The 288,358-nt window shown below is 38.6% G+C and overlaps 3 protein-coding genes and 2 long non-coding RNA genes across 6 annotated transcripts; 3 read left to right on the forward strand and 2 right to left on the reverse strand.

Annotated features, from left to right (window-relative positions):
* Positions 1–11,299: 11,299 nt before the first annotated feature.
* LOC146000061 (uncharacterized) lies at positions 11,300–32,701 on the reverse strand. Its single transcript, XM_083137388.1, has 2 exons — positions 32,209–32,701; positions 11,300–11,795 (listed from the first exon to the last, which is right to left on the reverse strand). Exons 1-2 carry the CDS (start codon positions 32,698–32,700, stop codon positions 11,562–11,564), a joined length of 726 nt encoding a protein of 241 aa, XP_082993514.1. The 5' UTR covers position 32,701; the 3' UTR covers positions 11,300–11,561.
* A 41,547-nt stretch (positions 32,702–74,248) lies between these two features.
* On the reverse strand, positions 74,249–152,062 carry LOC146000467 (deubiquitinating protein VCPIP1-like). 2 transcript variants are annotated; one of them, XM_083138127.1, is made up of 16 exons: positions 151,970–152,062; positions 133,440–133,690; positions 130,141–130,554; positions 127,636–127,831; positions 121,829–121,960; positions 118,832–119,071; positions 111,292–111,500; positions 107,381–107,469; positions 105,804–105,948; positions 99,610–99,742; positions 97,296–97,441; positions 89,116–89,418; positions 87,303–87,470; positions 82,156–82,297; positions 80,449–80,648; positions 74,249–76,036 (listed from the first exon to the last, which is right to left on the reverse strand). In XM_083138127.1, the coding sequence occupies exons 2-16, from the start codon at positions 133,677–133,679 to the stop codon at positions 75,323–75,325; spliced, it is 3,471 nt and encodes a 1,156-aa protein (XP_082994253.1). In that variant the 5' UTR covers positions 133,680–133,690; positions 151,970–152,062; the 3' UTR covers positions 74,249–75,322. The 2 variants fall into 2 exon arrangements, with proteins under 2 accessions (XP_082994253.1, XP_082994254.1); XM_083138128.1 differs by lacking the exon at positions 151,970–152,062 and adding an exon at positions 151,643–151,925.
* A 37-nt stretch (positions 152,063–152,099) lies between these two features.
* LOC146000469 (protein phosphatase inhibitor 2-like) lies at positions 152,100–210,005 on the forward strand. Its single transcript, XM_083138129.1, has 7 exons — positions 152,100–152,282; positions 162,525–162,704; positions 173,583–173,674; positions 178,637–178,826; positions 196,387–196,467; positions 200,936–201,135; positions 209,783–210,005. Exons 1-7 carry the CDS (start codon positions 152,200–152,202, stop codon positions 209,806–209,808), a joined length of 852 nt encoding a protein of 283 aa, XP_082994255.1. The 5' UTR covers positions 152,100–152,199; the 3' UTR covers positions 209,809–210,005.
* A 15,945-nt stretch (positions 210,006–225,950) lies between these two features.
* On the forward strand, positions 225,951–232,174 carry LOC146000062 (uncharacterized). The gene is made up of 4 exons (XR_014443468.1): positions 225,951–226,065; positions 228,755–228,895; positions 231,286–231,421; positions 232,096–232,174. It is a non-coding gene; the product is annotated as an uncharacterized LOC146000062 (long non-coding RNA).
* Positions 232,175–266,629: 34,455 nt separating this feature from the next.
* Positions 266,630–271,063, forward strand: LOC146000063 (uncharacterized). The gene is made up of 3 exons (XR_014443469.1): positions 266,630–266,837; positions 267,798–267,880; positions 270,877–271,063. It is a non-coding gene; the product is annotated as an uncharacterized LOC146000063 (long non-coding RNA).
* The last annotated feature ends 17,295 nt before the right edge of the window (positions 271,064–288,358 follow it).

Raw genomic sequence — 288,358 nt, forward strand, 5'->3', positions numbered from 1 at the left:
TTCGGAGTTTTGTGGAAATTTGATAATATCAACTAGAGACCTGTCTAAAAAAAAAAACAAAGAACATTCTTTTCAGTAAAGTACAGGCTAGTTGCAGTACTACATAAGTTATCTGAATTTTATGCTAATAATATGCAAATTATTCTCTCCCTGAAAAAAAAAGTACTTCAAAATGAATTTTAAAAAAAAAACACGAGGTCTGAAATTAAGGTGAAATTTAAATATTAGAGGAAATTGAGAAAGCTTGTATAGTACTGGTAACAGTAGCTGAAATAACCCAATTTCCACAAAAGTATGAAATAACAAAAGTTGTCGCACATTGCGCCCACCCAGCGTCGAATGACATGGGTACCTGGGGGAAACCCTGGGGGGTAAAGGCGGTCTGGGGCATGATGCTGATCACATCTCCCCCACTCACGACAGGATCAAGAAATTGTGAGGCGGTACTTCCACACCCCCTATACGCCTTCATGCCATGATGCTAAGCACAGAGGAGCACTTTACTTTTTTTACCTTTAACTTTGTCGCACATGGCAGCCACTCGTAAACAAAAAATATTACCTGCACCAGTGCTGGACCAGTTTAACATGGAATGGCACGTAAGAGAGATTTATGGGGAAACTGTGTGCAGAAACGTATATATTAGGGTGATTGGAGAACACTCCTCTGGATAGGGAATATTTGGTGAAAATTACATACTATTTCAAGTAAGGGTGAACTGATAACAATGCCTATACTCTTACTGATTTAGATGCAGATAGTTGAAAATTGAATTAATTTAATGTAGTTCAGAATATTTATAGATATTAATAATTAACAAGAGCCAAGTTGGCCATGATATGAAAACAGTGAAGTCTTACTAATTCTGGGGTGCTAAAAACTGAAATGCCAATAAAAAGTGCCAATTGGCAACACTGTACTTCAGAGTTCATTACCAGGCAATAGTGTGATAAAATCAGCCAGTAAGTCCCGGCTCTCTCATAAGCTATTGCATCATAAAACTGAGTCCTAACAAAACCAATTGTTGACATGATATTGTTAACCTTTAAACCGCCGGGCAGATTTACAGAAGTAACCCCTGTTTCGCCGAGGCTTTTCCACACGAATTTAAAATTTGTACACTTATTTCGGAAAAATGTTATAACTTGTAGACTATTGGACCAATCTGCTTCGGGTAACTTTTGTTTTCAAGCTAGGACACCAGGGCATGCAACTGTGTACAATTCAGAATGCCAAAGTGAAAAGACTGGGTAAGGTGGGCTGTGTCCCCAAATTTCCATGAAAAAATAAAAATCTGGACTTTTCCCCACTCTTATGGGAAAGGATGCAAACTTTAGCTTTCTTTTCATAGTATGGACCTTTCGTAATGAAATGAAAGTTGTTTCATGTTCCTAGCTGGCACACACAATTTAATATGAGCCAATATGTTGAAGTCTGCATGCACAGCTCGAAAAACAAGGTTAACAAGGACTCGAACACATGACCTGGGCATGTTGAAGGGGGGGGGGGGGGGGGGAAAGTGCTCCACAGCTTTTCCCAGAAAGCCTGTTAGTGTTTCCAGCACAATATAAAAGTATCAAGGTGCAAATAGTGTGGGAATTTTACCTAATTCATCTTGTCACACACATGTGAACGGCGACAAGAGCCATACTTTGTGTGACGCATATATGGGACAATGGCGTTTTAAAGGTTAATAGGATGATGCAAGTGATTAGTATACAGGGTATACACTAGGGATGGCCAAACGGATCCGGATCCGAAAAATCTGGATCCAAAAGTTTTGGATCTGGATCCAGATCCGAAAGTTCCGGATCCGGATCCGAGAGTTTCGTATCTCAATCCCATTATAATATTACCACACCTTAAAAGGTATTATGATCTTTGATTACAAAGAAATTTTTCATTAGTTAGTCTTACAATAATTTTTTTCAAGTGTTGTTCCTAAAATACTTTGCTACGCATCGGCTAACACACTCGTGCACAAAAATAATCATACTTGTTTAACATAAAATGTCAGAGGTGATTTTGTAAATGCCATTGAAACAAATATGTATTCATTCGAATGTATTGGAAATGGAAATGCACATAAATGTGAGACATTCCATTCCAGGATGAAACCTTTAACACATATAACAAGATAGAAATGTTATACAAAAATTTTACAATTTTTCTACAGTTACAGTTTTACAAATTAAAATAAAACATTATAATATATGCAGTGTTATATAATTACAAAGTGTAAGACTAACAAGGGAGTTTATCTAAGTGTCCCCCTCCGATTTCCATGAAACTTGGCAGGTGTGTGTATAACGGGCTCAAAGGAAGAAGTACGCATTTTTTTGTTTCGGCTAAAAAACTGTTTTAGGGGGCAACCACCCTTAAATGTCAATATGAGGACAAATTTAAGTAGGTATTTGACCTCTGTGTCCCCCTCCGATTTCCATGAAACTTGGCAGGTGTATAGTGGGGCCCAAAGGAAGAAATACGTGTTTTTTGTTTCAGCTAAAAAACTGTTCTACGCAGCAAAACCCCCACAAATGTCAAGATGAGGACAAATTGAAGTGGGGATCCGACCCCTGTGTCCCCCTCCGATTTCCATGAAATTTGGCAGGTGTATAGAGGCCCTATGCCCCCTGTTTCTTCCTATGCCATATTTACGTGGTTTCGGGGTCAGATCCCCACTTCAAATTCTCCTCATCTTGATATTTGAGGGGGGAGGGGGTTGCCCCCTAAAACAGTTTTTTTTTAGCTGAAACACAAAAACACGTACTTCTTCCTTTAGGCCCCTCCATACTCCTGCCAAATTTCATGAAAATCGGAGTGGCACACATGGGTCAGATCTCCGCGTCAATTTGTCTTCATCTTGACCTTTGAGTGATGTTTTGCCCCCTAAATCAGTTTTTTTTTAGCTGAAACACAAAAACACGTATTTCTTCCTTTGGGCCCTCTATACACCTGCCAAGTTTCATGAAAATCGGAGGGGGAGACTTAGACCTCCCTTACAAATCGCGCACACACACACTATATATATATATGTATGTATGTACTGTATATTATACCGGGTGAGGCACCTAAAAGTACCACCTGAAATAGCGAAGAAACCAGAAACAGTAGCGATGTGAGGTTTGCGGGAAACAATAATATCAAATGGGGCTCGTAAATCGGAGGTATGGGGTGGCTCGAAAAATATCGACAAATGGGGCATCTGGAGCAAAGTCATATTTTTTGAAATGGAACGATATACAATAACATGCATAATATAAAAGAGCACACGCAGAGAAACACAACGCCATTGGTCTCATGCATCTACTGCACATAGGAACGAAGATATGGCCATGTGAAAATATGTAAACAAACTAACAAGTGGCCCACTTGACCGTCAGTACCACGGCATGTAAGACTTCTCAGGTGCCTGACAGAACTGCCTTTACGCAGAGCAAGTTTTGATAGCAGGTCCACGAGATCGTGTTAGTTCATGGCAAGCAGTGGTAGTGGTAAGAGCGAAGATTATGGTGTTCACAAACATAGAAAAAGCGGACATGATCCTGATTTATGGGGAATGCCGAAAGAATGCCTCAGAAGCCTACCGTGTGTACGCAGAGAGATATCCGGACAGACGACAGCCATCTCGACGTCTGTTTGGTAAGTTATTTATTAAATTAAGAGACATCGGAAGTGTAACATCACGAGCACGTGTGCGGAACAAGCCAACTACAGGTGAGGCAGGTGCAACAAATGTTCTCGCCGCTGTTGCTGTGAATCCGCACGTTAGCTCCCGTGAAATTGCCAGGGATGCTGGGATGAGTCAGCGAAGTGTATTGCGCATTCTGCACACACACAAGTTTCACCCATATCATATCTCCCTCCATCAGGAACTTCACGGGAATGATTTTGTGGACCGTGTTCGGTTTTGCACATGGATGTTACAACACGACACACCCGATTTGTCACTTCCTCTTCACTGACGAGGCAACTTTTACCAATCATGGAAATGTCTACCTAAGGAACATGCACTATTGGTTGGTAACAAATCCACATTGGCTTCGCCAAGTGGAACGCCAGCGCCCATGGAGTGTGAACGTGTGGTGTGGTATAGTGGGTGAACATATCATTGGCCCTTTTTTTATACAAGGGACACTGAATGCTGACCGATACATACAGTTTTTACAACATGAACTGCCTGTACTATTGGAGGACATACCACTTCAGACAAGGAGGGAAATGTGGTACCAACATGACGGGTGCCCAGCTCACAGTGCAAGACGCGCTACAGCATGTGTGGAAAATACATTTCCAAATCGTTGGATTGGACGTGGAGGGCCTGTCAAATGGCCGGCTCGTTCCCCAGATTTGACACCGTTAGACTTTTTCCTGTGGGGAAAGCTGAAGGACATTGTCTACCGGGATGTGCCAACAACTCCAGAGGATATGCAACACCGCATTACTGCGGCCTGTAGGGACATTCCCTACGAGATGCTACATTCTGTGCAATGATCTTTGCGTGGGCGCCTCGTTGCCTGTATCGCAGCTGACGGCCACCACTTTGACAGGTTTTCGCTTCTTATGCAGTGGTTCTTCGACATACTGTCATGGTCATTTTCATTATGCTGTAACACTGTCAAATACATGGTGCTAACGATGTCTACTGTATTTTTTCTTCCTTTAACACGTTCTGTCTTCATCTTGTCCAAAAGCTTCCGACATCTCATGCTTGTACATGCCGTGGTACTGACGGTCAAGTGGGCCACTTGTTAGTTTGTTTACATATTTTCACATGGCCATATCTTCGTTCCTATGTGCAGTAGATGCATGAGACCAACGGCGTTGTGTTTCTCTGCGTGTGCTCTTTTATATTATGCATGTTATTGTATATCGTTCCATTTAAAAAAATATGACTTTGCTCCAGATGCCCCATTTCTCGATATTTTTCGACCCACCCCATACCTCCGATTTACGAGCCTCATTTGATATTATTGCTTCCCGCAAACCTCACATCGCTACTGTTTCTGGTTTCTTTGCTATTTCAGGTGGTACTTTTAGGTGCCTCACGCGGTATATATATGTATATTAGCAGGTAACAATATGTTATAAACACATTCTTACTTTCCAAAGAAGCGCATGTGGGATGGCAAAATGGATCTGGACCTGAAAAATTTTAGGATCTGGAACCAACCGGATCCGGATTTCGGATCTGGCCATCCCTAGTATACACATATGAATGGTTCTGTTATAAATGTCAATAAAAAATTTATTTTTCAACTTACGTGGTTGCAGCAAACACTGTTAGAGCCAGAAACTGTCCCAGTTTTTGATATGAGTTAAAATTACAATATTTTTGATTCCAAATATGGCCTCCCATCATGTAAGGATTTTCCACAAAAAAATCATTCTCCCTTGGCCCCCCTTGTTCCCCGGATGTTACGCTGTGCGATTTCTTTCTATGGGGGTTTATTAAAGACAGGGTTTATGCACAACCAATGCCAAACGAATTTGATTACCACGTATGTCGTGTGACCAGGGGAGCCATTTTAACCAAAAACTCGGACAGTTTCCGCCTCTAAGAGTGTTTGCTGCAACCACGTAAGTTGAAAAATATTTTTTTTTGTTGACATTTATAACCGCACTGTTAATTTGTGTATACCCTGTACAATGAGGTCTTGTATTGTCAGCACGTAGTCTGTGCTACTTCGATTCTGGACTGCACTCCGATCAGTCTTGTGTATAAGCGAGCATTGCAGTGAAAATCCAGCACTAGTCATGCCTTGTAATTGGTTTTTGTGGAGATTTGAAGACAATAAAAAATCCATTACTCCAATAGTAAAAAAAAAAAAAAAAAGAAAGAAACAGCCTGTGTGAGACATGACCCGCAAGAATGGAGATTGGTCATACTTGTCGAGTTTGAATCTCAGGGTGGTGGTGTTACATACTGGAAATTAGTTTCCACCCATTCCAGTCGGACACGCTGCATATATGAAAGAAACATACCACAACGTAAAACACCTGCTGACAGCAAGTACAGCTAGATATCTGTGGCAACTTGAAGGTAGTGGCTGTGTTAATGGATCTGCAGCTGAGATGTGTTTTACATGTGAGTGGGTCAGCTGGGCAAAGACATTGAATAATGGGAATAGAGACTGGTCCTGGAAGAAAATTTCTGGAGGTTGTGGAAAAACTCAAAATCCTGTCACCACCCCTATCCATAAAAGTCGATCTGATGAACTTTGTCAAAGCCACACCAGGCCAGCTTTCAATACGTGGACGAGGAATGCCCTTTTCTTAGCGAGACTAAAATTAAAAGAGGGTTTTTGGTGGTCCTCGGATCCAAAACCTCGTCAATTATGAGAAATTTGACAACATACTACATAGTAATGAGAAGACAGCTTGGGAAAAGAACCTGGGAATGTGGACCACTTCCATGTTGGTAGACTACTGATGGATGATACCTAGGGATAATCCTCAGCAGCTATACAATTGACACCAGGAGTAGAAGTGAACAAAAACCAATATACGTGGTAAATACTAGAGCTGAGCCGATAACGATACGCCGATTTATTGGTATCGACCGATACCAGTGGTGTCGGTATCGGAAAGTATCAGTTGGAATTCATCTACCAATACTAGCCAATACTTTTACGGCATATTGATCTTTCATGGGGTCCGCAAAAATCTGGTCATGAGTGGGAGTGATGTGATCAACATCACGCCCCTGACTGCCTTTCCCCCAGGTACCCATGTCATTCGACCCTGGGTGGGCACAGGGGCCACTTCCAACCTTAGAAAAATTTCCGGATTTGAACCGGCTGGGGATCGAACCCAGGACCTTGAGCATGGTAGTCAGACTCGTTACTGACTGAGTCACCGCGGCCACAATTTATTGGTAAATTGATGCATATAATTGGAGAAGAATATTTACACAAATATTTGTTAATATTTTGAACAAATTTTAATTTTTGCAATTTTCAAGTATCAGTATCGGTGTGAATTGGTAAGAGTATTGGAATCTGTATCAGCTCAGCTCTAGTAAATACATATTGCTATACTATATCAGCTACTACTGCATATTCCTCATAAATCATAACCAATTTTAAATTTTTGCGTTCAGTAGCTCAAAATCTATAAGAATTGACTGTTTTCGTTTCAGGAGCAAAAAGTTTGTTCAAATTTGTTGCCTAGTGTAATTTTTCATGGGAACTATCCCACATCAATCTACCATAATTTTGCTCTATAATATTCATAATTCCACATGAGATAATTATTCAACCACAAAATCCATTTCTACCCACAATGCTCTTGCTGAAGTAACGAAAATTATAAATTCTTACTTAATTTTCACGATATTTAGACTACACAACAGTGTCAAATGGTGTTTTTGTGGGCCCTTTGTGATAGCCAGACTCTGGAAAATAATCGACTGATATGGGTGATTAGAGTTAACCACTATCAATATCAGCTCGGCCTTAATTTCAAGTTAATCTTATTTCAGTAGCATAATTGAAGTTCCTCTACTCAGAACCCTGTAGAGCCTGTTCGATGCTTTAGATTGCAGTGAAACTTCATAGAGGGTATTGTGACCATGAGGATCTGAATGCTGACAAAAGAAAATAGTTAAAATTTTCGCCCACCAGGTGGGAATGTTGCACTTAGAATTAAATTTTCCCTACCCTCTGGAGCCCGTTCGAACCAACGAATTGTTGTGAAACTTGGTATGGAGGCTGTGGGAAAGTAAATGCTAATGAAAAAAATAGTTAAAATTTACCACAAGGGGTGGGCTAGTTGGTAGGGCATCTGACTGCAATGTGAGAGACCTAGGTTCGATTCCCAGGGTTTTGTGATCTAAGATGGCTCTGGGGCTCACCCAGCCTCAAATCAATGGGTATTTGGGGGGGGTTAAAGGTGGCTGGAGCATGATGCTGATCACATTACCTCCAAAATTGCTGAAATCTAGAATGTGTGTACATCTCCTAAATGTGCCTTCATAGCACAGTGCTATGTGCACGGGGAACTTTACCTTTTTACCTTTACTAGATGGAATTGGGGTGCTGAAGTACGAACCAGAAGTCGGACATGCAAAACTTTATTATGTCAGCGCAACAGTGTTCAATATGCACACTGTCAACATGAACCGTTTGGAAATGTAAGACAAGGTGGTCAATGTTTGCTGGGATGTCATTTTTTTGTGTGTGTTACTAACAAGGAGGGGGCACAGCTTGGGATGAGACTTCTTGTAATGGTAGGGTACCCTATAGCATGCCAAGGTACTAGCGCTCGCTAGCCAGCCATTTCCGAGAAAAAATGCACTTTAAGGTATCGAAGATTTCCATGCGCTCCTCATTAGGCAAAGATATTGTCTGACATCCAAGTGCCTGATAGCAAGGTGATAGTGTGTCAGTTTCATGACCTAAATATAGTTTAAAGCACTAGACAATGAATAATGTCCAATTAACATTACATGCCAAGCCACAAAGTGGCAGGCAGTCGCTTAGTAAGGAACCAAGTATCAGGGTGCAAGTGTTAAAGATCAGCATATCACTATTCGTAAGATCATGCAGGTAGGGTAGTCCATATTAGTTACTGGTCTGTCTGCAACAATATCCACAATTGTTTGCATGTGACAAACCATCTGTTGTGTTCTATGTTTGCTGATGCCATTGGAAAAGTATAAGAGACAGGACTCTGTAAGGAAAATGTTGATGCTTTGCCAGACCGATGCACACAATTTCTTTGAATGGACCACCACTTAGATAAATTCTGGGTATACCACTATGATCCAGAAATGAAAGCAATGAGTAAACAATCAAACATATACACAACTACTGCCACCAAAGAAGGCAAAAATGCAGCCATCATCAGGTAAAGTGACAGAGTTTTATGTGACATGGCATGCTCATGATTGATTATGCGCGCAAAGTTCAAATCGTCACCGGGATCTCCTCTATAAGTTATGAGGGGATTATCAAAGAGAAGCATCACAGAATTATGATGAGAAAAGAGGCCTGCTCATTACAGACAATGTACCACCCATTCTACTCATAAGGCAATGGCACTTTATTTTTCCCACCTCTTAGACTATGAACTTGTTACTTGCCCAACCTGACACCCCGAGACTTTTTTTTCCTCACTTGAAGACTGCACTTCACGGTCGGTGTTTCATGGTCAATGAATTTGTGATTTTCAATATGGCATGCTTCTTCGATGCCCCGATTGTTAACTTCTACCATCAGGGTCTGATCCATAGCTGGGAGAAGTGTGTCGACTTACATTGTACATATGTGGACACCACCAAAGCTCGTGCCCATGCCTAATACAAACTTTGTATTGCCTCTCATATAACTGCATTGCAGATAATTATTGACTCACTCTCGTATATTTAGATAGAAGTATTGACAATGTGTTTTTCATCAATTCGCTATGCATCCTCATCATTGTGATTAACCTAGATGGGTAAAAAAAGGATGTAAAATAGTTTAAGTGCAAATAAAAGAAACAAATGGTGTAAATCCTTATGTTGACAAATAGTATATAAAGTTGATCCTGAGTAGATAGCAAGCAAGTATTGCCCTGCGTGATGACTCCCAACTCCACCACACCAAAGATGAATAACTACAAAAAAAATTCTTATACAAATTGACCATCACCATATTCATTAACTTTTGTTTCAGGGTGTCGACCAGTCAAGAATTCAGCAGGTAGGTCAAGAAATTTTGCTACTTTTTGCAGTATTTTGAACTTAAGCCCCTATCACACGGAACTGGATTTCTAGTAGGAATGCCCTAGTTGGTGCTGAACTGACTTTCTAGGTAGAAATCATGGCCACCTGGCTGACTGCTTTTGAGGAATAGGATATGTTCTAATTGCTACTAGCTTTCCTCAACTGGATTCTGTGGAACAGCCAATCAGAGCAAAGTTTGGCCATGTGAAGATAATCTGTGAGTTTGCAAAGGAGCATTTTTTTGCTAAGAACATACTCTAAAGTTTATTGTCTGTGGTTTCCGAGTGCTGGCTGTTTGTTATAGTTTCTCCATTTCTTGATAAAAAAAAAAGTAAAGAGATGATGTGCAGTGCATTCGTGTTCAGTTCATTAATATTTAGGTATTTATGCAAAGCGATGAGATGTGTATTAATAAACGAAAATCCTTATTATTACAAGTGTATTAATAAATGTTTGACTTTTTTTTTTGTGTGAATAAATCCTGCGAATCTCATGTATGAATAATGCAAACCCGAGTTAAAAAGCTTGTTCGGTACGCATTGATTACCATTTTTTTTGAGCCAATCTCTAGTTCGTACTTTTCCTTTTTTAATAAAAGCACAAAGCAGTAATTCTCCTACAACATTCTTCAAATTGCTCGTCCACCTTTAAACCGGCTTTAGACGAAAGCATTTCCATTAACATTTTTGCTAGCATAAATGCTACGCAAATGCTTCCAAAAATCTTATAAGTTATAACAGATAGTCCTTTACAGTTTTACACCAAAGCATTTCATGGATCATTTCGGTTAACTGTTCCAATTACAATGTATAATACATACAGCACGAAAGGCACGTCGAGTTACACCGTCTATGGTGAGTGCACGGTGTTTATAATTGAAAAAGCTAAAATATTCTTCCATACGTGTAAAGTATGTATTTTATCAGCACTATTCTTCACTACCTAAAATCATGTAATACAAAGTGATATTCCTCTTGGTTGAATAGTTATTGTATTTTAAAAGTGTGAAGTGATACGTTGTTTACATCTCACGTGGCCGCCATTATGGGAACGAAAGACTATCGGCAAGTACGGTGTAACAAGTACCGTGTGAGGCGAAAACTAGCAAATGGGTAGCCAGTCCAGCTTCAACTAGAGCGTTCCTACTGGATATCCAGTTCCGTGTGATTCAGGCTTTATATTGTTAAGTTCTTGTACTGGGATTTTATAAAATTGAATATTTGGAAATGTAAAATTGTATTGAGTTGTGGTTAAGATTTGTTCAATTTGTTTCTTAAGAATTATTTAATATCTTTACAAAACTTCCAATGTTGTTTCCAACTTCCAACTTGTGATGTTTTGTAAAAATATTAAGTTTCAGTTTTCATCTTAACCAGCCTTGTGGTAGTGGTTTTTCATTGATTAAAAATAACTATTTTCTTATTTTTGCAAATATACCTACGTAGGAGGCGATTAAATAAATATTAAGAAAAAGGGGGAAAGTCTAGAAAAAGTCAAGAATTTTGGATTTGTTATTTTTGTAGCACCCTGTGTTTGCACAATGGAATGTGAGGTTCCAAAAATGAAGCAAAATACCTACAAAGCATGAAACAACTTCTGCAGGAGTGGGGCTCCAAATTTATTGTACTTCTAGATATCACATGAAAATGCATATTGGAGGTAAAAATTCATATAATCACAAAGTTTTCTTGTCTGGGGAGGCAAATCAGCTGAACGAGCCACATCCCCTGCTTCTCCTCTGGCGCCGCCACTAGAATGAAAATAACAATACACGACTTTGTCATATTTGCAGATGACTGTACACAACACTGATGCTCGTGCATGACGGAGATTTCAGAGCTGTGCTGCCACCTTAGTGGCAGATGAGAAGAAGCAACTGCGAAGACGCTTTCCTCTGGCCCACGGAAGCCACACACTCGAAGCTGCAGCAGTCTGAAGTGCTGAAGTTTGTGATAGAAAGTGCGTGTCCAGTGGGCGTGGCGCGCAGAGAGTACCGAGAGTCTTTTGTCAACAATCGTCCATCCTTAACGACTTCCACTTCCTTTTCGTGGCCTCCAGGATACAAACGCCTTTTCCACGACCATACCTGCAAAGGAAATGAGACGTTTGGTAACAACTGAAGAACATTATAATGGCACGTGTAGGACTGGGCGAACAAGACATCTAAAACGTGCAATACTACCACGGCGCACCCAAAGAGTTTTTAAGGGGGTTCAGCTGCTGGAAAGTCATTTTGAATGCCACTACGGATCGGAGAAAAGAGTAAATTAATTATATGTATACAAATGGGAGTTCACACTCCCATAGGCGGGCGCCCTTCGGTTCCTGTGATACTAATTCATTAATTAATATAATGCTATATAGCTGTAATGTCTCCTTGTAATGTAAGCAATCGTCACTTTGGGGTTTTAAAAAATTAGCTCTAAATATCTATAAATAACAACAAGCAACAGTCAATAGTAACCGCACCCACCCCGAACGTCTAAAATTACCGTATTTGACCCTGTTTTTCCAGTACAAAAATTGGTTTATAACCAATTATCGCATAATCGTCGATAAATAAACCAATGACAGCGGCGTGAATCTTTGGACACAGAAGATTAAATTTTGTAAGTACGTACCTCACAACAGTGTAGAAAATTTTGTCAAGAGTAATATTTCGACTATAATACACAAATCATTAACAAATAATGCGTTAACCTTCTCTTAAAACCGGAAAAATATTCACTAAACTGTCACGAAGAAATTTAAACTATATTCACGAGTATTCGGAGCATACTAATCTTGCATCAAATACACTTTACATAGTAATAAATTATGTTTAAGTACCGGCAATTTTGGTACTTTTTCTTTTTCAAAAAAAGAAGCTTTGCATAATGGTCGCACCCCACTTTTCTTGCAAAATAAATTGGCATAAAATCTGCGACGATTATGCCGTGAAATACGGAAAGTGTAACGTATTGTACATTCGTAACGTATACAACCATTACTAGATCATAATTGTTTAGAAATACTAATACTTCTCTCCCTCTTGATACTAAAAGTTAAGCACTCACCCTCTTGAGGTAGCACCAAAGGAAAACTAGCGAGAAGGCAGAACAGAGGCGGGAATACTTTCTGTGGATTTAGTTCACATCTAAATGCATACAATGAATGCATATTTGGGCTAAAATACAGTATAAGGTCCGAAATGGGATTTATACATTTAGCAACTAGGCTATAAGTATAACATTTAGGCGCCATAGCTGAATGTGTAGTCCCATTGTGATTGAATAGCAAAAAGTCGAATAATAAAACTAAATAATAACCCCAGAGGCTGGTTTAAATTTGGCCATTAGACTGGATAGTAACAGGGACGAGTTGCTCAACTTGCCTCTTCTCTGACGATTGACTGTTTCCACACATTTTACTCGGTTTCGATAAATAGAGATAGTAGAATCCATAAATGTATCGGGCAAAGTAAGGTATTGTAATTTGGTGGTATAGTTTATTTGGTGATGATTCTTCTAACGTAACCTATGCATTAGATGAAATAGCTCGCGGTGCCCGTTATCATGATGCTTTTGAGAAGATGATGCATCTCATCTAATGCATAGGTTATGCTGTGAGAAGCACCAAATTACCTTACTTTGACCCGAATACATGTTGAACGTTTGTGCGTTACTTTATAAATTAATGAAATTCAGCAACTTTTATCTTCAACAATGCCAAGGTTTTTTTTTATTCTTGTGGTGTGAAATAAAATAAGGTGACGATAATTTAAGGAGAGAAATAATTATCGAGGCAAGGCGGAGAATGTTCTGCAACCCTGTAATTGATAATAGCACGTATCGAAGGTGGGGTACAGGGGACTCGACCCTCCCCCCCCCAGGATTTTTTTCAGTTTACGTTAGATAAAATTAGGTTTTGGGCTTATTGAATAATGTGACAATAATTTAAGGTGAGAAATAATTATCGAGGCAAGACGGGGAATGTTTTATAACCCGTTATTGTTAATAGCACGTATATAAGATGGGAATGAGGTGCCTCGAGCCCCCCCCCCCAGGAAATTTTTCAGTTTACACTAGATAAAATTAGGTTTTTGGCTTCTTGTTGAGAGAAATAATTATCGAGACAAGATGGAGAATGTTCTATAACCCTGTTATTGTTAATAGCGCGTATCCAAGGCGAGGTGGCTCGACCCCCCTCCCTCACACACACCAGGAAATTTTTCAGTTTACACTAGATAAAATTAGGTTTTTGGCTTCTTGAATAATGTGACTATAATTTAAGGAGATAAATAATTATCGAGTCAAGATGGAGAATATTCTATAACCCTATTATTGTTAATAGCATGTATCCAAGGTGGGATTCAGGGGACTCGAGCCCCCCCCCCCCCAGAAAATTTTCCAGTTTACACTAGATAAAATTAGGTTTTTGGCTTCTTGAATAATGTGTTGATGATTTAAGAAGATAGATAATTATCGATGCAAGACGGAGAATGTTCTATAACCCTGTTGTTGATAATATTGCATGTAAACTTTTCTTAGGCTTTCGGTGTTTGTTGTCGCAGCGCACTTGAGCACTACCTATGTAGAGACTTTTCAGCGTTTGGAAGCTGTACAACAAAGGTAGCGCCACACGTAGGGCGATTCGTTGTAATTTCTAATCTCTGGAAGGCGCGAGAGGGAACGTTCTTGAATAAGATAAGGAGTCGAACTACTGGCAATATTAACTAATCGTTTTCACTGCGGAACGTTCTAGAATATAATGAGGATATAAACACGCGGATTCAATTTTTAGGTTGATCTGTACCAGTAGCGTACGCAGGATTTCATCAAAGGGGGGTATTTTTTTAAAACTTTCTCCAAATTCACATTACCATTGTTTTATTATACTTTAATTAAATAATAATACTCATAATTAATTAATAATAAAAAGGTAAAGTCTTCCCCTGTGCTTAGCACCACGCCATGAAGGCGTATAGGGGTGTGGGGGTAACGCCCACACTTTCTTGATCTGGTCGTGAGTGGGGGGTGATGTGATCAGCATCTCGCCCCTGACCGCCTTTTCCCCCAGGTACCCATGTCATTCGACGCTGGGTGAGCCGCTTCCAACGTTAGAAAAGTTCCCGGATTTGAACCGGTCGGGGATCGAACCCGGAACCTTGAGCATGGTAGTCAGACGCGTTACCGACTGAGCCACCGCGGCCACTACTAATAATACTACTAATACCACTACTACTATTAAGTAGTAGAGATCTACATAAATATAGTATTTATGAAAGCAATAAAACGAAATTAATTTCTAGTAATTCGATTGTGAACGAATTCTAGAGCATTTTTTCTTTCTTACGAAATAATTGTCTACTCAACGAGATGAGACATTTTAAGTGTGAAGAAAATCTATAAAAACAAGAAAATATATTAAAATTAATTGAAATAATCAAAGTACGGAACTCATCCAAGAAACTGCGGGGGTCTGGTCAGTAGGGCATCTGACCACCATGCGGGAGATCCGGATTCGATTCCCGGAATTGGTTGGAATTTTTCCGGCTTTGTCGCCGCATAAATATCCCCGATTATTCACATCTGGATTTTCTCACTGTTATTACCAACAAAATATTTTACAATAGTTAAGCTTATTGTCGTTTGAATTCAGAAATTCAAACGTGCCGCGGGAAGACTGATGACTGAGTCATTCTTGTCGGCCTAGCCTTTGTCTATACATTAGCCGCTTTCAACGAACCAAGAACTTTCTTTAGTTAATGCTCTTTGTTCATACAAAAAAAATAAATGATCATTGAACGTTGATGCAGCCGAGATACAAAACAACTTTTTTGCTCTTTAAAATCATAGTTGCCCGTATATATTATTTTCAAGAATTCGTGTTTATTTTCAAGGCATTTACTCTTAAAGACGCGTGTTTGGAATGCTGTACTTTTCTCCGTGCTGCATGGGAATAATAATTCAAATTATATTATTATTATTATTATTATTATTATTATTATTATTATTATTATTAGTAGTAGTAGTAGTAGTAGTAGTAGTAGTAGTAGTAGTAGTAGTAGTAGCAGTAGTAGTAGTAGTACTGTCGCAGGTCCTTGACCGTGATAAATTGGTCATTTTTATTTTTCCACGGCATTTTTCATAATATTTCAAAAGCTCAAGGGGGGGCAGGGGCGGCGCCAGAAATTTTCGACCAGGTGGGCAGAAGCTCCATATTGATAGATTAGGGTGGGCAGTGTAAATGTAAGACCATATATAGTATATAATACGTATGTATCCTCTCTATTACACTCCCTATTTTCCTCTTACTTCTTTTCCCTTTCCTTTTCTTGCTTTCCTCTTTATTTTTTTAATCTATTCTCGCATCTTGTTCCATTTCCTTGCGCTTTGTCTCTAATGGACACAATTATTTCAAGGAAGTGTTTACCCATGCACAGCCATACCCCAGCCATACATTCTAATCACATTCTTTCATGCATGTTAATACAGTGAAATAAATGTGAATTAGGTTTATGATTTTATGTATTCGGCGACAATGATAGAAAGTGCGATGGTAGACAATCGTGAAGTTTCTCGTAATTTAAATGCATGTTCCTGAGATAGTATTTTCATCGTATGAGTTTTTGACTGAAAGAGTTTCCTTATTCCTTGGGGGTCACTTTTCCTACCTTACAGGGTTTGTACAACTGACAAATCTATCTGAATGTTTGTAGTAGCGGCGATTGGGTGCCAACATTTGAGGGGCAAGGACAATAAACTTTTCTTGGTACGAAAGGCTTAACATAGAGGCCATAGTGCGGGGACAAAAAGTGGCAAAATGTGGCGGGCGAACTGCATCCCCCGCTTCACGCTCCTCCTAATCGCCGCCACTGAATGTTTGGATTAAAATGAACGTCTTATTAGGAATGGTTTAAAACACACATGGAAAACCAATTCTTTGTTCATTGTCCATTCCTAGGCTAATGAAAGGCTACTTTGACAAAATATCACTCATAAGTAACAAACAAGTAAGATTGAAAAATATGTTCAGAATTGAAGAGATTATTAGCTAAGTTGTTATTCGTTTTCTGAACTGTCATGTTACTAATGCGGGAGAAGCAATACACGTATGGCTACATATGCATATTTTTTGAGGTAAAAAAGTGATTTAGGATCCAAGGAATTAATCGAAGTTGATCACTGTACCAGTAATAATTCATCAATTTTTCATAGATGACTTGGGCTGTATGGCGTGACCATTTCGAACACACTAAAATGTCAACCTCTATCCTGTGCAACATACCCTGGAAACTTTATTCGTTCAGGGCAACGAGTCCCTGGCCCCTGGAACCACTGTCAAAGTAATAATTTATGAATTCATGACGGTTTGTATTTTGAGTGTCGTCATGTGTTTGTTTACGCCCCTTCGTTGCTTTCATGAATCTTATCGTAGTCATTATCAAAATTAGCAGAAAAATGACTTAAAATATAGCAAATCAACCACAACTTACTCTTCCAAAAATGGAGTTTCATTAGTTCATACCTCTTAGAAAGTTGAGGTGGTAGTTTTATTTGCACAGCGTTTCATTAGTGGATCAAGGCAGCTAATTCCGTGAACAATGACGTTGTTTTCCGAAAGTCTCAAATATTTGTCTCAGGCAATCATCCTCTTAAAATGGACGCATCTTCTGTGGTGATAAAATGACACGTTTGGTGCGAGTTCTTTCTGTATATTTTTCCCCAATGGCATATCGCTGTCGCATTATAATGAAGAGGCCCTGTGTTCGCCTCCCCCTTCCTCTGGTGGAAGCACAATGCACACTGCTTCAGACTAGGGATGGCCAAACGGATCCCGATCCGAAAATTACGGATCCGGATCCGAAAATTACGGATCTGGATCCGGATCCGGATCCGAAAGTTCCGGATCTGGATCCGAATCCGAAAGTTCCGGATCTGGATCCGGGCCCGAGAGTTTCGTATCTCAATCCCATTATAATATTACCACACCTTAAAAGGTATTATGATCTTCGATTACAAAGAAATTTTTCGTTCGTCCTACAAGAACTTTTTTCAAGTGTTGTTCCTAACATACTTTGCTACGCATCGGCTAACACACTCGTGCACAAAAATAATCTTACTTGTTTAACATAAAATGTCAGAGGTGATTTTGTAAATGCCATTGAAACGAATATGTATTCGAATGTATTCGAATTCGAATGTATTGGAAATGAAAACACACATAAATGTGAGACATTCCATTCCAGGATGAAACCTTTAACACATACAACAAGATAGAAATGTTATACAAAAATTATGCAATTGTTCTACAGTTACAGTTTTACAAATTAATATAAAACATTATAATATATGCAGTGTTATATAATTACAAAGTGTAAGACTAACAAGGGAGGTTATCTAAGTGTCCCCCTCCGATTTCCATGAAACTTGGCAGGTGTATAGAGGGGCCCAAAGGAAGAAATACGTGTTTGTTTGTTTTGGCTAAAAAACTGTTTTAGGGGGCAAACCCCCTCAAATGTCAAGATGAGGACAAATTGAAGTGAGGATCTGACCCCTGTGTCCCTCCGATTTCCATGAAACTTGGCAGGTGTATAGTGGGCCCCAATGGAAGAAATACGTTTTTTTTGTTTCAGCTAAAAAACTGTTTTAGGGGGCAAAACCCCCTCAAATGTCAAGATGAGGACAAATTTAAGTAAGGATCTGACCCCTGTGTCCCCCTCCGATTTTCATGAAACTTGGCAGGTGTATAGAGGGGCCCAAAGGAAGAAATACGTGTTTTTTTTGTTTCGGCTAAAAAACTGTTTTAGGGGGCAAAACCCGCCTCAAATGTCAAGATGAGGACAAATTTAAGTAAGGATCTGACCCCTGTGTCCCCCTCCGATTTTCATGAAACTTGGCAGGTGTATAGAGGGGCCCAAAGGAAGAAATACGTGTTTTTTTTTGTTTCGGCTAAAAAACTGTTTTAGGGGGCAAAACCCGCCTCAAATGTCAAGATGAGGACAAATTGACGTGGGGATCATCTGACCCCTGTGTCCCCCTCCGATTCCCATGAAATATAACACGTGTATAGAGAGGGCCTATGCTCCCTGTTTCTTCCTATGCCATATTTACGTGGTTTCGGGGTCAGATCCCCACTTCAATTTCTCCTCATCTTGACATTTGAGGGGGGGGCCTCTATACACCTGCCAAGTTTCATGGAAATCGGAGGGGGAGACTTAGACCTCTCTTGTAAGTGTATTAATTAATTACAAATCGCGCACGCGCGCGCACACACACTATATATATATGTGTATGTACATTCTTTCTTTCCAAAGAAGCGCATGTGGGATGGCAAAACGGATCCGGATCCGAAAATTCCGAAACCGGATCCAAAAGTACCGGATCCGGATCCGAAAATTCTGGATCCGGATTCGAAAGTTCTGGATCCGGATCCGAAAGTTCTGGATCCGGATCCGAAAGTTCTGGATCCGGATCCGGATATGAAAATTCCGGATCCGAAAAATTTTAGGATCCGGATCTGGCCATCCCTAGTTCAGACTACACGTTAAACTGTAGGTTTAGTCCCGATTAGCCTATCTGAGCATAAAAGTGGGCTTAAAAATAAACTAACAAAACAGTCTTCTGGGTACTTTGTGACATAACTTTCTTTTCTTTACTTCAGCTGCATCTACAGATTCTGTTGACTTTTTCGGCTGATTCATGTGGCAAAATTTATGTGTGGAACGAGGATTTCTAAATAGGATAAGCCAGTCATTACCAATTCTGTAGCTTTTTCCATACATAACTGGTTTATTAAAATTTATTCACTTCGGTATTGTAGTGAATATTGTGATTCTTTCTTATTAGTAGAACGAATATAAAGTTGATATTTCGCATACCATATTGATATTTGAAGATGACAGGTATATAAAAATTGTAATGAAATAAAAAAGAAAGCCCACTTCTGGAATTTCAATGCAGAGCTAATTAAAACTATATTATACACTCTAGCATACTTAAACCCGAAGATTTATGGCTGCAGCAACACAAGCCTTCCATCTGTCCCTATCCAGGGCAAGATCAATCCAGTCTTTCCCATCCTTACTGATTTATTTTAGGTTCATCTCAACGTTATCCCTCCATCCTCGTCTTGACCTTCTTACGGGTCGCTTACCATCAGGTTTCCCAACAAGAATCCTGTAAACTATTCTTTCCTCTGTCATTCGTGTCACACGGCCTGTCCATCTAAGTCTTCTTGATAAAATTATTCTAATAATAATTAAAAAGTCGAAATAATTTATTGTGTTGCTGGAGGAAGTAACGCTAAGATGATGTTTTGATTTGTTTATTTGGAGATTATTTTAACCATACGCAGGCCGGGATTTATATACGTATGTGGAGGCCTGGAGCTTACAGAACGAAGACCTCACTCCACTCCTCTCTACACAGTTTCAGTTATAACTTCTTGCCAAGTTACATTGTGTGGTTTGTTATTATACTTTTTACCACATCCAAAGTACCTATTTTTTTCATCGTGTGGTACTTTTCAAAGCAATCTTTCCCAGTGAAGGGCCGAAGCTGCAGTCCTCAAGTTCACCCTAAATTCTGATCAAATCTTGATCATACCCTGCATAATTTTGAGTCTCCTAAGCCTACTACCTGCTTTTAATCATGGAAGTATTAATTTGATCACAGTTTTTGTTTTAATATCTTTTTATGGGTTGATAATATGTGAACATTTCTAGCATAGATGATATTCACAAGTAAAATATACATGTGAACACCAAAATACACTTATTTATTGAAGAATTTACATATCCCCAAGTATATGTACTTATTGAATTTGATTGGGTGGGCAATCGGGTGGGCACAGGAAATTTTGGGTGGGCACTTGCCCACCTGTGCCCACCCCTGTCGCCGTCCCTGGGGGGGGGGGTTTAAACCCTGTAACACCCCCCTTGCGTACGCCACTGATCTGTACAACAGAATCGGTTAATGAGACTTCAGAGGTAAGTGTGACAATTCATACAGTCGATTAGTGATCAGTCAGCGTCCTTTGGTTGCTTTATGAGATCTAGTGATTCGAAAATGAAATGGACTAAATACCGTAAAGTAACGAAGTCTACTACTAGTTCCAGTTCGGGTCCAAAGCTGAAGACATTGACGACAGCGGAACTTCCGGGGCCTCAGTGTAGTGCTAGTTCGGATCGAGGGTCGTAGGTAAAACGACGGTATGAGGATAGTGATATAACAGCACGTATTCATTATTTAGCTTATGTATAGTTAAAGTCTGAAAAAAAAAAAGCCTGCCGTGGCAAGGAAATCAATGCCGAATAGATAAAGAATTGAATTTTTATTGAATATCAAAAAAGGATGTTAGATTCAGTTGATGAAAAATTCCTAGTAATATTTTACGCATATTATTACAAGTACTAATAGATCTTGCATAATCATTGCCTTCCAATAAGTTCGGCGGAAAAAAATAACCCTGGATTAAACAACAAGTATATTTTCATTATGTAATTTTAGTTATTTTATTATTTCATTACTTTCATTATTTAATTTTTGTACTTAGTAAGGCTTTCGGGGTGGGCGGGGGTCCGGAACCCCTGGCCCTCCCATAAATACGTCCTTGGTAGTAAAGTCTTCGAACGAGTGAGAAAAACGAAGAGGGAGAGAGGGGGCAGTGGACAGAGAGTGTGTAGAATGAGGATAGTCACTCCACTATGCGAACTACTCGAGCGAGTATTGCCTCCAGTACTTTTTCTCAGTCATTTACACGAGAGTAGCTCGCTTTACCTTACTCCGTGGGTTTAACAGAACAATTTAAAATGTTAACAAATGTAATTGGGTGCTTATAGGTATTTTAGAAGAGATAGTGGCGTATATGGAGGGTGAGCAACTTGACACCCTCTAATTTGCGAAGGACAAGAATACCAGCGCGCCTTTTTCCAGATGGTGTGGTTTCTGATCTCACAGACAAACACCGACTACAGAAAGCTCTTGACGAGTTGGAGAGATACAAGAAGGTACAGAGAGAGTAAAAACTTTTTTGAACTAAATTTCATCCTGGCGTTTATATTTCCATGAATTAATTTGATGTAATGTTGGTTGTCTATAGCTCAAGGCGTTCAGGCATTACAAGTTAACCCTACTACTTTTCCGGAAATGCCTTTGTTTCTAAGAACAGGCAAATAGACTGACTATTCGTAAATTGTGGAGAAATGCAACTCAAAATTCAGTTTACATTTTGTGAGTTGAATGTAATTCCATTTCCCTGGATTGTTTTGTAATAGGCAGTGAAGGTTTACTCGTCAAAATGGAAGTCCACTTTGTGCTCATCTGGTTTGGCTGGTTGATTTGGAGTTTTAAGTCCACTTTATGCATATATAGGCTAATCAGGACTGGACCTACGGTTTAAAGTGGGATTCGAATCACTATGTGCCTCCACCGGGTAACGAACCCGGGACCCCTTGAATACAAGGCGACGACGCTACCACTACGCCATCGGGGAGGCAATGCTCAACTAACTAATCGAAACTGGACCTACAGTTTATAGTAGAATCCGAACCAATGTCAATGTACCTACACAGGATCGAACACGTGACCTCTTGATTACAAGGCGACAAGGTTTACTAAGGTGCGCGTCAAGTTAACTTTGCAGCAGGTTTTTGCATATGTAGACCCAAACGTTCGCACAGAATATAGTTCTGCTGAGATGGGTTCTATTCCGACACAACTGCATACTTGCAAGAAAACAGTTATTTAATTTGTAATATATAGTCAAAATAATACATCCATTAGCAGGCAAGGACTTGATTGGTTGCAATCATTGAGCAGACGAACTTGGAACCGCAGATCCGCCAACTGGGCTGTTGGTTGCGCGAAAGTAACACTTAAACTCATGAGCGAGTCGAGAGGGACTTGAACACGTTGCATAGTTCGTGGAATCAGTGATACCAGTGTTGTACACCCCCACCATTTTCACCCTGTATTTGTCCGTGATTCATTGATAATCGTGCTATGCAGCGGCGAGAATGGCTGAACCGAGGTCTGTTCAGCGCGCGGTTTTGCCCGAGATATCAGGTGTCAGCGCACATTCCATTTATGTGATGAAAACACCAGGCAAGAAGAGGCCTCTTTCCGTTCAAGAATGGTAGTGTTTAATGATTTCTCTGCGCGACTGATTTGGAAGAAAGTGTACGAGGTTTATACTCCACCGCAATGAACTTCGAACTGTCGCAGCCAAGTGAGAGTGATTTGTCGTCAATGTGCGCACGAACTACGTCTCGGGTGTTGAATGATTTGGGGTTTGTTTGAGTGCAGAATATTTGTTGTTTGGCGATACAAGAATCTCCGCGATATTGCCGTGAGAAGAAATATGTTTATTATTTGTCAATGCGGCGTGCATTAAACAAACCGTGGGAGGATACCACCGTGCAATACCACCGTCAGTCTTTCATGAAAGAGCACTGGGTTGACCGACGGGAAAGGTGGAGGGGGAAGCTTATTGTTTCACACATTGGCAGTAATGAAGGCTTTATTGAAGACGCACAATTAGCCTACTGTTCCAGTGTAAAGAAAGTTAAGGAATGGACAGACCAAGATTTGAATTCTGTTTTAGCGAAGTGATTCATGAATTGATGAAACCAGAGTAATAGTAGCATACAATACACTACATTGTATAATATCACCAATAACAAATCATTCATTTTTGTGTGTGTAAACTTGAAGTGCGTGTGTCTTATAGTAACGGATGTATTTCGAACGAAGCAACCAAGTTTTTACAACCTTGGTGACAATGAAGTTCGACCAGAAAGGAATACGTGATTAAATGCAGAGAGGCATAGGCGGTGGAATGGGTGACCCGCAGAAGTGACGCATGTGTGTAAGAGGAGGCGTGTGAGCAGGTAAGAATCGTGATCCCAGCATGTTGCACCCAAGGTCACGTAAAGAACGAAAACGGGGAACTATACGCGTGACATTGAACTTCGACCAGGCACCAGACCCATACGGAAATTCCAGATAGTGGTGCATTCGATGGAAGCATGACGTCACGGACACGATAAGGGAGTCCGCCGTATATAAGCGCGTGCTGTGCACCGAGGAACCGCAGTGCATCATCACCATGGCCAGGGGCAAACCTATTGACAACACCGTGAGGAGAAGAGTGGTGGAGTTGCAACGGGGTGGACTCAGTGAACGGGAAATAGGCCGCCAACTGAACTTACCCAAGTCAACCGTCCACTGCATTATCAAACACCACCAAAATACGGGTACTACAGAGCCAGGTAAGGCCCCCGGTCGAAAACGCCTGCTGAGCGTGCGTGACCTACGGATATTTAGGCGCTATATCCAGACCAACAATCATGTTTCTGTGGCCGAATTACGACTCGAGAACGCTTTCACATTGAAGTGTCAACCAGAACCATTCGCCGTTACCTACAGCGATGCGGTTACCGAGTGTACAAGGCGAGACGTAAACCCTTCCTTTCCATGTTGAACAAAGGCAATCGACTACGGTGGGCACGAATGTACCGGGGATGGACATTTCGGCAGTGGAACAGGGTTTTGTGGACGGACGAATCCATTTTCAATGTTGTGTACGGGAAAATACGGAAAACAGTCATTTGTCGGAAGGAGGAACAGAATGAAGCAAAATGTTATGCACGTCGGGTACAGAAACCTGCGTCAGTGATGGTATGGGGATGCATGACGGCATCTGGGGTTGGCCCACTACACGTCTGTGAGGGCATTGTGAATGCACACGCCTATACACGCATACTGGAGCGGCATCTTCCCACAGTGCGAAGGCACCTGTTCCACAGGCGGCGTCTCATCTTTCAACACGACAATGCCAGGCCTCATACAGCGCGGCTGACAAGAGAATGGTTGACTCGCCATCACGTGCGAACTCTGCCATGGCCACCATCGAGTCCCGACCTCTCGTCCATTGAGAATGTGTGGCGTGTTCTTAAGCGACGTGTGCAACAGAGGGGACCCACGACAGTGGCTGCTCTTATCGCCTGCCTGCAGGAGGAATGGCACCGCATCGATGTGGAATACCTTGAACGACTCGTCTGCAGCATGCCCCGACGCATTGCCACAGTTAATCGCCGACGGGGCGGCGTCACACCATGGTAAACAGGATCCCCTCTAACAGTGGTCGAACTTCAATGTCACGTGTAGATGGACGAAAATGTTTTATTTTGTGTGGACACCATACATTGCTGCGTTGCAGCGGAAATTTATGTTTTCCTTTGTTCCATGTAGCCTGCTGAATAAAATATGTTCAGCATATGCATGTGTTCTCCTTCTTTCACAACACACTCCTATATTTGTGACTGGTCGAACTTCATTGTCACTAAGGTTGTATTTATTTATTTGTAAACCAAAAACAATAATACAACATTACATTCAACAGGGACCTGTCGTTTACTTTTACATTTTTTTTTCTCTTTTTTACGTGCTCGACATATACACACAAGCCCTCATGTTTCGAAGATATTTCGCGATTTATATTAAGCAATGACACATTTATTACATAATTTGTGCACAGAAAGTTCTTTAAAAATTGTATGGTTCAGGAAACAAAAAGCAAAAATAAATTCCGCTTGACATACATGTACGGGTTTTGATTTGTTGTGCGGTTGGCAATACTGCGGATTTTCTCTTTGTCTGCAATAAGAAAAGCTCGGCAGTTGAGGCAAGACTGGGACGGGAGTTTCAGAGCCCTGTTGTCGCGCGGTTTGATACATAAAATCTGCTCAAACTTAACCTGTCGCGGGGCTTAGTGCCTCGCTCAACGATTACTAACATCTAGAGAACAATACATTAAATTCACCTAAATATCCTCAGGTCACCGTTAGCACGCGCTCTGCCTAATAGTAACTTTGTTAACCTTAAGTTACCTCTATTTGTCTATTTAATTTAGGACCATTGCTATGAAGTGTGGCTTGATACGGAACACACCCTAAATCTTCCTTCATTTTTCAAAGATAAGAATTGCATAAACCTCCATTTCAGTTTGTTCAACTTCTGTAATACAAGCGACAAGAGAAAACGCAAGCATCCGAACTTTAGCAGATGCCCAGTCTCAACAGGTTAAAAACAACATAACGTATTGCACAGTTTTCTTAACTCTGTCTATATTCTTGAGAAACTGCCCCCTTCTTTTCTCGCCAGAAATGAGGCGAGGATATACATCCCACGCTTCCTTGCTCCTGTTTCCAGCCATTAAAAAGTGAGAGTGAGAAATTTACCGTTTCTGCAGTCATTTATTTGCTTCGCGGTTCACGGAGCAGGCGCTACGTGTCGCCACCTGCGAGTCAGTTGGGCAAGGTCGGATCGAGAAAATAGTGCTTTGTTTTCTCTCTAATTAGATTAACGTACACTGAACCCTAGAATGCAATGACTGTAACATTACTAACCTATATATTATATCCAAGCTCGGATCTACGGGAAGTGCGATAGGGGCGAAGCGTATTGCATGTATATTTCGTTTTTCTCATCGGTGTAAGGCATCTTGGAGATTTAATAGTGGCAACACTGTTGTATATACGCCATGAAACAGAACCGGTGCTTCTCGCATATACCACACGTTAGTCTGATACCTAACCTACCTCCCAGTAAATGAGCTCTTCCTTCCAACACTAGGCGCATGAGTAGTGACGAGAGGAATAGAGTATCGTTGATTGTAGTTGGCGGTCTAAAGTTGCGTAGATGTGTAGTTCAGAGCCCAATTCATTTGAAAGTTATGACAGTGTACGACTATGATGGTGTTATCTTAGCGCATACCGTACCTCAAGGACAGACCGTCAATCCGCAGTATTACTGTTCATTTTTTGAACATAACCTGCGACCTGCGTTGCGAAAGAAGAGGCGACATTTTCTGCTGAATCCTCCAATCATTTTGCAGGACAATGCTCGGGCGCATGTAGCGCAACCTGTGGCTGATAGGTGCTCTACCATCCTCCATACTCCCCGGACCTAAGACCCCGTGACTTTGATTTGATCCTAAGATGAAGGACATTCGTTTCCGAAATGTTCCAGAGATCCTTCAGGCAATAGAACCATTCGAACCATCAACAGAACAGATGCTGCTACAGGTATACTACGACTTCCACATCGCTGGCAACGGTTGTACACAATTATGGTGACTACATTGAAGTGTTGTAAAAGTTTCACAGAGGTATCTCTTTTGTAACATTTGTAAATAAGTAGTTGTCACTCTAAATCTCCAACCCACGTATTTTGTAAGCCTTGTACTTCCGAATAATTACTACTACTATTACTACAACGACCAGCACCACCACACCACCACTACTACTACTACTAACACACACACATACTGTGTCCAACGAAAAATTAAGGATAATTCCAGATATAAAACAAATGCAAAACCTGCCGGTGGTAAGTAAAGTTTATTAGAAACACTCCGTTTACCCTGTTTGACAGAAAATACTGTATTTTTCTCTGGCTACTACGATAAAGTTGCGGCTGCTTAAAGAAGCAGGCCTGGATGACATGTCAGTCTGACGCTACTCACACTCTCGACACGCTGTGTTGTTCATGGATGCGTTGGTGCTTGCTCCCATTAGAATATGGCTCAACGCGCCCATGTTGATGGGCTTATGCGAGGTAAGATCAACAGCCTGAACAAACACAGATGTCCGAGAGCTGAATGTCCAAGAGTGTCATTTCCAGACTCTGGTAAAGGTTCCAACTAGATGGAAATGGAAATGATTGTGGATGCCTAAAGGCTACAACACCACAATAACACAGGTATTTACAATATAAGGTACAAAAAGATCTGACACATTTTAATCGTGGATAAAACATAAAAGAATGAAGATACAACGGATCTAATAGCATCATAGCAGACAAACTCAAAAAGCATTATGTCTGTTAGTACACTCGTACATGTCTTCAGTTTGTGGCACGGATAATATTAAAACAAAGGCCGACTTCTTGCCAGATTCGGGCAGCATACCAAAATCCACAGTAGCTATATTCAGGGGTGCTCATCCCCCCCAAGGCTAATGCCGCAATCCCCCCAAATCATGTGGTAATCCACATGAAGTATTTAATTACGATAGCGTGTCTACTGAAGGTAACATTTTTTTTTAAGCTTTATTGAACACGATACTTGATCTGCCCGTCCTTCTTAAACAGAGGTTTCCATCCCCCAGCTAGACTTTGGATGCATTAACCCTCAAAATATTTTGGTGAATACGTAATAATTGATTTTATTTTAATACAATAGCCTGTTAAACTGTCCATATTTGTTAATGGTTCAAATTTTCGAAATAACGGAAAGCTAGCAATCTCAAGTGTCATAATTATATAAATATTATTTAAACAGTGTTTGTGGTTGGAGAACAAGATTTCAATAACCCACAATTTGGGTATTTAACACAAAGTCTTACACAACTTAAGGTCGAGAATTACAGAACCCTAGCCGGGACGAGAATATAATAAGGTGGCTCCTTCAAAGAACTCACCTTCTCTGCTTGGGGTATATATATATTATTAATCCATAGCAATAATTACATGGATTTCATCTTAAGTGCAAATTTCACTTGCTAAAGCAAAATTACCCTGCAACATTAAGTTAGAAATGCGAATTTGACACTATTTATTTTCCTGTTTTATAGAATAAGGTGCAAAGCGTTACTATGAAGTACACAGTTAGTACAACTAGTGCAACATAGGTTACAGGGAATCAATAATAGAATAATATTGCTAATAGAACCATATGATCAAACTGACTCACCTGCTTTAAATTAAGCAGTATACCGACACAAAACATTATATTTTAAGAAATTATATTGTTAATAAATATCGAGAATATTGTTTATGTCTTGTAATCCAGCTACAGTATAATTCTTCATATCGTCTCATGAAAATGCCAGACACACATTTTTGTAACGCAAGATTTCGAGCGAAAAAAATTTTATATCCATTTCTTTGCAGGTTTGCAAGAAAATTAATTTAATGGGACTTCAATACTTTCATAGGATTCCTCGATATTTATTTTTCCCCATGTTCGGCGCCGAAACGTGCGCATACCATATCGCTAAATATAGTCCCCAAATATAATTTCGAACCCTAAAGAAATCCCTTGACTATCTAAGATGTTACACTTTATTAAGAGCTCCATATTTCCTCGCCTTAAATTTAATATTCAATCCTTCAACCTAGATATTAATCCCTCCAAAAGAAAAAAAATCTTCAAACCACATTTTCCGCTACAATCTCAGACGAAATATTAATACACAAGAGTTGGATATCCCCCAAATTTAATGCTCAGCCCCCCCCCCCCTAACTAAAATTCCCACGATAATATAAGATTTAACAATGATATTCAATAGTCGAATATTGCCCTCCCTCCCCCAACGTTTAATCCTCAATCCCCCACCAGAATCCACGTGTCGATTTAAGACCAAATGTGTAAGAGTTGGATATCCCCACTTCCTTAATAATAATATTACCCGTTACGATTTCCTTGGCAGTCTAGAATTTGCTATTTATGTAACAGCAATGGATAGTTAATAACGTAATTCGAAATAGTTATGTTTAACATTAACGATGAGCGATTATGGATAAAATCTCTATATTTCAACCAGACATTATAATGTTGGGATAGTTATTAATCAGTGGCGGCGATTGGGTTCCAAAACGGGGGGGGGGGAGCAAGATGCCAAAACTAGAGGGGCAAGGACAGTTTACTTTCCCTTGGTAGATAACGTTTAGCATAGTGCGGGAGCAAAAGTTGCAAATATTGGGGGCCAACTGCCGCCCCTCGCCACCCCTAATCTCCGCCACTGGTTATTATAAATACGAAATTAGAATTGATATTTTGAATGTTCTAAATGCACGTAAAATAAAAAATTCCAGTAGAAAGTTTTTATCCCGCACTGATCTTAAGAAAAACAGCCTTGCGAAGAAATTTACATTAAATTTGATGTGTATTAAATAGCCACAATTGATTGTATTTTTAATAATACTGAACGTCAGACGCAATATTTTCTGCAAGTACAATGAATCATCTCTTTCCCTTTCTCCATCTATATTATTCTTTCATTCTCTCTCTTTCATACACTCATACCCTCTCTCATACATGTAACTTTGAATAGGCCTATGCAAGTATGAAGATATAATTCAATACACACAAAAAATGCTATTTATTTTATCTCCTTCCCTGTCCGCCCCCCCCAAATAATTGATTAGGACGAAAGTGACGAGTCTGTTCTCATCACCACGATAATTAATACGTTATCTGACTTTTCTTCACGGATCGTGGAATATGTTGTATGCTTCAGTCTTTCTTTCTTGCTGTTTACATGCTTGGACAGAGTGAATGGAAAATAAAATTAATTAGAAGAAGAAACTACATTTTTCACCAATGAAAAAATATGAAATTAGTATTGTAAATATTTTAAAATAATATAACCTTCATTATTCTTCACAATCTGCGATATAATATGAAACTGTTTGTATTTTAAACGTAGAGTGTCTTCCTACAATTCTATTTCATTTCACACATATCCATTGTGCAGCTGGCAACCCTGAAATTACGCCTAACTCTATAGGCAACCCGCCTACACCTTGTGTAAGTTGGGTTGCCAAGCATAAAATGTCGTCGTCCTGAAATAGCTTTAGCCAGGGTTGACTGAATAAAACCTTGAAATACCTGTATGCATAGGCGTGCGCACGGGAGGGGGCAAGAGAAGGAAATTGTCTCCCTAATTCTCTCAGTTAGATATTTAGTGCAGAGGAATCTTATCATCGTTATTAAACAGTATTTTGCTCTTAAAAATTAAGTATTTTCAAGCAACTACGGAAGGGGTGCATTATTTACTACATAATTGAACTATCCAACTTTTGTTCTGTAGCAAATGTCTTTCCATTAACACTCCCGCACACGTTATTCGTTAGTTGTGTTACCGCTATGCGTTTGTTTGCACTATACATTGGAAATCAGTAGCAGAGATTGGGTGCCAGAACTGATGGGGAAAGGGGGGGGGGGAGGACAGTTTAATTATTCTGGGTAGACAAAGTTTAATATTAAGAGGTCATCATGCGCGGGTAACCAACCCCTCAACGCCCTCCTAATGCCCGTCACTGTTAGAAATAAATAAATTATATGTAGTTGCTTTGAATCTTACGAAACCATGTGTACCGCATATATGTAAATTAGTCCTTGAACCACAGAGGGGAAATAAAGAAGGGCGTAAAGAACGTTAGTGTCACGGAAGTTCGAATTCTTCTAATACAGTGATTTTCGGCGAGTACGGACACATTCTACATACGCTCCTCCTGTTTCGTACCCATCAATACAATAAAACAGTGATATGAAATGAGGTTTTTCTTTCTCCGATTGAACTTTCATCAAGAATTTCCTGCCCCTAATCACAGACTCTTCCTGTATGTATGCCATCCTTGTTCCTCGAACATTCATCCTGTGACCTTCTTGATACAAGTTGTCACCTTACTTATGCTCACCAATAAATCATTCGGTAATGACAAGCTAATCCTGGTATTGCACCCCAAAATTGAATTTTAAGGACGCTCAATAACAAATTGAGGGGTTAAAGTTCGTGATTCAATTGTGAGTACTTAGATTGAATATTGGACTAGCAGTCTGATACGTGTGTCTACTTCACAAGTAATTTTTGGCAGTAGAATCTATTTTTGAACACAGAATAATCCAGCAAATTGATTTAACTGCGTCACTTGCTGTACCTTATTAACTGCCTTGTTCAGTTCTGTTTACTCTCTGGACCAATGAAATATTTATATATATAAACACTGACAATGTTTTCTGACTTTCGAGACCCGACCCCGCTACAAGTAACTCCCCAATTGTCCTCTAGGTGCAGAGTCAACACAGAAATTTTGGCGGTTCCCATCGGGAATTCCTCACCCCAAAAGCGACAGCACTAACCATTTGGCTACGAGGAAGCCCTGGGGCCCAAATATACGTATAGTCGAACTTTGACAATGTAACTAAAATCTAGATTTATACTCGTAGAAGCCTCTTTTGGAAGCGGAAATGATTAGGATTTGTCGGTTTGGGCAATGGTTGATCAGAGTATCTTTTACAGAAAGGGGCACCCGTCTCTGCTCACCCCTGGTGTCATCCCTGTACAGTGGTGTGCCCAGGATTTTCTTAAGGAGGGGGTTACATTCTTTTATTAGTATTCAGCCCTGACTTTGCCACCCTTTCCTGCCTTTGACGTTCTTTTATTAGGAATGCTGGGCTAAAGAGAGGAGGATTATCACCCCACCCCCCTTGGGCTCACCACTGTTCCTGTAAAATAGTCCCCTGTGTATTTCACCGTGCTGTGAAGCCATGAAGGCACGTAGGGACTCTACCAGAGGCGTCACCAGGGAAGAGAATGTAAGAGGTCGGTCAATCCCTTTTGGAATATGACACTGTTCAATGCTGGGACCAAGAGGCTAATGCTTAGCCCCAACGACCATTCATTGGATACGCCACTGCTCACACAAGCTTTTACAGAACACACTTACCAGAGGTTCTGAGGAATTTGTCTGGGCTTCACAACGAAGTTCGACGGTGTCCCTCAATTTCGGGCAGGTGGTCGTGTAGCTCTGCAACTTGAGCGCGACACCGCTCTCCTCGTTCGGCGACACTTCGTTGTCATCTTCCAAGTTAAAGAGAACGAACCGGGGCTGCAGGATGTCAAAATCGTTTTCACGTTTCCTGAACGAAATCGACTTTTCGGAGAGAGGGGGCGACGCCCTGGAAGGGCCAGCTCGCCCCGGAACGAACAGACGAACCACTGGCGGTGGTGGCCGGTATGGGACAGGACGAGGCTGCTGGTTGAAAATGCTACCGCGACCAGGTTCGAAAAGAATCGTTCGAGCGGGTCCTGTCGTCGGGTTGAATCTTCTTGTAACGAAAGGCACGTCCTTCTGAGCTAATATCGTTGGCCAAAGAGCTACACACGCAGCAAGAAGGAAGAGACTAGCGAGCGCTCTGCTACCACCTGTCAGCTCCATGGCGTAACTGCAACTGCTCCGCTTTCACTTGCTCTCTGAGATGAAATATACTTCGAGATTTTCCATCCGTAACGAAGCAGAAGAAAGTTTAGAATATCTCAGGCGGACAGTTGGGAGTTCAATAGCGTAACGTGGCGGCAGTTGAGGAGAAACGTAACGCGTTACCTTACGTCTTCGTAATTGCGTTAGAACCTAGTATCGCGTTACTGAAATTATATGGCTAACTGTAACGTTAGCGCGTCACTTTATTTTTAAACTTGTAAACTGGTCAGTTTTTATTCAATAGAACAAAACGTGTGATTTCTTAACAAATGAAGAAACGTTAGCTTCGATTTATTGATTGAGTTGGTGTTTTAAGTTCACTTTATGCACAGTAAGTCTAATCGAGACTGGACCTACAGTTTAAAGTGGGGTCCGAACCACTATGTGCCTCCACCGGGTATCGAACCTGGGGCCCCTTGAATTACAAGGCGACGACGATGTTAGCTTCGACCCACACGAATGTTCACGATTTGGGCCCTGGTCTTGTCCCTACATCAATCATCACCATTGTTGCTATTCAGGCACGTAGCCAGGTGGGAATGCTCGGGGGCCTAAATCCTCCCCCGAAATCGTACAAATGTTTCGTTGGAAATAGTGTACAGTGGTAATTATTTTTTATTTCTTACCAGGATCAAACATATTGTAAGGTACCTGAATCCAATATGGCTTATCTAAGGGTTGCGATTGTTTCTGGTAGGGGCGGCGCCAGAAATATTTGACCGGATGGGCAGAAGTTCCATATTGAAAGATTTTCTTCTTGTTTTTTTTCCTTTCCTTTTCTTGTTTTCCTCTTTATTCTTTTCTAATCTATTCTCGCAACTTGTTCCATTTCCTTTCACTTTGTCTCCGATGGACACAATTATTTCAACGAAGTGTTTATCAATGTGCAGCCATACATTCACAGTCACATTCTTTCATACATGTTAATATAATGAAATAAATGTGAATTAGGTTTAAGCTTGTGTTGCATGACATTTTGCCCTTCGAGAACAAAAAAAAAAAAGGCACATACTTGATTTTATGTATTCGGCGACAGTGATAGAAAGTGTGAAGGTAGACAATCGTGACGTTTCTCGTAATTTAAATGCATGTTCCTGAGCATAGTATTTTTCATCCTATGAGTTTTTGACTGAAAGAGTTCTCTTACTCCTTGGGGGTCGCTATTCTTAGCTTACAAGGTTTGTACAACTGACAATCTATCTGAATGTTTGCAGTAGGGGCGATTGGGTGCCAACATTTGAGAGGCAAGGGCATTATAGACGGTGTTAAAGGCAGAGCTACTGCGGAGCATGCGCACTCGTCTGGTCCCCCTCGAACATGCGATTACGCTTACGGTGCTATGGACGTTAATATGAAAGGGCAAAGTGGAGATTCTTTTACAAGGAAATAGGGTGTCAACTGTGTAGCATATGGTTGTACAGTTCGATCGGGGAAAAAAATATTGAGTCAAGTATCACTTCGTAGGTTTCCGAAGGACGTAGAGAGACGAAACCTGTTGATACAAGCAGAACGAGAAAGGATTGGTACCCGGAAAGGATTTGTACGACTTGCATTTTGTTACAAACATGTTGATGGTTTATCTGCGTATTGTGTTGTGGTGAAAGGCACGCCTCTCAGTGAAGTTTCAAACCGAAGCGACAAGCGGCAGCAGTGATTCGTACCGAAGTGACAAGCGACACAGACCCATTTAGTCTATAAATAAGCATTTACCGCTCATCGGAAATCAAGTCTCAGCCGGCAAAATACACGCCATTGGAAATGTGAGCGACACGTGCAGCTTGTCGTGTCGCTTCGGTTCGAAAAATTGCATTTATCACTGAGGATTCACTTTTAAGTGGCGCGGAGATTACACACCAAAGCGACAAGCAACAGCCCCTTTACTCTAAAGGAAACAATTCACCTTGCATACGAGTACAAAAGACCGAGTCGACACGATGCATGGTACTGAGAAAACAACAGTCCAGTCCAAGCGACACGTGCATTTTCTCGTGGTGAATTGGTTCGAAAGGAAGCTTTCAGACTGCTGCGATACGTGTCTCTTGGAAACCAACATTCAAAAATAAACAACACTTTCCGAATTAAAGAAACACGACAAATTGCAGGTGTCGCTTGTCGCTCGGAATGGGTCGTTTTATCAATACCGTGCATTGTGTTGCCACGGCCTGTTATTTGCGCAAGCGTGACTGGTGAATGGTTTGCTTTAGATGGAATGCTTCTGTGCTAAATCCTGGTATCGCTTGTCGCTTCAGTCTGAAAACTCCCTTGTTGCTTGAAGTAAATTCGTTCAAGTGAAAGTGGCATGCCATCATAGGTTTTCCCTAAATCCCTCATACGGAAAGGCGACGTTGAAAGCACATATATTTACTAGCATTTGTTATATGACATTTCATTACTTCTGCAGTTTTGTTAGCAAAGATTCACTTAAGCATACTTTATAATATAATAATATCACTAGTTTTATAGAATTACCTTTCCCTCACTTTTACATTTACAAAATAATTGAATATATCTAAACTTTCGTACGTTTTGAGTTCGTCGTGTGTGTGTGTACATGAGATACTTGTATGTAGTATGCTGTACAACTGGCGGCCACAAAGACAAGTCATATTTTAACAATCTGCTCTGCAGTTGATAATCCGACGGATTCTAGACGTCCACTCCTTCATAGTAGAACTTTAACAAATACCTTTCTTGACTATCGGCGCACAACTGATGAAAACAAGCGCCCATTTCATACTTCGTATACTGGTGAATCTGCATTGGCAACAACGGGGACTGGCCTAAACCGGAAGTTCCGGGGGGACCGGGCAATGTTTATGTTTACATTTTTAACACGGTCTATACTTTATTTTGGTAGAAAAGGCTTAGCATAAAGAGGTCATAGTGCGGGGGCAAAAATGGCAAAAAGTGGCGAAATGTGCCGGGGGAGGGGCTGCATTCCCCACCTCCCGCTCCCTCTAATCGCCGCCACTGAATGTTTGGATTAAAATTAACGTCTCATTAGGAATGATTTAAAACACACACGAAAAACCAATTCTTTGTTCATTATCCATTAAGTATTCCTAGGCTAATGAAAGGCTATTTTGACAGAATTACACCCATAAGCAGGGACGTAGCTAGGTTGATCGGTTCGGGGGGGCCAAATCTGAAATTTGTTCCTATGTAAATATTTCCAGACAGTAAAGGTAAATAACTCTGTGTGTGTAATGTACACACACACACATACACACACCATATATATATATATATATACATATATATATATATATATATATATATATATATATATATATAATATTATATTACATTATAATATTGCTACATATATAGTGCATTGGTATATTAAACTACTAAGAAGTGTATATAATATACGTATATGTGAATACTGGAGGTCAAATAAAAATTAGAGTTCAACAATTTTCAGGAAGCAAATCAATTTATGTAATTACTATTAAACTATTACTTTACAGTTTTCCTTAATGTATTTTACTTTCTGCTTGTCTCAATGACAACCTCTTCTTTTTTATCGAAACTATATCCCCTGTGGAAGTGCTAAACTGATAAATTATTCTGTGTAGGATCTTTCCTATTCATTCTGGAGGATCCCGGGATTTTTTTTTCACCTGTTCGAGCGGCTCCGGTGCCCACCCAGCGTCGTACGTATAAAGTGGGTACATGGAGGAAACTCTGGCAGGTAAACGAGGCCAGGGACGTGGTGCTGATTGATCACATCACCTCCACCTTCGGCCGTGATCAAGAAAGTGTGGAGCCCTAACTACACACCCCTATACGCTTTCATGGCATAGCGAAAAGCACAGGGGAGCACATTACTTTACTTTTTTCATTATTTGGTATCCAGTACGTCATCATTACCAAATCATATTACATACACGCACACGCACACATATACACAGTTTTTTGGGGTAACAATTATAACTTGTTACTTATTAGAAACGCTTATATTGAAAGCGAAGCGAACAAGAAAAATATTACTAATTTCATACCTTTCATTCTTTCAAACAGGCAATAACAAATACTTTCACGAGTCATCATGTAAGTAAACTGCTACATTTTCTTCGTCCTCTTGCATCTGCGCCTCCTCCCTCACCAAGCCCTCCTTTCTCCTCACTAAAGTTATTGCTTGCTCGAAGGCAGCGAGGTCATTGGACTGTTCTGGTACTTGGCACCCTGGATAGAAGCAAAATCTAGCAGAATGAACAAAATGAATCGAAAACAAAGGTTTAGTGGGGAAGGGAAAATTTAACCGTATTTGCGTATTGCCTTACAGAAACGGTGCACTGAAACAGCAGGGGTACAATAACTCAACCCAGGGATAAGTCTTCCCTGCCAGTTGAATGCCATTTCCTTCCCTTAATCCCTTAAAGCAAGAAAGACCGCTCCCTGCAATTTGTCAGGTTCGACACAAAGGGGTCTAGTCATACAGTGACGACCACAGATTAGAAATAGGTCTCGCAGGAACATTTTATGATGGGCAGTTCAGAGAGTATTTGGAACGCAGTGCCGCCTTTGGTTGTCCGCAACCATCTCGCCAACATTTGTTGAACAAGCTTGTTGTATTGTCTCCATTCAAGCTTTGTGCTGGTCTTAGGGCCGCCTGTCAAGATGTTGCTTTCCTGAAGAAAGAAGATCGCGTTTTATTCTAATTTCTGGGCCTTCCCGATGGCGCAGTGGTACCGTCGTTCCCTTGTAATTAAGGGGGTACCGGGTTCGATACCAGGTGGAGGCACATAGTGGTTCGGATCCCACTTGAAACTGTAGGTCCAGTCCCGATTAACCTTACTGTGCACAAAGTGGACTTAAAACAACTCAATCAATCAATCAATCTTATTTCTGGCTGTGAATTTAGGCAGGGACGTAATTATAACAATAATAGGACGTTATAAAAACATTAATAATAATAATAATAATAATAATAATAATAATAATAATAATAATAATAATGACGCTTTTAACATTGAAATTATTGTCAAATTTAAATTCTAGCACATTTAGTAGTATTCCAGCGCAAACAGCACTTTAAATTATGCGAGTGATTTGTAACTCTCCTCTAGACACTAACGTGTGCAGGTTTTTTTTTTTCAGAGGAGAGGGTGAGAGACAGTATAACATATATAGCGCCAAAAATGACAAAATTTGACAACTTCAAAAAGCACAAAAAATAGGTAGTAAATATCAACTTGTTATTACCTTTCTTTTTCAGTTTCACACCTATTTTTTTTATTCTACGTATATTATATTTTTTTAAATGTTGTGCCGCTTTTGTGTTACTTTTAGTTAATCGCAATGTTGGCGATCATGAATGGCAATTAATGAAGTAAAACTCACAAATCGCCATCACAATTATGATATGTAATATGCAGAATATTATTGGCGACTCAAATGTTCTGTTTCTTGTTGTTGTTGTTTTTTAACATTCTTAAGAATAAATTCATGTTTTTGCTTTATATTGCATATTTATTATAACGTCATGTTTACCACGGCGGACCTCCTCGGTGTGGTTTACCACGTTGCCTTGTAACCAAAGAGTGCCAGGTTCAAGTCCCGATGGAGACGCATTGCACAATGGGTCGGAGTCAAATTTAAATTATAAATCCAGTTCCAATTAATCTATTTGAGCATAAAATGGACTTTAAATTATTGTTGATTACGACGACAATGGGATCAGTTATTGTAATAGTGAAAGAAAATAATATCTCCTTCAGGATTCAAACCTCGGACTCAGTTTTACAGAAATTGTAATCTCTAGACCAGTGGTTCCCAAAGTGTGCTCTGGGGCGACCTGGTAGGCATATGGGGCCGCCGCAAGATGTTCCAATATTTTCACTGAAATTCAGTCATTGATATGATTGTTCCAAATACATGTTCTTATTTAGAACATTTTACATAAAAAATGTTTCGGAATTTGAAATATATGTTTATTTTTTAACTTAAGGAAAGCAACCTATGCACACTAACAGAGCGTTACAAGTGTTAGATAGGGCCTCCCCGGTGGCGTAGTGTTAGAGTCGCCACCTTGTAATAAAGGGGTCACGGGTAGGCACATAGTGGTACGGATCCCACTTTAAACTGTAGGTCCAGTTCCGATTAGCCTTATTGTGCATGAAATGGACTTAAAACATCAATTCAATCAATCAATCAATCAAAGCAAGTATTAGATAGGCCTACATTCTGATTTGGACGCCGTGAAAAAATCTTGAAACACTAACGGCGCGGCGAAACGAAAAAGTTTGGAAATTCCTGCTCTACACCATAAAGATTAGCTTTGTTCCTTCGTTCGTCAGTGCTATATATATATTTTAAAACAATGCAAATATAGGTAAAGATTATTTCTCCATTGTGTGAGGTATCAGTAGACCGTTAACATCTGCTAGCAATGCCAACAATGCATTAGTGTACATTGTTATTAGCTAGGCTTCCACTCTCCCCGACATCCATTCTAAACAATGGCATTACTTATTTAATTTATTCCAGTGTTCGTGGCGGAGTGGTAAGCGTAAAGGGCTACGGAATCAGAGATCCCATGTTCAAACCTCCACCAGCCATTGGTGACTCATTCTGTTTGTCTATGCTCCCATCACCTTTCCATCCGTCCATCATTCATCCATCCTCATCGACTTGTAAAAATTAACCTACGAGGTAGGAAAAAAGGTAAAATAGCCAAAATGAAAACCTACTGTGGCTGAGCACATTAGCTACCGAATTACGATTTTGTCCCAAATTGATCTAAGTTCGAGTCCATGAGTTTTTGTATTAAGTCCTCTTCATGCACAGATAGGCCAATCGGGACTGGACGTACAGTTTAAAGTTGGATCCAAACCACTATGTGCGTCCACTAGATATCGAACCCAGGCCAGGATCTCTTAATTATATGGTGACGACATTACCGCTACGCGATGTCCTCGCCTGGAGAGGCAGGCGCTTTTTTTTGTTACTGTGATATGAACCTCACGGCTCATATCCATGTGCCGTTAATTATTCTGGGTTATTTTATATTAGTTAGTTCTTATTATTTGATATTTAATATTTCATATTTCATAATTTTTGATAAATAGAAAGATTATTACTAGACTTATATAATCCACTAATATTTTCTTTATTGTAACAATAAGTGTAAACGCAGCCTAATGTAATAATCTATATGTTAATTTTCTGACCGAATCTTTAATATTGGATAAGTAAATCTGTGTTCTTTCACGGCAGAAAAATGTTTATGATTTAGATTGACATAGATTTCGTTTAACAACAATGGGAAGATCGAATCTGTTCTTTTAAGTTTAATGTATTCAATAAGGTTCAAGTTGCAACGGGGAATGATTAGAGTTTAGTCCTTATTAACAGAGATGAATCGTTCCCCTTATACAATTTTATTTGGTTTTGCTGCAACGTGGAAATTAGTTCAACTTTGATATTGAGATTGTGAATATAGACATTGATGAGTATTTAGTTTTTGGAAATGTCGCAAGTCGCGCTGTGCAAATTACGTAATGCTTAACAAGTGAGCATCGATTGGAAAGGTATATAAGTAAATGCGGAGCTTAGTTTGCACGCATTCCATCAGCGTCGGCTCTACGATATAAACATCTAATGACACTTGGGAATAAATATACCTGTATTTCGCCAAGCACAATTTATACTCCGAAATTTACAATGTTATGGGACGACAGGTTAGGATAGGCCGAAATCCTTGGAGGTTAATGACGCCTGCCTATTGGACATGTATTTGTCACTGTTGACCCATATATTCTCATTCTTACGGATAAATGATAGAATTTCAAATCTTCGAACTTTATTTTGGCCTTCTTCAAAATTTATTTAACGCAGACTTATTTGGGCAAGGAAGCAAAACTAAACATGTAATGCAATATGTCTCGTTTTTCAATGGAAATGTCATCATTGGAGTGTATCTTGATGCAAGCTCTGCCTATTAACGTTTCTCGATCCCAAGTACTCAGTGGAGCCCGTAGATTCTACTCTGCTTAAAATCCTGCCCGTATTAACATCGACACTCGTGACACATTTTGGTCGCAATACTGTAGGAAGGGGCATGTACGAAAGTTTTTGTCTGCTACTGAATGGTAGGCCGTAAGCTTCGTCTACGGTTGCAAAAACGGCAGGGTTCTCTTCCCTGGTACGGCTTCCTCCTAGCGACGCACACACACACGTAACTATTCCCTGCACATACACATATTTGGATTTTTTTTCCCGTGGAGACATGCAGCAAATTAGAATTCTGGATTCATCGAATCGAATATTAACGAACAGGGGATTCTGTATTTCTTTTAAATTTATTGGACTGTAAATTGTAACTTGAGTGTAATGTAAGCTTTCGTATGTATTGGAAAATAAACCATCTCCTGGATAAAAATGAATGAAAAGAAAGGTCAAAGTAACCTCCCAGAAGATGAAGTTGCCAATCTTAAAATTTGAGAAGAGTTGTTCATTTATTTTATGATTCACCAACAACACCCTTAAAGTTCTCAATGCTTTATTCACCAAGCCCGTACCTGAGAGGGGTCAGAGTATCCCATTTAGCCGCCTGAGTTTTAGCCGAGGTGAAATTAGAACATAAGGTATTTGGAAGATTGAGGCAGGCTAGGATTACCATAACTTGCAGCTCTCTGTGTGTGTGTTACTGAAAGGTTATCTATAGTGGAGAGTGAAATAACACACAGTTATAGTTATATGAACATACATATATATATATGTTACGCAGATGAATTGCGTCTTACATTAAGCTAAGGTCAACCCTCATGCGTGAATAAGCGCGCGTAACGGCCGTAGTAAGTCTCGCAGGTAGGTAAGACGAGCAGAGCCGCGCTCGCTGTGAAAGAGGTTGAGTTGACAGTAGCGTCGAGACGTTCATCGCGTCCAGTTTAGCAGCTGCCGTGCGACCGATCAGTGGTTGTACGTTTTTCTCCGCCTGTGCCTCATTTGTCTACAGTATACTTGGGTATACAAACTTACGTCCGACCGGAAGTCACGTCGTCCTTGGCAATTGGCACTGCCATTGCGTACGTGACAATTTGCGATCCTGTCATTTGCGTTCCTGCCATTTGCGTCCGTGACAACTGTCCATGCATTAATTTCTTGTATCACCGTTGCATATCTTTGACATTAGCCAGAAGTGTCAGTAAAGTAATGTAAAATCAGGAAACGAAAATCAAAGTACTTCCAGTGTTCAAATTGAATTTTTTAATTTAACTCCTGACCAGGTAAAGAATTTTCCTCTTAAATATTCTCGATCATATTTTGCTATTGCTAAGAATTTGACGTAATCATTTCTTTCAACTTCAAGTAAACATTACATTAATATCAGCATATAAATTGTCAGTTTCTGTACTGAATTTTACATTAAAATTAATACTGTTGTTGGTTTGCAAATTACAATATGTATTTGATGAGAAAATATTTCCTGATTAATTTGCTTTCCTCTAAGAAAAATAATTCTGATATGAAATAAAAGTCCACTGAGACGAGATCTGTGATTACTGAACTCTTGTACATTAATTGGAAAATTTGTGTTATTTACTTTGAACCATCAGTCCGTATGTTTTAGGTACAACTCTCAAAATTTGAAAAGGGAAGCTGATATGACTTTTCTCCTCAGCATTTTTTTCAATTTGAACACTCGATATACAGACATATACATATTTCATTATTTAAGTTAAACTACGAACACACACACACACACATATAATTGTTTTACAAAACTGATTGGTACTCACTTTGTAATTCGCCCACAGTTCCATGCATTTTAGATGATAGGACGTTCCTCGTTTTCCTTAATTTTTTCACATGGTTTCTTCCAGTTGCGAATCCCTATTTTCCTGAAACTTGATTCTGCATATCCTGAATCTGTGCCAAATTTACGGCATGGAAAACAAAAGCATGTGTCAAGTTCCACACTATATTCTAGCCACGGCGCAGATGCAAACCAGTGTTTTTGAAATGACCGCTTTCGCTTTCCGAACGTAGTATTTGGATAGTTTTGCAAAAGTGGTTGCCTAGGATTATCTACCCCAAGATCAGTAATTGTTTTCATATTAGTACATTCACTTGTTTTGTCTAACTTTAGAACGTCAGAACTTGGACCAACACCCTCTTCATTGCCGTCATCTTCCACATGTTTTGAGATAGTTTTAAAATATCCGGTTTTGATAAATTTATCCATTCAAGATGGAAATGCACATCAACGCTAGAACTCTTCCCACACACGAACAAATACACAGTGACCGTAGGAACCCGATAGCAGACCTTCCTCGCAAGCAAGAACACAAAGCTAATATGTGGCTCTGAAGCTGAAGCATAGAGCAATTTTAAATCTCAGAACAATGTCAGTACTGGAGAACTCTCTCCATAGCCTATGTCGCTCGACCACCTACTGTTGACCGCTCGGCCACGGCGGAGTCTTTGATTCCGTCTGTATTGGAAGGGTCATTTGCAACAAAAGGGTCGGATCTCTGGTTTCCAGGAACTTAGGACAAGGGTAATAACCTCTAAGCAGGCAGATTTTATGACCTTGGTTATAATCTGGTAAGCAAGGAAAGGGTGGAATTTTGCTGTCCTACATTTGCTTCCGAAGATTTTCTTCGGAACAGTGTTTCCAACTCTGCTACAAATTTACCAGAAAATAATATGTAGTATTAATTTAGGATAATTTTTAATCGATCAAAATTTTGTTTGCGGGGGCCAGAGTTACAACTGCCGGGGCCAAAGCCCCCCCCCAGCCCCCCCTAACGACGTCCCTGCCCATAAGAAATAAACAGGTAAGATTGAAAAATATGTTCAGAATTGAAGAGATTATTACCTAAGTTGATATTAGTTTTCTGAACTAAGTCATGTTACTCAAGTGGGAGAAGCAATACATGTATGGTTACATGAACATATTTTTTGAGGTAACAAAATGATTTCGGACACAAGGAATTCATCGAAGTTGATCACCGTACCAGGAATAATCCATTTATTTTTCATAGATGACTTGGGTTGTATGGCGTGACCATTTCGAACACACTAGAATCATCAACCTCTGTCCTGTACAGCATACCCTGCAAACTTTATTCATGCAGGGCAACGAGTCCCTGGCGCCTGGTACCACAGTCGAAGTAATAATTTATGTGGGATTGTATCTTGAGTGTCAGCATGTGTTTGTTTTCGCTCCTTCGTCACTTACATCTAATCACCATTGAACCTTATCGTCGTCATTATCAAAATGACTTAAAATAAAACAAATCAACCACAACTTACTCTTCCAAAAATGGAGTTGCGTTAGTTCATACCTCTTAGAAAGTTCAAATGGTAGTTTCAATTGCACACCGTTTTATTAGTGGATCAAGGCAGCTAATTCCGTGAACAATGACGTTGTTTTCCGAAAGTCTCAAATATTTGTCTCAGGCAATCACCCTCTTAAAATGGACGCATCTCCTGTGGTGATAAAATGACACGTTTGGTGCGAGTTCTTTCTATATATATTTTCCCCAATGGCATAACGCTGTCCATTATAATGAAGAGGTCATGTGTTCGACTCCCTCCTCCTTTGGTGGAAGCACAATGCACACTGGTTCGGACTAGACTACACGTTAAACTGTAGGTTTAGTCCCGATTAGCCTATCTGAGCATAAAAGTGGGCTTAAAAACAAACTCACAAAAATGTCTTCCGGATATTTCGTGACAACTTTTTTCTTTACTTCAGCTGCATCTACAGATTCTGTCGACATTTTCTGCTGATTCATGTGGCAAAATGATGTGTCGAACGAGGCTTTCTAAATATGATAAGCCACTCAATAGCAATTGAATAATTCTGTAGCTTTTTCCATGCATAACTGGTTTATCAAAATTTATTCACTTCGGTATTGTAGTAATTATTGTGATTACTTCTTATTAATAGAACGAATATAAAGTTGATGATATTTCACATACCATATTGGTATTTGAAGATGACAGGTATATAAAAATTGTAATGAAATAAAGAAAGGGACACTTCTGGAATTTCAATGCAGAGCTAATTTCCTTTAGGTCCATCTCAACGTTAGCCCTCCATCTTCGTGTTGGCCTACCTACTGGTCTCTTACCATCAGGTTTCCCAACAAGAATCCTGTAAACTATTCTTTCCTCTGTCATTCGTGTCACATGACTTACCCATCTAATTCTTCTAATAATTAGAAAGTCTAAATAATTTATTGTGTTGCTGGAGGAAGTAACGCTAAGATGATGTTTTTATTTGTTTATTTGGAGAATATTTTAATCATACTCAGGCCGCGATTTATGTACGTATGTGGAGGCCCGGAGCTTACCGCACCAAGACCTCACTCCAATCCCCTCTACACAGTTTCATGGTATTCCTTACCACATCCGAAGTACCTACTTTTTAATTATGTGGTACTTTTCAAAGCAGTCTTTCCCAGTGAAGACCTGGGCTGCAGTCCTCAAGTACACCCTAAATTCTGATCTAATCTTAATCATACCCTGCATAATTTTGAGCCTCCTAAGCCTACTAGCTGCTTTTAATCATAGAAGTATTAATTTGATCACAGTTTTTTTCAATAGCTCTTTCACTTTCCAATGGCAAAATTGGCCTTTTATGGGTTGATAATATGTGAACATTTCTAGCATAGATAATATTCACTAGTAAAATATACATATTATGAACACCAGAATACACTTATTTATTGAGTCATTCACATATCCCCAAGTATATGTTCTTATTGAATTTGATTGGGTGGTCAATCGGGTGGGTACAGGAATTTTTCGGTGGGCGCTTGCCCACCCGTGCCCACCACTGTCGCCGTCCCTGTGTACAAAAGTCAGAAAGGTGAAACTAGTGGCAAGATTCAAAAGAGGGAACATTTTTGGACGTTTACTGAAAATTGCAGCTAATTTCAAATAATAACATGAGTGCAGGGAAGATTTTATTAAAAAATTACGATTAGATCATATATTTTGTTCTTTCACATCATAAAGTGCAACAGAAATTGTAAAGAAAGTTCCACAATGTTGTCTTTGTAGGTAGATAAGTATATTGATCCACTTACATTTTATTTATATAATGACATATGAGATTTGCACAAAGAAATAAAATAACATTGTTTAAAAACTAATAATCAAGGGTGTGATACGTCACAATTTGTTACGAGAAGGCCATGGATTACACATATACAGGGTGGCTCAATAAGTCACTTAACACCCCCAGTACAAGGCCACTGCGGCATGGAACGTGAAAATGGCGATGACCAATCGTTGCTTGGCCAAGGGGGAACCACATGGACGTCACCCGCATGGTCGGTAGCCATCTTGAATTCAACTTCAGAAATTTAAATTGGAAGGGGGTCGCGCGACATATCAAAATGGGCTAGAATTTTACCAGGAAAACAACTGTGACATTTGTTTTCACCTAACTTTATTTGTTGCAGAGTTAACAATACCACAAAGTTATGGCTCAATAAGTCACTTAACACCCACAGTACAAGGCCACTGCAGCGCGCAACATAGAAATAGTGACGACCAATCGTTATCAGGCCAAGGGGGAACCATACTGACGCCATCCGCGTGGTCGGCGGCCATCTTGATGTCAGTCATCTTGAATTCAACTTCAGAATTTTAAATGGGAAGGGGCTGACATGATATATCAAATCAAGCTAGAATTTCACGAGAAATGCAATGGTGAAGGTTTTTTTGACGTATCTTTAACCAGTAAAAGTTATGACTGGATTCTTGTACCAATTTGCTCCTTTTCGAGGTGTTAGAAAAATGCCTTCAAATTTGTTTAGCGCATCGGTAACACATCGAGATCAAAGTGATGTCTAGGGAGAGAAGCTCGCATGCCATTGCACATGATTTTAATCAGATACATCCACGAAGAGTTGCGCATTATGAATGGTTGTCGCGAACAATTTACAGTGTGACGCTTCCATTGAATTAAAAGTCCTTCACAGTGACAATGCTAATGTTTATGTTCATAAGGAAGTTCATAAACAGAATATGCGACCCTTGTCATCTGATAACTAACTTTGGACAGAAACTGCTTCACAACGTTCCCATAGTGTTCTGGTGTTCCTCCCTATTGAAAAAAAAACTGTAAAAAGTACCTTCTTCCTTAAGCAAGGATGAAAAAACCAGTTTATTTAACAAATCCAAGTAGCCCTAAGCAGTTAAGGTTCTGTTGATGGAAAATTGACTAACCAATTGTGTTCCACACAGCACGCCACACCATTAAGTTACCAGCACTAACCATTCAGCTTTGATCTGTCGAAAATGGGTTATCAGATAAAAAGCATCGAATATTCTGTTTATGAACTTCCATATGAACATAAACATTAGCGTTGTCACTGTGAAGGACTTTTAATTCAATGGAAGCGTCACACTGTAAATTGTTCGCGACAACCATTCATAATGCGCATCTCTTCGTGGATGTATCTGATTAAAATCGTGTGCAATGGCATGCGAACTTCTCTCACTAGACATCACTTTGATCTCGATGTGTTACCGATGCGCTAAACAAATTTGAAGGCATTTTTCTAACACCTCGAAAAGGAGCAAATTGGTACAAGAATCCAGTCATAACTTTTTACTGGTTAAAGATTCGTCTAAAAAACCTTCACCATTGCATTTCTAGCCTGATTTGATATATCATATCACCCCCTTCCAATTTAAAATTCTGAAGTTGAATTCAAGATGGCCGCCGACCACACGGGTGGCGTCAATGTGGTTCCCCCTTAGCCTGATATCGCTTGGTCATCACCATTTCTATGTTGCGCGCTGCAGTGGCCTTGTACTGTGGGTGTTAAGTGACTTTTTGAGCCACCCTGTACAGTCTGGACAAATAAAAGATCTTTCACCATCCTTAATGAGTTACACACACTCTACGTGAACATAAAAGTACCAAATGTCACATTTGTGCATGTCCTTCACGATATATTCCTATGTAGGGCATATTGAGTCTGCCTTACATAGTGTTATTTTTCCTTCGTTACAAACAGTACTTTAGATTAAAGTCTAAATTATGAGCTAACATGTACTAGCGATATAAACACCTCTCACTTGAAAGATGCAGTAAGTAATAACTTCCATACGCAATATTACTCGTAGATCACGTAGACGACTATCACGAGGTCCAGCTATTTCGCCTCTTTGTCGTCAAGTTACCATACTATAGCTCAGTGGCGGTCCCTCCATGGAACAGAGGGAACAGGCTGTTCCCTCCTACTTACTGCGCTTTTGGGCTATTTAAATTATTTATATTAACATAATAAGAACACTTCTTTCTCCCGAAATCAACGTTTCCAAAAGTAACACTGAAGAAAATCTTTCACCGTGGCTGGACGTTTTTTGACGTCATCTACCCCCAACGCATCATGGTTCTCACCCCATGCTCTACCATGGTCTCTTAGTATCATGCCCTCTACTGTCTGATGCCGAGTATTTCCGACCACGCGCGAAGGTAAACGATTCCCACGACACCACGGAAGCTGAACACTCTAGCTGTTCCCTCAGAGAGATATTGCGGATTCGCTTTTCTTCCAGTTTTTGCTATGTGCTGAAGTTTAATCGCGTCATAAGTGATACTTTTGAGTGTAGAAAGTCCATAACTTCGTAATCTCGTTGAGAACTTACGTCTGACATTCATAACGAACTGAAAAAATCTTCTACAGTCTAAGCGTCTGCTAAATGCCTTGGCTAAACTTTGCGAAATAACTTCCGAGGGAAAAGCTCACATCCACCTGTTCCACCAACCCCAAGACCAAAGTTCCAAGGCACGCAGCTTCAGGACAAGAAAGCGAATGTTGCGAGTGTTGTATGATCGACCGGCTGAGTACGAAAGCCTGTAGTTCATTGAACTTTGCAGAAAATACAACAAACAACACACATCCTAACTGAATTAAAAACTAAAACGAAATCATACACAAGGCATTTTCAAACGAGTTACTACAACTCTGTAAAATGATTAACTGGATATTCTACCAGTGGCAAATTATATTGTTGTCCTTGTTTAATTCTGAGAAGGGAGTCTGGAACAGGTCGGGTTTTGTCACATTATCAACTTCTACTAACAGGGTGGCTACTCACCGGGAATTTCTTGAATTCCGGGAATTATGCGTGAATTATTGGCTCCGGGAATTGTGCGTGAATTCTGCTTGAAATTTTCTCTGTAGACATGAAAAATTGCAACTTTTTAAAATCCCAATTCCATTGAATTTATACATATTTATTAATGACCTGAAACAAGTTTTTCACAGTTTAGATTTTATTTTTATCAAGAAAAGAAAGCTGCGTGGAAAATAAAACAGAATTCTCTCACTCCGTTTGCTTTGTTAGTGTTCTTTGCGGAACAATCCATCTGATGGACGGAAGATTATTGCAAGATAAAATATCCTGAAGTTGATTAGGTAAATTTAAAATTCTTATAGAATTAACAATTTTTCGTAGATTACTATTTCCCGTAACATTTGTGACTTGTGTTTGTAGATGTATTTATAGTCCCGAGTAGCAGTGGCGTGCCCAGGATTTTTGTAAGGGAGGGGTTACCTATACTTTTTCTTGGTAGTTCGCCCTCATTTTGTCATATTTTCCTACCATTGAGCAGTGGTCGGAAGTAGCGCGCTACTTGTAGCGTCGCTACTGTAGCTAGCTACAAAATTTGTAGCGGTAGCTGTAGCGGCACTACATTTTTTAAATTGTAGTTGTAGCGGTAGCGAAGCTACAAAATTCCTGTAGTTGTAGCGAAAATTTCGCTACAGCTACATTTTTCTCAGCATTTTGATGTAATTTTTGAATGTGGCAAAGGCATCAAAAATAAATGACAATATTGCTGACTTTTGCAAGAGACTCAAAAAGACAAAGTCCATTACATGAAAATACAGATAATCTAGATTATAAATATCTTTATATCGCAGATTATAAATATCTGCGTAATTTATTTCATTAGCATCTGAATAATTCTAATATCCAGATAACTAACTGGCATATATGAATATATTCAGGCTAATAGCCATTTATTTTAGCTGCATCGCTATTTTGGGGAGAATCATGCCGCATTTGCTACACCGCCAGAAAAAAATGCCCTGTTTGTGCCACCCCTGGAACAAATCCTGTGGATATCGATGGCGTAACAGACAGCAAAATATCTATAATTACTGCGTAAAACACAATTTACAGTGCAAAAACGGGCGATCCATTTCCTACTAATCTGACAAAGCAATAGTGCCAGCAATCAATGCTTCAGTACGTTAACAGCATTGATCATTGTCAGTGTATAGGATCACACAGGCAAGAAATTATTATTGTTACAAGAACGATAGTGTTTCTGGAATTACAATTATTTTGGTCATAATGTTTGTTCGCAAATTTTAAAATTACAATATATTTTATCATATTGTAAAGAAAACGCACAAGTTATTAACTTTCCTGCAGAAATTACATTTTTTTTGTTAAAATACACAGTTTTCAAATTTATGTATTTTTCCTACTTTTGCGTCCCTTTTCTGTAACTTTTTCTAATCATGGCAATGAGGATGAATTGTTTATTTAGTTATTTTCTTATCTATGGCCGTTTTCTGCCACTTTTGGTTAATTGTGAGAATGGGGAAGAATGATGAGCAGAGTGAGGAATGGAGGAGCAGGAGGATCCCATATTCCCAACTAGGAGTCTTTCCTAGTGTTTGTTTTGAGTCCACTTTATGAACAAATCAGCTGATCGAGATCGATACGAACCACCATGTGCCCTCAGCCGGGTATCGAACCTGGGGCCCTTTGAATACAAGGTGACAATTACAATTTCCACTGTGTCTTCGGGGAAGCATTTCCAACAGAAAAACTTACGTAAAGCATTGTTCCACCTGTTTCCCATTTATACCATTAGAAGCATCCCCCAGCTATCTTCAAGGTTCGAGCAAATATCCGCCATCCCCCAAAAAAACATTCTGTTTAAGTTAAGAAGATTAAATTGCTAAATATCACATTTTTATCTTATTTCCATTTTGTGCAACACGTTCTAGTTAATTTTGATACATGTGATATTCTTCCAATTAATTTTAAGAAGAAGTCTGTCACATAAATATTTTTCAAATGACAATAAGAACATCACGGATACGTGTAAGACCTAGTTTATTGAATTATATGCAACTTACAAAGGTACTTTATTCTCTAACACTTTATTGAAATTATGTAACTGAAGTAACACTGCTATAAAAATTATAGAATGAAGGGAATCATGGTAATAAATAACAGAATCTATTTTTCAGTACGTACAACTATCATACTAGGGCTTCTTTTGAATAGCCATATTGCTGTTTTAAGTTTTTAATACAGAAGTAGCGCAAAAAGTAGCAAAGTAGCGAGTAGCGAATAGGAGTAGCGTAGCGAGCTACTTTTTGGTAAATGTAGTTTTAGCTGTAGCGAAGCTACATTTTGGAAGAGTAGCTCTAGTTGTAGCGAAGCTACTTATAAAATGTAGCGTTCTGATCACTGCCATTGAGGTTCTTTTTTTAGATATTGGGCCAAAGGGGGGGGGGGGTATAACCCCCTACCAACCCCCCCTTGGGCACGCCACTGCCTAGTAGCTATGTGAAATGACAAATGTAAACTCCGCGCCTTAAATTATATATATGTACCGTCAAAGTGGATTAGAATTATTGGATTCATTGGAATCGCACAAACCATATATTGTTAATATAAGTATTTGTTGGTGTGTATGTGTGTGGGTGGTGAGAGACGGTAAAACCTTAGTTTGAAATAGATAAAACATCTGCTTGAATTTTTGTAAAGTTCGCCTTGAAAACCGGGAATTGTACTTGAATTTTATTATGGTCCTACAGTAGCCACCCTGACTAATCTAGCGAACGTCATGAAAAAACTCAACCATCTGTGTGCCATTATTGCATTGAGGACGTTTGAATTACAAGAATACTCAACTCTATGAAAAACGTCAACTTAATCTACGAATAAAGAGATGAAACAGGTCACGACAAAATATTATTTTCTTTCTCTGATGACTCATAAATTTATATTATCAATTCTTTCTTTGTTGCGCATCAACAATTTTATATTTAATGTTTTCTTTATATTATATCACATTTGCTTTAAAATTATTATTGTCATATAATTTTAACGTGCCTCATGTTTGTCACTTCTGACATTTCAATAAGGGTTGAATTTTACTTGATCTATTGTATTGTATTAAGACACCCATGCGAGGGGGAGCAAGTGCAGGTGACCTGTTCCCCTGCCTGATTTATCACCGCACGCCACTGCTATAGCTACAACCAACAGGTTCAATCAAGTCATTCCGACAGTCTATAACGTCGTCTGTTGAATTAACCATGTAACTAACAGTGGCGACTCGTGGCTTTTTTGGAGTGTAGGAAGAAATAGTAAACCGAGGAAGGTTTGAAAAATGCGTTCAATTACAGTCACACATAGAGCTTGTACTATCCCAGTAGCGCAACCACGGGGGGGGGGGGGGGAGGGGCATTGCCCCCAACCTTGGTTGGAAAGGAGTTCTAGGGGGGCAAACATTGACTTCCAACTGTACCTGCAGGTGTCAATTACCGTCCACAACTTCAAATTTTATGCAAATAAAAATACTTTTCGTAAAAGTTTCTTGCTAGCTTCGCTCGCAATCCCTTAGTCTTATCAAGTTCAGAACCTTAGCTAGGGGGCGGAGGGGAGTCGGCCCTGAGCGCCGAACGATCTAAATGAAAATAAGTTGTAAAATTGATTGATTGGTTTGTGTTTTCTTAAGTCTACTTTATGCACAGAAGGTCTAATAGCTTAAAGTGGGTTTCGAACCACTATGTGCCTCCACCCGGTATCGAACCAGGGACCTCTTGATCACAAGGCGACGATGTTACCACTACATCATCGGGGAGGCACAAAAGTTGTAAATGATATAATGCCATGCCGTTCCGTGAAATTATTTGCGCCCTATTAAATTAATATTGATTTCAGCCTGCAAAAAAATGTGATTGTTTGTCTGTTTGTTCGCTGTAATGCATTGTAAATCAACAGACAGAGAAATAAGACTTGTCTTAAATTATTTTTTTAAATGCATGAATAATTTGAAAAACTCAATATGCTGACCAAGGCAGAAATTTATTTTATTTTAAAACATAAACTAACGTAGTAACTTTTCAACCTTCTTGCAAGGTCTTCTTCAGACTCTGTACCAAGTACAAATGATAAAAAAAATACAAAACAGGAAGATATATATACATATATATTCAATCACTCCCCTCCAGACACAAGATTATTAGAAAGTTGTTTCTGGAACATTCCAGCAGGTGGCCTTCCCTTGTCAACTGTACTTTCACCTGACAGGCGATTTTGCTAAACATTTCCTTTCATCTGGAAAGTGGTTGGACTTTTTATCTCAGTCTCCTCTATCTTTCTTCATTCCTCTTCCTTCTTCTCTCCTCTTTCGCTCTTGTCCTTTCCACTCTTTCTAACACCTTCTTCCATTTTTTATCTTGAGTCCCCCATTCCAGTTCATTGTGTCTTCTACTCCTTTCTTCTCTATTTCCTTGGCCTCCTTCCATTTTCTCACTATAGTGGAACCACGAGCAAAACAACCTGCGCAGACCCGCGACTCCTGTGCACCGTACCCCCGCGAATAGGGGAGGGGGAGAGTGGACCATGCTCCTTATGGCCCGAGGTGGAGGGAAGAAGTAAAAGCTGCGTGGGGACTTTTCGTCCCAAGGTTTTTTTCCTTGTGGTCGATCTATAGTACTCACTAGAAATAGAGAAGAAAGGAGTAAAGTGGACTTAAAACACAAACTCAATCAATCAATCAATCTCCTTAACATCTGAGATACTGGGGAATATGCCGCCCGCAACCCCTCCTTGAAAACAGCAATGCTTTACAGCATACTTTCACCATTCCCGTTCTTCCAGAAATTTCATACCACAGACTAAGTGAATATACGAGTATATCTGTGCTGATATATCTATTCGCATTCCTGAACACTTTCTTCTGTCCATTTTCAATCTAGCCCAATAGTTTGAAAAATACCCAGTTCGATCTTCACAGAGTTTTCCTCCCCGGATATTATATCCGAAGCCGGTTTCTGTGCAACTCTAAAACATCTGGTGACCGGTCAGCTCTCCTTGGGTCTCCCTCCCCCCCGTCCCGGCTCATTAGTCTAAAACGAGGGTCCGTGAAGAGCCGACTGGGCTCTCTGCAGGGTTGCCCTGACAAGAAAAGTGAAAATAGAGTAAAATGAATTAATTAATTTTCGGGACGTTGATGCAGAAAATGAAAATATTGATCAGTGGTTCTCTAGAAACATCCTTTCTCAGTGTTCAGTTAAAATTTGATTTTTTTTGGTCGACTGGTTCTCGAGATAATCGTGACCAAAAAAACCCATAAGCTTACATGGAAAATGTTCAGACCTTCGCTGGGGCAGGAGATCGCTTTAAGGTTTGTTCAAAAACAGTAATTTCACTCCTTCCTTTAACAATTTGGGATATACCGGCCTCCGTAGCGGAGTGGTTAACACAGCGCGATACGATGCCAGGGGCCCCGGGTTCGAATCCCAGGCTGATCATCGGTGTTCTGATAAGTTTTACTTTTATAAGTTTCAACATATCATCACTCAGCCTTGTCTTCACGATTAGTCAAATTTGGCATAAAAGCGAAGTAAAATATAAACCAAACCAATCAATCAATAGCAGTGTTTTTCCCCCTCACAGTACACAAACCCTACTACCGGCACATTTTCTCATGGATCGAATAACAATTAATAACAGCTTGCTTTAACGAACGAAATATAATAAATAAACAAGTGCAAACGTACAATTATCGAGATGAATTAAACTTTGAATATTATCATTTTTATCATCAAACTTATCGGAAGTATCAGCAACTTTCTACCAAAAAAACCAAAGAAACACTATTGCAAATATGATTAAACACACCAGTTCGATCCATTTGTACTAAAAGACACAGAGAAAGGTGGCATATTAACTTACCTGTGAGAAAATGTTCACTGCACACTCTGTAATACGTATTTGCTTTGTTCGTTATTGTTGGCACGATTTACTTTCGCCAACCAGACGACGCGGTATCTTCTGATCAACAATAATTATCGATTTCCGTGCCGTGAAGCGCACCTTCTGATCTTTCTCGGGAAATTCGAGGATCAACGTGAGTTTCTGTTAAACAACTGAATACGGAACAGTACCATCGTAAACAAGGTTGAAATCTCCCGCCCGCCCTCTTGAATTCCGTATGTTTACGAGAACCGGCCGCAATCTCATGACTGATCGATCCCACAATGCAACAGTTTGCGACGTAGGTGAAAAAAGTACAGAACTGGAAGCAAGTATAAATGAACTGTAGGAAGTTCCTCACTTCCTACATGGAGGAATCGCCTCTGGTAACTACTTGGAAACAGCAAATAGGCCATACTGAGTACTAGGCCCTATTGGGTTCAGGTACCTTATAATACGTTGTAATATAACTCAGAAATTCATCTTCAGGGCTTCAACCATACAACTTTTTCGCCTTTAGATGGCGGCTGCTGGTAAGGAGTGAGGTCCCGAAATAAAATTCTGGCTACGGACCTACTGCGAATAGTACGAAGAGGCATAAAAATGACAAGAAAATCAAATCAAGAAAGACATTTTTACATTTCTCCAAAATACAATTGAGGAGCAAAATAGATGCTAAAGCTAGTGTATGCGAGAAACTACATTTCTGCACTTTTAAAAACATGCTACACCACACGGAATAAAATTAGAACAATCTGAATTAATATATGTGTTCATTCGTTTTCACATTAAAACTTATCTTTTGACCTGAAATGTTTTACGTAATCACAACGCGGGTTTGAAAAACCTGTTGATACGTTACACTTCACTGTTTGACAATTTAATGAAGACCAATTGTTCGGTGCTTCGAAATTATAGAGATCTTGGATGGATACGAATCGTGTTTAGGTATTTCAAGTTCACAGCGATTCAGTTTTAAAATCAGCTGGTCAAAGAAATGCAAATAAATTGTCTGTTGTTGTCCAATAATCTGAAAATATAAAATTATCCATGCGCCTGCATTATCGCCTATATTCGATGTAACATGATAATTGCATAGTCGCTAAAGATAGCAACATGAGCGATTCAGTTTGGCGCACAATTGAAAATGACAGTGCATTTGCGACCGCTAATTTCGAACGCTGATAAATAGCAGCGATATGAAGCCGAGAACCAGACAGGTATGTATTTGTACAATTGGATGTATAAGTATTACCAAGCAAATTGTCTATCACCATGTTTCTATTTTACGCTAGAGAGCTTCAAGAATTGAAACAAAATGCTAAACAAGCTGTCGACCACCTCTGCGCCAACATAGGTAAAAATTTATTTATTAACAACACGTGGGATGAAAGAGAAAAAGCATTGGACATAGTCATGGACAATTTGTCGAGCATTAGGCTACTTGTGCATCCCACTGTACCTGCCTGAGCGAAATATGTGTCCGAGTCTATGTCTAGTTCGAGGATATGCTATTTGTCAAACAGACAAACTTATCAAGGAAAGTTGTTTGCGTTAATGACTTGTATACGACGTGAGAGTTCGTAGGCGGACACATGAATAGTGTTTATATTATACAGGGTGTCATTTTAATGGCCATAATCTAATAGAAATAAGAAATCAGGCTAGACTTAGGTGGTTAAATAACTCTGATGATACAAATCTAAACAATTATAATAGAATAAAGCGAGAAGTTAACCGCACGTTTAGAAGTATAAAAAGAGATTACTTGAAAAGCAAAATTAACGAAATTGAAACAAACAGCAAAAATAAAAATATCAGAGATTTATATAAAGGTGTAAATGAGTTTAGAAAGGGGTGGCAACCTAAAGTAAACTTGATAAAAGATAAAGACGGTGATTTTCTAGCTGACGCAAGCGATATTCTAAATAGATGGAAGAACTACTTTAATGACCTTTTAAATGTCCATGTTGGAGATAAAACAGAAGTAAATGAAGTACACACAGCAGAACCTTTAGTTCCAGAACCTAACTTGACTGAAGTTAAAGATGCTATTAAAAGGCTAAAGAATAACAAAGCACCTGGCATTGATTTAATACAAGCTGAGTTAATTAAATATGGTGGAAATTCATTAATATGTCAAATTCATAAATTAATTTGTTTAATATGGAATATAGAAGAAATCCCTCAACAGTGGAAAGAATCCATAATTGTTCCTGTGTTTAAAAAAGGTGATAAAATGAACTGCAATAATTACCGTGGAATTTCTCTACTCTCAACAACATATAAAATATTATCTAACATTCTTTTAACAAGACTAACCCCATATGCTAATGAAATTATAGGTGATTATCAATGTGGATTTAAACGTAACAGATCAACTACAGATCAAATTTTTCACATCAGACAGACACTTGAGAAAAAGTGGGAATATAATCAAAATGTCCATCAGCTATTCATTGATTTCAAAAAAGCATATGATTCGGTCAAAAGAAATAAATTATATAATATATTAGTAGAGTTTGGAATACCTAAGAAGCTTGTTAGTACGATAAAAAATATGCGCCAGTGAAACAGAAAGTAAAATTCGTGTGGGTATTAATATGTCTGATAAATTTACAATTCATGATGGGTTAAAACAAGGAGATGCATTCTCTCCATTGCTCTTTAATTTTGCCTTAGAATATGATGTTAGGAAGGTAAAAGAAACTAAAGAAGGACTACAATTAAATGGTGTGACTCAGTTGTTAGCATATGCAGATGATGTAGACTTACTGGGGGATGATGTGAATACAATTAAGAATAATGCTAAAATATTTTTCAAAACTGCTAAAGAGATAGGTTTGGAAGTTAACAAAGAGAAAACTAAATATATGCTTACAGGCCGAAACCAAGTGTTAGGTAATAATCAAAATCTAATTATTGATAACAACTCGTTTGAACCAGTTTCCAAATTCAAATACTTAGGAGTAATATTAACAAATGAAAATTATATTGAAGAGGAAATAAAAAGTAGGCTTAATTCAGGAAATGCATGTTACTTCTCTCTTCATAAACTTTTGTCTTCTCGTTTAATATCTAAAAAACTAAAAGTTAAAATATACAAAACAGTAATTTTGCCTGTAGTATTATATGGATGTGAAACTTGGTCCCTTACATTGAAAGAGGAACATAAATTGAGAGTATTTGAAAATAAGATCGTTAGGAAAATCTTTGGACCTAAAAGGGATGAGGAAACAGGTGAGTGGAGAAGATTACATAATTTAGAACTACATAATTTGTATTCATGTCCAGATATTATTAGAATAATTAAATCAAGAAGACTTAGGTGGGCAGGCCATGTGGCACGAATGGGAGAGGAAGGAGGAGTTTACAGGATTCTTGTTGGGAAACCTGATGGTAAGAGACCTGTAGGAAATCCAAGACGAAGATGGAGGGACAACGTTGAGATGGACCTAAGGGAAATCGGTAGGAATGGAAAAGAGTATATAGAACTTGCTCGAGATAGGGAAAGATGGAAGGCGTGTGTTGCTGCAGCCATGAACCTTCGGGTTTAAGAAGGCTAGAGAGTTAGTTAGTTAGTTTAGTCATTTTAATGGCGGCCACGGAACCCAGATTCGTATAGAGGACATCAAAACAACTTTTCTCAGTAATATTTTTGGTGCGTCGATTCGACGCTACAGCCGTTCAAAAAAGACCGTTTTGCCGCCTGGATGCTGGCAACCCAACCTAACATTTGATCGTATCTGTGACGTCATTTCCTGCGGCGAAACAGCGCCCGGCATGGTTGCAAGGAAAACACAAATCCTGTGAAAATTGACAAACTACCAACCACATGATTAGGTGTAAAACGAAGCTTGAAACGCGTCCAGAAGACCGAACATCATAGCCTACCAGCCAGAAGATCAGCAGTCATCTCCGGGGAGAGAGAAGTGAACCAACGATATGAGAATGGTAAAAAAACGTATTCAAAATGAAGTGTCAAAATCTGATTTTGTCTCAGCCTACATATCAAATATCAACAACAATAAATTTCATTGGACTTACAGCTTACATGTGGCTGTTTACGACCAGCTACATGTCAAATATTTGCAAATATCGTTGCAAGGTTGATATTTACAGGTTTGTGTCCAGATGCTATGTGGTACTTTTGTGCTGATAAGGGAAGTATCCGAGGTTCACGTTGTTACATTTCGGCTAAAACACGTACAGTGTAAATATTTAGTAAGGCCTCACTCACCTACTTACAAAACAAAAACCGATATTGAATTGGAAACACTGCAGTGTCAATGCCGAAACTCTATCCAAGATAAGGAAGAGCTGCACAACTATTAGTCGTGAACACCACACAGAAGAGCAATGTTAACCATGAGTCATCAAGGAATTAGCACAGCATTTCTTTCTGTGGTCATTCGGCCTCGGAAGAAATGTTTGTTGTCCATTTTGAGCTCTCAAGAAATCAGGTTCTGAACTGGCGATTTATTTCCTTCATGAATGAAAATAGGTTGTTCATTTTTCGTTTCTTTTCTCTCTTTTGTCATTAGCTCTAAAACAAATATAAGAAGTATAAAGTGGTAACTTTGCTATTTTTACGACCATATTATATCCCTCTTGTTTACTTTCAACGATAAGGACGAATGTTGGAGTGACCAGAAATAATGAACGAACACAATAAGCTCTTAAATATTACCCAAGCTTCGAAAATAGATGCCGGCCCCAGTGGCAGAGTGGTTATTACATCGCGCTACGACGCCAGGTGTCCCGCGTTCGAATCCTGGCCTGGGCATTGACTTGTGAGTGTCCATTCATCAATTTCATCATATCGTCACTCATCCCCATATTTGATTGATTTTGTGTTTGAAGTCCACTTTATGCACAGTAAGGCTAATCGGTACTGCTGGACCTACAGTTTAAAGTGGGATCCGAACCACTATGTGCCTCCACCGGGTATCGAACCCGGGAACCCTTGATCACAAGGCGACGATGCTAACACTGCGCCATCGGGGAGGCCTCCCCCATATTTGCAACTTAGCCAAAAGTGGCACAAGAAGCGAAGTAAAATAAAGCAAATCAATCAATCGAACATAGAGTCTCCGGTTTCATAGAGCATTATGCAAAGCACTCGGTCATGAAGACCCTCAAAATTGAAATAATAAGTGAAACAAAAAACCTGATATTAGAGTATTTTAATACTTTAGGCAGATTAACAATTCACGTCAACCTACAACAAATTCACCTGTATTGTGTGATATATGGTTCTGCCCTAATATAATTGAACATGCTCTTGCGATAATAGTTACACATTTCCGTCTTGCAACACACAACCTCGACTCGACACGATATGTGCATTTCCTTGCCCCTTTTCTGTATTTTTTTCTATTTAGGATATATTACGTTGCCTTTTTGCCTCTTGGTTAATCCGTGGCGATGAGAATGATTGACCAATTGATAACATGGATGTGATGGGGCAAACGGGTCTTAATCATGGTTGGAACTTAAGACCTCTGTCTTCAAAGCACGTTACAATCTGCCACGTGTGTCTTTTCATCTCCAGTCACCATTAATTTCAAGAGGTAGAAAACGACGTTACTCAAACAAATTGTATAAATAATTTCCATGACCATAAACATTTGTTGCACTTGTTGAGAGAAATCCATACCCTCGTAACGTTATAAGTAAACGTCAATCTAGTTGATGTCCCACGAACCCTCCCTTGCACAAAAATCACACTGTGTCCACAGGATTTACGACTGGACTCTTACTAAATAGAAATGTGCATCCTCATTTCCATTAATCGTTCACTCTTCGTATATTTTGAGGTCAGCTGCAATGTCAACAAAGTAATTACTGTATATTTATATATTTAATTTTTGGTAGTGGAATATTTTTCCCTTCATCTTCTTATTTATGTTTGATTTGGTTTATTTTACTTCGCTTTTCTGCCACTTTTGGCTAAACGCGACGATGAGGATGAGCGATGACATGATGAAATTGATGAAGGGACACTCACAATGAACACCGAATGAACACAATGTCAAGGCGGTGTTTAAGCAAGCTGTGTTAACCACTCTACCACGGAGGCCGTAATCCTTTTTAGTTAGGAGAAATCGTTCCTTGACAGCGAACTAAAAACAGTTAATATGCGTCACGTCAGAGTTATAATATTTTGAATTTCTAACAATCAATTTGGATTTACTCTTAACCATTTTTTTGCCTACATAAAAACTTCCACATAGTTAAGATCGTTTACACTAAGGACAACAGCGTTAAAGTCTATGCTTTAAGGAATGATTAAGCACACTATGATGACGGAAAATAGTAATTCACATGACTATAGTGATGCATTACATCGGTGAAACATTAATTTTCGATCAGGAAGAAATATTGAAAAACGCAGGGACACAATGACCAATTGATTGATTTTTACTTCGCTTTTCTTCCACTTTTGAGTAATCACATAGATAAGGATGAAAGGTGTGTTAAGATGAAATTTGTGAAAGGCAATCACAAACGTAGAACACAGCCCAAACTCCACAGACCATTATACTGGCCTTGTGTCTAGACGCCAGATCCTCGTTAGTCTACAAAATACACTCCATGGTCACAATGACGTAAGCATTCGTAGAATAAATTTGTATATCATTCTCCCCCCTCCCCCCAAGAAACGTGAGCTAAACTATTGCTCATTCTGTGATATGTTCATTACTTCTCAGGAACCACTCGCGGCCTTCAACTAGCTTATCCTGAAAATAACTGCTGGTTAGGATGTTAACAGATACTTCAGGGACAATATCCAAAGAATACTGTCACATACGCAGAATGCAAAACATTTCTATTTTCTCATTTCTACTACAACCCTGGCGAAAAAAGGCAGCTGGAGCGTGGTGCTGATCGTATCCCCTCTAAAATGGACTAGCTCGAGAATATGCGGTGCCCTACTACCACATCCCCTAAATGTGCCTTCATGGCACGTTGCTTTACGCACGAGGAACTTTACCTAACCTTTACTACTACTAACTACTCATGCCAGGAATTTTGATATTTTTTATACTTTTTTATTTGCCCATTGCTAACCTGGTTCATTCCCAGCCATAACAGCAATTAGTCGATGCAATAAAAATACACCAAACTTAAAAAGAAACAGGTGTCGGCACATACACACAATATTCTTCCACAAACTGCCCAGATCATGCCTGACAAGACTCCAACAGAAAGCTTTCCGGAAACAAGTTTACGTGCGGATAGGGTAGTGATAGCCTTGTCTGCAACTGCCTTCCCCCACTTTCTTATCCAATACAGGATTAATGAAGTGTTTCCAACTACCTTCCAATCTAACTAAGAGGAGGGAGACCTATTTTTAAAGTTCGCCAGTGTACAAGCACAGTAACAATCTAATGATGAATCAGTAGCGAATATACTGTCCTGTTCACAGTTGCCAACTATTACATGTGTATCCGGTGCATAGATAAACACAGTCGTGGGAGAGCTTGTATTACTATTACTTACATCCCTGTATTTTCAACCATTTTTGCCATTTGCCTCTTAATGCCCTGAATATACATTATATTTACCTATGTATTGCTTACCTTTGGAATTTTTGAGTTCTATCATTTCTATTTTGTCATCTGTTCAGTGTGTCACAGACAACTAGTATCAGAAGGACGAAGTGTATAAGACTAAATTGTAGATGCCAACTTGGTAACTACATTTGCAAATATCTAACATGTAAAGCCCCTATCACACGGAACTGGATTTCTAGTAGGAACGCTCTAGTTGACGCTGGACTGGCTACCCATTTGCTAGTTTTCGCCTCTCACGGTACTTGTTACACCGTACTTGTCGATAGTCTTTCGTTCCCATAATGGCGGCCGCGCGAGATGTAAACAACGTATCACTTCACACTTTTAAAATACGATAACTATTCAACCGAGAGGAATATCGCTTCGTATTACTAAATGGTTTTAGGTGGATATGAATGGCGCTGATAAAATACATACTTTACAACGTTTACTATACACGTATGGAAGAATATTTTAGCTTTTTCAATTGTAAACATGCCTTTCGCGCTGTATGCACTCGGAAACCACAGATAAAAAAGGCTACTTTGCAAACTCACAGATTATCTTCACATGGCCAAACTTTGCTCTGATTGGCTGTTCCACAGAATCTAGTCGAAGAAGTTAGTAGCAATGGACATTTCCACTTTGACATGAAAAACGTTTTAAATCCATTCATTTTACAGATAATGTCACGAACATGAGATGTGCAAAATATCTCGGCGATATTTGTTTTGGTTCTCGAGAAACACGCCTTCAAACACCGCTGAAATTCACCTCCTACGTCACGCATTTGAAAACGTCCTCTCCACAGACAGGAGGTCCACTGACGTCATCACTTAGAAATGCAAGCAGGCGGGGCTTGTGCTCGTCCCGTCAACTTAGCATGAGCCGCGGGAGCGACAGAAAATTCACTTGTTACTGTGTAAAACAAGTATCTTACAACTTCCAGTGCAAAAGTCTGTGCTCCATTTCTTGGAGATGAATTATGCCCTAGCAGTATAGTAGTATTTACTATAATTCAGCCACTCGGTAGAGGGTTTTCCCATTAGGGTGACAAAGCAAACCTTGTAGCAGTCAATGGCTGAACACGTGAACAGCCTTGCTCATTGCGAATACATAGGATAGTTCTGACTGGCAAGAACTTAAATGTTATAGGAAAGCCTTTTCTGGAATTACAATTATTATTGTCATAATATTTTCTTCACAAATTTTAAGATAATACTTTTAGAACACACTGGTTTACGCGCCAATTTCTGCAATATAAGAGGTGATACGGTATAAAAAGGTATGGTGAGTTTTTAAATTTCCTGCAGTAAATATATATATATATATTGCAAATTTTTGTATTTAGCCTACTTTTACGTCGCTTTTCCGTTCACTTTGTTTAACCGCAACGATGAGAACGCATGGTTAATTTATTATGTATCATCTCTAACATCACATTTCTTCCCACTTTTGGCTAATCGCTACAATGAAGATGAATAACTACAAGCAGTATTCGAAGTCGGAGTGCAGGAGTACACCCCCCCCCCCCCCACACACACACACTACCACCAACTGCACAATTTAAGTATCACCCAACCTGCCATGATAAGAGACGAACTTTTTCTTCTTTCCCATCTCATTTCGAAAATATTCACTTGTCTCATCTCCTTTTACGAGACGAGGCGGAACATGCCTCGTCTCGTGGGCAACACTAACATTAACAATAGAAGCATCCCCCTAGCTGTCCCCAAAGTCTCGAGCAAACATCCTCCCATGTAACAATTTCCAGTTCAATGAAATGTCACTCACAAGGAAACAGTCATGCCCAGGTCGAGAGTCAAACCTGGAACATGCGACTTCCTCAGATAAATCATGAATTTTGTGTATAATAATTACAACGCCAGTTCATTCCTGGTAATTCTGAATCTGCAGTTTGGTTTGCATATATAAGCAGGATAATATTCAGTTTTCGAGGGCTGTACTGATAAGCCCTTGCATCCGTTGTTAATTCTATATTTTTCTAGACTTGAGACGAGAACGAGAATTGCTCTCCCAAACCGAGACGAATGTTTATAAATTGAGACGAGACTGTCAATGAAACATTTACAAATAAACACGATACAGACATTTACAACTCTCAACGAGAACGAGACCAAGGCTGCCATGTCTCGTCTCGATAGGATCCTTAGTGATGAAGTTGTGAACCAACCAATGAATGCGTTCGGGGTAAAAAGATGAGGCTTTTTTCACAGTACAAAATTCAAAATAATTATATCGTACTATTTCAGTATGGGATATTGTTATACACATGGGCGTATATATAGTTCACGGGGGGAGGGATGGATCAACTTTTGGTATGATTAGGGTTGCTTTATTTCGTAAGTGAAAATCCAGGACACTGCTGGCCGGAAGCTTGTTGGGGAGCATGGGAGGAGGGGATGTTGGACCCGACAAAGTTGTGTGTTTGTAGTCACGAAGTCATTCTACTTAGTATTGATACTTTTCTGTTCATCTTGTGTCACTACGTTTTTAAGAACCAAATTTCTTTAATATGATTCGAGGGGAAAAAATAACTGTTTTGACAATCTCAATGCAGTTTCTTATCGCAGAAATTCCGAAATTATCAGGAAATTGCAGATATTGGTCTGCAGTCCCATCTGGTGTGTGGAATTACGAAATTTCCTTCCCATCCGTATCCCGTCCTATGTGTCTCTAATTTAAGAGAATGAAATAAGTCCGAAGGAATTTTTCATGAACAAGCGGATAGAACAAGGAAACTGGTAATTTTAGTGAACCAAAAAAGAGGGGGGTTGGACCCGTTGAATCCCCCTTAAATACGCCCATGGTTATACACGTTATTTCCTTGTAATAATTATACATAAACTAAGTATAGATATGTACTGTGCAACTAATGTAATCTTCTCAGTGTATTTTCTCTTATCTGCACAAAAATATTTGATCATAATTTGCGCAACAGATATGGAACACAAACTGAAATTGCTTTATGGAAAAGAAAGTTAAATAGGCTTTATAAATAAAGTGAAGAATGTGAAAGTTCCTATTTTCACTACATAGGTTACGGTAAATATCGATAAATATAAGTTTAAAAAATATTTTTGAGTGTCTGGTCAGCAACCAATTTTATAAGTAATATTTTTTCGCATGGCCTGAGAACACACACGCAACTGAACCCTTAGAATTTACCTTGCACGTGAGCAGCACGGATATTTCATAGAAGAATGATCATTACAAAGCATAGGTTTCCTTCCTCCTATTGCTCCTTCTTCCAGTATCTAAATCGGTACAGATTTGTAAAACTGCTGCACGTGTTCGCTCACCGTGGGCTACCCATCTGGAACCGGTCGCTCGAAGCAGACGACAAACGAGCTCTCCCTAAGGAGTGACGCAGTAACATGGCGGCGGCGTGTTTTCAGCGCAACGCTAGCCTCGCAACTTTGGAAGTCTCGTTTCTGCCTTAAACTGGACGCAGAGAAACGCGAGAACTTGCAGGGGTTATTTTTCCAGGGTGTAGTTTTTAAAATTGTTGTAAAAAAAATTGAGTGGAAATGTCCATTAGAACATGTCCTATTCCTCAAAACCAGTCAAGCAGTCAGCCAGGCGGCCATGATTTCTACCTCGACAGTCAGTTCATCGCCAACTAGGGCATTCCAACTAGAAATCCAGTTCCGTGTGATAGGGGCTTAAGCTGATACAAAATTCGATATGACCACTTTTACTTGAATTCGATTTTCATTCTACCATTTTTAGTATCGTTTATTTACTTCCTGGTAGGCTACAGAACGTGTTTAATTTTACGGTACATAATGTGCCTGATTGTAGCTATGTCATTTTTCACAGAATATGTGTGTTCCTGGCAACCCTGGAACGCATCGCTTCACGACGGGATATGACGTTACAAATGCAATCAAATGTTGTGTGTGGTTGCCAGCATTCAGGCGGCAAAACGACCTTTTTTGAACGACTGTAGCGCCGAAACGACGCACCAACGAGAAAAATGTTACTGAGAAAAGTTGTTTGTTTTGATGTCCTCTACACGTGTCCGTGGTCCGTGAGTGCCATTAAAATGACAACCTGTATATTTATATAAGAGCGAGTCGAGACGAATATTGATCCAGAACGAGAAGGTCATTTATAACTAGAGACAAAACCGAAACCCTAAGTCTCATCTCAATACCATTCCCAATACCATAATTTAAATACAGTGTGTCTATAAAGTCACTTATCATTTCAATGAACTAATGACAACTTTTTTCCAAGTGATCTGATAAAATGTACTCTATAGAAGAGAGAATAGCCGTTGTTTGTGCTCGTCTGCGTGGAATGACGTATGAACAGGTGTGGACGGACTTCACTCGGAAATTCAGAAAACCAGGCCCCACCAGGCTGGCTATAAAGAACCTGGTCAACAAATTCAAGTGAATAGGTAGGATTGAGGATGAAGAACGTCCTGGGAGGCCAGCCATAACACCACAAATTGTGGAAAATGTACACGATGCGATCACACGTAGCTCCACTGCATCGACCATGCGACTCAGTATCCATAATCCCAGCATCTACCAACTGTGGCTCATACCACGGTGGATTGGGCACACCAAGCTTCTTACTATGCACCAACAGGATGGGGCACCACCCCATCTTGCCATCATCGTTCGTGATCACCTAAACGAAGTTTTCTCTGGTAGATGGATTGGTCGTGTCTCGCAAGGGAGAGTTGCCCCCCCCCCCTTCCTTTCGATCTGACCCCATTAGACTTTTCATTTGAGGGTTTATCAAGTCTAAGGTGTACGGGGAGAGGATCCACAGCATAGCCCAGTTGAAACAACGCATTACGACCGCAGTTGCTGAGATTACACCAGCTATGTTGGAGAAGGTGTTTTGGGCTGTGGTGGATTGTTGGCATATGTGCCTAGACTTGAGGGGTGGTCACATTGAGTTATACTGATTTTGTGTCCTACTGTCATATATGTTTCAGTACATATTGTATTTTGTACCATAAATCCTGTTCATGCAGAAATGTTAAGTGACTTTATAGACACCCTGTAGTGTATAATGGTAATTAATTTTACTTCCTTAGCAGGATTAAACATTAGATCGAAAAAAGTTTAATGTATAACAGTAGAACCAGTTTATATTTTTATATTCTACCATTTAATCCAAAGAATAAATGGATCCACCAGCTCTCAAAATGTATAGTTTAGTTTTCTTTGTGAGAGGACACACAATATAAACTTTGAGTAAAATTTGGCCTTAACATTTAAACCTTTTTTTAACGGAATGTGTAAAAGTTAATAACAAAATACAATAACTATGAATTTCTGTACACTAAATGTACAAAATCTAAGAAAAATAATAGACAACATATAAATAAAATAATAACAACAACAATAAATTTGCATTAAAATTGGTTTCTTTTTAAAAACTTATAATATTAATTGCTGTAAAATGACAATTATAACCATGGTAATAATCATCATCATTATTATATCTACTAATCAAGTTATATCAGTGGCCTGCCCCGCCTCTACAATTATTTCTGGCGATGCCTGTGTTTATGAGGGATGAGCCCCTCTGAAATAAAATCCTGGCTACGGGCCTGTTCCCAGTGGTGCGATACTATATTACTCGCAATTCCAACTGGCAGCTGGGAAACAACGAATCAGCAATCAGTTGAATTCTCTTCGACTGACATCGGGCATTTTCGAGTCACAAGGCACCGAAGGTTCTTGGTGAGACGAAACAAATGAGTGTTGGATACACGGCATGTTGCCAAACGTACTGTAAAACAGGAGAGAGAGAAAGAGTTGATCAACGCCGTTACTGGATAAGAGTTGTACAATAGTACACAAAGCCTGGAAAATCAGTACACAAATCGCCCAAATACTGTGCAAACAAGTCAATAAAAACAACTGTCAAAAACAGACGTACGCTTGGCAACATTGCTTCTTGAGAGCAATGTAAGCCATACAGCTCTTATTTAGCAACTCAGGTTGTTGACACTCATTGAGGCATCCCCCCCCCCCCCCGAAAATGATTGGTGGACAGATAGAGCTATGTAGGTCAGCCGCCAGTTGGGCCTGCGATCAGTATACATCCTATCTATTGGGAGCACAGTTGGGCACGTTACTTAAAAAAAAAAAAGAAGAAATAAGAGTTATCATTATCAAAAGTAAAACGTTATCATCACTTTGCCATGCAATAAGAACTTTTTAAATGTTTACACAAGTATCACATCTGTTCCTCGATAGTGAATATTTTTCCAGTGTAACTTTACACCAGTGGCATAGAGGCCGACCCTTCAATCCCGCAGTACGGGGTTGTGATGTGTAGTGGCCCCGTCATGTTCTCTACAGTCCATACCAGCTAACTGTAGAGCAGAGCCCCACACATATCGGCAGAGGAGGGACAGGAAAATCGAGTGGTGAAAGCACAGCATTGCCAACCGTAGGTCCTGACCATACATGTACAGACGTACGGTCCAGACTTTAGCCTGTACGCTAAATGCACGGCTTGTGAAAATTTGCTCTTCCAGTTTTATCCCTAATATTTCCCTAAGAAATTCTTAAACCAAGTCTCTTTCATATTCAACTAAAGATAAATTTCCCACATTGTCCACACGAGGTATGTGCTACATGATATTTTTGATGTTTAGATGCAGTGTGACAAGATAGTTGATTTCTCTTTTAACTATTAAAATACTGTTAAACAATTCCAAACTGGAAATATTCAATTTTTCTTCCCATGTAGACATTTCCGTCGAAACAGTTCTTCTTTTCCAGTGTATTATGAGTGATTTCTTTTTATTATGATATATACTGCTGGACAAAAACCCAGACAACTTAATATTTGACATCTGAATTGCAATTACTTAAGAATTACGCTCTCAGTTAAGTATTGAACAATTGAACATTTATTATTGAACATTTTCCATAGTTTTTCCGTTTATTATTTATCTATTTATTTACTCGTATTTACTTACTTGGAACACCTAGTAGGCTCAAAATTAATTTCATGCAATTTTGCTTTAATTTATTGATTTTCAATTCCTGTTGATGTTATTTTGTTTAATGTCTAGAGCACCATGAATTTTTGTTCATAGTAACCATAGTAACAGATATTATTGACATTGTCATTGCTGGTGTTTTTCTTGCAAGTGTATTGTAAGTTTGCTAGGTTGAAAATGAGACGTGAAGAGGTAGTAAAAGCAGTAACTCTTCGTGATGATGGTCGTAGTGTGCGCTATATTGCTAGGGTCCTAAATATAGCATGAAGTACTATCCATGAAGCTCTCAGACGGTATGATGCAACAGGTTCTGTTCCTATGGTAGAAGACCGGGTTCTGGTCGGAAACGATGCACAACAGCACGGGAAGATCGTTTCATGCATATCATAGTCTTAAGAGACTGCCATACGACTTCAAATATTGTGGCACGGTGTTTGAGAAATGTTCATAGAGCTGTGGTTTCTTCACGAACAGTTCGTAGAAGACTGAATGTAAGTGGTTTATCATCTCGGAGGCCGGCTACAGGTCCCAGGTTGTTAGCACGTCACCAGAAGCAAAGACTGGAATTTGCTACACAACACTTACATTGGAATTTGGAGCAGTGGGAAAAGGTTTTATTCTCCGATGAGTCAAAATTCAACCTATGTTCATCAGATGGGCGTGAACATGTGTATAGATGACCTAATGAGCGTTATGCACAATGTTGTTTCGTTGAAATAACACCCTTTGGAGGCGGTGGTGTCATGGTCTGGGGAGGTATTTCTTTACAAGGACGTACAGAGTTAGTTCTTGTAGAGAATGGGACAATGACAGCTCGCAGGTATATTACAGAATGTTTGGCAGATCATGTAGTACCATATGCACCATTCATAGGCCCAGATTTTGTTTTAATGAATGACAATGAGCGTCCTCACATTGCGAATATTGTCACGGAGTACCTGGACGAAGTTGGGATTACGCGATTAGAATGGTCACCACAAAGTCCGGACCTAAATCCGATAGAGCACGTCTGGGATCAACTTAAACGACATATCAGAAACCCTGCAATAGTTCCAGAAACAATTGAAGAGATAAGACGTTCTATTCAAGAAGAATGGGAGCAATTAGACCAAGAAGTGATTACCAACCTTATTTGAAGTATGCCATGTCGGTTAGAAGCTGTAATTGATGGCAGGGGAGGTAACACCCGCTACTAGACAGCTTATATACCCCACCAGTACCAGTTAACAATATTAAAAAAATAGTTAAGATTTTTTTTTCTATTTTTTTTTGGTAGTTTTCTGTAACTTTCGTTTATGTTCTAATTTAACTTATTAACAATAAATTTTAATTTGCTTTCTGTTAAATATATTCAGGTTTTCTTATTTCCAATAATTTCTGCAACATTTAGTTAGCCTTTGAATCAGAATTTATGCGTTATCACAAAAAATGCAAGTGTCTGGTTTTTTTGTCCAGCAGTGTATATTTTCAAAAAATACATTGTTTCATGAATAAACTAAGAAATGTATGTTTAGTGGTGTATCGAAAAGAAAAATTATGGTTAATAATATCGAGGTCCATTAATATTAAGAGTAAACTCTGTGTCAGTGTGACAACAATGTTTTGAGGATCAAGTCAATCCAATCAACTTTTCATTGAGTGACACATGAACTGCAAATCGAGTCGCTCTGTATCTTTCTAGTAAATTGCAATTGACCTTATTATCATGGAACACCACCCACAATTTAGAGCTCAATCCCCGGAACTGAAATTGTAAGTTTGCTTGAATTAGTCACTATCAGTGGCAAAGTCTCATAAGAGGTCCGGAGGCCGTGCCGACCCTAATGTATTTGTCTATTACGGATAATTTTATTACTTATAATTTCATTAAACAACCCTTAATACAAGAAAACAAACTGAAATTCTAGGTGTGCCATTACACCCTGTGTGAATCATGTGGGGAAGTGTAATTTCAGGGGCACACATGCCTGTAATGGGCAAGGTGAGGCTGCCATTTTGGCAAGACTTCTAGAAGGGAAGAGGCTGGAGTCAGACATGCCTTCTTTTGCAACTAACGTGGGTGTCACAGGCCAAACAAGAACCAGATGAACGTTTACTTCATATGGAAAGAAACATGCCTGTTTTGAAAAGACAAATCTGTTGTTGTTTGTACTTTTGAAAGATTGATTTGTTTTATTTTACTTCCCTTCTTGTGCCACTTTTGGCTAATTTGCAAAGATAGGGTGAGTGATGATATTGATTCACAAACATCCATGCCCAGGCCAGGATTTGAATCTGGGACCCCTTGCATCGTAGCACGATGTGCTAACAACTCTATGGGGGCCGGCATACTTTTGAAAGAACTTTTTCTTTTATTCTGACCAGTATGATTGTGGGTGTTGCAGTTTATGTTGTATTTGAAATGAGGTGTTGCGAAGTACAAAAATAATGAAACCGTGACAATATTATTTTTTTCACAAATTCCAAAAGTAGGCTGTTGTTCGTGCTTCGTGGGCTGCACAATGTAAACTTAGAGACCCGTTTAAACCTAGAAACAGTACGATTTCATTGGAACATTTCTGTGAACAATATTATGAAAAAAAACCTGTGACATGAATGGCTGGGACTTCCAATTACAGAAAAAAATAATACAATTGGCATCTTACCTTCAACAAATTCACCTCACATCTACCTGGAATGACACAGAAACCAAGGAAAACGTGTGAAGCAGTTGGTGAACGTGAAGAACAAGGAGTCCTGTTACAATGAAATTCCAATCAATTTCGTACAGAAGGAAAATGCACAATTACGAAAGCAAATACTACATTTACAGGAGAAATTTAAAGAAGAAAGGTAGCACATGCAACTTTCGAATTCTCAAGAAAGATGATTTAGGAGTTAGCACACTTTAAAGAGTAACTTTTCAGGCATGTTGACATATGCAAGAGTTACATTTTAAAAAAAATATCTTCAAAGGTTCCTGTTCAAGTTTTTAAAATATGTGAAATTTTAATTGCTATTTTTCATTATTCAGATGAAGGAAGGCCTGAAAAAAATAATTTCCCTTGTCTCTTCTATTTAGTTGAGCAGCTTGTTTAAGCCTACTTTATTCTCAGATATCTTAATCGAGACTAAAGTGGAATCCGAACAACTGTCAATATGCCTTCACGGAGAATTGAACCATCTACACCTTGATTACAAGGCAACAGCACATCCTTTTTTAATCCCTGTGTAAGACGACTATTATACATCCGTCCGCATATTATCTAATGATACATGTGATGCAGAAAGCACAAAAACATCAAACAACTGTAGTCGTTATTTAAAAACAAGGTAATGGAAATTTCCATGAGTGAACTTAAATTATTAAAAAGTATACATGTAGCCTGGATTTGAAAATGCAGGTGCTCTTTATTTTTTACCCCTGGCTGGTTGTGTGTCACACTTTAGTCTCCAATACAGATACACTACCGATATAAGAAAAACCAATCAAATTTTATTTTCACTTCCACTCATAGTGCTACATTAAGATACCTTTATATTGTGTACACTCACCAAATTCCTCACCGGTTTCTAATGGAAGCTATTTTTGAGGTTTGTGTGTGAAAAGGTTTACTTTTTCGAGTGTGACCAACTGAATTTCTTGTATCCACTGCTCAAGAGTAATTTTCTGTTCTGGTTCAAAATTTATTTCGGCTGCCCTATTACTGTGCTGTTTTGATTATTGCACAACTTGTAATGTGACACGCTATGATAATCTTTTCCATACAGGCAGAACTGTATAGAAATCTATCTAGCGCTACGAGTTTCATCAATGAATGTCTCATGAGCTGAATATATTGATCTATTTACCAAGTGGCCTGGTGGTAATGTATTAGTTTCACATGCTGAAGGTTCTGGGTTCAATATCTTTGCCTATGTGGGTCACTGTGAAAGCTTGGAAACTTTGCTTTTTTTCCCTCTGAAATAGCTGGCTAGTGCACACTAGTACCTTGGCATACCAATACCTAAAGGGTATCCTTCCACTATATGAAGTCTCGCCCCAAAACTTCATTTCCCAAGCCAGGCTCTCGCATAGTGAGATGTTAAATTTTGTAGTGCATAATGTGACCAATGCTACAGGCATTTGAGAAAATGGTTTGTTGAATGTGATTTTTGTTTCAAGTCCACTTTATGCACAGAGGGGCTAATTGGGATTGGACCTACAGTTTAAAGTGGAATCCAAACCACTATGTGCCTCCACCGGGTATCGAACCCAAGACCCGTTGATTACAAGGCAGTGACGTTACCACTATGGCACGAGGAAGGCCCCATGTTGAACATGACCAAAGTGCTCTTTTTGTGAGATTACTGTATTTAATCGCATAATCATTGCAGATTTTATGCCCTTTTTAATGATTTATTTTTTGAAATAATGGCCCTCCCTACTAGCAAAGGGATACAAACAAGACAATTATAACCAGTAGTGAGTACACCTCATAATACGTCAATAGTTTACTCTAAGGAAGCAATGTTGCCAACTGAGGAAAAAAATTCCACATTGCAAATATTTTTTACTTTTCCTTGTTCATATTCAAAATTTTCAATCTACAGGGTGGTCCAAATGTCTTGTCACCCCTACATAAGTATCTAATAACACAATAATCCAATACAGCATAAGGTATTCTAATAAACTCACAGATTTGATGGACTGACTGTCACCAGGATGGATGTTTACGCATCCACAGTGTCAGTATAAGCACCATCATTTTCGTGTAATTGCGGGTGAAATGTAAATACACAACTTCACTGAAACTTAAGGGGGTGACAAGACATTTGGACCACTCTGTACCAATAATTCCACAAAATAATGAAAATACCACAAACATTTCCCTAATTTACATGGAAGTTAATTTTCCAAATTGTTTTCAATAATTACTGTCTTCTTGCATAGAGGTAATCCAATTTTATAAAAGTACAAAAATGACATGTGGACAAAATTTTATTTTGAATATTTTACATTATACCATTTTAAATATCCCTCCTCTTATACATATATTTACATATTAATATATGAATCTTAATGTATACATTGTTAAAAATAATATATTTTCATGAAATGTGATGATACAATTACAAAAAATGGAAATAAACCTATTTTCACAGGGAAACTGTAATGATGAATGAATTCATCATTTTCCAACACATGCTATACAGAAATTCCACATAGCCAAGATCACACTGTGTTACCTTGTAATGCACTAAGAAAAATAACAAATTATTTTATCTGTAATATAAATGCTTATTAAGTAATGAAGTCCAGTTTTGCCATGTACAACTGAACGCAGCACGAAGGCTTCATGGAGGCCGAAAACACTGACGAAAAATTGGCTGACAACTCTGAAGATATCCAACAGAGTTGGAGCCATCAGTTGCCAGCCAGAGGTGGAGTAGGAAGGAGTGACCAGCACTTTTAACCTTTTGAACCCAATTTACCTCCCCAAGTTTTAAACTTTTTCTGTCTTATCTTCTGATGAAACCACACGATGTAGTGATAGCTAGAGGAAAACAGTAAGTACATGGTAAAAATAGACTTCATTACTTAGTGAAATGATAGCATGTGGTGTAAGTTATGCCTTATATAAATGCTTATTTTTTGCTTCAATATCTTAACAAATAAAATAATGTCTGTTACATGATTCAACATATATATCACAATCTTACACAACATATTTATTTTGCATCTGGTTTGCCTCTAACATGAAATAATAATTTGCACATATCTGTTTGAAAAATAAATAAAGCTTGCTGATTTTAGTCTCTTCTGTAAAGTTCCAGAAAGAAGTTCCTTTTCAATAATAATAAAAAAAATTGAGTAAGAAATGACTAGACCATATAGCTGTCCCTCTTCTGAATACTGTTTGTGACTACGAAAGAAAAAATATAATTTTGATTTTGAAGGCACATATACATTTTCATTTTTAAAGTTACAGTCTTGAGAAATGCACCGTTATATTACAAACTGGGTTGGACAAATACTGTAAAATGCTCACTGGTTTCAACTCTCTTGCATCTCTTCCGAGTTATCAGCTAATTTCTCATCAGTGCTTTCGGCCTCCATGAAGCCTTCGTGCTGCAAAGATGGGTTCGCTTCTGGTTCATCAGCACTCGCAGATTGTCCAGATTCAGTGCTCGGTGTTTGTGCTTCGGCAGCTTCTCTCCTCTCCTCACAAACGTTTCCATCCAGTCGCAATTCTGTATCACAGCCACGGGAGATCTCGCCAGATGACGTTGCACGGGGTGACTCCACAGAATCGTTCACCAACGCAGATTTGAAGAGTGGAACATCTTTCTTGACCGCTTCCTCCTTTTTGCCTATGGAGCTGTCGACGCGTGGTTTTAGAACTGAGATACCTGGACCCAACTTGATTATGTCGCGATGGGCACTTACATTTGTTTCAGTTTGTACAGAACTAGTACCGGTATGAGAATGCTGACTGGTTTCACACAGTTTTCCACCAAACTTACTGCTTAGCGTGTAACCTTGTCCCGTAAATGCTGGTCCCCGTGGTGTCTTTCCACTGTTGACCACACCACTGCTTCCCGCACTGAATCCTGAGCTTGATTCACCACTCTGGGACATGTTTCGTGTACGTGCAAAAATGTTATGCAAATCTCTCACGGTTTCTTCAATGCCACTTTGGACTGTGAAGTATCCATATGGTTCTACATATAACTCCAACAGATCCTTATCTTTGTTGTAGCGGAATTTCTGCAATGAAAATTACAAGTATTTGCTTAATTTCTCAGAAAATAACAATGTGATTATACTGCACTGATTTAAGAATACTACATGGTAGAAACACATAGTTCAGATGTCATTGGTAAGTTAAAGGATAAGATCTTTTTAAAAACAAGACCTCAATTTTGCATCAGTAATAACACTAAAAACCTTACAACTAATACACACTTCCTTACTATGTTCATTGGAGATTATGTCAAGAGGGGATTTATTGTAAGATTAGACATCAAGACATCACAATTCCTACCACCAGTGGGATCAACATCAATGTCATGACTATATTATTGTAGTGCTTCAAAGAGGGACAGAGAAAATTTCATATTTGATGTACTGTTTTCTGTAAGTTCTATTGAAAGAAATGTGTTATATGTTATGTTCAAACTAGGGATGTGACGAAGCTGAAAATTTACCGATGCTGATGTACTCACCGATAATGTTTGGAACCGATACCGATGCCGATATTTAACTGATTCCAATAGATAAGATTATTAAACAGAAATGGGATGTTATTTTCAGCATGACAAAAATAAATTTGCTATGTACATTTCTATTGCATATGATATGTATATACATATATATTCTCAAGAGATGCGAATGTACATTTGCATCTACAAAATGTTACGCGAACCTCTAAGAAGAACATGGATTCTCAAGAGATTAAACATTAGTACACAAGCAGTTCTTTGAAATGCAAAATGAATTCCTGTTCTGCCATATTCAACTTCAGAAACACGAGTTTTAGAAGCACTTCAGGAAGTAACCTACTTCTTCTCTTATTGCAAATCTGTTCAGCAACACTGAACACTGATGCAGCAGGTATGCCCAAGTATTTTCTCAGGACTTGCTTCAGGTTTGAATATTCATTTTTGAATTTCCAATACAACAGCAGATCCTGGTTCAGCAATGTACTGTTTTATTTCTGATTTTGAGTTAGGTTGATCCTCTGAATGAGAGTTTGGAATAATTTTATCACAAAAACTCTATAATAATGACGATTCATAACCAAATTTTCAATAAATCTTACAAAACTAGAATATAAAACTTATTAGAAGGTAAAAACTCTAGTATAATCTGTACCGGTTTAAATATCGGGTTTTTGCCGATGCCGTTGTGTCAATTTCGGCCGATTTTCATACATCTTTTTATTTGAAATTTTAGGCACAAGAGAATTTACATGTACAGATTGTTTCTATTTCTACAGTGCATTTCATGGTCGAGTCATCCATGGAGCGCCAGCTAGCATGCCAGGCAGTGAGAGCACGTCTGCCGACATTTAGACCCACAGCTCAACGCTGACCTTGGCACTGGACACGTCAGTATCCAGATATGTGGTGTCCAGTTTGCATGTGTTTAGTTTATGTACTACTGGTGCTTTTCTGCAATCTAATAATACCACGCTATACGTACATCTTAAAACAATGAATTTTAATGTACGACTTTCATGTCATTACGAAGTCTTCATAATTGGGAAAAGAGAGACGCGGTAGTATACAAATATGGAGAAACTAGTACTCACAAGTACAGCAAGTTCCAACGAGGATGGTGGCAGTGGCCACTGAAATTAATCGAAAAAGAAGAAAAAACAGCTTCGCGGATAAAAGTGAGTACTAGTTTCTCCGTATTTACGAATTCTTGTAGGAAAACTACAAGGCGTTTTGCAGCAGAATTCCCAGATGTTCCTGTTCCACACAGAGACAGTGTTCGAAAACTTATGAACAACTTTAGGGAAACAGGGTTTGTTCTTGCTAAGAAGCGAAGGGTGAAACGGCGTGTGCTTACTGAGGGGAAACTAGACGATATTGGAGTATGATTGAAACATACTCCTCACAAATCCATCCGGTGCCTTGCACAAGAAACAGACATTTTCTTGATGTCTGCATGGCAGGCTACCAAGCTTTTAAACCTGAAGCCATACATTAGAAGAATTAAAAGAAAATATCAGGAGAGAAATTGATGCAATTTTGGAAGAGGAACTGATACGTGTTAACAAAAATTTCCTAGAAAGATGTCATAAATGTGTGGATGCAGGACAACAACATTTTCAACACTTCTTGTAACAAGGTATGTGTTCATTTTAATTGTAACTGTCAATGTAATTGTACAAGCTCTTTTCATTACATAGCTAGCGGTTCCAGTTGCCGACAGACAAGTTAATTCTGATCGGCACGTTACCCACTGCTCCACAGACTGAAAAGCACTGTATTTTGTTTTTTACAGCACTTTTCTACCTCTTGGGTTAATTATGATGATGAGGATGAATGATTGATTGAAATAAAATTTTTGGGTATGTCAACACTTGGGTTATTTTGCACCAGTTACATTACACAGGTTCCAGCCCTTTCCATAAACAATCAAAACTTCATCTCTGAGGACTAAAATCACCTTACCCATACTAAAAGTTGGGGCTGCAAAGGGAGAGAACAGAGGAAACACACAGCCCTACAGATTTATACTGGCCATAGGTAAAGATGCCAGAGCCTTGCTGGTTTGCAACATTGCAGTTTCCAGGGTGTACCATGTGGAATTCAGGTTGACTTTTGGGTGACCTCTAAAGACAACCCTTACATGCCCGAGGATGACTGATGAAATGGTGATTGGGCATACACCATGATACATCCATGAACCTAGGACCTCTGGCTTCTCAGAGCACTTTGTTGACCCTTTCGTTATGGAGTATAGCACACACTGATTGACGTCTATGAAACATGATTCTCTCCTGAAAGCTTATGAATCTGTTCAGGTAGCATGTCTGATAAAATTTCTCTAACTGAAATTCATTATTTTCGTTCAGACCCCTATTAGTAAAGGCACATATTCTTGGTAAATAAAATAACAAATTTTGGTACAAAAACAGTCAATTTCAGGTTTAAAAGTGGCAAATAAAATAAAATGTCATTTTAGTTTTAAAACTGTGAATATAATTCTGAATTTCAAAAATAAACATATCCCTTCTTGTTCATGGCCGTGATCCAACAAGAAACACTCTTCTCGTTTCGGACGCTGTTTGTAGCATTTCCAGGAAGGTTAATGATGCTGTAGGTAGACTAATACACGTAAATAAGACACTGAATTACATCGAACTGATGTATTTGTCGCAAAATATACATTACTTGCAGCCAACCTGCAATACCTATTACATCACATTGCTTCTCTCCTCACAGACTATTCACACCTTTTTAACTAGGCACTTTGTTCAGAGAGAATATTCTGGCGACCATGTTGGCTCCAGATGTACAAGGTACGGAACACTTCTAATAGCACATTTATGTAGTTACCAGAGTATTAAGTTTATTCCTGTGTAAAGAAGTCGTCCATTTTTGCTTCTTAAAGAATTACAGCAAAATTAATAAATTTGTCATGAATTGCATAACACACAGATAATTCAAACTTCAGAAAGCATCGCATCGGTAAATAAATGCTAAATTTTGTGTTTAAGAGTCTATTTTGCATTTTGCAGTTCATTTCGCATCATAACATGAAAAATTAACATTACAATGTGTTATTCCACATTTCATGTTTTTGTCAAAAACGAAATATGCATGCCTCTAGCTATTAGTTAAAAATGTGTTAGTAATGACCACTGCAACTTTTATACAGGTTATTGTCATCTTATAGTTTATTTTTTAACGTAACGAGTTCTGATACTCTTACTCTGAAGATATAAATAAAAGTAATGTATCAAGAGTAAGAGAAAAAGGGGAGAACCCCTGAAGATGGCAAACCTCCACCTGCATACATTCAGGGCTAGGCACTTGGTGTCTTTAAAATAAACAAGGGCATCAGATCCGCAGAATTTCGGTTCGCCATTTTTCTTTCCCTCCTTCTTTACTGGTACTTTCAATTGTACATGTTTGAGTCGATAACCCACAACTGGTTAATGTCTCATGCATATTGTGGATGAAGATTGTAAATTCTGAAGGATATTAAATAAGTTAACGACTCTAAATGTGAGTATTAGTAAAAATAATAATAAAGAGGAAAGAAAAAAAAACTATATGGCTAAATATAGAGATCGAAGGGTAAATTAAGGTGATAGTATGAGAAGAGTGGTGATCTAGCTGAGGTGCCAGCAGGAAGTGGTCATACTGGGAAAGACGTCAGTATGGGAGATAGCTTTCCTGGAAACATCGGAGTGGATAAGGTTCCCAGGATACTTCAGGCAAGATTAGGGCTGCGAAGATGAGGGAACAAGAAGGGGGGTTAGTAATAGAAGAGGTTATTCATAAGTGAGTATGAATACTTAACGTGTTAAAGTGGAAATAGTTATATGGTTAGTGGTTAATTCCTGGGTTGAATCAGTTCTAGAGAGTCTCTTGGAACACTGCAACTTTAGAAGCAGTCCTGTGAAGGATATTAGAGCTATTTTGTACTTTGATACTCACCTTGTCTGGAAGCACAGGGAATTGGTAGCAACATCCATCAACCAGTGGGCCCTGCTCAGTTGCTTTAAGATAGAACACCCCACCATGACTGAAGTACTCTGGGTGGCTCTGCACGTACTCCCAAAGGGAGCAGTTGGAGAGAACTGCTGCTAGAAGAAGTGCTTTACTATCCGTATCCAATTCTTCATTCCCTGAAAAAACTGTAACCACAATACAAGTTATTATAATTCCTGAAGCTTTGCTGGTGGCAAATGATGAAGAGGTTTTCTCGGGATATCAAAGAGGTGATTTCTAGATAGGCAATCACCTAGTTGATGTTCCGAGAAAACCTCTTCATCAATAAAAGTTATCATTACAGGTTAAATAATTCCATTTTGTATTACATTTTATTTTAAATTATATCAAAAGATACCGATTCAACTACAGATGAAGTGTTAATTTGGTTTTCAGATAAGGAAAAATATTATTATTATTACTGTTTGGGTACATAGCACACTGAGTATTTTTAACATGTAACATTTCACAAACTTCTCATTTGCATTATGAGACCAATGGAGTAGGAAGAATAACTGCGTTTTAAGCCAACTTCATGCACAGATAGACTAAGCGAGACTGGACCTACAGTTTAAAGAGGGGTTTGACCTCTATATGCCCCCACCAGGTATCGAATGTAGGATGCCTTGATTAAATCAAAGATGATCCTACTATGCCATCAAGGAGACAGGAATAGGAAGAAAAACACTTGTATTGACGAATCTGTTCTGAAACACGCAACATCACAACTATCAGGCCTTATTTTTTTATGACAATTTTTGGACATTTATCACTACATGTTGCCATTTGAGAGTATTTTCTTTATTATTGGTATCCAAATTCATGTTGTAAATTGTTTTCTTATAATGCCTTCTTTTAGGTCTGTTCCTAATTTATTACTTGGACTTGGACATCAATGGAGGCTTGGGAACAAAATTAGGAAATTTATGAAATGACAGGAATTTCTTTGTCGACAAATTGGACAAACAGTTATTCCTGTAAGTACATATGCAAATGAAATATTGCTTTGAATCGGAGGATTTTGTGGATGCCCCCATCAATATATAAAATAGAATTAAATATGGGGTAAAGAATGTGCTGGATACCAGTACACATTACCATCTCCACGAGTTAAAAGGCATTTAAGTGAAGAAAAAAGCCATTCTTAACCTTTCTTTCACGAGCTGGGAGATTCACACGTCCTATTTTCTTTGTACTAGGTCATTTTTTTTTGTTTTTGATCATACTATCTACCAACAGACCAACGGACATTCTATGGGCAACCCTTGATCGAGTGTAATTTCTAAAACATTTATGCATTACACGGAGAACTATTTTGAATGGATTAATCAGACTATTTTTTTTTTTGGTTCGATACCTGGTGGAGGTGCGTAGTGGTTCAAATCCCACTTTAAATTGTAGGTCCAATCCGGTGCATAAAGTGTTAAACTCAAACTTAACCTGTGGCTGGATATACATCTCTGTTGGCCTCTGAAGATTAAAAATTATTTGGGTCTTTCCCAGGCAAGTTAAAAAATGAAAGACACGTCATATCAATGACTGAAGTTTTGTAGAGCAAAAAATTATCCTTTACAGTTTTGAACTTCCAGAGGAAGCTTGTGCCATGAGCAAAACATACATATTTGTTGTGAATCAGCATTTCAATCTGCTTACATTGGTGGATCTCATCCATTTTTCTGCCTAGCTCTGCTTCTTCAATTTTCTCATCCTTTTCTGAATATTCACTGCCATCAACATCCATAGATTCTGTATCTGAAGCCTCCTTAGCAATTTTCACCTGTATTCGTTCTCCATTCTGCAATATAAATGTATATTATGCACTTGCTATGTATTAAGGATGGGTCAATTTAATTGGTAGTTCACCAGCATAGTCGATATAAGCATATCTATTAGGGCTGAACCAATACTGATGCCAATGTATCGGTATCAGCAGATACCAGTGGTATCAGTACCTCAAAGTATCATTTCAAATTTAATAACCAATACCCACCAATTCTTTTCTGGAGTCCATGTGGATAGCGGAGTCCAAAAAAATGACACGTGTCATTTTAGCATAGTTGGAATATCCTGGAAGTTATGCAAAATGCATCATTGTTATTATTTTTTGTAATACCATTTTGGAGAGAAATGTATTTTGTGATGAAATGCTTTTGTGACATGAAATTACAAGGGTCGTTCAAGGTTGACCGGGATTTTCGTACGTAAAAAATCGATGAATAGCCGGATCATGATGAAACGTGCGGGTGACGTAATGTATTCCTTCGCAAGTAACTAGCACCCGGCATGACGTATTTCGCGCATGCGCAGCAGTTGCAGCGAACATGGCGGCAAGCAGTGTGTCTGTGGCTGTGGAGCAGTGGTGTGTAATCAAATTTCTCGTGAAGGAGAAAGTGAAACCAGCTGAGATTTTCAGACGATTGCAAGCACAGTATGGTGAACAAACGATGTCGCGGACAAGAGTGTACGAATGGTGTGAGCAGTTTCGCGAAGGACGGGAGCTGGTGACAAATGAAGCGCATGGACACATTCGCCCGACTGCAGTCACACCAGTTAATATCGCACGTGTTGAGCAAATGATTCTTGAGAACCGGCGAGTAACAGTGCGGGATATTGCTGCCGAGGTGAATATCAGTGTCGGGAGTGTTGAGACAATCATTCACGACCACTTACGCTTCCGCAAAATCTGTGCAAGGTGGGTTCCCCGCCAGCTGACATTCGATCAGAAGTGGACACGCAGGACAGTCTGTGAACAGCTTCTGAATCGGTTTCGAGCAGAAGGTGATGAATTGTTGCAATCCATCATCACGTGTGATGAAACATGGTTGCACAATTCAACCCCAGAGACCAAAAGACGCAGCATGGAGTGGCGGCATAAAGGTTCCCCGCCCCCCAAGAAAAGCAAAACGCAGCCGTCCGCTGGAAAGATCATGGCAAGTGTCTTCTGGGACATGAAGGGCGTTATCCATGTGGATTTTCTGGACAAAGAAAGCACGATTAATGCCCAGTATTACTCCACATTGTTGAGTGGTGCTGTACGAAAGTCCATTCGCAAGAAAAGACCTGGGATGTTGTCTGGAAATGTCATTCTTCTCCATGACAATGCCCGCACTCACACGGCCAATGTGACAACAACAACTCTGGCCGACATGCGCTGGGAAGTTCTGCCCCATCCCCCCTACAGTCCGTATTTAGCCCCCAGTGATTATCATTTGTTTGAACCCCTTAAAGACCATCTGGGAGGGAAGAATTTCACGACAGACGAAGCACTGCGGAGCGATTTCCTCCAGTGGCTACGACAACAACCAAGTTCTTTCTACGCCAAAGGAATTCGGGAGCTGCCAGAACGATGGCAACGGTGCCTCGGCGCGCACGGAGAACACTTTGAAAAACTGACATAGTTTGGTGTTTCTTCTGCTACATATTTCCTCTGCAGAAATAAAAGTCCCGGTCAACCTTGAACGACCCTTGTATAAATTAAGGGTAACAGATTAATCGGTAGGTGTATTGGTAAAAGTACTGATAATTTTATGTCGGAAATTTATCGGTATTGGCCAAAATATAATATAGGTCAATTCCTATTATAAATATTTTAAAGCAAAACATTGCTTGCTTGATATGGTGTATGTTAAAGTTTATAAATGAAGGGCTCGGGAGTAAAAACATGGTAAGTGACATTTTGATTATTATTGAGTTACAAAGCACATCATGTAGTTAGTTCGTTGTAAATGGAGTCGAACCTTACTCATAGTGTTTTCTTTCAACAGATGACAGAGCTAGACATGTTTGAAGTTATGGTATATACAAGTTGTTTCATGTAAAGTATGGTAAGTAGCAAAGATGGTGGCGAAATGACATTTGCTGAATTGCAACGTGTCTCAGAAAGTTCCCGAGTATTTAGGTCACAGAGAAGATGGGAACGAGTTAGAAAGTGTATATGATTCCCATATTGATCCGGAATATGTACCACAGAAAAAGAATGAAGAGGATGCAGATGAGTGTAAAACTGTGCATGGCCACGTACTTTCTATTCCATGTAAAATGTGGTATCTACTGTAGATACCATTGTTTACATGCAACAGTGCTCATGATGGCAGATTCGAAATAAATTTTACTCTTGTACCTGGATATGAACTGCAGTCCCAGTAGAGAAACAACAACTGTAGTCACATAGAAATTCATTTAATTTTCAATTGAGAATGTGCATTTAAGGCTGCTTTAAGATACCATGCTTTACATGCAATGCAAAAAAATTATTACACTTGAGGAATATGTGATATGATCCTGTGAATCGTATCAATGCTTCGGAACTGTTTAGTTTTTTTAATCAAATATTTCTTTCATATCCGTAATGTGAATTTTAGAAGTTATGATACTTCTATGGTCGACCTAATCACTTATTTGTAATTTAATTAACTTTCATATTTATATTTGTGTCACTTCGATGAGAGCAAATTTTTTTATTGTTGATATTTAATTCCAAATGTGTTTTCTGGGTTCGACATTATAACTATTTTAATCCATAAGAGCTATATAAATCCTATGGACATTTGACGTCATTCTTCACAAATATATCAAGTTAAAGAAAAATATAACAGAAAGCTACAAGGAACATAATTGTTGTCTTTAAGATAGAGAAATCAACCTCGTGTATAAATTGCTTATTGAATCGCAGAAATCTAATATTGCAATTGTATGCAATTTGGATACACAACACAGATGTGTTTCTCTTTTGTATCAAGAGGTGCATTTGTGAATCGAAAATTGAAGTAATAAATAGAGCCTCGATTTATGTGTGTGTGAAGTAGATATGGGAAGCTGAAGAACTGTTCATATAAAAATATATATTATTTTTTACAAAAATTGATCTCCATATAGAGATAAGGAAGTAATTTTTAATCACAACCATTCAGAACCTATTCTTTAAAATACTAATGCAATAAAACAAAGAAATATACTTTTCTAATGATGTTCATTTGTCATAGACAAAACAAAAAATCATGACAGGAAAATAAAAACTTTTTAGAACAAGTAGCCCATGTTATTGTTTATTGAATAAAATTATTAATAGCTTTTAGTTAGTTTTTTATTACGACTTGTTATGGTTGCTATAAAAAGTCAAATGTCAAAATATTATGGAACTAACATAATAAGTCAGCTTGAAGCTGTATCTGATAGTAAACATACAAGTGAATCTCATTTTCTGTAAATAGTCTAGAAATGTATTTTAATTTGTAACTCAGATTATCTTTAAACATCAACATTCAATATCTTGAAACCTGGATGTCACCATGTTTTACTCCATATTCCTTCAAATATTTTAACTACTTCAATTCTTTCAGTTCCTAAGTATCGGCATCTGTGAGAATCGGTAAGAGTATCATCATCGGTATCATTATGAGGTCAAAATATCGGCTCAGCTCTAATATCGATGAAGCAGTAAAATTACCCATATTTCTTACTGATCTATCTACAAGTAACCTGTAATTTAGTGTAAAAATTATATCTTTTGTTATTATTTTTATGAATACAAACAGATTATTCACATGACCTTCTAATGTAAAGTAAATATCTAAATATGTGAAAGCAAAACCAACTGTAGTCACCTGGTTATATACATTAAGAAGTGACTTTGGAATGTGCATGAAATCTAAACAATGAACTTCAAATTTTATTGATTGGCACTAGAAGCAATTGCTATAATTCTTCCAAATGTTACTTTTAACACACACTAAAATATATTAACAAATAGATTTCTAAAAAGAGCATGAAGAGTACATCAAGTTTTTATATTTTTCAATCCATTTTAGCTATTCTAACCAAATTTCAACTCTTCCACAACTTGAGTTTTTTCTCCCATCCCTGAACAATGATCAAGGCCAACCTGAAAATTAGGAGGACAAAACAAGGCACATGCTGTGATTTTGTCTGTTTTTAACATGACATGTGGCATGAAATACACTGTACTCCAGATTTTTCTTTTCCTACATTAGAAATCCAGTCTTCGTGGCCCCAAGAAAGTAATATACAGCATGATTAAAAAAGATGGACTCTATTTCATACGGCTATATTTCATGAACTATACACTGTATGTGAATGATCTGCATAACATTTGAAACAGAAGAACCTAAAGTTTCAAATTGCATTTGACTGTACTCACTACTTGCTCTATGGATTGACTTGCACTGACTATGCACAAAACGCTCTTCAATTCATCTTGTGTTCTCTGATGCATGCAGTCAGCCGAGGCTTTTGCCTTTATACAGACAGCATGTTTACTCAGATTGGCAATTCAAATGACACAATGACAAATGCTTTTCCTCATTGGAGGCTCAATGTTGAAATTAAGACGAAAAGCAAAATGCACTGCAGTTGTAGACTGAGTTTTAATGAATTCACAAACACAAAAAATCTTGTGAGCCATTCTGCTTTCATGACAGGCTGCATGGCTGATTTGTAGTGAGTGCTCTAGGATTTAGGATCTCTTTCAAATGTTATGTAGATCATTCAGACACAATGTAGAGTTTAGGAAATATTACCATACAAAATTGGGTCAATGATTTTGAATTTTGATGTACATATTACAAAATTTTCCTGGATTTTATATTTTCCTTCAAGTTCTTTCTATTTCCTCTGGTTTCCTAAAAAATGCAAAATAAAGGTTCCACTATACCATCTTTTTAAAAATAAATTTCTGTTATTCTGTTAAGGTTTAACATATATATATTTATCGGCTTGAAATATTGATATTTGTAGAACTATTGACATTTCTTACTAAATAAAATTTTACTAACAATTCATACCTGAAATGGTAATATGTAATCTTCATCATCATTTTCTGGAATCTTGAGTTCTTGGGGTGGGAAGTTGTAAGTGATCTTTGAGATGGAATTACGAGACAAGCCGATCTGCATCTCCAACACCCGCAGAAGGTCGCCATACCTTGCATTGATGGGGAGGGTGATGCAGTTCTGGGAAGAAAGGGAATTAAAAAAAAAAAGCAATTAGTTACCAATTGCACTTGAAATGGAAATTCTCACCAAATAACTGTAGTTTTTGTTTTACATCACCCTTATGCATAGATGGGCTAATAGGGACTGGACCTACAATTTAAAGTGAGATTCAAACTACCATGGGCCTCAACTGGGTACCAAACCCAGAACACCTTGATTACAAGTTGACAATGAACTGTAGAAGCAATTGCCTATTTTCATGCTTACCTTGGAACAGGTATAAAAAAAGACTGAACAAATTAAATTATTTATTTTTACAAACTGAGCTATGAACAACATTGGAAGGGTAAGAAACCACGAATGGATGTTGGTTGCTGCCAACTGGAAATATTGTTGATTCAACAGATATCCATATTGTGATGCAGTGCGTACAGTTCTTGTGGATAAATCTAGTGCCAGACATTGTATTCAAATAAATAAATAAAAATTGGGTGGGGGTCTTATTTTTCAATTGTGACCTTTATTGTAATACGAACTGTGTTCCAATTCAAGAATTCTTCCTTGTGTATTATGAGAACACATTTGTGGGAGATCAATTGTGTGTATTTGTGATTCTGACATTATCATTTCAAGGACTTCCATGACAAAGTTTGCAAGCCATGGGAAAAGAAAGTTGCCCCTGGCCAGGCCTTCCGTCTGTTGATAATATTGATACTCAAATGTGAAAAATTTATTTATTATATTTAGTTGATAATGAATGCTAAAACTTTGAATTTAATAGTCATACTATGAGTAAAAGGAAGAAAATTAGAGTACACCCCAACACATCCACCCTCCCTCCACATACACACAAGAGTGCATACACACAGGGTGGCAAAAAAGTTTGGAGACTTTTTTGAGCTATTTTTCTCATGTATTTTACATTTCTTAAAATACATTCATAGTCTTTAAATTCCTCATTTCATTTAGACTAAAATGTGTGATCGCATTCACTTTCTCACAGATCAAATTGAACAAAAGCAGTTGGAAACTGCTATGCAGAGTATAAAAAAACTTGTTCCACAGTACCAAAAGTGCTTGGAAAATAATGGTTATGTTGAAAAACGAAGTGAATATGTATGTACTTGCAATCACTAATACTGTGTTGCCACAATTCTTTTTGTCCTTTTTTTAATGCGCATTGTGTATTATATGTAATGTAACATATAATTTAGTTTACCACAATTGTAATTACATGCTTTTTACATTAACAATGACCACAGAATTATTATACACCATAATCTGCATAGAATGTCTGGGTACTATACATAGCTTCAAGCAAATAGAAGGAAATTCAGAAGTGATAATTTTTTAATCTATCAATAAAGAATAATTGTTATACATTTGGTACGTTACAACTTTCCTGTACTATACTCTGTCCCAACTATCTATGGAGCAAGGCTGTGCATAGCAAGAGATGAAAGGGCAGGGGGGGGGGTCAAGTGGGCAGAGCGAGCAGTACAAGCTGCTGCAAAGGCAGTCACTTTCCCCTTACACACAATCATGTTCATTGGTGGAGCTATCTCGTGTCGCTACTTGCACAGAGACAAGTTTTTGTTTGCTTGCTCGAGAGATACACAAGACAGAGTATACTGTGGGTAGTTATGCAACAATCAATTCTAACCTGCCTGCCTTCCGATGTTACCACTCGAATGAGCTTGTTTCTGGGTGGTGGCTTCTGAGCAGGTTTTACCTCCACGGCACCATGCGAAGAAGCACTGATGCCAATTTTCTTTGCATGGTGAATCACTGAGTCCTCCACTGAGGAATCATCATCGGTCCCTTTGGTTGGGCTTCGTTCTTTACTCATCCTTTTCCTCTCCTCCTCTGTGGTCAGTCTTCTCTGCTGCTCATTGGCACCCTTCTCGAGCTGCTGCCGAACTACATTCTCAGTCTTGCTCACACCAAGCTCTTCTTTGTGCAGTATCTAGAAATTAAAACTGAACTTGTAGCTTTTTTCTACGTATGTAGAAATGTACTCGTAAGAACAGCACTGGATCATAAGAAATCACAGGTTTAATTTAAAATTTTTGGATTCATAAAACACTCAAAATGCTGACCAAGGCAGAATTTATTGTAAAATAATCCACTATAAATGTAACGTTTACACCCTCTAACACAGTGGTGTGCGGTGACATTTAGACTAGGGTACGCAACATGGACACACTGAAGGGGCGGTTAGAGGGGTCAGACCCCCCCCCCCCCAAGTCCATTGTTATACAGAAAATTACTTTTTACAAAATTCTGTAATGGAAAATGTATCATCCTTGTATCATTCATGAATAACAGGAATCACTTTTTGGAACGGCACAGCAGCATTTATCAATCGTTGCACCCTTTTGTAAGACCTTTATTTATCCCACACAAAAGCTTGAGAATAAAGAATCACACCATTTTTTTAATTATTTCGTTTTTACGAGGAACATGTTCTGAATATTAAGGGAAGCAGATGTTATTTAAAGCTTGCTTTGTGCACACGGAAACTAATAGGATTTATATTATTGAAATATTAACGAGGAATCTCCGATATAACCTTGAACGCTACCAGAGAGATCCAAATGTAACGAGGTAAGATATATGTATGTCCAGAATGTCATCAATAACACCCGAATCCTCTCCCCCCCTCACCCCCTCATTTTATCACTTCACCACGCGTTCTTGTGGATGAATGACTCTGAGTTGCCAGTCGACGAAATACAGGGTGATTCTTTATGTAGTTTACAACTTCAATAAATTATAATTATTTATTGGAACCACATACAGACTTGGTTTATATGTCATTATGCAGCAAAACACTTCAAGTTTTGACTCGCGTAGTGTGTAGTTGCGGAGTTGATCACATGCGGCGCCACCGGTCTATCCCAGACAAGTGGACAGGACAATTGCCTGGCCGGCACGGTCTCCAGATTACACTTCACTGGACTTTTTTTTTGTGGGGGTTGTGAAAGATAGGGTGTACACCACTCCCCTACCTCAGAATCTTCATGAACTTCAAGATCGCATCACAACAGCCATCGCTAATGTTACCCCTGAAATGCTGGTTAATGTTTGGCAGATAATTGACTTTCGTTGGGATGTGTCCAGGATGACCAACGGTGCATACATTGAACCATAACAGATTTCTAATAAAAAACTTGAAGTGTTTTGCTGCATAATGACATATAAACCAATTCTGTATGTGGTTCCAATAAATAATTATAAATTATTGAAGTTGTAAACCACATAAAGAATCACCCTGTATTTTGTAGAAGGGAGATAATATAACTCACGAGAAAAATAAGTCAGCATACAATGGTATTCAACCCAGCACACTTCAAAAGCTTAAAAAAAAGTTGGGCACAATATGCCATCCATATACAGTATGCCCCACCCACTCTGGGAGTGGGGTGGGGTGGGGGCTCGTTCGAATCCCATAGTAACATTGAGTTTACTTAAGGTTTTATGTTTTTCTATTCATTCATATTGTCGTGTCAACAGTCAACAGCCAGGGTGCGAAATCATTAAAAACTGGTGGGGGGGGGGAGAAAGTTCTTCATCTTCAAACCCCCTCCTCCACAAACATATGTGTATATTATACAATATACATATTTGTAATGTTAATAAAAGTAAAAATAAATTACTCAATTAAAAATATATTATTATTATTATCATCATTATTATTATTAATAATAATAATATTATTATTATTAATTACATAAAGAAAATTAATTTGTTACTTTTATACATATCAGATATTGCAAAGAAGTTACTTTCTTTACCAACTGGTTAAAGATGTTAATAAATTATGAAATAGTTCAAGTGGTTTTATTATGTGTACGTTTATGTTTAGTTTGTGCTTTAGGTTAATATAAATCAATTAAATTTCATAGTTATTATTGTTTTGCATTCTTGTTTTACTTTTATTGTGCATATTGATGTAGATTTGATAACGATCTCTTGAGAGAGAATGCATTCAATACTGACAACTATTCTTAGTAAAGTATATTTTAAATTAAAAGTAGTTTCTTATATTTTGTTTGTTATAACAAAAACTCTCCACCCCGGAAATTTTTGGTGGGGGGGGATTTTTCAGGTCAAGATTATTGGTGGGGGGAAATCCCCCATCCCCCCCCAGGATTTTGCACCCTGATCAACATCCATCCTCATCAACTTCTACGCTGAAATGCAAATGAACTTAAATATAATGTTGATCTCTGGAATGGTATAAACAGATAGATACTCTCATACTCTGATTTTCTTGATTGTTGATTTGTTGTTTTAAGTCCACTTTATGCATAGTAAGGCTAATCGGGACTGGACCTACAGTTTAAAGTGGGATCCGAACCACTATGTGCCTCCCCCGGGTATCGAACCCAGGACCCCTTGAATACAAGGCGACGACGCTACCGCTCATACTCTGAGTACTGTGTGAAACTCGCAAAACTCAATCCTCAGTCGGTCAGTCCATTCTGCTATCCTCACCTCCCTAACACAAAAACCTTGCTAGTGTAATTTTAATCTTACATAAATAGTTTATATGTGATAGTTTACGCGTATATTAAATATGGTCTTCTATCACAGAATATTCTTGCCCTCCTCTCAGCAATCATTTTTTGTAATGTATTTTTATTGCAATCGAACAGTGATCTATATACGCGCGGCTGTTAAGTGTGAGTAAGCTAAACATTCCAGAATAAAAATATATGTTGACTACTACCAACACTGCAGATGCTGTCAAAATCCTTGGTACCCTGGCTTCTCAGAACTCTGTGCTTTGAACAGGGAAACGTAGGAGGGGGCGAGCACGGGCAGACCCGAAAAAATGGGGTTGCCTTCCGAAATTCTAGGGTACTCAAGAGAAGCAGCTGTGTTTGCTCGTGGAAATAGGCAGAAACGTGGATCTGATGGGTGCGGACAGTGTCGAAGGCACAATCGGGATCATTCAGGACTGCATCCAGGCGACTCAAAACAGGCATTAGCGTGTTCGTGCGGATATCAGAATTTCTTGCAGTGGAAGTACTTTCGGAGCGATAATTGTCGAATTTTCATGTTCAGGGAATGCAAAAAAAATATTTATTTTTTCTTACTGTCTTGTGGGTAGGCATTGCGTACCTAGAATGCATGCTGCTGCTCTAACAGGGTCTAAGACAAAAGATTTGCAATAAAATTAAATGAAGATCCAACCATAATCTCATATATATATATATATATATACACACACAAGTAACGAAGGAGACAGTAAACACTTAGCACACAAATAGAAATAATTCAATATTTCGCGATCTGAGTCGCATTTTCAAGAAGGTAGATAAAAGATCGACGACACTTTGAGTAGAGGCACAGAATACTGACCGTAGCGTCTCTACGGTCAGTGTTGCCAGAAACAGTTGAAAGGAAACACAAAATACTTTAGCCAGTGTTTACTGTAAGGTGGGTGGGTAGTTTCGGGGAGGAGAGGAAAGAGTTACTGGTTGGCTAGGTTGAGTCCGGGGGGTATAGTGGCGTGCATGCCTGCTATATAGGCCCTTTCCCATCGCCTGCGGAAAGATGTGTCAGAGCGGGGGGGGGGGGGTAAAAGGTGGATGATGGCAACACGGAAGCAGTTATTGAAGGTGGTGTTATGGCTGTTGGTGTGGATGGCAACTGTGAAATCGGAGTTTTGGGTGGAGGAACGGTGATTATTTATCCTTAGATTCAAGGGGGTGGAGGTTTCGCCTAGGTAGAAGTTGCCGCAGATTTGACAGATGAGGGTGTAAATTAGGTTGGATGAGTGGCAGGTGCCCTTAGGGTGAAGGGTGAACTCACCTGCCGCTGTAGGGATCAGGAGGGTGGGGGAGGTGATGAGTATGGGGCAGGTCTTGCATCTGGGTTTGTTGCACCTGTGGGCTGGGGGAAGGGGTGCGGAAGGGGTTGGGGTGTTTCAAACCAAGATGTTTTGGAGGTTGGGGGGGCGACGGAAGACGACCCTAGGTTTTTCCCGAAAGATGTCTCTGGTCTCGGGATCACTGTGCAGGATAGGGAGGAGGGAGTGGAGGGTATGTCTGATTTTCGTAATGTGAGGGTGGTATTGGGTGATCAGAGTTGGAGGGTTGGTTTTGGGTTGTTTGGTGCGGTTGTGGGAGTTAGCTCTAGTGATTTGTTTGTTGATGAGGGTGGAGGGGTAGCCACGGTTGGTTAGGGCTTGGTGCAGGCATAGGTTGTAGTTTTGGCGGGATGAGGGGGATGAGTTGAGGCGCTGGCCTCTGAGGGCAAGGGAAAATGGGATGGCTTTTTTGGTGTGGTAGGGGTGTGAGCTGGAGTAGTGGAGATACTTTAGGTGGTTGGTTGGTTTGATATGTATGGATGTTTCCAAGTGGTCTCCCGCAATGTGGATGTCCACATCGAGGAAGGTCACTTGGTCTTTGGAGTGGAACCAGGTGAATTTGAGGGTGGTGAACTCATTTAGTCGGTTTAGGAATGTTGTGAGGGAGGGTTCGCCATGTGTCCAGAGGAGAAAAATGTCATCAATGAATCTTAGCCAGAGGAGTGGTTTCAGTTGCTGGGAGTCAAGGAATTCCTGTTCCAGCCTGCCCATGAACAGTTTGGCATAAGAGGGGGCCATGCGGGTACCCATAGCTGTGCCACGTATCTGCAGGTAATGTTGGTCACCGAAGCAGAACTTGTTGCAGGTAAGTACAAGGTTGGCTAGTTGTATCAGGAAGTGAGTGCTGGGATTGTGGGGTTTGGGTCGGCTGTTAAGGAATGATTCCGTGGCACGGAGTCCATGGGCATGGGGAATATTTGTGTAAAGGGATGTGACATCAACTGTTGTGAGGATGGTGTTAGGTGGTAGGGATGGTAAGTTTTGGATGATGTTGAGGAAGTGGTTGGTGTCACGGAGGTAGGAGGGCAGGGCTTGGACGTGAGAGTCTAGAAAGGCTGAAATGCGTTCAGTGGGTGAATTGTAGCTGGACACAATGGGTCTCCCGGGGTTGTTAGGTTTGTCGGCCCCCCAACCTCCAAAACATCTTGGTCCGAAACACCCCCACCCCTTCCGCACCCCTTCCCCCAGCCCACAGGTGCAACAAACCCAGATGCAAGACCTGCCCCATACTCATCACCTCCCCCACCCTCCTGATCCCTACAGCGGCAGGTGAGTTCACCCTTCACCCTAAGGGCACCTGCCACTCATCCAACCTAATTTACACCCTCATCTGTCAAATCTGCGGCAACTTCTACCTAGGCGAAACCTCCACCCCCTTGAATCTAAGGATAAATAATCACCGTTCCTCCACCCAAAACTCCGATTTCACAGTTGCCATCCATACCAACAGCCATAACACCACCTTCAATAACTGCTTCCGTGTTGCCATCATCCACCTTTTACCCCCCCGCTCTGACACATCTTTCCGCAGGCGATGGGAAAGGGCCTATATAGCAGGCATGCACGCCACTATACCCCCCGGACTCAACCTAGCCAACCAGTAACTCTTTCCTCTCCTCCCCGAAACTACCCACCCACCTTACAGTAAACACTGGCTAAAGTATTTTGTGTTTCCTTTCAACTGTTTCTGGCAACACTGACCGTAGAGACGCTACGGTCAGTATTCTGTGCCTCTACTCAAAGTGTCGTCGATCTTTTATCTACCTTCTTGAAAATGCGACTCAGATCGCGAAATATTGAATTATTTCTATTCGTGTGGTAAGTGTTTACTGTCTCCTTCATTATTTGTGTATATATATATATATATATATATATATATACACACACATATATATACACACACACATACGCACAGGACAAGGGGTATACACAAAACATATACAGGATCTATACAAAAAATATAGCCAAGGGAAAGGGGGTGAAGGGTGGTCTCCATGGGCAGGGACGTTGGTGGAGGATGTCAGGTATACAACGCGACCCAGCTCACTTGCCTCTTTATCTTTGCAGTGTGTGGATTGTGTTCGGAGTGAGCAGCTGATTTGTGGTGTCGTCAGGAATCAAGATGCAGCGCATGATTGAACAGTGGCATGAAATCAAGTTTTGTGTTAAACTGAAAAAAATCCGATGCCGAGACTTTTGCCATGATCTGTGAAGCCTACGGGGAGGATGCCATGTCCAAACTATGCGTCTTCGAGTGGCACAAGAAGTTTAAAGAAGAAAGGGGGGGGATGTCAAGGACGAGCAACGTGCAGGACATCCATTAACAAGCCGAAATGAGGAAAATGTGGCAAAAGTGAAAGAACTCTTGGACTCTGATCGACTTCTTAGTGTTTAAAATTGATAGTAGAAAAGTTGAATTCACCGATATCCAGTGTGCATTCAATTGTGTCAGACAATTTGCAGATTAGGAAAGTGTGTGCCAAATTGGTTCCAAAGGTTTTGTCCGGACAACAGAAGGAAACCTGTGTGTCGATTTGTAAGTTTGGTTGAAATTGATCCAGGCGTTCGAGAGTTATGCCGGAAAAAAACAAACACACACACACACACATACGCACATCCATTTTCATATATTACTAGCTGATTGCCCGGTGTTGCCCGAGTATTTATTTATCGCAATCTTCTATTAGACAGGAATATAATGAATTCTACGTAACTAGTGAAAAACGAACTTGAAGTTGAACGGCATTAGAAGTGTCACTATTCACCTCAGCGGCCCCGAAAACTATGGATTCCACACTAATATCAGTCGTTTTACATGTCACCCCCTTCCCACCCTCACCCCTAGGGATGCCAGGGATGTCTTGGTAGTTCAATGGCATTTGGAGAGTCACTATTCATCTTAGCAACCCCGAAAACTATGGATTCCACACTAATATCGGTCATTTTACATCTCACAACCTTCCCACCCTCACCCCTAGGGATGTCTTGGAGTTCAATGGCATTGGGAGAGTCACTATTCATCTTAGCAACCCCGAAAACTATGGATTCCACACTAATATCGGTCATTTTACATCTCACAACCTTCCCACCCTCACCCCTAGGGATGTCTTGGAGTTCAATGGCATTGGGAGAGTCACTATTCACCTTAGCGACCCCGAAAACTATGGATTCCACACTAATATCGGTCGTTTTACATGTCACACCCTTCCCACCCTCACCCCTAGGGATGTCTTGGAGTTGAACGGCATTGGGAGTGTCACTATTCATCTTAGCGACCCCGAAAACTATTTATTCCACACTAATATCCGTCGTTTTCGATTATTTTTACATGTCACCCCCTCCTACCCCCACCCCTAGGGGTGCTAGCGGTGTCTTACACCCACAGTATTTCTTTCCAGATTGTAAGTCATACGTGTACCAAGTTTGTTTGAAATTGCTCCAGGCGTTCGAGAGTTATACCAGAACAAACACACACATATATCCATTTTTATATATATATATGTAGAAGAAGATAGTACATTAAATTATGTGACAGATTTGGCATCTGACTCTTTGCCATTGAATTGAATATGTCATCTAGATATAGAATTTCAATTTCCAATCCTGTGCATATAAATAAAAAAAAATCACATTCAGTGCAAACACACTGATTCCTTGAATTATATGTCAATTGTCCCAATCTTCCCAGGTTTTCTAAAAATTTCACCCTTGCTATAAGAACTACTACAATAAAAATTTGCATTCTGTGAATAAGCTTATAAACACTACTACTTCTATTTCTATTTTGGTCTTTCTTGGGTTAATTTGGACAATGAACTGACAAAATAGGTAATGGAACATACAAAATGCCTTTACCCAGGGTCTGAACCGGAGACTTTTAATTTCTGCTGACCACTGCCATGAAGGTCAGCATAACACTACCAAACAAGCAACTGGTTACTCCTTAAAACTTCACTATTTACCTTTGGACCTGGAACGAAGAGTTTCTCTGGAACATGAGGATGCTCTCTCTCGTTGCTTGTGCTTCCTTCTTCTTCCTCAGGGGTCTTAGTTTGCTCGAGAATCTGTTCAACCACGCTCTGCATCAGACGCTCACTCCCAAATTCACCTGCAAGGAACATGCATGTTACTATGTACTTTCATTACTTAGGGCTACTTTTCTACCTGCTCTCTACAGCAAAATGCCTCCCCGGTGGCTTATTGGTAAGACTATCACCTTGAAATCAAGGAACCCTGGGTTTGAGCCCTGGTGGATATATTGCACAATGGTTAAGATTCCACTTTAAATGGTAGGTCTAGTCCTGATTAGGCAGCATAAAGTAGGCATGGAAAGTATGATAAAACAAATGAAAAGTGTTAAGTTCACTTTATGCTCTGAATGTTAGTGACAATGATTTTACATTAGCATACAATGTAAATTGGACATTACTAGATGCATATATTTTTGGTAAATAAAAAAGCACAATTTCCGTAGAAAAACAGCCAATTTCGGGTTCAAAAGCAGTAAATAAAATAAAATTTTGCTGTTATAGTAGTGAAAAAGCAGTATGTACGAAAAAACAAAATTTTAGTTTTAAAAATGCCAATATAATCCCAAATTTAATTTAAAAACTCCACTTATTACACAAAATAAACATATCCCTTCCAATAGCACATTTATGTCGTTACCAGAATATTAAGTTTATTCCTGTATAAAGGGGTCCACTTTTGCTTTCAAACATTTACATCAGAATTAATCAATTTTCCGTGAATTGCATAACTATCAGGATAATTCTGACTTCAGACAGTGTCGCGTCTGTAAATAAATTTTAAATTTTGGGTTTAAGAGTCTATTTCACATCTTACAGTTCATTTTGCACCATTCTGTGACAAAACAGGGAAAGGAAAATGCACCTCACACCTTTCAGAAATTGAAAAATTAACATTACAATGTGTTATTTCACATTTCGTGTTTTCGTCAAAAATGAAATATGCATGCCTCTAGACATTACCCATTATCTGGTGCTTTTTACTATACCTAGTCAAACAATGTTTCGAGAGATATCACCTCTTCTCTCATCTTCAGGTGATCAAATTTCTTTTTCCTGGTGGTGGGGATCAAATGTACAACATACCAGTGATTTTTACTACAAGTGCAATGCACTGTGGAGTAGTTGCTTAGAGCACCGGATTTGCAGTAAAATCACAGGTCTGTCGGAAGTTCAATCCACACCACTGGCAAAAAGAAATTTGTTCACCTGAAGATGTGCTATCTTGAAACACAGTGTTAATAATAACAAGTATAGTTAAAAACATATTAGACAATGGATAATGTACAACAAGGCAAAAACACTATTCACTATGAACAAATGTCCTGGCTAAGAATTGTATTTGGATACTGTTTTACTTCTATTGTGGTTATCTGACAATATCCATGAAGGAAAACAGAGAAAGTGTGATAATAAATTTAAAAAATTTAGGTGTTCATGAGCACATGCTACAGTCACAGCAGAGTAAGTGCTCATTTTGGTATTAATAAAGTTCTCTTACATAGTTTTCAATCTAGCAATATCTCGTAGATATAAAAACATTTTTATGACCTGGTGACATATGAATTTCCACACACTCATATTCACATTCAGTGTATGTGTATGTGTATTCTGAGAATTTACTCCATTTTTTTAAGGATGGGATCAATTAGTACTCTATCGGTATCGGCTGATTTAGGCATATCAGTGTATGGGTGTATCAGTAAAATTACCGATCTGATATATCGATAAATATCTTATAATTTAGTGCAAAATTCTGCCCCTTTGTTATAGTTTTTATGGATAATCTCCATGTCCTACTTTCTAAAAAAGTAAATGTCTAAATATGAAACTTCTTAGGTTTTTCAACGACTATTTCTAATTTTATATCAGATCGGTAAAATATCGTTTATTGGTATTGGCAGTTCCCTACTATTCTTATTCTATCAACCTGTGAGCATATGTTCACCACTGGGGTAGGCACTCAGTTTTTATATTTGTAATTAATGAAGCATGTGATTCAAAACGTCGAGGAAAAAAGGTAAGTGCTCAGTTTTATTAATACAACCCAATGAAACACCCATCTGTTACAAAAGTCAGACAAGAGAATGTTTAAATTCTTTCTTAGATTTAAAAATTTTCAGTTTTTATGTTTCTTTGAAAATTATATTAGCACATAATACATAATAGAGAGTTACAAGTACTGTGCTGTTACTTAACTCTCTTAAAAAATGAGTGAATACAAAAATAAACCACTGTGAAAACTTACCGGGAAAGTGTTTCAAAACAAGAGAGGATGCCACTTCATACACATTGCTATTCAGTTTTGGTTCACTTTCATTCTGGAACCAGTTAACTTTATCGCCAACTACTTTAGCATTCCAATTAAGGATCACAGGAATCTACAAATAATAAATATATATAATGAAACACATTCACTTATCACCTGCAAATATGTAAGTATATGCATATTTATTTTCCATAATGCAGAATTGAGATATAACTCGATTACACTAGGAAACAAATCTCAACTTTTTTTCTGTATTCTGGATGAAAAAATGTGTTCTATACTAATTTTGGTGTGAGGATTTCGGAGCAAGTCTCGAAATTTGTGTATCACATCACATTACCAAGATATACAAGGTGTACCAAAAGTCATGCAACCGGGACTTTGAATGTACTTCACTTTTGTACAAAAAATGATAAAGACATGAACCTCGTATTAGTTATTAATTTTATCTACATAGATATTCTTTAAACATTACACATGAAAATAATTTTCTGCATGAACGTTCAGTATGAAATAAAAGCTTGTATCACAAAGTTTATCACAGCACAGTCCACTGTGTCGCTGTGCAAATCAAATGCTGTAAACTGAATGTTTATTTATTATGATACACAGTAATATCCATTATTGTATCAAACAGCGTTACAATAAACCTAACATACCAACACACAAGAGACAACTGAAGGCATATATGATTTGGCATGCAAACAGTTTGCAGTGTTGCCAGATTATAAGAAAAGCAGAATTCAGTGGTGTATAAATTTCCTATATTATACAATATATGACATCCCACGTACCTCGAAAATGGTATGTAATGGAGAAAAATGAGTGGCAAATCCGAAATCAGCATCCCGAAATTAGTTATGAACACATATTCGCTAACAGGATACAAAATGGATGTTCCCTAGTGTTATCAAGGATACAAATAAATTTAAAAGTAGTCTGACAAATATGGATGGATCATGTCAGGCCCGTACCAGAGATTTTTTTTTAGGGGGGGCCAGATCCGTATTATGCCCCAGTACTAAAGCCTCTTGATATATGTACACACACACACACACAAAGTGGCGGCTATTTTGCCACTTTTGCCCCTGTACTATGACCTCTAAATGCGTGCCTACCTTGAGAAAATAACTGTCCTTGCCTCCCTCTCCATCCCCAGTTTTGGCACCCAATCGCTGATACTGGTCAGAAGTATTCGGATAGTTCTGAGTTTCGCAAATTAAAAATGTTTTCAAATTTCTGTTATTTTTTTTTATACCAGAACCATTGAACAGCCACGATAATTCTATGTTTTGGAAATAATATATTTAAAAATTAAATTATACAATAAAGAATTCTAAATGTGAGTTAACCCATAGCCCACTACGAAGGATCGTAGCAGTCTATGGTTTACCGAGAGAAAGAGAGATTTTCACCTGGTAGCCAGTATCGGCGATTAGGTGCGAAAACCGGGGGGGCAAGAACAATTTACTTTAGTAGACACAAGTTGAGTATGAATTTTCGTTTTTACGTCCACTTTTATGCACATATAGACTAATTCGGACTGAACCTATAGTTTTAAGTGGGATCCGAAGCACTATGTGTTTCCACAAGGTCTGGGTAGACAAGGCTTAGCATTAAGAGGCCATAGAGCAGGAGCAATAGTGGAAACAGTGAGAGGGAGCAATTGCCTCCCATGACATCTCCAGTCACTGGCACTGCTGATAGCCTTGCATCAATGGTTACATAACTAAACATACCAAATATCGCCGACTGCAGACTTCTGGAAACTGCCTCTCTTCACAACAAACACATTCATAAATTGCATGCCCCTCCCCTAGGTACAAGCCTGGATCATGTTATCTTGCTTTAAAACACATGACTGAATATAAAGCTTACATTTTCTACTTTTTGACCAGCCTATTCGTCCAAAATTACTACTACAGTGACACACTGATTTTATGTTTCCTAAGGCCTAAAGAAAAAAAAATCACTGTGGGAAACCGCAAGTGAAGGGGGTGATGGCACATTTCATTTTGGGGCATAAAATGCATCACGAAGAATTTTAACAATGGAGAAAAAATATAGAATTTTAAATGAAAAAGCAAGACGTGCAATAAAAATCAATTGTGGATTAACACTACCTCTGGTTGGGGGGGGGGGGGGGGGGATGAACACTTTTAGCTGTTGTCCGGTAAATCATGTTAGAGTGCTGAACATTACCTGTAACATAACAGCATAGAATGCAATAACATGCTCATTAATAATAAAAGTACTTAAAAAATACAGGATCCGTTCTGAAAGTATCTGAACTTATTTATTTGCAAACAATTTATTGATGACAATTACAACTGCTGTCAATATTCTTCAATGTAGGCACCTTCAGCCTCAATACAGCGAGTATATAGACTTTTCCACTGTTCAAAGCAGTCCTGGAAAACCTTGACTGACACCCTCTTTAATGCTGCGGTCGTGGCAGCTTGAACCTCTTCAATTGACGCAAAACGCTTCCCCTTGAGCAGCCTTTTGACCTTGGGAAATAAAAAGAAGTCGGCCAGTGTCAAGTCCAGGCTGTAAGGGGGATGAGGCAGCATTGCCACGCGTATGTTGGCCAAAAACTCAACTACCAACAGCGCTGTGTGAGCCGACGCGTTGTCGCGGTGAAGCACCCACCAGTCGGAGATTTCAGACCGGATGCGCTGGACCATCTGTCGGAGACGCTGAAGCACTGTTTTGTAGTAAGCTGCATTCACGGTGGTCCCAGCAGGTACAAACTCTATGTGCACGACCCCCTTTGCATCAAAAAAGTAAAGGAGGATTGTTTTCACCTTTGATTTTGACATCCGGGCCTTCTTTTGACAAGGGGACGTGGGGGTGTGCCATTCTGAACTTTGTCTCTTGCTTTCGAGGTCATAAGCCTCCCGTAGCATGGTTAAAGTCTCCGTAAAGTTTTTTATCAATTTAACACAAAATTTCACAGCGTAGCACTGTTCCGAAGTGCGCTCCATTTTCACCAAATCCATCAACTGCAAATTCTCGACATGATGTTTTTTCCGTGTACACAACACGAGCGATTGCACTTCAACCACTGCTTGCAGGCAACTGAGAGAGGCCTTGATTTGAAGTTTAAGGTCCCCACTGCCACCTGGCACAGCTTACCAGAACCTTCGACCGATTCTCGCGTTGCGCTGCGGACAGTTCGGATACTTTCAGAATGGACCCTGTACTATAAAATGAACTACTTACGATTTGTGAGTATACGTTTTTACAAAAAACAATGTTTCAAGACTCAACTGGTCCCTTCATCAGGTTCACAATCTTGGCAAGTGGAATCACTTCATGGCCACGTGAATTAGAATAAAAGACAAGTAAGGTAATGGTAAAAATTACGGATAAAAAGGTATTTCGTAAAAACTGGACCCTGTACACATAAAACTTCATATTCCCTTCTTTCCCTTGTAAGAACTTCGAATCTAAAAAATGAACCATAAAAAACTTCATCACATTAACACGTTAAAACTCCACATTGTGCCATGCATGATCATATGGCGACTAGTTTGGCTTCTCGCTGAATGCCGGAAGTTGCCAGACTCCTGTCCCCACCCACTTCCCTCCTGCTCCTATCCTCCACTACTACAACATTTTAAACTTAAAATCCTGGATCTCGCAAGTCGCGTTGATTACGGCTGGAGTAACCTTAAAACGGATACTTTTTTCTTTACTGACGTCCCATCTCTTGAACATCTTGATCCATAATTCATCAACATTTCCATCATCCCTATTCAATTTATTATTCCTATCTTTGCAAATAAACACTGCTACATACATGTTTCTACTGATTGGTTTATTTTCAATTTTGACCATCTCTCTTATCCTAATTTTATGCCCTTCCTGAATTACGTGTTCAGACAACCTAGTTCTTGGAGCCCCCTCTCTAATATCATTATTGTGCTCTCCCTATCTAATCCTCATACTTCTTCCAGTTTGTCCTACATATTCCTTGTTACATTCGCACTTGATTTTATATACCCCTTTTTTATTCTCCCCCTCTTTTTCCCCATTCCTTCTATCTTTTTTGTACTCTGTAAAATGCTTTTCAATTGTTCGCAGTGTCCCCATCCCACATTTAATTCCATGTTTATGGAAGAACGAGGTTGCCTGAACACGTAATTGAGGAGGGCATAAAATTAAGAAAAGAGAGGTGGTCAGAATTGAAAATAAACCAATCAGTAGAAACATGTATGAAACGGCGTTTATTTGCAGACAGGAATGATAAATTGAATAGGGATGATGGAAATGATGATGAATTATGGACTAAGATGTTCAAGAGATGGGACATGCGGAAAAAGTATCGGTTTTCAGGTAACTCCGGTCGTAATCAACGCGACTTGCGAGATCCAGGATTTCGAGTTTAAAATGAAATAGTAGTGGGGGATAGGAGCAGGAGGGAAGTAGGCGGGGGCAGGAATATGGCAACTTCCGGCATTCAGCGAGAAGCCAAACCAGTCGCCATATGGTCATGCATGGCACGATGTGGGGTTTTAACGTGTTAATGTGATGAAGTTTTTTATGGCTCATTCTTAGATTCGAAGTTCTTACAAGGGAAAGAAGGGAATATGAAGTTTTATGTGTACTAATTTTTACCATTACCTTACTCCTTGTCTTTTATTCTAATTGACTTGCCCTTGAAGTGATTCCACTCGCCAAGACTGTGAATCTGATGAAGGGACCAGTTGAGTATTGAAACATTATTTTTTTTAAAAAACTTATACTCACAAATCGTAAGTAGTTCATTTTATAGTATTTTTTAAGTACTTTTATTTTATCATCGTGAGTAAGTTGCACATGCCTTAAATATGAATGCTCATTAATGCAAATGGGTCATGTAACAACGAGCTGTGGTAAAATCTGCATCAAACATGGATCGGAGGTTGAATGCTTTGAAGACAAAAGATCAAATGAATGCTCATGACCAGTAACTTAAAACAAATTTCAGGAGGGGAGGGGGATTATAAAAACAGTGTTTTATATATGTAAATACGTATATATAGTGGATGAAAGGAAGGAGGGCTCAAAAGGGCTAAATAACAAAACACAGGGAAGAAGGAAATACCACACACCAGAAAATTTTTAATTTTCAATGCCGAGGGACATATCTTTGATTGCAGATCAAAGAAACATAGAAGAGACAAAAGTGTTGGTTTGACCTGCAAAGTTGCCAGGTCTAGATCAAAGTTATAAATGGTACATAAAAACGTGGTTCCCTCCCATGGTTGCACTTATGGCTGATATGTAGGCCCTCTCCCATTTTTCTATACTGAGGTGTTGGTGGATAGGGGTAAGGGTGAATGATTCCTACCTGGACACAGTCGTGGATGGGGATATTGTGATGGTTGGTATGATTAACAACAGTGATGTCTAGTTTTTGGGTGGAGAAGCAGCGGTGGTTGATTCTGAGGTTGAGAGCTGTGGATGTTTCCCCCACAGGTGTAGGTGGAGGTTGTATTCTGTCTGGAGGTGGGTGAGGTGTTGACCGCTGAGGGCCAGGGAGAATGCAATGAGTGTGACCTGGAGAAGTTTCAATATTGAATGTGCTTGATGAGTTTGATGTGGATGGATGTTTTCAAATGATCTTCTTCAATGTGCACATCTAAGAAGGTGATCTGGCTGGTGGAGTGGTCCAGATGAACTTGATGGAGCTGAAGTGTTGAGTTGGTCCAGGGAAGTGGACAGGGAAGGTTTTTCACATGTCCAGAGGATGAACAATCATTGATAAAATAGAACAAGAGGATATGTTTTAGTGGGTTGGGAACACAGGAACTCTTGTTTGTTTGAGCTTGTCCATGAAAGGTTGGCATAGGATGGTGCCATTCTTGTAACCATGGCTGTCCCATGTTGTTACATGTGAGGACAAGGTAGGCTAGATGGGGCAGGAAAATAGTGCTAGGTTGTGGGGGTTTAGATCTGCAGAGAAAACCTGAAATCCTGGGTTTGATCCCCGAGGTGTATGATTTCCTCAACAATGTCCCTGCATAAAATTGCTCTGAGGCTCATTCATCCTCTAATCAACCCTCAATAATGTGTGGGGCACTATCTGTCTTCCCAGCATGGTGCAATCTATGGGAGATAGGTCAACATTTAAATACACATTCCTATTAGTTTCACAAAATATGATGTCATATGTTGTCACACACCTTTTGTGGATTGTTATCATACTCCTTGCCATCCCAATAATGTTTGTGGCAGCATTCACAGCTGGTGCACTTGCTGGGTGTTCGAGTGCAGTCTCCATTCTTGTACATGATTGTCCCATTTCCTCTCACATGCCTCACTGCTAATCTAAAGAGAAATGCAAAGAAAGATAATGTAAAGAGACGTTCTACCAGCTCTGTAATGTGATTTGTTTGCAGGCATCTAAACAACAAAAACTTATTAAACAAACATAAAATCGATACAAATCTATACTTAGCATTTTTTCAATATTTCCAATATTTATGAAAACAAATTATAACAATCTTGGAAATCTTTATGGCATATGGGTGCCAATCAACATCAGTAACAACCTTCTTCAATTCAATGAAACATACACCTCACTTGCTCCCTTCCCCCATCCAATTCTTACTTTGTAAGAACTAAAGGTACAAATGAGAAATTTGTAAAAATGTTCACTTTTATTACACTTTGTGCGCTGTTAAAGTTTATTTCAAGTCCATTTTATGCTCAAATAGGCTAATCGGGACTGAACCTACAGTTTCAAGTGGATTGGATTGAATTACTTTATTTTACTTTGCTTTTTGCACCACTTACAGCTAATCTGCGAAGATGGGGATGAGTGATGGTATGATGAAATTGGTGAATTAACACACAAACATTCATGCCCAGGCTGGGATTCAAACCCGGGACTCCTGGTGTCTTAGCGTGATGTGCTAAACACTCTGCCATGGGGGCCGGCAGTTTAAAGTGGGATCTGAACCACTGTGCCATGTGCTTCGACCAGGGATCAAACATGGGACTCTCATTACACCGTGGGAGAGACTGTGTGTTTCTTTCAATAGCAAAAAAAAAAAAAAAGTTTGTGTGCATGTTGATTTTCACACACACACACATGCACGCACCCTCTCCTACACACACACATCAACACACTCACTCTTCTTGTCAGTCTGTCTCACAACAGACGAAGGAGTAACAGGCTTGAATATTATTATGAAAAGGATAACAACATAGATTGATATATCAAAATGCAGTCGTTAGTTCTGAAATGGTTTTATATTCCATTGCCGTTAACTGATGATGCAAATTTGGTTTCATTTTCCTGTTACTATAGGTTTCTTCTGCACCTTCCTATGTCATTGATTACACTAGATAATGAATTCATGAAATAAATGACAAGAAGTCAAAGGAACATCCATGACCTACTCAAGAACTCTGATTTTGCAGCATGTTGCACCATTCATGCAGTAAACATAATAATGAAAAAAGTGTCCCATTGAAATAATGTGTACACATCCACAAGCTGATCAATTTTCAGTGGGCTGTGTCCTTCTTCTCAGTGTTTGACCATGTGATAATGCAGTCAAATATTCAAGGTGATAGGTCACATCCCATGAAAATGAAAGCAGGACTCCACTATTTTGTCCTAATTAAATATTTTGCTGTCATTGTTACTCCCTCTCTTTATTATATCAAATACTATATTTTCACATTTTCTTATAGAATTACATGCAGAGGCAATCTCAAAGCTTAGAAGTTAAACACCACTGTGGATACTTACGAGTGACACCACGTACATGCATCTAACTGGGCCTTATTCTTCTGTGGAATCAACACATCCTTTTTCATGTCATACATAACTGTCATACCCTAAAAAACAAAAGCATCTGATTAATTTATGAATCTCTGAACATAGAAACAAAAGAACACCTGGGTGTGCTGATGAAAAAAGTTGACAAATGAACATTATAGTGTTATTTCACACTTTGTGTTTCCGTCAAAAATGAAATATGCATGCCCATAGCAATGGGTTTTACTTTTAAAAAGAAACTGCATATTTAGACACTTACAGTATGTTGCCATTCGTCACCGGACACCCTATACCAGTACGTTAATCTGGTCGCAGCACCACATCAGTATCCTATAGGGCCACCTTTCGCCTCAATGACGTCCGCAACCCTTCGAGGAAGACTTTCCACCAATTTGCGATACGTGTTGACGGGAATTTTACCCCATTCCTCCTGCAAAGCGGCAACCAGCTCAGTGGTGTTTTTTGGGCGACATGGCCTGGCTCTCAAGCGGCGCTCCAACTCGTCCCAAAGGTGTTCAATGGGGTTGATATCTGGACTTTGGGCTGGCCAATCAAGTTTTTGCAAACCCATGTCCTCGAACCACGTGTTGATAATGCCTGCCGTATGACATAGAGCATTGTCATGCTGAAACAGGTATGGGCCAATACCGAATTGTTCCCTCAATGTCAGTAGCGCAGAATTGTCCAGAACTTTTTGGTACACATCGGCATTCATGTTTCTCCAAACTAAAACAAGAGGACCAAGACCAAACCACGAAAAGCAGGACCACACCATGATGCCACCTCTGCCGAATTTCACTGTGGGTACGATACAGCTGTAAACAGCATTCACCAGGCATACACCACACACAAACACACACGTCCATCGGACTGCCACATCTGGTAGCACGATTCATCACTCCATAGGATGGATTTCCATTGTTCGAGAGTCCAATGGTGGTGTTCCTTGCACCACTGTAACCGACTGGTCGCATTGTGGGATGTGATATGCGACTTGTAAACTGCTGTGCGACCATGAAAACCAAGTGAGACGATCTCCCGGCGGACAGTACGATCACTTGCAGCACTACTGGAAGACGATCAAAACTCCTGTGCCACCATCTGTAACGACGCCTTCTGGTTTGACTTCACCACATGTTTCAAGCATTGACGGTCACGATCTGTTAATATTTTCGGTTTACTGGGTCTGGGTCGGCATGTCATGACCCCCTCTCGCTTCCACTTCACGATAACGTAACTCACTGTCGATCGGGGTATCTGAAATTTGTTGGAAATCTCACTGGTCGAATGCCCAAACCTGTGGGCTCCAATGATCTTCCCTCTTTCCGCCTCACTCAGTTCACGTCGTCTGTCCATATTGACTGCTGTAGCTGGTATGAGTGTATTCTCAACCAGCAACGCCTTTTATAGGTTGTATGACATGTGCAGACGATCCCGACCATTTTTTGAGGGGTGTCCAGTGATGAATGGCAACATAGTGTAGTTTAGAAAACTAGGCCATATGCATTGCATGTTAATATCCATAAGAATAATAAGAAAACTGCAGAATTTTCAACTAAATTCAAGGCTATTTATAGATATATCAGATCAGTAAAATTAACTATAATTTTAAAGATTAGAGATCAATGATATACCAATATGCTTACATTAGCCAATACTCACAGAGTACTGTTTAATCTGTTTCATCCCTAGAAAATACACACACACTTGTATAGCTCATGATTTACTACATTTTTGTTCTTCTTCAGTGTGAGCGATTCAAAGTGATGGCTGAAATGAGACTAGGCTTTCAGGAAAGGAAACTCAACTGTTTATGCATATGTAAGCATACATAACTGAAGAGCAAAAACAATTTAGAAAGATAGTCCACCCCCATAGCCGTGCAGTCTAAGGCACCTTGCTTCGGATGGTGACTGCGGGACGGCATGGTTCGATCCCAGGTTCAGTCTCTGGGAATTTTTCGGATTGTGGCAACCCACCATAGTGAGGAAATTGGGGAGCTACGAGTGAGTAGCGTAACCCAGTCTCGAAAATCTTCTATAACGGCTGGGGGTTCGATGTACTGACTGCACGTCACTCCATTACCAGTTGAAGAACTCCACACCTCTAGGTAGGATTGTGGGAGGGAGACTGGCAGTCGGGAGATAGGCCAAGGCCCTATTATATATTATATAATAGGATTATTATATATTATATAGTTCAAAGAGACCTATCGGAGCAGCTCATGGTTACTTGAATTAGAGACAGGATTGAAGCAGATGGAAGTATTCAAGACATCCAGAAGGAACATTTCAGAAGATGAGGACGTCTAAAATTTTCATAAGAGAAAATGAGTTACTACAATGTATGGTCAATTTCTGATAAAATCTATTTGGAAAGAAGCTTATAAAACAGGAATACAAAATCAAGTATTCATTTAATTCAGAAGCATACTAAAGAATTAGGTGAGGGTTTCTTTTCCAGTTAGATGAAACACCTTCCCAGTGCCACTTGATGTGAGTGGCAATCTTGACGAAAATGTGCTGAACACACAGATTGGACAAACAAGTATGCCACTGATCTAGTTCAACCACTGGCTAGTGTGTTGCAGGAAGAACATTATGCTCGAGTGCCATATAGTTCGCACGGATGACGCTAGACAGCGTACGGAATTGAGAGCTTCTTCGTTCGAGCGAATGACGCTTGAAGAGTCAAAACGAGCAGTATACACTCGAAGCCCAGGAGTACACGGGTAACCGTAATTTGTCTGTGGTAGCGGACTCTCAAATATGGATTGTGAAGTAAAAGATGTAGTGAAACTGGAATGGAAGTAAACATAGTCATCATCTCAATGTAAAGATGTAGTTTAGTCTACCTTACCAATACAGTGATAAATGAAAATGAAACAGATGATTGTGGGCTGAAACTGCCAGGATGGATATTCTACGTACATGTGTCTACAATTATTGTCACATTAAAATGATATTTCACTGTAAACGCTAGAGCATGGTAGACTCGGAATGATTACGAATGAGCGAAAGTGGTTCCATGCAGTACTCTAGTGAAGACTCATTTCACGATAAATGTTTATGGTACTAAGCGGCTACAACAAATTGATTGAAATCAGCCAATAGAGAGAAAGCACCATACGCACATAACAAATAAAACTTGATTCAAGAGTTTAATTACTTTTATAGACTAGTTTTATACAAACTAGTTCAATTATTCAGAATTTGGTGTAAGATATGAAACTTTAACCATGGTGATGCTCCATGAAAAATTTGAAGGAGAATCTCTCGAATTATTTTCTACAGACATTATAAACAATGATGCACTTTTTGCCCACTATGTTTTTTAAATTATGATTTCTCTAGTACAACCTAGTGTAGATCTGAAAATAATATTAACCCCTTCCCTGCGGCGACATTGAAGGGAAGTGCTTTCAAAAAGAAATCATCTCTATATAGATGCAACTGCAAAATCGTTTCATCATAAATAATGTAAAAAATAACAATACAAAGATTTACCGCATAATAAAGCTAAGGAAAACAATGTATACATAGACTCTGCCGCAAATTGTAAAACGTAGAAACACACTCATTATATATTTTTTTTCAGGAACCGACAAAGCATTAGGAATGGATTGTTTGCGCAAAAAGACTAATAAAAGCACAATAAAGCAATGTCTATAAAAATGACTTGCCGCAATACGACAACCATTAATTTTGAAATACTGTCCATATGTAGATGCTCTGCAAAAAATACTATTTTTAGAGAGTGTGTATATAGATCCACACCAGTTAATGGGTTAACTCAGTCCTATCTTAAATACCAACAGTTCAAAACATGGAACAATGTTGGCCAGACTAAAATCAGAATGCTAGTCTTATTATTATACTCACATATAAAGGCAATGTGTATAATCTGTTCTCCTTCAACGCTCCATACTGCTTGGTAGCGAGAGAGTAGAAGAGTCCTCCCGGACGAAGCCACTCAGTAGAAACGGAATATATGCTCAAAGCATCACACGTCAAACAGCGGTACAACCTTCTCTCTTCCACAGCCTTCTGCGTAGCTATCAACACCATTGCAGGGTTCACACCAACCATTCCTGAGGTATACCAAACATGTTGTAAATATCAACACAACATTATATCAGGGTGTCTACTAGTCATGAAAGTCAAAAAAATGTAAAGAAATCAACAGGTAGGTCAGGAAGTTAATAAAGTGTGGTCAAGAATTTTTGCTATCACAATGACTGATTGATTTAGTTTATTTTACTTCTCTTTTATCCCCTTTGGCTAATCACGAAGATGAGGATGAATGATGGTAAGGGATGAAGGGACAATCACAACTATATAGGGACCACAACACAAGCCCCACATACGATTATACTGGTTGTGATTCCAGACGTCAGAGCCTTACTAGTCTGCCAAATGCAGTCCAGGATGCATTAATTGATAAAGCAAGTCTAATTCTCTTGTTAAATACTTTTTCATCTTAATTGGCCTTTTGGTATGGATTTTTCATTAAATAAATATTTAATTTCTTATTTGCTAATTTCCAACTTTACCTAAGTAGGGGTCGAATAAATGACAATTCTGAAAAACTAAAAAAGGTCCAGAAAAAGCAATGAAAAATTCAAGAATTTTGGATTTGTTATTTTGATAGATACCCTGTATATGCACAGACACCGATAAAAACATGCAGTGCCTCAATGATGATTTCGAATAAAGTTCATTTTGTTTCTTTCTCGGTATTGCTTTGCTGCCACTACTCTTGGCTAATTGTAGTAAAGTAAATAAATGAGAATTACAGACAACAGCTTAAGATTAAACAACTGTCACTGATATGGCTTCCTGAAGTTGTTCAGAGACAACATGTGACTGATAACAAGTGTGCTGATTAGGAAACTGATACACAAAAATATAAATTCGCCAGACCAACGCTACATTTCAGACTGTTACACTGAATACAATTACTGCAAATAATGGTCTGGATTTTATCTTAGCAAAGTTAGAGCCAATAATTTTTGCCTGCAGACAGCATAGATATTTCCTGGATATGTTTCATTCAGCTAATTTTCAGGTGTAAACAACTGCTATATTATTTCAATAATTAACAGACAATTACTGTTAACGTGATCAATAGGGTCACATACTTATGGTGAATAAAAGGTAAAGGTTTGAGTACAAAAATTGGGCATATTTCATGATCAAAAGTAGTTACCATATAAAATGGCATTTCGGTGTTAAAATGCCCTAAATTTGATTTAAAAACTACACTTATTGTACAATTAAGTTTATTCCAGTGTCAAGAAATCTATATTCGCTTCTCAAATATTTATTGCAAAATTAATCACTTTTCTGTGAATTGCATATTTTCCAGAATAACTTAGTTTTCAGAAAGTGTTACATTAGAATTAAACTCTAAATGTCATCTTTATGAGTTAATTTCACGTTTTGCAGTTCAGTTTGCATCATTTCGTGACAAAACATGGTAGAAAAATTCACCTCACACCTTTCAGAAACATGAAAAATTTACAGAAGAATAAGTAATGCAAGTGAATAGCATTTACATACCTATATAACTGGTTCCAGCACATGTTCATTATTTTAAAGCAATATTGCACTGTTGTGTACAAGAAATTTTGTGTTTCCAAGTTGCTAATTTGAAAGTTTTCTCTGATTAATTTTGAAGGCTCACTGCCTCCTTCGTTCACTGAGGATGCTGTATCCTCAGTGAATGAAAGCAGTAAGTCTTCAAAATTAATCGAAAAAAAAAAATCAAGTTAGCAACGCAGAATAGTCCAGGGGGTTTGTAATTTGTAATCCCGTGGATTTTTGAATGAAGGGAATATATGACTACCGGTAATACGTTTCTAGTGTGGTACACAATAACGTACTACCGGGTGTTTTGCCCGCAATTGTGGCAGAAGGCCTGTGTGACGTCATAAATCCAAGCTATCTACCGCTTCGTGCACTCACTAAGAAAATCCATCATAACTCCTTTAATAGTGGTTTTGGAAATTTTTTTATACATACATGTTTTGTTTAGAATTGAAAAAGAAACAAAATTGATTCTTACAGTTTTTTTCATATCTTGCACTGTTATGGAGATATATCTAGTGAAACTATTTCATGCCCTTTTCTGCAAGGATTCTATCCATATTTTACACTTTACTTGACATTCTGGCATATAAAGGGGGAAAATTACTGACTGTAATATTTTGTTGATGCCTACTAATGTGGCGTATTGCCTGTGACATCATACATCCAAGATGGCTGCCTCTACAGACATTAACAAACAAAAACGACCGTATCTCCTTAACTCTTTTAGGAGTAGTTTTGACCAATTGTAAGTTTGTTGGGTTCTTACATGAAGCGAAGACATGTGTATGGAGGATGCTTTCATTTGGAGGCATGCATGCCATCATGTATTACTACAGGTGTTTTGCTGGATAATGTGTCACAGACCATACATGACTTCCCAAATCCAAGATGGCAACTTGGATGTTCTGCACATGAAATACTGTCCATAACCTGATTTAGAGTTCTATCATCTCATTTTCCACAGGCATTTTGTGTTAATAAATAACAAGTGAAAATTTTAATTATCATCATCATTACTATTATTATAAATATTACAGTAAAGGAGTAATAACATCACCTGTGAATTCCGCATTGTTGTCTTGAAATTTAAGCAGCTCACCTGTCATCAAGATTGAGTGTGGTTGTAATCATTTGGGAAATATCATGTCATAAATATAGTTTGTCACTTTATTCAAATTCCTCGTCACTCTGATCTGATTCTGTCCTGCAAGTCATTGTTTTCACTTTTCTTCATCTGCACTTCAAACACACAGTTCAGTACGTCGCAGGGACTGATCTCGGCATATGCATGAAAATTTCCTCTTTTCGCAACCACATATATCAACTGTAATCTTCTCTGAAGTTTTAGGTAGTGCGAATATGACAAGAATGATCTTTTTGTCATCCTCATTTTCTTCTTTCTCCATTCAACAGCCTATTGGGTTGGTTAGATTTAGATGTTTCTCTTCTGCTTTTACACTCCAATACTTGGAAGTAACTCCTCCTGGTGAAAGGTGTGAGGGTCATTTTGGCAGCAGCGTTCACAATATATTAATGATATCCCAGTTTGCGTTTGTACTTGCAATGAAGGCAAAAAATTGGTGTTGAACGCATTTGATGGCGCACAAGATGTGCTTGAAACTCTTGCAAGTCTTGGTTCTCCTGGGTTCGATGAACAAGATAACAGAATGAAAGAATATATGAAAGGAGAATCACAAACACATATGGGCAGCACACAACTGAAATCTCATGGATCCAGACGCCAGAGCATTGATTGATTGATTGAGTTGGTGTTCTATTTAAGTCCACTTTATGCACAGTAAGGCTAATTGGGACTGGACCTACAATTTAAAGTCTGATTTGAACCGCCATATGTGCCTCCACCAGGTAACGAACTTGGGACCCCTTGATTACAAGGTGACGACAATACCACTGTGCCATCGGGGAGGCCTTAGACGTCAGAGCACTGTTAGTCTGCAAGATGAAGTCCAGGGTGTGTTTTGTGCAAGTGAGGTTGATATTTGGGTGTCTCTTACACCCTGAATATGATGACAGGATTTTGCATGACACCAAAATCAAATATTTCGGCAAATTACGATGGTATCTGTTCGCGGAAAAGGATGCTCAAGGGTCACGTCTTGCTCAATCCAATGTTCCCCTCACACTTTTTATCAGAAGGAGTTATTTTCAAGTAGGAGTCAAATAAAAGCAGAAAAGGATCATCCAAATCTACCCATCTCAATAGGCTGCTGATTGGAAAAGAGAATATGAGGATGACAAGAAGATCATTCCTGTCATATTGTCACTGCCTAGAGCTCCAGAGAATGTTGAATGAGGAAGCCACAGGCGAAGTCATATAGTATATTGTATAGTAAGATAATCTGTGTAAAAATACTGTAGGCTTAAGTGTAACCCTACTTCAAATAATAAATAATAATAATAATTACTCCTCTACCATAATACGGCAGTGTCCAAAAAGTATAAAAATGGAAGGGGGAGATCTGCACGATCACCATATATAATCAACAAGGAGTGTAACTCACCTCACGCTCATAGGCAACAGTAATGCTGGTGTCAAATAGGCCCGTGATTGAAAGGTAAACAAAACACAACATATCAGAACAAGAGTGCCTCATTCTGTATTGAACGCTTATTGTGATTGGAGGACAATCTCTTGGTAAAGTGTTCAATGTACAGTAAGAACATGGCACAAAGATGACAGCGAAGAATCATCAGACGTCTGGAAGCAGGTCAAACACAGACTGAAGTCACGGCAACGTTGACTGCGCCACAGTCATTTCCAGGCTTTGGCGACATTTCCAAGACACAGTAGATGTTCATGGTAGGCCAGAACAAGGATGTCAACGAGTAGCAATGCCACAACAGGGCCGATATCTGGCTTTAACTGCACGAAGAAACCGGGCGATGCCTGTAAGATAACTGTCCTCAAAGCTTGCAGCCACCTCAGGGGTTAGAGTTTCTCTCGCCAAACTGTGTACCGGAGACTCAGGACAGCTGGTCTCTATGTGTATCCCGCTTGATCCAGTGCACAGAAGGCTCCGCATACAGGAGTCAGCATCATCGAAATTAAACCCTGAACGAACGGAGGAACGTGCTCTTTCACAGATCAGTTGAGTTTCAGTTTGCAAAATGATTCCCATCACACATTCATCTAGAGAGAACCTAGATCACAATTTAATCCAAGGAATATCGTGGGAAGGGATCATTTTGGTTGATATGGAATACTGGTATGGGAGCTGGAGGTTCTCTTACTGCCCAGAGGCACAGAAACGAGGTACTCCAACAACATGTGCGACTTCCCAGAGGCGCAGTCGGCTCAGATTTCAACTTCAAGGATGAAAAGATGATGATAATACATGTGTGCATCGAACCAAATTCGTGGATGACTTTCTTGAAAGTGAATAAATCCACCGCATGGACTGGCCACCAAGGTCCCCAGACATAAATCCTGTAGTGTCTTAAGGAGACGAGTTAGCTCGCGATCCTCCACCAAAGACACATTTCCAGAGCTACGCACTCCTCTTCATTGGAAATGGAACCAGCTGCCTGTAGAACTCTTGAATCTTGTAAATAGCCTGATACGTCGTTGCAAGGTTGTGTAGCTGTTAGGGGTAACTTCACCCCATACAAGTCTCTTTTTTCATCAAGGAAGTATCTTCTATTTTCCTATATTTTTCATGTGTGTCATTGCGCTAAAAACATTTGTTAATTTCATGCATTCTAATCTATTGTATACCATATAAAGTTTTAATTAATTTTCACTATGTTTTATGCAGTTCTGTCACTTTATTAATAAAACATTTTCTCATACCTTAGTTATGCTTAACTTTTGGACATTACTGTAGTTGTAAAGATTACAATAATATTTTTCACTATTTAATTATTAACAGAAAATGCCTCTGGAAAATGTGATAATCGAACTCTAAATCAGGTTATGGACAGTATATCATGTGCAGAACCTCCAAGGTGGCCATCTTGGATTTTGGACGTCATGTATGGTTTCTGACACATTGTAATACATGATTGCATGCCTCCAAATGAAAGCATTCTCCCTACACATGATTTCCCTTCATGTAAAAACCCAACAAACTTACAATTGGTCAAAACTACTCCTAAAGGAGTAAAGGAGATATGGTCATTTTTGTTTGTTAATGTCTGCAGAGGCAGCCATCTTGGATGTATGATGTCACACAGGCAATACGCCACAATAGTAGGCATCAACAACAAAATATCACAGGCAGTTATTTACTCTCTTTATATGCCAGAATGTCAAGTAAAGTGTAAAATATGGATAGAATCCTTGCAGAAAAGGGCATGAAATAGTTTCACTAGATATATCTCCATAACAGTGCAAGATATGAAAAAAACTGTAAGAATCAATTTTGTTCCTTTTACAATTCTGAACAAAACATGTATATATAAAAAAATTTCCAAAACCACTATTAAAGGAGTTATGATGGATTTTCTTAGTGAGTGCACGAAGCAGTAGCCATCTTGGATTTATGACGTCACACAGGCCTTCTGTCACAATTGCGGGCAAAACACCCGGTAGTACGTTATTGTGTACCACACTATTGTGTACCACACTAGAAACGTATTACCGGTAGTCATATATTTCCTTCATTCAAAAACCCACGGACTATAGAAATATTGACATATGCCCCTGGACTAGAACACGAAATATTACAATAGTAATACCATGTTTACCGCATCCATCATGAATATTGCAGTTTTCTGCAGGTGATAACAAAGATAATAGATATGTTGTTGGGGGGGATCAAGTATTGGTTTTGATTTTCTTTTTACTTTCTTCTCTCTTCTCCTTATTTAGTTAATAGATGTAAAAGTCTATGTTGTATTACAGATTTCTTGTTAACCAATAAGTTTGAAAATAAAATTTGTGTGTGTATTATTTATACAAAAGCAAGAAATAAAATCAACCTGTAACCACCGGAAGATCACATCCATCATCATTTGTTTATCACTGTAAGAAATCTGTTAAAAACCTGGATGTATTGTGTTTTAACCTCTTAACTGGGTAATTTCCTCGTCGAAAGCCCAATCTGCCCTGGGAATTTTTGTTGATAAATTGATGAATTTCGTAAACCAATATTTGAGTTAATATTTCTGTGCTCCATGGCATACCATTTAGGTATTGTTTATTCTTTTATTGGTCCTTCTTGTACATTTTACAATATGCGAGATTTACAACTACAATATATCTCGGATTTCCTCAGCAGGAAAAACACGCTGTCGCTTCCGATTTGCCTGAGCCATTATTGCATACGCGATAGAACTGAACGCCGGGCTATGTTCGTTGCTTCCCGCTAACTCTAACGGTTACAACAGTCTGGAAGTCAGAGCCATCTGGTGAAACAAAGAAGAAAGTAATTGTACGAAGTATCTCGTCATACACAACAGATATCAGCAGTAAGAACATGAGAATGTAGTATCCCGTCATGCCCATTATAAATCAGTAGAGCCAGAACGGAGTATTACGTCATACCCAGTTAAGAGGTTAAAAAATAGTATGTGCTAGAAATGTCCTCCTCCATGGCAGTGTGGTCTAAGGTGCTGTGCTTTGGACTCAGACTGCAGGATGGCATGGGTTCGAGTCTGCCTGGATTCTCTACCTGTGTATAGGACTGGTGGCAACCCACCATCATTTTCATGTGTTACATACATAAGTTTCTCAAAACCTAAGAGTACATTCAATTGATTAATACAATTAATAGACAAAAATCAAAATGAAACATAACTGCAACATGTCAGTTATGCATCATGTAGGAAAAAAACAAACTGAAATGAAATAAATGAAAATAAAACTCACCAGTTCTTTTGTAATGATAATGATGGACATCAGCTACCAACGCAGGATGAACTGAAAACTTCTGGTAGAAGAGATCATCCATTGCTTCTGCCAGCTTCAGAATGTATGGGTCTCCCAGGCACTTGATCCCTCCGATGACAACATATCCCTCACGATCAAACTCCATATATAAATTCATGAATTGCTGGGGTATTCCCCACACTTTAGGCAGCATCGATCGAGGGAGACGCGGAAGGTCATCTGCAACCATATTGAGAACCATTTAACATTTTGCAAAATGAATTTAGATAAAAGAAACAACACAAATGCCTGCAAAAATTAAGTAGATGACAAGCGAAGATGTACATTAGGGAGTTACAAAAATGCTTAGATCCTTTTCTGTTTATTTACCTATACTCCCACAGAGACTTCTATTGATTTTTGATTTGATTTAGTTTATTTTACTTCGTGTTTTGTGCCTCTTGGCTAATTTGCGAAGATGGGGATGAGTGATGAAATGATGAAATTGATGAATGGACATTCACAAACAACCAAGCCCGACCGGGATTTGAACCTGGGACCCTTGGCGTCACAGAGACTTCTAATTGTCAAGTTTCCCTCCTCCTGTTGAATAGCAAGTCAGTAAGTAAGAACTGTGTGCTGGGTGTTCAAGATCCAAGCATCACATTTCATTTGTTCCATGATAGAAAACTTTTCAATTACTGGCACCTGTAACTGGATACGAACCAAGTTACAACAAAGTTTAGTCGCACACTCCTGTTGAGTGTTTGTCTCATGACCTTGTCACAAATGGACCATATTAGTGTGACATCACGCTGGGAGATTGAGTCGAAACAAAGCAGTCATGTGTTTTTCTCCTATTCTAAGATACTGAATTTTCCATCAGAAGGGGTAGATTTAAGAAATGTGACAGCAGTTACGAAACAAAATTGTGATGCATATCGTACATCAATGTAACAATCAGATTTTGGAGAATACGTCTATATATAAGAAACTTTACTGATGAGAACGTAAAGAATAAACGGAATAGGAAATCAAGTAAAGCAAATGCTCCTAACGGCGTTTGATTAAGAATCATGCTGCATTCACATGAGGCTACTGGTTTCCCATCATCCACAGCAGCAGTATGACTGCACTTGAGGTCGGCTGAGCTTTGGCTGTGCTTGGAACTGGAATATCTAGATTTTTTAATAAAAAGCATGATTTCCTTGCTTCGGTTATTCTTTACCTTATTCTCTGTAAGGTATGTGTGATATCTAGAAGTTTTCTCCAAAATCTCACCTTTACATTGTGAATGATATACATCACAATTTTGTTTCACAACTGGTCACATTCACTGAAGCTACCCCTTCTGATGGAAAATCCAATGACTTTGAATAGGAGAAAAACACATGACTGTTTTGTTTGGACTCAAATCTTGCTCTGTTGTCCCGTGACAACACCACTATGGCCCATTCAAGTTCAAATCCTGTTGGAGTATGTGTTTCTTTGGTCTTCAATTTCATCTAATCATCATTCGTCCTCATCATCACAATTAGCAAAAGGTGGCAGAAAAATTATGCTCAATAACAAAAATACAAAGGAACATGTTGTATGTGATGATTGTCCTACATTATGTTTGTTTATTTCTCAAAGAACTTAGTGTGAAAAATTGCTATAGTTGTTCTGTGTTTCAGTTTTGTCAATTCAACATCCAAATTAGTATAACCCTTGTAGATGGGTTCCTTCTGGATCATGTGCAGACTTCCAACAGATACCTCTTCCTGACTTCTATGTACTAATCTCCATGCCTTCTTGTTTCCTCTTGCCAATATCAACTGGCTCCTTACTTCCCATTGGAGTCCAGTGGTCACAATCTTTTTGGATCCACTCCCCAAATGCCTTGTGGGAAGAGAATTTGGACATCCCCCCCTTTTCAAATAATGAAGTGTGTGCCTCTGGAGGTGTTTATCATGTGTGACAATATTTGTAATGTAAAACCAGGTTCATTATGCAGGATATTTTCCAGCCTATGCACATGTTCCTTATGTTGGACATTCATTTTGTGAGGTATTTGTTATGCAAGAAACCACCAATTTCCTGATAAATATATAAACAAAAAGAAAATGCAGTTTGAATCTAATTTCATGCAAAAATAATTTCAATAAAGAAATAAATTACATCACACATTTAGCATCCATTAATGGTTGCAACAAGGCTGAATTACAAACACTTGTGTCAGTCATGAAACTTAAAAATTAAAATGAACATGTATTGGTACAATTATTATTTTTACGTAAGTGGATTGATACATGCAGGGAAATATTACATAAACATAAAAATGACAATAAAATCATGAAAGAAAATGAAGCATGCCAGTGTTATGTGGGTGACATTTTAAGGTTCTAGACTTGAGATTGGATCAAGATATCATAAGGAACTGCTTTCATAGAATTATGAAGTACTTCGTGGTGCATGCTAGCAAATGAAAAAAAAAATCCATGATGGCATAGGCCGAATGCATGAAGCCATTAAAAATTTAGCATATTTTGATTTCCATTTGTCTGTGAAGAATATAGGCTGCAGATGTTAGTAACTTCTATTGGTGAAATATGTAAATTACATGCATTTACAAACATATAAGCCTTAATGCAATTAAAAACAATAATAATTTCCATATTAATTCATTTTGTTATTAACATGGAGTAGGACCACTTTTCATGGAATTTTCCAAACAGTATTTGCAATAACGTATTGAAATAAACCCATTCACAGAGAAACTAAGCTTGAACTGTGGAAAGCAATGAATTAATATTACCAAAATGCTGTCAGACTAAACAAAAAAAGTTTTTGTTTGTCTTCTTCATATTTATTCACTAGTTTGAATTCTAATAATTATTACACAATAATGCTCAAGTATTCTACTGCTCACAAGCAACTAATTGAAACAAGCTTAAAACCCTGAAGAGCAGATAAGGTATTTGTCCCCCCCCCCCAAAAAAAACAACATATACTTACACTGCCTTACTCCAACCAATGGAATGTAGTGATTCCTGCCACAACTGCTCCAAGCTAAGCAAATTGGTTTGTTTAGCTCCCCATTCTTCCCCCGACATTCCTCTGCAGGGACTAAACCAGGCACAAACAGGGCTGAAAGAACATTACCAGAATTAGCCAAATAAATGTCAATGAGCTGCTGAAAGCCAAACCAAGGGGAAAATTCGCAGGCCAAACAATTATTGGAGTGGAAGAAAATGTGTGTAATTAATGCATATTTAATTAACTGGAAATGAAATACTCACTTGCACACTAGATAGAAAATATGAAGAGTACAGGAGCATTGGTAGCACTGTTACAGTAAGGATTCAATAGATTAATTTGTACTCTATCTTTATTGGCCTACATAGATATATCAGAGTATTGCTATCTTTACCGATCTGATATATCCATAAACAGGGAATTGATTTATACGTAGTAAATTTCTTTTGCTAAATATGTTTTCACCAAAATTTAGAGTTAAATATGGACTTAAAATTTTAAGCATTTACATTTTTAATAATATAAGACACTACACAAGCTACATAAAATACAGTCTCGGCATTTGTAACTAATACAGTGACTGTCTTGAAGAGGAACCAGAAGCGAATCTCATAAGTGTACCAAAATATCATTGTTTCTGGTGCTGCTGTTGGGCACACAACTAGTAACGAGGGGTTAGCAATGGGCTGCTCGACTTGGGACTCTCTTCCAATGTTGCAAAAATAATGTTTGTAACAAGCAGGATCTGATGCTTCGAGTCTTTATTCTCTATTGCTCACAACGATTTTAAATAAACAGGAATTTCAAATGTTTTACAACATCATAAACAAACAGTTGAGAGGTGTAAAATTTGAAAAAATATTGTTCGGATGACAGAAAACTTGTAACTAATGCAATTGGAGGGTATAAAAAAGGTAGTTTGTTTAATGCCACTTCTAGTTTTGCAAGTTATCCACAAAAAATTCACCCAATTCTTTTGGTAACAAGGTGACATTTAGTTATTGCACAAATATGGAGTACATTTGAGAAATGTTCCAAAATATGGAAATAACATGTAAAAATAACTAAAATATAAAATATAAAATAAAAAAAATAATTTCTCGAGTCTAAATGCCATGGTGCGCAAAGATAATGTAAAATATAACTGATTTCAGCTTCATACATAAATATGTATTTACATATATAAACCCGTTCCATGTCCATAGGTAACCTGGATGTAGTGCAAAATTTTGATATTTTGTATTTATTTGAATTTATAGGTAATCAGAGATTTCCAAAATCTCGATTGTGAGTGACAAACAGAAGTATTTTCAGTGGCTTATGAAAGGTTTTGTATACAGGGTGTCCCAGAAATAGGTGGCATAACTTCAGGAGCATGTTCCTTACATGTAAACAATGAAAAAAGTTTATATGAACATAGGTCCGGAAATATTTGGTTTCCGAGTTATAGGCTGTCATAACATGTGCTCACTGGAATTTGTCTATCTTCCACAGGTGGTTTCCTGTTAACAGAACCAGCTATTCAGTGTGGATACCTTTCATGGTACAAATGACGGGTCTCTACAGCATTGACATCTGCCAAACCATACATGAAGTGCATATCTGCTGGTTCCTGATTGGTGTACATGTTCTCAACAAGCCCCACTCAGCATGTACCACTCATCAAATATCTGGTTGTGTTACAGAAAACCACCTGTGGAAGATAGACAAATTCCAGTGAGAACATGTTATGACAGCCTATAACTCTGAAACCAAACATTTCCGGACCTACGTTCATATAACTTTTTTCGTTGTTTACATGTAAGGAACACACTCCTGAAGTTATGCCACATATTTCTGGGGCATCCTGTATATATGAGGGATGACCGGGAAAAATAATAATACAAATCCTGTAAATTCCAGTAGGAATTTATTAGACGAATACAAACAGACTCACATGAAAGGACACTTCATACACTACTTCTAAACAGTCCCTTCCCTGTTAAAGCATTTATTCCAGCACTACACGAGGTTCATGATGCCTGTCTCATAGAACTCGGGGTCCCGTTGTCAGGGCCCAACCCTTACGCCAGGTGGGTTTTGTGTAGCATGTGCTCAATCATCGAGCATTCTTACCGGAGCTTGCTCCGAGCGATAACCATCTCTTTGCTCCTTTAAAGAAGTATCTCAGAGGATGCTGGTTTCACTCGGATGATGTCAAGCACGAAGCAAGGGTTGGGCTACGACAATAGGACCCGGAGTTTTATGAGACAGCCATCATGAACCTCATGTAGCGCTGGGATAAATGTCAGAACCGGGGAGGGACTATGTTGAGAAATAGTGTATGAAGTAACATTTCACGTGAGTCCATTTGTTTTTGTCTAATAAATACCTACTACAATTTGTAGGCTTTCTATTCTTCTTTTTTTTTAATCATCCCTAGTACACTGTATGTGATGCCAGTGATGCTGAGGGAAACCGTTGCAACTTCTTGCTGACTGTACTCCCACTCCCACCAGTCTGGTCAATATTTATAGAAGTAATAATAGTATTATTACTTCTAGAATAATAATAACCTTCAAATACACTAGAATAGTTCCCAGCGTCACCTTGACAAAAAGCCAGTAAAAATAATGAACCTTAAGGCAAGGCTGTTTGATTTAAATTGTGATTTCATTTATATCACTATAATTTTTAAAAAATCACTAAGAAAATAATTTATACAATAATGTACATAAATAATTTGTAGATATCAGAATCAGTTTTGGTGAAAGTATGTTACTTTCGTAATCACTTGATGGTGTTTATTAGGCTCTTACATAATAAACATTTTCAAAGGAAAAGTGTGGGAACAAAATACATGTACTGATGGGGTGAAGCTCATAGGAAAGGAAAATATAATATGTCAACTCTAAACACACTAAATTTCTGTTGCTTTAAAACTCAATATTTTTCATAGACAAAAGTAGTAAATATTTTTTGTAAAATAATATACAAAATACTAATCATGTTAAACTGTAAATAGTGTTATCATCATTAAACTCTAAATAAACATGGCAGCTGATAATATTTTTAAAAAAATCGTCAAAATTCAGCTACAAAGATTAAAAAAAAATTAAGTTTCAATTATATAGTATATCCAAAATATTTTATTTTTACTGGAAGAAACGTTACTGAAATTATTATATAGTTTCAAAGTAGCAGTCGCAGATTACAAATAAAATTCTTCATGCTTCTCCATTGAAAATGGGTGTATGATTGTTGATTGTCCATCCAAAGGTTTTGAATAGGTATGGAACATCTGTATCTGCAGGCAAATATAGGTATATTGATTTGACAGCATAATTATCAATAACTTTACAAATTCGATTTATCTGTAAATAGATTGTAATTTAGTGCAAAATTCTGTCATTTTGGTACTATAATTACAAATAATAAACATTTAATTCATATGCCTTGGTTTTGCAAAGTGTGTGTCTAAATAGACAATTCTCTCCAAAGGCAAAAATCCATCCCAGTAACCTGTTTATGTATATTATTTAATTATAAAAGCCAGTGGCGATGCTACATAAAGGGCAACTAGGGCACTGCCCCACAACAATTTTAACATAAAAAGTTCATCTGAAGAGACGATCGGTATATACGCGTAAATATTTTTTTTGTTTTTTCCCTCAACCCCTACGTTGCTGCAACCAGACTTACAGGGCATGCACCCTGTGCGAGGTTAATATATTTCTCCGTCCTGTTGGAGAGAGTCCAATTTCGGCTCTGCCCTGGAGACGTGACGTCACTGACTGATCCAAACATTTACAGCATAGGCAAGGGACGGTCCCCTCACAATGGAAAAGCGCAAAATTCGTAGCCGTCTCTGGGCAGTAAACGAGGTGCCCTGCCCATTCATGTTTGCCTCATTCACCGTTCAGTGTTTCCAACGCTTGGTAGGCAGTTCATTCGTTCTTCCAGCCTGCAGCAATAAGATAGAAAAAAATCCCTCGAATGCTTTTCTTCGCGCTTGTTCCGGCGACCTGAAAAGTTGACAACACTTTTTATTGCACAAACTAGTCCCTCGTATTTTCAAAAAGATCCTCCTTTCCTCTTTTCTTCCCATTGTAATACGGATTTGGATTTGAGTTAGTGTGTGAGTTTGCGTTGCGTTCCGTCTGTGCGTATTGGTCGCTTATGAAATAATTAGTTTTTCGAGATTTTATAGTTACTGTACGTGTTTATTTATTTGTGTAATTGTGTCTGTGTTCCAGCAACTTGACATGCAGAATATCTTCGTAAGTATAAACGAACTTTTTGGGGGTACATGGCCAATGTAAAGTGTTGTAACTGAACTTAACGCTGCATCATCTTCCTACTAAGTCATTGATATTAGTGGATACTTGGTGAATATGACATTGAATCATGTAGAAACTTTAATACCTACGCCTTTCAATTCATTGACAATGGAAGAGAAACTGCAGTGTAACATTTTCCTAATCATTCCAGTATCTACCCAAAGTTTAGTTACTGCAAGCGACGTCAGTATTCGAGGGTTTTTTTTATTCATGTATTTTTGTTCCATATGTTGCTGATTTTTCGTATTCCTACGTAGTGAGTATTTAATGCTCTTTGGAGAGAGATCTTGATCAGAATGTTAATTTTATTCCAAATTGTTCGAAAAATTTACTTACTCCATATCAAGGAACTCCCCTCAAAAACCTTAAAGAGGAATATAGAGGCTAACTGCCCCCCTCCCCACCCAAAAGAAAAATGTGCCCTGCCTGACTGAAAAGGCACGCGCCGCCCCTGATAAAAGCTACCCTTGTATATTGCAACATGCCATAAAAGCACATGGGGAGGATATGGAGGTAGGGCCACACACATTCACAATCTTTGCCATTTGTGGCATTGTGATCAGCACCATGCTCCCTCTACATCACCATTTATTAATGGATGGGTGAACACTAGAGCCATATACAGGCACATTGCTTGAAAAAATCCCCTTGAAATCATCCACCCATGGCAGACAGTGGTGGTGTAGGGCATGTGACTGCCACGTGGGAGACCCAGGTTTGATTCCCAATGTGGGTGATCTAAGGTTGGAACTTTTCTGACCTTGTGCCTGTATAAAGCTGCTCTGGGGCTCACCCAGTCTGAAATCAATGGGTATATGGGGACACCCCAGGGGAGGGAGGTAAAGATGGCTGTAGCATGGTGCAGATAACATCACCTCTAAAGTGCCGGATGTTGAGAATGTGTGGGGCATGAACTTTATCTTACCCTACCACGGCAGACAGGTGCCCTACAGACTGGAGCATAGGAGCTCTACAAACATTAAGATAGCTAATAAACAATTCAAGGAACACTTGGAATTTTATATTGGATCAGTGGGTATTGGAATGGTTCAATTTTAAACACTCCTCACAAACAGTTTTGAATATTGTTATGTTAGACAATAGGTGATAGACACGACTTTGGAATGCAACAACACATGGTATCTGTCTGGTGGACGTTCTCGTCTTTTCGCTGACATATGGCCTATCACCTATTGTCTAATTTAATAATATTCCAAACTTGTTGTGAGGAGTGTATTTGCACTTATCAGGACTGGCAAAAATTTCATACAGGCCCATCCCTAGTGTTTAATTTGAGACCAGTGACGTAAGAAAGAAAACACAAGGTTTTAAAATTAATAGACTTGAAGTACATTCTTAATCCTTTCAATGTAACACCTGTTAAGTTGCACATTGTTTCATGATGAAACTTTTCTTACAAGCTAAAAACTCTGGTAAGCTATGATATACATATTATTCCCTACTCACCTGAGTAATCCCCGGAGCTCTGCATTCCGGCTAGAGAATCCAACAAAATTATTGGACGCTTCAGAATGTTTGCTAGCCCAAACACATGGATGTTACGCAAGCCTAGAAGCTCCCCGTCAGCAGGCTGAAACTCTGGATCGCACTCTTCTATTATTAGTGGCCACTCTGAGGCATTGATGAAGTCTTGAAAGAGGACCTGTATATGTGAAAATAAGATACGTGAATGTGAATGTGAATATAAAATTTTGGGTGCATCAGCACTTAGGTTATTTTGCACCTGTCATATTACATGGGGTCCAGCCCCTTACCATAACTAATATAACATGATTGTAATGTCGTGTAACTAAAATATTAAAACATTCTGACTTTAGCTAAAAGCCGAGGGTGTAAAGGAGCACTCAGTACACATAAAGACAAAATAACAGGACAACAGACAGAATTAGGGCCCATGGGACCAGAGCCTCGTTCGTCTGCAAGATGCAGTCCTGAGTGTACTATGTGGAAGTGAGGTTGACACTTGGGTGCACTATGTGGAAGATCACTCCTTACACCCCAAAATAAGATAAGTGACAAAATACAGAGTGTTCCATTCAAATCTCCCTAATTTCAATTAATTACTGTGCACGAAGTACGCTGAATTGTGAAATGAATGTAACACCAAATGAAAGGCCAGATATTCAAGTTTTGTTTTCCTGACTTGAAGTTGTCCGTTTGCTCACTACGCAGCACCATGGTCGCATAAATAAAAAATGGTGACTGTTCAAAAACGTGCAGGCAGTGTTGTGGAATGCTGAGACAAAATCTGTGATTGCAACGCAATGAAATTTCAGACGAGTGTACGGAGGAGCAGTGGCGTACCCGGGTATGGGGGTTGGTGGGGATCATAACCCCCCTTTTGCCCATTATTCCTAAAAAAGGAATGAGAAGTCATTAATAAAACAAAATGTAGGTAATCCCTCAATTCCGAACATTCTCGGCACGCCACTGCAGAGGAGTTGCACCTGATGCTAAATCAATTAGGCTGTGGTTTAGTAAGTTTCTAACAACCGGCAGTGCCCTAAAACAATCTGGTGGAGCTCGCCTTCGTGTGTCGGAGGAAAATAAATTCGACCTGACCTCACTCCACTGGACTTCTTCCTCTAACATTACGTCAAGGATCATGTGTTTGCGATTCCAGTGAATAACATCCCAGAGTTACAAACCCACATACGTGATAGAATTGCAACAGTAACAGGGGACATGTTGGAGAAAACATGGCAAGAAGTTGAATACAGACTGGATATTGTTCGTGCTACCAATGGGGCACATCTGGAGGTGTATTAGTGTGTGGAAAATAAAATTTATGCGTTTTTCTTCAATTCTCTGAAATTTTATTGCTATATCATTCATACTTTATTTTCTACGATTAATTGAAATTAGGGAGATTTGAACGGAACACCCTGTACATGAACCAAGGTGATTTAAAAGTAGATATTACAATGGGCATTCAAATCATATAAGGATTTTTGAATTTTCAGAATGACTGAACACATTTTCAAATAGCGTAAATAGAACAGACTTTTTCAATGTAATCTCCCTCTGCACCATGCATTTAGATCAGCATTTCAGCATTTCAATAGTGCTTGGATTAAACAATATATATCTAATAGTGGATGACTTCTTTCAACTTTACTTGGTCTGATGATGAGAACGAAAGATTATGAAACGTCACAACAAGAAGGAATATGGTGTTTAGAGTAGTATTATATAGTGACTAAAATGTATTGTTGAGACCAAGGTATAAGAGAGTATCATATTTCCACAATATTCAGTTCGAATGAGGGATGGGGCAATATCACTATGAACTGATACACATACCGATTCTCACATATATCAATGCAGATACCTCTGGCCTCCCCGATAGTGCAGTGGTAGCGTCGTCGCCTTGTAATCAAGGGGTCCCGGGTTCGATACCCGGTGGAGGCACATAGTGGTTCGGATCCAACTTTAAACTGTAGGTCCAGTCCCGATTAGCCTTTCTGTGCATAAAGTGGACTTAAAACACCAGATCAATCAATCAATCAATCAATGCAGATACCTGAAAAGTGAAATAATTCAAAGCAAATCAGTGTATGCATAAGTTGTAATAATTCAAAGCAAATCAGAGTATGCATAGATTTTAATGCAGTTTTCCCTGGAACTATACCATATCAATTCAACAGTTTTCCTTTACAATATTCATAATTTCCCATGAAATTATCACTTAATCATAAAATAATTTCTTCCCACAATGTTGTTGCAAAACAGACTCCATGAAAGTGTCATTCATAATGTTGGGGGACTCCAGAAAGTAGCAGCTGATATCGGTAATTAGATTCCAACCAATACTGATACATCCGTACTGTTATCAGCTCAGCCTTATTTGGAAGTAATTTTATTTTCTTTCATATAAAAGTACCAAAGTTTACTTCAATATCAGCAGAAAAAAAAAAGCTCTATGTAGAAAAAAATAAAGCATATACATGCCTTGTACTTATCAAGGTTCCTCTGAAAGTGTGCCTTTAAATTACATCTCAGTGGATGCCAGAAGAGCTCACGTCCAACCAAGGCTCTCGATATGGCATGGACCAGGCAATGCCCATCTCCATCAGCATGAACGGGAATCAGCCTCTCCTCCTCATTGTTGTAGGAACGGATCATCTGCAGAGTGTCTCCTAAATAGACCATACTGCCAGAGATATCCCTCCCGTATCCGGGAACTTCCACGTGTTCTCTGTCTATCCGAAAGGCCCTGTCGCCCAAAATACCACAATCGAACATGTCTGTGTTGTTCATCTCTTTCAGGAGCTTTCCTTTCCCAGTCTTCTTGTCCATCCCATAATAGGTCAGAAGGGGAGAGAGGAGTTTGCAGTGGTAGTTTGACAGTCCAAGGACTTTGACCTGAAAGGGGAACAGCAAATTATAATAATTATTTGTGCTTGGGGAATAAAAGATAAGGTAGTATTATCAATACATGTATTAGAATTACTAACTTCACCTGCAAGATAAAGCAACAAGGGATGGCCAAATCCAGATTCTTTTAAATCCGGATAGTAAAAACTGAGAATCTGGATTTCCGAGGGAATCCGAATCATTTGCATCTGCTTCGTGAGATTACATGCTTCGGAGCTCAAACAATGAAATTGTATACAACACAAAATGTCATATATGTTTATTTCAGCTTTCAACCAAACTTTTCTTGCTCTCCTACATGGGTCCGCATCTGCCATGTTACCTTATGTATGACTTCTAAAACTTTTGTCGTCACATTGGAGTAACACCGCTGTCATTGTAGACAACAGACAATGACCGTAATCTGAAAGGGAACCCGCATTTGCTTTCCACTATTGGGGGGGGGGAGTCTCTGCAATTATTAGTGGCTGTTGTCTCTCTCCCACCATTATTATCTTTTTTTGTTAAAAATTTCATTTTCTTTGTTTTTTGACACAGTATAAGGTCATTGGCCTGCATAAACAATGATCCCACTTTAAATCATGGGTCCAGTTCCAATTAGACTTTCTATGCATAAAGTGAACATAAAAACAACAATTCAAATTCATATCCAGCAAAAAATTCTGATGCAGTGCAGTGATACTTTACATTTTTCAGGGGACCAAAGTGGAAAACTTAAAATGCACAATTTTTTTATAATATATGGCTTTATTTGGCCAATAAAGATTGAATGCATAATGCAGGCAAATGTAAAATAAGTGTTCACAAGTTTTTCATATATTTTGCCAAATTAAATTCACTGACTTTTCAGGTACTTCAAAATATACAGGGTGATTCAAAAAGAATATATGTATTTCAAACAGGTATATATGAAAAAATTAGTAGTAGTACCACTCCGAAAGTTTTGACACTTACTTACGAATATCTAAAGATGTTCAATATGTCCTCCACCAGCGGCACGAACAACATCACCAGTGGTACTCAAATTAATTTCAAACTCTGGCAGCTTGGATTCTCGCGACATTTTCTTCAGACACACACAGCTTCCCAGGGCTCTTTCCTTTACATCAACAACACACATCTACAAACTGTATATACAATCTGGGGTATAGATGTTCTGTTCCATTCATTAGGATGATTGATGTGGTACTTCACACGGAAAAGTCTTTGCACTGCAATCACCGAGTGACACTTAGCAAACTCGAGGACACAAAATGCCTTCTGCTGCTGAGTCACCATTTTCACTCTTACTGAAGTAGTGGGATTGCACGAGTGATCTAGCGGCAATTGATTGAAACTAGACAACATTATCTTCCACCAGGGAGCGCTGTGCTGTTCAGTGATCAGTAGTTTCGACAGCATATACATATATTATTTTTGAATCCCCCTTTATAAACATTAAAATCTCCAGTGTTATATACTATTCAAATTATTAAAGTTTATTAATACATTTTCTGCCAGTGACACACATGAGCATCGTACATGCATACTTCTCCTTAATGCTTGAGCAATAATGGCACTATGCAGCAATTCTTTATATTATGCTTTTTCTTTCCATTGTTGTCTCAAATTACATTGCAGTTACATAATTTTGTAACAGACACTTCCGAGATGTAATGAACCCACTGAAACTAAATAGGTTTGTTACAGTCCAGAAGTGTTATGTACAAGTGTCAATAGGCCTTTATTGGTGAGTGCATGAAGTATTTTTAGAATGTTTAAATGTCAGATTAGAACATTACATTCTTACATTTTCAAATACACTGTTTGACATTACAGGACTTTAGGCAATGGAGTGTGGCTTGATTCCCAGGATGGGTGTTCTAAGGTGAGAATTTTTCCGGCCTTGTCCCCACATAAAGTGGTTCTGTTGCTCACCCAGCCTCAAATCAATGGGTACCTGGGGGCAAACTTGAGGGTTAAAGGTGTCTGGGTGTGATGCTGATCTCGTCAACCCAACTATGCTCAATGTCAAGAATATGTGGAGCTCTACCTCATCATCCCATACACCTTCAAGGCATGTGTGCACATGTACGGGGGTAACTTTACCTCATACGCTTACATGTCCACGTACTTGTTTATTTCAATACAATTAACTTTTGTGACCACTGTCATCACCTACATCGGAACTTGCAGTAGTCCTCTTCAGAAGCTTATTGACTTTTACTTTACACAATGAAGGTAGCATGCAATGCTAATTGCATACTGTGCACTGTCTAGTGCATCTACTTGTACCTAGTCAGGTGAACAATTCCTTTTTACAAGTGGTGGGTGATTTATTACTACAAATCCAATATGCTAACTGAGCTCCCGTTGCAATTCTATACTACCCTATGCTCCATTTATGAAACTACTTTTATTATCTGAGCAGAAGTGACCAGTGACTTGGAGGCTTAAGGAACCTGGGCTGCTTCTTTCATTTACTTCAGTTTACAATTTGGTTCTTTGTGTACGACTACATGTTGCTTAATTTAAATCTACATGATTCTTTGGCTGATATTTTTAAATAGAAATAAGGACAAGCATTAAAGATGAATATAATGAATGCCCTTTCAACATTGCTTTCTCATAAAGAACCATTGCCACTAACATTCAAGAATTACAAAACCAAGGTACATGAATTGTGTCTTTAGTGTCACATATAATACTATGAAAGTATTTTGCACTAAATTATATTCAATTTACACAAATATCAGATCAGCAAAACTACTGGCAATTTTATAGAAAACCACATAGCTATCCCTACTTAGAATATAATACTGTAGAGAATAACTTTAACCTCTGCTTCCTCTTTCCAATAAATGTTATGAGTCACTGTCAGTGAATGTACCTACCATTTCAACCCCTTTCTTAGGGGCCGAATTGGTGCACAGCAGCCGCAGCCATGTATGGAACGTGAGCGTCGACTCGTTTGCTTCCTTGGCATCATGAATGGTGTGTTTTTCATGGCGCTGGCCACAGTCTGTACACTCGATGCTCGTCTCATAGGAAGGGAAGAAGAGTTGGGCTCTGCACTTCAAGTCAGGACAGTGGCCGGTAAATAAACGATTCGGCTTGAAAGGAGGTTTATACATAATTCAGCCACCTAAAAGGAAGAAATTCAACATTAAACCACAATTTACTCTTCTCTGCAGCTACTAAAATGAGTAACCTCCCAATGAACATATAAATTCTATGTTGAGCTGCTATATAATGTAAACAATATTCAACTGGAGTCTCTGTTGACTTTGCATAGCCTTTTGGAAAAAGTGATGAGGATTTGCCACTCATTTTGTGAAATCAAATTCCCTGATATTTTCAGGTACTTTCCTTAACACTTTATAATTATATAATACACACACCTTTGAACTTTACTGTTAATCAACATTGTTGAAAATAAATGCCGAAAAACTATGCTAGGAATAAAGTGAAATGTTTTTCAGTTTCAAATCCTGGCATGGAAAAATAAAAACATTTATACGAAATTCCAAGACTCATCCAGGAATTCCAGTTGAAGATCAAACAGGGCAGCCACTCTAGCACCATGAAAAAATTCAAGTATAATTCCCGGGTTTCAAGGTCAACTTTTCAAAAATTCAAGGGTACAAGCAGTTGTTTTCTCTATCTGAACATTACGCATTATTGCCTATCACCACCCACCCACCCACACACACACACACACACACACGAATGTATTAAAAATAAAAAGAATCTGTGAGATTCCAAGATATCCAAAAATTCTAATTCAACTCAATGAAATGGTACATATATTTAAAATATTTAAGGTGCAGAGTATTCATTTGCAATTTCACATACTCAGACTCGAAATACATCTTTAAACACAAGTCACACAAGTTATGGAATATACTAATCCATGAAAAATTGTTAATTATATAAGAATTTCAAACTCAAATTTAACTAATCATTTTCAAGAGAATTCTGCTTTCTTTTCCTGCCTCGATAAAAATACAAGCTAGTGTGAAAAACTTGCTCAGAGCATTTATAATAAATATATATAAATTCAATGAGATCTGGACTAATAAAATTTGCAATTTTTCATGTCTAAGGAGAAATATTCAAGCAGAATTCACGCATAATTCCTGCATAATTCCCAGAATTCAAGGAATTCCCGGTGAGTAGGCATCCTGTGAAAATAATTTATATGCAAAATAGAGAAAACTTCCAGTTATACTTCATGTGTTGTACAACATGAAGAGATATGGAACAGATATGCAGTTGGGGTGGCTCAATATAAAACTTCTAATAGTCTCCGAGTTCCGGTGACAACCCACCATCGTGAGGAAATTGGGGAGTTACGAGTAAGTAGCGTAGTCCGGTGTCGGAAATCTCCCATAACGGCTGGGGGTCCGACGTGCAGACCCCACGTCTGGTTGAAGAACTCCACACCTCTAGTTAGGATTGTGAGGGAGACTGGCAGTCGAGAGATATGCCAAGGCCCTTCCAGGGATGTCAAGCCACGGATTATTATTACTATGGTTACAGTTAGAACATACATTTTTCTAAGTAATATTAATGCAAATAATAGATTGATGCCTTTATACAGTAAAAAAAATTTACTAAGCAATATGTGAAATAAAATAAAGCACACAAATGTATAAATTAAAGAAAAATAGGATATGACATATAATTTGTAAGAAAATACAATGGAAGTACACTGTGCAAACAAAATCTGTATGCCCCTATATTTATGTGACTAATCATGCCTCATTTGCGCTGGTGACCAACACAACCTTCGCACATGTTCTCCCATTGTCTCAAGGTGCTGCCCTCTGTTGAAACACTGCACTTTTTAGTTCATTTATTCGTCTGAGAGTCTAGGCAGTTGGAAGTTGAAGCGATGACTGACACAAGCACTCGCGTAGTATCAACCCCTGCAACTACCTGTGCTCCTGTTGTGTGTTACCCATTATTCTCGATTTGTTGCTATACTGTGGCAAGGCATTTTTATTAATTACTTCATTACACTTCAAAGCAGCCAAAAATCTCAATAGAAGGTAGGGCCAGAGGGCAATTATTAGAGGCACATATTTTTGGTAAATAGAAAAGCAAAATTTCAATACAAAAAGAGCGTCAGTTTCGAGTTCAAAAGTGGTAAATAAAATAAAATGTCGGTGATATAGCGGTATATAAAATTATATTTTGGATTTAAAAATGTGAATATAATCCAAAATTTGATTTAAAAACTGCACTTACTACATAAAATAAACATATCCCTTCTAATAGCACATTTATGTCCTTACCAGAATATTAAGTTTATTCCTGCATAAAGGGGTCCATTTTTGCTTCTCAAATATTTACAGCAGAATTAATCAAATTTTCCGTGAATTGCATAACTCACAGGATACTTCAGAAAGTGTCGTGTCGGTAAATAAACTCTAAATTTTGGGTTTAAGAGTCTATTTCGCATTTTGAAGTTCATTTCGCATTATTTCATGACACAACAGTGTAGGAAAATGCACCTCACACCTTTCAGAAACATGAAAAATTAACATTACAATGTGATATTTCACATTTTGTGTTTTGGTTAAAAACGAAATACGCATGCCTCTAGCAATTATTTCCTTGCCCTAAGGCATTTTAGTTTCAATTTTTTTCTGCGCCGCCCAAGTCAGAATGTGGGCCTACCTTACGCAATGCTTGGTTAGTGTGGTTAGGTTGCTTGCCGTAAGTTGAAAAATAAACACATATTTCAAATTCAGAAATATTTTGTGTAAAAAGTACTAAATAAACACATATTCGGAACAGTTCTGAACATAAACTGATGATCAGCTTTTGAAACCATGTGTAGACAGACTAACAAGCAAGTGTGATTTCAGTGAAAATATTGGAGCACTTCGCAGAGCCGCTGTAAGTCAGCCACAGTGCACAAATTGGGAACCACTGCCCTACGGCTCAGAATAGGAACATTCCATGTTAAATCAACAAGTGAAGAGGCACTTTTCAACCTCACATAATTTGATTCATTTGAAATTTGGCATACTGAAAGAGCCACATGAGGTAGGAATCAATTCGTAATTTACCCTGTACTGTATGGTATTGCGATCCCATGCAGTATTCAGGGCCAAGCATGTGGTCTTTTCGGCTACCAATGAGGCTCGTTCCAGTGTACAGCCTAAACAGTGCACGATACATTGAAAATTCAAGCATTTTAGATTGAAACTCATTTATTTCCAACAACTTTCCCCTCTTTCCATTTTTCGCTGTGTGTACAGGGCTGGTGTGTATGGGACCGGACTTTTGAACAACCCTGTATTTTTAACAACTGTGAATTTAAACATTAGATTCATGTACGTTAATTCAAACAATACTGTATTTCATTTCTCTTAGACTTTTACTTTTGAATATTAGAAATTTGTCTATTAAAATATGTTATAATGCATTACCTAACCTACTTTACCCTACTGTAAATCTAACATAACTCCGGATTCCAATTGGCGTCCCATTTTCAAATTTTGTAAAGTTATTGAGTAATAGTGTATGTATGACAAATATTTTTTTTTCTTTTGAGAAATGGCTAACAAAGTTTTCTTTACACCACCTTCAATTGTTTTTTTACCCTGACATGGATATGCAATATCTCATGTGAAAGAGCCTTCAAGACCTTTCCAACGCCGTCCGAATCACTTCTATAGGTGCCCTGATTGCTGAAAGACTGCAATTTGAAGTTAACAAGATGTTGAAAAAAATAGTCAAAATTGCATAGTTTGCAACACTGTAATGTCGAAAATACAAAAGATATGGATCGGCAACCATGCATATTTTCCTATCTCAGTTGGCCCTTCCAGAATGCCAAATTTCAAATGATGATTTCACATGGAATGACCCAATACTACCTTTTCTGTCGCACAGGGTACATCATTTTCGGTCATTTTGTGAAATTAATTTTTCTCCCCATTGAAATTTTGTAGGCATTTCTGTGACACCAATTCTTCTTTCCAGTGTGTTATGATATTTATTAGGAGCCGCCAGCGTCTAGTCAGTAGGGAGAGCACAGTTCAATGAAAATGTTTGTGTAGTGTCATGTGATACATTAGTGTTCTGTTTTGTTAAGAAAACCTTGGGAACACAATGTAAAGCACGTTGCTATTTATCACACGTACTGCTGATTAGATATTTCAAATATTAGTTTCAAAGAACATATTGGTACCAGAAATTTGCATCAATATTTGAAAGTTACAGATGTCTAAATACTTGTCACCAAAATACCAAATATCATACAACAAGATACAAATTGCAGGTTTGTGTAGAAGACTCTGATGTTGAAAACATGATACTGTTTACTGAGGCACAATGGTATCACAAAAGCGTGTTTCAAGTGGAAATTGCAATTGAAACAAGTAGCAAACACTAAGTGTATTTATATGCATGCAAATAATAAAAAAGAAAGAAGTGAGTCAACTTTGTTTAACCTATATAGGTATAGCCCAGCCAGGGAAGACAAAACTAGCTGGAATAGTCTATTCTAAACACGGGAGGGGAAGCAGGTACTATATGGATGGCTTTTTTTAATTCTGAACCTTCCATAATTTGTAAATACGAGGGTCCCTATTTATATTTTGAGCCTAACAATGAAAAAACAGGAATTTGGCATTGAAAACTGCTTTATTGTTTTTCGAAGTATTCTCATGGTCAATACACATTTGCATTCGTTCGAACCATTTGTCAAAGCAGTTTTTCCAATCTTCTTTAGACACCTCCATAATATGGTTTTTGAACGCATCAACGGCATCTTCCGCCGACGAAAATCGTTGTCCACGCAATTTATTCTTGACATTTGGGAACAAGAAGTCATTGGGTGCCAAATCAGGACTGTACGGCGGATGACCCATCAATTCGATTTTTTGACTGTTCATAAAGTCGGTTGTTAGACGAGATGTGTGACAGCTGGCATTGTCTTGATGAAGAATGATCCGACGGCGTTTGTTTGTTTTCCGTATTTGACCGAAGACCTCTGGCAAACAAATTGTTGTGTACCATTCAGAGTTGACCGTTCTACGTTCCTCTAAAGGCACAGTTGCCACATGACCAGTTTTCCCGAAAAAAAAACAGGCGACCATTTGTTTCGATGTGCTTCGAGCGCTAACAACTTTTGTTGGATTGGGTTCATCTTGAAACACCCATACAGTCGACTGCTGTTGACGTTCCGGCTCATATGCATATATCCATGATTCGTCACCTGTTACAATCTTATATACGTCTTTTGAAGCACCACGATTGTATTTATTGAGCATTTGTTCGCACCAATTGACGCGAGCATCTTTTTGAGTTTTTGTCAAATTGTGTGGGATCCAACGAGAACATACCTTTCTCACAGCTAAATGATCATGTAATATTTTATATATGCTGGTGGAACTAATGCCTATGGTTGCCTCAATCTCACAGTATGTCACATGACGATCTTGCAGTATTAGGTTTTGCACAGCATCAATGTTTTCTTGAACAACAACTGATTTTGGACGACCTTCGCGAATCTCGTCGGTGAACGAATGGCGGCCACGATTAAATTCGTTATACCAGCGTTTCACAGTGGCAAAGGATGGGGCTTCATCGCCAAATGTGGAAGTAAGTTGATCGATGCACTCTTGTCTTGATAATCCATGTCGAAAATCGTAAAAAATCATCGCACGAAAATGTTCACGAGTTAATTCCATTCTATTGTTGTCTCGCAATCTCCAAGGCAACATAAACAACACAAATGAAGCTATTGACAAAACATTTGAAGTACGTTATGGTCAATAATGCCAGACGATTCCGTGCAAACGTCAAATCGCGCCTAACTTCAATCAGTGTTGCCAAGGCACAAAATATAAATAGTGACCCTCGTATGTTTCTACTTACTTGCCGACGATATTGCTGTCTCTACAGCAAACAATTTTTACGAAACCCCTACCTTCCCAAAATGCCATTGCTGTCAGATCGGAACATGAGCCTTTTAACATGGGTCAACTTGAAGCAAAAAATTTCAGAAAGGGGGGGGGGGGGGGCGAGCATACCTTCAGATTTCTACATGTAACAACTATTTTGAAAATTGTGAGTCATTGCACCTCACAAGATTCCACTTTTTAAGTTTACTAAGATGTATGTAACTCTACATATTACACTCCACAAGTGAATACAAATAATCTCTTCGTAAAAATGTCAAGCTCTATTGTGCATCTCCGCCATATTTCTAGCTCCAGGACTATGCGAGAGCGAAGATGCACGGCTTTAAACAAAAGCCCATTGTTTCCATACTGTAATTAGAGGTCTGTGATTTCTGCCATCACCCCTATTTTGACAGTGAACAAGTCCAGTTGGCACATGTGCACTTCTGTCCATGGTTTCGGCTAAGGCAGCCAGACTATAGTAATAAAACATTCAAAGAACAAAGTACGTAAATAACATTATGATGGCAACACTGGAAAGTAAGCTTTGTGGCCTACTGTACATACGTTGTTATGAAAACATGTGCAATATATTATAGAGTATGTAAAATCCCCTCCTGTACAAATCATCAATTCCTACCTTGTTCCTCTAGCTGACAACACTGGTAATAATATGCTTTGCTTCAAATATAGATTTGAAGTGAGAAAACAAAACTACTCATATTTGATCTGTAAGAAAAATGGAACTCTTTCTGAGGTGGCAACACTATTCCCCATATGACCACATTGCATGTATATATTGCTTGTACTTAAGTTGTTGCATTGTAGCCACATAATATTTATTTTGTTTGTTGTTCAAAGTATGCAAGCCTTAAAAGTTACTATAAAAGGAACTGGTCAAAATGTCATAAGAGTAATCCACAGTAGGTAGGATCGGATTCCCCCTTGGATTGAAACTCCTTTCTCATGAACTCTAATCTTTCACTGCTTTACGGGTGGACTCCCAGAGATGTTCACCGGTTATTGGCTTGCCAACAACAGTGGCAGAATGCCTGTGCTTATGCTTATACAGACCCCACACCAGCACTTCATACAACTACTTGCTGGTATGTGCACAGAGATGGGCACTGAGTGTACTGTGCACCTTCCATCAGCATGCAGAACAACTACGTGTACTTGACGTCACACTATGCACACAGAATACATGTGTGACAACCGACAGTGAAGTACATTATACAATAAAATACATGCTTAAAATTAGATAATGAAAATACAGAGTGCGGCACCTTTATTCTGTCATTGGGAGAGTTTCTGTAATGAAGTTGGCAACACTTATTGGGTAAAGGTCAACATGCTGTAGCTGTGATGACCTTCTATAAAAATGGATCCGTTGCCACTGCGAGATGAGAATATCAATGTTATTTTTATTTCAGTAGAAACTCAGTTATAGGGATAACACTTGTGTGCTACACAAGGCTTTACTTAAACGAAATATCATTGTATGCACACACACACAAATCCAAAAATGACTTATGCAAATTCTAACGTTGTGAAACACTTCAAAAGTAATAAAAACATTACTATCAATATCAACCCAAACTCTCCTAATGTAATAACGTAAAATTACTAACATCATTAAATCTAACGCTACAAATTGAATAAAACTTATCACATTAAAAAAAATCAAGAAACACACATGCAAACCTTGAAAATGAGCATTCCCCTCTGTGTAGCTGGAGGGTAAAAAAGGACATTCCTGAACGCATAAGTATCCATGACCAGTGTACCCAATTTGTCATATCTCAGAACTTTCGCCATTTTAAAAGTATATCATTGTGCAGACACACACAAAGCAAAATTAAAATGTAGAAATTCTCGCAGCATTAAACTTAACACCCTTAAATTAATAAAAATGTAAAATTTCTATCAGGGACAATGTCATGATGTGTTCAATGGTACTACACAAAACCACACATTACTTCTCTGTAGCAAGCTTCCACAAGCTAAAAACAACAGAAAATTTTCATGTCCAGATATTATTACAAGAAATAAATCAAGAAGACTTAGGTGACACGTTTCGGTAGAGAATTTCCCCAATTGCCAATATGGAGTGAAACATTGCTTTGATTGTCCTGTTCCCAAGCAACATGTGCTCCTTCGGTCTGAAATCTCTCTTGGTGTTTATCAGGAGTCCTTGGGTGCTGTTTCCAGTGCCAAAAATCGGTTATACAGAAGACACCCCCCTTTCAAATAAGATTAGAGCTTGGATTAATGTTATTTAGAAGTCTTTACTTGACTTGCATCATATTATACCATCCTCCAAGCCTCTGATTCCAAACATTATAGTGGGCCCCCTTGGCGAAATGGTTATCACATCATGCTATGATGCCAGTGGTCCCAGGTTCGACTCCCGGGCTGGGCATGTCCATTCATCGATTTCATCATATCATCACTCATCCCTATCTTAGCAAATTAGTCAAAAGTGACACAAAAAGCGAAGTAAAATAAAGCAAATCAATCAATCAAAAACAAACATTACACTTAAACTTATTCATTGGCAGATCTAGATATTCTTTTTCCTGGGAGGGACACAGAAAAAGAACAAAGAACTCTACGATTATAAGGTGACAGCATCAGTAGGTTAATGTGATACAGTAGTAGTACTATATAGTAAAGGATTGTTCCCTTAACTAGAATTTGTTCTTTATAATCTGCAGCCTTGCTTTCTTTTTCACAACACTGATGTAGCCTTTTGACTACTCTCGCAAGACACCTGGCTTTCCTGTGCAATCAGTGCACTGTTGCAGAATGAAGAGAAGCCAATCTCTGCTTGTTCCGAAATACGAGGGCTATTTTCTCTTTCAACCCTCAAAGGCACCACCAGGTGGCCCGTGAAGCGGGGCACCATGCAGCATGCTTGGCATCTCCCATCTCCCCTGCCACTACCACCACCACTGCCAAGGCTTCAGATGAAGCTGACCGATCGGCACATAGAGATGTCTGCTACAATCGACTCTCAAGCCAAGTGCGAGGTGTGTTACCTGATGACTTTAAGGAGCCAGGGACCACAATCAATGTGGCTGCATACTGTGAGGCATTGTGCAGATTACACAGAGCCATCCAGAACAAAAGGAGAGGCATGCTGTCTTCAGGAATTGTCTTCCTTCATGATAATGCCCAACCATGTATTGCTGTGTCAACCCAAGACCTTCATCAACGATTCCACTGGGAAGTGTTTAATCACCCTTCCTACATCCCAGACCTGACACCGACTGACTTCCACCTTTCTCGACAATGAAGAAGTGGTTGGGAGGATGGCACTTCCACACTAATCAGGAACTTCAGGACACCATGAAGACCTGGTTCAACAGACAGGCAGAGGGTATTGGAAAGCTGGTGCATCGGTACGATAAATGTCTGAATTCTCTTGGTGATTACGTTGAAAAGTAGATTACAGGTGTACATAACTTTTGTCAATAAACCCATTTTGCTATTCACTGTGGTTTTGATTTCACACCCTATCAGAGGTTAAAGAAAATAGCCCTCACACTTACTTTAGAGGTTTTCTTCATTTCTCGTATCACAACCTGTTCATATCTTGTGCCTATTTTTCTTTGGTTGACCTTTCATTATAAGTCTTTAGTGTGGTGCTTAAGGTGCACTCCTGTACCTTTGCCATTCCTCAAAGGTTGACTTTTTGTATGTTCCATTTCTCTTGAACTTCAGTCAGGAATCAGTGCAGCAATTATAAACAGCATTGATAGCCAGGAAGCAACACTTACTCCACACTCAAGCAGACCTGTAGTAAGCTACATAACAGAAACAGAAGACAAATCACATATGTCCAAGGGCCTCTCTAATGGTGGAGTGGAATGCTGTCACCTTGTAATTAAGGAGTCTTGAATACCACTATAAGCTGTACTCCAGTCCCAATTAGGTAGAATTCACACTGAAGTGACACACGATATGAAATACGTGTCGCTTGGAAGCCAACACTCAGTAATCAATGTAACCTTTCGAACCGAAGAGGCATGGCAAGATGCACTTGTCGCATGTCGTTCACCTGTCTCTCGGACTGTGCCGCTTTCTCAATACCGTACAGCGTGTCACTTCAGTTTGTTGTTGGCGTAGGCACAGTGAATGCTTCATTGCAACGAGGTATATTTATACTCTCGAAGATACCCCAGCCGGGATCGTATTTGAACCTCTAATTTGCTGATATAACAAAGTATCGATATGCACAATGTTTTAAGATTTAAACACAACGTTATTTTTGCTTTATTAAGTTTTTTGATGCAGTTATCGGCTGTAATTTGCCAACAACATCGTGTAAAGAGGCAGTGTTTTGGCCATTTACCTGACTGCTTTTATTTGAAAAAGCCAACATATGGAGGCACTTTAGTCCAAAGATATTAGTCAACATGGTATCTCTAGTGCATTGTATTTCAACCGCCGGGCCGCGACCCGATGCTGTGTTCTGGTATCAACTATACTGAGCAGCGAAAGGATCTGCTGAAAGTGGTTAACAACTACCATAATCCCAATATCATATTTCATTTGTGAGTTTTCGTTATTTAAGTCCATTTTATGCACAAATAGACTAATCAAAACTGAATCTGCCCGGTACCTCCACCGGTTATCGAACCCGGGATCACTTAAGTACAAGGAGATGACGTTACCACTTTGTCTTCCATATTTTTATGTTTGTCATCAATCGTTCACACGTAATCAAACTATTATTACTCTTTATGATTATGCTAGAATTTATTTATCAATATTTCATTTCATAGGTACATGTTAATTCATGCATAAAATTTCAAATACTGTAAAAATTTATGAGGAAAATTCTTCGGCTAAGGGCATTCACTTTAAAAAAAAGGTAAAAATTTACTATCCGTCAGACACCTGTAACTTCTTAGTTTACATTTTTGACATTCATACTTACCTATCTGCTTCGTGGAACATTCCTTAAGGTGTATTCACGTTTTTTTGATCAAAGTAATTGCAATTTTTCACATTACGAGTACTTCGTTCTCATAGTCTTTTAGCTTGCCTGAGACACAATATGGCACGTACACCTTCCTAGATAATCGCGCGTCGTGCTTGTGTTTTGTCGATTTTCATTCGTTATGCAGTGTTTCAACCTTTGGAACCCAAGAAATACCCGTGAACAAAGCTTATCTGTTCCAATTTTTTTAAAAAAACTTTTTCGCATTGTTTTACGAAGAAAATTGTAATGTTTCGTGGTGCTATTCGTGAATGGTTTCTGGGGCTATCCGTCCCGGAATCGGTGGGAAATTTAAACAAAAAAAACATTTTCGTTTCAAAATTTTGAGTCTTAAATTTCCCACCTATTCCGGGCTCAGCCTACCGCTACCGCAGCCCCGCATCCGTTCCGGCTCCCCTGTTAAAGGCATGTTAGTAGAAATTGGCTGGAGTTACCTGCCCCCAAATGAGCCACAAACTTTTAAATTTGAAGAAATCCATTTCCAGGATATGGAAAACTTACCTTAACTTTACCACGTATCCACGACATGTCATATTAGGCATATACCCACAGCCCATTCCTTCTAACGAGTAGCTTACATTCACTGCCACATTTTCGACATTCCTTTCCTTTCTTCATGATCCCATGTTCAATTAAATTAAAAAATCCACTGGATCACATCACACAAAAGACCTTCCAGATGTTAGGCAATGCTACAGGAAGTTATTACCTACCGTAAGTAGTTTCTTGTGTAAAAATGAAGAAATCTGTCCGATGAATAGTCAATTAGTACCATAACAAATACCGTGACATGGTTTCACGAAGGTTGAGAACCATTTCCATGTGTTTAGGTATTTGCTTTATTCAGGCTAAAAAGTGTAGTGTATACAGTTTGAGGTCAGTGCCTCAGTTTTCTCATGCACAACATGCCTCTCCCAAGTTTCATAACTTGCACAAAATTTACAACTAATAATAATAATAATAATAATAATAATAATAATAATATTTTATTGTCATTAAGCTTGTACAGCAATAGACAACGTCAAGAACATAATACATGTGAAATATATTATAAAATAATATAAAATTATAACCCATTTTATGTTAAGGTGCACTAAAATACAATATTTTTAATTTCAAGAAATTCTTGAGTTGAGTACAATGGTGTAGCAACTAACCAGGCATACAGTTTACGTTTAAATACATTCATAGGCATATTTGTCACATCAAGAGGTAGCTTATTAAATAGTCTTAATCCTAGAGCTTCATAACTATTCAGGGATTTTGAGAGTCTGTGATAGGGTATATTTATACGCCTGCTGTTTCTTGTAGTATAGGAATGTACATCTTGTCTACTTTGTAGCTGTGGCAAATTTTTCTTTACATACAACAGCACAGTGTAAATATATAGATTTATCACAGTCATAAATTTTAACTTAATGAACAGTGGCTTACAGTGAACTAATTTGTGTGAGTTGGTAATTATTCTCACGGCTTTTTTCTGCAGTATTAAAATTTCTTGTACATAACTGCAGTTCCCCCAAAGTAAAATTCCATATGAAATAATGCTTTGAAAGAAAGCGAAGTAAGCTGATCTTACGTAATCTTCAGGTACATGACTGTTTAGATTCCTTAACAAATATATAACCCTGGATAGCTTGGCAGTTATGTATTTAATATGTGGTTCCCATGATAATTTATTATCAATGACAATACCTAGAAATTTCACATTGTCTGAGCTATTGTCGATCGGGATGCCTCTAAGACTGAAAAACATATGCTGAGTTTTACTTTCATTCAGCAAGAAACCATTAGCTCTGAACCATAAAGAAGATTGATACAGGGTATTATCAGTTATGCCTTTAAGTGTGTTAAGGTCAGAGCTGGCATTAAAGAAGGTAGTATCATCTGCATATAGTATTGTGTGAGCAGTGACGCAAAATGGTAAATCATTCATCATGAGAGCAAACAATAAAGGCCCAAGAACCGAACCTTGAGGTACACCGCATTTGACCTCGGCTACATTTGACCTCTCCATTCCTATGCAGACAATTTGTTTACGGTTCTGAAGGTATGAATGAAATAGTTTAAGATCTGTACCACCAATGCCATAGTATTTAATCTTTTTTAAAAGTGAAGTGTGTTCTACACAATCAAAAGTCCTGCTCAGGTCACAGAAAGAGGCCTGAGCAAAGTCCTTAGTTTCAAAAGCCTTAAGTACATTTTTGACTAGTGAGTCCATGGCATCAATTGTTGACTTACCCTTCCTGAAACCAAACTGTGATTTGCAAATTAAGTTATTATGGTCCAAGTAATTGCATAATTGAGAATGCATAATTGATTCTAAAACTTTTGAAAACACTGGAGTCAGTGAGATGGGACGGTAGCTAGCTAAACAATTTTTCTCACCTTTTTTATAAATTGGTACAACCCTTGATAATTTCAATACATTTGGAAATGTTCCTTCCCTAAGACATATATTTATACAAAAGGTCAGTGGAAGAATTATAGAATCTATGATTTTTTTCACAAGATTACTGGATAAATCATAGATATCTACACTATCTGATGGTTTCAGCTTTTTCACAACATCTATAATTATCTCTGGAGTTATTTCAGAAAAAACAAATTTTATTTCAGAATGTCTTATGCTATACTGTTCAAGTAAGTCAGAAACTGTTTCAGAGGGTCGTACAATGTTGTTACGAATTTCCTCAACAGAATTAATACAAAATTTATTAAAGTCATTAGGGGAGATTTCTATAACATCTCTTTTGCTGTATTTGGCAATCGAATTAATTAATTTCCAGGCAGTCTTGCATTTATTCCTGGATGCCTCAATATTAGTTAGATTATACAATTTCTTTGATTCATTTATAGCCAATTTGTATTCCTTTCTTGCCCTCCGGTAGATTGATTTAGCCTGATCTGTCTTATCCCTCTTAAATAAATCTAAGTATAGTAAAACCCTACATTTCATACCGGCTAACTTAGGAGTGTACCAATCAGCATTCTTTTTTTGTATTTTCTTCTTATTAACTTTGAGACTAACTTTACACCTTTTCTGGGGAATACTCCTATCATAAATATCTAAAAATACCGTTAGAAACTTTTCAAATGTTACATCAGCCAATGTGTGTTCTGTATCCAAGGACTGAGGTTTACTTAACAGATCTAGCCAGTTTATATTACAGAGCAAATTCCTGAAGTTTAATATTTTATCATCCGTTATTGGTCTTGAGATCACTATTTTAGATTCCTTACAGTTACAATCGCAGGGTTTTAAGTTATGTATTTTTAGCCAAGGAGAATCATGATCTGAGTATGCAAATACACTTACATCACATGTTATACGAGATGTTTTTATGTTTGTGAATATATTGATTAATGCAATTATATTGGTACCATCATGCAAATTGAGCAAAGAAACCAGTGTCGCTTGCTGTGTGCATCTTGTCTCTTCAGTGTGAAACTCTCGTGTCGCATGCCTCTTAGCTGTGAATTCTCCCTTAGACTATCTCTCAGGTAACGGTTCTGATTGTGTCATGATTTTTTTTTCAAATTCTTCTGGCAAAAAAACAGATTATCATAGAATTTGGACAATCATTGCCACAATAAATTTGAATCTTAGTTAGAAGTAGTGAGCACTATTTGGATTTTGAAAAAAGTTTTATTCATGTTGGAAAACTACAACTTAAAAATTACCTTATGCAAGCTAGCGTGCTCCCAATGGACAAGACATTCTCCACTGACAGAAGCAACAGTAAGTATCGTAGACTAGTGGAAATTAGAATCCTTATTTAGAAAGCATTTGGGGATATTATTATAATGCTAAGAGAACTAAACCTGACAAACCTAACCTAACCATGAAAGCATTCATTCATAACCAAGGCGATAGTAAACTAATAGCTGTTGGCAAGTACATAATTACGTAGAAGTATATGGAAGTGAAAAACCAGAGTCAAGGAAACGTGCAGTAAGAAATTGCTAAAACTCCGCAGTATGTTTTAACAGACGTAAATCAAAAGCAAAGAATGTAAAAATTGCGGTACTAGTTCACTATGGGGGTAACACCTATAAATCATATATTTCACACTTTTTTACATTGCTAACGTACTATTTTGTACTGCGGAACATTTCCTAAGGTGAAATAATGCATTTCTAACTAAGATAATGTCTATTTCTTACATTTACGAGTACTTACTGTTACTTGTTATTTCGATTCTGTAACACACATTATGGTGACAGTGTACTGGTTCATCGCACGTTATGAGAGTGTTAGGTTAGGCAAGCATAGTTAAAAAAAAAATTAAAAATACTAGACACGTCATGTTCTAGTGAAAACACTGACTATGGGGTTTACGTCATCTAACACACGGAACATTGTGCTCTCAGGCAGAAAGCAAATGGCGGCCGCAGATACAGCGAGTCGGACAGAGACTTTCACAGAAAGTCCATGAGAAGTACGTAAGGTAATTTTCAAATTGTTTTTTTCAAGATAAATAACTTTGTTTCGAGTCCAAACAGCGCTCATTACTTTAAGGAAAGTTCAAATTTCGTGTGATAATGATTTCCAAAATTCTACGATAATTAGTCTTTGTGCTAGGAGAAATCATAAAACGGTAAATATGCGATATCGCCCGGACGGATTTCTTCAAATTTACAGGAGAAAGTACTTACTGAAATGAGTTTCTTTAGCATTCTGGATGTTCTTGGAGGTATTTTCTTTCACGGGAAACTAAAAACTTCGTATTTGAATGCTGCCGAACAAGAATAAATCACTTTTTACATAAGAAACTTGCATTGCCTGCCATATTATGCCGTTGTTTCCATTGTGGCGAGAGCGTCGAAAGTCACACGGTCTCATCAGTGTTTCCAAATGTGCATTTTTTTAATGAGAATTTTGTTTTCTTAACTATCCTTACCTAACCTAACCTTGCCAGAAATGGTTTTTGGGGCTATCCAGCAATGGTTTGTGAGGCTATCATGAATGGTTTTTTGGGGCTATCCGTCAGTGGTTTGTGATGACATAATGAACACAAAAGTAGGTATTTTTCGGTTAAGAAGGTTGAAACACTGCATACCCACTCCAAAACGACAAAACACAAGCACGGCGCGATGATCCATGATGAGTGCATGCCATATTGTCTGTTACCCAAGCGGAACAAGGAAGACAAATAATCACTCATAATATGAAAAGTTGACACTACTTTATGGAAAAAGGCATAACTTCACCTTAAAGAATGGGCTAGAGTCTAGTTTACGTCCTTGTTGCCCACTCCATCTTGCCTGTTTATCCAGTTTCAGTGCATTGTTCAAAACCGTGCTAGCAGACAGCCGGCGCTCCGGCATCTCTTAGGGTAAGTAAGTTTTTCTTTTTTACACTTTCTGTCACTAACCATTCACGGGAACGAGGTATGCCTACGAGGTTAGGTTAGGCCTGTTAGCTTATGTTCCATTAGCACTCATTTCACCCCTAAATATGTGCTTCATCATCGAAAAATGTCCTCAGTATGATCAATCACGCATATCCGGACAACATCGGTTTTTCTCGATTTTCTCCTCCAGGAAATTTTTCCTCGCCTTGGCATTTAGTTTGTTGAATTCCTTATACAATAACCTTTCCAACGACATATGAGACGTATTCCTTATGAAAAGGACGTAAACTTGACTCTTACCAAAGAATGTTCCGCAATGCAGAAAAGGTAAGTACCAGTGGTAAAATTAAGGAAATAAATTAGTCCGGGCGTTATCACATAGGTAACGGTAGTATAAGCCGGAGACGGATTTCTTAAAATGTACAGGAGAAAAGACGAGAAAGTACTTACGGAATTGCGTTCTTGGGGACTTTCTGAAGCCGGGGAAATTGTTTCTTAGAATCGTGCAACGTATTTTGCCTGTAAATAAGGTATTTTTCGTCAATCATGCATCTCCGTTGTACGATAGCTCGTGCCGCCATTACCGTCGACTACGTGAATCAAATGTTCCGTGTGTTCGGTTATGTAACCCCCTTACAGTGTAGCAACCACGCGGTAGTTTGACAAGATGACGTGTGAGCGAGTTTTTTTTTTCTAGTTTACGTCCTTTTCCTAAGGAATACGTGTCATATATCGTTGGAAAGCTTATTTTATAAGGAATTGAACAGCGTAAATCCGAAAGCGAGCAAAAATTTCCTGAAGGAGTGAATCGAAAAAAAACGATGTTGTTCGGATATGCGCAATTGAACGTACTGAGGAATTTTTTAGATGAAGAAGCACATATTTAGGGGTGAAATGAGTGCTAATGGAACCTAACCTAACAGACCTAACCTAACCTCGTAGGCATACCTCGACCCCGTGAATGGATAGTGGGGCTATCGTGAACAGAAAGTGTAAAAAGAAAAAGGTACTTACCCGAAGAGATGCCGGGTGCCGCACCACGATCGCAAAGAAGCAATCACCATGCAAATAAGGACGTAAAGTAGAGTCTAGCCTCAATTTTCGCTTAAAAACCTTTTGTGAATAGTTTGTGCGGCATTTATCGGTTCATAAGTTTGGAAACACTGCACATCAGCTGACGATACTGCATATCAGCTGACGATAGACAACGTGAGTCAAAATTTGCGCGCCAAATTAGCAACGACCAATAAATGATTATAATGTTAAAATAACGCTTTTTTCATGGGGAAAAAAGTGATCCCCAGCTTGAATAATCTTCCGCTATGCATATGAGGTAAGTAGCAATGATTTTAATTTGAAAACAAACGAGTTTAATGTGTCTCCGGCTTATACTACTGGTACCATCACATATTTACCCATAAAACAATCGGAACGGTTACCCATATATTTTACCATGCTTTACACCTATATACATATTCTTCATTTTGAAATATTGTGAAGAATTTAAGAAAATATGCCATATCTCTGATTGTCATATGTGAGCCACTATGACAGTTTCGAACTGCATGGCAATGAAACAGTTTTATCTTAACAAATACACCTTACTTACAATTTTAAATGCAATCCACAAGGATGTCGTTTGCTCCTTCCCAGAAGGTTGTAACTCTCACATGCAATCGAGACAGTTCCTTAGTTAATATAAATATTCTGAATAACCGACAAATAACAGGAACCTAAAAATGTCTCGAAAATTCTACACTCTGTGGAATGCAATTCTACTAAAAAGAAATACGCTACATTCCACGTACCTACGATACGATGTGACACGAAAAATCTATGGACCAGTACACATACGAACTTCAAAAAGCTCCTCACATCTTGTAATAGTGTGATAGCATTGACAATGCCATTTTGTTTCCATCATCATTATTAGTTATCGACGAAGATTTTTTACATAGGCCTGCACAGATTAAAAGGATACAAGTGAATGAAAATGGTGATTGTAAACTATACTTTGATTTTCACACAAAATCCCTCCAAATACAGTGTGTATTAAAACTATAACGTATAAACAACATCTCCTTTGATAAATCGTAGTGCTTTCAACAGAAACGTACAAAATTGACAGTACTTACCAGTTTCAAAACAAAAGATTTCGTCCAATTCCTAATTCCTTAATACTGTCACAACGCAAGTTGCACTCTGCAGTCAGCTGATTCCGCAGTACTTACTATTTCATAAAAGGGCACATCCGATTTGCTCAGCTACCAACAGTCTTAAAACATTGACCAATGCGGTACTTTGTATGAATTTTTCCCAGAAGTCCAGTTTTCTGTAACGAGAGGGCAAATGGTTGACTGGAGACATGGCCGAAAATTTGCGGAAGCGACCCGCGAAGGGTATATTGAAATCATCATCAAGTTTTGAAAAGACAGACGGACCGAAACAGTAAGTACTGGGGAATGGCCAAATATTCCACTCTTTATGTACATTTAATTGGTACGCAATTGTAATGATTTGTTAATTACGGTATGGACTGTCGTGCCGCTCCTTCGGGCTAGCCTATTTCACAGTTCTAAATTTAATGTATGAAATAAATCTGGCAGATCTCATAGAATGAAAATTGCATGTATATAGGTATTTGTGTATCGTTACATTTTCACTGTTCGTTCATTTATATAACTGAATTGTGGAACGATGATTTAAACCGCACCCATCATTATTTCCTGCAGTCTGCCGCACTGTCGTACAGTTTAAGTGCAAGGAGAAATTTGAATGTATATTTTGTGCCGCATAAGTACACTTTGCTATTATTATCTGCACTTCCGGGCAATAATATGCAATGTGTGCCTTGATTGTTAGTTTGCTATCTACACAATGTGTATCATCATCTTGTTTTTACTTAATTACTATCATGCTATTCTCAATGTTAACATTTCCACGAGGAGTGAAATTGGGAATGAAAAGACAATTCAACAATATTTATAAATTATACGTAGCAGGAAAGCTAAAATTTTGAAGTATAGGAAAAAATAACGACCGCTTGTTTATGTTGTAGTATAAAATCATTTGAAATTTGGCATGGTTTCTAGTTCCTGCATTCAGGTCAAGTGTACACCTTAATCTTCAATGACTCTTTGGATGCTTATAAAGCTAATTTGGTGCACTCAGAAAAGATTAATGGGTAACAGTTCCGTATATCGGAAACACATGAAAATCAGATATTTTGTGTTTCGCATGGTTCGTACTTGCCAATTGTGTATTGCATAACATAGTTCAAGGTGCCATTATGCTTTTTACACGAAAACAAACTCAAATTTTCATATTCTAATTGCTTTTTTTCATTCCTTTATTTGCTTCCAGAACACACAATATGGCGGGCACATCTTGACTCAAGTTGTGGGTATATTAACAGTTTCATAGATTGGAGACACATTTAAATTGGATATTTTGTGTTTCTCGTGGTTAGTACTTACCAATTATGTATTGCGGAACATAGTCGAAGGTGCCATTATGGTTTTTGCATGAAAACAAACACATTTTCTGCTAAAATAAACCATTTTCCTGAATGCTACGGAAAGCACGTCATGGTGAGATATTGCTTGCTTTGTGAATAATAACGCTTCTTTTGTTTTCGAATATCAGTGTTTCCAACTCTCTTGTGCATGAAAATTCCTATGTTCCACGAATTATTTGGTTTTTGAAATTATACTTTCAAGTCACGAAACATGCAAAGTTAGCCAGGTTAGATTAGGTTTGTTTTGTTTAGGTATGCTAGTAAAAATTAAGAGATTAACTTACCTTCACAGCATCTTTCACGTATTTATTCCATGACACATCCTTCTTGTCCGCAGCCGGCATTCCGGGGACGAGGTATGCCTACGAGGTTAGGTTAAGCCTGTTAGGTTAGGTGCCATTAGCACTCATTTCACCCCTAAATATGTGCTTCATCATCAAAAAATGTCCTCAGTACGTTCAATCATGCATATCCGGACATCATCGGTTTTCTCGATTTTCTCCTCCAGGAAATTTTTCCTCGCCTTGGGATTTAGTTTGTTGAATTCCTTATACAATAATCCAAGGGATCTTCTACGCCCGGTAATAACCTAAAGTCACATCCATGACATGCCTTTTTCTCGAGAGAAAAAAAGTGTACGTTTCACGAAAAAAAAGCACGCATTTGGATACTTTGATTCCACTAGCGAGATCGCGTGACTTCCAATGCTAGAGCCATCTGCAGGTACATAATGGAAACGACGGCATAATGTTCTCGATATACCCAAAAGGCAATATTACATCAAATTACATCAATTACATCAAAACTGATTATTTATTGTTTTGCTGCATTCTACGGTGAAGTTTTAGGAAGAAAATACCTCGATGAACGTCGTAAACCTTGGAGAAACTCATTTCCGTAAGTAGTTTCTTGTGTAAAATTGAAGAAATGTGTCTCCGATCTATGAAACTGTTACCGTGGGTATGCAGTGTTTCAACCTTCTTCATCGAAAAATACCTACTATCGTGTTCGTCACTGGTGGAAATTATACATTGCTGACAATAGCCCGGGTAGCCGATGGATAGCCCCACGGACCATTCACGGATAGCCCCACGAATCATTTCCATAAGGTTAGGTTTGGTTGGGTTAGGCAAGCATAGTAAAAAAAAAAAGGGTGAATATCTGGTATTCCCAGGACACCTATAACTTCTTCGTTTCGTCAATTTTTGACATTCGTACGTACTTATCTGCTTCGCGGAACATTCTTTAAGGTGTATTCAAGTTTTTTTGATGTAAGTAATTGCAATTTTTCACATTACGAGTACTTCTTTCTCATAGTCTTTTCTCTTGCCTGAGACACAATATGGCACGTACACCTTCCTAGATAATCGCACGTCGTGCTTGTGTTTTGTCCATTTTCATTCGTTACACAGTGTTTCAACCTTCGGAACCCAAGAAATACCCGTGAAAAAAGATCATGTGCTGTATTTTTTTTAAAAAAACTTTTTTGCATTGTTTTACGAAGAAAATTGTAATGATTTGTGGGGCTGTCCGTCCCGGAATCGGTGGGGAATTTAAACTAAAACATTATTTTCGTTTGTAATTTTTGAGTCCAAATTTCCCACCGATTCCGGGCTCTGCCCCTGGGGTAATTGACCTACCGCCACCCCGCCTCCGCTCTGCTCCGGCTACCCAGCTTTCTCTATAGAGTCTGTGCTAAAGGCATGTTAGAAATTGGCCGGAGTCACCTTCCCCCAAATGAGCCCTAAACTTGTAAATTTGAAGAAATACGTTTCCTGTTCAAATCTACATGGAACTCTTTTAAACCGTAACTTCCCATGTCCCTGGTCTCTCTTTGAACATGCATATACCCACAGCCCATTCCTTCTAACGAGTATCTTACATTCACTGCCACATTTTGCACATTCCTTTCCTTTCTTCATGATCCCATGTTCAATTATAAAAATCCACTGGATGTTCCACACCCAGTACAAATTTCACCATGCATCCACGACACGTCATGTTTCTAACTTTCGATGCAAACACAGACTGTTCGAAACACTGGATACGCAATGAACATGAACAAAACACAATCACGACATGTGATGATGTACGATAGTGTACGCGCCAAAGCTATTCTCCGTCGGAGAATTAATTTTCAACAAAGAACATGAATTTCCGCTATTAAACCTTCCCACATCACACACAGCACCTTCCAGATTTTAGACAATGCTACAGGAACTTATTACCGTAAGTAGTTTCTTCTGTAAAAATGAAGAAATCTGTCCGGGGGAATATCAGTTTAGTACCAAGAAAAGGAGTTTGAAACACTGACAGTGGGTTACATCATCGAACGTGCGGAGCATGCAGTTCACGTAGCGAAAGCAATGGCAATTGTGCGTCGGTGAGTTATTTCTCTTGAAAAATACACGATTTCCCGGTCAAATAGATTCCACGATGAATAAAGATACCTCGACGAACGTTGGAAGTCTTGCAGAAACTCATTTCCGTAAGTAGTTTCTTCTGTAAAAATGAAGAAATGTGTTTCTGATATACGGAACTGTTACCGATTAATGTTTATAGAAGCAATAATACTATACCTATTTACTGAAAAAGTTATTGAAGTAGCCAAAAAATATATCCATGAGTGTCACAAGAGAAAACTATGAATTTGGGAATAGTAATTATAGGGGTAAGTGAAAAGTGTGCCAGCAGATAGACACTGCCCCTCATGGGCTGTTGTTATAATCATATCATATTAAGCTCCCATGGAGCCAAATGATTAGCGCTTTCACCTTTTGTGCAAGCAGTCCTAGTGTTGACCCAACATTGTGAGGACAATCAGGGAAACTACTTGAAAAGAAGTAACATGCTTCAGAAAATAGGAATTATGGTACTTGATGCACTGACAACATGTCACTCAAGGAAAAGATGTATGGCAAGCCTTGGCTTTCAAACAGCTGTTGCACTGCAGAGTTTAGGTCATTTTTTTATATATATATCACAAATGACACTATGAACGAAGTAGCGGTACCCTTGACCATCTGTACCCCCTAGAGAAAGTGAAATATTTTGCATAGTATATGAATATTTTGTTTTTTATGAACGTTTTCAGTTGATTTTAGCTCGTAGAAATGTGTTATTGTGAACCAAAGTACATCTGTTACCTTATCGTGTTACTTTACCATGAAGAACAACAGCCTGAAGGCTTCAAACAAGTGAATCTAGCACCCAAAACGACATCCACAGCACCAACTATACTTTTATGTTGTTAGGTTTGGTACCAATAGTTATTATCAGCATGTTCTTTTGCTATTTGAGTGTGCACACAAAGGGTGCACTCCGAAATGGCAGGTTTTTGCTTACACTGGTCATTATTTGTGATCAAATATCTCTGTTATTTGTGTTTTCTGTGTGCTGGAACTCATTTTATGTTACGCAAAACATCAAAATCTGTCTATTAATATAAATTTCAATGAAATTCTCGAGGGGGTACAGTGGGTAAACAGCCACAAAGTAGCTTAATGTATTTTTACTGGTACTGGGTTCGAATCCCGTATGAGATAGCTGAGCATGGTGAGTTTTCTGACACCATATCCATTTTTGCAATCTGAAATCCTAGGTTCAAATATAAGATGAATCTAGGGTCGTCTTAGTTGTGACATTTGGGGAGGTACAGCAAAGTGGAAATATAGTTTTCCTAGAAAAAAGAACATTCCTTAGAAGTAGTGTGACTAGTCATGTAAAGTTGTGTGGTTGTCTTGCCTTGGGAAAGTTCTAGGAAACTAGGATGAAACGTCACATGAAAAATAAAATAAAAAACACTTAAAAAAGGTAAGAGTTTAAAAAAATGAGAAAACATTGGACATTATAATGCAGGAAAATATTTTTGAAGATCTAATGTGATGAGCTGGATAAGTATATACCATACATTCTCATGAAGAATGGTAATTTTACTCTGAAAGAATCCTAGGTTTCTAGTAGGTACCATGATGTGTTTTCGCATAGGCTCTAGTTCTGCTACCTCTGATGTGTGTTCACTGTAACAACCTGCATAGATTCTCTCACTGTCCATATACACAAGTGTTTCAAGAGAGAGACCTTAATTCTCTAGTTCCTCCTAAAGCAACAGTGTCATATCTTGTGCATCAAGTTCAGGACAACTGGAAATGTTCAAAATAAAACACAAAATTGTTTCCCCCCTGTTCTAATTCTTGTAATAATAGGGATGTACATATGTGCAGGGTTGCTACGCGACTGGAAAACAGGGAAAAGTCAGGGAATAGTCGGGGAATTTTGCATATTTTCTGGAATTTACGTGCATTTTGGAGTTGAAGGAGAACCAGTTACAAAATGAACGAACAGGTTCATTTCCACTTCCGAATTCTGTTCTTGTGATTCCAGTTCCCCCAAAAGATTCAGTTCAGAAACTTATTCCTCTCGTCATTATGACTTCTAGTCTGTACAAAATTATGGTTCCTTTGCATTTCGATTCTATATTTATACACTCTTGGATCCGTTCATTTTGTGACTCGTTCTTGTGAACCTGTTCAAGACCGGAATTTGGAGAGGCCTGAGATTTTTCCTTAGAGAACAAGCTATTCAAGACTAAACCTACGCACCAGCCATCCTCAGAATTTCTTGCGGAGAAAATGTTGCTTTAGCTGTGTGTGTGGTGATTAAATTTCCTTTCTGCAAGAACACATCCATTCGGAACCCGTTCCCTTTTGATATGTGAAGCGGAGCAGGTTGGTGTTCGGACAGTTCATTGGTTTTGGATCTGCAATAACTGTATACTCCTTGAACCAAAGAGAATGTAATACTTTCTGCCTTGAAGAGCAGAATTTCACGTAAACTGGTTGTGGTTGACGTCACACTGGACAGGTGCCTAGTAAAAACAAAGGGACTCACTACTTCGTTCCCCCTGTTAACCCGTTCAGAAGCAACCTGATCAACTAGTTCATTTGCCGCTCGTTGTCGTAGTTTTTACATTGTAGAGATGTTACACCCGAGAAATTGGTGATTTTATGCAGTATCAGTGACGTCGTCATTCGAATATGCACGTGTTTTCTGCATGTAGAATGAATTTATTTTTAAAAAACTGGTGCGAAATAGAGGAATTAAACGTACGCTGGTCACACATCGTTGTTAGGTTAGGAATGTTGGTTTGATGCCGATAGTAATTTTACATATTTTTTGCGTGTAGAATGAAATTGTGGTGAAAATGGGCCCAAATTCCTTTTGTTTTATTACGATTTCATCATACTACAAATGCAACTTTTACATGGTTCGATTTCGATTTAGCATGTTAACACATACTGCAGAGTTTTAGCGATTACTTAAGATTTTGTCAATATATGCTTTTGTGGTTAGGTTATATTCCATGTTCCAATAATCATTTTTCTTTTCTTGCCTTGTCATTTCCATTTCATCTGTCCGGCATCTACCTTATGTCTTCTCTGAATAAAATGAATTTTCGACACCATGTGGGTTATTAGCCTTACGGTGAGTCTAGCCGAATGAAGGGGTTGCCTTCTTATGGCTTTCCGGCCTGCCAGTTGTGCCAGAATGTCACAGCCATTCTGTTGCTCCAACTCCGCCTGTGACTGTCCGATTCTAGACTCTTTTGGACTGATGTCCTCATCAACTCTAGGCCCGTACTGAAGAGGCTGCTGCCCCTCTTCAGGGATTTTTATTGACTTCCCAGTCTAGATCCAGAGTGTTTAGTGAAATCAGGGTCACCTCGAGAAGGATGTGTTCATCGAACACGCACTGCGGTCTTGGCAAGGGAGAGTTTATATGTTCACTTCACCTTACCCTGGGTCGCCCCTTGGGTTAGAAATAGAGAAAAACTATCAAGGGAATAGTCGAAAGTTCTGGCAGACAGTAAAAGCAATGAAAGGAAACTATGGGAAGAGAATAAGAAACATAGAAGGTGAATCAGGAAAGATCCAAACAGAAACTGAAGATATATTGAAGACATGGAGTAGGTATTACGGAAACACATTTAGAGATGAAAATGGGAAGACGAATGAAGAAGATGCAATAGAGAGTGCAAATGAAGCAACAGGAGCAGACGGAGTATACCCAGAACTAATAAAGATGGGAGGAAAGAAAGTTGTACAATGGTTGTGGAAGATTTGTAATGAAGCATGGAAGAGAATTAAAATACCCAAAGATTGGGAAAGAAACGTGATCATACCAATCCACAAAAAGGGTAGCACTGTAAAATGTGAAAACTATAGAGCAATCTGTATATCTTCAGTAGCTCTAAAAATATACACAAGAATCTTAGAAAGAAGGCTAAGAGATGAAGTAGAGGAGATAGAAGAAGAACAAGCAGCTTTCAGAGGAGGAAGACAAACGCAAGATCACATTTTTACGCTACGACAAGCCATAGATAAATTTCTTAGCAGAGAAAAAGAACTGTTTGTAACCTTTCTGGATTTAAAGGCAGCCTTTGATACAAGACAGTTAAAGGAATAGTGAGAATAGGAGGGGAGAAATCAAAAGAATTTAAGATGAACAAAGGAGTTAAACAAGGAGATAGCCTCAGCCCCTTACTATTTATAATACTAATGGATCAAATACATGTACAAAGTAGAAGAAGAACACGAAAATGTAAGGTTGGAAATAGGAAAGTGAAACCAGTTTATGTACAATCACTTCTGTATGCTGATGACATAGCATTAATAACATCAACAAAACAGGAACTACAAAATTCAGTAATAGAATGGGCCAGCTCAATACAAGATAGAGAAATGATAGTGAACCCAAAGAAGAGTAAAGTAATGCATATATCAAAGCATGGAAATGAAGAGAGATTGGAAATAAAATGGCAAGGAGAACAGCTAGAACAAGTGAATAGATATGAATATTTGGGAACAATAAGCCCTAATCAACCGTGGCTACTCCTCCACCCTCATCAACAAACAAATCACTAGAGCCAACTCCCACAACCGCACCAAACAACCCACAACCAACCCTCCAACTCTGATCACCCAATACCACCCTCACATTACGAAAATCAGACATACCCTCCACTCCCTCCTCCCCATCCTGCACAGTGATCCTGAGACCAGAGACATCTTTCAGGATAAACCTAGGGTCGTCTTCCATCGCCCCCCAACCTCCAAAACATCTTGGTCCGAAACACTCCCACCCCTTCCGCACCACTTCCCCCAGCCCACAGGTGCAACAAACCCAGATGCAAGACCTGCCCCATACTCATCACCTCTCCCACCCTCCTGATCCCTACAGCAGCAGGTGAGTTCACCCTTCACCCTAAGGTCACCTGCCACTCATCCAACCTAATTTATACCCTCATCTGTCAAATCTGTGGAAACTTCTACATAGGCGAAACCTCCATCCCCTTGAATCTAAGGATAAATAATCACCGTTCCTCCACCGAAAACTCAGATTTCACAGTTGCTATCCACACCAACAGCCATAACACCACCTTCAATAACTGCTTCCGTGTTGCCATCATCCACCTTTTACCCCCCCCCCCCCCACCGCTCTGACACATCTTTCCGCAGGCGATGGGAAAGGGCCTATATAGCAGGCATGCACGCCACTATACCCCCCGGACTCAACCTAGCCAACCAGTAACTCTTTCCTCTCCTTCCCGAAACTACCCACCCACCTTACAGTAAACACTGGCTTAAGTATTTCGTGTTTCCTTTCAACTGTTTCTGGCAACACTGACCGTAGAGACGCTACGGTCAGTATTCTGTGCCTCTACTCAAAGTGTCGTCGATCTTTTATCTTCCTTCTTGAAAATGTGACTCAGATCACGAAATATTGAATTATTTCTATTCGTGTGGTAAGTGTTTACTGTCTCCTTCAAATTTGTATTTATCCGCCCTTCCGGCACTATTTCTGACCCTATTCCTGTGTTTTTTATATATAAATTGGATATTTATTTATTTTCTTTTATTTGTTTAAAAGAAGAGCTTGCAATGTGAGCGCAGCGAGCAAAAAATCAAATCAATATCTTTGCAAACTTGCAATGATATTGTTTTAATAGGGTGCCAAAACTACGCTTGGCATGTTCTTGCTTGCAACTGAGAGTCACAAGGGTAACTGCTTGAAACGCTACAGGTGGTGTAATTCCATCATGAGGGAAAATATTCAGAATCCATATAGGTTATTCCATGTCAGTTCAACCAGACCATAGTATCCATGATATCATATTTTGATGAAACTTGGCACATTTAATCCTTCCATAATAATGAGAAATCAAATATATATATATTTGTTTTGGTCTCTAAGTTGCCAGTTTTCATTCTTATTGCCCCCAATTTTTTCAGTGATTCCTCTTCCATTCCCAAAGCTTCCGGTGTGAGCTGCACTGTCTCCCTATTCAATCTTTTTTTAAATTCCACTAAAATGTTACCCAAACAATAAGAATTCAGAAAAAAATTGACAACATATAACATTCATATTTTAGTACACCAATAAGTTACTTAAATACCGGGTGTTTCAGAAATAATGGAGGGGTTACAAAAATTTATTACAAGTAAAGTCACCTTTGTATTAAAATGGGACAGTCAATACATATCAGGAGAACCGACGGCGTAGCACAGTAGGTGCCATGTCCGATTCCAATGACCCACGATTCCGATCACCCAGGATGCCCGAGGAATCGGGACGAGGCGAAGACATCAACAGAGGCCTGCAGGTTGCCAGTGGCGATTGGGCCACGTAAGTGTGGAGAGAGTGCACTCTGTCTCTTTCATCTTCATTCTTCTCGGCCAGGGCAGGCCGACAAGTTAAGACGTGACCCGTCAGACATCATGGTGAATACCAGAATCACAAATACAATGAGAATTTCTCCTCACCACTGTAACTAGACCAAGCCAAGCAGTTCATGTGATCCTCCTTGGCTTTCAACGGAAAACACAATAATAGAATTTCGAAGATAATACAAAAATAGAATTTCAAATAAAAGACAAAGATAGAATTTCGAAGTTTGTTCTTTTGCCGAACAGGCTTTAGCTTTGAATTTCAGTGAAACCTGCATTTCTTCTTGTTTTCTACAAGAAACCACATATTTCTCCTGAATTTCGTAAATTTATCAATAAGTTACTTGAAATGTAATAAATTAAGTCTTCAGCTATTTTTGTGGAGTTAGTTTCCCCCCACATTAATGTCTGTAAATGTTTAACTAGTAAATCCTTTTAATATTACAGGAATAAATACAAAGAAACAAAATGGGATGAAATGAATATTTTGGCCACCCTCCATCCACCAGGCAAGGATTATGGACACATGAAGATTGATGAGCCGAAGACTCCATTCCACCAGCTGGATGATGAAGACCACTCAGGGGATGAAGCAGATGGTCTTGATGCAGATATGTTGGCCAAAAAGTTAGTATTTTCTTAAGGCACTAGCATGTCCTATCTTCGGTGTTGAAAGCCAAAAATAGTGGCAATGGGATTATGCGTCAACCATTGAAAATGCTTTTTGGTGAGCCCTGGTGCTCAAATTGCTGGGTATGATTTTACAATACCAGAAAATGCCATAATTCCGTTAATAATTTGAATACTCAGTAATGATGGAGTCCTGATGACGTATCTGGGTCAATCCATATGAAGTCATACAACCTGGTTGCTTGACCATTTTTAAAAAAGTTTATGTTTTGTGTGGTGTGAGCCTCATATATTGACAGTTGAGAACCACTCTTATTTTATTTTTACTGTCACCGATTTGAAGATGGCGGGCATTTTTTTATCATGGCGCGCGTCATTTTCTCCATTCGTAAGCAACAGCGGCCATTTTTTTCCTCAGCTCTGGTAAGTCCTACGACAATGAGACAAAATCTGTGATGTTAAGCACATTATTGGCTACAATTATATTTCTGTGTAATTTTCTAAATATTATTCCTTCATAATAAATTTTAAGGTTAAAATTGTGTATTTTAATCGCACAAAATGATATTTTCGGACATTTTTGGGGGGGGGGGGGAAACAGTTTCTTTGACACTTTATTTTTTTTCTGCAAGTACCTGTGTACCAATAGAGTATGTCAAAATTATTTGAAGCTTGAGACTTTAATATTTTTTTTCTACAGGGTCATAAACATGTACTTTTTGTTAAAAAATTCCAAGTTCAGGTTTAAATATCTCTGGTGAGCAGTTGTTTAAAAATCTGAAATTTGTACACAATACAGTACTTCATGATAAGTAACTTCAGTAAAAATTTTGAGTTTGAGATTCAATTGGTTTAAGAGATACAAAACTCGTGAAAAATTCAACATTTTGCATTAACTATGGCATGTCTAATTTAATTTCTTATTAACATTTTGTGTTGAAATTCTGCAAACTGTAATTTGGAATGTCAATGAACAACATTACAATCCCGAAATGGCTCTGCAATAAAGTATATATACGAGGGCATGCTGAAAAGTAAAACTTCCTATGTTTTTATTTTCTTTGTTACTTTGTAACCGCATTTTGGATTTGAGCAACCATACATTGCACTTATAAGACTTTCCCGCTTCTCCATTGAAGGTTTAAAACTTCTATCGCCAGCGGGTGCTGAACTATTGCGAGGAAAATGTCAGCATATAACCATGCAATGTCGGTGGAGCACCTGAAGTAGCGTGCAGTGATCGAGTTTCTAACCGCAGAAAATGTGCTACAAATTGACATTCATCTGAGACTGAGGGCACTTTATGGGGATGAATGTGTAGACATCAGTAGACTACTGTGCGAACTTGAGTTTATCATGCTCTTAAAGAAAATCCCAGCTGAAGAAATCTCAGCTATGTGAGAGAATGGAATGAAAGACCGCGAACTGCAACTGATGGAGGTCATCGGAATCGTGTTCAGCTGGGTTATCTTTACGAGCATGATAAACTCAAGTTCGCACAGTACTGATGTCTACACATTGGTTTTCTTGAGAAATTGAGGGTGTCTGTTGTGATCACGGACCCGCTAATTTTGCAAGTTCTACACATGCCAAATTTTAACTGCAGTTTCGTGATTAGGAGGCCTAAATTATTGAGTGTGCGAAATATGAACGAAATTGGGAAGTTGCAGGTTTTGTAAAATTGATCCAATTGCTGTTGCACCATGGAGTTGTTTTTTTATCTCACATTTTGTTCATACATAATTGGAGAACTGATTCCAAAGTATGCATTTTTGTTCTTAAATTTGACTTAATTTGTTTAAGAAAGCATCCTTGCAACTGTGGGCATGCAAACATTTCATTACTTGGGTTGCAAATAGCATGGTATTTGTATTCTTGTATTTTCCTTGTATTCCAATACGAAAATGTCATTTTTAATTGAGTAGCAACCTGTGAGGAAAAGAGCCAGGGAATTATGAAAATACATTCCACCTTTTTTCTTTTCCTGTTGCATTCTCTGGGAAATATTCTATAATTTTTTTTTTCACTTATTTTTTAACAATGTTGAATATACTCGATTCTTGTGAATTACGTGTGCAGTTTAACATATAAAGCCTGGTTATTAGCATGTTAAAGCATTACATCAGGAAGAGAATTTGTTTTGTCAGAATGAGTGGAAGCCTGTAATAAACATGCAGATGAAAGATGCATGCTCCATGATACACATTCCATATAAATTGAACTTTCAACAAAATACACTATGCTTGCCCAGTATGAAACAACAAAAACCCATTTAAAACAGATGAACAAGTAAGGTCCAGCGAACTAATTGGCTCATGACCATACTAAGCATGCGGGAAGTCTGCATCCATCAAGTTTGAACATGATAGAATGCACCAAAATTTATGGAACTCGATTAGATGCATGGTAAAATGTGTGTCATGTTTATATATACAGTGAAACCATAATTCTTGGTCCCGCATTATACATTTTCTTGCTTAATACATTCAGCTATCCAGGTCCTGGCAAAAGTCCATGTTAAATAATAGGACGTTCGTGTCAAGCTTACTCTTGCCACAACTCCTGTTTCCCACTGTATATATTTTCCAGGCTTTGCCAATGTCATAAAATTTGCCAGAAGACTGTTGCATTGCCCACGTGACTTCTCCCTCCTTTTTTCCTCATTCTTGCTTTAGTTGCAATTATTTTCGTCATAATAATTCTTCAATATAAGTAGTGATACAGTAACAAAAAAAGGTACACTGAATTTTTAAATTTCCTGCAGCAAATGACAGCTTTCATCAGTTAATATATATATTGCAAATTTATGTAATTATTCCACTTCTTCGGTAAACTTTGTGTAACTGCAACAATGAGAAAGCGTGGTTAATTTAGTATTTATTTTCTCTAATGTTACATTTCTTGCCACTTTTGGCTGATCGCGAAAACGGAGATGAATTACTACAAGCAGGTCACTACCCCCCTCCTCCCACTTCCACTAACCAGCACAATTTATGTATCACCCAACCTGCCGAGGAGACAAAACTTTGGTCTATCCTGTCTCGTTTCGAAAATATTCTGTTGTCTCTTCTCTTTTTATGAGGTGCCATGTATTTTGTGTATAATAATTACAACACCAGTTCATTCGTGGTAATTCTGAATCAATGATTTTCGTTTGCATGTATAATCAAAATGATATGCAGTTTTCGAGGGCTCATAGCATTGAAACGAAACATCATAAAGATTTTTTTGTCTTAATAATCTCTCTACACTGTGAATGGTAAATTGTTGCATATGTTGTTTATTATACAGTAAAACCTGTCTATCCCGGAACATGATGGTTCCGAGCAAAATTTTCCGTCTTTAACAGTTTTTCCTTCTTATAGAGGGTTGACTTTAAATACAGTATAGAGCGCTGCAGGAAATAATGGAAAGACAGATTTACATTTCGCATTACTTAAATGTAGAGTACTAATGCATGTACGTACATGAATAAAAATGCGGTACATTCATCAATTTCATCATATCATCTCTCATCCCCATCTTCGCAAATTAGCCAAAAGTGGTACAAAAAGCGAAGAAGTAAAATGGACACTCGGAAACATCCATGCCCATGCCAGGATTCGAACCCGGGACCCCTGGCATCGTAGCGCGATGTGCATAGAGGGAAAGAGAAAGATCGAAAGATGGAATAAGAGAGGTGAAGAAAGATTGAGATAAAAGAAAGAAACAAAAGAGAGAGAACAAGAAAAATAGAAAGATGACGAAAGAACAGAGGAGAAACAGACAAAGAAAGGTGGAGCAAGAAGGTAAGAGATGAAAGAAAGAAACGGAATCGTAACAGCTGTGAGTATTGTAGCGCATTCTTTCATATCGACAATGTTACCGATAAGCGAATGGCAACAGAGGCGTGTTCCACTTACAATATTGCATTGTTTCCTTGCAAGCGGAAAATATAAAGGAAGAAATTTCCGTGTTACTGAGTATAAAAACATCTCGTTGGTCTTTAAATGGTGTTCCGTTTCCACGTTAAGGAGGTTTCCACGTTAAGGAGGTTTCCACTTTAAGCAGGTCATTTTCAGGTATAAAATCGGTCCGTTCTGGGGACTTTTTTTCCGTATTTACAGGTTTCCTTCTTATAGAGGTTCCGGGATATGCAGTTTTTACTGTATATGTTTTGAGACAAGAGCGAGAATTTCCTTTGAATCTGAAACAAAAAGGAGATTGATGTTTATAAATTGAGACAGACCGTCAATGAGACATTTACTGTCCATCTGCCTTAGCTGAAACCATGGACAGTACACATGTGCCAACTGAACGTATTTACTGATAAAATGGGGGTGACTGTGCACTTTTGTTCGAAGCCATGCATCTTCGCTTGTGCATAGTCCTGCAAGTTAGAATTATGGCAGAAATGCACATTAGAGCTTGTTAAGTTTTCATTTTTATGAAGAATTTATTTGCACTCGCTTATGGAGTGTAATATGTAGAGTTATATACTTCTTAATGATAGACGCAATTATAAAGAAAAGGTCTGTGTGGGTTACCATGACTACAAGATTTGTTATATGGATAGTATGAACATGGAGTAAATGTATACATGAATATGTTATTATTGTGATATGTTATGTGTAAGTTTTAAACAATTAAACTGGTGTTGTCATCGTTTGCTGTAGTACCTTGATACTTTCAAGTTTTATTAAACGTATTATTATTAGATTTGGTATTATGTCGTATTTTACTAAATAATAACTCGGTATTACTCAGCGGTGAGCGATGAGACTTGGTGAAGTACACAGACTCCTCTCAGGTACAGGGATATTGTTTGACAAAGACAATGCTTCACAGCACAGAGGAATAAAACCACATTATTGCAGTAGATAAAACGAAAGGGTTTATTCTTTATTTGTTGCAATCGTAATGCAAACAGACTTAGTAAGAAGGTGAGGATTTCGCTTTGACAGTGTCTTGACTGAACTAAACTCATAATCTCAATGCATGGCTATCGGCATGCCTATGATCACATAGACCTAGCTTGCACCTCGAACTACCACACCAAGAGATATGCAATAATAACTGAGCCAATATTTGCTCTTTAGCCTTTTATTCCATATTAATCCTTAGGCTAGCTTTATTTTTTTAACGTGGAATGGTTGCAGTATTGTGCATGGCATCAATGCATGGCCATCGGCATACCTGTGATCACATAGGCTTAGATTGCACCCCGAACTTTCATACCAAGATGTATGCACAACACTGAGGAGTTCTTTTTAAGTTCAAAATCTTCGATGATCTGTGGCAAATGTGTGATATTTCTTATGTGATATCCTTGATTTTATACTATTTCAAGAACACAGTATGACAATAAAAATAATACATTGTCATAACAACATTTGAAAATGGTTAGGCTAAATTCAAAGTTCCACATTTGTGCAATATTTATAATAAGTTAGTCATAACAGTTATTTTTGACTGGTAATATGAAAAACAAATGTCTTCAATCATATGTGTTTTTTCAGACAAGAAAGATATGATATATTCAAATTTATAATTAAATTTATTGAAATTGTGTACATTTGAATTGGCTTCAAGGTTTATATACAAAGGTCAACTCTTTAAAATTGTTCAATGTATAATATGATGTCATACTTGGTATTTTGTATCAACATTCAAAAAAATGGTAATTGTAATCATTAGATAAGTATATTGTAATATACATAGTAAAATAGCTGTAACAGAGCAAATATGTACATTTACAACACAAACATTCAAGCTGTTAAGCACTTATGGACAAAAATATAAAACAAAAACAATTGAAGATAACACATACTAAAAAATCTGGCTTGAACTAGTTGCTCTAATACTAGTTGTCTGTGACTTGGTAAGAAGCTCAAGATGGAACAAAGATAAGTACAGATTTGGCAATATGTACAATAATTGTTGCTTTTAAAGCATTAAACTTGGCAATGTGATAATAACTTGGATGTTTAAGTTATATAGAAGCCTTTTATGACTTGAATGAACTTTGATCATGATATAATCTGATAAAGAGTCGAAAGTTGTGGAATGACACTGATATGTATAATAGATGCCATGTTGAATTTGAAGCAGTGAATAAGTATCTGTTTTCATCTTCCTTAAGGGGCAGGCTTGTGAATGTTACAGTTCCTCAAATGAGTGCTTGGAGGAAGGTCGCATAGAGTGACACTTATATGTTCTACGTTTGGAGGTGATTTGGTCAGATGATGAATCTTGAAAACTGAAGCTCAGAATTGTGAATACAAAGACTTGCTTTATCCCGGAAGGAGATAACAAAGAGATATTTTCTTCTCAAGTATAGCATTGATATGTTATAAATGCTCTTGTAATTTTGTTGTTTCTAGTTTTCTTTTATCAATTTAATAATTATAAAGGTATTTATTATTGTTTGAACATAAACATTATTCATTAGTATATGCAAATTTAAATTTCCTTTTCAATATAGCACCATAGCTACTACCTATTGTGCTGATACTGAGTTTGAATTATACTGACTTACATTGTTAAACATTCAATTACAAATGAATCATTTATTATCTACAAAAAGATGCTACCAACAAAAGTGACATCTACACAAGTTTAGAAATACAAATTCACATAGTGCACTCTCATATAAAGATACATTGAACTACTCATAATAAAACATAAAACACAATAAATATTAAACAAAAGATATACATTACAAACAAGGTGCAATATTACATATAACAACACAAGAATTACGCTTTCTTTCACAAAAAAAATAATATTACTGACATATTTTGAAATTATGACGTCGCCAAAATATGGATCATATCAACCTAATGACTTTTATTTATCATGAAATAAGTCTAAGCAATGGGGAGCGAGATGACATCACTTAGTAAACTTGAAAATTGCAATCTTGTGTGGTGCAATGACTCACAATCCTCCAAATATTTGTTACAAGTAGAAATATGAAGGTATGCTCGCTGCCATTATACTGTAGTATCCCCCCCCCCCTTTAAGTTTTTGGCTTCAAGTTGATCCATGTTAAAAGGTTCAAGTTTCCGGTCTGGTACCTGGATGTCTGTGGCAGCAGTGTCATTTTGGGAAGGAAGCGGTTCTGTAAAAATAGTTTTCTGTGGAAACAACAATGAAGTTTGAAACATAGTAACATTGGTGGCAAAGTAAGTAGAGATATGTGTACAAATTATGGCTTATCAGTAGGGAGACAAATTTATGGTAAATAAAAACTGAGGAGAGCGGTAAATAAAATGTTAGATCAGCGGTATATACCAGTGGTGGAAAAAAAATGGCACACACTTTTTCATTATGAGAGGAAACAACATACAAAAGAGCTATAAATTGATAAACTACTTCATTTTTATATACTGTACACACACACACAAGTACTTAGCTGTCCAACCAAAAAGAAAACATCAACACAAAATAACTTCATTTCTAAATTGCATGTCTCAAGTGATTTATTCGTTATATGTATTTAAAGGATATCCTTGCTGTCCAACAAATACAATAATCACTACTGCACATACACAAACACATGTTTAAAATCACATGATGATAAACAAAATTCATTCATGACTGAACACAAATGACACCATTGTTTACCTTGATGTGCGAGAACAGACTAATCTTATCGCTGCTACAGCTAGCAAGTTCAATGAAACTGGAAGTTGAGTAGGCATTCGGGGGAAGAAAGGAATGCAGCTTGACAGGGAGCGAAGTTTTTGAACTGAGATTATGTGCATGGGAAATCCCAATTTGCATCGTCTTCCTGATGTGATCGAAGATAAAACATTCTTCAGCTGCAAGTGGTAGGAAACTTTAATCAAACGTTTTGTTAGAAATCGACAGTTTGCGCGCACAACCTCGATTGCCGGTTTTTGCATGTTTTCTACTTAATTTGATGATATTTCACGGTTTTCGTGAAAATGCATTCATTTTGTGGAAAAGCACACATTTCACATTACTTCGCAAATAAAACTCATGCATATTTCATCATTGGAGTGTAGTTACGTGCAGAATGTTCAAAATTGTATCTTTTTTTCACATTTCGCGATGTCACACATCGCGAAAATTCAATGTCCCTACTTATCAGCAACTGGAACATATCTGGAAAGTATTAATCATGTCACATTAGTTCATTAACTTGTTTGTAAACCAGAAACTTTATTTTGCATCATTTAATTTAAATTTATTTCCTCAGCAAATATTATAATGAGCTCAAATTTACACAAAATTAACCAGGGTAATATTCACTAATAATATCTGCTTCACAGCGAATTTTCTTTGTTACAGACAACAAGATGGCAGACTCTTTTTTTTGAATGTGCAACAAAATTTGCCTGCTTCCCTTCAGGCATTTTGAATAGACCTTCCCAGCTAGTTTTGTCTACCCTGGCTGGACTGTACAAATTAACACAAGACCGAGACTGCCATGTCTTGACTTGATAGGATCCCTAGTGCTGAGGTTGTGAACCAACAATCAACATATTTATGGTAATGAGATAAGGCAGTTCAAGATTCAAAATATATCGGTACCATTTCAGAATGTAATATAATGTTATGCAGTTCAAGATTCAAAATATATCGGTACCATTTCAGAATGTAATATAATGTTATTCACGTAATTTCCTTGTAATAATTACAAATAAACTAAGCATTGAAATTTACTGTGCAACTAATTTAATCTTCTACAGTATTTATTAGCTTATCTGCACAAAAATATTTGATCACAATTTAAAATGACTGTGTACCAGAAAGGAAACACAAACCGAATTTGCATTATGGAAAAGAAAGTAAAAACAGGCTATATAAAGGGAAGAATATACATATTGGATACTGCACTTTTATCTTATTTTGCACTACAGGTTTCGATATATTTGGTCTAGGAATTAATTTGTGCGCCTGGACAAGAGATGGCGTATCGTCCCACAGTTCCGTGTATCCACACATGCGTTGAAAACTCCTGTCAGCGCGCATCGTTCGTAGTATAGGGCAGTTGATTGACGCGTCAACAACAGCATTTTGTAGTCAACTGAACATCGCGCAGTTCGTGCCAGATAAAGTGTTTTTGCGGGGTGTTCTGCTTCATTACTTTAACATGCAGAAAAGTGCTATCGAAAGTCATCGTATTTTGGTGGAAGTGTATGGTGACCATGCGCTAGCTGAGCGAACTTGTCAGAAGTGGTTTGCACGGTTTAGAAGTGGTGATTTCGGCCTGGAAGACCAAGAGCGACCTGGACAGCCAAAAAAATTTGAAGGCGAAGAATTGAGAGCATTGCTCGATCAGGATTCGTATCAAACTCAGGAAGAACTTGCAGAAGCATTAGGCATTGATCAAACAACAGTTTCCAAACGCCTCAAAGCCATGGGAATGATTCAAAAGATGTCACATTGGGTTCCACATGAATTGAAAGACAGAGACTTTGAAAGACGAAAAACCATTTGCGAATTGCTGCTTCAAAGACAGAAAAGAAAGGGGTTTTTGCATCGCATTGTTGTTACTGGCGATAAGAAGTGGATCCATTACGAGAACCCGAAACGAAAAAAGGCCTGGGTGAAGCCAGGTGAACCAGGTCCATCACAACCGAAACGAGATATTCACTGTGCAAAGGTTATGCTGTGCATATGGTGGGATATGAAAGGTGTGGTGTACTATGAGCTGCTGCAACCAGGTGAAACTATTAATTGGGAACGTTATCGACTACAATTAATGCGTTTGAAGCAAGCTCTGGCCAGGAAACGACCAGAATGGGAGAAGAGACATGATAAACTTATTTTTCAACATAATAATGCTCGCCCACATGTCGCAAAACCGGTCAAAACCTATTTAGAAAATGTCGGATGGGAAGTTTTACCCCACCCGCCGTATTCACCAGACATTGCTCCTTCGGACTACTACTTGTTCGATTGCATGAATAACGATTTGATTGGACAGCGGTTCACTTCTTCAGAAGATATCGAAAAATGGGTCTCTGACTGGATCGCTTCAAAGGATGAGGACTTCTTTCGCCATGGAATCCGTAACTTGCCTGACAGATGGGCAAAAGTGGTGGCTCGCGATGGACAATATTTTTCTTAAGGTATTTATGTATTTTGTGTTTGAACTGCAGCTTCAATGTGTGTGTAACAACCGCACGAATTAATTCCTAGACCAAATATATAAGTTTAAAATATATTTTAAAAATTTGGTCAGTAACCAATTTTACAAGCAATATTTTTCGCATGACTGTAAGAGAACACGCACACAACAAAATCCTTTCATTTATCTTGCACGTGAGCAGCAGGGATAGAATAGATTAATAGAATAATGATCATTACAAGCATAGCTTTCCCTTCCATTATTGCCCTTCTTCCATTATTTGAATCTGTACAGATTGTAAGACTGCTGCACACTTTGGTTTTACGTGGCTACCCCCAGTAAACTGAATGCTCGCAGAGCAGACAACAAACAAGCTGTAAGTAATGACGTATTAACATGGAGCGTGTTGTGAGCACAACCCTAGCCTCGCAACTTTGGAAGTCTCATTTTTGCCTTAAACTGAACGCAGAGAAACATCAGACCTTGCAGGGGGTCATTTTTCTAAGGTGTAGTTTTTAAAATTGTTGTAAGCAGAATGTGGTGGAAATGTCCGTAGTGCATCTGACTACCACGTGGAAGACCTTAATTTCCCAGGATGGGTGATCACATGAAGCAAGTGCGCCTCGTCCAGCTTGTGAGTAGTGGCATCAAATGTGTCCAGATTGCTGTACTGATTACACTGTGTACTCTTTGGCCAAGATCTGGAGTGCTGATTGTGCTAGACTTTTTTTTTGTTTCCGTACTGAAACAAGTTATATACAGAAAATAACTTTAAACTTTCTTCCTTTCAGAATCCAAATAGGAGCAAACCTTCCTCCAAAAGCACTGAGAGAAGATGAGGAACCGGAGGAGGAAGATGAAGATTTGTCACCTGAAGAACGAAGTAAGAGATTATTATTATTATTATTGTTTATCTATTAATGTCTTATTTTAAATGACGGTGTCAAGGCTGTACAGACATTTTCTTCCACTCAACTATATACATAAAATTAATTCATTAAACAGACATATATATATATATATATACTCGTATGCCTAGACACACATACACTCATTCATACAAGTCAAATCACGCTGAAAATAGTGTATAAAATATAGAATATAAAATAGATACAAGATATTTTTTAAAAATTGCATTGGTCTGGATATCATTTACATATACAGTGGAACCCTTATTTTATGTTCCTGGATTTTACATTTTTTCTGCATTATACATTAAGTGTTGATGGTTCCAACGTAACAAAATGCTATAAAAGTTTCCTTGATTTTTACATTTTCCTGTATTTTAAGTTTTTCCAGCATGGTCCTCTGAAAAATGTAAAATCGAGGTCCCGCTGTTATGCCTTTTGGTATGGGTAAAGCCTGGTTAAAACTTGGTTTTTCCTGGAAAAATCTGAAACACTCCGAACATAGTGCAGGCCTAGCTTTTGGTGTTGCAACTTTTTTGTGTTGGTAAATAATTTGCACCTCATGTCCGCTGCTCACCCTCCTGTGCCCCTTGTATGAACTTTCCAACAACCCTATCGATGTTCATGTCCTTAAAGAATTGGCAATGTTGATGGAATATGTGGGTGCCACATGCCTCATCAATGAAGGCAAGGTGTGACTTTCCTTGAAATTTCTGGAGCTGTATCCTCTGTGTCACATTAAAAGATTGGCAGGATGGCCACTCTAGGGACCATGATAAAATTCGGTTACAATTCCTGGTTTTCAAGGTGAATTTTCCAAAAATTGAAGGGTACAATCAGATGTTCTTTTTATTTGTATTACTGCCTCTCACCGACCATACACAAATATATTAACAACATAATGTTATAGGATATATTAATCTATGAAAAATTGTTAAATATATAAGGATTTTAAACACTAATTTACGTAATCAAATTCAAGATATATTATCTTGCAATAATCTTCCACCTGTCAGATAGATTGTGCTGCAAAGGATACTAACAAAGTAAACGGCTCGAGAAAATTCTGTTTTATATTCTATGCAGCTTTCTTTTCCTTCCTTGATAAAAATAAAAGGTAAACTGAAAACTTGCCTCAGGACATTTATAAATATGTATGGGATTTGGATTAATAGAAGTTGCAATTTTTCACTTCTACGGAGAAAAATTAACGCATAATTCCCTGATCCAACAGTTCACATATAATTCCCAGTATTCAAGGAAATCCATGTGAGTAGCCACCCTGATTGGTAGGAAGAAATTTTTAGAAAAGTAACTGCCATGTTATTTAACTGTGACTAACGAGAAACTAGCATATCGACATTTCATGCCTTCTACATTCTTGAACGCCCCACACCCCCTATACGCCTTCATGGCGTGGTGCTACGCACAGGGGAACACTTTACTTTACTTTTTTTACTACATTCTTGAACACACTGATCAGTCATGTTAGTTTATGTTGCAACAAAATAGCCATTTTTTTTTTCAAGTGAATGGTTGTTTTAGCTTTCTCGAGTTGTTGAGGGGAGGGGGGAAAAGCAACAATAGGCAACTGCTAGGAGCATTATAGGGATAATTGTAAAGATGCTTGCCACTTGGTTAAGGTGCTCAAAAATAAACAGTAGCCATGCTTAAGACACATCCCATAATTTTTACAGATTCAACTTATGTTTTTGAAAGGGTTGATTGAGTTTGTGTTTTAAAGTCCAATTTTTGCTCAATAAGGCTAATCGGGACTGTACCTACATTTTGAAGTGGAATCTGAACCACAATGCCCCTGCACTGGATATTGAACCTGGGACTCCTTTATTACAAGGCAATGACGTTACCAATATGTAGAGGCACATATTTTTGGTAAATAAAAAGTAAAATTTTGGTACAAAAACAGTCAATTTCAGGTTCAAAGTAGTAAATAAAATGAAATTTCGCTGTTATAGCGGTGAAAAAGCGGCATATAAAATGACATTTTGTTTTTAAAAATATGAATATAATCCAAAATTGGATTTAAAAACTGCACTATTACACAAAATAAACATATCCCTTTTAGTAGCACATTAAATCATTACCAGAATATTAAGTTTATTCTTGTATAAAGGGGTCAATTTTTGCTTCTCAAATGTTTGCAGCAAAATTAATCAATTTTCCATGAATTGCATAACTCTCAGGATAATTCTGACTTCAGAAAGTGCCAGGCCGGTATATAAACGGTAAATTTCGCGTTTGAGTCAATGTCGCATTTTGCAGTTCATTTTGCATCATTTCGTGAAACATGAAAAATTAGCATTACAAGGTGTTATTTCACATGTCGTGTTTTCGTCAAAAACGAAATATTCATGCCTCTACCAATATGCCATTGGAGAAAGAAAAAGGTTAATTCCCCCCTTCCCCCTCCGTGCTTAGCACCATGCCATGAAGGCGTATAGGGGGTGTGGGGGCACCGCCCCATTGGAGAGGCCACTATTTTTGAAAGGAGCAAGCAAACAAAACCCAGATTTATGTTTTGAATAAGTATGTTAACTAAATAACAGCTACTTCTGGAAACCTGGGTGTATGCTCAATTTTGCATATGATGTTTTTCTGTAATCAAATTAACTATTTCTAGGATTCATCCACTAATTAGTTCTATTCCCTTTCCCTTCTTGCAACACCCACTGTTTATGTCCTGGCGTGGACATGGCTGTTCCTTCCACATCTTCATCACTCATCATCATCATCATCATAGTCAGAAAAGCAGTGAAATAGAAATTGAAATGTAATGAGTAGAGCTCAGAAGTTGATGAAAAATCTTATTTTTTTCTGGGCTTTGAAGACAATGCTAAACCTAATAGTCCATTTTGCTTCAGTTAGAACGAGAAAACATTGTTTTTATTTTTAATTTTCTGGCCATTCTTAACTTTTAGGTCATTGATGTTTGTTCTGGCTCCTATTGTTTCATGAATTTTAAATGCATTTGCTAGCAAACTTATAGTGAATCATTATTTGAGGTTCCCGTGCTGCCCACTATTAATGCTTTAATCTGATGCTGACCGACTACTGTTTCGTGCAAGGCCCACTCTGAAGGGAGTTGAATGACTTATACGGAAGAACCTTGCAGTGTATTTTTTGTAACCTTAAAGTAAAAATATATATAGTTTTAAGGTAATTCTACAGCAGTGTTTCTCAACTGTCAGGCCATGGCATCAATTATACTAGACCATGAGAGGTTTACCTGAACTTTGCAACTTGCAGCCCAAGCTGGCAACCACCTTTCATTCGTTTGGAGTCCATCAGTGATAAATTAAAAATCAAAGCCTCTGAGAGGGGACTGCCCTGTGTGCAGCACTCAAATTTGAATTACAAGTGTGGGGAAGTTCTCAAGTTAGAGCTGGAAGAGTGAAGCGACTTGCATCTTGATCTGGCATGGCATCCTCCTTGAAAGATATCCTTTCATTCAGGTTTCCACTGTGATAACTAGACCTCGGATTTTTAGGATCTAAAAAGTGTGCTTTTAGGTTCATAAAATAGGCTCTAAAAATCCTAAAATAGGTCCTAAAATTCTTGAAGTAGGTTCAAAAAAACAAAATAATTAAAAATTCCTGAAAAATGCTGGTTAGGTATAGTCACCCACAATGAAAATGGGACACCTATATCCTGAAATACGCACTATTATGCATAACGTTATGTGTGTTGCCTAACCCTACGGCGATGGCAGAACTTACCATTGGAAATTTGCTATTAAAATCCACTCTTCGCCGTATAGGTAGGCAACAATTTTTTTCATGTTATCCACAGCCAAAGTCCGAATTTTTGTCTGTGAGGATAATTTTGTATGCTGAAAGAAATCGTTCAACAAAAACATAGTCAGTGGTGCAAACTTCAATGCTGAAATGTTAGTTTGCAAGACGTGAATTCCACAAAGCACCGAAGTGATGCAAAAGTGAGCATGACCACACAGATCAGACCACTTTGGGTTGTACAGGTAACAGTGGCACCAGACATTTTGCTTTGTTTAGAGCTTTGAAAAATCACCATGGACTTGGAGGAAGGGAAATCGACAGATAGTACGTTTCAAACATGTTCGTCATTGAATTTTTTCATGACCAGACAAGGCAAATGCCTCTATGTAACATAAAAATCCTGTAAAACCTTTAAAAATATATAAAAACCTAAAAAATGCTTGATTTAGGTGCATGAACCAGGTGCATGAACCTAAAATAGGTTCTTACAAGCAAAATAGTTTTTCTTTAGGCACTATAAAACTTCATCAGTTGTTGCATTTTTTAATGAAACTCTGACATAACTTATTATTTCTTACATACCTGTAAAGGAAAAAATAGGTTGAAAACCTAAAATCAGAGGTTGAGTGATAACAGAAAATGCTTTAATGATAGTAGCGGTGAGCAATCAAATCTAATCAGGGTCACGCTGCTTCCCGACTTCAAATTTGGATGTTGAAAGACTGGCACCACATGAATTAAGTTTGCGGAGCAATTTTCATTAATAAATATATTGATGTGGAAATATTCTGATTAATTGCAATTTTTCAGTGTCTGAACATGCCAATAAATATCAGCACTTACCAAATTAATTGAATGATATTGGCAAGAGGAAACTAAATGCTTCCATTACATCCAGTTACATCAATTAATTTAAACTAAATGTTATATTTGATAACTCTAGACAGAATCAAACTAATACTCTCTACGATTATGCCATATTGTATTTATTAATATTAATGAATGTATAAAGTTATAAATAAAATAGCTTGTTTCGGGGCATCAACTTTTGAAAAACAAATTTACCAGGCCACGATCTCTCAAAGGTTGAGAACCACTATTTTGTAGGTCATTTTGTGAGATTTTTTAAGTCATCAACTTCCAAGCCCTACTAATGAGTTTTGACATTCCCTTTCTTTCCAGTGCAAAAGAAAATCTTTGAGACCAAAAGGAAAGCCCACTATAATGAATTTTATGCTGTAAAATTGGCTAGGAAACTCATGGAAGAGGAAGAAGACTTTGATGAAGAGGAGGAAGGAAGCGGAGATAGGGAGTCCGATGGCACAGGAAGTGACGGGGAGGAGCCTGGTACTAGTGCAAGATCAATCAATAGGTCAGAAACTAGAGAAGGCTCTCAGAGAGACCAAGATGCGATTGAATAGATTGCTTCATTTTTTCTGTAGAGGAAATGGAAACAGACAAATCACTTGTTTGCGTATGGATGTGCTAGTATGAGTGCAATGAGAGTGATTGTCAAGTTTAATACAATCTATTTTCATGAAGCAGCATCGGCAATGCATATGAGCATGCGTGATTATGTGGATGTGTGTGCGTGTGTGTAATATGTGTTCGTGGTGAACTCCTTTTCTCTCTGTGTGTTTGTGCATTAAGAAATTCTTCCGTGAGTGTATGCAGGTGAATGCATATTTATGACCTTATATAAATATATGTAAATAAGAATTATGTATATAGTGAACATGGCCAACATATGGTGTTGATCACCATGCATGCGTATGAGTAATAACTTTGAACTTGGATGTGTACATACATTCAAGGAGCAATTCAATTAATTTTGAAGCAACATAAACATGTCCAAACTGAGGCAAGTTCCATTCCAGACTCTTTGTAATCCAAAACTTCAAGTAATGAACTTGAGAATTTTTATGGTAGGTGTCTTGAATTATGAGAGTTGATCAAAAAGTAGGGTTCCTAACATTACACTTCCACTTGCAAGGTATCAAAGGGAAGTTTATTAAGTATTTGCCCAAAGGGGATTTGAATTTTAAGTTTATGTAGGAAAATGCATTTCTTTTTTGGTTGGTCAATATATATCTAAGGCATTCAGTGTTATTTCAACACACGCAGCAATAGTGCAATGTCAGGGTCGTAGGGTGGATGTTCCAAAATTTCCTACCCTAAAATATTGACATTTTCCTTGTCTTTGTTTGATATCCTCCTATGAAAAGTTCCAGGAAACTTACTTTTTGATCACTAAATTTAATTTGCTTAAGCTGGTGTTAATTGTTTGAGCACTTAGAAGAAAAGGAAAAAGTGTCATGTTCTTCTAGTCCGAGTGCAGCTGTAGTTAAAAGCCTCATGCAGTTTTGCTTGATGTAATGTAGTTCATGTAGTTTTTATGCTTTTGATGTACCTTAACGTAAAATATGCTTGTCCCAAAAGGGGATGTTCAACAAGATAAACCCAAATCAAGCCATATGTTTCTTGTCATTAACATGAATCCTCACATGGTATATGTTGCTAGGTTAGATGTAGAACTTGATTTTTCTGGGCGAGCTTATAGAGCTTTGAGTATATATTAACAGGTAAATATTCCGTATCTGGTGGTCACTCTGGTAGCTCGGTTTTTTAAAAATATAGATGTATTTGTTTCAACATGTTGATTGTTACTATTTTTGACAGTTGCAAATTTTATTGGAGGGCCTGACGAAAGTTTATGTCAGGATAAGCACAAAGTATTACACTTGCTGATACTTCAAAAATTAGTTATTTTGATGATTTATATGCACATTTGTTTTCTATAATAGTAGTGATTGACCTTACACTATGCTTTGCACTGAATAATATGGTTTGCAAAACATTGAACCAAGTACCTCCTTGCGAAACTGGAAGGATGTTTGAGATTTTTACATAAAAGATGTTTAGCAAAGTGGTCTGTGGTTCCAAGTACAAACTTCGGGAGAAGCGATGATTTGTAAAGGTTTACACGGGGTGTTTATTTTGCATTTATTCTCTCTGGTCCTAGTGCTTGTTGTGAGTTGTCATCTGGGGATATTCTCTTCTTAGTAGTGAAAATTGGCTCCTTTTTTTTTCTTGTACTGCATTTTTTTTACTAACTAGTATTTGGTTATGAATCTCAGTATGCATCCTGACTCCACTTCAAAACAGTTTCTTTGTTTTAAAAAAAATTTATTTTCTCAAATTTTATTTTACTGGTATTTTTTTTTTTTAAAAAAATATACCATTTCAACATTTAGTTAAAATCTGTTTCAGTTCAAAAGAAAAATCTGCATTTTCAGTGTTTTTACAAAATTTCATTTTTTAAGAGAGAAGTCCTTGTGATCAAATGGTGATTTATTGTTAACATGGTCTGGTACAGGCGAAGCAGTGACAAACTGGTATTCACATTCTCTCCCTCTTCAACCAGAGAATCACCTTATGTTATAGGATTTATGAGAAAAATTCTAACTGTAATAATATTCACTTTTAATCAGTTTATATTGTGCTGAATTCCTGTATACATTGCTAATCCTCGACTTATACAGGGTGGTGCACAAAAAACCAGCCCTAGTCAGTAGCACATGCTGCTGACTCAGGCTGGTTTTTCGTGCACCACCCTGTACATTCACGAAACAAAATGCAAAAACTGAACATACCTCTTTGAAGAAAAGGGGAATAGTAGCTAATCCTCAATAGCCTTGTGCCACCAATATGGTCATGGAGAACTTCATTGCTATCACCATGAAAGCTTCAAAACATAATCAGTAGTTATTTGACACTTTAGTAATACAAACCTAATGTGTTTTGTGTTTGTACTTGGATTCAAAAATCACACAGCTGCAATTATATTTTAAGAATTCATTTGTTGAAAAGAAGGGTGCCTCGTTGCTCTTTATTTTTGTAGTACTGAAATGGCATTGCTCAAACGTGTGTTCTATGCTTTATTCCAACTATCATAGAATGGTATTTTCAGAAAGTAATATCATCACCATAAAAGTAAATATTTACTATTAAAACAAATCTAGCTGTAATGTCATGGAGTATTGACTTAGACTATCAGAGGCAAGCCTCAGCCTACGTATTTCATTAACAGTAACGATAAAGAATAAGTTGTATGTCATATCTTTAACGCATCATCCGCAAAGTTTTCGAGGCTACAATGTGCCTCATGGTTTCTTATTGTTAGTAATATAGCATAATTGATGTAGATACATTTTAAAGACCTCATTAAGTGTAGTTATGTGTAGTTACAGTTATAATAATTGTAATGCGATCATCTTGTACAAAACTACATTTTCTTGCTCATTGTACTTGTAAGGAATGAAAAATGCCTGTCCTTATAAGAAAGAAGTGAAATTGAAGTTCAGTTAAAGAATGTGTTTAGTGGAATCCCAGAATTTTCCTTGTATCTGCATGAAACACGATGCAAGAACTATGCAACTCCGTTTAGCATACTACACAAGCAATAAACAAAACAAAATTAATGTACACAACCAGAATGTGGATTTTAAGACCATTTATTTCTTTAATATGGAATATCCCCAGCTTGGTGGTTGCTTTTACGAGTGCTTTGTGTTTCAATATGTTGCACCTTTGTACAGACTGCACTAGGATACGGATTTAGCTATATAATTTTCTTGTTCAAGGACTTGGAAGATTTATCGAAGAACCTTTCGCTTCCTATCAGTTAAATGTCTAGAGCCCTTGTTCACAGTGTATGTCATTTAGGCACCAGCTCTGTTCAAATTTATACCCTCCATTTACACTACAATTACTCTTCTCTGAACAAATTTTTACATGTGACACAAGTTAATGAATTGAAAGGGGGGAGAAGGAATTATCCCCTCTGAGAATATATGTACCCTCTAGTTACTTTTTGATTATTTGTCAAAAGTTTTCATTACAACTAATTTTTTAGGTGGAAAACTGATATTTGCACTACTGTCATGCCAAGTGAATGAAAATTCTACAACTCTTAAGTCATACAAATCATTTGCTTTTTACACAAGTGTACAATAATTCTGCATAACTTGTGAAATACAATTTATTTGCATGCCAATTTTGATAGCAGTGAAAACTGAAGTCAACAAGCAATTTTTTTTTTTTTTGTGCAAGTTACACAGAATTATTGTATATTTGCGTAAGATGTCAATTTTAACCATTTGTGTGCTGTGAATTTAACTTCAACATGGACTGATGCTTTTAATAAATATAAGGTCTTCCCAATGGCATAGCAGTAAAGCTGGGCATCCTAAGTTCAGTCCACAGTGATTCAGATCCAACTTTAAACTGTAGGTTCAGGCCGTGTCCGAATTGGAAAACGCTCCATTCAGTTGTTTCCCATTGGTTTCTTGTGCTGTTGAAGTCGTTCAAATCTACTTGCTGCCTTGCATTACGGTTGCCACTTTTCGTGCCAGGTGTCAGCTTGAACATTACCCATCGCATTCTGTGTGGAAGCAGAAGTCAAACGCCAACCAAACATCACAATGATTTCCATCTATTTCTTTTCCAGTTTTTCTACATACAGTGTTATCAATAAAATTTCCAAGTTGCATTGAGTTTTTACATCATCTATTCAGTAAACATTGCCTGTGCAAAGTGAAAGTTGCAACGTGGCTGCTGATTGTAGGGATACAGCAAGTTGAAGCATGCACTTGTGCCTTTCACCTCTCCACTTTACCTATGCTGCAGATTTGGCAGTGTGTGATAAGCGGAACGGAATCTTCACGTGGAACTTTGCTCTAGGCGACAACATCTGCCGATTTGGATGCAGCCTTGGTGTAAAGTGGACGACGTAAACATTTTTTAAAAAAATTAATATATGTCAAATGTTGTCATCGTTTGTAACGGCTTCTCTTAAGTGCATTTTAAGAAAATATCTTAAAATTTAAAAAAAAATTATTTAAGTTTTCGCTCTAATTTTTTCAAACACTGTATTGTATTTAATATTACAAACCTAATGAAAAAAGGAAATAGCATTTTGAACTACATATTGTATTCAATCAAATTAAAGTTATCTTGGATTTCATCAAACAGATGAGTTCATCATACTGATTTTCTTCATTGAATTCCATTCATCTGGAAGAAGTTTGGATAAAATCACCACTTTTTTAATCAATATTTTTGTTGCACAAACCATAAACAAATAACTACTGTTACATTATAACTCCCTTAAATTTTGGCTTTAATATGAATTATCAACATCAGAGTTCAGAGTTTCAAATATAACAACTCTTTCAAAACTTCATGAGGCTAAGTAAAACAAAGACAGAGGACATAATTTTAAATATTGAATTCAGGAATTAGAATTTAAATTTTGTTTTGGAATTTTTATATTTCTATGTGAAGTAATACATTGTGAAAGATTGTTATTACGTTTCTATATAGAGCTCTACTTTTTTGAATAATATGGCAAAAGACTAGGAATGATATTTAACAAAGATTGAGTGTCTATGTGATCAAAGTAAATGTGTATATTATCTATGAACTTTGAACAAAAAGATGCATTTTTGTATTATTATTGAGTTTAAATTTAATTTAATTTATTGATACATATATATATATATATATATATATATATATATATATATAAAAGGGATAGAATGAGAGAGAGTGCCAGAAGGGCAGATAAACAAAAATGGCGTAGGAGACAGTAAACACTTACCACAATTTAAGAAAAGTTTGATATTTCGAGGTCATGACCTCATTTTCACAGTAAGTAGAAAGTATGGAGTACAAAAGCGTAGAGGCACAGAACACTAGACACCAGCGTGTCTGTCAGCACAGTGGTGCCAGAAACAAGTGATAGAACACTGGTTTTGCGAAAAGACCCTTTCACCAGTGTTTACTGTAGGATGAATGAATGGATGGATGGATGGTGGGTGGGTGGGTTGGTTGTGGTTAGGGGGGAATGGGAGAATACTTATTTGGTGGCTAGGTTGAGTCTGGGGGGGGGGGGTTTATGGTGGCGTGCATTCCTGAAATGTAGTCCCTTTCCCATATCGCCTGTGGGTGTAGGTGTCAGTGTGCTGGGGTAATGGGTGTATTATGGCTACGTGGAAACAGTTGTTGAAGGTGGTGCTGTGGCTTTACTGTCTCCTATGCCATTTATAGTTATTAAATCAGCATGTTAACTGTGTTCGCTGAATGGGACAGCATGTTTAAATTAAAAGATAATGGTTCAGTAAAATTAGTACCAAAGTCTAAAAGTGTATGTCTAATTCAGAAATTATGCAATTGAACATGAGGTATTTGTTCACAATTCAAAATTTTGCAGTTTGGTTGTTAAGGGGGTATTACAGTAAAGTTGAGTAGTTTTGAAAGTTGTACAGGAGTCAAGAGTATATAAAAAATTTTATGCTCTATGTGCATTTTTGTAGTCAAAACTGTCCCATTACAGAAAGTTCGTTAGTACCGATATAGCACTAAAGATTTTATTTTGATGGTTATTGCATTTGTCTCATTCTTCATCACTATGTTTTTTCTTGTCCTATATACGTCCTCTAGCATGGTGCTTGTTTAGTTCTTGGACCGTCAAGCTATGTATTTTCTGTGTTTATATTTTAACCATGTTGTTGCAACCTTTTCTTGTACCAAACACTGTCAATAAGGTTAAAGATTAAGCATTTTAAATAATAATTAATTTTAATAATTTTTACACTGTTCATACTGATTATGATTCAAGCAATTAAATGAGAATTTTGCATGAATTTCTTTTAAAAAAAAGTATAAAAAGTTTTTCCGACACAGAGAAGTAATGAACAATCTGAAAACAATCTTTAGTATCTTTACTACATATGGTTTACATTTCTTTACAAGGTCAGAAGGGCAAACATTGTATGAGTGGCACATTTACAACAGACACCGCTTGATGTTCTAACCACGTGATAAGCTAGAATATAATATCAAAATAAGAGGCAATGAATCATGCATGTTGTAAAATATTAAACCATGAAGTTTGGTAATTGGTTCCACTAAAATCTGAATACAGGTTCCACTAAAATCTGAATACACAGAGGAACTTTTTTTTATCCCTTGCTGCCTGATTAATTGTTCAATGTTAAATATTGCAGAATAATAGTTACACATTGATGCACTGGGTGGAGAACTAATAAATTAAATATTAAAATGATACTTTCTTTTTGATGCAGTTTTTCTGCATAATTCATAGTTACAACATTATGCATACTTGCACTCTAGTTAATTCAAACAACCTCAGTGTAGTGGAACCACAGGCAAAGGAGTTTGTGCAGACCCGAAACTCCTGTTCATTATACTCCCACTAGAGGGGACGGCAGAGTGGAGCCGGCTTCTTTATGACCCGAGTTGACCTTTTGACCAAAGGTTTGTTTCCTTGTGGTCGCTCTATAACACATGTAAAATGCCAGTCCTATTTTTATGGTTCCCTATGTAATGATTAGGTCCCAGAACTTTAGGTAAAGGCATATTTTTCAGCAAGACTATGCTAAATGTAATTGTAGCATTTCTCTCCTTATTTTGCATTATGGCTTTATTATATACAGGGTGTATCATAAGTAATAGCTTAAACTGACACAGTTGAAAGTACACAATAATAGAAGCAAAAAGTCTCAGTAAACATGGGTCTGCAAACGAGTCATCACGAAAACTGCTCCTTTTCAGTAACATCATTTTGCCCCTTCACAGCTGTTTCAAGCATTTTAGTCATATGTACTTTCAAATTGTACAATGAAAAACCAATCTTTTACTTCGACTCAAGGGCAAAAACCTTTAGCCAATGCCGAGGCAGCTTTTTTCATATTTTTCTCTCCTTCGAGAAACTGCTATGGTAGTGCAAAATTTGAAAATTTTCATCTGCTTTGAATTCCTTCTAGAGCATTCGCGTGAATCTTTGTGTGGTTTTCCGTCATTGGTGTGTAAATATTCTCAATAGTGTAGTGGTTACATAAGTATTAAACTATTGATAATATCTAGACAACAGTGGCATCAAATCACATGAAGATTCACGTGAATGCTATAGAAGGAATTCTGAACATATGTAATTTTTCGAATTTTGGAATATCATAGCAGTTTTTTGAATGGACAGGAGATTTTTTTTAAAAAAGAAGATGCCAGCCAAAGGTTCAACCAAGCCTTAAGGTGTATTCAACACAACCTTCAAGTCAAAATATAAACAATTCAAAATCACTTGTTTTTCCCCTTAACTTACTCTACTTTAAATCACTAAATATCTGGTTGTGTTGAATTATTTGAGTACTTCTAAAACTGATGTATGCAAATCAATGTCTAGAGTAACTGTATAGTTAATTTTTAAGACCAACATGACTGCTTACAATACGAATTTTGCCGAGATACTTTCAGATTTGTATGAACTAATCTGTGTATCACACAGAATTTAGTACATGCACCCATATCAGCAAATTTCCAAAATCTGTACCTTCATTATCGCATTGTTCTGAGAAATTAGGTTGTTTTGCCTGTTGTGAGAGTCCCATATTTCAGTAATCTAAGTGTTTTAATTTTCTTTTATATTCTTAACCTGGTTTTTAATGCAGCCCTAAATTTGTTTCTAATATGTTTTTGAAAAGACACATAAAAAAAGATAGAGTAAAAGCCATGTGAAGGAGAAAGTTTTATCTATGGCTTGCATGATGAGTATTTCAAATGTTGGGGCTATGTCTACATCAGTTTAAAGAGAAAAAAAATCTGAAGAAATGTAAGAATTATGTGCTGTTGGTCGAAGGTTGTGTGTTTAACAATTAACCCTTTCGGGGCAGGTCCTATAGATGTCAGAAGTAACTCAAGGACGGATGACGAATATTTCATCAAACAAATATTTTGATAATAAAAGTTTAATAAACAGGAAACCAAATTAAAAAAACACACGGAATCTTTTTGGGTTTAATCTCCAAGCTTTCACCTAACATCTGCCATCATCGCTGAGTAGACTCTCGCGTCGCCAGGCTGATTGTTGTGCTGTCGTATTCGCCTTTATATAACTTGGGGCAATCAGCGACCAGTGGTGGTTTGCCTTGATCGATGGGTGCATTTCTGATGACGTCTCTGCGGCCAGTTGTGATGAAAATTCTCCTTGATTATGAGTTTTTTTATTATTAAATTTACTATTTGTATTATCGTTTTGATACTATGTATTTGCCTTTATATAACTTGGGGCAATCAGCGACTAATGGTGGTTTGCTCAGATCGATCGGCTTGATTTTAAGTTCTTTCTTTTTTATATAAAATTTACATGTGCACATTTCTGATGGAGTTTCTGGTCAGTTGTGATAAACATTCTCCTTGACCTAGAGTTTTCTTCTTCTTTTTTTAAAAAAATACTATTTGTATTATAGTTTTGGTACTATGTATTCGCCATTACATTACTTGGGGCAATCAAGGACAAGTGGTGGTTTGCCCAGATCGATGAGTGCTACTGGATGGGAGCTAGCCAAACTTTGAAAAATAAAAAATAAAAATAATTAAATCCCTCTGTCTGTTGCTTCCAAAAATGGGTACACATCGACATGTTTACCGAATGAAAGCCTTGGAAATTCTGAATAAAACGAGCCCTCATTGGCATTTATCCTGTTATTACAACTTTTTTAAAAGAAACATTTTCCAACATGTTACATTTGCTTAAAATGAGTCCCGTCCTTGGGGAATTTTCATGGATGACGAATATTTCGTTATCCACCTCGAAAGGGTTAATATGAAAAGTATTTCCATAAAATTTGATTGTGTGTAATAACATACTAGAGAACTCTGAAAACAATTTCTGTTTGTAATGCTGCCTATGCATAATGTGAGAGTAATGCTGGCAGCTATTGAAAATGATGTTGGAACCATCAAATATTTTTTAAAATAAAGAGGAGTGAAGATGTACTTTTGCTTCATTCATGCAAATCCTTAATCTATATTAACGTTATCCTAGTCTGTTCTTGTTTGTGTAATTTTTTTTACTAATTTTAGAAAATTGTTGATTGCTTTACAATTTGCTATGTATTGTATTTTTGACACAAGATAATAGACCCATTAGTGAATGTTATTCTAGATTGGCATTTAGGTTCGTTATACAATTATATGACAGAAATTGCTATTTTCAGCAAAGGAAAAAAATGCTGTAAAAAATCTTCTTGTGTATTGTAAATATTATTTAATGTTCCTTATTTTACACCTCATTTCTGTTGCTTTATGCTAATTGCAATGATTAGATGAATGATGATTAGGCAAAATTGTTGAACACAGCACTTACTAGGTTTCTCTGTATGGAAGAACAGCACAAGGTTGTACGGTACTAAACTTGTGAAAACTTCATCAAGGTAACCATTATGATTAAAATTTCAAAAGTAAGGAATTTAATATTGGAATCCACTTGATGTGTTTTTATAGCAGAGAAATCTTTAGTATTGGTTCATAGCACAAGTGGCGTAACTCCATTCAAGACAGTTTTGAGAAGAAGGCACATCAGGGGCGATTCCTCCATGTAGAAAGTGGGGAACTTCCTACAGTTCATTTATACTTATTTCAAGTTCTCTACTTTTTAGGAGTTTAATGCATATTTTAAAATAATGAGAGCAATATACGTACAATTGACTAGGTTAGCTACTGTCAAGAGTTGACTGCTCTCATTCGCTCCAGCAGCAACACAAAGACCATGGATTTGCTGCCGCTCACTGAGGAACATTGGCGGTCATCCTACAGACAGATGGGTGAGGAGTGGAAGGGGCAGTGAAAGGAGGGGGAGGGAGATTGCGAAGATTGATGAGAGTCGAGGAATCAGCAAGAATTTCCTCAATCAGCGATGCCAACCCCAACGAAATGGTACTAAACCAAGCACCCTGCTTTTGGTATAATGGTAAAATCTAGCATAATCTGCAAACGCCAGTCATGATAGAGGGAAATCGAATTCAAAGGAATATGTTTTCAGGAAATAAAAAGAAAACTATGTCCAAATCTAATTTCTGCTTCACCAGTGGACATGTTTCAAACGAAAAGGAGTATCCCACCCAGCGGCATGCTTTTTTACAACCATGCCACGATCCATCCTCTATCTTTTCTTCATGCTACCCAATTTAGTGTCAGGAGATTTTATGGTAGGAAATCGGTAGAACGTTCGGGGTAAACAATTTTCACAAACCTTTTTTCGGGTTTAAGTTCTATGTTGAACACATGGTATTTTTTGTACCATTTTAAACAATGTAAAAGTAGATGCAGAATTACATTTATCCGGAAAAATGAAAATAAGTATTTAGCATAATTTTGAAGTTTAAGCAGCACTTTTTATTATTGTCAATACACGCGACGAGAGAGAGAGAGAAGAAAACCGAAATTCTTGCAAAATCTGAAATATTGTCGGTTATTTTTGTCCTTTTTATAGGTTCACATTTAAATATTTCATAGTTTAAAGTGAGGAGCAAGGGCCCTTTGCCATATCTTGAACATGGGCCTGCAGCTAACATTCTAAATGCAATGGATAGTATAAGCAAGACGTGTGAATGTAATTGAAAGCATTTTTCAAACCTTCCTCGGTTTACCATAACTTCTTCTTACACTCTGAAAAAGCCACGAGTCGCCACTGAGGCACATTTGGATAATTTAGTATTATGTTGAGCTGTTGGAGCATAAACATAGTGGTGCCTCTACAAGCAAGAATTTGAAACTTAGGAGATGCTTACTTCTACCACTGAAATGTTGATACTTCACTCTTTTAAGTTATACGAGGAGGTACCCAAAAAAAAAACCGGAATCATAATGTTGTGCGGATTACCGATGTAGTTACGGCTTATGCTGCTAGGTGTCATTAGTATAGGATATCTTGCATCAATCTGCAAGTTGGCATTATTCTGTGCTGAGCAGTTCGTTTGTAGTGTTGCATTGTTTGTGGTGTTGCGGCAAGAGTCTGGCAATTTTTGAGTGATTGTTAAGATAGCGGACAACAAGGAGCAAAGGACCTGTGTTAAATTTTGTTTCTTGTTGGGAAAAACTGCTGTTGAGACCGTTGTTATGCTTCGCCAAGCTTTTAATGAAGCTGCTTTGTGAAAGATACAAGTCTACGAGTGGTTTTCCCGGTTCAAAGATGGTGACATGTCAACTGAAGACTTGCCAATGCCTGGCCGTCCTTCGACAGGCAGAAATGAAGAAAACATTAGAAAAGTTTGAGATGCCATTAATGAAGATCGTCGCAAGACCATCGAGCAAATTTCTGAAGAAGTTGAGTTGTCCTGGAGTACCTGCCAGCGCATTTTAACTGACGATTTGAAGATGAGACGGGTGTCTGCTAAATTTGTGCCTCGCTTGCTGTCAGAGGAGCAGAGAAAGAATCGAGTGAATGTTTGTCGCAACTTGAAGGCTGAACCGCACAAGGACCCAAATTTTCTCAAACGAATTGTGACTGGGGATGAGTCCTGGTGCTATGGATACGATCCTGAATCAAAACAAGCATCCAGCCAGTGGAAGTCTCCAAATTCACCACGTCCCAAGAAAGCACGTCAAGTTCGATCCAATGTGAAAACATTGTTGATATGTTTCTTTGATGTGAATGGGATTGTCCACAGGGGATTTGTTCCCCAAGGACAAACAGTGAACCAGCAATTTTACCTGAATGTCTTGAGAAGATTGCGTGAAAGTGTGCGACGGAAGCGTCCAGAACTGTGGAGAAGTGGAATGTGGTTACTGCACCATGACCAACGCCCCAGCTCTCACGGCCATGTCAGTGCGACAGTTCTTGGCAAAGAACAACATGGTGCTTGTGCCCCATCCCCCGTACTCACCCGATGTAGCACCCTGTGACTATTTTTTGTTCCCGCGGATGAAGAGAGAAGGGAAGCGATTCAATGAGGTCAAAGACATTACGGACAAAACCTTGAAGAGTATTGCACCAGAGGAGTTTCGAAACTGTATTCAACAATGGGAAAAACGTTGGGACATTTGCATTAAAGCACATGGGCAATACTTTGAAGGTGACTAGAGTAGACATGCATACCTGAATGTACCTACAACATGTACATGTACGGTCAAAATAAAACAAGGTGACAAAATTCCTTGTTTTTATTGGGGTACCTCCTCGTACATGTAACTCAAATTTTAATGAAAAGTGTGCTTTGAACTCCTCATACGTTAGCCTATTCTCACACTTTTAGTTTCAACAGTTGTGGCTGGTTATAGGATGCTAACATTGCATGATTTTAAATGAGAGTCACTTCTGTATGGATTATCCAGACACTATTGCATCAGACTGTGTTGTTGTGGGATAGCCACACAATGAGAGCCACAGAAGAGAGAAGCAGTCGAGAGCACATGGTCAGACTGTGCAGTTGTAATAGAGCCGTTTTCTTTATCAATTGCTTTCCAACATCAATCATATTTTTGAAGTATGATATGCATAAAACAATTGTGTTTCTTCATGAGAAGCCAGCACTGGAAAAAGGGGTTGAAAATAATATTCACATGAAAACTGTCATGGAAGATCATGGATAGAAATACACAAGCTTTTGCAATAACCACAGCTACACTTTCAAGGCAAGACCTCTCCAATGTAGTACTATTGCTGTCACCTTGTCATCAAGGGGTCTCAAGTTCAATCTCCAGTGGAGGCAGTGGATCATAGTTTAACCAGGTTCAGCCTCGATTAGTGTACATAAGCATAGAGTGAGCTTAAAACAAACTTTTTGCATTTTGACTTTTAACATATTTAACAGCACTAAGTGGTCAGCTCACAATGTTCACTACATGATGAAAACTGCCAAATTTTTGTTCTCTTACCCATATTTATAGAATGTATTTATCTTCTGGAGCTTGTATAGGTCAAACTGCACAAAAATGCAATTGTGTGATACAAAACCAAGATTGTACAGTGAATTTTCTGATTTTATATTTTCTGTATTTCATATGAAACCTTTAACCATCAGAGTTCATTACACACAGATCATACTTTAAAATGTTTTTGATACTTGACATTTTAAATTAACTTTATTGCGATATTATGTGCATTATTAAATCCAGAATTGAGGTGGGTTTATTTCTGTTTAGATTAATTAGAAAATGTACACACTTTTCAGCTGACCTCCATAGTGAAATTGTCAGTAATGTGCTACAGAACTAGAAGTCCCGTGTTCAAATCCTGCTTAAGGGCATGCGGGACAGTCTCTGCCTGGCTTTTCTCTCCGAGTCAGTGTTGCTAAGTTAGCTCTCTTGGAGCCAGATCTGGCTCTTTCGTGAACTGGGGTGCCTGCCCCCATGCCTCACTATGATACTGTCACTGGTTCCGGCCCACATAGACCAACTTTTGCCATGATTATACTTATATATTTTGCACGTCACGTGATATTGTTATATTGGCTGCATCGCCCCACCCCCTCGTATATCCCCAGATACTTTTTTGTAGCACCGTGTTGACATGAAATTGGCATAATATTGTTATCAGGGAATTCTTAATTTTTTCGATTTCGTACGACCATGAGATGGGTGGGTGATGCCGCCGGATCTAGATGGTGAAAACTAAGAATAAATTGTCATCAATTTAAAGTTAACGGTAATAGCAGCACCCCACCCACCCCTTTGACAACAAACGTTACTCTAGGAAGCACTTCGTGAAAGTCAGTTTTAACTCCATTTAAGGTGAAATTTAGCTCTTTTATGCACACTAGGTTTGGCAACACTGCCAGGAGGCAAGGAGAAATGCATTAGGCATATGGGTGTATTTTTTGATTTGTTATCTTGGGAGTATCAAACTTCCGATGGAATAGAAAATTATATCAATGGGAAGAGGGCAGTTTGGAGAAGTGATTGCCAAGCAGAAAAGTCGAAACTCCCATTTGATTAGCCGTAACTTGATGTTGAAGTTGATTCCCCATAAGAAATACACGAGATTCCGAAAATTCTTATCATATTTTTTACAGGTCGTATCTAGCTTAATAATCAACTTTGAAAAATGCTTCGACCTGCCACATGTGGAGAAATTCATACTCTCTTGTACCCCCACGTTTTTCTTCAGTAGCATTGCCCACTCCGACGATATTCAAATAAATGCACACATGGTGCGTAACTGTCTCTCCTCGCCTTAAGGCATTATCCACTTCATCAGTCCATTATTTATTTTATATGAGAATTAGCATGACAGTAAAAAACTTCTCACGTGACGTGCCGGCAACATACTTGTTAACATCCGAATTAACCTAAGATATAGAAAAGTGATGCAAAATAACCAAAATAGAAAGAAAGAACTTTGGAATTTTTTTTAAGAGTTCATTAGGTGTGTGCGAAGTAGAGTAATTGTTCATTGCAGATTCCTGTAAAACTTGCAGAAGTACATGTAAAAAAAGCAGATCTTTTGATACGTTAGTATGTATTAAATAGATTGGTTTAATCTTTGGAATATGCTTGTAAAGGGTCCAAAAATGTATGTACAATATTGGAAAAGAAGCGTCAAGTAAGTATATATATATTTTAATGTAAGTGATGATAAACTAGTGAAATCTGTAGACTTTCTATGTAGTTGCATGCATTCTAGAAATAAAGCTCTGCACAACAGTCTCAGGATGTTCCTTCACTTTTCATTATAACTATTTTCAAAGGGTAATTTTTACGTATTTTGAAGTGGTAAGTATTCTTGGTTTCTATATTTTGCCCTTGATTGTTTTCAAGAATATTGGTAAAATTACAACAAACAGGTAAAACGCTATAAGTTCACGGTCAGAAGAAAAACCAACAGATGTAACATGGACTCATCTACGAGGGTTGGGGCAAAAGTCATTGCAACTATTTTTTTTCTTGCAGATAACAGCCCGGTTGGGAAATGCGACATATACAGATGAAAGGACGAGGGGGGAACTACATGTGGGGACAGTTAAAACACGCGAACATTTTGCCTCACATATTTATTACGATACTGTACAGGACAATACTGGTTTGATCGTGCAAGACAAATACATACCTGTTCTACAGTTGACAGAACAAAACTCGGGCTAAAGGCCCTCAAAGTAGTCACCTGCCATGTGCACCACACGCTGCCAACGATGTGGGAGACTCTGAATACCATCTGCATCACCATTGGCCGCATCATGTGTGAATTGGGTCATCTGTTGTTGCACAGCATTGGCAATGTTGTCTCGTGTCGCAAACTGCCTTCCACGTAGTGGATCCTTAACCTTGGGTATGAGATGAAAGTCACAGGGTGAAATGTCAGGAGAGTACGGCAGGTGGTCCAATTCTTCCCATCCCCAGCGGTGCAGTTGCCGCCGTACACACACTGCTTTATGTGGTCTAGCGTTGTCGTGCAGGATGATTGCACTGTCCAGAAGGTCCGGGCGTTTGTCCTGAATGCCACGTCGTACCTGTCGCACGAGGAAGTTTTTGTAGTACTCTGCTGTCACTGTTCTGCCATGTGGAACGAAGTGGCACACAATGACACCCCTGACGTCATACGAGACGATCACCATCAATTTCACGGTGGAAGGATTCTGACGGAACTTCTTCGGCCTTGGTGATCTGGCATGTAGCCACTCCGTGGACCGACGTTTGAGTTCTGATTCGTATGCCCTGGCCCAAAATTCATCGATGGCGATTATTCATGACAGGAAGTGGTCGCCGTCCTGTTGCAAGCATGCTAGGTGGTCAGAGCATGTTGCATATCGCATCCACCGTTGAATTTCCGTCAGTGCATGTGGTACCCACCGCGATGCAATTTTGCGCAGTTGCAGCTCTGTCCGCAATATCCTGTGGATATCCTCGTAGCCACTTGCCCTCTCTAACTCCAGTAGCGTCCATCGTCTGTCTTCCTCCAGGAGCTGCTCGATGACGGCACGTGCCACATCGGTCCGCACACTGACAGGTCGTCCCGAGCGTTGCTGATCACTGGTTGATGCATGTCCTTGATGAAACTTTCGTACCCACCATGCTACTGTTCGGTATGGGAGAGCATTATCCCCAACGGCGTCCACCAATTCACTGTGACAATCTCTCGCATTCAACCCTCGGCGAATGGCTAGTTTGATGTACGAGCGCTGCTCAACACGGGTTACGTCCATCTCGCACCATGCTCGCCACACAACTGATTTCAGAGCGCTCTCTGTGCTACTTCCTGCAATCACAGAGCCATCTGTTGTTGTGCATACACACTACGCCTGCATGGCTTCCACGCGACACATAGCACTTTGTGCTGCGCTCACATATCTGCAAGAAAAAATACAGTTGCAATGACTTTTGCCCCAACCCTCGTATATTCCTAAAGAAGACCTATAATTCAGATCAAACATTGAAACAAAGGACATTAGCTTTAAAATATGTTTTAATTGTAGCTATAGAAATACTAACATACTGTTAGAAACAGGTAGAAATTATGAAAATAAGTTTTAACCTCCCAAACAAATTATTTGTTTGAGTTTTAGTTTTAAGTCACTTTATGCACAGATCAGCTAATTGGGACTGGACCAACAGTTTAAAGATGGATCCAAACCACTGTCTCTCCACTGGGTATCGAACCTGAGACCCCTCTATTACAAGATGAGGACGTTACCACTACGTCATCAGGTCCTTGCAAACAAATTTCTAATGTTGCTAATTTGGAAAAACTTAGGAGAAAACAAATAAAGATTCATGTAAGTTCAAATTTAAGCTCAATAATGCAAATATTTGTATCAATTGATCGGATATATTCTCACTGTTATTTCTAATGTGATTGTAAATATTTCTTAAGTTTATATGATTTTTTGTCATTATATACCTATTTTATAATGACTTTATGTATTTCTATTCTTTTCTTTCAATTCCAGAAAAAAAATATGCTGCTTTTATTACTGAATTTCATGAATGTTCTGATTTGAAATTTCCAATTCAACATGGATGCATTAATTAATATTGCTAAAATTAGAATGGAAATTTTTAATATTAAATCAATGTCATTCTCTTAAGTAAAATATTATGTGTATATGTTACTGATTATATGCTTTCTGTTTTGACAGGAAACTTAAGAACAAAAAGAAAAAAAGTCAAGATGGCATCCAAACTACTACACCACAGGAGGCACCACCTACCGTTCAAAAGTAAGCAATTTCATTGTTATACATTGATAAAATTGCCTTTTTTAAAAATGTATTAAAAGTATTTAGTTAACAGACATTGCTATGTGATAGTTAAGCAAAAATATATTTTTTTGAAATTATTTAATCATATTGCTGTATTTATGAGCAAGCGTGGTCCGTTATTTCACTCCAAATCAGGGTGGTGGTAGAGCAAATTCCAGAATGCACAGTGTTGCTAATAGAGAAGACAGCTTGTGGCTTTTCTATATTTTAACTAATAATTAAGATAATTTATTAATACATTTACCCAATAATTATTCATGTGGAAGAAGATGGTGCCTATCATTGTGAAAATATGATAAGTACACTGTTAAGGTTCTCTCAGAGCATTAGCGTAAATTAATATAAATATTGACAGCAAACGTCTGAATGGTTGGCTGAAACTTTATGAATGTGAATCTCAAACTAAAGATCACTATCAGATTTAAAATTATGGATACTCGAGTTTGGACTCCAATTAAAAAATAACCAGTAGACCTACATAAAATTGAGTTACTTCAAAATTTAGCTTATTCAATTCTGCATTAAACTATGGTAACCAAATTTATTTTCGAGTATGCTTTTGATTTTTTTGTTTTATGAACAACCACTCTCTTTGAAATTCTGTAATGTAAAAACTTGTAGTCCAAGCATGATGGGATTTTAATACAGTGCAGGAAGACACATTTTAAATACAATTCTTAATTTTCTGATTTTTTTTTAATGGACCAAAAGAAGGGATATCAATTTTGTGAAAAAAAATCTTAGTATTGGGTAGTCCTACAAATACGATCTTGGTCTTGTTTTGAAGCTCTTTGCATGTGTTTTTAACACATTCGGGTCTGGCCTCATAATACAGCATTGTTACCTCTGGTCTGCGGTTTTTGGTTGTTTTTCAAAAAAACGTAGGAAAAATATTTTTAATTTGTTTTTATTAAACCACATATTTCTTAAATCTACAAAACTTCCTCTTATCAATGAACAAAAATTTGTTAAATTTTTTTTTCATTTTCAGACGTCTTTTAATATTTTTTTCAGCAATGTTTTGTGAAGAAGAAAAAAGTACAACATTGTAACAAATGTTAATATAGAGATATTTTAAGTTCGTAATCTGGAAATTTCAATAATTAACTAATTAAACTATCAATACATCTTTTGAATCTTGCATAAGAATACTTCTTATGTGCACATAGCAAAAAATAATTACAAATTACAAGTAATTATCTTTTGTATGAAAAAGTGGCTGCAGGACAGGACCAGACGATGTATCAGTTGGTTCTGATCATCTGTAAAAATTAAACAAATAAATAAATAAACTAAATAAATAAAATAAATTTTTATTTGACATACACTATACAAAATAATAAATGGAAAAACTAAAAATACATCAGTGCATGTAGGAGAATCAAGCAAGAGGCAAGATGAATAGACCCAAAAAAATTACCTCTTCTCACTTCATTCATAAAATACTAGAGTTTGCAACACTGTTTATATTGTCGACAATAATTATTATGAATATAACCTACCTTCCAAATCTTCAAATTCATCTGCATCATTAAAATCGTCGCTAACTTCAAACTCTGAGGCGGAATCCTCTATGCAGTCTGGATCTAACGACGCCATTCTAAACAATGCACAGTACATCAACCCGACAACAAACAGTCACAGGTGCGAGATAAAAATAGCACATGAGTCACCTAGCGGTCGGAATTTCAACAGAGGGGCTTGAATGAACACGCGCATGAGACGAAGTACGAGCATAGCCCGTCGTTCAATCGGCAAAGCGATTGCATACTGCAGGATGGGCTATGCCCGTCGTTCGTCCACATTGACTTTAAGTGCACTGCGGGCTATGCCCGTCGTGAGACCCCAATGTGTTAAATGCCATTATCATTGTTAATTCCTACTAGGAAACCAATTTTATACAGATTTTTATTCAGCAGAGTAAAGATGTTTGTGTCACCTGCAGTGACAGCCCACAATTTCTACAGTGCAACGGACATCGCTGTAGCAACAGCACATGCAGTGTTGCCACGTTCAACATGCATCTTAACTCCATTGTAGAGCTTGTCATCAAGTAGCTCCAAATTTCTCCTCACAATGCTGAGCTAAAACAGAAATTTTTGAGCTCACACAGGGATTGAATCCAGAACGTCTTGAAGCAAAGGCAAGAGCACCAAACATTCACCTAAACACTTATCCTTACCAAAACTTAAATCTCCATGTTTATGATAAAAGATGATCAAGAGGAAGCACATTGCACAGTAGTTCAGATCCCACTTTAAACTGCAGGTTCAGTCCTGATCAGCATAGCTGAGCATAAAGTGTACTTGAAGCTAATTTAGCCAAGCTTTTTTGATAAGCATGAGGCAAGCTTTTATGATAAAACAGTCTGTAGAGGCCCATTTGGCAGAGGGAAGGGCAAAACTGGGGACAGCACAGAGGATTATTCTGACTGGATCCAGGTACCAGAGCATTGTTAGCCTGGCAAAGAGGTCTGCAACACAATGCTCCGAAGCCCTGATTGACCAGTTGTCAGACATATCTTGTTACTGGAAAATGTGAGAGTTGAATTCCACTGTGCTGTAAATGACATGTCTTTGTATGCCAACATTATTTTTCAATATCCTGCTATCTATTTTGCACCATCCCTGCTATTGTAGAGCGTAAGTCAAAATGTTCCCGGTTATAATTATTTGTTTTGCAAAATATGTATTTCAAAAGGCAATCTTTCAAAGTTTACATTCCTCACTGCCAGTTTCATGCTAATTGCAGTGGAGTTGGCAGATTATTCCAACTAGGAGAAATGGCAATGAGCAGGCTGCTAATGGAACAAGACTGTTGTGAGTGTTCAACAGCATTTCAGGGCAAAATTTGAAACCGATTCACCTAGAAATAGAATGCATAATTTCAAGAGACTGGCTGCATTTACAGTGAAAAATTAACTGGATTTCTGTCGGTTGGGAAAAAAACAACAGAACATGTTCATGCAAGCTTCACAAGGAGCCTTAAGCACCTACTAAGCAGGTAGAAAATTAGGTGTAGTGCAGAAAACTGCATGGTGAAATTTGTTGAAATGTTTGCTCATGTGCAGTTGTTGCAAGCTCTGAAGAACTGACATTCTTGTGAGCATCTTGCCATGAGAATATATTCTGTTATTCAAGCAGGACTGTTCCTAAAAAATATTGGTGTTTAGTGTTTCACATTTATGGAAAAGTTAACACATGCAATGCGAGAATTCGAGGTTCAAAAAATCCCTAGGAAAGTTTGTAATGGCAGTGTGATTCTCCCAAACTCCACCTGTTCTGTGTCATTTTCCATTGAAAAGTTTGTAAACCAATCTTCCATTAACTCAATGTTGCAGGACATATATATCTTGATATGAATACACAATTGCTCTTCTGTAGTTCGAGAGAGACATTCATTACCTCATCCTTCAACACATTACAAAAACATTTAGAGGTACCTCAAAGACAGATTACCTAACAATGGATTGGTCGTGCATCTGCAGGTCCCCATGTTTTTTTTTTTGTTTTTTTGTGGGATTTCATTAAGGATCATGTGTTCATTCTACTGCTTGCTACGACACAGGTTGACCTGTGCAAATTCTATGTAATATTAACCCTGAGAGGCCAAGTTGGGTACAATTTGGACCCCAACTTATTTTTCTCTATTTTTGTATCTTGTCTTCAGTCTATGTCTAAGATATTTATAAAATCATTGTTATAGACCTTTAATGCATGTAGCAGGTTTCACCAAAGTCTAATAAGCTAATTTTTATATATATATTTTATTAATATTGAAAGCACTATAATGAATACAGTTCTACCTTGAAAGGCATAACTTCTTTGCAGTCAGTAAAAACATTATCAGAAATCAAATTAACAATACAATGTAAAGATAATAAAGTGGTAACATTTTTCAACATTCTTTTTACAGTAGTGAACATTTAAATTTTCATTATTTTTACAACACTCTTCATACTTGAAAGTCCGTTTTTTATAGAATGTTCTTTGTAAATCCATTTGTGGCATGCACAGAAGCTGGAATCGGTCTTTCTGTCCTTAGTTATTGGACAAACAGAACATATCATATGTATTCTTCCTGTTGGCTCACTCGACTCCATCTGTCATTACTCCAAGTGTTGCCGCAGCTCTCGTAACATGTGCATGCAGATTGGGAGTTTTAAGAAAGTTAAGGAATGTTATATGAAGTGCCAAGCTGTGTACATTTTGTACCCCAGCAAAGAAATGTTTTTTGAAATTGAAATTGCTATTTCCTTTCAAATGAATCTTCTATTGCTCAATTTCTCAATTATATGAAGTCAACTATAAAAATTACTGATAAGCAAGTTAAGAAATATTACAGAAAATTAATCATTGAAATCGGGAACATGATTTTGACTGTAGAAGAAATTAACGTTTTATTCAAGTTGTTCTTTCTTTGTCAGTGATGTGAAAGGACCTCCCGTGGAAAGGAAAAGAAGCAGTAAGGCAAAGAATTTACCAGATGCAGCAGGCCCTCCTGTGGAAAGGAAAAGAAACAGTAAGGCAAAGAGTTTACCAGATGCAGCAGGCCCCAGCAGTTTTAAGCACCAACCCTCGACAGAAAGGAAGAAATCTGTGCCACCTACAGATGGCGCAAGTAGTCGTAAGTAAGAGTTACTTAATGAGAGGAAAAAATTATATTGGGAGTTATGTGATCAATTTCAGAGAGTAGCTGACTATACTGTGAGACACGAAAATGTGAGCATCAATGTTGTGCATGGTCAGAATGATGTTGCCATGTTCAGTCTCCCCCTTGAATTAAAATGTTTTATGCTTTTACATTAGTATTTTATACTTGATACTTTTTTAATAATTTATTTTATACTTTTCTTGAAAATCAGCAGATTTTGTAACATATTTTTTTTACCTCCGAAAGTTTTTTCCCCTGCTACATCTCACCTTTTGAGCAATTGCATATTCTTCATGATCATATATACAGACCTATGCATTACTTCCTTATCAAACTCATCTAATCCAATTTCATCCTTCTCTCTTTTCTAGTTTATAGCCCTTTAAATGCTCCAAACTGTCGTTCTGCCCATGCCACATGCTTCTCCAGTCAGTTTCTGAACTTGTTTGAAATAATATTTGCCATTTGTGGAGTATCAGCTAGCATTCAGAAAAGCCGTACAAATATGCAATAATACTCTTACTTTGTTTATTGAGATCATGCTTGCCAAGTTATTTTCTCATTGCTGTGGTGCATGAGGAATATTTTCATTGTCAGCAGCACTGTTAGTGTCACTCAGCAACAGCCAATTTAATGAATCACTAACTCCACTTGTTGGTGTTGAGACAAAGCTTCAAATGCAAAAGTGCCATCAGATAAAGGGCAAAGAGGTTGACCTTGAAGCTAAAATTTCGTGTGCCGCAGTATAACAACATTTTCACATTGAGACAGACACACATGCATTGCATGTAACTGATGACACACAATTGTCCTCTTCCTTTGTACTTGTGTTTTTCAAGTGTAGCAGTCCCTTAATTGAAACAACTTTGCAATAATTTCTTGTTATTTGTCACTTGTATGATCACATATCTGTAAAGATTCCATTGTACATTTTATGTTAAAATATTTATGCTCTTTTCTCTAGTCAGTGTTGTTATAGTGATTGGTACAATTACATAAAAAAATGTGACATGTCATTTCATGTGATATTTGTAGTTTTATTTGTTTTAATGTCAAATTATGTTCGCAACAAACACTGGGAACAGTTGCACAAGTCAACAAAAGCAACCAGTTGTCCACAGTACAGACAAATGTATATCAGATTTTCTTCTGTTACTGAGGACATGTTGCTAAAGGTTCTTAATTGGTCAGAATGTGGGTGTTTTCATTGTGTTCATTCATTTTATCTAATCATTTGAGGCATGCAAGCGTGAGGTGCATTTTTCTACCATGTGTTGTCACGAAATAATGCGAGATAAACTGCAAAGTGTGAAATAAACTCTTAAACACGAAATTTAGAGTTTATTTACTAACATGACACTTCCTGAAATCATGGAAAATGTATTAATTCTGCTTTAAACATTTATGAAGCAAATATTGACTCATTCACACAAGAATAAACGTAAAAAAGTAAAAGTGTTCCCCTGTGCTTAGCACCACGCCATGAAGGCGTATAGGGGGTGTGTGGGTAACGCCCCACACTTTCTTGATCCGGTCATGAGGGGGGGTGATGTGATCAGCACCATGCCCCCTGACCGCCTTTACCCCCCAGGGTTTCCCCCAGTACCCATGTTATTCGACGCTGGGTGGGCACCGGGGCCGCTTCCAACATTAGAAAAGTTCCCGGATTTGAACCGGCCGGGGATCGAACCCGGGACCTTTAGCATGGTAGTCAGATGCGTTACCGACTGAGCCACCGTGGCCATGAATAAACGCAATACTCTAATGTGCTATTAGAAGGATAATGTTTATTTTGTGCAAAAAGTGTAGTTTTAAAATCAAATTTAAGATTATATTCACCATTTTAACACCAAAATGCCATTTTATCTACCACTTTCGATCCTGAAATGTGCCCAGATTTTGTACCAAAATCTTGATCTTTTATTCACCATCAATATGTGGCTCTATTAATCAGCATTCATCGCCATCATCGAGGATTAATAACAAATAGAAACAAAGCTAAAGAAGAAATGTGTGTCCCATCTGCATCTACAGCCTATGATAGATATGCTAATAGATGCATAGCACCTATTTTTTAATGCTCAGAATCATCACATTTCTTCACTTATATTTATGTATAACCTCTTTTTCTTTTTTATTCCCTTTTTTTTATATACACATCAACATACCAGCAATTAATTCACTCAATCAAATGTTCCCAGGGGATCAGAGTTTGGATCCAATGTTCCAAGACCTGACATAGCTCTTGGCTTCAGGGAATCAATTGAAGATAACACATGGTGTGGTATTGTGTGTATGGGGTCCAGGAAATATCTTCTGGGTCCTTCTTGGCTAGCCTGTGATTGACCCACCTTCCAATTCTGAACTTTTGTTGACTGAATTAGTTTTGTTTTCAATACAGTATGGTCAGTGTGGTAGATTTGAAATCTGACTGCTCTGTACAGGTTTGTTTTTGCATAGGAAGTAGCTGTGTGTACTTTTATTCTTCTGGTGTTAGAATATAATCATTTTGCCCTTCTGTAATGTTAGTCATTTTTTTTTTTCAGTTAGAATAGTCCATTTTTCATTATAACTCACATTGCTTTTTATTATAACTAATACTGATAATTCATCCAAGTTTCACAAGTAAATCTGAAGAACTGCTATTATAATATTTTTGCTTGCTTTATTTGTAATTAATTATTAATTTCACAATAGTTTCATGTTCATTGCAATCCTCTTCTACTATGGTTTACCCAGTTTTTTCTATATGTGATATGTGATATCCCGATCTGTTTCAAAATGACAGTACAAAAACATACAAGGAAGTGCACAGCATGTAAAATGAATGTGAACAAAATTACATCCGCATTTTTCTGATATTCTGTCCCTGAATTAATTAACTTGTTTAATTAACAAAGAAAAGTACATTTCAGTCCCTTGAAGGTTTAGTTTGTAGTCCTTGTATATTTTAATACGTGAAATATTACCTTTTTTATGTATACTGAAAAAAAAAACAGTATATTGAGTGGAGACTCATGATCCCCAGTTGCTTCATTGATAAGCCTTTCTGTCAGAGGAAGTATGTGGAGGATATTTAATTAATTGAAGTGCTAAAACTAAAATTCCATGCACAGCAGCCCTGGCCAAGGCTTGTCAAGCACCTTTCCTTAGGTGGCACAGGGCCAATGTGTTGAGACCCATCACTGCCGCTATCTACCATTGTAGAACAACTTATGCTACTTCTCAAGCAGCTCCACAAAAAGATGGGGGTTACTACTAGTGTTTGGCGATATATCATCCAGATAATATATCGCGATATTGAAAAAATATCATCCAGGTGATATCAAGTAGATGATATATCGTGATATTTTGGTGATATATAACGTGTTGGCGATATATATTGTCTTGGTGATATATATCGTGTTGGCGATATATTGTCACAATATTTTTGTGATATATCATCATGATACTTGGTGATATATATTGTGTCAGAAATATAATATCACGATACTTGATGATACTTGTGTGTTTCTAAAGGTCGTTTACAACGCTTGGGAGGTGATTCCTCACACGAAAACAAGCAAAAAGTGTGAGTTCCATTTTTACGAATGAGGCTTCGTTTCCGAGATAGGAGCCTCACAAAAGGTGACAAAGTGAGCGTCACACCTAACTGGGACGAATACTATCACAGATAGAGAGGCGGTTCCAAGGGAATCATCAAGGAATGTGACCTGCTGGTTGAGTACTTGGAAAAAGGGGGGCAAAACTGACTCGTGGAAAGCGTGAAAAGGTCCGGGATCAATTTAAAGTACGCACTTAAAAGTTAAGCTACAACCAACAGTTACAAATTCGAGTTGTTGAGGATTACGGCCTGCGTTTAGCGCTGCCCCCTCAGTCTCAAAAGAGAACCAATAATTGCTATTGTGCGAACTCAAAGAGAACGAAAATAGTTATCGTCCATTATTTACACAATCAAGAAATTACATGCAAAAAAAAAAAAAGGAGATCACAAAACATCGTGGAAAATTTCGCTCAGGCTTGACCAGTTGTTAAAAGATCTTTCAATTTCAGAAAAGATATACACAATAACTTAATATAGACACATGTACGTAATCTACGTCACTCAATACCTTTGTCGCTAGTTTTTTTTCTTACCAACAATAATTTTTGTTCTTTGTCTTTTTTCCTTTACGTGAAAATTTTATAAACGAAAAGGGTGAGGCACAAAATAGTATACAAATATCGAAGATCCTTTTGAGTTACAAATTTATTATACTCAATCTTGAACAAGAACAATTAACTTCTCAAATAACAACAACATGACGAATAATCTTATCGTGTATCAATCAGTTCTACGTACCCTTTGAGAATTTATCTCAATTGCAATACTAACAATTGTTACTGTCGTTCTTTCATTTGCCCTTTGACATGACGGGACACGTACAAACAATTATGGATATTACAAATTCTAACAACTACTAGAAAACTCACGAGTTCCAAGTGAACCCCATTTATTACCCCTTTTAAAACTTAACATGCCAAGGAATTCAAACATTTACCATTTATCAATAAACAGACTAGTTTTGCCACATATCGTTACTTTTGACAATAAGTAATACTATACTCCCTACTGCTATTTGATGCTCGTAGTATCCCAATTTAACTTGTGCCAACCTCGTGTATTTGATATTTCAACATTTTAAGGAGTCGCAATGGTGCATGTCAAGTATCTCGCGCACGCCTTGGTAAACGTTAATAATTCAGGCAAAATGCCGCAAGTTCATTCGCGTTATTATTGATACGTAATCAATAAGCCTACTCGTTGATTCTTAATTAGATAAGGTACGTTAATAGCAATTTAGAACAACTAGTGTTTTCGACGGTTCCTCTTTTTTGGTCCTTTTATACTCGTTTAAACCAGTGACTCAATTAAGTTAAAGGTACGCCACTCTTTCACAGTTCACGAACTTTGGATTTTTTGCAGAAATATAGAGGAGGGAAAAGATGACACTGTACATACCTCCATTAGTAGCACATGAAGTACCAGACGTCAATTTCAACACTGCTACGAGCGACTGGTCAAAAGAAGTCCTGCCTTCCTTCACGTTCCGTCATCAGAACATTGGCTTCGCGTCTAGAAAAGTCCATAGACCCATCCTCAGTCACAAATCTGAATCGTATCACAAGTTGTGGGAAAAACACCCAAATCAAACTGGACGATGGTAAAGTTCACACGTTCGTCAAATGCAACCTTCCCTTTACACGTATAAAGTTAATCAGGAAAAAACGAGTTCTGTCTCGCGTTGAATCGAGCAAATTCGGAGAGAGAATATATCGTAAAAGTGTGTGCTAAAAATGAAGTCAGAAAAGAGGTTAAGTCTCGGTGGCGAGGCAAACTTGCACGCTTAACCATGCAACACACTGGAAGGCTCTCTCTCACCCGTGACCGAAGTCACGTCGTTGTTATCGCGAAGCTTGAAGAATCGGAACTGTTATCGCCTTCCGCTGGAGAAGCGAGCACGGGGCGAGAGGTCAGAGGAGACCTCTAGCGGAGACTATTATAATTAACCAAAACAAACAAGACGCAAGACGTACGAAGAAATGAGGGATTGTGATGCTTTTCCACGCGAAAATACAAAAGCGTAGGAAAAACGTCACAGGAATCGTATGTGCTCAGTTCGGAAGTCACTATGAAAAGTTCACTCCACGCATGCGCGATGGAGTCCTCAAAGGAAATGGGGATTTCCAGCAAGAACAATGCATGGAAAGGGTATGTAACGCAGCAAGAAGGACCGTGACAATGAGAAATGCGTTAAAGACAACACATCCCGACCTCAAACATCAAAACATGAGCACGGAACACAAAATCCGAAAAGTTGAGCATGGTTGCATACCCCAGTTACACGCGAGGAATGAACGAACCCTGTCATGTGGCATACGAGAGACACATTACTCCACCAGGAGGAGGGAAAGAAAAACATAATATCAGATGATTGCGACAACTTGTATTTTTACATGCGGCAACTACGTAATTTCCCCCCCCCCCCACACACAACAAACAACAAATGCTTCAATGTCTTACGCACAGACAGTGTGTGTCACTGTACACCAACTGAAGATGTCAATTTCACCACACAAAGAGGGTGGGGAGCAATACAAAGAGTGTTCTCACTGGGATTTGCCGAGGGCGATAATCACAGACGGTTTTTCAAAATGTCTGCCATTCACTTCTATGCAGAGATGACAGCGACCAATGAAGGATTGTCAAATAGGAGCAAACAAGCCAGATGTATCTGCTACCGTCGCGGCGGCGACGTTGATGCAAGCAACGAGGTCCTCAGCTGATGTGACAGGTGTGTCGTATACGAGGATTTTCATTTCTCCCCAGAAGAAAAAATCGAGAGGGTTGAGATCTGGCGACCTTGGTGGCCAAGGCAGCACTGGCTCATCCCTACCAATTAACCTATTGTGAAACACGTCATGCAGGAAATGTCGTACATTACTATCGAAATGAGCTGGTGCCCCATCGTACCACATTTCTTGCCACAGTGCCAAAGGTACGGTCTCCAACAGTTCAGGCAGAACCTCACTAAGAAATGCATGATACGTGCGACCATTCAGGCAAACAGGGAGAATGTATGGTCCAATTAAATGATCATGTACTATCCTGCACCACACATACACTGAAAACCTGTGCTGGTGATGTGCCACAAAAAGTGCATCTGGGTTGTCAAAGTCCCAGACATGACTGTTTCTACTATTGAAGACATCCATCCTGGTGAAAATGGCTTCATCTATCCACAATACCATTACCCCGAATTGAGGGTTTGTGTCCAGCTGATGCAACAACCATTGGCAAAACTCCATACGAGGGCGAAAGTCACGAGGTAACAGTTCTTGTACTTTCTGCAGTTTAAAAGGGTGCATTCCTTCCTCTGACAACACTCGCCAAACATTCACATGAGACGTGTTTCGTGCCCGAGCGAGGATGCACGTACTGGTGCCAGGATGTTCTGCGACCGCTGTTAACACATCTGCAAACTGATGTGTGAGTACACTTCGGGGTCTTCCAACTTCTTGCCAGGGTGGTAACACTGACCCTGTTTCACCCAGTCGACTGTCCAGTACCTGAAAGAAGGCGTGAGACGGTAAACGTCTATGTGGAAAGCGTTCTCCATAAAGACGCCTTGCCTCACGGCTATTACCACGTGCCTCCCCATACACAAGATGCATGTCTGCTAGCTGCTGGGTCGTATATGCAGCCATCTGTGTAATAGGGAGCTGGAACTGCAAAGTATCGTTTTTGTTTAACACTGGCACACTGCACAAATTGGCCGTATCACCGTACGAACACCACAGCCCAATTGTTGCAATACTTGACTTGCCCACTCCACCACGTCAACTTCTTTCAATATAACATACTAGTACTCTTCAATGCGTATGACAACCTAGAGCGAACTGCTGATCATATCCCAGCACCTGCAACACGACTGGGATGAGTGCCGGAGAGAACAAACCCTTCGAGCTCCTCTCGCAGGTACAGCAGTCATGAAGGTCAAACGTAGACTACGAGAGTCCAGACTTGCCTGCGCAGCGCTTCCAAAACTGGTCTCTTTTACGTCACAGTGATTGCGTGCGAACACTCTTGGTATTGCTCCCCACCCCCTTTGTGTGGTGAAAGTGACATCTTCAGTTGGTGTACAGTGACACGAACTGTCTGTGCGTAAGACATTTTAGCATTTGTTTTTTGTTGTGTGTGGGGGGGGGGATATTACGTAGTTGTCGCGTGTAAAAATACACGTAGTCGCAATCATCTGATATTGTGTTTTTCTTTCCCTCCTCCTGGTGGAGTAATGTGTCTCTCGTATGCCACATGACAGGGTTCGTTCATTCCTCGCATGTAACTGGGGTATGCAACCATGCTCAACTTTTCGGATTTTGTGCTCCGTGCTCATGTTTTGATGTTTGAGGTCGGGATGTGTTGTCTTTAACGGATTTCTCATTGTCACGGTCCTTCTTGCTGCGTTACATACCCTTTCCATGCATTGTTCTTGCTGGAAATCCCCATTTCCTTTGAGGACTCCATCGCGCATGCGTGGAGTGAACTTTTCATAGTGACTTCCAAACTGAGCACATACAATTCCTTGATGATTCCCTTGGAACCGCCTCTCTATCTGTGATAGTATTCATCCCAGTTAGGTGTGACGTTCATTTTGTCACCTTTTGCGAGGCTCCTATCTCGGAAACGAAGCCTCAGTCGTAAAAATGGAACTCACACTTTTTGCTTGTTTTCGTGTGAGGAATCACCTCCCAAGCGTTGTAAACGACCTTTAGAAACACCCTGTATATTGTGTCAGTGATATATCATCATAATACTTGGCAATATATATCAACACGAAATATTTGGCAATATGTATTGTGTTGGCGATATATATTGTGGAGACGATATATCACCAATATCATGGTAAATATATTGTATTGTATCATCTGTGATGGTATTTTCTTGATGATATATCGTGATATCAAGTTTCCGATATCGTTCATCCCTAGTTACTAGTATTGACTTAAACCCTCATACATTAGACAAGGACCCTAACCATCCAGATACATACTGTTTATTTTATTTTATTTATTTCAGATAAGCCTGGAACTTCAAAGAAATAATGGTGTTAATGGTTGTTAGAGTATCACAATCCATCCTCCTTGTAATAAGCACTTATCTGGTTGATTGTCTTCAGATTGTTTGAACATGATTTGTCTCCAGTGTACAAAATCATACAATCTATGCAAACACGTTTCTTAAAAATCTAAGCATGAATTACTCAATTTAAAGAAAATAATTCATGGTGTTTTCTTATTGTATATAACATAACATTTGGTACATATTAAACATTGTCTATTTGTAAAGTTTTGCAGTTATTTGATGCATCACTAGTTTTTAGTAAGGGTTTCTTGTATCATATTTTCCTGTGACGGGAAAACAAATGAAGTTTCATTTTGAGAAAATATATTTCTCTTAAATAAAACCACCAACTCACGTAATGTAGATCTACCACAAATATGCTTTTGTACCATTTAATATTGCAATGAATATAATCAAATTCAGTGGTCAAGGTAGAAGTTCCTGAGTAGGGGAATGCTTACTCAAATTATCCTAGCTGGGAGAATGACAACTTTTCTTAATGGGGGGATTGTATCCCCCACTCCCCCTTGTCATGAACTGAATTATAGTACTGTCAAGACATAATGCATAATGCTCATTGGTGTTGAAAACTTCTGTTTCATAACTAGTGCAACTAATGTGTATGTTTCCTTAAATACAGGGCATACACAAAAGAATGGTTGTGATTTCAAAAGTTAATAAGAAAAATATTTATCATGTTACATGGGCGCAACATCTGGCGACAACTGTCCAAGTTTCTTATACGTTAAATACAATCCTTCAATGTGTGTACTCTGGGTAACACGACACACGTCCACATGGTGTAGCTGTAGTGCACGCGTTATCTGATCATGAAGTTCATGGAAGCACATGGGTAATGGTGATACAAAAATGCTGATGGAATTTTGAAAAGTGCCAAATTAAGATAAGATCAGAATGCCTTGTTGGGAAACTTCACTTCTCATCACACATTTAATGGAACACCACATGTCTTGAAAGTGAAAGCTCTGTGAGGGTTATGGCATATAAAATCATTCCAGGCCCGTACCCAGGTGGGGGGGGGGGCTGGAGGAATTAACATCAAAACCCCACAACCCCAGCACTAATTTCCTGATCCATCTAGCTCACCTTGTTCTCACGTGCAACAACTTCACCTTCGAGGACAAGCACTATCTTCAAATCCGGGACACAGCCATGGGTCCTATGCCAACCTTTTCATGGGCAAACTTGAAAAAGAGTTCCTGGAGTCCCAATCACTCAAACTTCTCCTCTGGCTCAGTTTCATCAATGACATCTTCATGCTCTGGACACATGGAGAACCTTCCTAGACCAACTAAACCACTTCAGCTCCATCAATTTCACCTGGACCCACTCCACCAACCAAATCACCTTCCTGGATGTGGATGTGCAGATAAAGGAAGGACATTTGGAAACCTCCATCCACATCAAACCTACCAACCATATGCAATACCTACACTTCTCCAGCTCCCATCCATTCCACACAAAGAAAGCCATCCCATTCTCCCTGGCCGTCAGAGGTCAACACCTCACCCACTCCCGACAGAACTATAACCTTTGCCTACACCAAGCCTTGACCAACCGTGGATATCCTTCCACCCTGGTTACCAAACAAATATCCCAAGCTACTTCATACACTCCCACCAAGAAACCTGCCACCAATCCCCCCTGTATTTGTTACCCAATATCACCCCCACTTCAACAAAATCAGACACACACTACGTTCCCTCCTTCCCATCCTGCACAATGATCCTGACACCAGAAATATCTTCCCCGACAAACCCAGAGTGGTTTTCAAATGCCCTCCCAATCTCCAAAACATCCAGGTCCACCACAATCCACCTACTCACAATCAACTTGCACCTGCCCACCACAGGATGAAGAGGCTGTATGGAGATACCTGTGTGTCACTTCAGCAGGTTTATGAGTGGCACAGATAGGTTCACTTTTTGTAGATGCAAAATAATCTAACACAGTTATTTTTAGTGGTTTTTATTCAATTCTATCTGTGACGTTTTGTCATGGTTTCCCCAGGACTTTTTCAAGCTACACCAAGATATACATACAACAACACACCCTTACATGGCTAGTCACTTCACATGAAACCAGGACGAAACGTCGCAGATAGAATCGAATAAAAACCACTAAAAATAACTGTTAGATTATTTTGCATCTACAGATAATTTAAAAGTGAATTGTCAATTCTGACTGATGCAGCTCACTCTAGTTGACCACACACTGCGACTACGCCTAACATTATCATTTCAATGGATCAAATGATCCGAGAAAATTTGTGCAACAATCAGAGGTAGCTGTAGAATTGAACTTCAGTCATCGGTCTCTGCACCATATTATTCATGACTTACTGTAGTACCACAAAGTACCAAAATAAAACACTGGTACGACATTATGAAACTGAAGGAGGCAGTTTCTTCAAGTGTGATGAAAGCTGGATCCATTACTTCCAGGTAGAGACCAAGCGAGCCAGCAAGAAGTGGAGGCATTCACCATCGCCAAAACCGAAGAAATTCTGTACTGCTTTGTCTGCCTGCAAAGTAATGTTCATGCTCTTCTGGGGCTGTAATGGTCCAATCCTGGAACATTACATGAACAGAGGATGCAATTTTAACAGCTAGCCATATTGTGATCTGCTTGAGAACCACTTGACACCTGCAGCCAGGTCAAAGTGTAGCAGTTGGTCACTTCTCATGTGCTCTTGCAGTAAGACAATGCATGGTCGCACACAGCTCATGCAACAGCACAAAACATTACAGAATTTCATTTGAAGTGTCTACCACATCCTACATATTTACCGGACCTAGCACCAGGTGATTATCTTGTGTTTGCCTCTCTTAAGTTCCACACTAACAATGAGGTGAAAGATCTGGTGCTTGAGCAGTTACGCAGTCAGAAGAACATTTTAATTTTGTTGAATCCGGGCATCATGAAATATTGGCACATGCACTGAATGTGGTGGAGACAATGTTGAAAAGTTATGAAGTGTTTTCAATCCTGTTGTACTGTATGTCAAGAAAGAAAATGCTCGGTTAATGGTGGCGTTGCAAGCAAAACTTCAAATATGAAAAATTTTAAAGTCAAATATGTGACTGTACACATCATTCCCACTTCAAGTTTTAGAAACTAAGATATTCTGTATTCTGGGAATTGTGTTCCAATAACACTGGGGAACAAAAAAAATATTTTATTTTGTGGCATAAAGTTTTATAATATTTTTAACATGCAAAACAGCTGTGATTGCCAATTGTATGATTGGTTCAGTTGAATTGACTCCAGTTATAAAAATAAACACACCATGGAAAATGTAGGAGGTAAAATTACTCCAGGCTTTTCTCAGTAATATCAAAATTTGATAATGGGCTGAAATTCCCATTAAGAAACTTATTTATTTATTTGTAAATTGTTGCTAGGCAACTTATGAAGCATTGCTAGGCAATATACACTAGTGTCCAAAATTAAAGCAAGAAACAGAAATCCTTTCCTTGTGTTATTTTTTGTGTTGATAAATTTGCCAAGTTTAACCTGTTGCTATCGTGATTTTTTTGTTGATAAATCCTGGCAGGGGTGCCCACAGGGGGGTTTTATGACGCAGGTTTGCACCATCGAGATTTTGGGGGGATTTTTTCCCTTCAAATAATATAAAATTCAACATTTATATATTTTCCAAAATATATGTAAAAATTTTACACCTTAAATGCACCATATTTAATCCATTAGATGAAGAAATGAAAGTGTTTAGGGCGTTATCGAAAAGGAGGGGGGTATCGAACTCCTATATATTAGGCCTAAATTGACACGTGGGTTCTGAGGGGGATTCTGAATTAAACTTTGGGGGGGGGGACAGTATCCAACTCTAGGCCTTAGATTATGGCGAGTACTTTAGTTAGAGGGGGATTAAGCATTAAATTGGAGGAGATATCCAATTCTTGTGTATTACAATTGTCTTAGACTGTTGCAGGAATTCTGGTGTGGAGACTGAGAATTATTTTTTTGGAGGAGGCAATATCCACTCTTCAATATTAACAGTAAGTCTAAATTGGCATGGAAATTTTGGTGGTAGGATTGAGTATGAAATTTAAAGGAGGAGATAGAAAGCTCTTGATAAAGTTTTAAATCTTAGATTGTGAAGGGATTTCTGTAGTGGAGAGAGAGTTCGAACATTACATTTTTGAGACTGTATTTAACGTTTTCGACCCCGAATGTGCCAAAGGAAAAGCTGGAAAAGGAAAAGACTAAATATCTTGAGATCTTAAGAAAGTATTGACACCCCATTAAATTAATATTCTTGAAAGCCTGCAAAGAAATGGATGTAAAGATTTTCTTCCTCGCTTCGCTCGCAATAATTTGCTCATACGATGTGTGTTTGGAGCTTTAATGAGATGGATATGAAGTTTTTATACTAAAGCTGCATTACAAGACAAGCTATATTCTCGATTGATTGATTTGGTCCACTTTATGCACTCTAAGGCTAATCGGGACTGAACCTACAGTTTAAAGTGGGATCCACGCGATATTCTCGATTATGATGAACGATTTTAGGGGTGGTCTTGAGTGATGGCACCCCTGTTTAGGGAGGAGGGGCAGATCAATTATAATGTTCAGTAAAGCTAAGGAAAAAGTTACTTTCGGTAGACACGCTGTCGTAATTAAATATTTTGTGGGGATTACGATATGGTTTAAGGGCGCGAATGATATGATTTGGGGGAAACGCATGACATGATTTTGGGGGGGATGCGCCATTGGCCTTGGGGGGATGGGCACCCCTGAATCCTGGCACATTAAGGTTAGTTTATTTTCTATCTTAAACCAGTTGTCCATGAGATCATAAATATTACTATCACCTGATCGTATTATGTGGTCAAATGGACACACGGGAAAGAATTTCCGCTTGTTGCTTTAATTTTGGACATTAGTATATATCTTAATGTTGAATTTTGTAGTATAACTAAGCGAAATGCGTTTAATGTGAATACATTGGAAATATGAGTTCCTCACGTAGTAAGTGTTTCAATAACCCAAATGTTTTTTGCTATATATGTGGAATATATTGTCTACCATCACAGAGAAGAAATATCACGGATGTAGTGAGAGATTTGTATCAGGCTTATTTTGCCAAAAATCTGGGACAACAGAATAAAAAATGAGTCCCACATATAGTTTGCAAAACTTGTTTGGAATCACTTCGTTATTGGGGCCAAGGCGGACGAAAGGGACTCAAATTTGGAGTGCCCATTTCATAGAGTGAACCAAAAAATCATGTTAATGATTGTAATCACAAAAAGAAATATTAAATTGTTGTTGGAAGTTCATTTATATGTATGTCTTATGTTTCCGCCATTTTGGTTTAGTTGCATTTATTTCATAAATTAGAGCCAATTCAGGAAATATATTATTATATCATTATTCAGAAGCATGAAATCACCCTAAATTAGCTCTCAAACACTGTGCCGCAATTTCACTGTTCCCCAGTGTAATATATTCCACAAATATATCCATAGGTGGCAGAAGGTAAAAAATAGAAGCGGGCTGGAAAAACAACTACAAACAAAATAAGTGAGAAGAAATACGTGTTGCCATTAGTGAAACAATTCGAAAACTAACATGTTAAGTAAATAGACAATCTTCCAGTAGAAGCTCTAGGTGAGAGTTTAGTGTTATTGCTTCACATTCTGAAGGATGCATGTTCAAGTCCGGTTAGAGAGGTTTTTTTTCTTTCTTTCTTGTTTAGTTGCCATTGAGGCACCAACATGTTCGAATCTGCATTTAGACAGTGATTTTCTTTTTTTTTTAAATCTGCAACCACAGATTCTCGAATACCTGGTATGCAGAAAGTGCATACCACATGCATTTTTAATTCATGATTTCACCTGTTAATTTCGATAAGCACTTGCGGACCAAACACAGAGCTGTCAGATCATACGTACTTTCACTGTGACTATAAATAACATGGCTCTATATTTTAAACTATAGATAATTTGAATTTGTTGGCACAAGTTTGCATTGTCACCTACAAATACCTGTAATTTAATCTGTATTTAGATATATATTTTTTTCTGGAATCCTACAATACGGATGAGTCGGACATTTATACTTTTACACAGCAATGGATACAAATGTAAATCGAGATGATACTGATTGGCCAAGAAACAATGTGCTAATGATAGTCTTCATAACATTATTTTCGCTATTCTTACATCATAATAAAAACCTATGGCCCAACACCCCTCGAAGGGTCTTGGCCTATCTCCCGACTACCAGTCTCCCACAATCCTACCAAGAATTGTGGAGATCTTCAACCGGTAATGGGGTGACGTGGGGTCAGCACGTCGAACCCTAAGCTTGTATAGATTTCCGAGACCGGGTTACACTACTGACTCGTAGCTCCCCCACGATGGTGGGTTGCCACCGGTCCTATACACAGGCTGAGAACCCGGAGACTGAACCCTGGCGGACGTTCTTTCAATTTATAAGAAATGTTTGTATCTAGATAGGGAATGATGAGTGCAGTGATACAAAGTCGATATCTTCTTCACTTACTGCATGTATACAATGTCTAAAACTACATAATTTTTCAAGGTATAAAGAAACATAAATAATTTATTATTTTAATAGAAACTGAAGAAATATAAATGGAAAACTGCTGGAGACATCACTTTATGAAATGACAGCTTGCTACGAGGCTACTAACAATTCCAACACTAACGTTTGTGTCTGTTTATGGATTTAGAGGCAAGATTTAATAGCATAGCTACATCAGTATACCCATGATGCACATGCAAATAATATACGTAGTTACAACAATTCTATGCAAACACTAGATTTAAATAACACCCTCTTTAATTTTTTTTTTAATTATTACATTTATTTTATTCAAGTCTCATTTTATCATTTCAACTTTATTAAAGTTGTTTTGATTGAGCAGTTTCAAAACTATTTGCAATTTGTATTAAAAAGTAAAAAAACATATGTCATCAAATATATAATAAATATTTCACAGACTTACATTAATTGGCATTGTATCATTTAAAAAAGAAAGTGGTGTAGGTGAGAATTGTGTGGCGAGCAGGTATCATAGTGACTGGACTAAACAGCCTATCTTGATTTGTTTCTTGTATGTTCCTACCCATGTGTTGAAACCACATTGCATTATTTTATCTGCTTTTGTAGAAAGTATTTCAAACAGAATATTACAATTAAATTGACGTTTTTCGAAACTACGAAACATTATGTTTTCTTGTTAACTCTAAATATTGAAAACTAGGAAATTTATAATTTGGTTACAGGCAGGATAGCCCATGTCGTGTATGATTCAACAAGTCTTATTACCTACAGAAGACTACGAGCTGAGCATGCGCAGTTCTATGGTTGGCAAGCATCGTGATTTCTGCCCGAGAACACAATCCACAGTCAACGTGAAGGTTCTCTCAGCACTACGACGCCATCTTGGTTGATCTGCAGAGGTGTGGCCAGGAATTTGTAAGCAAGGTATGTGGGTTGTCATGGCTGCTTCTATTTTTTTTAAAACAATAAAAATAATATTTTACCTCACAGTTGGGGCACAAAAGGTTCAGATTTTCACCAATATCTTTGTGTCCACCCTATTGCCTCCTGTAGGAAGTATTGGAGAAGCTACATGGGAATAGCAAATCCTAAGTGGTGTTGACGAGTAATTAGATTTATCAGAAGAGTTTTCATATATTCTCGATCTTATTAATGTCCAAAAGCAATAATTATACCAAATAAAAAAGTTGGTTCTACAAGAGATTTGAACCTGTGATCTTCAGACAGCTGGATTAGACCAAGTTGAAATTTTGTCTTAAGAGTCGTCAGCAATTTTGCAAACTTTGTTGACATACTTCCTGTTTCTCACTAGTTTATCTTTTCAAGCTGGAATAGATCTTAGGTCTGCAACTCAGAACTAGACTTCTGTGGTAACTTATTCTCTCCTGTCTACTCTCATGTATCGTAAATGCGAAGTGACATTGTTACATGTTGCAAATAGTTTCTCATACCAACGTTAGTTCCAGATTTTGCCACAGCCACCGAGCATTTACTTTCTGGACATATAGTACATACTCTGTTAATATATAGGTTACTTTTTACTCTCCCTTGTAGTAGAAGTATAAAGAATTATTCCCCACAGAAATATTTACATCCTGTTACAAAAAATATAAATATGCTGACCAAGGCAGTAATTTATTTTATTAAAAACAAACTAAACGTAACGTTTCAACCTTCTAGCAAGGTCTTCTTCAGACTCTGTATCAAGTACAAAAGTAACAAGATACAAAAACAGGACATTATATATATACACAAACATTACTCCCTCCAGACTATTAGAAAGTTGTTCTGGAACTTTCTAGCAGGTGGCATTCCCTTATCAACAGTACTTTCACCTAAAAGGCTAAACATATTTACTTCCATATAGAATGTGGTTGGGCTTTATATCTCACGCTCTTTTTCCTTCATTTTTCTTCCTTCTCCACTCCTTTTTCTCTTTTGTCCTTTCCACTCTTTCTAACACCTTCTTCCATTCTTTGTTTAACTTCATTCTCCCATTCCAGTTCATTGTGTCTTCTTCACCTTTCTTCTCTATTTCCTTGGACTCCTTCCATTTTCTCACTAGCATTCTCTTCTCCCATCCTATCTGCTTAGCCTCATCCCACTCTATGTCATGTCCTGTTTCTCTCGTGTGTTTAAATATCGCATTTCTCTCTCACTTAAGTCGTACATCATCCCTATGTTGTTTCAACCTGTCTTTCAGTCTCTTTTTCGTTTCTCCTATGTACACACTCTGACATTCTTTACATTTTACTTCCTAGATAATCCCTTCCTTTTCCTCTTCTCTGTTTTCCTTTTTCTTGTTTGCATTCTTCGTTATTGCTAAGATGCTTCTCCCTCCCTTCCTGTAAGTTTTAATGCCCGCTTTCCTAAGCACTTTGCATATCTTTTCTGTGGTCTTCCCCATACTCCTTATTCCAAACCTTCTCTCTTTCTTTCTCTTCCAATTCTCTCCTTCTTCTTTTCTTCCTTCTTCTGTTTATGTCCAGTCTATCCTGCTTCTCATAACCATTCTTTTCCAGCTGTTTCCATAGGCTATTTATTTTGCCTTCTTTTTCACATTCCTTTGTGCATATTTTCTTTATTCTGTCCTCCATATTCTTATAAAATTTCTTTTTGTGGAAGGAAGCCAAGGAAATAGAGAAGAAAGGTGAAGAAGACACAATGAACTGGAATGGGGGACTGAAGTTAAACAAGAATGGAAGAAGGTGTTAGAAAGAGTGGAAAGGAGAAGAGAGAAAGAGGAGAGGAGAAGGAAGAAAAATGAAGGAAAAAGAGCGTGAGATATAAAGCCCGACCACTTTCTATATGTTTAGCCTTTTAGGTGAAAGTACAGTTGACAAGGGAATGCCACCTGCTAGAAAGTTCCAGAACAACTTTCTAATAGTCTGGAGGGAATAATGTTTGTGTATATATAATGCCCTGTTTTTGTATCTTGTTACTTTTGTACTTGATACAGAATCTGAAGAAGACCTTGCTAGAATGTTGAAACATTACGTTTAGTTTATGTTTTTAATAAAATAAATTACTGCCTTGGTCAGCATATTTATATTTTTTCCTAATCATGGAAACAAGGCTTAATGGTATTATAATCCTGTTACAGTGTCATGAACGGTGAAAGTAGTACAGGGTATTAAAAAAAAACTTCAGAGGAAGTAAATATTAATGGTGTAACAGATCAAAGTAATAGAGGTTGTTCCAAAATTTTACTCATTTGTGACATTGTTAAATAAAAAAATGTACAAGGTAGCACTTTATGTTTTTTTCCATTGCAACTGGCAATTTATAAGATTGTAATATCTGATGTCCACTTCAACAAGGGCTCAGTTCTTTCACAGTATTGCCGGAGTGACGCACTATAGAGGGCTTTGGATCCTTCTCTTCAGCTCTTCAATGTCGGACACCACCAATCTATTTCAAGACCCTCACAAAGAGAGTCGTCATCAATTAATGCCAACAGAATTTGCTTTCTAAGGCCACTTGATATTCAGATAAGATATACCTTGTCTTGGCTCCGGCTACAATCTCTGGAGCAAGGCCACACATAGCAGAGAAAGATGGGGGAGAAGAATCGAGTGGGCAGAGCAAAGCAGTACACACTGCTCGAAGGCTGGGAATCGCAGTCTCTTTTTCCATGCAATCCCCTTCCATCTTACATTTTCATTGGTGGAGACGGCTTGCGTCGCTTCTTGCGCAGAGACTTGTTTCCATTCGCTTGCTTCAGAGATAACCTAGACAGGGTATAATTGTGACTGGACCAACAGTTGAAAGTCAAATCCAAACCATTGAGTAATGTACCTACAACGAACCTTGTACTTCCTGCCAAGTGAAATCAGGTGAGAGCCTACACCATTATACTATCAGAAAGGCACATTACTAGCAAGAATCTCTTCGAATTTGTTGAAGAAAAATTGATTTACTCTCTCCCCTCCCCCATGTTGCATATTTCTCTCCTAAATGTGTTTTTACATTTGACCTGATTTCAAAATTCAGGTTAAACCACAGGTTTCACCCTAATCCTATTCAAATCATTTTCCCACAATTGAACATTTTCTTTTCCATATTTGCATATTTTGTGGCTTCGAAATCATCATCTGGAATGAATCTGCCATTGAGCATGCAAGTTGATGTGTTCTACTGTAAAGCAAACCAAAGCATGTTGAAAACAATATTCTTTTATTTATTAATTTAAATTTCTTTCAACAAAATGATTTTGATACCTACGAAAACTTGTTTAAGTAAAGTTGGATAACAATATGGAATGAATGCTTTATTCAGTATGGCTTTCTTTCTCCTTAATTTCTTAATTATTTTTGTGTCATTGAATTGAAAAAAGTAGTCATAATATTTGTTATTTTTAAATTTATACACATAGAGTTGGTGGAAGCAACTTAATTATGCATTATGGCATGTTGTAATGTGCAGGAGTGCCCATCACACCCAAGACCCTGGATGCAGTCATAACCCTTCCCCTCCCCCCCAATTATTTCGAGGAATATAGTAACTGATTTTAATTTGGATGCAATAGCCTGTCAAGTGGCCGACAGTTCTAACTTGAACGGGGAATAAATTTTAAAAATTCCTATTAAAATCTAATTGGACACACGACTGTCGTAAGCAACTTTCGGGTGTACGGGTGGAATTGTAAAGGTAAATATTACTTATCTGCGTTCTGGGAAGAGAACAGTATAAAATATAACATTTTTACCTTGGTTTTAAAGTTGTTCAAAGACAAAAATGGTAATGGTGTTTGCTTTTTTTCATTTTGCCTTTTCCCGAATTCTTTCCTGCTTCCATTTGAAAAAAATTTAGATACAGAGCGAGTAGTGAACACCAAATATTCATGCTGCAGTTGTCTTAACCAAAACTGGTTTGTTCCCTATGATTCAATTGTTGTTTCCTACACATGGGTGTCCAGAAGGGGGAAGGTCGTACCCTCCCCCCCCCCCCCCGGAAAATGAAAGTCAACCAAAAATTATGTATTTCACACATATTTTCATTTTAGCTGCAATAATATGTGTTAATTATTGCATGAACATCATAAATTCAAATTTAAGCAATGTTTTTTTAGGGAACAACCCCATTTTTGGAGAAAATGTGCCTTGTTTGCCACCCCCTCCCCTGGAAAAAAACCTGCGGACATCCATGTTCATACACAGAGGCGTAGACAGCTAAAATAGAATTAGGTGCCTCCTGCAACAAAATTTTCCTCCCATGCTTAAAGTATTTCATAGTCAAAATTTTCTGGATTGTATCGTAAGTGCAACATTCACTTCCTGCGACAAGTTAGAAATATATTTTTACACTATATATTTTTCTGTTGTATTGGGTTATTTACAATGCTTTACTATGTAGTATATTTAGTACAATTATTATAGCACAGGGAATACAATAACAATACAGTAGTATTTCTAATATAACAACTTCGTTAAAATGGTGCACCAGCAGGAAGAAATCTCACGGGCCAACTCATGTGAATAGGATGGTTGAGGAATAAATTCGAAGCAAAATTCGTGCAATTATGCCGCTTGATTTGTTTTCCTGTTGAAGAAGCACTTTTTGGGCTGTTGAGAAAGTGATCTATTCATCTAATGAACAGCATCATCTGAAAATTTACCAAAATATTTAAACAACCCTCGAATGGTAGTATACAAACACTAAGGATTATATATTTTTTAAAAACTGATGTTATTAATAATACAACGAATATTGTTCTTGACAGATAATGCAGCAGCCGACCTTTGTGGCCGATATGTCAGCACAGCGCGCTACGATGTCAGGGGGTTACGGGATCGAATTCCGGGTTGGGCATGTGTGTTCTTTGTGAGTATTCCTTCATCATATCATCACTCATTATCATCGTTGCGATCAGCCCAAAGTGGAAGAATAGCGATGCTAACAAAATTCAAATCGTAGTGCAAATCCTTCACAATCATCATATCAAGACGCGAGCAGATTTCTTTTTATATCTATATCTTTGCAAACTTACAACAATATTAATTTGGCATCAATACTTTCACAGGATGCCCATTTTATTTACTCTTGCTCAACTTTTTCTATTTACTCTTGCTCAACTTTTTCTCCATTTGCTCATGGCCGCCAATAACGCAAAGGGTGCATCACTAAGAAACGGGGGCGTAAAAGTGGTATGTGCCATCATTATCTATTTCGGCATTTAACTCACGTTGGATGCGGAGAATCCTTCATAGAAGCGATAAAGAGTCTATACACCCAGGCTCAGGTACAATTGTGTGTAAATGGAACATTATCCTCGCCATTTGTTCTTCAACGCTCTGTTAGGCAAGGTTGCCCCTTTTCACTCCTCGCCTTCTGTACAGCTCTTAGCCTCTTCCTGCACCAAATAAATCAACGACTACAAGGAATACAAGCATATGGCATGACCTACCGAGTTTTTGCATACGCCGACGATGTCACAGTGGTGGTGCATGATCACCAGGATTAGGTTAACCTAATGGAAATCTTGGAACAATTACGAGTAAATACAGGCTTGTGTCTCAACCTGAAAAAATAAAAAATACTACTGCCCTTGGGGACAATGGCAAAGAATTGGACAGAATCTGTCCCAATGACCGTGACGGACGTAGTGAAAGTACTCGGGATTCACTTCTCGAGAAGCCTGGTCGAGACTTCCAACCGCACATGTCAAATCATAGTGCCCAACATACGGGGGTCACTATTTATATTTTGAGCCTTGGCAACACTGATTGAAGTTAGGCGCGATTTGACATTTGCACGGAATCGTCTCGCTTTATTGACCATAACGTACTTCAAATGTTTTGTCAATAGCTTGATTTGTGTTGTTTATGTTGCCTTGGAGATGGAATTAACTCGTGAACATTTTCGTGCGATGATTTTTTACGATTTTCGACGTGGATTATCAAGACAAGAGTGCATCGATCAACTTACTTCCACATTTGGCGATGAAGCCCCATCCTTTGCCACTGTGAAACGCTGGTATAACGAATTTAATCGTGGCGCCATTCGCTCACCGACGAGATTCGCGAAGGTCGTCCAAAATCAGTTGTTGTTCAAGAAAACATTGATGCTGTGCAAAACCTAATACTGCAAGATCGTTATGTGACGTACTGTGAGATTGAGGCAACCATAGGCATTAGTTCCACCAGCATATATAAAATATTACATGATCATTTAGCTGTGAGAAAGGTATGTTCTCGTTGGATCCCACACAATTTGACAAAAACTCAAAAAAACCCTTGCGTCAATTGGTGCAAATAAATGCTCAATAAATACAATCGTGGTGCTTCAAAAGACGTATATAAGATTGTAACAGGTGACGAATCATGGATATATGCATATGAGCCGGAACGTAAACAGCAGTCGACTGTATGGGTGTTTCAAGATAAACCCAATCCAACAAAAGTTGTTCGCGCTCAAAGCACATCGAAACAAATGGTCGCCTGTTTTTTCGGGAAAACTGGTCATGTGGCAACTGTGCCTTTAGAGGAACGTAGAACGGTCAACTCTGAATGGTACACAACAATTTGTTTGCCAGAGGTCTTCGGTCAAATACGGAAAAGAAACAAACGCCGTCGGATCATTCTTCATCAAGACAATGCCAGCTGTCACACATCTCGTCTAACAACCGACTTTATGAACAGTCAAAAAATCGAATTGATGGGTCATCCGCCGTACAGTCCTGATTTGGCACCCAATGACTTCTTCTTGTTCCCGTTTGTCAAGAATAAATTGCGTGGACAACGATTTTCGTCGGCGGAAGACGCCGTTGATGCGTTCAAGAACCATATTATGGAGGTGTCTCAAGAAGATTGGAAAAACTGCTTTGACAAATGGTTCGAACGAATGCAAAAGTGTATTGATCATAAAGGAGAATACTTCGAAAAACAATAAAGCAGTTTTCAATGCCAAATTCCTGTCTTTTCATTGTTAGGCTCGTATAAGCGGTATTAAACATGAACCGACTCTGCGAACTGTCACTAAGCGCTGGAATCAAATATGTCAACACTTATGCACTCTCAAAACTATGGTATGTGGCGCAAATACTACCCGTGCCTACACAAACGGCTGCAAGAATCCGGAGAATGATCACACAGTTTCTCTGGCACTGTCACCTGTTCCATGTAGCTCCTAGAGCCCGGATTTCTATGTAATTACATATTTTTTCCTTTATATGTACAAGCATGCACTGTAAAAAAAAATACACTTCTTGTACACTTTTGGTACACTTTCTTGCATATAATATGCACAAGATGTGTACTGAAGGTGTTGCAAAAGTGTACTTAAAGTGTTCTAGATGTGTGCGACCCGAAATGACGAAATTTTGTACACTTGTTGCACACTTTGGGGACACATTCAAAGTTGTGTGCACTTCTTCAACGCTTTCTGTACACTTTTGTTTAAAGTATGTCTGTACACTTCTTGTACACTTTGTAGCACATGATTTCATTTTGTGTTGTTGGTCATATCGATTGTCATTTTATACTTTTTTGACAAATTAATATCTTATGAACATAAATCAATTTCATTATATAAAGCAGTAACACATATAAAATGTCACATCACAATTGGTGCCACCCATGCATGTACGTACAAGCCACTAATATTTTATTATTGGTACATTGTTTGTACACTGTAAAAATAATACCCGTCTTGTCATTTTTGGTGAACTCTCTTCGATAAAAATGTTAGGGAACGTTAAGTGTAGCAGAGATGTACGACCCGATTATTAAATTATTATTTTAAGCACAGGATTTTAAGAGTAAGATTTGACCTATTGCCCTTCAGCCATAGAAAGTTAAAATTTCCGTGTTATTAGCGTTGTTATCAATGTTCTATTATTGGGAAGAAAGGTTTCGGTACACTTCACATCTGTTTGTTCTTGTGTTCATCGTAAGAACTATTGAAAATATTGCGGCATGTTTATAAATTTTAAAATATACCAGGAAAAGAGCGCTGGTTATTATCATTACCTTACAAACAATAAAATTGACATTGAATTGAATATACTTTGGAGTTGTTAACAAGTATCGACTACCGTACGTTCATTAGATAGAAACTGGATTCGCCTCGCTTCTTTTTATAGGTATACCGTATTGGCCCGAATATAAGCCGCACATTTTAACCAAATTTCAATTGTCATTTGTTCCGAATAGTTATTTGTCTTTTTATTCTTTTTAACGATGCACAGATATGAAAGACCACATCGAGCTACGACGAAAGTGGTCCCGAGATCGAATCCCGGACTGGAGATGGGTGCATGTCTCTTCATCAATTTCATCACTCATCCTCATCGTCGCGATTAGCCAAAAGTGGAAGTGATACGAAGCTAAATAACAAAAATAAAATCAAAACAGGAAATTTTTCCCAGAGTCCCAACTTATGGTTATTTTGGTTCTAAGTTTATTCTTACTCTTCCACCTGCTCGCTACTGAAAAATTCTGGACAAACAACCCCTCATGACTCACCACCGTAACGGTACATCTTGAGAGGCGTGAGGGGTTGAAGACAACTTTCGCAATCGCCGGAAGCATTTCGCTTGGTTGGCGTCTTCTCGCGACACGTGTTTCAGTAGTGCTTCATTTCGCATTGTGTACTGTGTATTGTAGTTCTGTGCAGATTCAGGAGAGAACGAACTACCACCACAGATTTTCGGAGTAAGAAAAGTAAGTATTTATGCATGTTTTCTACAATTTCATTTTATATGTTTCTTTGTTCGCTGAAATTCTGATTTAACTGCCTAATTATAAACGCGCGAATAAAGTAAAGAACCTGGTCAGACCCAGCGATTACACCAAAATGGGAGATTAGCTTCAGGGCTCATTATTTACCATACCATAATACAGTGGCGTATGCAAGGGGGGTTACTGGGTTTAACCCCCCCCCCCTTGAGCTTTTGAAATATTATGGAAATTGTTGTAGAAAAAAATTAAAAATGGCTAATTTATCCCAGTCAAAGATCTGCGACAGTAATAATAATAATAATTTGAATTATTATTCCCATGCAGCATGAAGAAAAACACAACATTCCAAACACAATCTAAGCGGACGCAAAGTTCAATTTTGCAATTATTTTTTTTTTGCAAAAAGTCGCGCAGTGACGTGCGAGAATTGTGAAAATTCCTTGCTTCGTCGCAGTGTGCCGAGTCTGCCGACCTTATTGCAAACATTCTTCCCGGTACTGATTTCACATCCCCTTGTGAACTCCTCAAGTGATGCTGAGTCTACATCCACATCATTAAATAATGTTGAAGAAGTGCTTTGTGAATCACCTAGAAGTGATAAATGTGTTGGAATGTCTATAAACTTACTTTTCAACGAAAACATAGACTCAATGGAATTTAGCAACATGTATTCTCGCGCTTCATCATCATTCTGGGCGAGTTCCATAGGTAAAGGTAATGTAGATTCCCCCGTACATATAGCACCGTGCCATGAAGGCACACGTAGTGGTGTGGCGGGCCCCAAAGATTCTCGATCTCGAACTATTTTTGCAGGTGATGTGAAATTTTGTTCTATTTCTTTCATAAATAGCAGCTGCATTAGTAGTAATTATTAGTAGTAATTTAACTAATTAATTAATTATAAGAATTATTAATTAATTTATTATTATTATTATTATTAAAGTATAATAAAACAATGGTAATGTGAATTTGTAGAAAGTTTTCAAAAGAACACCCCCCTTGATGAAATCCTGCGTACGCTACTGTCATAATAGTTTCACATTAAGCTGCGTTGTTATCTAAATAGTTGCAAGAACTAAGTTATGTGTTAGGTGAGAGTTCAATGCTTCCTTGCTTTTGTTCTCTGCCTATTTCATTTATTTTTGTCATTGCGGACAATTCCAGTGCCGTGAAGCAAATATACAGGCATATAAAATTTGAAAATGGCAGAAAGCACACTTTTTCTCTCTCGCGGTGACTTGACCCCTCATTCTCTTTTTTTGGAATAAAAAAAACTGCCTTCTCATTCCTCTCCCTTTTGTTTGTAACGTTTTTGTCAATTTCTTTTCCGTTAAAGCTTCCCATCTTCATTTCTCATTTTAGTATCTCTTCCTTCCTGTTTATTTCCTCTGTTTTCGAGCATTCAGTTCCCTATGTTTACCCTCACATTTTCGGCCTGTTTCTTCTTTATTCTCTCTCTCTCTCTCTGTTATTATTCCTCTTCCTTGCCTGCCTCTTTTCGCTTGCTTTGCTTCTATATTTCTCTCTCTCTCTCTCTCATCTATTTCTTTCTCCATTTTTATATTTCTTTCTCTGTCTTTTTCTATTTCTGTTTGTTCTTTTCTACTTGTTCCTCTTTCTCTCTCTCTTTACTATCTCCACAGAGATATATATATCATTCTCTCCAATTCTTGCTTCTCTATTTCGCTCGTTTTTCTATTGCTTTATCTCTCTTGTGTTTCTCTATTTCTCTCTCGCCCTCCTGTCTCTGACTCGGCCTCTTTCCTCTCTTGTCCTCGGTCTCCCTCCCGATGGCTGATTACGTCATTGGCTTGTAATCAAAGGATCTCGGGTTCGATACCTGCTGCAGACACATTGCGCAGTGATTGGGATCACGCTTTAAACTATAGGTCCGTTCCGACCAACCTATTTGTACATAAAGTGTAGTTAAAACCAACAATTCAAACAATTCTCTTCTCCTCCTCTCTCTCTTCACCGTGTGTGTGTGCCCGACTCGCTCCTTTATCTTTATCTGTCTCTTTTCTCTTTCCTTCATTCTCTGTCTGACTCTTTAATTCTATTCCTTTCTCACATTCTCTGCCGCTTCTTCCATCTCCCTTTCTTTTATTTCTTTTAAAACACTTTTTCTTATGTGGAGATGTTGGAAATATTTACATCATGTTCGCATGTCATCATAAGAAAGAAGTGCTTTAAAGGAGAGAAAAAATAGATGAAAGAAGCGGCAGAGAATATGAGAAAGGAAGAGAATTGAAGAACCGGACAGAGAGTGAAGGAAAGAGAAGAGATACATAGACATACACCGAAGAGGAGGGGGGAGCGGAATACAAGAACCGAGGGAGAGGGTAAAGAGAAAAAATACGAGTACATGGGAGAGAGAGAGAAATAGGGAAGCGAGAGAGGGGGAAAGAAATATGGAAACGAACGAGAGGCATTTACACATTCTGGATGTTATTTTTTTTCTTTTAGAAAAGAGGAGTAGGCGTAACAAAAATCTAGAATATCTTAACCTTATATATGTGAAAGATAAGAAATATTATATTAAAAAATCCATGAATGCTAGAGACAATGGTTCTATCAGTGGCGTGCGCACTTTCTTTTGTGGTCCGTCCTCATTTTGCCATCTTTTCGTACGTCTGGCGTTCTTCTTTTTTTTTTTATTATTATTCTTAAGGCACCTATTGTTCCTGTCATGAAGACAAGAGAGAAATATTCAGAAGCTATTGTCGTGCAGAGAATTGTGAGGCATATGATTCGACTGAAGAAGGATTATTCTGTGCTTATTGTGGATATCTACCCACCAAGGATGCAAAAGGTAAGTGTGTGTTACATATTGTTATCTGAAACATGAATATTTGCATTTCCAAATCAATCAGTGATAAGAAATCTCACTTTCCGTAGACAATTTACCATGATAAAAGTATTCCTCCTGTTTGAAATTTGGACTTGCGAGTTAACAAATATAAATAGAAGAAGTCAAAGTTGAATTAATTTAAACTGTCTTCAGAATATATTTCCTTCGCTTCAACATTAGGTACATTTAAGGCTCAGATTTATTAAACTGCTTGACGCAACATCAATGTGGCATATCAAAAGGGGGTTGGTGGGGGTCACAACTTATAACCACCTCTTTTGCTCAGTATTCCTTAAAAAATGTTGAAAAAAAAACATCAAAGGCAGAAAAAATGGCAAATTGAGGGCTCATTAATAAAAATAAGCATATGTACCCCTCCTCCTTTCGAAAATCCTGATAACTCATAACATCACTCACAATCTGAATAGCTTCTTATTGGATGACATAATGATCAGATCTTAACCCCCTCATACCTTTGATACCAGCTTTATAAGTGAGACTTAGGTTAATTCAATATGCTTAACTGTTAAGGTTTGTAGTCTGTCTGTCTGTCTCTCTCTCTTTCAGTAGTGGAATTCTCTTGTGGAAAATTATTTTTATACTCATAGATGTTATAGATAAGGATATCATGTCAATTTTGCTGTTTAATTTTGCTTTTATACTGCTTAATGTGCAATAACTATATCTTGTCTCTTTTATTTTATTTTATCTATTTGTGCATATTACCTCTTTTTATGCTTCCTTTCAAAAGTGTCTGTAGCAATGCCTATTATCCTAATGACATGTGGAATATGCATTTTTAAGTCATAAAGTAATTTTGGCTCTAAATTTTTCCTACCACCTTTAAATACAAACTGTCATCCACAGATGGAAAATCCAGAATACACCACTCTAAATATTTTTTTGTGCAAGTGATAAATTATTTTAAGTAACTTAACTATACAAAAATAATGGCCAACATGAGAAACAGTCATGTATATTCTCTTTCACTTTCTTAATTGCTTGAGATATGGAATGGTGTTTTTTTCTGTTAACATACAAACTTTTATGCACATCAAAGACTTGGAAATTTAATTATTACAATGACATTTAGTCATGGAAAGTGGTAGAGGAGCAGAGAGAACTCTTTCTCCTCTTATTTGTTTTTCTTTTTGTTTCATCCTTTCTTTTCTCTTTTCTTTCCACTTGCTTTCTCTATTCAGCCTCTCTCTTTGTCAGAGCGAAATAGACTCCTTCCCTCACTCATGTCTTTTATTCCCTCTTCTCCTTTATCTCTCTCTCGCTCTCTGTGTCTCTCACTGGATTTATCATTTTTCTTCTCTCCAACACACACACATATGTATGAGAGTGTGTGTCTCATTTAGAGAGAGAGAAATATGTGTGTGTGTGTCATCTTCCCTTTCTCTCTCACTGCATTTCTTCCATTTTTCTTCTCTCCTAGAGGGAGACAGACAGAGAAATATGTGTGTGAGACAGTCATCCTTTCTCTGAAGGAACAGAAAAAGGAAAGAGAGAAGGAAGAAAAGAGTGAGAGAGAAGAGGAGAGTGATAGAGTGAGCCCTCAGTCTGCCTTTCTCTCTCCCTCTCAAATTTTCTATCCTTTTGTGAGGGAAAGAGAGGTGGTGGGATGGGAAGGAGAAAAGAGTGAGAGGGGGAGGGAAGAGAAGAAAAGAGAGATAAGTTATGAAGATTGATTGATTTAGTTTATTTTACTTCGCGTTTTGTGCCTCTTGGCTAATTTGCGAAGATGGGGATGAGTGATGAAATGATGAAATTGATGAATGGACATTCACAAACAACCAAGCCCGACCGGGATTCAAACCCGGGACCCTTGGCGTCGCAGCGCGATGTGCTAACCACTCGGCCACAGGGTCGGGCATAAGTTATGAAGAGTTTCCAATTGTAATTCATATACAAATTACATAATTTAAAACCATGCATTCTCTTCATCTGTTTTAGTCTCACATAAGTTCCTAATTATTATATTTTCAAAGCTCCAAGTAATGTTCCTCTGTGATAAAGTGTTGACTGTTTCACATTCATATTATATGATATAAACAGGAAAAATTAGTCTTGTATTTTTTAAATCAATTTTTTATGTATAGGATAAACGTTTATGAACAGAAAAGTAATATAAATGAACTAAATTGAGTATGCTATATCTTTAATCATTTTGTTTTGGCTTATAAGTATATTTCAGAATCTGTCTCCTCTATAGTTTTACAAAGAATATTATTGCTATTATATTTACACCACCTGGGTATGGTAATATTTTCCCAGTGCTAATTTAAATAAACCTTGAATGTTCTCTGTTTCATACCAGTAAATATGGTATTTGTTTTGTTTTACAGTAACTTCACATCAATATTTTCTTGGCCCTGTGCAAAGACATGCAACATAAAGGAGAAAGTGCTCTTGTGATGAGTTTCGGGTTCAAGTCTGGCCTGTATAGGAGTATTTTTGTGTACCCGTCTTCATGCATCAAAGGTAAGCGCATACAAACTTTAATTGCTGTAGTTGAGGGGAGGAACAGTGAAAGTAATATACTAAAGGTTTAGAAGTTGACAAGTTGGATTCTAAATATTTTGTAGTCATTAGTAAAATAGAAGAGCTGAATTCTTGGTTACTGTTGTTGTCTTTAATATGAGTGGTTCTTGGTTTGAACTCTTTGGAGTTCCAAAGTTCTGTATTAACCCAACATCATAACAGTTGGGGAGCTACATGCAATAAATAAAATACTGTGAGCTTGAACACCAGTAACAGTGCTGATGGTACACAATGCGTTAAGCACATATTATCCAATGAAAAGCTGTCTGTCTGGCAGGCCTTGACCCCTCAAAGGGATGTGGAGTCATGGAATTTAGTGTAGGTAAAAGGGAAGCAAATTGGTACAGGGATCTGCTTGAATGTCAAAGCATTGTGTTCTTGGGTCATGGCAGATATTAAATAAGTCAAATTTAATGTCAGTGTACAACAGCCATTTGAGGGCATTGTTCTACCATGTATTTTTTTCTTTTTTTGTGGGTTGATGCATAGTTAAGTCTCATTGCGAGAGAGAGATTGTTTTAATTGGATAATACTTGATCAGGAATAAATGTGATGTTTTGTAATTAAATTCAAGAAAAAAATATGATATTTATGCATGCTTCATTTATTTTCAGGAATTATCACCGTTTGGTAACAAAAGATTTTGAGAAAGAAGCACCCTATCTGGCACTATTAGTGGAAGGAATGTTGTCCCGGTAGCTGCAGATGCTAGAAAGCGCAGTGTGCCACTTTACGAACATTTATCTATGCACTTGTTGACATATACTATAGTTTTGAATTAGACTACCCCAAAAGTTGTGCTACATGTATGGTATTAGTCCAGTATATGTATACTATTAGGCCATAAAGACAGACTGTCACCTCAAGTCATCTATCTTATGTGAGAAGTTCAAGGATTGAAAGCAGACTATGCATTAAGTACCAGTGTATCTGTGACAAACAATAAATGTTCTGTCTCAGGATCTTCTGTATCATTTGTTACTATGAATTGCACCTAAGTTTATCTTATTGTTCATTAGCAACAATGGTGTGGTGATTGAAAATGGTATTCATAGTGTTTCTGTGTTTTATATTCATTTTAGGTTACAGGTTGTTGATTTTTTTCTGTTTAATGACAATGCTTCTTTACTCCTGCATCATTTATTTTTTGTTCATAATTGAATTTTTTTCCTATTTGGTTTATTCTTGTAATTGTTAATCTGCATGTATACACGATAAGGCATAAACATGTAGATTAAATGAGAAGAAAAATTTATTTACTTTCTTTTTTCAGCTATGATCTCTCATTTTGTGCAAAAGTTATTTTCAATATCTCCTGAAAGTGTCATTTCAGTTTCAATATTCAATTCAAAATTTGCACATATAACCAACCATGAACTCACAAGGCCATGCCACTTTGAAGCAGAAAGGTGTGTTTATATATGCACAAATGTGAACAAGCTCAATTTTTTAATTAAATGTAGCTTAGCACCCCCATTACCCTGCACTAGAGAAATTTACACTAAGCTCCCTCCGCCTAAAATATTACAGTACTGATAAATTATTTCGTTGTGTACTAAGAAGTGTTTTCAGCATGTTCTAAATGTGGGAAGTGTACTATAAATGATAAAATAATTTCTAGAATGCACTTAACACACTTGCAGAATATATAATATTGACAATATTCCTTTCCATCACTTTTTCAGCATATACAACACTTCTGAAGCACATTAAATGTGAAGTGCTTCAAGAGAGTGTTTGAAAAGTGAAATTTTTTTACAGTGGAGAAATGTATTGGAACTTTTCCCTTGCAGGTATGCAAGAAAAGAAAAAAATTGATGCATTTCAATGTGTCACTCTACACACTAAAGATGCATCAAATTTTTTGACTCCAACGACACGTTTAGGTGCATCAACCGAAATATCCACTTTAATGTGTCATTTGACACATTTATTTCGATGCATTTAGGTGCATCTTTCAGTTTGATGCATTTTTAATGTGTCATTGGAGTCAAAAAAATTACGCACTTTTGTGTGTCAATTGACACACTTTGAGTTCTGTGTGAAAGTTGTTGCTTTTTCCTCCTTCAATTGTCAAGTTAAATGTGACCCAACTGTATTTTTATTCTAGAAACTAAGTATGAGTACTGAATTGCGATGTATCTCATGTGTGCAAGAAGTGCTTTCAATGTGTTCTGAAAGTGTCGCTCAAGTATTTTCACAAGTGTTCCAAATGTGTAAAGTGTACCAGAAGTGATCAAAAGTAGTTTCTGCAGCACACTTCTTACACACTTTTGGGACACATTTACATTGGAAGCACTTCTTGCACACTTCCTGTACACTTCTTTTGCTGCACTTTTTGTACACTTCCTGTACACTTTTGAAGCACTTCCTGTACACTATTGAAGCACTTCCTGTACACTTCTTGTGCACATTTAATGTGTACAAGAAGTGATCAAAAGTAGTTTCTAGGAAGTGTTCCAAAAATGTGCAGAAAGTGTATTTTTTTTTACAGTGTGGAATTAAAATATATTGACGAATTACGTCAGTAGAGATGTCACAGTGAAGTTTTATATTACATATTTTTACATATTTTACTAAATGTTACATATTCCTAAGATATGAAATATTTTTTACATAAAACAGTCCTTAAGAGGAAAATCCAATACTACTTAAAAAAGTATCTTCTCACTTCCCCTCCCCATTTCCAGGTCTAAAAAATATAGTAACTTAAAAGTGCGATTTGCCTTCGTTGTACGTACATAGCAGTTCGTTGATTCGCCGCATCGTAACAATTACATCAAGATTCGACAGTGTTTCAGTTTCCAGTTTGTAATATGGAGCGGCAAGCAACACACAGCGAACGAAGAGAACCAACAATGGAAGGCGGCAAGTACAACGCTGAGAGGCACTTACCTTTCATCCGTACATTGTTGTGATCGTTTTGATTATTGCAGCCTGCAGCGACAAATCTTGAATGAAGTATTGTTAACTCAACCGTAGAATTTCGTATATATATTTCGTCGCCTTTTCATTTTAACCATTGGAGTTTTAAGAAGAGCTTGCCTCAGTATTTAAACAGTGTTTTAGCTGTAGAAAGCTGGAATGGCTCCGCCTACCTCCTCGTTATCTCAAAAGTTGCGATCTTGGATAGCAGTCGATGATGCATTTACTACGGATGGTAAAGTTATTTTTTGTCGAGTGTGCGATAAAAAAGTTGGGTGCACTATGAAGTCTCAATTAGATCAACATGTTTGCACTTCACTTCATGTGAAAAACAAACAACTACGGAGTGAAAAGAAGCAAGTTTTACTAACCCAGATGCAAGAGGATTCTTCATTCAGTGTATTTTACAAGGAAATGTGCGAAGCAATGATTGCAGCAAACATCCCTTGGTATAAAATTCAAGTACCGAAGTTCCGGGATTTTCTGGAAAAATATTGTGGCCTTAAACTTCCTGACGAGTCAACCCTTCGAAAGCGATATCTTCCACATTCCTACAAAGAAACTTTAGAATCAATTAGGGCAGAAGTAGGCAGTTCCTATGTGTGGATTTCCATCGACGAAACAACTGATGCTTTGGGACGGCATGTAAGTAATTTCATTGTTGGAACGCTAATTGCTGATTCTCCATCTACACCACATCTCATTGCATGCAAAGTTCTAGAGCGTACTAATCATTCCACCATAGCACGATTTGTGAATGACAGTCTTAAATTGTTGTATCCGGATGGCGTACAAGAAGAGAGAGTTCTTCTCATGTTCACAGACAGTGCGTCATACATGTTAAAAGCTGCTACGGCACTTAAAGTGTTTTATCCTAACTTGATCCACTTTACTTGCTTGGCACATGCTCTCCAACGCATTGCTGAGGAGGTGAGAGGCAATTTCCCGGAAGTCAACCAACTTATTTCTTCCACGAAAAAGGTGTTTCTGAAGGCACCACAACGTGTGCAAGTTTACAAGGAACAATTGCCAGGTGTACCACTTCCTCCGGAACCTATTCTTACTAGATGGGGCACTTGGATCCGGGCAAGTAAGTTTTACAACGAACATTTTGAAGAAGTGAAATCTGTGCTTGACTCATTTTCGGCGGACTCAGCTGTATCGGTACGCACTGCTCAAAATCTCTTCAAGGACACCAAACTTGCTTGTGATATGGCATACATAAACAGCAATTTTGGTTGGATTGATACAAGCATAAACAAACTTGAAACTGTTGGGCTTCCTCTCCTGGAAGCCATGGATATATATGAGGATGCAAGAAAGAAACTGTCTGCTGTTGGAGGAGATGTGGGAGAGAAAGCTCGAAGAAAATTTGACGCAGTGACTGAAAGAAACCCAGGTTACAGGTTACGCCAGCTTATTTACAGTGAGCCGCATTCTCAATGGTGAAACAGTTAACCCTCCCAATGATATTTCTCCCGACCACATTCACCTCCTGAAGTACGCTCCGGTTACTTCTTGTGACGTGGAGAGAAGTTTCTCTGCGTACAAGAACATATTATCTGATCGGCGACAAACATTTACTTCTGAACATTTGGAAATGTACCTGGTAACATATTGTAAGTTAAATAATTAAATACAGTGCCTGCCCCAAGATCAAAGGTAACCTGAATTTTTGTAAGTGCTTTTTGAGTGAAAAATTTGGGCAACGAAAATTTACTACTGAACATTTTGAATGGTACCTGGTGACATTGTATATTAAATATTGAATATATTCAAATTGTGGTTAATATTTTTGCTCTATAAGAACATAAAAAATACTTAATGTAAGCATTGTAATATTGTAACTTCAATTTTTGTAAGTCTTTTTGAAATAAACATATCCCTTTGTGAGGAAAAAATGTAACAAAAATAGGAAGTAACGTTTGGAATAAATATTTATAGTACATATTTCATTATGAATTTACATATTTTTTACATATTTCATACATTTTTATTACATATTTATGTACATATTTTAGGGGTTGATATTACATAAAAATCCGGGCTTTAACACTATGCCTACCAACTCGCATTGGAGGACTAAACCTGCTGAGCATCGTCCGACAAGCGCAAGCCTTATTTTTGCACCGCCATATCACCATGATAGTCCAGCATTACGACTCGTGTGCTACGCTCCATGATAGATGAAGTGGAACTATGTGCCCCAATTTACCCAGGTGTTATACCTACTAAATTTATCTATTTACGAACAACCATAGTGGAAATTTGTTACATGTTGATGCTCCTTCCAAATGTGGATACTTCTGATGTAACAGTCAATTCTCTGTCAAAAATGCTGCAAACCCGGATGAAACATATTCCGCGTATTGTCCCATTATTCCCCAATGTGCGCTGGAACATCGTGTGGAGAAACATAGCGGCGACCCACCTCCCCTGTCGAGTACACTCCATATGGTACTTAACTGTACACGATGCTATCGTCACTAGAGTACGATTGCAGAGATACCTTATGGCAGACAACTCCCATTGTACCAAATGTGCACAGGACGACACCTTAGTGCATCAACTGACGACATGTGTGACAGTCGTGGAACATTGGAAACACCTCAAGAAGTTACTTGTAATCATATGTCGCCGCTCCCCGAACGACTTCACGGTGAACCATATAATAACTCCAGAGTTTCAGTATTTTCCTCTCACAAGAACACGTGCAGTGCATTTCTCATAGGACATTGTTTATTATGTGCTTGGCAACCAACCTCATGTAGAAAAGCTGTGATTCAAATTCTATGCCAGTGAACAATATTATCAAAATGATCAGATAACCTGTATAGCCTTGTATCCAAATTTCTTACATGTGATCCTTTGAAATTCACGCCCAAATGTAAAATATGTGTAATAGCTTCTTTCAATAGAGAAAATTTAAAAAGAAGAAAAAAAAGTCGTTAGGGCATCTGACTACCATGAGAGAGACCTGGGTTCGATCCCCGGCTGGGGAGAACTGGAATTTTTTTCCACCTGTTTAAGCGGCTCCGGCGCCCACCCAGCGTCGTATAAAGTGGGTACCTGGAGGAAGCTCTGGGGGTAAAGGCGGCCAGGGGCGTGGTGCTGATCACATCACCCCCACCTTCGGCCGTGATCAAGAAAGTGTGGGGTCCTAACCCTACACGCCTTCATGGCATGATGCATAGCACAGGGGAGCACTTTACCTTTTGCCTTTAGTCAAGTTGGTATTATAAGCAGGAAAAGTAATATCATGAAGAATACACCACTTAGAACAGGTGAAAATCGTCATACTCTTAGAAATGAACTATCTTATTATTCGATATTTCATTAACTTCAGTTGGAGGTGGATGGGGTGGCGAAGCGTCTAAATGACGGGGCCCCTGCCCCCCTCTGGCATCGTCACTAGACAGAAGGAAAATGAAAGGGTCATTGTGTGTGTGTTTAGAGACGTACCCAACGGCGAAAGAAACAGTAGGCGAATTGTCCACCACCATTTTCATTCGGTCTGTATTACACAATGTGATGGCAATAAATTGAAATAATGACGTCAATAACCAGAGAACAATGCCTGCTGCGAACCAACACAGTTTCATTCCTTAACCCTTTGAACGCCGCGCGGTCTGGCGAAAGTACGCCCAGTGTAGCCGAGGCTTTGAGCGCGAAATTTGAATTCATATACAGTATGTAACATTCTTATTCGTACACACGGATTTTCAAAGAAAATGCTTTAATATCTGAAAGGAAATACACTCTTTTGAAATTGTTTCTTTACAATTCAATAACTAATATCATTAGGAACATAAAATCTTACCCAAATTCTGTATAACCAATGACAATAATAAATTAAATGAAACTGAAAGAGAAACATGCCATTATTTGTGCAACTTTTCTATTCGTACACTTAATAATATAAAAGAAAAAAATATATATTTTGAGCAAATTGACTGACAGTTCTAATACTTTGATGCGTATACTTGGGCTTTAATTACTGCTTGACACCTGTTATTCATAGAATTAGCCAGTTTCCGACATGTTTTTAGAGCTTATTTTATTCCACTCGGCTTGCACAACAGTTTTCAACTCTTGTTTGGACATGACGCCTGCTTTATGAACTCGCCTCTTCAAAATTGTACATAAATGCTCAATGGAATTTAAATCTGGACTTTGAGCTGATGTAGTAGTTTGGGCACATACCATATTAGCCAATTCATGTTAACTCGCGCCTTATGCTTACTGTCATTGTCTTGTTGGAACCTGTAGATAGGCGGCATGTCCATTTTTTGGGCACTCTGCTTTACATTGTACTTCAATATGTTCAAATAGACATATGCATCCATGATACCATCAATAAACTGGATGGTACCAACACCTTTGGACGACATACAGCCCCAAATCATTAATGATTCACCACCGTGTTTAACTGTTGGAACTGTGTTAATGTGATCATTGGCTTCATTGATTTTCTCCAGACCCTATTTATCCCATCTGACCCGTATATATTAATCTTGGACTCGTCTGACCATATGACACTATCCCAAAATTCCTGGTCCTTGTGGATGTGCTCTTTCGCGAATGAAAGTCTATTCCTGCGATTCGCCTTATTTACATACGACCTCTTTCGTGGTATTCTGCCATGATATCCATGCTTCCACAAGGCACGTCGGACAGTTTGATCGGACATCATCTTGCCAGCAATATTTTCTACTAACGGTCGTAACTGAGGGACACTTAGTCGGGGATTTTCTCGCACTCTCTTCAAAATAAAGCGTTCATCACGTTCATTCAACCGTCTCTCTTTTGGTTTTCTCGGCACATTCTGTGTTGAACCTTCCTCTCTAAATTTGTTTACTATGTATTGAACTGTGGAGTGTGATTTATTGACTGTTTGTCCAATTTTTCTTAACGAATAACCTCTAAGGGCCAAATGTATAATAACATCCTTCAGATCGGAACTAAGTTCCTTCACCTTGCCCATTTCGAACACGCTGATAGATAGATGATAGGCCTACAACAATACCTACGCCAGCATTCCGCTTGACGGGGAGCGCGCCTGCATGTTCAAACTTGTTACGAAGTTGCAAACTGCACGAAATCGCCCGAATAGCGGTGGCGCTGTATGCGAGGAAGATTGAAACTCTTGCTTGTACGAACAACAATGTTGCATGAAACAGCGTGTTTTTCTCTTTTCACACAAATTATATGCTCTGTTTATACACTCTGAACATACATTTTTATTGAAATTTGTTGGTGAAACCTTCATTAACATTAATTTCCAGGTACATATGAAAATGATTATATTTAGTAGATATGACATTTTTTCCTCGGAAATTCTATGTGTACGAATAACAATGTTACATACTGTACATAATGGAGAAAAATCGTAATAACTGGCACTATTGGACCAATCTACTTCGGATAACTTTTGTTTTGCGCAGGCATGCAACCATGTAAAAGTTGGATGCCCCAACCGCGGCGGGGGGGGGGGTTACGGGCGGGGGCTGCATCCCCCGAATTTCAATGAAAAAAAACATAAAAATGTGGAGTTTGCCCCTCTTCTCCAGCTACATGTACTTTGGGGAGAAAACAGGAACTTTTGCTTTTTTTTTTTTTTTTTTTTTCAAAGAATGGACCTTCCGCAACAGAATGAAACTTGATTCATGTTTGTGGGTGCATTACAATTTGAATAATGAGGCAAAACGTAAAACTCTGTTTTCTTACTCAAAAAAGCGAATGTTAGCCAATTTGCATATTATTCATAAAATTGTTATAACTCGAACACTATCGGACCAATTTACTTCGGATAACTTTTGTTTTACAGGTAGAATATCAGTGCATGCAACTATGTAAAATTTGGATGCCCCAACTGCGGGGGGGGGGGAGGGGTTACGGGCGCGGACTGCACAGGCCCGTAGCCAGGAATTCTTAGTAGGGGGGGCGAAGTCAATCCTAAGGGGGGCAAATTTTTAATATATTGTGTTGCATTGACAGATATAGCAAGGTACAAAGAGGCCCCCCTCCTCCAAAAGTAATAAGTAACAGGAAAGGGATGTTATCTTGAAACTCCAACGAACAATAAAAGTTCGAGCAACATCAAATAACAATATTTCGATAATAACCTTTCGGACTACCAAAGAATACAAAGATAAAATTTTAACATAAATAGGCTAATCGAGACTGTATATACTTTATATTTACAGGTCAATAATGTTAATAGACGATTAATATGTACCAACAGCTTCGGGCTTCTCTGCGGAACTGATTAAGGAAGTCCTTTATAAGTCGTGCTTCATAATGTTCCCTCTAGTTTCCAGTATGCAAGATTTTTACGCACAAAGGAATCTAACGAGAATCCAACGACACCATTGTGTTGTGTTATGCAAGCAAAATCGAATTAATTAAATAGTAATTGTTACATATTATCTAGACTTTGATGAATTGTGTAAAAATGTGTAGTAGGGATAAAAAGACAGTTCTACGCCAGAAAGTGGTGCGTTTTTTTGCAACCTTAACGGAAAATATCGTAAGGCAAACACGAAAGTGGTGCGCTCGCGTATTTTTCTTAGTCTAACTTAACCTGAAGCAAGGAGCTGGCAACCATGCTTTAGGCTTGCCGTATGTAGTTCCAGTGCATAAAGCAATGTTGCCAACCCACTGGACTCTTGCCATAGCCTTTTACGATGGGGTTTTCTAGAAAAAAAAATGAAAAATTTTTGGGAGTTGAACCACCCCCCCTTTGACTTAGGACCACCAAACTTGGTATACATTACCTAAATCGACAAGGGTAGCATCTAGCAATACCCTTTAGGGTATTACTATTTTTATTATTGCTCCTATCTCTAACTGTTCTCGAGATATGAGAGTAGTGGTGATCAGCGGGTTCACCAACATCAAGTGAGTCGCAGTGTTGCCAGCCCACCCCAAGAAAATTTCACCATGTGATATTTTACAGGCGAGGCTAACCTACAAATAGGAGTTGCCAACACTGACTAGTTGCTTCCCAGCGTCTTGGAAAACGTCTTAAGACAAATATCTTAATCTTTAAGAAAGTCGACTTCCGGTATGTAAATTCCTGTCTGTCAAGAAAATTTTCTTAAGACAAATATCTTAAGACGTTTTTCCAAAACATTGATTTTCTTGGCTCCTAATTGAGCTAGGATGATGATTTTAAGTTTGTTGGATAGGATTCGACGAGAACTATTTGACTGGCAAATAAAATCGATTCCCCCCCTCTATTTTTTTCTTGCATATTGATCTATTGCATGCGAACTAAACCTCTTGGGAGGCAAGGGGCTCTTGTAACGCCACGGGTCCTCCATATGTATGTATGTAATGCGATTTTGAGGGGGAGAAGAGGGGGGCCAAAATTTTGAACTTACAGCTAGAAATGTTTCTATAAAATAACCATGCCTATGAACCTGTTTGGCTTCAGGAAGCAAGCTATGGAAGTGCCCGTCCAGCCTACATCGTCATCGAGCTTCAACGAACTTCTGCCTTCCATGCTATCTAAACTTAACGGTCTGTTAATTATACACTTGAATAGCATTTTGACCCACTACGACGAAGATGTGGGCAAAACTTTCTATGTATTCAACAACAACTTGAACTATTACCAGTTCCCCATCTCCGGTAAACTTAAGTTCGACATGAATCCCGAGAACGAAGGAGAGGCCAAGGTTTCCTCTGGCAAGAACATCTATCGCATCAAGCATGATAGGATGGATGCGACTACAACGTACGATGTGTCTGCTGGCGATCGCCTGTACGTGGAGCTCTTGGACGACTACGATAAACTCATCCCTCTTTTCATAGAAATGAAAATCACCTACCCTATAATAAATAACCACAGTGGTAAGAATTCCTAACGACATTTTCGGTCACACCAAGCGCGACGATCACGGCGACGAGTTACTCATGCTCGACGTCAGGGTCAAGAAGTTGCGAAGCGACCTGCAGGCCCTGCAGTCCACGCTCAACTCCAGCCTCCAGTCAGAGTTCGCTAGAGGCGAATGCTTTTGATATTGTGTTTTCTAATTAGTTAAAAAAATACGTAATGTGATGACTCATATCTTCTGATTGCGCAACACTGCTGTAAGTTATTACGTAATGTGATGACTCATATCTTCTGATTGCGCAACAAATTATGACGTAATATGATGACTCATATCTAACGTGGTCTCTTTTGATTGGTGGAAAAATACGTCATACTTAACGTGGTCTCTTCTGATTGGAGGAAAAATACGTCATAAATAAACCGAGGTTATATAAAGAGGGCCAGAGCAGTTATTCACAGTCTGCGAGAGCAGCTTGAAGAGTACGGACGTCCTGTCGCAGTGTTCCTCGTAGATTTGCCTTACATGGAGAGTAGCAATTATTTTCTGTTTGATTTTCAAAAATTGTATACACAGTGCAGTGTAGTTGAGTTTTTGTGAGACTGATTGAAGAGTAGTTATTTTTCTTGTAGTGCTTTTTTTGGGGGGAATCTATTTGTGCAACACTCAGTACCTAATTGTACAATACTCTGTACCTAATTGTACTGCACTTTATACCTAATTGTACAACAGTACGTGTGGATTCGACATCTTAAAAATCATACATCGGCATATCTATATATATAAATAAACACCCCCAAAAATATGCGTCCTACGAAGATTTGTATTACATGTAAGAAAAATATTTCCAGTGCTCATTATGCACGACATAGTCGTACCTGTGTGCCTGGCAAGCATTTAACAGCAACCGAATTGTGTCCTAAGTGTAACAAACACTTTACAATTGCACATGTCAAAAAGCATATGCCTAATTGCAAGGGTACTGGAGACCCTGTGCTGCAACCATCGACTTCGGTCAAAAGGAAGGTTGAAGCAGATTTTTTAACATATTACCATCTGCCAAACGCGTCAAGTCGGTAACAAAAGCAAGCCGGTTTGCTTTTGATCATATATTAGAGGATTTTGATTTTACCTCAGATAGCTTATGCGATGTGCGTAGCTTCCTAGACAGTGTGCGACCCAAGAAAATTTCTATCTTAAGTGATGTACTGGCTTTAAACTCTACTAAATTTTATGTATCGCTGGGATGCCAATACAAAAAACCATCTGATGAGAAATACAGCTTTCACCATAATACCAAGGCAAAAATATTGCACTTGGCAGATGTTGCCAACCTCGAGAGTATCTACGACAAATTCTTGGAGGAGCTGGTTGCCAAACAGGAAGAACATCAGGCCGAAGGCTCGGGTGCTTCGTTGTGTGGTACTCCGCATAAACTTAAATTGAGTCTTAACAAGTTTGTTCCACTGTCTGGGTCTAGTTATGTTCCACTGCCGGCAATAATTGCAGTCAAGAAGGCTGTTCTAAACATCCAGAATAGCGATTCAAAATGTTTTCTTTGGTCGGTGCTGGCAGCGCTGCATCGTATCCACTGGAAAGTTTATCCGCATCGTGTTACCCACTACATACCCTACGAATCAAAATTAGAAAATGCGATGGCTGTGATTACCTACCCAGTTCAGTTGTCGGACATAAACAAATTCGAGACCCGTGCACACAACTTACTAAACCTGCAACTAGCTATCAATGTCTACGACCTTACTAAGAACACAAATATTGTACACCCTATTCGAGTGAGCAACATGGAAGGTGAAGCTGTACAAGAAATCAATTTGTTACTTATCAAGAACGAGACTTGTCATCATTACAATCTTATTCGCTCTCTCCCGGTTAGTTTCAGGTCAAAAAAGCAAGCATGATGGTTGCATAGAAGTCTGTCGCAGGTGCTTGTCCACGTTCGATAATCAAAAACCACAAGATTACCAACACATTCAACGTCCCGACATTGCTGCCCAGAAGCTTGCACACCACATGCGCTATTGTAACGACAACAGGCCTGGGGTTGCAGTCTTACCCGAGCCTGGTACTGCGGAGCAATTTCGGGCGCATAGTGCTATCGGAGAGCACCCTGCTATTATCATTGCAGATTTAGAGGCCTTCCTTGAACCGCTGTCCACCTGTAAACCCAACCCAGACGTTTCTTCTACCACGCCTTGTCAAATTCACAAGATCTCCAGTTTTGCCTATGTTGTGGTGCGACGAAATCAAATAATTGCCCCTGAGCCATATGTATATCGCGGTCCCGATGCAGCCAAACATTTTCTGGAGAGGTTGATTGTAGAAGTGAACGAGATACGAGAAGTATTGTTAGATCCTATAGCTATGCGAGACTTAACTCCCGAAGAAAAGCGTAAACACGAAGAGGCTACACACTGTCCAGTTTGTAACAAAAAATTATTGATAGTAGGAAAAAAAAAAAAAGAAGGTTCGACACCACGATCACTTCACCGGAAGCTATATTGATTCTTGGTGTAACGGGTGCAACCTGAAAGCTAAGGACCCGCGCTTCGTTCCTGTATTCTTCCATAACGGCTCTGGGTATGATTTTCACCACCTTATCAGGCATCTCGGATACGACGATGCGCACATTAATATTGTAGCACAAAATGAGGAGCACTACATTGCCATCTCTAAATGGGTGCAAGGCATAGAACTTCGGTTTCTCGATTCTCTGAGGTTTCTCCAGGCAGGCCTCGACGCTCTTGCTGGGATGCTCAACAACAATCAACTAATTATTACCTCAGCCAATTTCCCGAACTTGGATGCTAGTCTCTTCAGGTGTAAGGGGGTCTACCCCTACGAGTATGTCAGCGACCCTTCCAAGTTCGAGGAGGAGTCGTTGCCTCCCCAGGCTAAGTTTCACAGCCGGCTGCGAGGTTCGGGCATCAGCGATGAAGAATATCAGCATGCTCAGTCCATGTGGCTCAAGCTGGGTTGTCGAAATTTTGGAGAATACCACGATGGCTACTTAAAACTCGATGTAACACTCCTCGCAGACGTCTTATAAGCGTTTCGCGCAAATGCAATGCAAATCTACAAGCTGGACCCTGCATACTTCTACGGTCTCCCCGGGCTGGCATGGTCGGCCATGCTTCTTCTAACAAAAGTCAAGCTCGAGCTTATTTCCAATGTGGACATGATGCTTTTTGTGGAAAAGCTTGTGCGGGGTGGCATGGTCCAGGTGTCACAACGGTACGCTCGCGCCAGCAACCAACACATGTCGACCGGGTACGACCCTTCTCAACCATCCAGCTACATCATGTACACGGATGCTAATAATCTTTACGGGCACTCCATGGTGCAAAAACTTCCATTTGGTGGATTTGAGTGGGCTGATCCTTCCAAATTCGACGTAGAAAGTTTCGACGACTCGCAACGAGGCTTCTTTGTCGAGGTGGACCTCGAGTTTTCCGAGAAGCTGCAGGATGTGTTCTGCGACCTCACACCAGTATCGGAATTCAAGTGTCCACCTGCGTCGAAGCAGAAAAAAACTCATCATGGATTTCGAATCCAAAAAGCGTTACGGGTTGCACTACCGAAATCTTCGGTGGATGATGCAACGAGGAATCACGATTACAGCAATTCACCGAGTCCTCACTTTCAACCATTCAAATTGGTTGAAGCCATACATCGACCTCAATACCAAACATCGTGCTGCTGCTACCTTGGAACTTGATCGCAAATTTTTTAAGGACATGAATAATATAATATTTGGTAAAACAATGGAAAACACGCGAAATCGTGAAGACATAAGGTTGCTTACTAGCGTCGACCGTTGTCGCAAACTTGTTGCAAGCCCACTGTTTAAATCTCGAACAATATACAACGAACAGCTTGCCTTGGCACACATGAATCGTGGTGAGGTAAAGCTCAACAAACCAGTCTATGTTGGTGCCACAGTGTTAGAGTTAAGCAAGCTGCAAATGTTCGAGATATATTATGATATACTACGCTTGCACTATGGTAACAACATCAACCTTCTCTACACAGATACGGACAGTCTGGTATATCACGTCCACACTGCTAACGCATATAAAGATATCATCACGATTCCAGCCCTTGTTAACTTGTTCGACACGTCGAGCTATCCCCAACCAAATCGATATGAAATCCTGCCTCGAAACAAAAAAGTACCTGGCAAACTAAAGGATGAAAGAGATGGGGATATTATATTAGAGTTTGCTGGTCTTCGTCCCAAAGCATATGCAATTCAAGCTGAGAGTTCTGTGACCAAAAAATCTAAAGGCAAGCAGGTGGTTCAGAGAAAACTCAAGTTTGAAGACTACGTCGAGTGCCTCGAAACCAAAAAGCCGATTCTGCGAAAAGAGTATCGCATCCAGAGTGTTAAACATATACTTACAACCAACACCGTCAGGAAAATTGCTCTGGATGCACGAGAGGACAAGAGATGTGTTCTCGAATGTGGGATTCATACCCTGCCGTGGGGTCACTATCGCCTGAAGACAGGTAAAACTTACTCTGTGTGCCCAAAATAAAAAAAATAAAATTGATTTACTAGTGTTTTTTTTTGCCCTCGAATGCAAAGCGAGGGGGTGGAGGTGGGATATTTTTTCAAAATATTAATTTAAAATATTTTTTTGTAATACATACGATATATTCAATCAACAGAATTTTTTGTTGACCTACACAAAAGAATACAAAAAATTAACAATGTCTGGAAATATATAGTATGTATATTTTTTAACGGAACTAACTCTCGCCGTGTCCTACGGGACGAAAATTTGGGGGCATTTGCAGGGCCAAAGGAAAAGTTTGTTTGTGCGCTCAAGCATGGCGTTTTTTATTTTTATTTCTTGTTAAAACTGCTCTGTCACTCGCTCGTTCCTGACATCATACACAAAAGTTTTCTCTGCAATAAGGATGACGCTGCACAGTGTGTCCGCAGGCAAGGCGTCATGGAACTCACAGACAATCTTGATGTCGGTGCGATGGTTAACAACCACCTGCTTTCTCTGCGATGTGTTGATGACGAACATGGGTCTGCGAGCTATAAACTCATTGGGGTTGTAGTACACGTCCACGTTGCCGGAGGTCACTCTCGTAAGCTGTGTATGCCTCGTACAGTTTCAGGTAGTCGTTGTTTGCAATATTCAGGTTGTAGTTCTCACGCGGGAATATCTCGTTCCTACCATTTTTGAGGTAGATGTTTTTGATCTTGCAATTGTCGAACTGGCTCGAATCTTTTTCTTGGTTGTTGTCCTCTCCTGTCTGGAAGAGCACGACCACAAACTCTGGCATATCGTACCGGATGCTGTTAAACTGTGTGGTCACGTCAAATTCAAAATTGTTGCCGGAAGCAGGTTTCTGCACGCACTGGTAACCGTAAAATTGGATGGGTACTTGGGGATTCTTCAAAATGTCTGCTTTGTACTTGAGAGCGTAGTTAGTTTCGTATTCCACTACGGGCATGCGCAGCTCCATGGACTGGATGATGCACTTGGTAGGATCAGGTAGTGTGTTGGGAAGTGCAGAACCGTCTGCACTTAAGGTGCTGTAACGCATCAGCGCATTGTTGTCGTTGGCGCTTCTAGGAAAAGTGATGCGCAAACCACCCTTCCACATAATCTCTGTGTAGTCGGAGAAGAAGCCAGGAAGCAGGCGCATGGGAAACAGTACTGTGTGACTTTGAGTTTTGATTTTTGTACCTGCTTCGAATCCCCCTGCCTGTAGTATGCTGCATCGGTCTTGGAGAGTTTCAGTGTTCCCACAGCTGTAGAGGTAATCCCGGGGTAGTCAACCCTATCGATGACGGTGCCATGCTTTCTAACTTCTACCTGCGAGAATAGGTACGGCACAAAATTATCTACAAGTCTTAAATTTGCATTGGCAAGGAATGCTTCGCCATTGTCTCTCTTCACAACATCAAACTTGATATACAAATCAGCTCTGTGAGGGTGAATGAATCCATCCCCGACGTCCACGCCGTATTCTATCTCTCGATTCGCTTCGTTGAGGTTGGCAAACGTGCGACGATTGGGTGGGAAGGACTGCAACTCGTAACTTTCGATTTGCTCCATGATGGTTATTTATTATATGTTAATCTCCACGACGGCAGTGGTCGTGGCTCCTGCAAAATCAACCACCTCTCCCTTCTCGTTGGTAATTGCTAATTCTATGTTGTCTATGCGATTACGAGATACAGGAAAGTATATCGGTGGGGAGGGTGTGTAGATAATTGGCTCCATGAACTCAGGTATTATCGCTACGTTCAAACCAAACTCTGTCTGCTTGCGACTCCCTGGGATGCCGCCCGAGGATTTGGTAATCATACCTTCTGCCACATTGCAATGTATGTTCAGAGTCTCGATTGCTAGAAATTTAGGAATGTTAGCGCCAATGTTCTTGATTCCAGGTTCGAGCTTTGTGTTGTTCTCGAATCCCAAAAGCTCTCCGATGGTACCCAGGTCTACGGTTTCCGTGGCAGACACTAGTTCCACCCTGTGAGTTACAAAATTTTGCGACAGCAATACACTTCTTGGCAATTGAGCCTGCAAGGTAGACAGGTTGTACTGGCCAGGGGTGATGCTGATTTTTTCGCTGCCAATTTTGATGGTATTGTTGTGAACCGTCACATTAGGTATCAGGTACATGCTGTAGAATGTACGAGAGCAATAGATTTAGGATAGATGCTATCGTCATGCAATGTGAGTTTCAGAAGCGAAGTCTCGCTTGTGAGATGGAATACTCCCATAGTGCTTTAGGTGCCACAATGCTTTCTGGAAATCCTCGATTGTTGGGTTATTTAATTGCGAGAGGAAGGCAAGCATGGAAACGCAGAGATGGCCACAGTTCACATCGCTGAAACCCTGGATGCGTTCGTCATTGTAGTAGAGGTTGGCAGCACTGAGATACTTTACCAACCCAGCAGGTGGCATGCCTCCGAATGAATCGAAAACAAATGCTTTGTTGTTGTTGGCTTTGAGGTAGGATATCCAATGTGTACCTGGATTTTCGTAACTGTCCAGGTTAACCACGCCACACTCTTTTTTCTTCACAACAGAAGGTAGAGAATCAGACATGAAAACGCCCCTGAAGTGCTTGACCCCCAACGATTCGATCAGAGATTCAATATCGAAGTTGGACAGGGGCTCTTCTTTTTTTTAAACTTTTTCAAAGCTTCGAGGTTGTTCTTTCGCTTTTTGGTCACACCTTTCCCCTTCTTCTCCATAGCCAGGTTGTGGCGTTTCTGCTCTTCCAGCTCGGCCTTGTTCTTTTTTGCATCGATGACGGTCTTGGCAATGGCGGCACTGCCTCCTGCCAAGCTGCCTACAGCACCCAATGCTGCCAAGATAGCCGGGATGCGGAATATGAAACCTCCAGTCTTCTGCTGTTTTCGCGAACCTTGTAACCTCCTCAACTGAGGAATGCTAAGCAGCAATTTCATTCCATGACCTTTTGCCAAGCAGGAATGTTTCTTCTCGAGCTGCTTTTTGGTAAGCAATCCATCGAGAGCTCCGAGAGACTTGAGGTTTGCGTAGGGTATTTGGTAAACAACACCTTTTGGCTTCATGGTGATACGTAGTATGTTATTTATATATATCGTGAAAAAGGTAAGGCTTTGCCCCCTAATAGGTTGGTTATACAAGTTGCTTTTTTCACATGGTGTTATTTATTTACAGCCCCCACCCCAATTTTCGTTTTGTGTTCATGGCGATGGTCGTACCCAATGCAGCAACCCGTTCACCTAGCGAGGCATCTCTGCTGACGAGTCTCCCGAAAGCTGCATGCTACAACTTCCTGTCGGCATCATGACGTGCGTCAAGATCTGTGTGAGTATTGTAGGCAATGTCGTGATCCTTGCATGCTGCATCCAGGGGGTTCACACCCTTGTCTCCTTTTTCCAGTCGCTGTTCGAGTTTCGTACCCGGACCGCAGTACTGGTACTACAGAGTTTGACACCGCTGCCAGTCTTGAGCTGTGTCCATATCGGCTTGATGAGGTTCCTGTACTTTTCTCCACTGCTAGATTTCACGCGATTCTGTGTCGCGTCGTTGTTTTGGTACAGGGCGTCCGTCATGATCAAAATTTCTGTGTAACTTTGGTAATCCTCGTCTGTATAATCTTTAGGTTGCTTCTTAGTGATAAGTTCCCACAGTCCCACGGTGCCAGGATACCTAGTCCAGCTGTTCTTCTCGCCCAAATTAACTTTCACGTTGTCGCCCTCGAACGTGACTTTCGATTTTCCAATTTTCCAAACCACACCCTCGTTATGTTCCATGGTCAGGTACAATCCGAACACCTCGTCTTTTTCGAATTTCCCGGTGCTTAGGTAATCCCTCGCCAACGGACCCAGCTCGACTGGCTTGTCCGAAGAGGTACTGCCTAAGGCCTGACGTCTCGTAGCCGGAGCAAGTTCGAACGGAGTAGTGTGAATGCTGGATATCGGTGTGGGTATGGTATAATTTCGAGCAGTAAGTGGCACAAGCTCGTTGATTAATTCCTTGTTTTGCTCGGTGACATCTTTGATTTCTTTACCAAGTCCACTGATGGCATCGATGATAGGCTGGTCCTGACGCTTTCTCTCTTCGTAAATTCCGCGATTCTCGGATTTCCACCCCTTAAACCGTTTTGCCAGGTAGCTACGCAGCTTCAGGTTGTCGTCTGCAAGTTTGCGTTTCATTTTTTTTTTTGGTATGTAGCTATTTATAATAGGTCTTGCAACGTTGCAACGTTTAGAAAATTATTAATTTTGTTTCTGTATTTTCCGTTATTGGGTTTCCTCGTCATGTCTATTGTGACAAATCCGAAATCATCTTGGTTCCAGCATGAAGAGCAAAATTTGGAAAACTGATTGTAGTTTATGTCCCCACCTACATAATCATCGTAAGCGTGTTTTAAATTGGTGTAGTCTTGACGAAACAAACAAATAACATTAGCATTGTCTCGGAGTAGCTGCTTGGGGATTTTGGAAAAAGTCTGAGCAAGGTAGAAGCAGTCCATGCCTCTGTGCCGACCCTGAGTAAAAAAAATTCGAATTTCGTTCTGGTTGTCCAGGATCACATCGTCAAAAACCACCACCGAATTCTCGAGACAGCAGTCTAGTGGTATCACTTCAGAAGCAAATATAGCTATGCCTAGTCCCTCGTACAGTTTCGACAGCTCGGTGACTTAGATTGCTCCAAACTTTTGGAGAAAACATACAGGTGCCTGTTCTTCCAGTTTAACCAGTTGGGTGCAAGAAGAAAATTATCAATAAGTAACGTTGTTTTTCCACATCCAGAAGGTCCAACAATAAGGCAACGAATGTTGTCGGGTAGAAGCTCGCCATTTTTCCTATCCTGACGTTCCGATGGAAAATCTTGCAGTTGCCGTACCACATCCCAAGCACCCGTTACACAATCACCTCGTTTGCGTCTATCCAACCTTTTTCCTCGAGTCCCAGCCATTTCACCCACAGTTTGTCACCTTTTCTACGTAATACTTTTTCAATAAGATACGTGTCGGGGTATTTTGTTTTAGAAAGTTCCTCTTCGTAAAACCTTCCTTTCAGAATTTCGTCGCGATTATCTTTTAATATATACGTGTGACGGTTTCCGGGTAAGACTCGAACTACGGTGAAAAGTTCCGTACTCCAATTTTTTGTGAAGCCTTTTTCGAACGCACGCTTAACTTTACTGATTCTCACCTGATCTCCAATTTTTGTATTTCGGTTTCTTGCTTGTAAATTTGTACTTTGGGCAATAAACCGTAGAAATTAAACGTCGCTCGTCAGATTTGTTGACGTCAGCTGGTTTCATGTTTATCGTGCGATGCAAACTGTGATTATAGCTGTTAACGAGTTCCGGAAGCATGTCAGGCCACTTGTAATTCCCCTGAAGCGTGAATTGTTTCCACATCCGTGTTTTGAGAGTTCGGTTCAAACGTTCCACTATGCTGGCTTTGATGTGACTAAAGGTGGAGTAATGTTGAATATTTTGTTTTGAATAAATTGCAGAAAGGCAGAGTTGTAGAATTCTTTTCCGTTATCCGTTTGAAGAAATCGAGGTCGCCTGCCACTTTCATCGAAAATAGTTTTGAATGCTTCCACCACACAGGTTCCTGTTTTTACCTTGAGGGGTAAAGCCCACGCAAATTTTGAAAATGTGTCTATAACAGTGAGAAGATACTTGTATCCCTTGTTGATTCTATGTAATTTTTTTTTAAATTGCCACTGCTCATTTCCACAAGGCCAGTTTGCCACAAGTCGTCTATGCCTTTGGTCACTACCGCCAGTCGTTTGTAGTTTCGCAGTGCAGGTTTGTGCAGCTCGTTCACAATAGCCTGCCTAGACATTGCACGAAAATAAGAATATAGCTTGGATGGGATTTCTGGATTTCTGGCTGCAGAGAATGCCGGGTTTTCTATGTACAGCTTATCACCTATTTCTATGTCGATAATTTGAGTGCATCTTCGGCATAGACAGTCTCGCGAGTTTCGGGGTGGTTAAAATCGACCAACCCGACTCCTCTTATTTTAGGCTCGTATCTGATGTTCGTCACGGTCATGGTTGGGTACTGGGTTGCGTGGGGCAAAGACCAGTATGAAACCTTGACGAACTGAAGTGTGCCAGCGAGGAAAAACTGGTGATAGGCTTTTGCAGAAGGCAGCATGTAGAGTTTGGCACCCGGATGGAAGAGCGAGGAAAATTCCCTGTTTGGAATGCTGTACAGTTCGATGACAAGACAACAGTGGACTTGAGATTGTCGATGCTGGCGTTCAGGGTGTTTACATTGGTTCGAACCTCGCTTTACATCCTCCAATCTACCGTTCACCGATTCCAGGTCTTCCTCGATAGCACGGACAACAGTGTCGTAATCGGGCTTGATCTTCACATCGACAATTAGCCTCTTGAGTTTTTCGTTTAACTCATGTAGTTGGGTACTGAAATTGGTTATGGCCGATTCCTGGCTCGCCTCGATGCTGCCAATTTGCTCTTTCACATTGGCGATAATCTGCTGTAGACTTTCCACGAGTGTCAACTTGGAGCTCTGAGTTGCGAGGTCGTGGACCTGGGTTCTAATTTCCGCAAACAAGCCATGTAGCACGCTTATGTTCTGGTTGGTAGGCAAGGTTGCAACAGACTCCCGAAGCAATTCAATTTCGGTTTGGATGTTTTTGATGTCGTCGGATTTGAGTATTCGGTTGAGAGCCCTCTTCACGCTTTTCAGTTCCTGCGAGGTAGACAGGGTGGCCACCGTGTTTTGGAGCGACTCCAAAGCTTTTTTCATCGCGTCCAACTCTGAGGCAGCAGCAGCAGCGCGTATGCCTTATTGTAATTGTGTTATGTAGTCCTGGGTGGGGGTGGATTGTTGCAAAGTTTCCAACTTAGTCTGTATGTCGTCGATCAAGTTATGAAAATGCGACAACTCTGATTCGGTGTTTAGATTTTCCAACTGGGCGATCTGCTGTTGGACGCTGGCCAGAGTATCCCTGATGCCAGGCAGTTTGGATCCCAGTGCTTCGTGTACGTTTGCCAGATCATTTCTAATAACAGCAAGAGCATCCTCAATATGGGCTATGGTGCCTTGCAGCTTCCCAAAATCCTCGTAGGTCTCAAGTTGGAGTTTTATGTTGGCAACACTACGGGCAATGGCATTCAGCTCGCTGGACGAAGGTAGATTGTCGATGAAGTCCTGTAGCGTTTGGAGTTTAGTTTTGACTTCGTTGATGGCTGCATGCAAAGCGTCCGTTTGAAGCTCAGCCTTGATGCTTTCCAACGTAGGAATTTCGAACGATTGAAACTGTTCGTGCAATTTGGCAATACTGGCATTCACGCGATCGTAGTCATCTTGAGTTTTGATGCTCTGGATAATGTTTTGCAGTTCAGTCTGGATGGTGCTCGTTTGGTCCTGCAAGTGTCGCTTCAGCTGTTCCACGTCACAAGTTTGCGCTTGCTGCAGCTTCACAAGTTCGTTCTGCAGCTTGCCTACGCTCAGTGCCAAGTTGTCGAAGTTGTCTATTGACGCGAGGTCGGTATATTTTTGCAGCAGCGATTTGAGTTCGGCGTCAATTTTGAGTACGGGGTCCAGGCACTGAGACTGTAGGCTAGCTATCTCTGACTGGAGGCTGGAGTTGAGCGTGGACTGCAGGGCCTGCAGGTCGCTTCGCAACTCCTTGACCCTGACGTCGAGCATGAGTAGCTCGTCGCCGTGATCGTCGCGCTTGGTGTGACCGAAAATGTCGTTAGGCATTCTTACCACTGTGGTTATTTATTATAGGGTAGGTGATTTTCATTTATATGAAAAGAGGGATGAGTTTATCGTAGTCGTCCAAGAGCTCCACGTACAGGCGATCGCCAGCAGACACGTCGTACGTTGTAGTCGCATCCATCCTATCATGCTTGATGCGATAGATGTTCTTGCCAGAGGAAATCTTGGCCACCCCTTCGTTCTCGGGATTCATGTCGAATTTAAGTTTGCCGGAGATGGGGAACTGGTAATAGTTCAAGTTGTTGTTGAATACATAGAAAGTTTTGCCCACATCTTCGTCGTAGTGGGTCAAAATGCTATTCAAGTGTATAATTAACAGACCGTTAAGTTTAGATAGCATGGAAGGCAGAAGTTCGTTGAAGTTCGACGACGACGTAAGCTGGACGGGCACTTCCATAGTTTGCTTCTTGAAGCCAAACAGGTTCATAGGCATGGTTATTTTATAGAAACATTTTCTAGCTGTAAGATTAAAATTTTGGCCCCCTCTTCCCCCTCACAAATCAAATTACATACATACATACATACGTGGCGTTACAAGAGCCCACTGCCTCCCAAGAGGTTTAGTTAGCATGCAATAGATCAATATGCTAGAAAAAAATAGAGGTGGAGGGGGTAGAATCGATTTTATTTGCCAGTCGAATAGTTCTCGTCGAATCCTATCCAACAAACTTAAAATCATCATCCTAGCTCAATTAGGAGCCAAGAAAATCAATGTCTTGGAAAAACGTCTTAAGATATTTGTCTTAAGAAAATTTTCTTGACAGACAGGAATTGACATACCGGAAGTCGACTTTCTTAAAGATTAAGATATTTGTCTTAAGACGTTTTCCAAGACGCTGGGAAGCAACTAGTCAGTGTTGGCAACTCCTATTTGTAGGTTAGCCTCGCCTGTAAAAGATCACATGGTGAAATTTTCTTGGGGTGGGCTGGCAACACTGCGACTCACTTGATGTTGGTGAACCCGCTGATCACCACTACTCTCATATCTCGAGAACAGTTAGAGATAGGAGCAAAAATAAAAATAGTAATACCCTAAAGGGTATTGCTAGATGCTACCCTTGTCGATTTAGGTAATGTATACCAAGTTTGGTGGTCCTAAGTCAAAGGGGGGTGGATCAACTCCCAAAAATTTTTCATTTTTTTTTTCTAGAATTAGGGCATAGAGTCAAGTCTCGCATTCCCGCAGTGGCCTGCAAACTTCACAACTACGCGCGATAAAAAAAGACAAAACCGACTACCTAACGATATGTGAGGAACGATTAATGCAGATAATGCGAAAACCATACATAGATGTTAATGTAATGTCTGTTCACTTCTGGTTACACACGGCAGTGCGGCGTCCGTATCGTCCTTATGGGCGGCCGCCACTGTTCATGGCACCGTGCTATATGCACAGGGAACTTTAACTGTATACAGCGTAAGTCAAAATTATGTTCCCGATTTCGTTCATTTTTTATACGAAAGGTAATGAGCTTTTCTTGCATATGTAATTTTCTTTATGGAATATAATCTCAAAAAGTTTTTTTTCTTTCTATTGTAAACTCGTAGTTGCGCTGTCGGCCACCAGGAGGCAGTTTAGTCACAGTGAGGAAAATGGGTACCACTGGGGCAGCAGAAAGTGTTCTGTATTCTCGATTTTCATACCAATAAGTCTGTCGTGCTTGTTCCGTGGCATTTCCGAACGAGTTGAACCACCTTCTGGCAAGTCTAGAACTCGGTATTCAACAGAAAACTGTCTGGCGAGTCTCGCGGAAACGTCTTGACATGAAGCCGTATCGTCTACAGCTGGTGCAAGCTCTGAAACCGAAAGACTTGGGATTGAGGGCGTCTTTCTGTGAAAAGTTACAACAGTGCAAGGAACAGAAAAGTCACATGCTGTTTTGCAATATGAACGTGATTCTCCAAAATTGAATGTCTTTTGTGCCATTTCGAACAGGAAGGTTTATGGACCCTGACATGCTAGGAAGAGTGTGGCAGGAACTTGATTATAGACTAGATGTGTATCGTGTAATACATGAATCGCACATAGAACATTTATAATATGCCAGGAAAAACTTTTTGAGTTTTTCTATCTGTGTGTGTAATCTCAGTCATTTACGTATCATTACAATGAAATAAATAGACACCGAAATCGGGAACAACATTTTGACTTACGCTGTCTAGTGTATATTGTATTCGTTTCTGTAGCTACCCCTGAGAAACTACGTTTAGTTTTTACATACACATATACGAACCCTCTACTATGTCAGTGGCTGAGGGCCCCTAAAGGCTTACTTCTCTCCGAGTTCCCCGGAAACTGCGGGGTTTTGCGGGTTGTAGATCCGGCATTGCTTACGATAATACAACAGTGCAACAATGCGCACGTGATAGTCGTTTCCGTAGAGTTTATCTTACAAAAATGGCAAAGGAAAAAGTTGCTGTGTGTGAATACTTGCAGAATTGTTTGGTTTTTACAATTCTCAAAGCCAAAATTTAATCAACAAGAAAACGAAAGTAAGTATACGGTAGCTTGTATTATAATTAGACGTATAGTCTGTACTCATTCAAACCAAGAATTAATGTTCACTAAACACAATAAGTACCAAAATTCGCGGAAGTGTTGTATTATCCACATATGAAAAAGAACACAACGTGAAAACCTGAAGTCGAGTAGAAAAATGCTTCTTGATAAGTCAGCGTTGTTATGGTTCATAATCACTCAATTTTTTTTGTAATTTTTCACTTTGAAAATGCTGATTTTCATATATAAATGGAAGTTTTCTAATGAGTATACGAGAATACAGCATTCATGTTTTCTGCAACTATTTTACACAATCTATGCCAAAAGTTAAACAAAACAATGTGGAAAGAGGAGGAAATTAGAATATTTTCATTCCTAGTTCAAACCTAAAAACAATAGGCTATATTATCATATCTTTTACACCTTGTTAGTAGGGTGGAATTAGGATATGACCCGGAAGTAATTACTAAAGAAATGATCTTTGGAGGTGTTGTTCATCTACGTACTTCAGAGCAACTTATAGCCAGAATGCTAAAACCGTACGGCCTTGGGCAAATCTAGATATCCAAGTAACAATAATTGAGATTAATCAATATTATGAAGAACATAAAGCTCTATCCAAAGGTTGTTTCTCATTCATGCATTGTAGCAACAGCTTGAATGTGTTGCATTTCAATGTATGAAGGTATAATAGAGTCTAAAGTCCGAATTGTAGAAGTACAGGGTGGCTCATAAGTCAGTTGACCAATGGAACTAATGACGGAATGAGGAAATAATGATCGAAATAGTTCACACATAGTGATATTTCGTGATCACTCATAGGTTGGGGTTGCCTTCAGGGGTGCCCATCCCCCCCCAAGGCCAATGGCGCATCCCCCCCAAATCACTGTCATGCGTCCCCTCCAAAAATCATGTCATAATCCCATCAAGTATTTAATTACGACAGCGTGTCTACTGAAAGTAACATTTTTTAAATTTTATTGACACTATACTTGAACCGCCCCCCCCCCCAAATCAGGGTGTCCATCCTCTCCCAAGAACGTGCATTCATTACCCCCCAAAAAAATAGTTTGGATGAATGCGTAATAATTTATTGTTATTTGAATACCTGTTAAATTGCCCATATTTTTTTAATTGCTAAAATTTCTAGATGTCATGAAGTAAATTATATAAATATGCATTTAAACAGTGTTTGTGGGTGGAGAATTAGATTTTAAAGACCCACAATTTGCGTATTTAAAACAAATTGTTACACAACTTAAAATAGAAAATTCAATCTGGGCAAACCAAATAATTTACTGCAGTTCTCTGTTAACCAAACACTGACTTGTTCATGTGACAGATTAAATTATTGTTTCACGAGACGTCTAGCTAGAAATGCCTAAGGTCGGGACGAGAATATACAGTGGCGGCGATTCGGGGGACGTGGAGGGCAGTTGCCTTCCCCACGGTTTGCCACTTTGCCCCTGCACTACGGCCTCGTCTACCAAGGAAAGGTAAACTGTCCTTCCCCCTCCAATTTTGGCACCCAATCGCCGTTACTGCCGTTACACTAAGCATTATATTTTAAGAAATAATATTATTAATCAATATCGAGAATATTCTTTATTCTGTGCGGGCCAGCTATAATATATTTCTTCGCAATCACCTCATAAAATCCATTTTAGAATCGCTCGCAAGAAAACTTTTATGTCCATTTCTTTACAGGCTTGCAATGTTATTAAAGGACGGCGCCAGAAATTTTCGACCGGGTGGGCAGAAGTTCCATATTGATAGATTAAGTTGGGCAGTATAAATTTAAGACCACATATATGTGTACCTATGACGTATATGTATCCCCCCCTCTCTCTTACACTCCCGATTTTCTTGCATCTTTCCCCTTTCCTTTTCTTGTTTTCCTCTTTATTCTTTTCTAATCCATTCTCGCAACTTGTTCCATTTCCTTTCGCGTTGTCTCTTGATGGACGCAATTATTTCAACGAAGTGTTTATCCATGCGCAGCCATACATTCACAGTCACATTCTTTTATGCATGTTAATACAATGAAATAAATGTGAATTAGGTTTAAGCTTGTGTTGCATGGCATTTTGCCCTTCGAGAACAAAAAAGAAATACGAGGCACAAATTTGATTTTATGTATTCGGCGACAGTGATAGAAAGTGCGAAGGTAGACAATCGTGATGTTTCTCGTAATTTAAATGCATGGGGCGTTACCCTTACACCCCCTATACGTCTTCATGGCGTGGTGCTAATCACAGGGGACCACTTTACCTTTTTACCTGAGCATAGTAGTTTCATCGTATGAGTTTTTGACTGAAAGAGTTTTCTTACTCCTTGGGGGTCACTTTTCTTAGCTTACAAGGTTTGTACAACTGACAAATCTATGTGAATGTTAGCAGTAGGGGCGATTGGGTGTCAACGTTTGAGGGGCAAGGACAATATACTTTTTCTAGGTAGAAAAAGCTTAGCATAAAGAGGTCATAGTGCGGGGCAAAAAGTGGCAAAATGTGCCGGGGAGAACTACATCCCCCACCTCCCGCTCGCCCTAATCGTCGCCACTGAATGTTTGGATTAAAATGAACGTCTTAATAGGAATAATTTAAAACACACACGGCAAACCAATTCTTTGTTCATTGTCCATTAAGTATTCCTAAGGTAATGAAATGCTATTTTGACAAAATATCACTCATAAGTAATAAACAAATAAGATTGAAAAATCTGTTCAGAATTGAAGAGATTATTAGCTAAGTTGATATTCATTTTCTGAACTAAGTCATGTTACTCATTCGGGAGAAGCAACACACGTATGGTTACATGAACATATTTTTTGAGGTAACAAAATGATTTAGGACACAAGTAATTCATCGAAGTTGATCACCGTACCAGGAATAATTCATCTAATTTTCATAGATGACTTGGATTGTATGGCATGACCATTTCGAACACACTAGAATGTCAACCTCTGTCCTGTACAGCATACCATGCAAACTTTATTCTTGCAGGGCAACGAGTCCCTGCCGCCTGGAACCACAGTCGAAGTAATAATTTATGGGATTTTGTATTTTGAGTGTCTGCGTGTGTTTGTTTTTGCCCCTTCGTCACTTTCATCTAATCACCATTGAACCTTATCGTCGACATTATCAAAATTAGCAGAAAAATTACTTAAAATAAAACAAATTATCCACAACTTACTCTTCCAAAAATGGAGTTTCATTAGTACATACCACTTCGAAAGCTGAGGTGGTAGTTTCTACTAATGAGACACATTGCACAGTGTTCATTAGTAGATCAAGGCAGCCAATTCCGTGAACAATGACGTTGTTTCCCAAAAGTCTCAAATATTTGTCTCAGGCAATACACGCTCTTAAAATAGACGCATCTTCTATGGTGGTAAAATGACACGTCTGTTGCGAGTTCTTTCTGTATATTTTATCTCCAATGGCATAACGCTGTCTCATTATAATGAAGAGGTCCTGTGTTCGACACCCCACTCCTCTGGTGGAAGCACAATGCACACTGGTTCGGACTACACGTTAAACTGTTGGTTTAGTCCCGATTAGCCAATCTGAGCAGAAAAGTGGTCTTAAAAAAAACTCACAAAAGCGTCTTCTGGATACTTCGTCACATAACTTTTTTCTTTACTTCAGCTGCATCGAATCCACGACTTTTGCGACACCGTCGTATGCGACACTAGCATTTCTGCCGTCATATGCGACACTGTATGGAAAATATATTCCATGACAGTTGCGACACCGTCATCTGCGACACAAAGTGTAAATAGCTTGCTTCCCTTCACACTTTATCCAGGCTTAGGACTGGCAGCATCATGGAGCTTGTGTGTTTTTTAAAAGCTTTATTAGTTTTCCTTCACACTGGCATCATGGAAGCTGGGTGTTTAAAAGCTGGATGCATTTATCCTTAGTCAATGACGGATTGTTTAGATCCCTTGTCAGTATAGGAGCAGACTGCAATCCCTTGTCAATGTAGAAATGTAGAATGCGTCGTTTCTCTTGTAGTTGAACCAACATGTTACTATTTTCATTCTAATTTCTGAACGTACGCCATTCTCCTCAAAAAGCGCTTAAGATCTCTATGCATTTCACAGTCGGCAAAAGCTCTTTGTATTGTCTCATCTAATGTAATGTACTAACGTCGTCTACGTTTTCCTTTAAGATTCGAGGCCTTCCTCTCACATAAGTAGTCGTTGTACACAGCTTCTAATCTTAAAGTCATCACTAATTGGTACACGTTAGGACTTGACTTTTCCGTCAATACATTAACTGTAGCGGTTCCATCCCTCGACTGCATTGTTAATCCTGTGCCACGCTAAGATGATGTTTTTATTTGTTTATTTGGAGATTATTTTAATCATACTCATGCCGCGATTTATTTGTGGAGGCACGGAGCTTACAGCACCAAGAAATCACTCCAATCCACTCTACGCAGTTTCAGTTATAACTTCTCACCTAGTTACATGGTGTGGTTTGTTATTGTATTCCTTACCACATCCGAAATACCTAATTTTTTTTAATTATGTGGTACTTTTCAAGGCAGTCTTTCCCAGTGAAGATCTGGAGCTGCAGTCCTCAAGTTCACCCTAAATTCTGATCTAATCTTAATCATACCCTGCATAATTTTGAGCCTCATAAGCCTACTAGCTGCTTTTAATCATAGAAGTATTAATTTGATCACAGTTTTTTTTTTCAATATCTCTTTCATTTTCTAATGGCAAAATTGGCTTTTATGGGTTGATAATATGAAGATTTCTAGCGTAGATAATATTCACATGCAATATGAACACCAGAATACACTTATTTATTGAGTCATTCACATATCTTCAAGTATATGTACTTATAAAATTTGAATGGGTGGGCACAGGAATTATTGGGTGGGCGCTTGCCCACCTGTGCCCACCCCTGTCGCCGTCCCTGTATGCTTTCATAGTTTCCATCTTTCCTTTTCGGACGTTCGGCACCGAAAACGTGTGTATACCATATCGTTGAATGTAGTTCCTAAAATATAATGTTCGACCCCTTCCCCTTACTACAGACATCCCTTGACCATCTAAGAATTGTTGTTTTAAGTTTACTTTATACACAGAAAGGCTAATCGAGACTGGACCTACAGTTTAAAGTTGAATCAGAACCACTATTTGCCTCCACCGGGTATCGAACCCGGAACCCTTTGGTTACAAGGCGACGACGTTACCACTACGCCATCGAGGACGCCCTTGACCATCTAAGATTTACCACCTTTAGCTTCATATTCTCCCCTCAAATTTAATATTCAATATTGATATATTGAAGGGTAGGTATTAACCCTACAAAGAAAAATACTAATAATTCTCCGTCTCAACACCAGATTATCCGCAACAGTCTGAGATGTAATAGCAATACACAAGAGTTTGATATCCCCTCAACTAGAATTCCCGTCATAATCTAAGACTTAACGCTGATATTCAATAGTTGGATATTGTCCCCCCGCCCAACGTTTAATTCTCAACACCCCCCGCCAGGAATCTGCGTGTCAATTTAAGGCATTGCCTCCAGATAATATTACCTGTTACAATTCCCTTGGCATCTGCAAATTGCTATTTACTCGTATATAACAGCAATGGTTAGTTCATAACGTAATTCCACTTGTGTCCAATTCTGAACTTTTCACATCAAATTTCCATCACAAAAATCTACCATCCCCCCAAAAAATGGGTGGATGCAATGTGCGTCCACAAACTCGCCTGTGGGCACCACTGCCTATAAATACTTACTTTTCTTCATCTAATGGAGTAAATATGGTGCACCTAAGGTGTAAACGTTTTTATATATTTTTTTAGAAAAATATATAAATGTTGAATTTTATATTATTTTATTTTAAATCCCCCCAAAAAATTTCGATGACGCAGTCTGCGCCATAATCCCCCCCTGTGGGCACCCCTGGTTGCCTTGCAATTTCGCTTTGTGAGGAATGGTTTAGGAGATGGTGTGCAATTGACAAACGTAGCGTGATTGTGACTGTTTTGGGGAACTGAATTTTGCGCCACCTTGTATTAAAGTGAAAACATGTAGTGGAAACGTTTGTGCTGGCACGTTGTAACACGAATGATTTGAAATGTTTTAAGTCTATGTGGAAATTTAAATGTCTATGAGCATAGGCCTAACGTGGCGAGCGCAAGGGGGACACTACCCCTCCCCCCAATGTTCAGGTTTATGAAAATTTACACGTAATGGCACTTTTGTTAACCTCCTGAAACCTGAGAGAGTAAAGTAACAAAATTGTTATGATTTTGCAGATTTAACCGTTATTTATCAAAATAGTCGTGGATGATATTTCTATGGGTTTGAACACCTTTTAATTCTGCCCCCTCCCCCAAGTTAGATTCTGCTTCCCAAAGTTAGGTCCCAATCTTTCACCTATGTCTATGAAAGTTACAAAAAAAGAAAAACAACAACAACATGAGAATATTGTGATATAAAGGATCAGGAGGCATTAAAATATTACTTAGACACAGTGTAAAGGATCCGTGCTTCTCTGAAATCTAAAATAATTGGTTAAACATTGTCATCTCCTCCCAACATGAACGATAAGGTGTGGAAAAGAAGAAAAATTTGAGGACATTAAAAACAGCGCATTCCATAAGAATGTGCCGAGAATTTAAAATAACATTAAATACACTGCAGAGTGGAGGGTCCAACTTTTGCAGATGAGAACTATGGGTAAGACGGCAATGTCCAATGAGAAGTCGACTTAGTATTGTCCCTTCTCTGCGGGGGGGACGGTGTGAGAACGGCATGCACCAATTATGGGATCGACTGTGTTGAGCTTGTTCCCTGTTACACCATCCTGCTACCTCAATCAATCAGCCCATCCTGCCAAATCTGAAGGAGGAAATAACGGAACACATTCTGAAGGTCCCTGGCCTATATAAGGTGGAAAGCACTTCGGAAGACTTTGGCAGCGCTGCAGCTGCTTCGTTTGCCTATAATGCGACCTGGGCTTTACGGATCAGTTTTTGCTTTACAACAGTTTTTACTACCTATCGAATAATGTTAGTGATACAAAATTACACCAAAAATAACTGTAGTTTCATGGTATGAGCCAGACGTTAATAATACAATTTATTAAAAAAATATTTTCTCCGCATTGCACTTGATCCATTTAGCTCTGAAGGGTAAAACGGATCACTAACGGGTCAATAGGGATCAGTGTAAATATAAGCACGTGCTGAATTATATTGGGGATTTTACATATGGTACAAAAATTGAGGGGTCTAGTGAGAGAGGAAGCTATGCCACAAATCTTGAAAATTTTATTTTTTGCCATTTTCAGTCTTTTCCTACCATCTGTCATCTACCATGTGGCATAGCTCTCGCTTGTTCTGCAGCAGATTTTCTGAGTTCTTGAATACGTCCTCTTCAGCATTTTGAGTGAGAGAAGGAGCTATGCCACTTACTGATGGTGTCTGCAATAGGAGTGGCAGAGGTTGTGAAGCAGTAACCGGTGCTAGATTTAATATCAGCCCTGAAGTTAAAAGATCTCATGGCAATAATGCCTTATATTCCTCCAGTTTTTCATGGTGTTTTCCAAAAACTAAAATCCACAGAAACAATGGACAGTAAAGATCCTCCCGAAGACATATGAAGTTGTCTATATGTAGATCATATGTAACCCTGTGAACATGATTTACACTCAGGCAAAAGTATTTAAGCCTTGTTCAAAGTATTTGATGTACTAGATTGATTTTTCCACATGGGTATACTACAACAATATACCATACATGTTCATAATAAATGGTATTTATATTGAAATTCATATTTTTCCTTTTGAATAATTTACCAAACAATATGTTCAGAAAAAAATACCCTTTGTTATACAAATTATGACTCAACGCAATGCTTTAGAAAACTCAATTTATTTCCATTTCTTGTCAAAGTGGCATAGCTCCCTTTCTCACTAGACCCCTCAATTGTTTTGTCCCAACAGCATTTACTATAGCCCATGTCCAGTCTTACGGCGGGCGGCTTACATGCTGTAAAGGGCAGTAGGGAGCAGCGAAACGACCAATCCAGCGCGATGTGAAAACTGCAGCCTGTAGAATGAGGCTCCCGCGACGTCGTAACTCTCGGCGCCACCGCTGTTGTCGGGTGGGTCTCTGCGGCGTATTCTCGGCTCCCCACTTCCCTTGCCAGCATGTAGGTCGCCCGCCGTAAGATTAGAGAAGAGCTAGTGTGGTTGGAAAGCAAGGGAAAGTGGAGGAATATTTCACTTCCGCGAGGAACGTGCCCTTTTGCGTGCGGATACCACATTCATTCCTTAATCTAAAACGCCACAGACTCCAAATTTTTAAGCCCTCGTTTGTCCGTAATGACGTCATCAAAATGGCGGTCATGACGAAAATTTCATTCTTGAAACCTGTTACTTCATTATAGTTATTTATCATTCGTGGCATCTTGTTTTCACCTAATTTTCAGTTTATAACTCCCTATTATGATAATAAGAAATTGAAAAGAACCACTTTATCATACAATAGTAGATATGGCGGTCAATATGGCCGTGCCGTGAAAAAACCGTACGCCTGGGCGTATACCTATGTCAGATACAGAATATTGATGGCCAAACCGATGGACCATGAGCCACCATGTACTTAGAAAATATTTTAGGACTTTTGCCGTGGCGTTTCTAAAACCACCACGATGGCATATTTCTCAAAGCCTGGCGGTAAGTGAAACGGACGGCTGTGCATATCCATTCATTAGGTTGATCTAGAAAACGCAACCACTCATGCGGCCGCACCGTTGCAACCAGTTTGTATAAAAGGTATTTCAAGGGTATTAAATTAAGACGTCTGGTAATATTACAATTGAACCGGTGAGACCAAGATGGGAAAGATTCCACTCTTTAACAAAATGTGCTGAATACTTTGAATATCAGAACTAAAATAAAGGTTTTTAAAACAAACCACTTACGGAATATTGTTACTGTGGTTTTGATGAATAAGTTTGTAATTGTAAGTTTCTTCATCCGGCATTTAGTTTCGGTTGCTATGAGTTTTTTATTTTTTTATTATTATTTCCCGAAAGTATAAGGTCGAGTGGAATCTTTCCCTTCTTGGTCTCACCGATTCAATTGTATTGTTGTTGCGACAATATACTGAAGACAATGTTTATTTCAAGACAACAATACTTGTGTGCTAAACATTTCCATAGAAGTTATCATACTAAAACGCTATTAAAATCTAAGTCTACCTTGAAATGCAGCTCAAAGAATATAAGGTAATTAGAGTATATAATATTAATAATATAAGTTGTTTTTTTGCTCTCTCCAGTCCTCGAAGTGGAAATTACTAGCTGAGGTTATGCTTAGCAGGGGAAGGGGAAGATGGTTGTATGGAGCAACATGGAAACAATGCAGTATGGGGAGATAGCGCGCTGTGCTAACCACTCCGCCACGGAGGCCGTCTTCATTCTTTCGAAAACTTTGATATCACATTTAGATCTCTCCTGCAGATGTCGGGAAACTAAAATTACACATTTTATACATTTTAGATAGCTCTTATTATTGCAAAGAAATAGAATGATTTAATTTCTACACAAACTTACATTCTATTTCTCAGGCTATGTCACCTTCAACAAGCCGTGTTTGCTGGATGATCCAACCCAAGTTCAACTTCCTAACCAGGCTATGACGTCAGACATTCAACGAGCTATGCGTGCTGGATGATGGAGAAGTTCAACTTCCTAACCAGGCTATGACGTCAAACAAGCCAACAACATCTAAGAAGACATCCAAGATATAGCACCTGCCAAGAGAGTGTCTGTCAGTAGAAGGTAAGGGGCCTCCCCCTTGGCGCAGTGGTAGCGTCATTGCCTTGTAATCAAGGTGTCCCGGGTTCGATACCCGGTGGAGGCATAAGTGGTTCGGATCCCACTTTAAACTGTAGGTCCAGTCCCGATTAGCCTTACTGTGCATAAAGTGGACTTAAAACAGCAACTCAAACCAAGTAGAAGGTAAGCTTTGAAGATTAACAAGATTAACGCATGCTTTTATTGTTTGACCCACGCCTCGATATAAAAAATGCTGGTCTAGCAATGAAAATAAAGACCATATTTTTGGATTAGAAAGATCTAGTTGCGGCAGCGAGGCGGGAACCAGACGAGTCCGATATCTGTAAAATCAAGAGGTTATCGATTCGCTAAAGACATCAGGAAACTATACTGTTTTGCTGCTTGGACTATTTATTTCAGACTAAACAGAGGGACGTGAGTACAAAAGTGTTTAGATGTTTTAGTCCGTCTTATGTTAGTATGAGCGTGTATGAATTCTTCCTATAGTTCATGACAGTCTGAATACGTAAGGCCGCTAGCTTAATTATTCCCGTCTAGGTAGCTGCACTTTTTCGACTCTCGCGTTCAGTTGGTTACAAAGTGCAACACTTCGTTAATTTGGTGCCACTAGTTCATTTAGTGTCTTCGCCATTTGTACTACGTTCTGAATAGGGGTACAGTACGGTGTATGGTGACGTGTTACGTGCTAACCAATCAAATGAACGATGAAAGCAACATGCAGGCATTTGTTGAATTTTCTGAACTTGAACACCGCTTATCGTGTACTTGGTTGAACACAGTTTCTTTGCACCAGCATGACACTGGGATGCACCTGCACTACACCTTGTGTCAAAAAGTGTAGCCAACTAGACTATTGATAAATTCTGGTTGCATTTACCTTCAGCTGAGAATAAATAACATTACAGCACTTGGTTCATTTGATTCTTACTTTGTCCCTTTCAGAGCCAACAGAGTGACTCAGGGACGACAACGACAGTCAGACTCCAAGTGCTGCCTCTTCGGAGCGGAAGACTCACACAGGGCTGGTGAGTACCACTTACTTCATATTCTCTCTGTTGCTCTTTGATAACATGCTAATAAGCACTACACAGGCAGGACTCAGTTTCTTTACACAATGCATTCATGTATTTAATGCGCTCCCGTATATGTTTTCAGCTTGTCAGTTTTCCAGTCTCCTTGTTATAATTACTAACGTTGTTGACTTAACAGCATGCTTAGTATGAACATGTTCCGTGTCTTTGTAGAATACAGCATTCTAATGACATATTAAGAACATCATAGGAGTATACAGACTAATTTATTTGAAGCCGCATAAAGGGCAGTTTCAATTGCCTTTCTGGACAGTGTTAACCTAATTGTTTAAACTTCATGTTCCGTTTTTACAGAAACTGTTAGGTATATATCGTGGCACCGTAAGCTATTTTCTATCAGTCACAGATATCTAGACAGCAGAGGAATTAAAACACAAAAATATCCTTTTGAGTGATTTGGAAGGAATTTTGAACAGGTGTGTTTTTTCAGAATGTGGAATATCATAGCTCAGACGAGAGGTCCAGGACGGCCTTACCAAGAAATATTAACCGTCAATCATTTCACACTTTCCTAAATCAGACTATTGTTAGATTTGTTTCCGTTTATGTTTAAAGTCCGCTTTATGAACACACAAATCGAGACTGAACCTATAGTTTAAAGTGCTTCCAACCGGCATCGAACCTGGGACCCCTTAATTACAAGGTGACGACGTTGCCACTACGCCAGAGGCGATTCTTCCACGTATGAAGTGAGGAACTACGTACAGTTCATTTGAACTTATTTCCAGTTCTCTACTTTTTAGGAGTTTTATTCGTGTTATAATACACAATGTATTATAAGCACAATGTATGTACAATTGCCTAGGTTAGCTACTGTCAAGAGTTGACTGCTCTCGCTTCCTCCAGCAGTAGCCCAAAGACACAGGCTTGCTGCCGCTCGCTGAGGAACATCGGCGGTCATCCTACAGACAGATTGGCGAGGAGTAGAAGGGGCAGTGAAGGGAGGGGGAGGGTTGCAGAGATCGCCGAGGGCCGAGGAACCAACAAGAGTTTCCTCAATCAGCGATGCCAACCCCAGCTAATTGTACTAAACCAAGGACAGTTCGATCTTTGTTGGCACTTAGTCCCCTGCTTTTGGCATAATGGTAAAATGTAGCATAATCTGCAAACGCCAGTCTGTGGGAAAGGGAAATCGAATTCAAAGGAATATGTTTTCAGGAAATAAAAATAAAATTATGCCCAAATCTTATTTCTACTTCACCAGCGGACATGTTTCAAAGTAAAGGAAGTATGCCGACCGAGCTTCAAGCTTTTTTATACCATTTCACGATCCATCCTCTTATATTTTCTTCATCCTGCCCGATTTAGTTCTTCAGGAGGTTTTATGACAGGAAATCGGTAGAAAGTTGGGTGTAAACAATTTTCTAAAAACATTTTTAAGTTCTATGTTTAACCCATGTTGTTTGTTGCACCATTGTTAACAATTTTGGAGGAAAATTTACACTATTACGTAAATATTAAAAATAAGTAACAAAAGTTCAAAATTCCAGAAAACTAGATGCAGAATTACAATTATCCAAAAAAAAATATTAATAATAAATCCTAGCACACTTTAGAAGCATTTAGCATAATTTCGAAGTTTAAGCAGCACTTATTATCGTTAATCCACACGACGACAGGGAGGGGAAAAAAATCGAAATTCTTGCAAACTCTGAAATTTCGTCAATGTTATTTTCGTCTGATTTTATAGGTTCACATTTAAATATTTCCGAGTTCAAAGTGTGGAGCAAGAGCCCCTTGCAATAGTTTGAGCATGGCTTGGAGCTAAGATTCTAAATGCAATTGATAGTAAAGCGATACGTATTACTGTAATTGAACGCATTTTTCAAATCTTCCTCGGTTTATCATAACTTCTTCCTACACTCCGAGAAAGTCACGATTCGCCACTGCACTACGCCATCGTGGATTAGATTATTATTTTGAGAGGAGTGACCAGAGGGTGGGGATTGGTGGGGGTTATAATCTCCCTTTGACCCAACGTTCATACAACAAGTAATGAAACTCTATTGTAAAATAATACTAAATGGTCATCCCAACCATAGGTACGCAACTGACTGTCTCTTTGCAATGCTTAAACTAAGGCTTGAGCAACTCGCTTGCCCTTGTGAAGACAGTGAGCGCTTCGTGCAGTGTGAGTTTAACGCCTGCACCTCAAGCGGCAGAGCAGGAGTGGGGAAGCATCTTTTGTTGAGAGAAAAAATATTGTCAGAGAAGGCGCTCCCCTTTCATGGAACCACCTGCTGTTCCCTCTGCCATGATAACAATGCCACCCTGCACTGTTACTCATGAATCAAATGACGAGGGTTTTGCCACTGCACGATTATAATAAGTCTCTTGCCTCGCCCGACTCCTTCTCCTCGCTATTCGTACAACGCTACAGTCCAAACGTGCATACGACAGCGCTCTTCCACAAATACGGCGGGTTGCCCAGGCTGCTTTAGCTAATACGATCAGAGCTGTTGTATATATACGTTGGGAAAGATTCTCCATTACTGGAATGTGAGATTAATATTGGTAAACTTCTGGCTTTCCATTTGCATTTTTGCTAATTCGTGTCGTATTTCTGTCACTTTGACTAATCGCTGCGATGAGGACGAGTGATGATCAGATGAAATTGGAGAAGAAAAACAGCCATGCCCATGCACGGACTCGAATCCGGGAACGTCTGTGGTGAGATATAAAGTCGACCACGACTCCGAGTTGCTACCGAATCGACAGGAACTTCTTTTTGTATAAAAACGTAATTCAACTCCTTGTTTCAGTGACGTACGACAAATGTTCCAAACTTAGTTTGCATATGAGTGAGGATTTTCACAAAGCTTTAAATGACCTTCAACAATTGATTTGTAAAACTCCAGATTTTTTACAATAAGGATACACAACGCAGTTTAATTATATTGCCGGAAATTTATCTGGTGCTTTTTTTCTAGTGGCGAATTATCAGAGGATACAAGGTAAGGCATATTTATCGTAAATGTTACTTGTTAACTGTTTACACCCGAAGGCCAGTGAAGAAGCGCGTGTCAGTGACATCTGTAGCGCCAAGATTTCTCAACAGGAAGACGGACAACACAATCAATCTATATTCTATATTGTACGGAAAAGCAAGTCATGAGCCATGCCTCTTGAAGTGATTATTATTAACAAAATAAAGTGACTTGCTAATTTACATTGTTTTTCAATCTCATAAACAGGACTAATATAAATGCTCTCTCTTTCAGGTTCCACAAAAAAGTTGTAGTTCGTTGCCTAAGAAATCCCTCCCTTTACAAGAGGCCAGTTTTTGGGCCAGATGAAACACTGGGGTCCATTTCTTTAAAGGGTTGACTCGGGTAGGGGAAAGGGGGGGTTTCAGAGGGGGAGAACTAACACTGTGGAGGGGTGAATGGTTCGTGGGGGATGTAACCTAGGCCAGGAGGGACGTAGGCACCAGCGGGTTGCTGAAAAAGCAGTCGTTGGTGAAAACTCCATACTTCCACCCTTTTACGAGCCCCGTCTGAATGGGCTCCTCGGAGATCTTGGTCACGGTATCGGGGTGGTGTGATGGCGTACAGGAGGCGTGGGTGAATGCTCGCCTCTGTCGGTGTTCGTGAGAGGCGGGGGAGGCCGTCCCTTTTCCCTCCTTAGTTGTGTAGGGGAAGGGTTGCAGGGGATGTAGTGGTTGCATGGAAACTCGCACGACTCGCTCTTCTACACTCCACACCGCTCGGTCTTCTGTCGCCTGGAAGCAGTTCCATCTCCTCTCCATTTTTTCCAGATTTTTCCCAGTATTCTTCCAGTGACTCATGGTCCACAATCAGAGTAGCCAGCTAGGCAGCATTCTTTGGCTACATTGCATTTTGGTTATTTAACATCCCCCTTTTATTTCATAAGGCTAATCGTGACAGCAAAAATGAATGACAAGACAGAACGGACTCATTCATGCCTTATTCAGAATTCGAACCTAGGACCTCTTACTTAAAAGCGCTTTAGGGTAACCACTCCATCATTATCATAGTCAGTGTATTAGTGCAGGAATTCTCATAATCACTGACACGTAACATCTGCCACGTATACAGGGTGTCTCAATAAAATGTAATACTCACCTTGAATGTTCACACGCCAGGGTTTAATCAGGTAAAGTTCATTTCCGAAATTTAACAGAATCTACAAACATGAATATTTTTTCCTTGTCAACGACTGTTTTCAAACTGATGACCGTTCTGGTTCAGGCACTGCTGGAACCATGCGAAGTAATGGAATCTCGAACATCAAGAATCACTCCTTGTAGTATATTGGAACATTCTTGTTCAATCGCTTGCTTCAGTTCGTCCACTCTTGCTGGTTTTGTACCGTAAACATGATCTTTTATGTATTCCCGAACAAAAAGTCTAGTAGCGTGAGGTCTGGTGAACGCGGAGGGTATTCTTCAGAACCTCTTCATCCAATCCACTTGTTCGACACATTTTGCCAAGCACCACTCACAAAACTATACACTCTATGGTCAGAATCATCTGCACTGGGAGCATGGACTGTTCTTGGAATGTAACTATTTCAATACCAGTGCCTTAAAATGCAATGGACGCTTGATTTCGAAATTCCTATCTCATTAACCCATTTGCCGTACACATTTTCTTGTACTCTGGCGATACGTTACCTTCAACCTTTCTTGCTTTGTGATGTCCGCGTTCTTCCGGAACGTTTCTTGTTGAAATTCTCAACAGTTCCATCTACTTCAACAAGTGATGGTAAGGCACGTAGGAGAACCGGTTTGCAATTCTCTCCTAAACTGTATTTGCACCTCTACTGAAATTTTCAATCTTCCTGTGGCACTTTAGATTAAATCTATTAAATTCAAGTAAGGGTCCGAAGATTATGTGAATTATAATGTATTAATGCGTGTATACATATATTGGGACACCCTATACCAATCACATGCATTCTTTCGAACACCAGGTAGTATTCATAAATGCTCTATTTATAGTTTTCCTATCACAGTTTAGATATCAAAATCTTCTCGAAAGCACAAATACAAACTCTATAAATATTTGCCCAAAATACAAATATTCATATTTTAGACCAAAACCTCATTGATACTGCATATTCTATATTATTTCAGAACATCTCAAGTAACTACAGACCTCGTAGCTACTAATATCACACAACTGCCCTTAATAATAAAGATCTCTCTCACCACACTATACAGTAATCACATCTATATTCATTTCTTATACTGTCACCATAATCTGGGAATGTGCTCCTAGGCACAACTTCTGTTCATGTTTTCTACCTCTCTTAGGGTTAGGAAAATAGGACAGGCTGTCCCAAATGTAGCATTTTAAGTCAAAATGTACGACTCAAATCATTTCTAGAACATGTTAGTAAGTAATATAAAACTGAATCATTTTCAGTTTTAAAATATTATGATTTTTTCATGATTTCTTGATTACAAAATTTCCCAAATTTGTAACCAGTACTAAACAATAAAGTTCTTACTTCATTCTTTTCACTCGCACTTCTATGAGGAACCATTTTTTTTTTTCAAATTTCAGGGTTAATCATAATATACATGTACAACTCTGAATAACCAAACTCGTTGAAAATGTACTAAATCAGCACCAAATCTTTTACAGACTATGTGAAATGTATTTCTCTCGGCAGTTCATTCTTCTGGCATTAATGAAAATAGTCTCTCAACATTTGCATTATGACCTGGAAGAGCAAGCAAATATTCAGCAAATAACATAACTTGAAATACGAAATATGAAACATAATGTTCTCAACATACTTGAAATCGTTCCAGATGTTTCATTTGGGTGGTATTCAGTTCAATACCATCACAATATTGAATAAGAATGGCAAACACCTTGTAGGATTCATGAGTACTTCCATCGGTACAGAAATACCGTTCGGGCATTGAACAGTGGCATCAACAGAATGTGACCCCAAAACTTTGATTATTAATATCTGTCCTTGTTCTAGCACAACACATTATTGTTTTCAATGTATGAATGAAACAAATTTCACTATTGACTTTGGGAAATGCAATCCACAGACTTCTAACTTCCATGATTTCTCTTTGTTCAACTGAAGCACGTCTTTCCTTAATTTAAATTATGTGACGCTCAAAATGCAGGGCATTTATGATTTTACTTTCCAAATTCCTCCTGGACGCCGGACATAAGGCTAAAACATAGAACATTTCTGGGAAGAAGAGGACATCTGGCACCCCAATCTTTCTTCCCATTAAGCCGCCCAAAGCGTTGATATCTTCCTTACTTTTCCTGCTATCTTCCACATTACCATCTTCAGTATTCTTACCCTCTCGTGGTTTATCTATGCCTCTTTCACACGACAGTGCCTCCTGTCGACTTCCATTTCCTTCTACCACTTTTAAAATCTTCTTCTTGTTCATTTCACACCTTATCGATCCACTTAATACTTTCCATTCTCCTCCAAAGCCACATATCGAAAGCTTCTAGTCTTTCCCATCTCTCTTCGTCATTGTCCATATTTCGATGCATGCAATACACTTCGTAAGCATCTTTCTTCATTCCTGGTCCTTTTTAGCATGAAACAGACTCTTACTTCAATATATTGATGTCTGTAAATTTTCCATGTGACATCTTTTCACATCAGTTGATGCTAAAGGTTTCCTTGCATCGTATATCTCTATAAAGCTTCTAAATTCATTTTAAGCCACTACTAAGGTCTACAAGTTCTCACACAATGTGTTCAAATCTTCTCAACTTCTTCTTCGCTTGCACTGGAGCCCTTGGTGGCCTCTGGCATACCAAACAATCTTCCTCCACCTCGTTCTAGATACATTCTTCCAATTACGTACATTCATTCTTCTCAAATCATCTTCAACTGCATTCATCCATCTCCTCCTTGGTCTTCCTTTGGGCCTTGTCCCTCATCAGGTTTAATACCAAGTGTGATAACCTGCCTACCCTCATGAGATGTCCTGCCATCTTAAACGTCCTGATTTGATGTATCTCACCACGTGATCATGTTGAATCAACTCACTCTCTTCTCCTCAGCAACATTTAGAAAAAACACAAGCACACATACATATTTAGGGTCAGATATACTGAAGGCTACTTCCCAATAAGGATATTGCAGTTACAGACAGGAATAATTGGAGATTTTACTCTAGCTTTGACACAGAACAAACGACGTATTTTCATTTTTACATCACCTTTTACTTCTATAAGGTAATCGCGATGATGAGGATGAAGAGTTAATTTATGGAATAGATAGGGACACAAACTTAACATGCATGCCTCATTCAGGATTCACACCTAGAGCAGGCAAATGGCGTAGTCATCCAAAAGCCATTGGATACTGAATGTGAACATGAGTCACTGGACCACGAATATATGTTTCTTTTTCATTTTTTCATTCGCTTTACATCGTTCGTTTTAATATAAGTTGCTGTTTGTCAAATGTATCATTGGTATGTGTACATAATGTTAGGTTGTCAGCCAGTCTTTGCTCATAATCTTACTTTGTGATTATTTTACATCACATGTTTATCTCGCTGTACTAATCGAGACGATGATGATGAAATATATTACCAGGACAAACATAACGACATATCCATGCCTTCAGTAAGATTCGAGCCCAGGGGTCCTGATTTCGTAGCTACCACGCTTGCAACTTTATCACGAAGACCAATTTCGTTAATAAAGAGGTACTAGTAACCGTTTTAGAGTTATAAGTGTTTTCACGCCCTTAACTATATTTCATTGGTAAATTTGCCCACTAATATTTCTCCTTTAGCTTTATATTCTAGCATATCATTTCTTACATCCGTGACCCATTTGCCGATAGTTCTTCTTGTTTCGTAGTGGCAATTCGGAGCCAAAACTGGGGGCAAGGGCAGTTTAATTTTTCTTGGTAGACAAGGCTTAGCTTTAAGAGGTCATAGTGCGGAGGCAAAAAAATGGGGCAACTGTCCTCACGCTCCCTCTTATCACCGCCACTGCATCTTATCCTAATTTATTTGAATTATTACCATCCTGGTCTTTTCCTGTCACTTTCTTAGGCCCTGTATGCTACATTTATTATTATTATTATTACTTTCCGTCGCTTTGGAACTTCTCAAGCTTAATCGCGATGAATATGATGGATCATGAAGAGGGGCCTTGATTTTTCGCGTTTAAAATAAGGAAAAATCTGTGCTTTTTTCTCGCTTTTCGTGTCATTTTCCTCCGAATTCGAGTTTTCAACAATCAAGCTACACTCGGCATTAAAATGACAAATAAAACAAACGTTATTAATGTGTTTTTTTAAAATTAATCTAATATGAACTACTTTTGACATCAAACAAATATATTTTTAACAGAAAAGACTGTCCAAAGATCCTCGGTCCTACTAAAAAACCTGATGTATATTACTTACTTAACATCCAGCGAGAAACGTGACACTTAGTTCCTTAACTCGTGTCTATGAGTCCTTTACATAAGATTTACAAAAACCTTTTTTTATGTGAACCAGAGATCCCGCGTAGCAGCAAGGTCAGAAGTCTTGATTTAGGTGCGGGTCATCATGCAAGTTCCAAAATGTTGCTGTTCACGCAGCATCGTGAAGATAATAGGTAAGAACCTAGATTTGTCGGTGTTGCATTTTTTCCAAAATTCGTGTTACCTTTTTAATTTTCCGTGCTATATATCCTAAAATTCACGTTCTATTTAGCACACTTCTCTGCCAAATATTACCTAAAAATACACCCTCGTTGTGCTTTTAAGCTAGTGTATTAATTTGTAGGCCACGTGGCCTTCGCTGTTCGTGACAGTTTCGTACTTTGGAAACGATTTTTGAGGAAATTATTTTCCATTATTTTTGAGCGATAAATACTGATGTTACAACTCTTGTATGACAGTCAGATCGCCGTCATTGTTGTCGGTGAAGTAAAATCTTTCTTACGCGACAAATACCGATGTTACGGACCCCGTGTCACGATAAGTGGCCACTCGATGACTGCCAAAATCATGAAACTTTGCTCGATAAAGCAAAAGGTTTCACGCGTGACAAATATCTGTGTTATGACCCCCGAATGACGTCGATCTTCCGTTAGAACCAAGCGACTTTGCTTGGTGATTCACAACGTTCGCACAAAAGGTAAAACATCGTGCAAAACATCCCTTTAACCATGGTTTCAACAAGCTCTTAGAATTAATCCATGTATAACACGCACCATACTTTTTTGGAAGTATAAAATTTTGGAAATTGGCCATAAATATGGTATATTTTATTTTTTAACCTAACACACACGAATGTTGTATTTTCGCGGCATTTACTTTTTTAAAGTAATGTGTTGAAATTTGCGAGACAGACCACAATTCGAATTTTATGCCAGATTTGAGTTAACAAGATGTGTTTAAACATGTCACTGTACACACAGAAACATTTTTAATCAACAATTAATATTTTTCAGCGTTATCGCGTTTGAAAAAAAATCAAGGACCCTATTCAAGAATTGATGAAACGTCCATGTTTTATGAAAGATTCGAACCTACGGCTTCTGACTTCGTAGCGCTAATCAATCTGAAAGGAGACAAGCGTTACCATCATTTTTATACCCGTTGAAGAGGAGAATGGACTGCTTCTACGTTCCTACCTTGCTTTCTTTTTGTCTTCCTCGTCGTTATCCATTTTGGGATCGTTCATGTTTCTTCAGTTAGCACTCAAGCCATGTTTAACTGTGGAAATATCTTCACCATAAAAAAGAAAAATCCATTTCTTCTGGGCATTTCTTGACTTCTCTCCAATTTGACTCTGTCGTAAAATTGTCAGGCATCTTCATTTACCTCTTCCAAAATGCTTTTATTCTTAACAACGGCATTGCTTTTGAATCCTCGATACGAAAATCTACATGAATTTATTGAGAATGTTAGGTTTAGAATCAGAATTTAGTTTTTTTTTAGGAAATTCAATAGTAAGACAGCCGTCGAAATCATCGGAAATCTACATGGATTTATTGAGAATGTTAAGTTTAGAATTTAGATTTAAGTATTAGGAAGCTCAATAATTAGACAGCCGTCGAAATCATCGGAAATCTACCTGGATTTATTGAGAATGTTAGGTTTAGAATATAGATTTAGCTTTCATAGGAAACTCAATAGTAAGGCGGCCGTCGAAATCATCGGAAATCTACATGGATTTATTGAGAATGTTAAGTTTAGAATTCAGATTTATCTTTCATAGGAAACTCAATAGTAAGACGGCCGTCGAAATCATCGGAAATCTACATAGATTTATTGAGAATGTTAGGTTTAGAATTTAGATTTATGTTTTATAGGAAACTCAATAGTAAGACGGCCGTCGAAAATCATCGGAATTCTAACTGGATTTATTGAGAATATTAAGTTTAGAATTTAGATTTAGCTTTCATAGGAAACTCAATAGTAAGGCGGCCGTCGAAATCATCGGAAATCTACATGGATTTATTGAGAATGTTAAGTTTAGAATTCAGATTTATCTTTCATAGGAAACTCAATAGTAAGACGGCCGTCGAAATCATCGGAAATCTACATAGATTTATTGAGAATGTTAGGTTTAGAATTTAGATTTATGTTTTATAGGAAACTCAATAGTAAGACGGCCGTCGAAAACCATTGGAATTCTACATGGATTTATTGAGAATGTTAGGTTTAGAATTTAGATTTATGTTCTAAAGGAAACTCAATAATTAGACAGCCGTCGAAATCATCGGAAATCTACCTGGATTTATTGAGAATGTTAAGTTTAGAATTCAGATTTATCTTTCATAGGAAACTCAATAGTAAGACGGCCGTCGAAATCATTGGAAATCTACATAGATTTATTGAGAATGTTAGGTTTAGAATTTAGATTTATGTTCTAAAGGAAACTCAATAATTAGACAGCCGTCGAAATCATCGGAAATCTACCTGGATTTATTGAGAATGTTAAGTTTAGAATTCAGATTTATCTTTCATAGGAAACTCAATAGTAAGACGGCCGTCGAAATCATCGGAAATCTACATAGATTTATTGAGAATGTTAGGTTTAGAATTTAGATTTATGTTTTATAGGAAACTCAATAGTAAGACGGCCGTCGAAAATCATCGTAATTCTAACTGGATTTATTGAGAATATTAAGTTTAGAATTTAGATTTAGCTTTCATAGGAAACTCAATAGTAAGACGGCCGTCGAAAACCATTGGAATTATACATGGATTTATTGAGAATGTTAGGTTTAGAATTTAGATTTATGTTCTAAAGGAAACTCAATAATTAGACAGCCGTCGAAATCATCGGAAATCTACATGGATTTATTGAGAATGTTAAGTTTAGAATTGAGATTTAAGTTTTATAGGAAACTCAATAGTAAGACGGCCGTCGAAATCATCGGAAATCTAACTGGATTTATTGAGAATGTTAAGTTTAGAATTGAGATTTAAGTTTTGTAGGAAACTCAATAGTAAGACGGTCTTCGAAATCATCGGAAATCTACCTGGATTTATTGAGAATGTTAAGTTTAGATTTTAGATTTAAGTATTATAGGAAACTCAATAGTAAGACGGCCGTCGAAATCATCGGAAATCTACCTGGATTTATTGAGAATGTTAAGTTTAGAATTGAGATTTAAGTTTTATAGGAAACTCAATAGTAAGACGGCCGTCGATCATGAGAAATCTACATGGATTTATTCATAATGTTAAGTTTAGAAAGTATTTTCATAAGTGCGGAAACGAGGACTGTAAATCATATTAAAATTTGATAGAGAAATAAGGGAAATGTATAGTTAGGTTCAGCTTAGGTAAATTATAAGTTTCTTTAGATTATATTTTAAGATAAAAACAACGATAGTTTACAGTATTTGTGATATCACTTAAGTAGTTTTTAACATGACATCCATTATGTCGACACTACAATCACCCATCTTTACTAATATCTGAGTTTCAATAGGCAACAAGAGACAAGGGGGAACGGCGACGAGGCTGGGCCTAAACATGCTGTAACAGAAAAACTATCTCCACATACAACAGGGTTTCCGTGTTACCGATATTTCCGAGGTAGTATCTGGGAATTTAATGGTGATCTCCGGCCGTTCGAGCGGCTGGAGACACTATAGCTATTAAGGGTGATCTCTGGCTGCTGTATGGCAGCTGGGATCACCGTAATGATTAAGGGTGGTCTCCGGCCGTTCGAGCGGCTGGAGACCTCTTAGCAAGTAAGGGTGATCTCCGGTTGCTGTATGGCAGCTGGGATCACCGTAATGATTAAGGGTGGTCTCCGGCCGTTCGAGCGGCTGGAGACCCTATAGAGAATAAGGGTGATTTCCGGCTGCTGTATGCAGCTGGAGACACGGTAGCTAGTAGACTAGGGTCATTGTAGTTAACTCCCAATTCCATCTTTAGTTTAGCTCATAGCTTTTGGATTTATTTTTTGTGTGTGTCTGTGTTTGTGTGTGTGTGAATGTGTGTGTGCATCTGTGCGTGCGTGGGCCTCTCTCGTCCCTTTCAGCGCTTACTACGGAGGGTTGATCCCTAGATCTTCTTCTGCTGCACCATCACTGCCGAGTCTGGGAGCGCTGGGGGGCTCATTCCCACGAGGAGGGGGGATTCGGTGGGAAGGAGGGCGGAAGGCATGGAGGTATCCCACGTCCCCCTCCGACCTGTGCTCCCCCATTTTCCAGGATCTCCTTTGCAGTGTTGGTTTCCCCCTAAGGGAGATTGGGGGTTCAAAAGGGTCCCGGGGGTCATCAAAGGGGCCCTAGGGAGCCCTGAAAGGGAGCCAGAGGGCCGAGTTGGATCTCAAAGGGTCCAGGAAGCCCTCAGAGCTCAGGGTGGGAGGTGTGGTTAGTCTGCCTCTTAGAGAGTGGTACTCCAGTCTACGGAATCATTAAAAAAAAAAAAAAAAAAAAAAAAAAAAAAAAAAAAACTTAGGCAGCGATCAGCATCGAATTTAAAGCCAGCCAAGATCAAGGGAAGCAGCGTGTACAGGTAAGTCTTGTTGTTTTGTGGAATATTTATATAAAACGAGTGTAAATTGAATAGAAGTAAAATAGCACTCATTGATATTAATTTTAGCTAAGTTTACAAACAAACGATTCATTTATATTTTAGAGTAACATTGGTATTCACTTCAACAGTCACAAAAATAGGAACATCCTACTTTGTAGTATTCTATTTACCGAGTTTTCTAAATTACATAGCACAATTAGTTGCACTTACATAGAACACCCATCCACACACTATGTGTACGAGTATCAGAGCCGTGGCGTGCATGTAACCGGTGTTACCGGAGGTAACAGAAAAATTTTATGGAATTAAAAAGTTTTTTTCTTAATAAAATAACAACATTGTTAAATAAATTAACCGAGTTGAGTGTATATTGCAGAGGACAGGCCGTTCCGCTACCCTCAAGAGGCAACAGGAGGAAAGGGCGCCAATGCAAGAGAATGGGGGGAAAGACTTGAGGAGGCAAGGTGCTATGGGGTTATTCATATGCCTGTTTAGGGGCCCAGTTGCCGCTGCGGCCTACCGGATCAGCAAGTTTTGTCACGTTGGATTTCCAGAAAAGAGCTAAATCCCGCCTAAAACGGGGATACTATTTCTCTGAAGCAACAAGAGCTAGACTGCAAAGCCAAAGCTAGATTTAACTACAACTGAAACCGTTTACGTAATAGACGAAAAGATAAGTACTTGATGCGATTCGTGATTTGGACAAACCTTGCTCCAAAAAACTAAGTTGGCAACAGTAGGACGTACATCTGGACTTCCCTTCCACCGCTGGAGGAGGGGAATTCTGTCGTCTGCTCACCGCAGAAACGTCAAACTGATCCGAATGTGTGGTTCTTCTTCCGCTTTCCACCTCTTTGCAAATAAACAGAGATGGTTGACAAGGCTCGACTACTATTCACTGGATTTTCGCGGTAACTCTCTCATGAGTGGTAGTTCTTTCTAGGAGTGATTGTGGCTAAATAAATCACTGAGCGGATTGCAAAAAAAGAACGAAATGAACAAAAATCCAGATCAAAGGCATGTTTTCTTTGGAGGGGTAGGGTAAAGATGATAACGTCTGATGACCGCGACCGGTAACACTTTTGAAAAAGTCACGCCACGCCACTGACGAGTACATACAGGGAGGTTATTTCAGTCGTTCACCGCCAGCGTGTCAGCCGTTCGGCGGGCTCTTCATGCAACAGGTCCCGGCAAATTGCGTTCAGGAAGTCCGTAACAGAAACCGCTTGTTTTGTAATGTTTCCACTTTTCACAATTACAGTTACAATTACAATTGAAATAAGCACGTACCTTGTCGCAAGGATGCTGTGTGTGTGTGTGTGGAAAAGGTGTCCTCCCAAATACAAATATTTCTGGCACCTTATTTCTGACAGAAAATCTTAGATTAGACATCGCTACTTTATCCTCAGTTGTCAGAAAGGGAAGACAGCATCCCGGCGCATAAAGCAAACCGAAAGCGTAAAATGATATTTAAAAGTAATAATAATGATGATCACTAACCTCCTGTGTTATAAGAGATGTTGAAAATGACCTCCTTTAACAGCAATACAACACGTTTCTTAGGTTCAAGAGATCCTGTCTATCGTAATTCCCTGACCACTTTTCTGCAAGAATTCGTTTTCACGTAATTATCGTACATAAAAACTCTCTGTTCAAGACTATATTTGTTTAACGACATAACTAATGAATGAATAACAATTAACACACAATAAAGCACTGGCCATGAGTAGCACATTACAATAACACAGTATAAGCAACACGTGTACTGATAAACGCAAACAGAAGTGAACATGAACGTACACTGACGTCTGGTAGCCGACAGTGTTGCTAACCATTTTTCGGCAATGTCCCTACAGACGTAGTCAAAATGTCCCTACAACTGACCAAATGTCCCTACGCCAAGTAAAGCGACTAAAAAAATTATCACCTCATGAGCATGCAAAATAGAAGATAAAATATACACATTTACTTACCAAATCTTTCTGCTCGGTACTTCCACAATTAATGAAGGAGCGAATTTACATTTGCCTATCCTAACTTAACCTAACCGTACCTGGAAGCGGCCCCGGCGCCTACCCAGCGTCGAATAACATGGGTACCTGGGGGAAACCCTGGGGGGTAAAGGCGGTCAGGGGCGTGATGCTGATCACATCACCCCCACTCACGACCGGATCAAGAAAGTGTGGGGCGTTACCCTCACACCCCCTATACGCCTTCATGGCGTGGTGCTATGCACAGGGGAACACTTTACCTTTTTTGTACCTGAATGGTTCGTGGGGCTATCCGTCAATGGTTTGTTGGGCTACCCGTTTTTCGAGCCCAAATTTTAACTATGTTTGCCTTGCCTAACCTAACTTAACCTAACCTTACCGAGAATGCTCAGTGGGGCTATTCCTGAATGGTTTTGCGGTAATTGTGATTACGAACCGATAAAAAATATTTTTTTCGTAGCACTTTAACATCATCGAAGACGCCATTTTAGTATCCTGTAATTTTATGATTGATGTAATGTTGCCAAATTTACCTGTAATCAAATCAGTTCTTCTACATCGTGATTGTCGCTGTCACATGTAAGCACGTTCTTTGGGCAATATACTGAAATGAATAAGTTTATTAATTAGCCCTCCTGCACACTCCACCTAACAATCTGTATAACATTAACAACTTTTTTACTGTTCTCTTCCGCTATTCTTACACAATCCATGCTCTCCAAGTATGAAATCAACAGTGTGGCAACGCTGTAGACAGCGTAACTAATTGTAATTTGTTCATATCAACAAATATGGCTACCATACTTGTATACGGAGAATCATTGCGAGAATTGAAATGCTTATTTTACAACTTCTACACGTTAATTAACATTTTTTTCCCCCTCACTCCAACATGTTAACTTGAGATAAATCATCACGAATAATTATTTCGTGAGTATAAGATGTAGCATAGAAATTACAGAAGGGTCCGGTATTGTAAATTCTTGCCTTAATGAATAATAGGGGACAGAATTTTTTGGGTCGGGACGGGATCGGGACGGTAATTTTTTTAAATCCCGACATTCGGGACTGAAAAATTTGCAATTTCCCGACCAAGTCGGAAAATTTTCAGGACGGGAAATGTTCGAATTTTACAAGTCATTTTCACTTTAAGTGATTGTTTTTGCATTTCTAGAATAAAAACTTACAATTTTCGATAAGTTCCAGAAACTTACAAGGCAGAAAACGTCGAGAATTAACGACTTTTTAAAGTAAAGGATCCCGCACACACCTAATGAATAACGTTGAGTCGTTTACTGTTGATTATGTTATTTGAAGTCATACATGCTGCTGCTGTGCAGAGATAGATGTTGGTTGGTGATGCTGTATTTCCTGCAGTCTTTAACAATTCTCGTCCCATTTTATTTCCCTTTTTTGTTTTTGTATCACTTAACATTGAAAATATTCTTTCCGTTTCCGCTTTAGAATGTGGCAATGTTAGCACTATTTTCGCGAGAGTGGAAATGTTTTCAAAAAGGAACTTGCCTTGAAAGTTTTTGGCAACCGATAACATGTTCCAAAATTCTGATGGAGATTTGTTAGTTAGTTCTTCGCTAAAGTATCCAGATAAACTAATTCATAAAATGTCATTTACCAAGATTGAAAAAAGTACCTACGTTTTCCCTCATTTGGCAAAATCTGTCCCTACGTTCCTACGCGGGCGAAATTTAGTGAAAAGTCCCTATGCTTAGGGACATGTCCCTACGGTTGGCATCACTGCCGACACGTGCAGTATGAATCGCCCTCTCGCGGCTGACAACTCACCCAACCCCCGATAAGCTGCCGGCGCTGTCGCGACAACTGAGGATAAAGTAGCGATGTCTAATCTAAGATTTTCTGTCAGAAATAAGGTGCCAGAAATATTTGTATTTGGGAGGACACCTTTTCCACACACACACAGCATCCTTGCGACAAGGTACGTGCTTATTTCAATTGTAATTGTAACTGTAATTGTGAAAAGTGGAAACATTACAAAACAAGCGGTTTCTGTTACGGACTTCCTGTAATGCAATTTGCCGGGACCTGTTGCATGAAGAGTCCGCTAAACGGCCGTCACTCTGGCGGTGAACGACTGAAATAACCTCCCTGTATATATTATTGTTTCTTGGACACGAGCCAAATAGCACATGGTCATTTGGTTTGGTCCCAGCTGCAAAGGGTATTAGCGGGTGCAATAGTAGGTATATAGTTACATTTCTTGATATAACTCCATGAATAGAACATTTTCAAAGGTGTATAGAGAGAGTGAAAGAGATTCTTTTGAAAAAGGTTTTTAAACGGTTGTTCCTAGTATGGTAAATAAACAGTGAACATTTATTCGATCCCCTGGGTGGGTGATCTAAGACCGAAAATTTTCCGCCCGTATCCCCGGATAAAGCGGCTCTGAGGCTCACCCAGCCTCAAATCAACGGACACCATGTAACTCTTGGTAGCAAAGGTGGCCGAAGTGTGGTGCTGATCACATCGCTCCAAAAATGTCCGAGATCGAGAATGTGTGCGGCCCTACACCCGCATTCCCTAAATGTGCCTTCATGGCGCTATATACATGGGGAACTTTCCATTACCTTACCTAACCATTCTCATCGGTTAATTTGTTCCTGAGATTTCTAACGCTGTGATTGTTACATATAATCAAAATAATTCGTAGGAATATGAGAACTTTCAGGCTTTTTAAAATTAAATTTTCTTACATTCTGCGTTTCCCACACACACATCCTTTCACATTTTTTTCTTAAGTCCAATGCCCGACTAGGTGCAGTACTTTCAACATTTTCAGGAAAATTCCAAAGTTGAGGACGAATGATGCAGTGGTGCCAGGCCGAAACCCTTATCCGGAACCTTCAGTTAGAACAATCGTGTGTGTCGATCACTATAAATAGAGCTGGTATAGCAAAGTAACATTGAGCAATATACAACTAACAGCCGTATACCTACTTTTGCACTCCCACGTATATTAGATTCTGACTATAGAGGGACACGATTGTAACACCTCTAGGCATTGTTCACTCTATAATTATATTTCGTGATTATATGGTAATTCTTTAGGGTGCACTTCTCACTACAGCACACGCTGAAAACAATTTAATGTGTACTAATGTTATTCTTTCAGTGTGAAACTGTCAAGACAGAACACCCACAACAACAAAATGTCCCGAAATACGAAACTCTGGACTTTCATTTCAACTCATCAGGTGCGAAAGGTGTAGACTTTGGAATAACAAGCAATAAATACTTCAAAAATATCAAAGTGCCTATGCTTTAGTTTCGACATTTACTGCCCGACCCTGTGGCCGAGTGGTTAGCACATCGCGCTGCGACGCCCAGGGTCCCGGGTTCGAATCCCGGTCGGGCTTGGTTGTTTGTGAATGTCCATTCATCAATTTCATCATTTCATCACTCATCCCCATCTTCGCAAATTAGCCAAGAGGCACAAAACGCGAAGTAAAATAAACTAAATCAAATCAAATCAAAAATCAAATCAAATTTCGACATTTACTCACTGAACTCTGTGACACAAGGATAACTGGTCTCAATGTTAATTGACTTGAAAAAATGTGCATTGAGTTCTCTAGGATTTCTAGACAAAAAGTTAAGGTCGACGAGCGGAACGAAACTGTAACTACTGTAGGACCTAGAGAAGTTTACTCGCGTGTCTTAAAAGGCATCAATAATTTAAATTTAGCCAGTAAATGTAAGCATATCTTATAGAATGTTTATTGGTTACCTACGATTACATCTCAAATAATATTTGCAGTAATTAAATGTGCATATTCCAACTCGGCGTATGGACGTATGAATCGGTAGAAGAGAAATCGTCCAAATATTCTGTTTTGCCGGAGAGTATCCTCATTTCATTAAGTATTTCTAACGTTTCTTCGTAAGCTAAATTAAATTACTTAAACTTTTATGATCATGACAAATGTATCTGATGAAAGTTCTTGCTCTTTGAATGTTTTAAAGACTCTCGATCACATTTTTAAATGTTTATCTTGTCCAACTAGCGACCGAATGTTTCAAAGCATAAACTATCTTTATAAAACTAATAACAGTGTAATTACAAATCACATAACATAAGGTATAAACAGTTCTCAAACCACGACAGGTTATTGAAACTTCAAATTGAAGGGAAAGTGATAATAAAGCATTGATATGCCTTATACAATATTGATAACTACTGGGTGTCCCACTTAAAAGTGGTACGCCTAACATTCATTCTGGCGTTCACAAATAAATGGGTGGAATCAGATTAATGTAGTTGCCTACACTGAAATATCGCATTACTTGAAGTCACACGTAATTGTTGAGTTGCGTTCAACAGTTTAAAAGTGATTGTTTGCGGAGATTGTTGTGCAAAAGTTTGCGGAGAAATGGTGCAGTTTGCAATTGAACACCGGATAGATATTGTTGAATTTTACATAAAGACAGGGTCCATTAAAGAGACTAAAGAAATATTTGTGGCGAAATACGTCGGTATGAAGCCTCCCACAACCAATGCAATTCAAAAGATGTATAACAAATGGAGGACTACAGGATCCGTTAGTAATGTTTTGAAGAAGAAGCGTCCCACAGTGAAGACCCCGGTGGTAATGGACAGAATTCGCAGTAACATATTGAGAAGCCCCAAGAAATCGATACGAAGATTATCTCAACAAGTTGGTGTATCCCGCACAACATGCCATTGTGTACTAAAAGAGCTCCATTTCCGACCATTTCGTGTGACCGTAGTGCATGAATTGAAAGAACCAAGCAAAGCTAAACGAGTTACTTATTGCAACTGGATGTTATCTTCGATTGTTGATGGTTACTTGGATCCTATGCTCTTCTTCATGACAGATGAAGCTTGGTTTCATCTTTCTGGTTACATCAACTCACAGAATTGTAGATTTTCACCCAGAGAAGATAGGCGTTTGGTGTGCAGTGTCGGGAACACGCATTATCGGACCAATTTTCTTTGAAGAGACTATCAACAGCGAAAGATATCTGCAGATATTTGAGTCGTTCTATGCACAGTTAACAGAAAATGAAAAAAGACTTGGCGTCTTTCAACAAGATGGTGCCACTGCCCACACCTCCAACCAGAGTATGACCCGTACAAGTGAAGTGTTTCCCGAAAACAGGCTTGTCAGCAAAAACCTTTGGCCTCCGCGATCGCCGGACTTAACATCTTGTGATTTTTATTTATGGGGAGCTCTGAAAGGAAAAATGTACGCTAATAACCCTCATACGATAGACCAACTGAAAGAGAATATCACAAACGAGATAAATAACATCTCCCCTGAAGAATTACGACGTGTTTCTCAGAACATTGTACTGCGAGCGCAGCGATGCCTGGATGCTGGTGGATGGCACTTTCAGCATTTGTTATAAACCAGACAGTTTTACAGTTTTACACAGTAAGTGTACCTAAC

Source organism: Lepisma saccharinum, chromosome 16 (assembly GCF_977018435.1).
Source record: "Lepisma saccharinum chromosome 16, izLepSacc3.1, whole genome shotgun sequence".
Classification (NCBI taxonomy): Eukaryota; Metazoa; Arthropoda; class Insecta; order Zygentoma; family Lepismatidae; genus Lepisma; species Lepisma saccharinum.

What these genes read in the sequence shown, in the direction of transcription:
- LOC146000467 (XM_083138127.1), bottom strand. Translation starts at nt 133,679, where the DNA reads ATGTATAAACCTCCTTTCAAGCCGAATCGTTTATTTACCGGCCACTGT. An exon ending in GAGCTCCGGGGATTACTCAG is followed by an intron (nt 121,961 to 127,635) that starts GTGAGTAGGGAA and finishes ATGTTCTTTCAG; the next exon opens with CCCTGTTTGTGCCTGGTTTA. An exon ending in TATACACATTGCCTTTATAT is followed by an intron (nt 107,470 to 111,291) that starts GTGAGTATAATA and finishes TTTGTTTTTTAG; the next exon opens with GGTATGACAGTTATGTATGA.
- LOC146000061 (XM_083137388.1), bottom strand. Translation starts at nt 32,700, where the DNA reads ATGGAGCTGACAGGTGGTAGCAGAGCGCTCGCTAGTCTCTTCCTTCTT. An exon ending in CAAATTCCTCAGAACCTCTG is followed by an intron (nt 11,796 to 32,208) that starts GTAAGTGTGTTC and finishes TTTCCTTTGCAG; the next exon opens with GTATGGTCGTGGAAAAGGCG.
- LOC146000469 (XM_083138129.1), top strand. Translation starts at nt 152,200, where the DNA reads ATGGCCGAAAATTTGCGGAAGCGACCCGCGAAGGGTATATTGAAATCA. An exon ending in AAGACAGACGGACCGAAACA is followed by an intron (nt 152,283 to 162,524) that starts GTAAGTACTGGG and finishes TTAATATTACAG; the next exon opens with GAATAAATACAAAGAAACAA. An exon ending in GCACCACCTACCGTTCAAAA is followed by an intron (nt 196,468 to 200,935) that starts GTAAGCAATTTC and finishes TTTCTTTGTCAG; the next exon opens with TGATGTGAAAGGACCTCCCG.